Here is a 287282-nt window from a genome sequence, read left to right on the forward strand (position 1 = left end):
GCAGCAACCATGGCTCGTTTTGTACTCTGCATAATCGTTTTGTACTCTGCACAACACAATGATTTTCTAGCATTTTCCAGTTTTCTCATACACAGGACCTGGTTGTTAAACCACTGGGAGCTGTAGCTCTGGGAGAGGAATAGGGGCCTCCTAATTACTCTCTGGACCTTTAACTGCACTAAAATTTCCAGGAGTCTTCTGTTTAAAGTGGCACACTACTGCTTTAAATCTGCCTCTATTCTTCCCTCTCCACCCCTTAAACGTTTTTAACATCTAGCCAGCTAAAGAGCTTTGAGGATCTTAAAAAGCTCATTCATTTGCTTGTGACATTTTACTTGGGCCCTAATAAAGCTTTTAGTGTATTGCCCCTTTGGCGCACTGCTCTAGTGAAGACTGCACACAGGTACCTGCCATTTTTCTCCATTTGCAGAGGCGGTGAGCGTGTCATCTTCCAGGCGCTGCTGAACTACAGCTCCCAACCTCCCTGGCTATTGGGCCATGCTGGCAGGGTCTGCTGGGACTACCACAGCAGCATCTGGAAAGTTGTAGGTTCTCCACCACCCGCTAATTCACAGGAAAGCTCAGCTAACTCCATGATGGGTGTCTCATGCAGAAACAGTTTGCTTGAATTACTATCCTTGTTATAACAAGCTGTGGTGGTTTCCTAGCTTTGTGCAAGACCACAGCGCCATCTGCTGGAGGGGGAAGCACCAGCAGCATATATTATTGCTTTCCCCCCTTAACATTTAATCACTACTCTTGTACAGTGGTACCTCGGGTTACATACGCTTCAGGTTACAGACTTTGCTAACCCAGAAATAGTACCTCAGGTTAAGAACTTTGCTTCAGGATGAGAACAGAAATCGTGCTCCGGCGGCGTGGCAGCAGCACCGGGAGGCCCCATTAGCTAAAGTGGTGCTTCAAGTTAAGAACAGTTTCAGGTTAAGAACAGACCTCCGGAACAAATTAAGTACTTAACCCGAGGTACTACTGTATGATCATAAAAATAGCCTGCTGGATCAGGCCAAATCCCCACTTGGTCCAGCACTCCGTCCTCACAGTGACAAACCAGCATGGTCAACAAATATAGGTCCCTAAATTATATCAGGGGGTTGATGTAAATGTCCTTTGAGGTTTCTCTCCCACCTGATTCCCATTCTCACACAAACAAAAGTTCTGCTTAAAAAAAAAAGGAAAGGAAAGGACAACGTATTGAGATCATTTTTGTTACAAACAGTTCAGCACCTTTCAATGTTATCAAACGAGACTAACATTCTGTACAAAAGAATCGGTTTTAATGCAGATTAAAAATCACCAGACAATAACAATCTCAGTTCAGACCTTCAACAGCAAAAATGGGTTTCCATTTAGATGTATTTACAGTGTTATTTTCTTTTTAAAAGGTACAATATATACATAAACAACAGAAAGTTGAAAGTCAACTCATTTAAAAATAATTTTGCAACATTTTCTTTAAAAAAAAATAAAAAAGATAAATTATTGGGGGGGGTCCCTTCTTGTGGCTTCATTTTGCAAAAATGGAAATCACCGGCGCATTTCCTAGATTATTAAATACCCTTTTGAAAATGCAAATAGACACTTTTCCTGTTTTAGAAAACTACTACTTCTTTTTTGTTCCCTGCTTATTTTTTTTCTCACATCTACAACGAGGGAAATAGCAGATATCTGGAGCAAGTGTAGCAGAGGTTCATAAAGAAAACATTTTATCGTTATAAAAACAAAAACACAATTAGGCACAAAAAACAGGAACTCTGCCTAGGGAGTCTAGAGAAAGAGGGTCTCTCCCTATAGCGTCCTCCATATTCCCCTCCCCGTATCCATCTCTACTTTGGTGTGCTTATTACCCAATGCCCCACCTGCCCCATACATTCAAGGAACTATGTACCACTTTAAACAGTCATGGCTTCTTCCCCATAAAAATTGGGAACTGCCATTTGTTCAGGGGGTGGAGCTGTTATTCCCCTCACAGAGCTGGAATTCCCAGAGGGATGTAGCTCTGAAGGGAGAACAAGGGGTCTCCAAACACCTTGCTGCCCCCTTAACAAACTACAGCTCCCAGGATTCTTTGCGGGCAGCCATGAATGTTCAAAGTGGAAATACGCTGCTTTAAATGTGCAGGGCACATGGCCTGCTCCCCCAGTATGCTCACCAGCATCCTTTGTTCTGTACTGCTGCTACACAATCAGGGGTTCCACCGTGTTAAAAGGTGTCCTCTGCATTCCTATACAGCACCCCCAGACAGAAAAAGGGACCCCCTATAGTCACCCACCACTGACACCCAAAACAGAAACAAAGCTTCAGCATCACATGCCGAGATCCATACATTAAACAAGGATATACAATTAAGGCACATATTGGCAATGCCAATCTGACCCGTAACGGGCCAGAAAAATCTCATTCATGCACACATACAAATGGGTTCTCTCTCTCACACTTTTGCACACACTCTATGGCTCTACCGACATCTACCCTATTTTAAAAGGAAAACAGAGGAGGGGGGTGAACTGAAAAGTGAAGCCAGTACCCTCCCCCCTTCACAAAACCCAGACCCAGAATGTTCTCCTAAGGCAGATGTGGAGAAGGTATGTCTCTCTGGGGTGCTGATGGATCAACTCCCATCATCCCTGACCACTGGCCCTGCTGGAGCCGAGTTGGAGTCCTTCAACAACATCTGGAAGGCCACAGCTTCCCCACAAAACTATAGTATCTGAGTGTATTACATCAGCTGGATCCTTGAGAATAACCCAGTGGAGGGAGACTACAAGTCCCAGAAGGCCATTCTTGGGATCCAGAAGTGCAGGATTGGGACACCTGGAAGTTGATACAGGATTCTGAGACAAAAACTTAGCTACAATGCCTTTCAGTTCTTAAAAAAGCCAATATCTGCAGTATTGAGGTCTGAGACTCCTTTGTATTCGCTCTCAACACCTGTACCCTCAGTTGGAACTGAGATGTCTTTAACCTTTGCAAAAGCAACTGCTTTGCAAGAGAGGATTCCCCTTATGATATTTTCGGAGCTATCGCTGCCCAAGAAAGTGAAATCCTGAAGCCGCTTAGGTGTGCACAGGCCACAGGTGTTCCAACAGGTCTTCTGTAGGAGCCCAAGAGCCTCATCTTTTGTTTTAGGCTTTCCGCGTCAAAGTCATCAGTGCAGGTTTAGACAAGGTAGAAGTCAAGGCGGTGTCAGTTACATAAACTTGCAAGGAGAAGCAACAGTATTGCAGGATGTTGGGAAAATATAGTACTGACCCGAGGATATACACCTTTTAACTAGCCCATGGGCAGAGACATCTGCAGCCAGAGCCATTATCCCAGGTGAGGAAAGAGTCACAATGAGCTCAAGGAAGGGAGGCGGGGAATGAAGTCTAAGGTGTGCCCCAGGTAGGCAAAGTTTAATGGGGCAGATGCTGGATACCCTAATCCTAACCCCCTAAACACATTTTATGGGACCTGCGATGGAGCTTCAGGGGCTGAAGGCAGCCTGCCTGGATAGAAAACCTGCTGCAACAAGGAAATTAAAACTTGGCAGATGGGAAAGGGCTGGATGGAGGCAAGAGCACCCGTTTATAACCCAGTTATAACTGCAGAACTTTGCAGTTAACTCTGCATTTAATGCCGTAATATCTAGCACACCTTTTCGGGGGAGGTGACACAATACCAAGATGCAATAGCAGATTTGATCCTATTAGCCAAGGCATTTCCATCAATATTAATATCTCTGGTGTGTTTGCAGTCTGGGAAAAGAACACAGAAGACAGGCAACCTCTCCGATCTATGAGCTGCTTTGAAAAACAAACAACGTTCTGGGAACTATCCTATTCATATGGGGAATCCTGGGGGGGGGGTTTGGAAGGGAGGGGGAGAAGAGAAAATAGAAGACGTCACACATGCTACAGCAGACCAGATGAGTCCTAAAAGCACAGAACAATGCATCATTTCATCCTCTCTCTCTCTCTCTCTCTCTCTCTCTCTCACACACACACACACACACACACACACACAAAAGTGGCCACTTGGTGTTCACTTAAGGCTACTTGGCCCTCATGCTGCCAACTAGTGGTCATTTAGGGGTACCGCATCTACCGGGCCCCTGCCTCAGGCGGCCTGCACAGGAGGTACCAGCTCCCTTGCAGATTTAAAGCAGGTTCACATTGAACTTATTTCAGAAAGTCTCTGGAGACAGAGAACATGAGCAGCAGAGGAGCGCTCTCAAAGGGGCAACTGCCCATCTAATCGGCCGCATACAATGAATCCAGGAGTGTCGCTGGTTTCATTTTTGGAGGGGGAAAAACCGAGAAGGAATTAGAGGAGCGAACAAGATTTGCAGAACCCCCTTCCTATCACAGGGGAATGTCTTCAGCTGCAAGCTTGATAGACCCAGAGATAGAAGAAGGGAGAGTCGTATGAACCGTGTCCCAGTCGCCGCAGCCTCCTACACGCCGGTTTGCTCTTTGATCCAGGCCCGCAGCGCCGAAACACGAGTGTACATTCCCGGCTTGTTCCTCTGGGCACAGCCTTCCCCCCAGCTGACCACGCCAGCCAGGAACAATGTGTTGTTGGCCTCCAAGCTGACCAGCGGCCCACCGGAGTCTCCCTGCAAAGAGACAAGAGCACACATGCTCAGAAAGGGGACCTGTTTTCATGACCCTTTGTCCACCAGCCCAAGGAGCCGTTTTGTTCTCAGGAGAGACCAGCATTTGCACCAAATGGCCTCCCTGGTGCACTGTGGTTCTGGTGGGGTTCCCGTGCCCTTCAGTTGGGTTCGGGCACCTCCAAGGGAAGAAGCTGGGATCGCAAGGCGAGGCAATGATGCCGGAGCGTCACCGCGAACAGCAGAGCCTGTGGGCTGCAGACAACCAAGTTCTACTCAAGAGTAGATGCACTGATATCATAGTGCAGTTCTTCTTATTAAGAAGAGTTTGGATTTGGATTTGATATCACTACCCTAAGGAGTCTCAAAGCAGCTAACGTTCTCCTTTCACTTCCTCCCCCACAACAAACACTCTGTGAGTTGAGTGGGGCTGAGAGACTTCAGAGAAGTGTGACTGGCCCAAGGTCACCCAGCAGCTGCATGTGGAGGAGCAGAGACGCGAACCCGGTTCACCAGATTACGAGTCTATCGTATGAACCACTACACTACACTGGCTAGCTAATATGTTGCTGGTGCAGCACACTGCTTGTTTTGTGTTGCCCCTGGTTTTAAGCTTTTCTGGTTTTCTATGGCCTTCCTGTGCTGCATTTTGTTTTGTCGAGTCACCTTGAGACTTTTCACTGCAACCCCCCTTGATTAGTTAATGAAGTAAGTAAGAAGTCGGCAGGGCTGTATTCTGAGCTCTCCACAGCCATGGCTCCCCCCTCTCTCCCTTGCGGACAATTCCTACCTGACAAGCATCTTTCCCGCCTGTGAGGACCCCGACACACATCATGCGGTCCGTCACGTCATTGGGCACCATCAGGGACCTGCACACGGTCTGGTTGATCACACGGATTTCGAGCTTCTGCAAGATGCTGGCACCGTTCCCTGCAGAGGACCACAGAGGAGTTGCATGGGAGTAGGGATATAGTTTATTCAGGATGCTCTTTTAAGCAATCAATCAATCAATCAATCCATAAATACACACATACATACATACCAGCCCTGCTAAGAGTGCAATGGATTCTCCAATTACAAGTCCCCCAGATGCACAACCCCCACAAAAACTCTTAAACGCCTTAAGAGATGCCATTGGTTCCTGCCCACTAGTTGCAGGACTCAGAAGCTGCTCCTCCCTTTAATGCAAAATGTTGCCTACGATAACTTTTACGTCGTCTGGCGCAACTTTATTAAGATTATACAAACAATGAGGCATACAGCGAAATGGTGCCTATGGTCTCCAGCAGGGTCTCTCAAACGTGGGTCTCCAGCTGTTTTTGGACTACAACTCCCATCATCCCTAGCTAGCAAAGACCAGTGGTCAGAGATGATGGGAACTGTAGTCCGAAAACAGCTGTGGACCCAAGTTTTGGGGGAACTCTGATCCACAGCATAGTTTGGCGTGCACAAAACACATATTTTAATTAACATTGTGTTCTTCTTTCCTCCTGTCTTTACATAAACCCTGCAAGACCAGTACTGCTGCTAAAACAATACAGTGGTACCTCGGGTTACATACGCTTCAGGTTACAGACTCCGCTAACCCAGAAATAGTGCTTCAGGTTAAGAACTTTGCTTCAGGATAAGAACAGAAATTGGGCTCCAGTGGGGCGACGGCAGCAGGAGGCTCCATTAGCTAAAGTGGTGCTTCAGGTTAAGAACAGTTTCAGGTTAAGAACGGACCTTCGGAACGAATTAAGTACTTAACCTGAGGTACCACTGTATATATTTTCATTAGTGGACAACAGTCCAAGCGACACAGGTTATCGTTTTGTGCTTGTTAAGATTATCCTTTTTTACATATAAAACTTTTTATTGCAAGACAACTTACATAAGAAATAAAAAAGAAAAAGAACAATTAGGACAGACAGACAACAGATTGTCGTGATTTTAGCATATACACTCTTGATAAAGTCCTGTGATGGATTCAGAGATGACTCTCATTTTATCTTTGTGATATATATTTTAAATGTTGCCTCCTTCCACCAAACTGCAGGTCTGCCCTTGTTTTACTCCCCTCGTCACCGCCTCTGAGTTGGAATCACAGAACTGTAGGGCACTAAGAGTCGTCTAGACCAAAGGCCTGCAACGCCCCCTCCACATCCCCACCCAACTCACCTGATTCTTGAGTGGCTCCCCATCCCGTCACCCAGAGGGATTTGCCAACAGGGAAGTCATGGGTGACATCAGGCAGGCAGATAGGCTGGATGTATTTGTTGAACTCGACCGGGCTGGACAGCTCTGCCACAGCAATGTCGTTGTCGTAGCTGGCGTCATTGAAATACGGGTGGCGGATGACCCTCTTCAGGCCCCGCTGCTGAACATTGCTGTTGCTCCTGTCCCCCTGGTCAAGAAGCCCCATGTAGGCTGTTATTGTCCTGTGGTCCAAATGCCTGCGAGGAATTGGCAGGTAAGAAGATAAGAGGATGCTCTGTTCTTTTAGAGGGGGTAACCATTATGCCATGCACCCTGCGGCACCCAAGGAAAGTCATTTTTGGACTGCTGCCCATGCCCCCCCCAATGTGCCCACTGGCCTAAAAAGGTTGGCAAGCAGCACTAAAACTCATCTAAAGTATCCCTAGCATAGGGGTCAGCAAACGTTTTCAGCAGGGAGCCGGTCCACTGTCCCACAAACCTTGTGGGGGGTCAGATTATATTGTGAAGGGGGAAAATGAACGAATTCCTCTGCCCGACAAAAAACCCAGAGATGCATTTTAAATAAAAGCACACATTCTACTCATGTAAAAACACGCGTGGGCCGGATTTAGAAGGCGATTGGGCCAGATCCAGCTCCCGTTCTTAGTTTGCCTACCCATACTCTAGCCGGCAATGCCAATGGTAAAAAGTATAGTCAGTCTGGAAAAGCACAATCTCATCTTGCATGTCATTAACTTGTGTGACTTCAACTATTCAAGGCTGGTTGAAGTCGCAGAAGTTAGATCCAAGGAAGGTGGAGAGCTTAGAAGCTCTGTCTATGCTGGGTCTGCTTGGGTTGCCAAGTGCGAATAGAGCTTAGAAGCTCTTCGCCTTGCTTGCTGGACGAGGTCCCCTCAGCACAGGGACTCTCTCCCCCCCCCCCCATACCCATTATTTGGGTATACGCTGAACCCTTTGAACCAAAGCCCTGCATAAGATGCACCAGTGATACATTGCAGAAGAAGCTTTGTCTTAAGAGAATGGTAGCTCCCCAAAATTATTTGCAAAGCCCACGATGGAGGAGAAACTGGAACCAGACAATCTCCTGCGTCACAGTTTGTTCTGGTTCAGGCGTGCCAGTTCCTAGGGTGCAGGTGTCTTCAGCCCCCTCAGTATGTGCTTGCAGGAGGCTGGGCCCCCTTGATGCTGAAGGGGCAGAGGATGTGGGGCAGTGTGCTTCAGTGGCTGGTTCCTTCCGAGCGCAAGAGAGGAAGCTACGCTGAGCTCCGTGCTCCACCTCCTCCCAGCATCAGGAGAGCAAAATGTGCATGACATCACACATGTGCAACATGCACCAGGTGCATGATGTCGTGTCACACTCATAACAGCACATGTGCCTCAATGCACGCTGCCCCCCCCCCTCGATCTTGGACGCAAGACTGCTCCTGTTCTGGTTTATGCGAAATCAGGTCTGAACAGAGACGAAACCTTAAAACGGCACCATCCCATGCTCCACTGGACTCAATGCACTCCCAGCACGCTGCGCAATGGACCCAGAAGCCTCACCCTCAGGTTCAAGCATATATGCAGAACATAAGCCAGTCCATTACCGGAGAAATCCTAGATCTCTACCCACCTCCTCCAGTCATCCTGGAAGCAATGCGCTGCAGACACCACCCAATTCTGAGATATCAAGGTGGCCCCGCAGAAGTGACCGGTGTCCTTGGTGTGGAAGCTGACCTGCCATGGCCACTCGCCCTCGTCGGAGTCCTCCCCACCGACAATCCGGGACTGCTTGCTGTAGAAGCGCTTGCCGCAGTCTGGAAGGAGCAAGAGTCAGAACACCAACGCATGAGTAAATTTGCCCTCCTGCGATTCCCAAGCAACATCACACATCACTCCTGCTTCTAGACCCTTATAGAAGGCTTCTAAACCCCCTTCCAGGTGCTGCTGAACTAAAACTCCCAGCATCCCTGCTCATCGGCCACACTGGTTGGGAGTGTAACCCAGCAATATCCAGAAGGCCACAGGTTTCCCAGCCCTGCCTCCAAATGCTTCTGCAAAATTAACTGGCAGCTAGAGAGGGGTGTCACTGCATGCATTTGCAAAACAGGCAAAACAGGCTTGCAGTAGGAATGCTTAGCATTTATATACTGCTTGAACCCTTGAAAGGTTTCACATGCACAACAACCCTAGAAGGCAGCCTATTGTTGCTCCTGAAGGAGCGTCTCCACCCCCAACATTCAGCCCGGACACTGAGGTCCAGCTCCGAGGGCCTTCTGGCAGTTCCCTCATTGCAAGAAGTGAGACTACAGGGAACCAGACAGAGGGCCTTCTCGGTAGTGGAATGCCCTCCCATCTGATGTCAAGGAAATAAACAACTACCTGACATCTGAAGGCAGCCCTGTTTAGGGAAGTTTTTAAGGTTTGAAGCTTTATCGTGGTTTTAATATTCTGTTGGGAGTTGCCTAGAGTGGCTGGGGAAACCCAGCCAGATGGGCGGGGTATAAATAGTAAAATTATTGTTCTTGTTCTCTTTTATGTTTGTGACGTGTGACATTTCGGTCAGGTGCTCTTGGGCTGCTGACCCTCTGCTAGACGTGTGTCTCAGGTCATCAGCTTCCCAAAAGGTGACAGCTAGAACCATAACTCACTGCAATTGTCCTCGTCCGAGTTATCACTGCAGTCCTTATTCCCATCGCATTCCGGGTTCTTCTTGCTCAAGCACTGGTTGTTGCGGCACTTGTAGGTGTACGTTTTGCAGGAGACAGTGTCCACTGCAAGCAAACCACAGGCAAGGAGGTTCAGTGCCAGGAAACGTTTAGCACAGCAGCATTCCCTATGCTAAGCACAGAGAAATCCAAGTCCATAGAAGATCTTGCTTGCTTCCAGTAAGAATCTCACTACTGGGGAAATTCAGAGCAGAGCAGAGAGGGATTCCAGGACCTCTGCACATCCTGCCCCTGGAAACCATCATCCTCGTGGGGAAAGGCTGTTTGCTGCTATGCATGTCTCTATTGTTATTAGTTTCACAAAAATTATACAATGCTCGACTGTTTTGTTTTTAAGCACCCTCAAAGCGATTTACAAAAAAAAAAATGATAGAAAAATTTACAGCCCTAGTTTGAAACATACAAACATTGAAATGCTAAAACAGATTATGCCAACTTTATAAACATATCTGGGTAGGCTTGTTTAAACAAGAATATTTTTAGCAAGCACTAGAAAGCACAGTGAAGGCACCTGCTTAATATCAATAGGCAGGGAGTTCCAAGGGTAAGTGCTGCCCCCTAACACGGCTAAGGCACTGAGATTTCAGAAAACCAGAACAAATACTGGGACACTGGTGTGGGGGGGGTCGTCTATCTGTCTCCCCTGCTGCCAATGAAACCCCCTCCTCAAATTGCAGGAAAGCTGTGCTCTGCCTCTGGATTCTAAAACCAGACCTGAACTATTCAAGTGCACAAAGCGAGTTCCCCCCAGTTTTCTGGTTATTTCCTTTCATTTATTTACTAGCTTTTCCTCTGATGGACTCAAGGTGGTGTACACAGTTCTTTCCCCCTCCCTGCTGTATCCCCACAACAACCCTGGGAGGTAGGTTAGGCTGAGAGATGCTGAATGGCCCAAGGCGACACCCAGGGAGCTTCATGGCCAAGTAGGGGAGATTTGAACCCTGCTCCCTCCCAGGCTGTAGCCTGACACTCCAACCATGACCCCACAGCGGTGCCGTCCCTAGCAACTGACTGCAAGTCCCGTTCTCAGGGCCTTGGCGTAGCAGGGGTTGCTGGTGCTCCCTGAGACTGGCAGGGTGGAAGGCAAAGAAGCCAACAGTAGGGGAGGCACCAGAGCTGATGGTGGGCAGAGCCAACTAATTTGAGTTTTGTCTCCCTCCTTCTCCTCTCTGCTGAGTTCTACAAGGGCAAGAGTGAAGCTGAAAGGCAGGGACTCGCACCCTGGACTGGCTGGAAGGGAGAAGGCAGGCATCTGGGGGCTGGCAGAGGGCAGACAAGGCAACAGACCCTCCCAACCCAATTATTTCCTATGGCTCCCCATGGTGCTTAGAGTCGTACCACGGCCACAGCTCCCCTCGTCGCTGCCATCGCCGCAGTCATCCTTGCCGTCGCATTTCTTGCTCTCTGGGATGCAATTGCCGTTGCTGCACCGGATGTTATTTGCTGGACATTCTGCCCAATGGAAAGAGAAGCCACAGGTCAAAATTGCAAAAAAAGAAGCAGCAAAAAGGCACCCACACAGATCCCTGGCACAGCAGAGGCAGTGGGAGGGGACAGCCCACATCGCTTTGACCAAGACCCCCTTTCCCAGTCCACACTCACTGCACTCGGCCTCATCGCTGCCGTCCCCGCAGTCGTCCATGCCGTCGCAGAACCACAATTTCGGCTTGCAATAACCGTTCCGGCATCTGAACTGCTTCTCGGTGCAAGCTGAGAGGAAGGAGGCAGAGAAGCAGTTAAGAGAGGCAGCGCAACCTGGGGATTTACAGAGCAACAGGCCCCCACAGAGCGCCAGATATGGGATGGCTGAAGTAGAGTTTAGGAGAACCCAATGCTTCCACAAAGAGGCACCGATCCTGACCTGGAATCTGCAAGTCATGAAGGGAAGCATGCAAAAAGCAGGAAAAATAGACTGGTGCTGGTCTAGTGCTTGTCCTACTCAGAGTAGTCCCATTGAAATCTATGAGCATGAGATTTTATGTCTGGGTTTTTGTTTTGTTTTTACAATAATCTATAATTGCATATGGACTATGTAGACTGTCCTCAGGTCCTGTTTTGCAGAATTTTGTATAGCTTGCTTTTAAAAAGAAATTTTAATTTTTTAAAAAATCCATTGACTTCAGTGGGTCTACTCTGAGCAGGACCAGCATTGGAGACAATCCTCTTGGGTTTTTTCCTCAACAGGCACAGGTTTCTGGAGCCTTTTAAGTTATTGATCACATATTTATACCACCTTTTCCTCCAAGGAGTTCAAGGTGGCGTACATGGTTCCTCCCCACATTTAATTCCCCACAAATGAACTTGTGAGGAAGGTTGGGCTGAGAGGCAGTGACAGGCACAAGATCACACTCAGTGAGCTTCATGGCTGAGTGGAGACTCAAACCCTGGTCTCCCAGGTCCTAGATGAAAGGCAGTGCCCTTTCTATGGCAGATCAGGACTTGCCCTTCAGCGAAGCTATGCCATTCATTTTTTGTGCCAAAAGGTCTGGAAACTACCTTTCGCCACAGCAGCTGCGTTTGGTGCTGGCCACAGAATTCACCAGCCAAAGAATCATGGCTTTAATTTGCGTTTTTTTAAAAGCAAGTTTCTAGACCATATGAAGGCATTGCCTGCCAAAACCTCCTAGGTGGGAAGGTGGGTTGGGGTGTGGAAATTGGGATTTCCAGGAGTTTTATACAGAAACATTTTTATTTTATTTTTGGCATTCCCAACAGCTCATCTTTGGAACAGTTTTGCAAACCGTATGAGGCATAGTCAAATTTGCACACTTTCACTTGGTGGCAGAAACCAGATCCGCTATAATGCATGATCAAGGCACAAAGCATACATAGCCCTGTTCCATATCCACATTTCCAAATTCTCTCAAGGGAGCTGAGCAGAGGAGAAGGACTCACTGCAGTTTTTCTCGTCGCTGGCATCCGTGCAATCGTTGTAGCCATCGCAGCGCAGGGTCTTGGCGATGCAGCGGCCGGTGTTGCAGGCAAATTTGCCTGGACAGGCTGCAAGTCAGAAATTGGGGTGAGGGGAGAGAGGAGAGGTATGTTAAGTCTTGCAAACAGTGCAAAGTACTAATTCCCTGCCTCCTTTTTCAACGGGATGTTTTCGGTCTGCCGCACGGGAAGTCTCTTCCCCTTGCAACTTCTAAGGCCGCCCTTGGATGCAAGAGGCCGGAAAAGGAATGTGCAAAGGGAATGTGGTCAATAACATTTCTTTTCTCCTTCCTCCGAGCAGTGCACCATGCAATGAACCTCTTCTATGCCCTCCTTCGTCATTTAAAAGGTCCAAATGCTTCAAGTCTCTCCCCCACATCCGACCCACCCACCCCACTCCCAGCACCTCACCCCCAACCTCACAGCATTCCCACTTACGGTCGTTGGTTTGGTAGGACATGAACTCTGCCGAAAAGCCGCTGTCTACCAATGAAAGATCCGAATGGAAACGGACGGAAATCTTGTTGGTTTTGCTCAATATTACAAATTGCTTCTTCTCGCCGCAGTACCTGAAGGGATCACAAGGAGGCAAGGAGCCAATGAGAGGAGAGATGGTCCTTTTTTTAAGACAACATCATTCCAAACACAGACACTGAGGTGGACAGGGGTCTCCCCATTCCTCCCCCCACCATAAGAGAGCAAGCCCACTGCACAATACAGTATATACAAGACTAGTCCTGCCCAGTGACTGAATTGCTGCACTAAGGAGCTGGTTTCCCTGAACAGTGTGGGAACCTAAGGCTCTCTCCAGAACCTCCTTGTCCCATCTGAGCCTGCCTGTGAATTGAGCTCAGCCTCAGATGCTCTGCTTTCCACCCTGTCGCCATTAGAGGTTCAATGGAGAGCATAGCAGACGGGATCTTTTTAGTGGTAGCACCACAGTCAGGTTTTCTGAAAACCTATTTGTATATATGCCTTTGCCAACTCTCACTATGACTCCCATCATCCCTGACAGCTATGCCGTCTGGGGCTTTTTAAATGAAAGCAGCGCTCTTTATGTTAAACGATTTGCCGTTTTCAGCTATTTTAATACACTGTTTGCCATTCCTCTTTAAAACTGTACATTTTGTTTTGTTTTGGTTTTCTAATTGCTTTTATCAAACACTTTCTTGGGTTACAAAAGCACACACAGCATCTCTGCTTTCAGTTCATAAGAGTCCTTTTTGGAACTGGTGTCTTTAATGCCCATTTATTTCAGAGCTGCAGTACTCTGCAGATATTTTCCAATTCAAGGCTGCAAACCTGGTCCAGCCCCACTGCCAGCAGCAGCAGCAGCTGGCAAGAGAGGTGCCTGCCACTACAGCATCCCAGGGGATGTCCAGGCCATGTGGAGGAGTGGTCGCCCCTGAGCCACGCTGACCTTGATCCTGCCCTGCCCCAGGATGGGACCCTGATGCCTTTGGGCAGGAAGCCAGGTCTCTTTCCTGCCAAGATTCACATTCCTTCTAAGAAATCACAGCCTCAGTGAAGGCTTCCTCAAACTCGGCCCTCCAGATTATTTTGGCCTACAACTCCCATGATCCCTAGCTAGCAGGACCAGTGGTCAGGGATGATGGGAATTGTAGTCTCAAAACAGCTGGAGGGCCAAGTTTGAGGAAGCCTGCCTCAGTGGGTGGGGGGTCCCCAGATCCAATAGTTAGCTCTAACTTAAAAAATAAATAAAAACACTTGAGCTTATTTATAACATAACCAAGTATAACAACAGGTGCCAAATAAAACAAAAGCAAAAACTAGACCTAAGCGTATCGGAACGAATTTCCATACCAAAATCCAATGTGATAAATTAATATCACCAGGTTCCAAATGGGTTTACATTATCCTAACTTTTTTTTTGCCCCAAAACATTATATAAAGGCTCCGTTTCTCCATAAAGGCATCGCCTTGTTGTCTGCCCTCTCTATTTCTCACCATCTGTGTAAACCTAGCCAGGCAGACCACATCCCAGATTTTAGTTTCACCCCTTCTCTCACGCCCAGTTTTGGCACTTAGCTCTCTTACTTGACGTTGTTGACTTCCACATAGTCTTTGGGGCAGGAATTGAGTGGGATGCCAGGCTCGGCAAGGAAGAAGTTGTTGAAGCGCACCTTCGCTCTCTTATCCGTGGGGACCTGAGGACAAGAAGTGGGTGGTGGGAAAAGAGATGAGGGACTCAGCTACACCCAGTCAACTATGTCATTGTAACTGCACTACAAACATGTGACACCAGAGGGCGCTGTAGAGCAGCCCAAATCACTTACGGGATTTTTCATTATGAGCTTTAGAACGCATTTTTTTTCTTTCTATTTTAACTTTACAAAGTTGTTATTGTACTTCACCAGATCTTAACCTATTACAGTATTTGTAAGAACGGATTCCAAATATTGTTGAATTTGTCCATGGCAAGTCTGCGCTATTATGCAAGTTGTTGATATGTTGCGAGTTTATATAAGTCTTTGATCCAATTGTAGAAGGGAGCCGCATTTTTATTTTTCCAATTCATCAGTATTAGTCTCTTTGCTATGGTAAGGGAACGGAGAATCCACTCATATTGTCCTTTTGTAAGGTTCTTTGCAGGGAGGGGGCATATGATTCAAAAGGATATTTTGCTCTGTAAAAGTTAAGGTTGTTCTGTACAGTTCTGTTGATAGTTTCAATTACCTTCTGTCAAAAATCTTTCAATATAGGACAACGAAAAAATGTGTTTTAGAGAGGCATTGTCGCTATTGCATCTCCAGCAGTTGGATACCTTAGATAGCCCTTGTTTAAAGAAATGCAATCGGCTCCAGTATATTCTAAATATTATTTTTTGTTGTATGAGCCTCAATTTAATATAACACATTTTCCTGTAACTTTTAAAAAAATGTGTCTAGATCCAGCTGAGGAAAGAGGCAGTGGCATCATGACTACATGACCCTTTGGGTCCCTTCCGACTCTGCACCTCTGTGATCACTTACAAAGCTAGTTTTTAGTTTCCTTCATAATAGTAATAATAATAATAATAATGTATTTATACCCCGCCCATCTGGCTGGGTTTCCCCAGCCGCTCTGGGCAGTTCCAACAAAATATTTAAAATACAATAAAGCATCAAACATTAAAAACTTCCCTAAACAGGGCTGCCTTCAGATGTCTTCTAAAAGTCAGGTAGTTGTTTATTTCCTTGATATCTGATGGGAGGGCATTCCACAGGGCAGGCGCCACCACCAAGAAGGCCCTTTATCTGGTTCCCTGTAACCTCACTTCTCGCAGTGAGGGAACCGCCAGAAGGCCCTCGGCGCTGGACCTCAGTGTCCGGGCAGAACTGGAGGTGGAGATGCTCCTTCAGGTATAATGAGCTGAGGCCGTTTAGGGCCGGCTTCCTCAACCTCGGCCCTCCAGATGTTTTTGGCCTACAACTCCCATGATCCCTAGCTAGCAGGACCAGTGGTGAGGGATGATGGGAACTGTAGTCTCAAAACATTGGGAGGGCCTGGTTTAGGGCTTTAAAAGTCAGCACCAACACTTTGAATTGTTCTCGGAAACATACTCCCAAGCTACTTTGGTAACAGAGCATCAGATTAAAAAGAACAACCACCACCATGTATCTTTCTTGGGAGCAACCAGAGCCTAAGAGCAGCCTGACAGACCAGGACAATGGTGCACAAACTCCTGCAACCTTGTTTCCCCACAGCAGCCAACCTGAGCACATGCTTTGCAAACTGGGAGCCAGTAATATGGAAACAAGTGCTAACACGGCATTGAATTCCACAGTATTTCCGGAAGTGGCTTTTAGGTCATATGGGAGCTCAAATATACAGTGGTACCTCGGGTTAAGTACTTAATTCGTTCCAGAGGTCCGTACTTAACCTGAAACTGTTCTTAACCTGAAGCACCACTTTAGCTAATGGGGCTTCCTGCTGCTGCCGCGCTGTCAAAGCACAAATTCTGTTCTCATCCTGAAGCAAAGTTCTTAACCTGAAGCACTATTTCTGGGTTAGCGGAAATCATGGAAATCAAGAGTAAGCGAAACGTTGGGGTAATAGAATGGGCTGCCCATGGGAATGCAGCCTTCTTCTGTTTGCTAAATTGTTTCGGGTGGTTTTCAAAATTTATTGATACGGCATGCAAACTGCTTTCTTTCCCCAACACACGCACACACAGAGCTGCGTGTTGCAAGATGCTTTGGTCCCAGCTCACTGTGAAAAGGCAGCAGTTAAACTAAGTGTGGTCCAAGTAAGAAAGGAGCCGCTCTTACCACTATATTCCAGACACAATCCGTACCAGGAGGATAGTGGGCTGGGTAATAAGGAGAGGAGAAGGTTCCGGATATTGCCGTCAAATCTGCGCCACAATCTAGAATAAGCGGGATGGAAGCAAACAAAGGAAGTGAGCCCTACTTCTGAGGCTGCAAGGACAAGCCGACAGGAAGAGAGACGTGGGCAGAACATCCTTAATGAGGGTAAGCCGGTCTCCGGAGGTACTAGGCGGACTCTGAGGCCTGGATTGGACTCAGGAGACCAATTACGCCTCACCTGTTCACATCTGTCCTCTGACTCAGCCCCATGCGCATCTCTTGTTAGAAGGCATCGTTAGAGCAGCATCGAGAAGGATGCTATTTATTGCCCAGTTGTTCCAAGACAAAAAAAGGGGAAATTATTCCCCAGCTTCTTCCCTCTTACGAAAGGATGGATTACCCACAAGATGATTTTCGGCGGTGGATGCTTTTTAACCCAACCTTCTCCTCTTCTGCTATAAGTCAATCTTCCATAATCAGGGGTGGGGAGCCTCAGGCCCTGGGGGCAGAATGTGGCCCCTCCAGGCTTCTGCATCCGGCCCCCTGAAGTTTCCCCAGGTCAAACCCCTCACTGCCCCTGCACACACCAGGAGTTTTCTCCTGACAGGACTGTGCCCTTGGAGCGTGACTCTTGCTCAAGGACAGAGAGATGTGGGAGCACAGAAACTAGCCTACTGCACAAGGGTAAAATTCGCATTCATTGCTCTGCCTGCTTTTGTCTCTAGACCCTCCCACCAACAGCATGTGGCCCTTGGTAAGTTTCCCAGAAGGGAATGTGGCCCTTGGGTTAGAAAAAGACTATATATGTTCGTAAATGTAAGTGGCCTTTGCTTTTTAGCAGGGATTCCTGCATTGCAGGGGGTTGGACTAATCAGTGTTTCCCAAACTTGGGTCTCTGGCTGTTTTTAGACTACAGTTCCCATCAACCCTGACCGCTGGTCTTGCTAGCTAGGGATGGTGGGTGTTGTAGTCCAAAAACAGCTGGAGACCCAAGTTTGGGAAACACTGAAATAGAGGCTCCTAAGGGTTCCTTCCAACTCTACAATGTTATGAATGGATAGATAGACAGACAGACAGACAAGAAGTGACTCTTACTTTTTTTCTTTGGCATCTGGAAGAACTCTGCCTTGAACCCGGGATACCGCTCCGTGGCATCTGTGATCAGCATGACCAGGAGAACATTTGTAGAGGAGACAAAGGTCAGGTTGTAGGATGGACCATAGCTGCCACACAGCCTGGGAGGGAGGAAAATGCCAAGTGGTGGGTGAGGGGAAGAGAAAAGAGAGTCAACCACCCAAGAGCCACTCTTTGCAGCCACTCCTCTTCTTCCATATTGGAAGTGGGCTTAAGACCCACAAAGTTCATTCGGGAGACGAGCAACGAGAGCTATGGTTGCTCCCAATGAATCCAAAGCCCACCACAGTACCATATCCTTGTGAATGGCCCCCCCACCTCTTGACACTGGATCTGGGGGGCACCAGGAAAAAGCTGCTCTTCAGCATTGCAACCATTTGCATTTTAAATATTAGAAGGATGCCGCGTAAAAAACCCCAAAAACTCCACTGTTTTAATGTTAGCTGATTTTAATCGAGCCATTGGCACATTGCATTGTAATTTGTTTGCAAGGAGAAAGGAAAACTCTGATCCTAAACCTCCAAACATTGAATCTTCCCTAATCAGGGCTGCCTTCAGAAGATAAGGCCAAGGAGTGAACCCTATACAAATCCAGAGTGGAGTCCCTAAGATGGTTGGATGGCGCCTTGTACCCTTCCTTCGGGCATTTCCTGCAGCCAAGCTGGTGCCAAGCTGGTACTGCTCTGCTTTTGAACCTTGCACCTTCTCTGCTCCTGAGCTATGAGCCCTTCTCTCTGTACCATGAAGAGCCTTTGAAACTTAAAAGAGTTTCTCTTTAAGAGCGGAGGTTGAGCCACCGTCTCCTTCCAGGCGTGCCGCGAACGCTTGCTGCCCCTGCGCTTCAGAGGATTCATTCAACAGGGAAGGGCAGCCGACTTACTTCACCAGCGCGTGGGCTTCGACGGGGCTCAGCGTGTCGTACACCTTGACAAAGTCGTTCCCCACGTTGCAAGGCTCCAAGTCGAACGTTGTGAAGGTCAGGCTGATGACGGAATCGGCGTCGGCCCTCAGGACCCAGAGGCATCGCGCGTTGGACGGGTAGGCGCTGTTTGGGAACCCGGGCGTGGTGAAGCTGGTGACCACGCCCTCTTTCGCGTGCAAGGCATAGCTGCAGCTGTCTGAGTAGGTGGGAAGAGAGGGAGGGAGGACGACGAGGAGGGGGTCTCAATAGGAAGAATGCAAAAGCAATGAAGGACTAGGCGGTCCATTTCAAACAAAGTCCCAAGAAAGAATCCAACAGGGCAGGATACTAAGTTGAGGACAAATGGTTAAAAAAAAACCCACCAGGTTCACCAATATCCTTGGCTATTATAGGGGGAAATAAAGGTAAAGGTAAAGGGACCCCTGACAATTAGGTCCAGTCGTGGCCGACTCTGGGGTTGTGGCACTCATCTTACTTTATTGGCCGAGGGAGCTGGCGTACAGCTTCAGGGTCATGTGGCCAGCATGACTAAGCTGCTTCTGGCGAACCAGAGCAGCACACGGAAACACCGTTTACCTTCCCGCCAGAGCAGTACCTATTTATCTACTTGCACTTTGATGTGCTTTTGAACTGCTAGGTTGGCAGGAGCAGGGACCGAGCAACGGGAGCTCACCCCGTCGCGAGGATTCAAACTGCCGACCTTCTGATCTGCAAGTCCTAGGCTCTGTGGTTTAACCCACAGCACCATCCGCGTCCCATATAGGGGGAAATAAACACTCCTAAAACCTGCATGATTTTTTTTGGCACGCAATTTAAACTCTTTCCCCTCATGTTAAGAGGAGGACATTTTCACAATGCTTGGGGCATGCTTTTGGTTCCCCCCCTCCCCAATTTTTGCTTGCTAAATAAACCAGGTTGGGTGGGCAAGGAAGAATAGGTAAGAGTCAGTCGTGCAAGGCTGAAGTCTGTCCAGCTCTGATGCCCCTCTTAAACCCCCAAATGTCAAAAACAAAGCATTAAGAAGCGGCTTCTCTGTCTCCAAAGCAAATTCATCTTAGGAAGCTTCGCTTGAGAAAACCAACCCAGCCACAAAACTGATTTGGACTCTGCAGGGGCTGTTCTGGGTGGTTTGCCCTTCATAACTTAGCAGAGCCTTGTTCCCCAGACTTGGACACTCCTGTCTCTCCCAAATGGAGAGGAGGAACAAGCCCCCTTGTACAGACGACCCAATGAATCTTGTAAGGCTAAAAAACCAAACCGAGTACTTACTGTCCCGTTTTGCCTTAATGATATCTGGATCAGAAGCTAGGAGTTAAAGAGAGAAAGAAAAATACATTAATTGTGCAGGCTCCATTGTAGGGGGAACCCAGCCAGTCTGCATTCCCTGGAGACACAAAGGTTGGCTCATCCCTCCCCCTACTTTGATGGACTCCAATGCAAGAGTCCTTTGTGAGAATGTGGAAGTGGATGAGTCACCATGACTCAGCCAAAAAGATGTATTTCATTTCATTGTCGTGGATTTCCCTCCCCAAAAATCCACCCGAGGCCGCAGTCTGTACTGCACACCCATAAATAAACTTCTGAAGTATGAATTAAGTAACATTCTTATAGTTCCTCAGTTAACAAGTTTCTTTGCAGGAACATTTTTAATTAGGACATTTTTGGCAGGGAGCACGGAGATATAACCATCAGAATCGGAGCACAGGGTGGGGGGCAGTGGGAGTAGGGGAGGCAATCTTTACATCCCTTATTCTGAAGAGAAAATTCAAATGTCTTCTGGTCCTTTAATATGCCAGCCCCAGGCCTCTCTCCCCCACCAGAACCCCTCATTATAAGGGTGCAATATTTAAATTTACTCATTTCATAAAATGTATACACTGCTTGATTGTTAAAAAACAACAACTCCTCCTCAAAGGGGTTTACAGCAAAAGATAAAACAATAACATTATCAATAAGAAAAGTGAGTTAAAATAAAAATAAGACTAAAAACAGATTAAAACTCACATCAACTTTCTTAACATGTGGGTAGGCTTGTCTAAAGAAGAATGTTTTTAGCAGACGCCAGAAAGAGGACTGCAAAGGCGCCTGCCTGAATCAATAGGCAGGGAGTTCCAAAGTGCGGGTGCCACCACACAGAAAGAATGAGTTCTTACAAACATGGGACAGGTATTATGGGGCACCTATAATAGTGTAGCCTTTAAACAAAACAACATTTTGGAAACAAAAGAAAAGCCTTTGTGTCTTACCCTAAATAAAAGAAACCTCTTAAAGTTCCCTGATAAAGCTCTGAAATGCAAAAGCACCTCGGCTGTTTTGTACCTGACCATTGACCAAATCTGTCGGAAGCCCCAATAAACCCTTGCCCTGAGTCCTAACTTTTTGCAGATGTTGAGCAGTTAGGAAAAGTTTGGAGAACCAATCTTTTAAAAGGGAAAGTTCTCCAAACTGTTCCTAACCACTCAGCAACTGCAGAATGTTACGACTTAGGGCATAGGTGAATTGGGCCTTCCAAATGGCTGAGTCCCCAACCCATAACAGTCCAAGGACTCAGCTACATTAGTCAAAATACAGCGTTATAAATGCGTTATAACACTGTGACACCAGATGGCGGTGTAGAGCTGAAATGACCTTTTCAATTGTGAGCTTTACAATGGTTTTTAGCAGATCGTTTTCAGAGCGTTTGTTTTATAGCCGTGCAGATCTATCCCTAGTCAGCCACTATGTCTTCCCCACACATGTTTGGCTCTCATTTTCCAAAGCCAAATAGGCAGCTGAAATTTCCTCTGGGATGAAACACTCAGGTTCTCACAATCAAGGCTGAGTTGACTGAACAGGAGGTGGGGAGAAGAGAAGAGAGACTTACGGAAAGCGACGACCGTCTCAACTCGCATTTCATAGCTCCCCCTCTGTTTCATCCCCGCCTCATTTGAAGCCTGGATGTTGGCCATGGCCCTGTCAAGCGCTTCCACATTGTGTTTAGGGACACTGAACTCTGACCAGTAGTAGGCTATAATGCTGCCCTCGCTGCTCGGAGAGGAGGAAAAAGAGGCAGGTTAGGAATCTGGACCAAACCATCAGGGTTGCAAAGAAAATCACAGAACTGTAGAGTCGGAAGGGACCCAAAGGGTTGCAGGAAGCCTTGGCCAACCCTGACTGCCCCAATCACTATAATCCAGAGCTTTCCAAACTGTGCGTCGCGACACGTCAGTGTGTCTGCTGCAGTGTGTAGGCAAACGCTCCCCACGCTCCTCCCAGGGCTGGAAAGGGGTTAGTTTGACCTCCGGTTTGCTAGGAAAACTGAATCACTATGTCACGAAATGATGCACGTCCGAAAGGTTTGGAAAGCTCTGCTATAATCTATTGTGAATATTGGTTTCCCTAAGGCCTGGCTCTCTCAAACATACTAGCAGGACAACAGAGGCCATGTTGCAAAGGAGTCTCATTTAAGGGATTTTTGCCCCATTACTATGGCAAACCCATGTTCGGAAGAGCAAGTATGAGTTTGCGTATCTCGTTGTTTGCAGACACTGTGTTTTTCACACAGCTGGGGGGTTTTCCTGCCTTATTAGAAATTATTTTAAAGGACATTTTAAACAACAATTCTGAGCGGTTTTTCTTAAACTTGGTCATTACCCACCTGAACGCGACGATCTGAGTTTCCTTGTGAAAAGGACTGACATCCTGATTATTTTTATAGATGTTTATAAGCTAAAGATGAGAAAAAAGGTTAGAGTTTAGTGTAAATAAAGGAACAGGTAGATGACTAGCAAATTCAGAGGTCAGAAGGGAACCACACTTTCTGGCTATAACCGTTTTGTCACCGTCGTCAGATTCTATAGGCCAACCAAATACAGTTTATAGATCAGAACAAACAGAAACGGACAGGTCTCAAAAACGTATCATAGCACGTATGATTAAAACATTATAAAACACTTCACAGATATACATAAATGGAGGGAAATGGCGGGAAACTCCAGACGCAAGACTCTAGGGTTTTCCTGAGTTGCAAGGTTTTTAGCGCAAACTTCGCTGTGTCAAACGTAACTGGTTTGTTTGAGCTAGATAGCAGGTAATTGATTCTACTGATGTCACTAAAGCTGGCAATCAACTTGAGGGGTTTCTTTAAGTATTTAGCCCTCGGAATTTCATATACAGTACAACATATAATGAATAGTGTCCTCAACTGACAGACATACACAGCTGCAGAGGCGCTGTTCTCAGGGTGTTTTATATTGTCCTTCCAGGAAGTTGCTTTGGGCTGCAAGTTGAGCTTGTCTCTAGGAATCCAAGGGTCGTCATCTCAGCGGATTCCAAAACGTGGAATCCACTGATTGGAAAAGCATATGGGGGGGGAGTGGCTTTATTACATTTAAGTAATAAGAGCATTTAAGTCAATTGAGCTTCTCTTGGGTAAGTCTCACAGTAAACCAGTTTAAGTGAGAAAGCATCAAACCAGAACCATCTTTGGGTTTGAAAGGATGTATACAGAAGTAAGATTTAAGGTGGAAAAGAGGGAGCGTGGGGTTCACCTCGCTTGAGCCCAGAAGCATGCAAACCCTGCAGCCCTCCAAACACTGTCAAACTACAACTCCCATCATCCTCGACCCCTGGCCATGCTGGGTGGGGATGATGGGAGCTGGCGTCATTTAGTTCAGTTCTGTGTCTCCAGCCCAACACACCAGAGACACCCATGCAGGTAGGCGGAGTATAAATAATAAATATTATTATTATGCTACACAATCAATGACACTTTGCCAAGTTCGCCCTATGAGTTCAGGAGCTGCTTACCATTTTCTTCACCTCCCTGGCCAAGTCAGCGAATTCAGGGGAGTTGGAATTCTCGTAAGCATCGATGAAGTTGCGCCCCACAAGTCTCAGGTGGCCATTGTAGACTTTCTGCACAGGGGCATTCCTGTCTAAGAGAAGCCATATTGCGGGTGAAAGATAAGAACAGTGTTTAATGGAGCCTGCTCTACACCTACAGGTCTAGAGGTGCCTGGAACAAATGGGCTCCAGTTATTATTATTTTTATTTGGACAGTTCTGCCCCAGTCCAATTGCTCCAAATCTATATTTCCTGGGTGCCCATTAACAGAACCAAGCGACCTTCCATCAAGCTTTACAAAATAAGCAACACACTCCTTTGACTTCCGTTCTTGCAGCTCTGCAATCTGGTTTTCAAGGAGGCATTTTCAACACATACTATCCGGCAGGTTTTGTGAGTGGTTCCCAATATATAGAGATCTGCACTCAGGGTTCTACGTTTTTATTATCATTCTTCCCCAAAGACCCCACTGGATCAAGTTCACCCCTTTTGGTGAATTGATTAAACCATGAGATTTCAAATAAATGTGCAATTAATTGCTACTGTTTTTAATTTCAATGCGCTATTCTCTTTTTTAGTGGGTCACGCAAACCACTACAGTTGTACCTTGGATCCTGAACGCCTTGTGAGTCAAACGTTTTGGCTCCCGAACGCCGAAAACCAGGAAGTGACTGTTCTAGTTTGTGAACGTTTTTTGGAACCCAAATGTCCGACGCAGCTTCCGACTGGCTAAAGGAGCTTCCTGCAGCCAATCGGAAGCCGTGCCTTGGTTTCCAAATGTTTTGGAAGTCGAGCGGTCTTCTGGAACGGATTCTGTTCGACTTCCAAGGTATCACTGTATTCTGAATCATGCTTTTGATAGGGTAGAGTAGAGGGCATTGGGGATGAATTTCTGAAACCCAGGGGGCAGGGCCCTGGAAAAGGTTGGGAAACACTAATCTAAAGTGTGAGCTCCTTGGGGCGAAGACCACTATTAGCTTGTGCACATTGCTGGTGCTTATGAATAATAAAATCAATAGTCTTCTTCAAGTTGTGGTGTGTTTAGCATCTTGGTTATACAACTTCTGCCACATGCAGCCAACAGTTATTTAATTTTGTGCAACACACACACACACACACACCTGGTGATTGAATCTACATTCTTCTGTTTTGGTTGGTATGGTTTTACTTGTTTTGACAACTGTAATTGTTTTTAGAACTAACTGTATATCAGACAGACAATGGACGTATAAACCTGAATCCCACTCTGAAGGGTTGGGGAAAACTCCATAGCAGGCTTGGGGGTCTGGGGGGCACACAAGGGGGTGGAGGTTTCACAGCATGTGCAGTTGTCATTCCGCTCACGCAGTGATTTGGCTGGATTTTAAGTTTAAATTGGCTTAGGCAGCAGGTCAATAAACTAAAGCTTTGGCCAACTGATCCACCAAGGGAAATGTTTTAATTGGTGGGGTTGCCTATTGAGGACCGATGATATTCCCAGCCTGCTCCAATGTGTCCTTGTAACAGAGAATAAAAATTTTAAAGGTGGCAAAAAACTTTATTTATTGAACTGCGGTTTCTCCCCTGCTTCTTCCAATATCTTTAAAAGGCAGGAGGTTTTCATAACTGATGGTTTTTACAAGGAAACGGCTTTTAATAGTGCTGCACTGGTTTGTTTTTTTATTATGACCTGTATTTCAGTAGATTAGTTTTTTATACTGTTTTGATTCTATCAGCGTCAAATTGTTTTTTTTCCTTAATGATGATCTTTTATATGTTTTTAGCTTTCTGCATTTTAGCTGTCTTGCTTAATTTGTGTAAGCCTGCCTTGAATCCCAGTCTGGGCAGAAAGGCGAGATCTAAATAATCATAATTATAATACCATGTGGCAACCCCACGACTTGCAAACTGGGGCTTACTTACATCTAAAGTGCCAAACCAGGAACCCAGCAAGCAGGGAGAGGAGGAGGCAGACGAGGACGATGGCTATCGCCGCTATGCAGCGCTTGGGACCCCTCTTCTCCACCTTCTTGGCGTTCATGGTGGGGAGGAACTCCAACCCTTCTTCCAGGCCGTTCATATCCTAGGGCGAAGCAAACACAGAATCAGGCTGCCATCCCAACAAGGCGCCCATGAACTCCTCCCTCCTGCAGATCCCCAACCCCAACGACAGGGCCGGCCCAAGATATTTTGCTGCTGAAACAGGGGAGCTCAGCCAATGACAGTCATACCTCGGGTTAAATATGCTTCAGGTTGAGCGTTTTCAGGTTACACTCTGCGGCGACCAGGAAGTAACAGAATGCGTTACTTCTGGGTTTTGCTGCTTGCGCATGCACAGATGCTAAAAATGACGTCACGCGCATGCACGGAAGTGGCAAATTGCGACCCGCAGACATGGGTTGCGTTCGCTTCAGGATGCGAACGGGGCTCTGGAATGGATCCCGTTCACATCCAGAGGTACTGCTGTATTACTGTTTATTGAATTTATGAATCACTCTACATGCAAGGAATACCCAAGAGAATCTGTTTCCGCGGCTGAGGAAAGAAAGCCCACAAGCACCTCTTTAAAAAACAGAAATTGAACAGCCAATGCAGCTCTCTTTTCACAGCGCCCCAAAATTAGCCGTGTTGGAGTCAGCTGCCTCACCATGCCCAATGGGAGGATTGGCCCTCTCTCAGAGTGTGGATTCTGTTCCGTGGATCAGCGTGACAATATTGGAGCGCTCTGCTCTACACTGCCTTGTGGCATCAGGCTAAAAGATCTCTCCCCAAATCCAGAGCCATCCAGTTGTTTTGAAACACAGCTCCCAGCAGACCCAGACAAAACATCTGGAGCTTGGGGAGAGGGCCAGGGACTAGTCAAAATTCATTTTCCTAGCACGATTCTTGAGTCTCCCAAGCAAGGCAAGAAGGCAACAAAAGTGCCTTGAAGTGGGGCAGGGAGAAAACCAGAAGGTATATAGTCCTTGCACATGGGAGCTCCATTTTCTTTTTATTGAATTTGATTTGATTCATGAATCGTTGTCCACAGAATTCCTAGGAGGAATGCCAAAGTAAAAAACTGTAAAAGAACAATTACATCTAACTATCATACAAACAGTGACAAATCTATTTTCCTTTCTCCCCCCCCAAAAAAAAAATAATTAAAACAAGAAATAGAAAATGATGTAAGACAGTGCCCATCACATCAAATGGCAGGGAGTTCCGCAGGTTATTCATGCGCTGCTTGAAAAATGACTTCCTCCCTTTTGTCTGCCCTAAAGCTAAAGCCAGCCCTCAAACCGGCTGAAGTTCTAGCTTTACAACAGACAGAGGAAAGGCAGATAAAGAGGGAATAATGCCACCTCTGCATAGTGAATAGGAAGCTGAAAAACAGTCCAAATTTTTGATAAACATTAGATACAAGAGAGGCTGCTCCATTAGAGTGCTCAGTCTGATATCGGCCAGGCTTTACCTGCCTGCCTTTTTTACAACCAGCCCAAGGGAGGGGACCCTTTCCAGGAAACACTACTACAAAACTAGAAACTGCTAGCCCCTATTCCTCTCACAGAGCTAAGTCCCCGGAAAGAGGGATTGATTGTTCAACCACACTGGCTGGAATGTGTCCCTGAACTTCTGGCTTGTGCCAGAGAAAAATGTGTGCGAGAGAGTAGAAGCCAGCCCACCGCACAAAAGGCAAAATACACACCAATTGCTCCACCCATTTTTGCCCCTGGCCCTGCCCACCACTGCCATGTGGCCCCCAAGAGGTTCCCAGGAGGGAATGTGGCCCTCAAGCTGCAAAAAGCACCCCACCCCATACCTGTTGCAAAGGGGAGGAGGACAGAGAGAGGCCCCATCCAATTGTCCAAGGCCACATTAAACTCGTGAGAAATAAGCAAAAACCGAACTGGGGGCTTGCCAATTCTTCATTCCTCCCTTAGGCCATACAGTGGTACCTCGGGTTACATACGCTTCAGGTTACATACGCTTCAGGTTACAGACACTTCAGGTTACAGACTCCGCTAACCCAGAAATAGTACCTCAGATTAAGAACTTTACCTAAGGATGAGAACAGAAATCATGCAGCGGTGGCATAGCGGCAGTGGGAGGCCCCATTAGCTAAAGTGGTACCTCAGAACAGTTTCAGGTTAAGAACGGACCTCCAAAACGAATTAAGTTCTTAACCCGAGGTACCACTGTACCAGCTTAAAAAGCAGCAATCCTATAGGAAAACAGCTGTCAAATGAGGGGAGGGGGGAGCCACTTCCCTTTCACCTCTACAACCCTGAAACTATGAACAAAGGATCTGCCCCCAGAAGGCACAAACAGACACACTCATCCCCAGAAAGTGCGGCGGAACAAAACGTGTTGCTCACACACTTTCTGCAAGAGTTTCGGGGACTTCCGTGTTCCTTTCTGGGCTGCCCATCCCTGCTCAGGCAGCACCTGCGGAGCAGAACCAAGCCAGGCCGGCTCAGCCAGGCCACGCCTCACTCGTGGTTTGCGCTTTTGGCGTCCACAGCTCCAAGGTGACAGACTTCCGCCTGTGAAGTCAGCAACTTTCAGCTGACTGAAAAAGATCAGAGTGTCTCTCCCCCCCCCTCCCCTTTTGCCCGGTACACTTTCTTAGAAGCAAGACACAACCCTACCTTCTCCTTTCTAAGAACATCTAAACCAGTGTTTCCCAACCACTGTTCCGCGGCACACTAGTGTGCCGCGAGATGTTGCCTGGTGTGCCGCGAGATGTTGCCTGGAGGGAGGCGGGCGAGTCGGGCGGCGAGAGGCGGGGCGGCGGCGGCGAGGAGAGGCCGCCCAGCGCGGGGCTCTCGCCGTCTGCCTGCCTGGCTGCCTGCGAGCTCGGCGGGCAGCGCCTCCGTCCGCAGCGCCCGCCTCGCGGCTCTCATTCCCTGCCCCTGCCAAAGCTCACCCAGCCAAGCCGCGCTCTCCTTCCTGCCTCGCTTTGCTGCCTCCTCCCCCCCCTCCCCCAAAGCTTGGAGGTTCCCCGGCAAGGGGGAGGGGAAAAAATGGAAACTTACACTTTCGTGCGTCCCTCCCGGCGTGACGCTGCGCGCTGACGTCACGGGGCTGTAATGGTGGTGTGCCTCGAGATTTTTTTCATCAAACAAGTGTGCCTTTGCCCAAAAAAGGTTGGGAAACACTGATCTAAACAGCCTGATGGAACAAGTCCATGGCCCAACTAGTCCAGCATCCCTGCTCTCACAGAGGCCAAACCAGATGCCTCCGGGGAAACCCACACGCAGAATTCGAACACAAGAGCCTTCTCCCCTCCTCTGCCTGTGGTTCCAGCATTCAGAGTTATTTACTGCCTCTGGCCGTGGAGGCAGAGCTCTCATGGCAGGTTCCCATTTCTCTCTCTCCTTTTAAATCGGTTCTCAAATCCCACCTTTTTCCTCTGAGGACTCGGATTCAAACGCCTTAATCCTCACTCGGAGCTGTGTGACTGAGCCAAAGGACTAGAAACGTGGCTCACATCCGCCTCTCGTCACCCGGGTCTCTCCGCACCACTGCCTGTTCTTTCAGAACGCAGTGCCTTAGTGAACTGAGACCTCTGCTGCTCACGCAAAACCAAGGCATTCAGTGCTGGATGAGCAAGAACGGCAGTCGGGCCTTGCACAATGACTTTATTTTCGGCTGCTCTGTCTGTCTGTCCGCAGCTTGTGACCGACAGACTTGAATACAAGGAAAGCCGCCAGGGTTCTGCAGCCGTGGCCTACAGGAAATGGTTTATTTACAGGTCAATCTGCGTCCCACCAGATGCTTCACCGTGCTGTTTTTATTGTAATCATCTGTATGCTTTTAATCAATCATTTATACTTAGATATCGTTCTAGTTCTATAAAGCTATTGTTGTTGTTTTCCTATGTTTTTAACTGTTTCTATTTGATCCGTAAGCCGCCTCAAGTCCCTGAAAAAGACAGGCTATAAATAATAATAATGTGGTTGGACTCCCCCAGCAGCCCAAGGCAGCATGATCAGTCACTGGGGGTGGTGTGGTTGTGGTTCAAAAGCATACGGAGGGCCGTGTGTTTCTTCCACCGCTAAGAAACCAGAGGAGGAAGCATGCAGGAATCAAGGAGGAACTGGGCATCCAAACCACAGCTGTGTAACTGTCCTCTGTGGCAAAGCCATTCCGAGCACAGAAGCGCTCTTGGGACCCCCTGAAAGGGGAGAGCAGCCTTCCCCCTCCACACACATCTGGTGCCCTCCAGATGTTTTGTACTGCATCACCCATCAGCCCAGCTGTGCTGCCTGGAGCTGATGGGAAATGCGGTCCACAACAGCTGGAAGGAACCAGGTTGGGGAAAGTTGCAAGAGAGCAAACCAGAACTCTTGGTTTGCTTTGTTGTTTATATACTTGAGCCTAAATTTTTTTTACTTATCTTGCAGTATTGAATTTATTCAGTTTCTGCCAAATGGTTGATTTTTGAATTTACCGACATCATTTGTTTCAGCCTTCACTACATTGTACAAAAAAAATCCTGGAAGCAAGGCTGATTATTATTTTAAATTATTTATTGAAATCACTACGGGCCTGTAAGGTTGGTTTTGGCTTAGAGAGAATATAATCCACCTGGGAACCATCACAATTTATATGTGGGGAAAGACAATACTGTACTTGGCTAGGTGCATCAATGGACTCACTCGGTGTAAGGCATCTTCCTGTTGGCAGGAAAGCAGAAGGGAAACAGACCCTGGCCTCTGCTCTGCCACTGGCCAGAGTCCACTGGGAGCCTATATCCCCTGCCTAAATCAATGTATCAGGGAAGAGCTTTGCATGAAGTAAAGTCCCAGGTTCAATCCTGACAACTGCAGGAGGTGCTGGGATAAAAAGCCTGTCTGAAATCCTGGCTGGCTGCTGCCAATCAGAGCAGACAACACTAAGCTAGATTGGGTTTAACTTGGCATAAAGCAGCAGCCTCTTCTCCTCTTTCACTGCCTCTAATCATTTACTCAGGGCTCACTTCCTTCTCCAAGAGAGAGAGAGAGTCCTCTCACGCCGCTGTTGCGCAAGTCTGGTTTCATTCAACCCTGTTTGTTACTTATCCCTTTGATGACTCAGACCTCAAATGAAACACAGAGGAAATATGTCCAAGTTAGGCCATATGTGAAGTAGTTGGTCAGCGAGAGCCATTCCAGACAAGTTTGGAGGCTTAGCCAGAAGGGAGAAACTGCCCTTTCCTTCTTCCAAGCTGCTCCCAGGATCTGATTCAGCGACACCCAAGGCCAACTGAAGGTCTCCGGCCATAGAAAGTCACCCAGCTGATATTGCTTGAATTAGAACAGGGTCTCCCAAACCTTCCCCACCACCACCACCACCCCATGGACCACTTGACAACGACTGGAGGTCTACACACACACAAACACACAAATGTAAAACAAATGTGTGTGTTTTATATGTTAATAAATAAATAAATAAAAATCACAGGTCTCGACAGACCACTGAATGGGTTTCCTGCCAGCTGTAGTGATTGCAAGGTGCAGCAAGAATTTAAATTGTGTAGCCGCTTCTTTTGTTCCTTATGCTGCATGACAATTTGCATTCCGAAGAATTCAAACTGTAATACAATGAAATGCAATGTAAGAAATAAAAGATGCAATGAGAAGACCATTGGAAATCATTAGAAACATTGAATAAGACGGGCGAGCTGTCTCCCATACTCAGCCACAAACGCACAGCAGTGGCGTAGCGTGGGTTCTCAGCACCTGGGGCAAGGCAAGTAAATTGCGCCCCCTAACCCGTGGATTTTAGCACTCGAGTCTCTTCCGCGCCCCCCATGTTGCGCTAGGTGCGGCAGGCCCCCCCTGCACCCCCCACCCTACGCCACTGCTCCCACCACAAGTCTTCAGGACAGCCATCCGAAGGCTGGCGGCGGGAGGAGGTCTCTCCGCCCCACTGCCAGCCTTCGGAGGAGGCCCGAGGACAGTGGGGTTCCTGCTTCCTCGAGGAGGACCAGCCAAACGCGCCCCCAAATGTTGCGCCCGGTGCGGCCGGCACCCCTGGCACCCCCCACGCTACGCCACTGACACACAGACAGGGATAGCTTTCTCGGCAGAGCATGAGGATCTTAATCTCAGGGTTGTGGGTTCGAGTTCCACATTGGGCAAATAAGATTCCTGCATTGCAGGGGGTTGGATTAGATGACCCAACAATTCTAGGATTTTATGTCATGGGCTAAGTGAATGAAGCTCACAGGCCACTCGTGGTCCACAGACAACAGTTTTGGATCCTCTAGCTTAGAAAAAAGCATGAGAGTAGCTCAGTGGTGTAACACCTGTTGTCAGAGCCCGAGACCACAACTCCCCTGGTACCCCACCATGCTACGCCCCTTGGGTAGCCACCCACAAAGGCAACTCAGTACCTAGAGGGGTGAGAGTCAAAATAATCAACATGGTGCATGCTGATGAACTACAACTCCCATCAGCCCCAGCCAGCATAGCCAATGGTCAGGGACCATTGGAGATGCAGGCCAACCACACCTGGAGAGAATCATTTTGGCTATCCCTGCTCTCATTTCTCTAGGTCCTGGGATAGAGCAAAGGCTCTTTAATTCTGTCTTTTCAGATCATTTGACCGTTGCATAAGGGGTGGAAGACCGTGCCCTGCAGCCTGCCTTGTCACTGTGGCTAGTATTATCCCCTCTTGCACCCTCCTGCTCAGCTAGGTGCTGATGGGGAGCCAACAAGCAGGACTCTGAGAGCAACAGCCATCTCTCACTCAGCAACTGGTATTCAGAAGCAACCTGCCTCCAATTCTGGATACTATGTTCAACCAGCATGACTAAGCAGCCACTGGTCGCCTTATTCGTCTTAATCCCTTTCCAAAGCTGTCTGAGTTGGTGACCATCGCCACATTGTGCAATACAGTGGTACCTCGGGTTACATACGCTTCAGGTTACAGACTCCGCTAACCCAGAAATAGTGCTTCAGGTTAAGAACTTTGCTTCAGGATGAGAACAGAAATCATGCTTCGGCGGTGCGGCGGCAGCGGGAGGCCCCATTATCTAAAGTGGTACCTCAAGTTAAGAACAGTTTCAGGTTAAGAACGGACCTCCAGAACGAATTAAGTACTTAACCCAAGGTACCACTGTAGCTAATTCGATAATTTGACTATGTGCTGAATAAGTAAGTATTTTCTCTTGCCTGTTCTGAATATCTCACCATTCAGCTTCATTGGATGACCATGAGTAGAAAGGGAGAAAAACTTTCTATTTGCTTCTTTTTTTTTCTGGGGAGGAAGAGGCCAGAGGAGGAAGGAATCAAAGAATTTAGGAGATTCCAACTACAGTCAGAGAGGGGTGAAGAGGACAGATCATCTGCATAACATGTTCAGGCTGGACTAGTCCTTCTCAAGCAAACTGAGGAGTAAAGTTTGCTCAACTCCTTCCTAAAGCAGAAGTCAGTTTCCGATCTATCCAGCGTGTGACTGTGCCAGCCTCTTTGCAGGCATCACGAACCAAGGGGCAGGGGGTGTCGCAATCGATGCACACACCATGAGGAATGCTGACATCACTGTTTCTATATGCAGTCAGCAAGTTTATTTCGAGTATTATGACAATCATAAAGGAGTCCCTGCCCTTGGGAAGACAGTCTAACAAGGCACGACACAAAAGGAAAAGGAGTTGGGAGGGAGGAGGAACAGAGCAAGTTCAGAGAAACGAAAGTTTGTCCATCACCTTTTCATAGAAATCCCCAAGGCAGCATTGGATTATCGTGCCAGGAATTTGTAGTTTTTTGGCAGGGGCGGTGGCAGGGGGGAGGACAGGGGGACAGAAAGAGTAAAAAATGCCAGCTGTCCAGTTCAAATCTCACTGCAGGTTTATGACCTGCCATGTTGTTTTTATTCTGGTTTTGCATTGCTCTGTTTTTATTCCATGCTAAAATGGACAGCTTAGTCAGCAGATAACGAGGCTCTTAATCTCAGGGTTGTGAGTTCAAGCTCCACCTTGGGCAAAAGATTCCTGCATTGCAGGGGGTTGGAGTAGATGACCTACGTGGTCCCTTCCATCTCTTACAATTCTAATATTTTTAACCTTTACTGGAATCTGTCAACAGACATTCGGTTATTATTGGGCAGTAAAGAAGTGAAGTTATGGAAATTGAACAAATGAATTGATTACTGTCAGACTCTGCACCACCCAAGCTGCAATACAAAGAGTGCAATCTTGATCGATCATAAACCTGGTTTGTTGTAAAGATTAACCAAAATAATCCTACTTCAGGGACTGTGCCAGCAGCAAAAGGCTTGTTGTACTCTGGACCAGGAAGTCCTCACCTCCAACATGAGTTCATCAGGCCTGCAGCCCGCAGCTCCCCATGTACACTTACCTGGGAGTAAGCCCCACTGAGCATAGCGGGGCTTACTTTCTAAGTAAACATGTAAAGAACGGCATTGTCAGGGAAGCTGTGTTAGTCACAGAGCCCTCTCCCTGTAGCCATAAAACACTGATCTGCCTGGTTTATTCCAAGGATTGTTGAAATTGTTTTTGGTTTAAAAAAATGAATGCATTTGTACTGTTCAGCCAAAAGGGTTTCCAGATTGGATAACAAAGACAGAGAGGAGAAGCAAACAGACAGGTTCCGAGTCAGAATTCCTACAAACAGTGCTTTGTTCCTTTAAAAAAATGTTTAGGGGTACTCTCATTTTCCTACTCATATTGAAATACTGCCCCTCAACGAGGCTGAACTTAGATTCACAAAATGTTTAGGCGCAGGCATGGCCAAACTTGGCCCTCCAGCTGTTTTGGGACTACAACTCCCATCATCCCTAGCTAACAGGACCAGTGGTCAGGGATGATGGGAAGTGTAGTCCCAAAATAGCGGAAGGGTCAAGTTTGGCCATGCCTGGTAGGGGATATGTGTAACCCTGCGTCCCCCCAGAAAAAAATACTGCCCACAAAAAACCAGCTAGGGTGGGAGTAGTTCAAGCAGAGAAGAAGCCATAAAGGAGCTAATATTTCTATACGATGTACAGTGGTACCTCGGCTTAAGTACTTAATTCGTTCTGGAGGTCCGTTCTTAACCTGAAACTGTTCTTAACCTGAAGCACCACTTTAGCTAATGGGGCATCCTGCTGCCGCCGCGCTGCCAGAGCCAGATTTCTGTTCTTATCCTGAAACAAAGTTCTTAACCTGAAGCACTATTTCTGGGTTAGCGGAGTGTGTAACCGGAAGCGTGTGTAACATGAAGCGCATGTAACCCGAAGTACTACTGTAGTGGCCCTGCTTCCCTTCTCACCCTCTGCTCTGCAGCCTGATGGGAAGGATGGGAGCAGCCTGGTGGAGCTGTTATCTCATGGGAAGTAGAGGATGCACATTCGTTCTAGATAAGGGCGATCAGACCTTAGAGACAGGTGCCTATGAATAAAGTCCTTCCTCCAATTCTTTGCTGCACATAGTGTGTGGGTTTGCTCACTCTTGACACTTCATGGGGAAACCCACTAGATGAGCAGAGTATAAATAATAAAATTATTATTACTATTATTATTCATTTTCATTTTTTTATCCTTAAAAAAAATCCTCTATTTTCTTTAAAGGAACAAGACTAAACCAAACACAGAATTAGTTTTATAGCAGCTTTCCAACCACTGCACCCAAAGCAAGTCGGGGGGGGGGGCGATCCCTTGTTCAATCAAATGCTCCTTAAATCTTCCGACTATGTCACAAGCGATGGCTGCTAGTGACAGGTTACGAAGGGCTATGGCCCGATTTTGAAACAGGAAACACCCAAAGATTTATGGTCAGTGGATCAGGGCCATTTCACACTTTACACAGCAACTAACCCAGGTTTGCCACTGCAAGTACACTCAACAGGAAGTCAGGGGCCAGTCCTGGCTCTCTGGCAAACATGTAAATCAACACATGGCTTTTTAAACACCCGTTTGTCAAATTCACACATTATATTTGATGGTGTACACTTTAACGCAACAACACATTAAAAGGTGTCCAGGCACCAACAGGAGATTTTGATCCTAACCAGTAGTTAATGCATATTATTATTATTACTTAACCCAAACCCAATGAGATTATATATATACTGTATATTTGTAAACAAAGGGTTAAAGAGCCCCAAACAAACCTGATGGCAATCCATATCCATCTTCTGCAAACAAACAGTCCTCCCCGCCCCCCTACTTTGCAGCAGAGTCTGTTTACATTCTGGGTGTGCAAGTTACAATGCGGAACTAAGCAAAGGCCAGCCTCCCTTCCCCATGGCAGACAAGATGAGGCAGGTCAGGGAGGAACAAAAATAACACCATCAAGGCTCTCCATCTATCTGAAAGCTCTTCCCTTCCAGGGAAGCGCTGTGTTTTTGGACAGGGTGTAGGAGGTCAAAGGACTGCAGAACGCGCTGTAAGAATGTGCAGGGGAGATCTGGAGAGCTGCGTGCTACACGCAGAGCGATCTTAAATCCAGCCAGATGGATGGGGTATAAATAACAAGTTGTTGTTGTTGGTTGTTGTTGTTGTTGTTGAAGTTCTTCTTCTTCTCCTTCTCCTTCTCCTTCTCCTCCTCCTCCTCCTCCTCTGGAAATCCCACTTAGTCCAATGAGGTTTACTTCCAGGTAGCCGGGCACAGGGCTACAGCTGTAAATAATGTGCTTCCACTGGCCACAAAGTCCCTGGTTAGACTGCTGCCTAAGGTCTCCATTGATTAGGTGGTCACCAACGTGCTGCTAGTTTCCAGACACAGCTCTGGATGTGCAACACAAGCCCAGTAATAATACTGGCCTTCCTTACAAGGGTGGCTGTAAGAATTTCTGAGAAGACAGATGCTCAGTAGCATTGTAAAGTATTTTGCAGTTAAGTAACAACCACAGCCGCGGCGCCACTTTGGCCAGCTGGTTCTTTCAGCTTTGAAAAAGGCAGAGTTTGTGCAGCTGGGTCACAGCCCTGCCTAGAATGAGACCCAGAATCTCTGGCCTGGGCATGATGTTCACTGGGTAGCCTTGGACAATCCCCTCATTTTAGCCTAGGCTACCTCCCGGGATTGTTGAGAAGATGAGGAGGGCAATCTGTATTTATTTAATTATTGCATTTATATCTCACCTTTCCTGCAAGGAGCTCAAGGTGGCATACATATATCTCTTCCTCTCAATTTTATCCTCACCACGCCCCCAGGTGAGATAGGTCAGGCTAAGAGTGGGTGGGTGGCCCAAGTTCATCCAGTGAGCTTTGTGGTTGAGTGGGGATTCGAACCCTGGGCTCAGAGGTCCTAGTCCAGCTCTCTAACCACTACACCACACTGGCTCCTATGTATATAGCTTGTGTATCTTGGAAGAAGGAAAGGATATAAAGGTGAATAATTAACAACACAGGGCAATGTAAAAAACACAGAAGGAAAGTGCTTCAAGTTATTTGCCACTTGGTGGTTTTTTGGGGGTGGGGGTGGGAGATGCTCACTCAGGCAAGTGGCAAAGCACAGTGTGGTATTTTAAAAGACTTCTCCTTGGTTATTGCTCATTTGTAATAACTAAGCAATTTTGAAATGTAGATGCAGAGTAAAAAAAAAAGAAATAAAATCTTTAAAAACAAACATTCAAATAAGCATAGTAAACTTCGGAAGAGGTGAAATCTGACCTTTTCTGTTCCATGACACATTTCTTCCTCCCAAAGACTTCTGGGAACTGTAGCTTGTTAAAAGTGCTGGGAACTGTAGCTCTGAGGGGCAAATCACAGTTCCCAGGATTCTTGGAGTGGGCATATTTTAAATGTATGATGCATATGCAACCTTGGCCTGTTTTTAACCCCATAATTCTGTTCTGTTTCCACTATGATCTACCAATCTAAAATGCCCCTCAAAATATGTGTTTTCATACTTTAGGATGGATAGCCAAATCCCAATCCTTACCCCATTCAGAGGTGAGCAAATCAGGTAATTTCTGCACAGGGATTTGCAAAGATCAAATCCCTTGAGCATCACTAGGTAAAGTAAAACTGAGATCTTAGATACTGTTGAAAACTAAAATTCCCTGCTGGCTTTCGTAAGGGAAGGGGGATTTTGTATGAACCCAGTTAGGAAAAAAGAAAGTGTCAACATCCCTAGTCATTAAGCTGAAGGATCTACATCACCGCTTCTTCGGTGACTCACCATCAAAGAGCACAAACTGGAGAGGGGTTAAAGAGACGCAGAGAGATCTCTCTCAATATACTGAAGCCTGAAGGATATTTTTACCAAGTTTTTCTTTTTCCTTTTAAAAAATTGACTGGCCACAGCACCAGGAAATTCATCAGGTGACTTCATCAAAATCTCACGCTGAATTTATTCATCATGTAATAATATAAATTGTGCTGTAGAGATGAGACCCTTCCTGGTTTTATGCTGGAATGCAGAACAACATTTTGAGCTGCATTTAATGTTACATCTTTTTTTTAAAGAACTGAACCTAATTCCAAGTTTATAATGAAAGCAGAGTCAGGAATGAGACAGGAAATAAGATCAAAGCAAAGGAACCGCTTCTAGCCTCTTCCTAAAGTATGGGGGAAAGTAGCAGGGGAAATAAGCGTGTATTCCTATTGAAGGAAGGGCTACAGCTAAGGGGAGGGGAAGTGTAGCTCAGCGGTAGAGCATCTGTCCTGCATGCAGAAGCCCCCGGGTTCAATCCGCAGCATCTACAGTTAAGGCTGGGAAAAGACTCCCTTGCCTGAAACCCTGGTGGGCCACTGCCAGTCAGTGCAGACACTACTGAACTAGATTAACCACTGGTCTGACTTAGTATAAAGCAACTTCATACATTTCATATGCAATCCTAAACCTGCTTGCCTGGCAGTAAGCTTCATTGAGCTCAGCAGGGCTTATAAAGTTAAAGGTAAACGGACCCCTGACCATTAGGTCCAGTCGTGGCCGACTCTGGGGTTGCGGCGCTCATCTCGCTTTATTGGCCAAGGGAGCCGGCGTACAGCTTCCGGGTCATGTGGCCAGCATGACTAAGCTGTTCTGGCAAACCAGAGCAGCGCATGGAAATGCCGTTTACCTTCCCGCCAGAGCAGTACCTATTTATCTACTTGCACTTTTGACATGCTTTCGAACTGCTAGGTTGGCAGCATCAGGGACCGAGCAACGGGAGCTCACCCCATCGCGGGGATTCGAACCGCCGACCTTCTGATCGGCAAGTCCCAGGCTCTGTGGTTTAACCCACAGCACCACCGCGTCCCTCAACAGGGCTTACGTCTGAGTAAAACACAGTTAGGATTGTGCAGTAAGGCTGCACACTTATCTGGGAGCAAGCCCCCTAGAATACTGTATGGTTTACTACTGCGTAAATATGCATAGCATTTGATTGTGTAGGTTATGCCAAAATAGCAAGCCATCGTCACAAGTTTGCTTCAGGTATACAATTCATTCAGGCCACAGGGATCGACTGGAGAGGTGTGTTGCTTGCTTTTAAAAAAGAAGCAGCAGAGAGAAGGTACCCTCAGCTGCTGCAGTCCCCTGGGATGCTTTTATGTATTGGAGGAGAGGTTTGCCAACAGCAATAGGAGTTTTGAGGAAGGGAGAGGAGAAAGGAAACCAGAGGCACCCAGTGAGGCTTCTGCAAAGATTAACTGTTCTCTCCCACTTTCCCGGGGGGGGGGGGGGAATCCAACATAAAGGGATATTGATCTTGGTGATGCCAAGATGGCAGCTCCCCATTTTTGAAAGGCATCTTCCCTGCTGCTGCTGCTGCTGCTGCCACCACCACCTCCCACCATTAGGTTGGACAGCTGCCATTTTGAGTTCCCCCAGCAGCCCCTCACAGGTGTTAAGATCAGCAGATAGTAGTTACAGCTTGGTATTCTCTCAGTCATCAGAAATTGGGGGGGGGGGGGAGGCATTATTTATAGCTGCCCTGGGCTTTGCAATCTCCTCCCTAAAGATACAACCCTTTCTTCTGGCCTTGACATGGTGTATATATTTAAGGACCTACCATGTATATTGACTGCAATTTGTTTTAATCACTTTTAAGACTGTATGTTTAAATAGTTGAAACCGGGCCTGGGACTGTGCAATGAAGAGAAGGAAGAATATAATCTAGAACGATGATGATGATAGAATTGCGAGGTTGTAAGGGATTTCCAAAGGTCATGTATTACGACTCCTTGCAATGCAGGAATCACAGCTAAATAATAATATGTATGTGGATTTTCTCCAATGTAGCTTCTCTCCATGGCACTGTGCGAAATTTTAAATGGTGGTTTGTTGTCCCCGTTGTCCCCAGGAAAGCCTGAAAGGCGGGGGCCCTTACATAAGATGGCATCCAGAAGTGGGCGCTTTTACTGAGCCCCACCCCCTCAAAGAAAAAACCCACCTGGAACTGGCCCTGTCTTGCAGTTCTAAACTATGAGAGAAATGAGCGTCCACATTTATCATCCACAACAATCTTTAAAAGTGATGAAACGGAAGGAGCACATTTCATCTCGTCCAGATCATCGCAGCAGATTTTAAGAGCAAGCTTGAATGGAGCCAAGTTCAAGTTTTAATTTTAAAAAATTACACATTTAAAAATGGGATTGGCTTTAATTAAGGAAAGCCCACACTCTTCCCACATAATAGAAAGGCCTCTGCAGACCTCACCCACCGGTGTCCTCAGTTCACTGGCTCAACTGGAAAGTCTACTTGAATAAGAACACCAGGCCTCTGACCTTAACAAGAGACGTTGAATTAACCCTTTTCGGCGCTACACAAAAGAGCGTAACAGGAAAGAAATCCGCAGCAGAGACTTTGACTTTTAATCTACAGCACCTACACTTTAAAACCACCCTGAAAAACTGAGCAAGAGAGGAGGACAATCTGCTTAAAATGGAATCCAAGGCTAAGCACACAGCCGCTGATGTCAAGTTTTGCTTTTCAAAATCCCCAGCACAAAAACAAACACCTCTTTGCATTTGGGGAAGTTTGGCCACCCAACATGGGTGAACCCAAGACGGTCCACTGCCAAACTGCTTACTTCAAAACAAGAAGATGTCAGGCACCAGGATGAGCTCAAAGTGTGGCACCTCAGCATCTTTTGCAAGGCCATAGAATGGCTTTCTTTCTTCATCATAAAAGTTGTTCTGCCCTTTCCCTGGCCACCAAAAGCCAGCTGGTATGAACGCAATTGCCTTACTGTGTTCCAGAACATGCATAGGCTGAGGCTTTAACAGTTCTTGAAGGGAGATGATTTCAAGGCTGAGGGACAGACACAGAAATGGCCGGTCCCTTCGGGCTCAAGGCAGTTCATCCTCCGAACTTGATACAAGCCTAGCCCTAAAGGAGGGATCTTTCTTTTCTCCCCTTCTAGTGAAACGCTGCCATCCTAACACACACACACGCGCGCGCACCCCTCCTCGCAAGTAAGCCCCACTGAAACCCGAGTTTAAGGGCCCCGATCCTGACCCGGTCATTAACTCTTAAACGTCCTCACTTTTCAAGATACAGCTTGGGGAAAAGGTAAGAACAGCAGCAAAGAGATTGGCCACCAAAGACTCCTGTCCCGGACAATTTTCTGGGAATTATGCACAAGATCTGGAAAGGGAGCGCAGATGATCCACTCCAATCTCTCCCCCGCCCCCTCCCGAAATCTCCCAAACAAGCACTTACCTCCAATTTATTGCTGTACTTTAGGCCTGAAACATACGCCTTCGATGTAGCCCCGGAAGGTGGGCGATAAATGTTCATTTTTCCTTCGCTGGGAAGCCGGTAATCCTTCATATTTAGATTTCCCCCCCGCTTTATTCTCTCCTTTTCACAGAAAGTTTATGATAAAGTGCGATGGAGGGGGGGGACGGGGAGGGAGAAGAGAGCGAGAGGAAAGCAAGGCAGGAAAAGTTTCCAGAGAATCCCCACTTTGGAGATGTCCAAAGCAATTCCTGGCTAGATCAGGGAAACAGAAAAGAAGAATCGCGGCGGGAGGGGGGGGGGGGGCTTTAGCCAGAAGCCATGGCCGGAGCAATCCTCGTCGGCGAGTCGAAAACAGCGAGCAACTTTCTTGGAAAAGAGAAGGCGTCGTGTTCTTCCTCCTCCCTTGCAGCCTCGAGGGCGACTCCTTCTCCCCTGAGAGCTGGGGCTTTTCTCCCGGGCGCTGGGCGACTCGCTTCCCCTCCTCCTCCTCTCCCGCTCAGCAACTTCCTTGTGGGGCGCCCCTTCCGCCGCAGGTAGCCAGTTTCAAGGGTGGGGCCGCAGGGAGAGCGCGCACTCGCTCACACGCGCGCTCCAGGTTTACCTGGGCCTCTTGGCTCCGCCTTCCCAGCAGGTGAACTGAACAGGAAGTCAATGTCTCTCCCCCCCCCCCCGCGGTTTCTCTCGGCATCCTTGCGGGGCAGGCGATTGGCTGGCGGCGTGAGGAAGAGCACCTGCTTGGCATGAAGAAGGCTCCGGGTTCAAGCCTCCAAGCAGCATCTCCATTCCCCGCCTGGAACTGTGGAGAGGCGCTGCCAGCTAGTGTAGGCAACCGAGATGGACCAGTGGGGTCTGGCTCGGGGTAAAGCAGGTATGCTGGGAAGAAAGCCCGTTTTACAACTTGGTGCTAACAGTGGCAGGCCTGCTGCCTGATCCTACGCAGGATTTAAAGGTAAAGGGACCCTGACCATTAGGTCCAGTTGTGACCCACTCTGGGGTTGCGGCGCTCATCTCGCTTTATTGGCCAAGGGAGCCAGCGTACAGCTTCCGGGTCATGTGGCCAGCAGGACTAAGCCGCTTCTGGCAAACCAGAGCAACACACGGAAACGCCGTTTACCTTCCCGCCCGAGCGGTACCTATTTATCTACTTGCACTTTGATGTGCTTTTGAACTGCTAGGTTGGCAGGAGCAGGGACCAAGCAATGGGAGCTCACCCCGTTGCGGGGATTCGAACCGCTGACCTTCTGATCGGCAAGTCCTAGGCTCTGTGGTTTAACCCACAGCGCCACCAAAAACAGTGACAATTTGTTGTTGACAAAGGACAGCTGGGCATATAAAGGGCCCCATTACCTTCAGTAGCTTAGGGCCTCATCAAACCTAAATCCGGCCCTGAGGAGAGCCTTTCTGGATCAGAGCAAAGGTCCTACTGCTGCAGTTCAATAGTCAATTCCCTCTTCTCGGAGAACTCTGGGAACTGTAGCTCTGTGAGAAGACAAGGGAGTCTCCTAACAGCTCTCAGTTCCCAGGATGCTTTGGGAGAAGCCATGACTGTTTAAAGTGCTTTAAATATATAGTGCAGATGGGGACAAAGTTTCTTCTGGTTGTGCTCACACCAGCACTTAAATAGGTTTTGTTCCTTAACTCGGCTGTGATAAAGACTGACCAATGTATCTTGCTGCCTTTCAGGGCTTTTGCAAGCTACAGTTTCCCAGGATTCTTTCAGGGAAGCCATGACTGTTCAAAGTGGTATGAAACTGCTTTAGATGTATATAGTGTAGATGTGGCTTATGTGGCACGCACTTCAGAATAAAGGCCCTGCGTTCTCAGTGCAGATCTCACTGTTGATAGGACCAACCCCACAGCCCACCTACGACTGTGTGCCTCTTGCAAAGAGTAATTTCTCAACAGTGTCAAAATCCCAGTGGGATCTTAGTGAGGCAGTGTGCTAGCCAGCAAGCTGGCTTCAGGTTCAAAGAGCACACGAAAGAGTGAATCATTGGGAGCGGCAGCCCCAAACAACAATAATCAAGAATTACCCTGCACAGTGAGAATACACAACAAAGAAATGTGTTCCAGAAAAGAGCATGGTCAAAAAAAAGCCAAGGCTGTTGAAGAGCTGGCACTCCGGAAAAGGTAGCAGTTGCTACAGGAGACAGGTGTTTGTCTCATTTCCTTTAATGTAATGCATTAATACATTCAGGAGGTCTCTGGTACACTGCTAGGCCCAGTTCATTCATTCTTTCTTTTTTTTTAAATGATATTTATTGAGAATTTAAAATTACAGAGAAAAAAAAGAAAAGGGAAAAACAAAAACAAAAAAAGGAATTAAACAGTACAAGTCAATAAAAAGAAAAAAGAGAACAAAACACACAATACATCAAAACCAAAAACAAAAGCAAACAAAAAATTAAAAACAAATCCAATATTCCCAAATCTTTATCTTTCATTAACTTGTTTCATTGACCTCCTCGCACCTCCCTTTTTGTATTCTAGTTATTAATTATCTCAGCAAATCCTTTCCATCTTTCACTATATTCTGTCATTAAATTGTCTTAATTTATTTTAACCTTATCTTACCATAAAAAACCCTAAAACTTAAAACTTATTTGTACGTAACTCCTTATAGCATTTCTACTAAAGCCAAATATTTTCATTCCAACATTTTTTCTAACACTCCATTCCATCTAGTCCATTAACCTAGTGATCTTCTATCCGAGGCTCTTAGCTCTTTTCCATGTCCCTTCTGCAGAACTTCTTCATATTTATACCTGCACTTTACTTTGTCTTCTGCTGATCTTGTTCTTAATTTCCTTCCTTTATCGCTGAGGAGTAGATCTCGGGGAAACTCCAACCTAACAATGTCTTTATCCCTTCTCGACAGGTCAGCCCATTCTCCATAGTCAGCACTAAAATCCAAAAGGCATGTTTCAAAGTCCCTCCAGAGTTAAAGGCCCCCACAACTCCAGACTCCCCCTGGCCCAAAACCAGATCCCAGAAGCCAGAACATCCCTGCATAGGGGGATCTATCCAACTTCCCATCTCCAAACCAAACGAGACTCCATCTCTCCAAATCTGACTTTCTCCAGATTCAGTCATCCAAGACAACAGCTTATGTTCCTGCAAGGCCGTGGCTCTTTCCACTTGTATTACTTGATGTTCAACAACAACCTCCTCCTTTGTCTTCTGCACAACTTGCTCTGTCAAAGCAGATTCCTGGGTCGGTTCCTGAGTGGTTTCTATATAGGTATTCACTGTTTGTCCAAAATTATTAACTGCAACAGTCATCAAATCCATCTTCTCATGTAGCTGTTCCAGTAAAGTGCTTGTCTTGCAAAAAGCAATCACTAAGGCTTCTTCTGCGCACATTCTTGTTCAAGGTCAATGTCTGGTTCTCACAATATTTAATCTCTGCAGCTGGAGAATTCCCCAGATCGACTCCAACAACAGTTTCAAAAGCTCCCTCTAGGGGAAAAACATTTTCTATTTGTATCTGTCCTTTTGAAAGCAGATCCAGCAACAAAATTACTTTCGTTTTTCAAATATTTTGTTCCTTTTAAATGCAAAAGGAAACATTGGAATCAATATGTTTCTCTTTTTTAACTATCTGTCAAGAAACGTTTTATTCACAGTCAATGAACTTTCCCAAAACGTCTGTCTTCCTGGCACCCCGTTCCCAGGTTCAAGACGGTGAAAATTTACTTTTCTTTACTCTCTCTCCTGCAGGCTTAAACAATCTAAGATTTCCCCCCTCTTCTCCTGCTTCCAAGGGGGGTTTAGTAGTTTTAGCTGATGGAGATTTAGTCCTTTACAAAAGACTTTCCAGACTTTAGCTTGCAATGTCTTTGCTTCAATCTATTTACAAAAGCGGAAGGCAGACTTCCTGTTTAGAACCTTCCCGCTTCGGTGCCAAATTAAGATGTTTCATAGTCCAATTTTCCGTTCTACTCACGGGTAGTTGTTTAAAGTCCAATTGTCCACAGGAAAAAGTCAGCGCTCTCCGGCAACAGCAATGCGGCTTCACTCCGTGAAAAGAGCAGTCGATTCGAAGCACCGCGCCGCTCACCCCACGTCGCTCCGGATCCCCAAAACCGGGTTTCCCCACGAGTAGGGGAGGCGCAAAAGGTGCCAGCCGAATCCCACGTCCACAGGCGGCCCAGTTCATTCCTTCTCTGCCCTCCATAACAGCTAGGAGACACAGGAAAATTTGTACGGACAAAGTGCTATTAAAGGCATCCAGTTCTTGCTCCCTGCTATATATAATGGTTTTGCTTATGTGCACAGCAGAGTGGGATGACTGAGAGTGGCCATTTTCACCTGTAGAGCCTGTAAACCTCCCCTGTGTTTTGTAGATATTAAATGGAAATGCTGTTTTGGGGTGGCACAAATGGAAGTGCCGCTCACTAGCAGTGAAAGTCAATCACAACTTCCAATCACAAGCCAAATTAGTGAGTCAGATTTTTTTTTTAATTGTCTGAAGTCAACAGGCATCACAAGGGCCAAGTTAAGTTATCTATTACAGTGTTTCCCAACCGGTGTTCCCCGGCACACGAGTGTGCCGTGAGACACCGGCTGGTGTGCCGCGAGATGCCTGGAGGGAGGCGGGCGAGTCGGGCGGCGAGAGGCGGGGCGGCGGCGGCGAGGAGAGGCCGCGCCTCCTGCTGCTGCCTGGCGCTCCTCCTCGCAGCCGGCAGCGCTGCCTGGGCGCCTCCGCGCGACTCTGTCTCGCTGGGTTTGGTCTCCCAGCAGAGACGGGTCACACACGCCCCTCCCTCCCTCCCTCAGCCTGCGCGGAGGGAGAGCCAGAGAGAGGCATCGCTCCTGCGCTCCGAGGCGGATTGAGCGCAGCTGAGAGGAGCTGCCGAGGGAAAAAACGTTCACTTTTGTGCGTCCCTCCCGGCGTGACGCTGCGCGCTGACGTCACGGGGCGGGGCTTTAATGGTGGTGTGCCGCGAGATTTTTTTTTAGTACACAGGTGTGCCGTTGCCCAAAAACGTTTGGGAAACACTGATCTATTAGATTATGCGGAACTAGATAGACTGACGGGAAAAATTAGATATTTGAGAGATCAAAGATTTATGGAGGAATGGGGAAAATTCGTGGAATATCTGGATAATTTAAGTGAGGGACAAATAACGCTAGTAGGGTTTAAAAGAGCTCTGTGATATTTGTAAGAATATTGTCTAAAGAAAAGGGTGGAAAGGATTTTAATAATGTCAATAGATAGTAGGAGATGCGAAAGTATGTGTTGATAGACAACGGAGATTTGCGGAGACGCTGAAGGAAGTCTTAAAGAATGAATCGGTTGAATACAAGATGTGGTTTATTTGATTTTTTTATTTGTTTTGCTGCAAACTAATAAAAATTATGCTGAAAAAAAAAGTTATCTTAGTTCACCCACGTATCGTTCTCGTTAACCATATCTGAATTAATACAGTCCCACCCCCACAGCAAATAGTGATATATAAACAGCTGTAGCCAAGAAAAAGTGGCCAGTTCTGATCTCTGCCATGCAAACACACAGCAGATAAATTTAGATAAGCCTCTATAGATTCTCTCAGCCTCCCTTTTGCAATACTGAAGAAAAAATAAAATGAAGATCTGGTCTGGCTTCCAGAATGGTTGTGCAGATCACTGAAACCATAGGAAGTTCTTTGAACACTTGAAATATTCTCTATCACAGTGTTTCCCAACCGGTGTTCCGCGGCACACTACTGTGCCGTGAGACATCGGCTGGTGTGCCGTGGGAGGGAGGCGGGCGAGAGGCGGCGGCGGCGAGGATCCGGCGGGGGTGGGGGGAGCGGGGGCCGTCGCGCGCAACCGAACTCACTTGGCGCGCTGCCGGCTTGTCCTCCTTCAACCCGGGTCGGGCCAGGCCTGCTCACGTCCCCGGATCCCCTAGCAGCAGCCGCACGCTCTCCAAAAGCGCAACGCTGTGCGCAACCGCTCGGCCAGCTGGTGCTCTGCGACTCCGCCCTTTCCCCTCCCAGCGCCGGAGGGTTCGCGCGACCGCAGCTGTTCCCTTTCGCAGCGCGCGGGAAACAATTCCAGGCCGATTGCCTTGTGCCGAAAAGCACCGCCTCTCCTTCCAGCTCAGGCTTGGGCCGCCGGCTCCCCGAATGACGTCACGGGGGCGGGGCTTTAATGGTGGTGTGCCGCGAGATTTTTTTCCGGTAAACAGGTGTGCCGTTGCCCAAAAACGTTTGGGAAACACTGCTCTATCAGATGCTGGATACTATTAACAGCATGTGATTGCGGCTGCATTTCAGGTTTACAAGGTCTTCCTTGGGTTTTGGTTCCTTTTCACTAGGAAACCACTAGGAAACTGGACCATCTTGGCTGAGAGTCCTGGAAGACCTGCTCTCTGCATTGCAAACATTTCCCACCTGGCCTGGGAGGGCAGGGCCCTGACTCCAGCTACAAAAGCTGAGGCTGCTGAACAGAATACTGGGGTGGGGTAGTGTTTAGGGGCGGGCAGGTTGTTGCTATTAATTTCTTGGATCTTTATTTGGCACTTACGATTTATGTTGAAATTTTTCAGTTTGGTTGCATACTTTTTGATGTTTTGTTTATTTTCTATGACTGCTTTATGTTTGTAGTTATGTAATTTTTTTTATGCTGCAAGCCATCTTGTACAGGGTTTTAACTTTGGAAAGGCAGCGTACAAATAAAATTGATGATGATGGATGATGATGGATAATAATACCAGAGCTAGGTAGCAAATAATGACTAGATGTTGAAGTCGAATGCGTAACGATGGCTCGGAGATGGAGTCAATTACCAGTTGCATGCCTGAACCACGCACTGGAGCGACCCGCCTGTATGCGAGTACAGATGTACTGCGACTTAGGAATCCCAATACAAAAGCACCTGGGGCAGAGCAATTCAAACCCCCAATCCACCATGCTGGGAGGGGCTTAAATAGAGCCAAGGCACCCATCCACCCAGCTCTGCCAGCTTCCGCCATCAGAGTCCCACTAGGCTTGTCCATACTGCAGGAGCTTCCGCAGGCGTCAATCCAATTGGCAGTAGCCAGCAGAATCAGGTCAGCACAGAATCCACTGGATTCTGCGAATGTCCCACTGCAATAAGGTGACAGCAACCATTCTGACTCAGGCCTCTTCACTGTGATAGCCTAGGAGCTGGCAATGCTCAGGGGCAGTTTTCCTGCTCCATCTACAGTGGTGCCTCGCAAGACGAAATTAATTCCTTCCGCGAGTTTTTTCGCCTAGCGAATTTTTCGTCTTGCGAAGCACGGTGTCGGAAAAGTTTTGGAAAAGCTTCAAAAATCACCAAAAACCTCAAAAAAGCTACCACACCGCGTTCTATGAGTTGCTCCTCAAAGTCAAGTCGCAACTGTATTAACGGTGTTAAGAAAAAGGAAACAAACTTGCAAGACGTTTTCGTCTTGCGAAGCAAGCCCATAGGGAAATTCGTCTTGCGAAGCAGCTCAAAAACCGCAAAACCCTTTCGTCTAGCGAGTTTTCCGTCTTGCGAGGCATTCGTCTTGCGGGGCACCACTGTACTGGCATGTGCCTGGGTATGCCTTGCTACTGCTGGCCAGGGGTTGGAGTTATACCCCAGAACAGGCTACGCAAAGACTTGGCTAACGGTAACCGAACAATATTCCTCTCAACTGGTGAGGAACACCAAAATTAAGAAACAAGCAATTAGCAGAGGAATTAAAGGAGAGGAGGGACATCGTTTGACAGAGGTGTTAGGGACAGCTTGTATTTCAAGCTTTAACCCTTAGAAGTTTAAGGAAATGATGGTGGGATGCCTAATAGAAGGTTGCCCTCGCCCCCTATGCAGCTACATGAGGTTTAAAATCAGCTTTAGGGGCTTGTGCCCTGTTTCTGTACGAAATCAAAGGAGCAGAGAAAGAGGAAAAGAAAGCCTGCTTTGGAGATGGGCAATAGGAATTAAATGAAGGAAAAGGACAGTAAAAAAGCTAGCAAGTCAGAAGCTGCAAGACTACACAAGCCACAAACTGTGGGAGGAGACAGGAAGGAGTGAGACATCTAACCATAAGCAAGTGTGCAAGGTGGTTCCCGGAAGCTAAACCATTGTGAACATCTGCAGATGGGGCTGCAAAACTCTCCACCACCCCCACATACCATTCCACAATCAGGTAGGTAGCAGTGTTGGTCTGACACAGTCGAAACATATTAAAAAATAAAAAATTGTCCAGTAGCACCTTAGAGACCAACTAAGTTTGTTCTTTGTATAAGCTTTCGTGTGCATGCACACGAAAGTTTATACCAAGAACAAACTTAGTTGGTCTCTAAGGTGCTACTGGACAATTTTTTTATTTTTAAATATATTTCGATCCCATTCCACAAGGTCATTTACTTGCAGTCTTTTCACCGCCCCCCTTCCACTTCAGCCTCAAAAGTGGACACATGGGAATTAATAAATTAGTCATGTCAAGGGTCTGCCTCGAGTTGGATTAGCACTGGATGCAACCCCCATTGTAATATGTGTGTGTTCTTGCAAGTAACCAGCTAGGCAGTTTACAGGGTTCAATCGGGGGTCTGTTCCAGTCAAGTATTGTAGCCTGAAATACACCATGGAAACAGGCGATTCCGGTTTCATTCTGCACCTCAACCACCAGATTTCTCTTCCAAGCAACTGGACAGAAGTGCTTTCTGATATTATGCATACACCGTGCGGCAAAGGAAGTTGCAGCCTTCAACAGATCTCACATGACTGATTTACATATGGGACATTTACGAGGAAATGCTTGTATGCACGCTTTTGCAATGGAGAGAAGAAATACCTCACACTTGGAAGCCACAGGTGAGATGGGTGGGTGAAAGCATAGACAAAATTGAGGCGGGGGAATTTACATGAAGGGTACCAGGAAACGGGAAAGATTTTGTATTTTCCCATAATATAAAAAGGAACATCAATGTTGTAGAGCGGTGATATTATCAACAGAAGCAATTGTGAAGGCTCCAAAGCAGGCATACACACAGGAAGTTAATTTTGGTTTCAAACAAGAAAACAATTCAGTTTTCATCAATGTAATCTAGAAATAAAGGCCTTTTCCCACACTATTATTTATTCAGTGTATGTAAAGCAAGAAGTTTGTAGTACCGCACTGAAAGTGGGAAAAACTCAAAACTTCTCTCTGTCAGTGCCCTCCAAACAATAGTTACCATTTATTTACAAAAGCAGTTTCCCAGTAGTCAATGTTCTGGACTAGACTACCAAGTCCTCTGCACGGGACTGACTTCAAAGAGTCTCTAGGAACATTCTATTGGTCCAGAATGCAGCAGCTGGGCTTTGGGCAGGTGCTTATCCTTGGTAGCAGAGCTGCTTTTCTACATCCACTGCATGAACTTCCAGTCCAATTCCATCAAGGTGCTAGTGATTTACCTTTGCAGCCCTACGGGGCTTAGGTCCAGGATATCTGGAGGACTGTCCCCTGCCCACTTCCTCAGATTTGCAGGAGAGGCTCTTCTCCACATCCTGAAGGTGAGCAGCTGGAAAGTGGGAGAAGGCCTGCTCCTTGGCAACTACGCCTGGAACCCTGCCTCTTGGGAGGTAGAGTTGACACTTTCTCTTTTAGTTTTCTGCCACCTGCTGGAAGACAGGTTTCATCCCAAGAAGCATTTACCTCATTGGGCTGATGGGAGTTTTCCTGCACTGATCCACTTCTAATTTTACCTGCCAACTGTTCTCTGTTTGATTATTTTTTTTTAAGTTACCCACAGCACTTAAGAACAGTGGAAAGGCAGGGGTATAAATGCACCTGACAAGTAAATGTGGGTTTAAAAAGACAGCAAAAAACCACAGAGGAAAGGACTAAGTTTGTCCACTTTTGCTTTAGGCAGTTGGACTGGAAGGGATAGGCCAAGTTAAATGCCCAGTCAGGTTCCAGTGAAAAATATCCTTTAATTAGTTAACCAGGAAAGCAGGGTCAATTCAAACATACACAATTTCAGCTTCTACTGGCCAAAACTTCCCCCTGTCAAGTCCCAAAGTAGCTGTGCCATGTTACTTCAAGACAGAACACTCCTGAACTAGACAACAGACAATCAGTACTTTGCAATCCTGGAAACTGAGTAAAGTAACTTACAGCATTCTATCGTTACACTGCTTTTTCGTAAAATAGGAGGGGGGAATAGTAAGTCACAGCATGTGAGCAGCAGACAGCAGAGTCTCTCCTTCTTTGATTCTGAATGTAGCAGATGCTGTTAATCAAGAGGGCTATAAACTTAGCTGGCCTTAAAAACGATAAATGGCAGGTGTTTGTCAAATTTATCGGGGGGGGGGGGAATGGGACACCTCAGCAACTGAAAGGCCTTACCAAATAATGTGTTTAATCTCCTTTAATATTATTCTGTATTTTGCCCACGTTGTCTCAAAACGATCTTTTTGTGCATGAATAGCAGCCCTGGAATCTTGCCTCTACTTTGTTCTAATAAGCACAATTTGCTCACTTTTAAAAAGGGGGAAACAGAAACTGACAATCTGTTTATTATTCCAATGCTGCAGAGATAGCATATAAAAAGTATTTGCAGATGTGTGGGTGTGTTGAGCAATAATTTTTTTCCTGTTAGTGTGTAAAGGTTCCTAATTGGATAAAATGCATTTTGATAAGAGATTCAGTTAACAATAGAAAAGACAATAGTGATAATCAACATCAGTAAAATGAATTTATATGAAGAGAGCTTGGTACACGGTGTCAAGCTTTCTTTAGCTTTTCATACCAAAAGGTGACTACCCCGTCACATAAAGTCCAAGGTGTTAAGCTTCTCCGGGGGAGGGGTTTGCTTTTGGCTCTTTTTCACAACCAGTTTAGAATACCCTCTTCTCTTTCTCTCTAGGCCTTCTTCCGAGTATCTCACATAATGTTGAGCATGTCACATAAGGTCAATTTTATACCACCTTATATAAATGCTTAGTTTGAAGAGGATAAAGCAGTACAGGTGAAGTTTATGCACAGAGAGGGAAAGTTGTCAAGAAAATCTTCGTTTTTTAAAAAAAACCTGAATGAAATTATCAAATAAACAGGTGAAAGCTTAGGCACCAAATATTAAAAATCCAGCATCAGAACGTCCATAAGAACCACCCTGGAAATGATAAAACTGAAGTCCGGCGCAATATAACTTGTCCATTTCTTCTAAGACCTTTTTGCCTTAATTCAGCAGGTTTCTTTGAAACTTACATTCTGTTAGGTTGAAAATTAAAAGAGACCAGCCTTTCTGAGAGGATGGCTGGGTCCAGCAACTTAACATGAAGGTGTTAAGGTTATTAAAATGCAGCACTCCAGGATGCTTGTGTTAGGGGTTCTGCTTATTCTAACAGAAACCAAACAACGGGCATTTCCCACAAGTGCTTCCAAAATATCAGGAACCAACTTGTGGGTAAGTAGAGTCTGACTCTAGCAAGCCATAGTTGGGTGGAAATAGAATAAGAGGGCTGAAGTAACTCTTGCAAAATTACAGCTTGCCGTTGAATTTACTGATCTGGTGGCTGTTTTGGAGATGGCGCTGCTGTCACGACAACAGTGGAGACTGCTTTTGTAGAGCCCGACACTGTTCCCTGCTGGAGATGGGAGGCTGGGAGTGTCTGAATTCGCACCTGTGCAAAACAGCATGCAGAAGGAAATAAAATACATTTAATCATTCAGTTCAGCCTTTGCCATGTTACAGAAACATAAATACTACTGGGAACTGAACTGTAATCAAGCAAAGCCCTCCACTCCCATCTTGCCCTTGTCTTCAAGTTACCAGTTCCAATGTTTCAGCAAGTGTATTTGTAGGACCCACACACACCCCCACACCAAATTTCAGCTGCTTACAGTGGTGCCTCGCAAGACGAAATTAATCCGTTCCGCAAGTTTTTTCTTCTTGCGAGTTTTTCGTCTTGCGAAGCACGGTTTCCCATAGGAATGCATTGAAAATCAATTAATGCGTTCCTAGGGAAACCACTTGCCAGGCTGGCGGTGCGGAGAAGGGCTTTTCTCCGCATCGCAAGCCTTCAGGACAGGTACGGGAACAGAGGGGAAGGCGTGCAGCGCTTTCCCTCTGTTCCCGGGGCTTGCGTGGGAGGAGGGTTTTTCCTCCCCACCGCCAACATTCAGAACAGCATTCTGAATGTTGGCGGTGGGAAGGAAAACCCTCCTCCCACCCCAAGTCTTCAGGAAAGCCATCCGATGCCGCGCGGCGGGAGGAGGCGTTCCCCCCCGCCCGGCATCGGAGCTTCGTTCCGATGCCACGCGGCGGGAGGAGGCGTTCCCCCCCCCGCCCGGCATCGGAGCTTCGTTCCGATGCCGCGCGGCGGGAGGAGGCGTTCCCCCCCCCGCCCGGCATCGGAGCTTCGTTCCGATGCCGCGCGGCGGGAGGAGGCGTTCCCCCCCCTGCCCGGCATCGGAGCTTTGTTCCGAAGCCGGCGGCGGGAGGAGGTCCGAGGACAGTGGGGAAGACGCGCTGCGCTTCCCCGCTGTCCCGGAGATTTCCCTATGGGCTGTCGTCTTGCGAAGCAAGCCCATAGGGAAATTCGTTTTGCGAAGCGCCTCCAAAACGGAAAACCCTTTCGTCTAGCGGGTTTTCCGTCTTGCGAGGCGTTCGTCTTGCGGGGTACCACTGTACTTGAATTTCAAAAATGAAAAATAATCAGAACATTTGTGTGGCACAATGATGTTGGGACGGTGCCATGTCAAGGCAAAGTCCTGATGCAACAGAGGATAAGGGGGAAATGAGATACAGGCCTTACCTGTGTGGCCTGGCCTTGTTGCTGCAGCTGTTGTAGCTGCTGTGCGGTCAGGAAGCTCACCGGCTTGTTCCCAGCAATCAGTTTCGTCCCAGCTGGCATGGTGGTGAGAATGATGTTTCTACCCAGTCCGCTGATACTATTGGAAGAAACCCATTAAGAAGTTAGTGGTGACAGAGTGGGGCTGGATCTTGCTGAGGTGCCTCTTGCATAATAGCAGAACTTAGAAAGTGTGTTTGTACCACATTGGCCTTTCAGTACTGGTCAGAACCACCCTCAGACTCTGAATAAGCTACAAGAATGTGTCTAAATGCAATCCTGTGCTCAGGATTAACCACCAGCTGCACTTTTTACCCTCCCCCTTCCAAGGGGTGTCTGCAGAGAGCAGGAAAAACAACCAAGCCTTCTTTTGAGCTTTTAAAATGGCAGCTTAAATTTGTGTAAAAAACCAGCAGGGACAGATTTTCCATGCTTAGAAACAAAACGCTCCCACCTGCCAACATCTGTAAACCAAGCAATTGTCAAAGCCACAGCTAAAAGGGCAGGCTGAAAAGTTGGCAACCCCAGAAGGTGGGTATGTGAGGTATCCAAATCGAAACACCACCAACACTGCTAAACTCATCGGATGCTAGTTGGATTTGGGAAGCAAGACTCAGTAGTGTCCATTAGCACTTCCTACAGGCAGAATTTGTTTGACTCATTTTCTGTGACATTTCAAATTTGAGTGCTTTCAAGTCCTTTTGGCTAGGCCTTCCATTAATCTAATTGTGATCTGCAATAGATGCTCATCATACACAAATGCAGTCCTGAAGATTGAACAGAATCCTCCTGTGTTACTCACTTGGCCCCAAGGTTGCCTTTGATAATGGGGGTCGTCATTACACTCTTGCCTTTCACAGGCTGGCTTATGACGGAGAGGGGCACTGTGATACGGGCAGGCAGCTTCCCCTGGGAAAAGAAGCATCAGAGACAGAAATTATAGAGGTTCAGCAACCACCTCTCTGCCACACTGTTACCAAGAACAGGGGGAAAGGCCATCCCACAAATTAAAGTTTTCAGGATGCTGAGGGATTCACAAAATACATACACAGTTGTTGCTAATGGCATTCAGTGCTCTTCCATACGTCAGAGCCTACTTAAGACAGACAAGGTGGCATCCCCACTTAGAAACGGATGTTTGTCAATCAAGCTTATCCTTCCAAAAAACAACATGAATCATAGAATGGTAGCGTTGGAAGGGACCCAAAGGGTTATCTATCCCCTGCAGGGATGACTTACTGCCTGGGAGGTGGAGACGACTGTGGTGCTCACTGGAACTTGTCGCATAGTCGTGGTCCCTGTTCCTATTGTTATGGGCGTCCCTGCCCCCCCTGACACAACAGCAACCGCCTTGGACACAGAAGCAGTCATGGTTGGCAGAGAAACAGCAGAGGTGTGGACTGTGCCAGGGACGCTCACAGACGAGGCAGCAGTCATCTGCTTGGCATGCGTGGCCACTGTAATGGTCTGCCCAGCTTTTGGTGGCATCACCCCCATCCCCTGCACAATCCTTATCGTGGCAGCTGGCTTGGCTTCAGTGGATGCCACCGTAGTGATGGCCTTGCCCTTCTGGTCTGCCACAGTCATGCCCAGAGCAGGCATCAGCCGGAATGCAGAGCCAGTGGACTCCACAGTCTTCAAGTCAGGAGTAACTTTGACCACTGTGGGCCCAGCTGGGCCTGGTGAGGCAGAGGTGGGCGTGCTGGTCTTGGCGGGAGAGTCAGAAGACTGGATGGGGCTGGAAGTCACACGCAGAGTGGCCGAGATGCCCTTGCCGGCAGAAGTGTTGCCAGTGGCTGCAGCAGTGAAGAGGTCTTGCGTCAGTTTGACAGTGGTGACTTGGGACTTGGCCAAGGTGGCCATCATGTCAGGAGTAATGCGGAGAACTGTCTGTCCCTTTGCATCAGTGGTGATCGAGGAGGGAGGCAGGCGCAGAACGTCCTTGCCTTGGATGCGGAAGTTGGAGGCGGTAAGCGGGATGCTGCTCCCAGGCTGGTTTTTCATCCCTAGCTGTCCAGTAATAGCCACCTGTAAGGAAAAATGTATTGTGCTGAATATCTCTCTTGCAGACAGACACAGACACATACCATTTCTGCGGCAGAATGCTATACAGCACTGGGTGCATGGATGAATGCCAAGCTCCATTAAAGAAAAACAAGGCATGCCAAACTAAACTTACTAGGAAAGGGCAAGATTTTCAGCAGGTGCTCACATGCCCATGTATATTTTGCCAGCCATAGCATTTTGGGCAGGGACCCATTGGTATTTTATAAGCACAAAGTCATTGTGCTCAGCTTATCAGCTTCTCAAGGGCATCTGGCTGGCCACAGCTGGAGCCAGAACACTGAACTCACTGGACTCAAATCTGATCAGCATAGGCTGGCTTTTATACTCCAAAACCATTTCTCAGTATGGTACAGCTCCTCACCTGTTTGATGATATTTTGGCCAGCTACGTTCTGGAGGACTGTGGTGGATGAAGAGGAGGAAGTCGAAGAGGAGGAGGAGGATGACGACGACAGAGACACAGAGGAGGAGTTGGGGGCAGAGCTGCCTGAAGAACTGGTCACTGGCTTTGGGGCAGGGCTGAGAGCTGCCGAGATCCCTGTCCCAGCAACACTGACTGGTCCTGTGACAGAAACTGCTGGCCTTTGCACCTGGACTGGGCTGGTCTGAGCTTTCACCGTGACAGTGTTGACAGCCTAGGGACAAGAAAAAGTAGATGCCGTCAAGGTGGTTGTCTTTTTGCCTATTCGGTGCAACACCCTTCTATTCAGTTTCACGATGCCCTAACATTATTAGAAATCCCGAGGCGACAGTCCTCACCCTTGCAGAATTAACTACTGGGGATACTCTTTCCAAACGCTTCTCTTCCAAATGCCCTTTAAAAGCTATTTTATTCAGGAATGCTCTCTTCCAATCACGCTCTCTCTGTACACTTGCATGGCTTTCCTTCAGTTCTAAACTGCCCATGGGATTTACGTGCTTGCAAAAAGTATGATGTGTCTTAAGAGATGACCATAGGCCATAATTCACATAATTCAAATGACAACTGGGGAAGAAGACTGCTAATTCTTACTTCTGGCTAACTCTCCACAGAGATAGCCCTCACCTGAGGCAGTGCTTTGGTTTGTGCAGAAGTGGAAGGGGCATGGACCTGAAGAACAGGTGCTGGTGGGGGCTGTTGCTGCTGCTGGATCACTGATGGGGCTGGCTGAGACACAGGTGGGAGGCTGGACTGTGTTGTAACCACTCGAACCTGTGGGAGTCCTGAGGAAGATGTGTGGCTGGCCACACGAGGAGGGGGGGTTTGCTGAGGCCCAGTTTGTGCTTGGGTACTTTGTGCTGTGGAGAGCAAAGTCCCCAGCTGCGGCATGGTGGGAGATGACACCAGAAGGATGCTGTGAATAAGTTGAAAAGAGTAAGTTGATTAACTTAAAAGCACAAGTTTGTTCTAGAACAGGCTAGCAATAAGCAAAGTTTTCACTATTTTGCTTTAAGCTACCAAAATCAATCAAGGATTTAAAACGTGTATTGACAGGTAATAATTTTAGCTGCAACCAAACAATAAATAGCTCACTGAACAGATAATTCATTGCAAGACTACATAAACAGATTTTTACAACTGATTTGCAATATCTATGTGATTTTCACCTTCCCTGGCCCACTCAGGCAAGTAATCGAAGTTGAATGGTTTTGCTAATATAGTCTTCCTTTTTTGTACCACTTGGGGGAAGGTTCACTTGTGGAAGATTCTGCTTAGGATAACAGACTGGCTGAATTTCTTTCTTAAATCCAGATGGTCCTAAAGCAACCCCCAATTGTATTTCCCCTCCTCACTAGAGATATCTATCACCCAAATCCTGTGAACAGTTGCACCCCTGCTTTTTGCAAAGACAGGGAAAGGGTTTACCTTTGGTTGGGTTTAGCTTGCTCTGATGCAACGTTTGGCAAACTCTTGTTAACCACGGAGACTGGCGGTGGTGAGATGGGCATTGCTGGAAGCGGAGGGGCAGTGGGTGTCACTGGAGTCACAGGGGTTGGTGGCATGCTGGAATCACTAAGGCTCAGCTGGCTAGGCTCAGAGGTGCCACTAGTAGCCACTTTCACTGAACTCTCCTTGCTACTGGACTTCTGCAAAGGCAACAAAATATTGGGCATCAATGGGGGCAGGGTGGGGGTGGAAATGCACTAAGCCCAGACAACCCTGTGCGAGTGGGAAGAGTGCTGTTTAGGGATAGACCAGAGCTTTCCTTGAGTCTATTGGTGATAATTAGATAAGCCCTTGAGATGAGATTGGGCAGCAAGCCTATTCAACCAAAACAGTGGACAGTCTAAAAATCTGTGCCCCATGTATTTACACTGAGCAACTTACTATCTTTGCAGGAGGTTTAGACTTCTGCTGAAGGGCTTTTCTAGCTTTAGCTGCAGCCGCCTGAGCCTGATGAATCAGCTCTGCAAGGAAGAATAAGGAAGGGTTCTCAAACAGATGCTAAGAGTGAGACTGCCCACCTATGAAGCCAGCTTCTCTTTTTCCTTGAAATACGCTTCTTCTTCCAAGAATTCCTACTCTGTGATCAATAGAAAACATACCAAACTAGATAATTTGCCAGCCAGGAAGAGGCAGGTCTTGCATGAAATGCATGTTTATGACATTTTCTGTAAATGTGTCCCCTGAAGGAGGCTTTTATGCCTTTCAATTTGAATGATGAATAAGAGAAAGTGATTGCTGTTCAGTCAGGAACAAGAGGCAAATTACATGTTCCATCTCAATAATGGCAAAATTTACAGTAAACAGGACAAAACTTGTTTATATCTCATTTTTCCTAGTTGGCAAGGATTTTAGTTAAATACACCTTTAGGGGGGAAAATACATACTAAAATTGGATATGTATCTGCATGTGTGTATATGTGGGTACCCTAAAGCATGAACAACACCCTATATCCTTGCACAATAAGGTTAGCCCTTATTGTGGGGATATAGGATCCTTCTCCAGGACTGGGAGTTGGAACTACACCTCACCCCCACCCTGTTCCTGAATTTGTAGAATGCTGTGAGTTTTTGAAATGGGATTTTAAAAATTCAGCGCCAGTTTTCTTCTTCATTTAAGGCAAGGCCACCTCTATCCATTATATTGCAATCTGGTTGCTGTAAGGCCCTCCAGCGAACACCCACCAAACTCCTCTTCGCTCCTGTCTCGATGTAGGTATATCCATAGCTTACGTCCAATGTCATATTTCACACAGGGATCCTTCTCATAATGCAATCGATCCAGTGCACCACTCACCACAGTGTTAACCTGAGAACAGAATTCACAATTAAATGGAGGATGCAAAACTGATCAGCTCAGAATCATCATAGCAAATATATTTTGCACATGCAGGAAGGAAGAAAAGGGGCATGACAATTAGAAGCAAAATGGATGTCTAAAATAGCCCCATGCTGAGATGGCAAATCATCTGAGAAACATATATCAAGCTCTCAGTCTATCTAGATCAAAACAGACCTCCACTCGTTACCATGTATAGCTTCCTCGAGTGCTGTAGTTCTACAACAAAGATGACAGCACCTGCAAGCTGGAGTGTATTATACACATCACTACCAAAAACTGTTGTTTCAGTGTTCAGATTTTATTACAAAAAAAGCACCGCCAACTCCATAAGTTAGGCTACAGCTTTATCACTCTCGTAAGCTATGGAACTGTAGACCTTAAAAATCAATCACAAGGTGCTTCTCCATTCAATAGGAGAAATTCTCATCAGAGAGGAACGCTGAAAAGAAAATGCCTCTGTGTTCTCCCAGTTTACCTGAGCACTGGTGACATCAGGAGCGAGGAATTGAGAGTCTTTAAGCAGCTCACAAATCTCAGCACGAGTTCCCTCTCCATTAGGAAGACGGGCAGCAGCATCCCTAACTGAGACAGCAAAAAAGATCAAAGCATTGTGAAGACCTCAACTGACACAAAGACTGAAGTAACACTTGAACCATTCAGGTTCCACTCACTGTGTGGGTTCCTAACTTTAACTTAGGGCTTTATACCAATTGAACACTTGCTCTGGATAGCAGTCCCACACCCTGAAGAAATCATCAAGGTCACTGGCTACTTATCACATAGAAAAGCAGCTGGATTTAAGAATAAATCTGGACTTCCTTGCTGCTCATCTTCTGCCAGTGTTCTCATTTCATCTTGGGCTACAGCCCCAAACCCTGCAGTATAGCTCTCTACCAGAACAATAAGAATGTCCCCTGTTTCTGTTTCTTTTCCTCTCTCTCTCATTCTTCCACATATTTTTTATTTATTTATATTATTTATATTATTATTATTAATACTCCACCCATCTGGCTGGTTTTCCCCAACCACTCTGGGCAGCTTACAGTACATGTAAAACATCAAACATTAAAAACTTCCTGATATAGGGCTGCCTTCAGAGGTCTTCTAAAAGTTGTGTAGTTCTTTATCTCCTTGACATCTGATGGGAGGGCACACACACTGTGTGTAATCGTTCCCTCAAACAGACTGAAAGGTTTCTGCCTATTTTAAGCAAGTTTAACAAACTTTTCTTACTTGCAGGCTTTCCAAGGGCATGCTTATTCCACACCACAGGTTGTTCCTCCCTCTGTTCCCTTCTTGTGTTATGCTGTAACTCGGTCCCTTGTTAATCCTGGCTACAGAAATTCCTCATGGACTGTGCTTCCCTACATGAAACAACCAGTCTGAACCCCTGGCATCTCCCATTCCAAAAAGGCAGCAGGAGAGGAGACAGGCCTCCAAGAAGCCACTGACATTCAAAGTAGGCAATACCAGGTTACAGGGACAAATGTTCTGACCTGGTATAAGAGAGCTTCGTATCTTCAGCCTTTGCACTGCAATCTTTTTCTCTAAACCATGAAGCTGCCCTATGTAGTGCCAGAACATAAGAAGAGCCCTGCTGGATCAGACCAAAGGCCTATCTAACATTCTGTTCTCAGTGACCAGATGCCTATGAGAAGCACAAAGCAACACATGAGTGCAACAATATCCTTCTGCAAGCACCTGGCAGTCAGAGGCATCTTGCCCAATACTGGGGATATATATAGTCATCGTGATTAGCACCCACTGAACATGGTGGCTATGTCTTAATTACCTCCAGTATCAGAGGCAACAGGCCTTTGTATACCAGTTGCCAGGGATCACAAGAAACAGAGTGCTATTACCTGTCTTGGTCACTACTGCCAGCAGTGGCCACAAAGGTCTTGGGTGGAAGTCTTCCTAGTCTTACTTCCAAGGGTCTTTTAAATGGAAACACCATTAATTGAACCTGGGACCTTCCTTTATTTAGGATAGTTTTTTCCCCTCGTCAGTGTCTAATTCTCAAGGTGACTAACATAACAGTTTATCACTGTGAACAATTAAAGCTTGACTGCACTGCTGTTTCCTCTCTTCTTACAATCTATTGTCACTGCGAACCTAAAAAAGACTGTAACATGTTGAAATCTCTCTCTCTCTCTCTCTCTCTCTCTCTCTCTCTCTCACACACACACACACACACACACACACAGAGAGAGAGAGAGGGGGGGGAGAGAATATGTCAACTTACCAAGAGACAAGATGGTGACATATGCAGGCCTGTCTGATCGCAACAGAGAATGTTCTCGGGCTTTGTTCAGAGAAGTTTCCTTGTCAAACACACCCTTCACAGGGCCGACCACCGACTCAAAGCCATGCATGCGGAAGGTGAAGGCCTTGTGGGGCTGGCTGTACCTGTAACGTTCCTGCACATGTTGGAGAAAGAGAAGTGCTCAGATGAGCAAGAGATCGAAGGGCAAAAAAACAGAGCAGGTTTCTAGATAAGCATCTATGGCTACCACTTAATGTGAACTGAGTTAATAACAAATGCTTAGGGGAAGGTAAAGATTAGGAAGGGCAACTGCTTATATTTCAGTCATGTATACTGAGGAGCATATAGGCAGCAAACCTCTTTATACTAAGCATTAATCGCTTAGTTTTGAGCATCTCTCAGTTTAGCATTTTCAAAGATTAATTCTGGTCAGAGATAATACTGATAATATTGGTAAAGACAAATGGAGGAGAAATGTGTATATCTTTCAGCCCAATTATTATTATCCCCCCCAAGCCTCCACACAAGCCAGTATTATCCAATGTCTGCATAAGAAGTTATAAAGCCCAACAGCTCATGTGGAATCTCTTATTGCTACAAAGATCAGGGCTTAGCCTACAGTAAAGAGCAAGACTCAGCTAGGTGATGTAATGTAGCCAGCACATACAATGCAACTACTGGGACATTAGTATTGAGACCTTAATGCTACGAAGCAAAACAAACACAATCACTGTGTGTTTTTAGGGTTGTCAAAATGTTTATATGCTTTTCTGCTACCTAATTTTTAAGCACCCTCTTGTCAAATGGTGTGCTGGTACCTTTTTTAAAAAAAAACATTTAAGAAGACAGGTTGAAAAAAGGAGAGAAACTGAAATGAAATAAAGTTATTTGTCATTGGGAATTTCTGTTTCTTCTGACAGTTACTGATGCAGGTGAATATTTTACTCAGAAAATGGACTACTTAAGCTGAAAAGCAAAATATGTATAAATTGGAAGGCAGGCATTTTAAATGATTTTATAGGTTTAAATGTTTTCCACCCACCCGTTGTATCTTTGTAAACTACTTAGAGACTACTGCAGTTAAGCAATGTATCAATTGTTTAAATAAACAAATAATAAAATAAAACTTCCCCATCCAATCCTGGCAATGCATAGGCAATGCATGGGACAAAATGTGCGTCATCCTCACCTGTTCCTGGAAAACACGTTTCTCTTCCCCAGTGCTAGGCCGGACTACGTAGTCAGTCCTTCTGAAACAAACAACAGCATGAGGTTGGAGTGCATACATCCACCTTCCCCTACATGGTTCACTCCAAACCTGATCAGAACCCTTCAGAGTCAGATCCCCAAACCAACTAAAAAGACGGTTGTGAAAGAGAAGGGGGGAGGAAGGAAAATTGTATCCAGAAGGTACATACTTTTGAGTGTTGGTGCTGTCCAAGTAACAGAAGAAGAAAAAGAGAATCTAGCAACCTGGATTACCTCACAAGTTCTGCTAGAGAATTTTTGCGGCACTTCTTAAAAAATTACAAATCACCTTTCTAGGATTTACCTTTTGTCATTATAAGACAAAAGGTCATGATGCAAGGAGCAGCATGTTATTCAGACCTGAGCAAGATAAAATGTAATGTACAAAGGAGGTTAATACTTCTTGGCAAGTATGCATTCATTTGCTGCTAAATGCTGAAATTCTTTTGGTGAAAGCTTTTTAAAGCAAAATACAGCTAGCTACCCTATGCAGCAGTTAATATTTGGAAGTAAAAGGCAGCCCAACACTGAAATTATAGGGAGAATATATGGGAAGAGTGTAATTTGTCCAATGCACACTCAGTATTCCTGCCAACTTCCTCCTGCCTCGGGCATGATCAGTGCAAGCCAAGATTTTACAGTCAGAAATAAACTAAGACAGATGCAAGAGAAAGGAGCAGAATCCAGCTCATTTCTCAATATTTATTGACTGGAAAAACGAACCACACTTCAGAACAATGTAATTCACACATTTGAGTATCAGTTAATGTTGAGCTTTCTTTTTAGACAACTTGTTTGTTTCACATTAACTGATATAATCATCTTTGTAATAAAATTCAAAATAGGAAAAAATAAGTGTAACCCTAACTAACACTTGAGCAGATTTCTGAACTGAATATATACTTACACTCGGGGATTAGGTGTGGTGGCATCTGAGCTGTCTTCGTTGTCCTACCAATGAAAGAAATATTTTTGTCAGCACCTTGGACAAGCCAGCTGGGATGCTGCCACATTCCTACAAATATCCTCTCTCACCTTGAAGAAGATTTGGTCTTTTGTCTCCAGCCAGAGCTGGAAGAGTGCTGCCAGCTCCTTCTCATGGTCTTGTGAAGAGCCTAAGGTGAGAACCGAAAAAGAGGAAAGGAGAGTTGTTACCAACTGCTGATATCTGAGCTACAGTAGTGGTACTAAAGATGACGTAGGGTGAACCCACCTTAGCCAGGGCCTTTATGCAAAAGGATATGAAGCAAAGGCCTTTCAATGCATTCCCCCTTGCAATGTTCCAATTGTGACAGGGGCGCATAGTGTGACTACAATTGTTGACTCACATGCTGTGCTGCATCCCAGTTGCCTTCCACTTATTGGAGGGCTGAATGTCTGCAGCACAGAGCTTGTGTGACTCCTGGAAGCCCCCTGTACTGCACAGTCCTAAACTGCACAGGGAGCCTCCACCAGCAGAACTGATATCCCAGCATAGACATAACTCCAGTGCAGTGAGGCAGGCAGGAGCACAGTGGAGTGGTCAGCAAGTGTGTCTTCACTCTCCCTTGTCATACAATTGGAATTGGGATTGCACTGATACATCTCAAAGAAGTCTTCCAGTCGTTGAAGCTGATTTAAAGCCTTGGCCGTGACCGAGAAGGAGGTGAAAAAATAGGGAAAGCAACGTTTATTTGCCTCTTAGTAGACAACTGGGAAGGTAACATAATGCAAGATCCATGCAAGAGAAGTTTTTTTAAACACACACACATACACAATGATTTTATATAGTCAAAAGTCTACTATACACATAGGACTATACAGGTATAAGGGTAGTAATAGAGGATGAAGCAGAAGATGTTCAGCCACTCCAGCTCCAAATGGAAGCTAAATGCCTCAAGAGAACAGCAGGCAAGACTTATTAACAGGAGGGGACAGAGAAGCAAAGTTACTTTACCTATCAGTTTCCACTGCTGAGTTTTCTCTTTGAATTCAACAAATGGAGAAAAACTGGAAGGAGCATCTGTAATAAAAGATACCGTAATGTTTCATATGTTTAGACATTACTGGGATACCACTTATGTCTAATTGTCTCCTGTAGGATGAGATAGTCAGCTGTTGGCTATTAGTACACCTTATTCTAAAGTATGAGACAGGACTCAAGAAGTTTCAGTGGAATCAGTTTGTTCATTAGTGCTGGTGATAACCACCACCAGAAGGCTCTGTGCAGCTAGGTACCTAGAGCTCTGTCACATCCATCCATGAGGTGTCTGCATTCCCCTCTGCAGAAGCAGCCAGGGCGTGGGAGAGTAAATGCTTTTGTGCAAAGCTTTGTACAAGGGTTTGCATGAAATCAACTCTAGATTTCAGTTCACTTTTCTTATGCAATGCTCTTTTGCTAAGATGGAAATAGCCCTTCCATGTACAGAAGTGGCTGGGCATATCTGAACCCAAGCTATCGTCTCCAAGAGCCACCTTGCCATGACAGTACAAAAGATGTGGGGCTGCAATCAATGTAGTCACTGTGCAAGTGGAACAACTTTCACTTGTGCAATGGAACTTTCCCCTCTCCTTCCCCCATGCACCCACACAATCTGTTCTGAGGGCTCCCCATACCATTTGGAGCAGGTGGTGGGAAGGAATTCTGTTGTGCAAGCAGAACTCATTCCGTTCAAGCAATTACTTCACTGGATTCAACTCAAAGATACAACAGGTTGCTGGCTATCTTTGCTTACTAAGCGGCTTTGAATTAAGTTTTTCAGGAACAGAATCAGATGTTGCATCAAGGTGAAAGGGAACAAATTTGGAAGATAACAATCTGGATATCAAGAAATGTATCCCTTCTGCAAAAAATTATCATTTCACATCAAGTGGCTACCATCATAAATAAGGAGAACAGGAAGAAAGGGCTGGATCTAAGCCATCTATGACACAATGCAATTTTATAAGCAATAGCTGTTCACAGGCCATGACAGATAGCCAACTTACTTCATTCTTGGCACAGCTCAAGAAGAAAAAACCCTGGAAAAAAGTGGGACTTACCTCTGCTGTCACCTGTGAGATACTGCAGTGCAGGCAAAACGAGTTCTGACCAGTTGGGGGCGAAGGAGAACCAACTATTTAATGTGCTGGCAGGGGAAGACTGCCAATCCATGACTTTATCCTCAAGCTGAGCAAAAGAAGGGAGGGATGGTGATAATGAGAAATACTAGTGAAATCCCAAACCATCTTGGAAACTGAGACAGAAATACTTTAATCAATAAATATAAATAAAGCACTTCCAAATCAAAGCACAGCAGATGGAATCAAAAAGATTGCAAATCCACAGAAATGAACTATCTAATAATAGTTGAAAACCATAGTTTTGGAAGGATCTCTTGGTGGGGACAAAAGGAAGGACAACAAATACAAAAAAGAAACAACAGATTGTTTTAACAAATGAATAGGCACCAATCTAAACACTCTTAGGCTAAACGTATCAACTTAGAAGGAAGGCCCACTAGCTAGAATCTTGGATTAACCGATGCCTGCTAGTGCTTTCTGATTACTTGGTGCATTTTCATCCTATTTCTTGCTTTGGGGGAGGGGGGAAGTAAAGACAAGACTGTTGGACCAGTATTGCAATTCTGCAGTGTCGTTTCTAATTGCAACCAAATATTCAAGTTATCAAAATAGGTGTATTCCACCATTCCAATAAAGACACAAAAAATCTTTTTATTATTTTTTTTAAAAGAACTAAGGCCCACTGAATTTGATTGGACTTACTTCCACTTAAGTGTATAAATAGGGTTATATCCTAATCCATCCAACTCCCAAGAAAGATGTCCAGGAAAAACTCTTACCACTGAGAGACTAGCAGGGCCTTCTAGAAGCAGAATCTCCAGAAGCAGAGAAAAGAAGCTGAAGGATATTTCATTTACTCCAAGACACGGCTTGATATCTTCAAGAGGCCTTTGACAGAAGATGAACTGGCTTTAACTGAATTGGCTTAACTGAATTTTGAGAATGAGGGGGCTTAGCATATCTACCTGTTTCTTTCTTTGTATTCAAAGTACTTTCATGTACAATATTTCAGCAATCTTACAAACAAACCAGTAAGACAAGAGTGGGGAACCTGTGGCCTGCCTCCAGATGTTGCTGAACTCTCATCATCCCTAACCACTGGCCATGGTGGCTGGAGCTGATGGGAGTTGGAGTCCAACAACATTTGGAGGGCCACAGGTTCCCCAACGCCTGCTGTAAGATATGGTAATACTGACCTATTTTCATGATACAATTTTTTGGTTTAAAGGTTATCTAATGAATTTATAGCTGAGGCAAGTTATGACTCTGTCTTACCACCAGAAGGCAGCAAAAAGACATTAATCGCTGATGGATCTTCAACTTTTAGACAAGAGGAACATACAACATCATTATTCCTCACCTGGAGCCTATTTACATGTATATTTTCAAATTACACTCTCTCCTCCTACCATCTTTCATGTGCCCGTGTGCCCTGGAGGCTGACTTTAAATTACATTGCTGCATTACTGCACACCATGCATTTTATTTTCAACCACTATGCAACCCAGAATATAGAAAGACACCTTATTCATACATGCAATTTATATGGGCTGTATTAACTATGCTGCATCACTTCTACCAAGACAAAAAAGCTTCTTTGTGCTGAACTTTTCTATTTTGATTCATTCCAGTGTGACTACAACTGGCTTTGTTGTAAATATGCCTCATTATGTAATTTGTGGACCACATCCATTGTGTGCATTCTCTTCTGGAAGGAACTTACTCTTCTTTAACAGATGAGAGAGATGGGGGATCCCAGATAGGCGGGATGGGGGATGGATTCTGAGACATTGAAGGCATCCCTTCAGTGTTGCCAAGGGACTCAGAGAAATCCTCTGCTTCTGATTTAATCACTTTTAGTTTCTTCTTCTTCTTCTCTTCCTTTTCCTTCACTTTCTTTTTAAGGACAGCAAGGTCAAACAAAGCTTCAGTTTCAAAAGAGAGGGAGAATTTGTAAGTTGCACATTACAAATTAAGAAGGGTGTCAAATATCAGCCAAGAGGTACAGTTGCCCAGACTTTAGCTTATGGAAGAATGCAGAAGTGCAAGTGTGACCGCCTCTTCCGCCATGTCAGAGTAACAAAAAGCTCTCAGTGCAAAAGATGTAATACCCCATTTTACAGCAGTTATAGCTGCTGACACTGTTTCAAGAGCTGCTGCTGAAGGAATTCAGAAATGGTTTGGTCACATTACAAGAAATAGCTAAAAAGCAAACTACAGTGGTGCCCCGCAAGACGAATGCCTTGCAAGACGAAAAACTCACTAGACGAAAGGGTTTTTCGGTTTTACGTTGCTTCGCTAGACGAATTTCCCTATGGGCTTGCTTCGCAAGACGAAAACGTCTTGCGCTTTTTTAAAAAAGCTGCTTGAAGAGGCGCAGTTGCGACGGACCGTGCTTTGCAAGACGAAAAACATCGCAAGATGAAAAGACTCGCGGAACGCATTCTTTTCGTCTTGCGAGGCACCACTGTAGGCACATGGTTTTAAAAACATTGTGAATCACAGCCAATTATGGTTTAGAATCAGAGGATTTCTTGCATGAATTGAAATGAAATAGAACCCAGTTGTAGGATGTGGCAGGCAAGTATAATTAACCAAAAGAGCAAATATGATCAAGCCAACCCAATGTTTTTTGCATTTACATAAATACAAACATAGTATTTTGATTCCTTGGGACGCAAGTGGCGCTGTGGGTTAAACCACAGAGCCTAGGGCTTGCCAATCAGAAGGTCAGCGGTTCGAATCCCCGCAACGGGGTGAGCTCCCGTTGCTCGGTCCCTGCTCCTGCCAACCTAGCAGTTCAAAAGCACGTCAAAGTGCAAGTAGATAAATAGGTACAGCTCCGGCGGGAAGGTAAACGGCGTTTCCGTGCGCTGCTCTTGTTCGCCAGAAGCGGCTTAGTCATGCTGGCCACATGACCTGGAAGCTGTACACCAGCTCCCTCGGCCAATAAAGCGAGATGAGCGCCGCAACCCCAGAGTCGTCTGCGACTGGACCTAATGGTCAGGGGTCCCTTTACCTTTACCTATTTTGATTCCTAAACACATTTTCAAGAGATGTGCAAGCAAGCCTCCTTTTGAAACGAAAATGAGATATGGAGTACTCAAAAAAGGGACCCCAAGGGTTATCTAGTTCAACCCCCTGCAATGCAGGAATAGTATTTCAACCAAATTTATTTTGTCTGAGAAATGGTTGCTTAAAAGCAAAGGGCATCCCCAATATGGAAAGCATCATGTTATTGTGGACTCTCCCTGACTATCACCAAGTGACACTGCAAATCTTGCCACATTTTATTTACTTATAGTTTTAGCTCCCATTGGTAGTAAAAACTGAATGATACAGTGACAGATGTTCATCTGCTAACTCCAGCTAAAGAAAATAGTAAAAATGCAGTCATGTAGCAGCCTTGAACTTGATTCACATACCTGCCAAGGATCCCTTCCTACCAGCATTCACACGTGTCATGATATCATTCAGAGTCAGATCCCCAGTCATGAGGTCAGGATGGCTCTATACAGGACAAAGAGACATTCAACAAGGAGAACGACAACCATAAAGCAAAACTGGAGAATGAAAGACACCTGTTGAGACTGAACTATCATATGTTGCTTTTCCTATTGTTTTGCCAATAAAAATTATTATTTATATCCGATATACCTAGAGAAAATCTCCACTTAAAACTACAGTTCAAGCAAAATTGAACACAAGCACCTCCCCACTCGTGTGTGACTACTGACACATTCATTGTTTTTGGCGTTGAAAGGGGACAGGGTGGGCCAGAACAGACCTGCACACATCCCACTGATGTGTACAGCAACCCAGAATGGAACCCCCACATAAGCAGGGATTCCCCTGTACTCAGAAATCTTCAGGTCATTCTCACCAAGTGTCTTTGGGCTATAATCCCGAACTCTCTTCAGTGGGAGTAAGCCTCATTTAAGTCAATGAAACTTACTTCTAAGTAAACATGCTTAGGCTTGTGCAACTTCTTATTTAAACCAGGGATGGGGAAACTTTGGCCCCCGAGATGTTGTTGAATTACAACTCCTTAATCTTCTTTGACCACTGGCCATATTGGTTGGGGCTGATGGGAACTGGATTCCAACAACAACTGGTGTGCCACAGGTCCCCCACCCCTTGCTTAAACTTTCAGTCTTGCTTTCTGTAAGTCAGAATAAAAACCAAATTACACCATCATGCAGCTAAGGTACATCATTCCAGCAGGTTCCAAATTGTCTCAAGTATCCCAAACCCTGTCCAGGATATAGGCTGGATTCCCAACTTGCCACTACAACCTCTTCCACCTGAACACCCCAAACTTAACCTACAAATGAAAAGCAACTGAAATCTCAACGGAATCCTTTTGCTCCCATACTGTACTGAGTCTGCAGTGTAAGATCAGCTTGCAAATATTACTGTGGCTGCAGGGAAAAGAGGATCAAGTTTTCTCTCAAGCTCCTGGACTTTGTTTTTTAAAACTGAAAATCTGCTTCTCATGACATATTCATGCTGTGATCAAATGCACACTTACCTGGAAGTAAACCCCACTACACACAGTGGAATGTACTTCCAAGTAAACATGCTTTAGGATAGGACTGCTAGCAAGGAAGGAGGAGGGCCTTATTCTCTAGGTCCCTTGCTGCAGAAAGAGGCACTAGCAAAAGAGTACTAAGAAGTAGTGGTCTCCTTATGGTTTGCTTACAGGTTGGCGCTTGCGTTTTTCATGATGTTTTTTCAGTATCATCTTCAGGTCATTCTCACCAAACTCCAGTTTATCTAGGGGAAAACGAAGACAATGCTATCAAAAGTTTGCTGTAAATCTATTTAAAATACATTTTATTTTGTAAAACAAAGACATTTTCACTTGGTGGCATAATGCAGATGAATGGTTAATTAAGAAGATATAAAACGAGCCTTGACACTTCAAAAAAAAAAGTATGTCAATGTGCATTAATATAGTGGCAGCTACTACATGAAAAATGCCAATACATTTGTGTATTGTTGGCAATATATGTTAATACATGTCAATCAGTTGTAAAAGTATTTTAGTATGGTTTAATGTATTTTATATGTACCTCTTTTGTTGCTCTCTTTATTGTTTGTGTATGTGAATGGCCTGACTGGCTAACAAGCAATAAACCTGGCTGGAAAACTAGGTTGGATCATGGATTGAGAGCAATAATGCCCAACACAGGAGGAAAAGAAAATGGCCTTTAACAGTCTTTTAAAAATGGAAGGAGGTGGTTTCTAAATTCTAAAACTAAGAAGGAAAATCCTGTGCGAAAACATCTTTTTAATGTATAAAGTTTTCAAGATGAGTCAGACTGAGATACCACTTGAGCTTACCTGCTGTTTTCATGTCTTGGGTTGATAATGTGGGGATTACTCTGAGAGGAACAGTAGGGCTTGGGCAATGGGCTGGAGAATTTGGAATCCAGGAGTTCAGATCTGAAATGCAACACAATAGTGAGGTTTCAACAGGGATAGTAGCAGAACAGAAGCAACAAACCTGAGCACAAGGCTCATTTTTCTAGGCAGCAGATGCACTCATACATCCAAGTCATTTAGTAATTTTGCTTTTTCAATCAACTGAGTTGAAAAAGTATGGCTCTATTTGAAAGGCCATAGAAAGGGGAAGTACTGTTAATCAGGATATTTTCCTAATTGTAGCTCTAAAACTTATAAAGCCAGCCATGATGTTTTGGTATGTTAATCTGACTGAGAAAAATATTTAGGTTTATTAGAAAGCACCCAAAATAAAGAACTCTGTGAGCATAATTTTAGTTAAAGGATAGTAAAAATGTTGAGAAAGGCAAACTGGAAATAAGATCTGTTCACTTCTCAAGCAGAACAGGGTTTAAGAAGAGGGCACCAGAGGGGAACTACATTGATAGAAAAGATCACCCAGAAGATACACACATACTTAGAAGGACATTAGTCCTACAGATGTTAAAAAGTACTATTAGCCTAATCTTAAACATGAATATGCTTAGAGCACAAAGTTTCCCCTGTATCAGCAAATGCACATTCAGCCTAGCATTTATAACCCATCTTCCATTAAAGTCATGCTACAGTATTATATGGTCCAAATAAAAATATCCATGACATTGCACCATCTTTATAGGGACACATGTCTGGGGTACCCCACTGTTAAGGACACAGTAACAGTCTCTTGGATCAAGCCAATGGCCCATCTAGTCCGGCATCCTGTTCTCACAGTGGCCAACAAGATTCCTGTGGGAAACCATGAGCACTCTCCCCTCCCATGGTTCCCATCAACTGGTATATATGCAAGTGTATATCATCACTGATTTCCATGTTCAGGTTTTTAGCTGATACAGCATTAAGGACTTCTCCATCCACACTTCACTTAAGAAGCTTTTGTTTATTCTAAAGAATACCCTGCCATTACCTTCTTCATCTGAGGATAAGGTGGTGTCTCCACATTCCTCTTTCACTTCCCTGAGGATTTTCAGGAACCGTCGATGTGTTCGCCGGTCCCGTTCCTCAGCAGCACAAGCAGCTGCTGAGTATTTCCTCTTCAGGGCCAGATCTGGACCACCTTTCCTAGCAAGCTCCAACAGATGCTGAAACAGATATATGCACAGCAACATGCTGAATTCCATCTAAGCTCCTGTGACTTACAAGAAACATATACATTAATTTTGTAACGTTTAAACAAAAGCCCATCATGTAAGTCACCACGACAGCCAAGTGGATGGGGCAAGATACACTTCTTCTTAATGAGTAATATGCAAGGATGGAGGAGTTCTAATATTCAGGGACCAAAATCGAAGCCTTAGGAACCAACATGACTTCATTTAGGCAATGGTCAATACATGCCACTACAAAGGCCGGGATCCAAAAAGCTAATAATTGTATGCAGAAAGGATTGAACATTCCCAAAAGGTTTAAGCAAATCAAAACTTTTAAAAGGAGACTCCCATGCTGCAACATAAATGGCTTTCAGAAGTCCCTTTATTTTCTAATATTATTTACTTTGGTATGTGGCATAGGGGAGGAGTCACTGCTCAGACTTAGAACATATGGTTTGCATGCACATGCTTTAACTCCTGGTAGCACCTCCAATGAAATAATAATAATAATAAATTTTATTTATATCCCGCCCTCCCCAGCCGAAGCTGGGCTCAGGGCGGCTAACAACAATCAAATAATCAAACAGTAAAATAGCCACACAATCTAAAAATATTTCATTATAAAAATTAATTAAATCAAATTGATGGCAACCAATTAAGCAAAATTCTGTGCAGGTTGCCAGAGGAGGGAGTCAGGCTGCGCCCTGACCAAAGGCCTGGCGGAACAACTCTGTCTTGCAGGCCCTGCGGAAAGATGTCAGGTCCCGCAGGGCCCTAGTCTCTTGTGACAGAGCATTCCACCAGATTGGAGCCGCAGCCGAGAAGGCCCTAGCTCTAGTTGAGGCCAGCCTAACCTCTCTGAGGCCTGGGACCTTGAGGATGTTATTATTTGCAGATCGTAGGTTTCACTGTGGGGCATACCAGGAGAGGCGGTCCCGTAGGTACGAGGGTCCTAGGCCGTATAGGGCTTTAAAGGTTAAAACCAGCACCTTAAACCTGATCCTGTGCTCCACCGGGAGCCAGTGCAGCTGGTATAGTACCGGATGAATGTGATCTCGCAGCGAAGACCCCATAAGGAGTCTCGCCGTGGCATTCTGCACCCGCTGGAGTTTCTGGGTCAGTCTCAAGGGCAGCCCCACGTAGAGCGAGTTACAATAATCCAGTCTGGAGGTGACCGTCGCATGGATCACAGTGGCTAGGTCAGGGCGAGAGAGATAAGGGGCCAACTGCTTAGCTTGGCGGAGATGAAAAAATGCCGCCTTTGTTATAGCTGTAATCTGCGCCTCCATAGAGAGGGAGGTATCGAAGATTACACCCAAACTCTTAACGGACGGTGCTGGCACTAATTGCACCCCCGCAAGAGATGGGAGTTGCCCCCTCGATCCCATATCGTCCCGCCTCAGCCAGAGGACCTCTGTCTTCGAAGGATTTAACTTCAACCGGCTCCCACGTAACCATCCAGCCACAGCTTCCAGACATCTGGTCAGTGTGTCTGGGGCCGAGTCAGGATGGCCATCTATCAACAGATAGAGTTGGGTGTCATCAGCATACTGATGGCAACCCAGCCCAAAACTCCGGACAAGCTGGGCGAGGGGGCGCATAAAGAAATGGTTCTCAGAGTGCTCTGTATCCCAGACAGCTGCCACCAAAGGAAACCACGGCAAGCTGGATGGCAGAATGACCATATGCATTAAAGGCAGCTTCTATTTTCATAGTTACAATGGTGCTCTTTAAGAAACCTCAAGCATGCAGACCCCTTAAGCGCCGAGAGCTAGTTTCATAGTTCTTCGAATCCCAGCCTTGTGTGAAGACACCTGGGCAACCAAATGAGAGATTTCTCCAGTCTTAGTGACAAATGCTGCACTAAATCTTATATTCTACGGAACATTTGGTTTATTCAAATGCTTACATTCCGGGAGGAAAGGATCTGTTTCAGCAACCGGTAGAAGTACTGCTGTTGGGAACTGAGGTAGCGCTTGTACTGAGACTTGAAGCAAAGCTGTCGATACTTCACCACTTCAGGATTGAAGTGTCCATCTGTAACAAGAACATGTACCATGGTTACTGCTGTTTTGAAACCTGCTGCCTGAAAGCTATTTTTCATTTTTTATCCAAAAGCTGCCACATGTCAGATCTCAAGAGAAGGAAGGCACTTACCCCACCAAAAAAAAAAAAAAGGTTATGCAATAATCATGTGTATTGGGGTAGAGTAGAAGGCAGTTTACTAAGGATCAAGAAGAAATTGAATATCTAACTTTTACCCTGTCAATGGGACCCTGACCACATAAAAAGGGGAACTGGGATAATGCAAATTGCTGATGCTGGACTTACGAATGAATAATTTCAACACACACAAAGAAAGAAGGAAATGGGATAGACTTCCCCTTCCCTTCTCCCCGCCCCCCTCAAACTGCAGGACAGGACAAAGATTGGATGAGACACAGAGTGTGAATGTATTGCATATGGGAGCACTTACAAATGTACAGCACTACAACACAAACAGCAGCCTATAATTAGGGAGGGAAAGGTGACTTCCACTTTCAGGACCTACAACTTGTCACCTTACATAGCAAAGTCAAGAAGCCAGGTTAAAATACAGACAAATCTGCCACTGACCGCGGAAGAGTTTCTGGGCAATGTGCAGGGGGTTTCCAAACCGAAAATTCTCTCCACTGAACAGGGACAGGATAAGATTATTCTGATGTTCAGTGTTGCTTTCTGGGAAGTGAGGCAAAAACTTTTTCAGGTGTTCTCGTTGCGAATTCGTCAGCACATCCTGCCATGTTGAAAGACTGACAACTTCAAAAAAGATTTCAGGCTACAGAAGGGTGGGGGGAGAGGGAGAGAGATATGAATGAAATAAAATCCTTCAAATGTGATCCAAAAATTCCACTTTTGAGAAATGCAACAGTATCATATAAAGCTCCTCAATTTTGTATTTATACAAAAAAGAACAAAATGAAAATTGTTATGGACTAATAATATAAACTAAGAAAACCTGTTCTTTAGCAGGAAAAGCTGTTAAGTTACAGTATGTTCCATTAAACACTGTTGAAAGGCTCTGAGGAGTTTACAGACCCAATGGCATAGTTTGCACGTCAAGGTTAGCTGTGTATAATGACTTACTGTGAACAGGCAGCATCTTATGCATGCTGCACAATCACTCATGCTTCATTGAAGCTTGGCTTGTCATTAGATCTGAACCTAAGATCTATGATTCTCCTGAACAAACTATGATGAACAAGGCTTCACGAGCGTTGTTTGTTTGGAAGAAAATACCATGATCCCAGGTATAGATGTAATGATAATCCATATTTCATAACTTGTCGCTCCTGGTTGCTGCAAGAGATGAACTAAGCAGGCAGCAATCAGGTAGCATGCACTAACATGTCACTCAATCACTGTTATGTCCAGGGTCAGGAACTTGGCCCTCTAAATGTTGTTGCACTCCAACTACCATCAGCCCCAGCCAACACAACCAATGATCAAGGATGATGAGAAGTGAGATGTGCAATTAACTTTGGCTTATCAGGACATGCAAATTGGGTTACTTAATGGTTTCTTACAGACAATGAAAGCAAAGAAACATGATTTGGGTTTCCTTCACATCAATTGCCATATACCCAAGGACTGGATGCTGCCCAAGTAACAAAACCCTGCTGCCTCCCTCATGCCCTACTTGTGAGCTTTTCAGAGGTATCTGTTTTTGAAGCTGTTCCTGTCTAATTTAGTTATCAAATGTTTGCTGAGATGCCACCACTTTTGAATTATTCCTCCAAAAGATAGCAATGGTTCCTTCTCAGATCACACTGTTGTTTTACACTATATGGAAGAAAAAAGGTTACTCCAGTTCTACTTACATCTTCCAAGAGATCTTCTGGCAAGCTAATTCGAATGGATCCCAGCATGCAATCCTCCATAATCTGTGTGCCATTTCCTTCTCCAGATGGCCCCAACTCTAATGGGTCAGTGAGCATGTGATCCAAAGAATCCATTGTTCATGCCCTAATGAAACACTAGAACAAAAAGAAACTTACTGTAACCAAGAAGCTATTTTCACAATTCCACTATAAGCAGGTTTAATTTTAAATAAAGTATATTTAATTATTATTACAGACCAACTCAGTTGGCACTTATTTGAAAATCATGTTTGTGTGTGTAGCTCTTACTGCTCTTGGAAAATAAAAGCCCAGTTTAACACTTCACACTTTAAAACATACTGTTCTACTACAGTATAGTATAGTTTGTTCTCTGTCCCTCTCTACAAATCTCTTGCAAAAAAAGCTCATATGTGCTTACCAGGAAGCAGAAAAAGAAGCCTTGCTGAATTCCTCAAGATTTGTGTGTGGTGGAAGGAAAGTAAAAATATAATAGACAAAGTGTGAACTGCTGCCAGAGAATGCCTGGTCAACAGAAGGTCTTTCTTAGTTACAGGTAACCAAGGGAGATGTGTTTTTTGCAAGCCTGTTCTATGATTGAGTAAATAAAAGGTGTAACTATTTATTATAGAACAGCTTCTAATCTAAAGAATTACGTCTATGCATACAGTACAATTTCAGTGTAAAAACAACAACATTTAACCGAAATAATAAAAATACATTACTATTTGGCAAAATAATGTAATTCATGTTCCAAAATAATTATAGTGCCATGTCTTGAGGAATTACTAAAAAGGAAAGTTCATTACTTGCAACTGGTGATATTTACCTTTTATTTGAAGAACACCCACCTTCTCCAGCTAGGGACTTGGAACATCAGTTACAGAGGATGGAAGCAGACATATAGCTGCCATCTGAAATATATTGGTCCTGAGAAAAAGATTTATTCTCAAATGAACAAGAGTCACATTTAAAACAATGTATTTTATTAATTGAATACTGCCAAACCAAACAAATTTCCACTGAGTGGTGGGGTTTTTTGGTGCTCCGTTACAAAAACAATTTATCAAAATGAGTACACCTCACTTATCTTTTGATAGAAATTCAGACAATAAAAAATGAAATCTCTGTCTTCATCAATGTTTTGAAGAAAAAAGGGAGGGGGAACCAGAAGTTTATCTGCTATGCCAGCAATAAAAATTGCAACACACTTCTAGTCAAACAGAGAATTTGCACTTGAGCCCCAGAAGAACATTTGGTTGCCCACATTGCTGGGGTTCTTGCTACCATTTGGCTAGTTTTGGGTAACATTGGTCAGTCTAGGTTAACGTTCATTAACTTGGGAACTTAATGAGAACAACAAGGCATTCAGTTTCTGTGGTCATGCATCTTTCTACTTTTATTAGGAAGAGTCACTGGCTCTATCTAAACCATGGTTTGCTCAACAAATCAAGAGTTGTCTCATAGTCAAGCACATAATGTACAGCTCATTTCACTAGCTTGTTTTCTAGCTGTTCTTACCTCATGCAGCTTGGTAAGCATCGCAGTGGCGAAACAAACCAAGATTCAATAAGGCTGTTTGGTTCACACATGACACCAAATGATGGTTAAAACAAGCCACAGTTCATAAAGCACCAACAAATCTTGGTTTCACATTGTGGTTTGCTGCCAAAAAGCAAAGCATGGCTAGTTTGACCAGTCTGAATATTCTGGGAATAATTTCATCAGGAAAGCGGCACACAAATAAACAGAGGATTACGATGAGCAACATACAGTATAATCAAATTAAACAACCAAGTGATAATTCATAAGGCCCCACAATAATATACAAAAATAAAATACAGAAAATCAAAAATAATGCATCTCCAAAATCTAGATCAATCTGTAACCAATTTTAAGCATTGCAATCTTCTAATATAATATGCTGCCAAGTTACTAAGGAACAGATTTTAAGAGTTATGTTTAGCACAAATACTTATAAGAACTGTACATGGTAAATTTCTGGTACCTTTTCCTTCAGTGAGCTCGAGATTGTGTGCATGGTTCTCCCCCTTCCCATTTTATGCACACAAAATCCCTGTGTGCTAGGTTAGGCTAAGAGATGGTAACAGGCCGAAGGCCACTCAATGAACTGCATGGCCAAGTGGAGATTCAACCCCTAGGCTCCCATGTCCTAGTCCAACACTCTAAATGTCATACAATCTGGGGTAGAAAATTTTTCAGAGCTGTATTTCTCCAAATAATGCTTTCCACTTCTTAAGTTCATTAGTAACAATGAATGGAACTTTGTTTATTTAATACAAATAAAACAGACATGCTAAATTAGATCACTCTTCAAAACATTCCAAAATGTTCTGATGAAAAAATTGCCACAATTTTTGTCGGGAAAACAGTCACCACTGCAAATTTCATCTTAGAAGAAGCATTCCCTCCTTCATGGAAGAGAGAACAGGGGATTGCCACTTCCATGATGATGCTAGGAAGATCTACATGCATGCATCGTACAAGGCACCCCACTTCCACTGATTCTACTGCAACCCTTCCACCAGCAGTTGAAGACTGCTTTATTCTGGCAGGCTCTGGGAACAGACTGTTTTTAAAGGAAAGGGCTTTTAGTAGTACTGTTTTGACAATCTGCATTTTAATATATAAAAAAATTGTCCAGTAGCACCTTAGAGACCAACTTTCACGTGCATTTTAACAGACTTTGTTTTATATTGTTTTAATTCTCCTACAGTTTAACCACTTTTGAACCGTTACCTTTAATGTATTTTTAGCTTTCTGTATTTCACCTACCCTGCTTTAATTTGTATAAACCAACTTGAGCCCTGGTCTAGGAAAAAGACAGGCTATAAATAATAACAACAACAATCCTTCATCTATGTTATAACCCCATCCTGTTTTGGAAGGTCACCTGACTCTCATAGGAGCAGCTTTTGGGAGCTGCATGGCTGGACAGTGGGAAGCGGGCATCCCAATTTTGCACAAACAGATGCGTCTTCAGCCAGCGCAAAAAAATAAAAATAATAATTGTGGCCAACCCCCTAAAACACATGCTTCCTCACCCACCCACCTTTGGGAGAATTTCCCTCATGATACAAGCTTAGCCTGTCAACTACTCTGGTAATCCATTCCCACTGCCAACAATTTGATGAAGCAACAGCCTTTATTGTCTGCAGAGCCAGGTTAGGCTGTGCACCTTACAGGCTTGCACAGGCAAGAGCAGAGGCAGCCCCCTGCCCCCGAGGAACTTACACTCTTAAAAAAGGCGAGGAGGGGAGGCAAGGGGAGGGCCCACGAGCAAAGACAGTTCCCCCCCCCATGCACCTCATTCTTGCCCCCCACAAACCCGCCTCCCTATCCTGCCCCTACCTTCCCCACATTCCCTCAGGTATATATATTCGCGCCCCCTCCCCAAAGTTCTCAATGCCCCCCTCAAACTTTGACCCACAGGAGACCTTCAGCACCACACGCGCCTGCCCCGTTTGATACCTCAGAGGCCTCTGAGGTGAGTAAGAGGATCCGGCCCCTCCGCGTTCCAAACAGACGCGCACCCCCCTCCCCTCGAACCCCCGCTCACCTGCACCCGGCTCAGGCATTCCGTTTCCAGGTCGAGGTGGTGGTAGTGGTGGTTGAGAGCGCATGCGCCGACGCACGCGAGGCCTCCCCTTCCAGGCGCGCGCGCCGTGGGCGCGCCCAAGCTTGAGCCTTCCCTGCCTCCCGCGGAAGGAAGGAAAGGAACGAAGAAACAAAACGTCGCGCATGCGCGCCTCCTCCTCCTCCTCCAGACGGGCGAAAGCGCGCAGCCGCACTCGTCGTCGTCTTCTTCGCATGCGCGGCGGCGGTACGGTGTGCCTCGTGTTCCGTTTGCGTCTCCAGCGGCTGGAATGATTGAGAGCCCACTGATTGATTGACGGCAGGGGCTATTTCTGGGTCAGCCTGTCAGGTTGCAGCATATATGATCTATTTGGCTATTTTATTTCGAACATTTCTTTTAGAGAATGTAGACTTCTTAGTGCATTTATGATTTTAATTTTTGTTTTAAACAGTTGTTTTTAGTGTTTTAACTGATAAATTTATTGTTTTGTTGTAAACCGCTTTGAGGTTTCTGTTTTTACAGTCAGTTTTATGATTGTAAAATTTTATACGCTTATTAATATATATATATACACAGTGCTTTTTTCTGAGGTATGCAGGTGTATGCATATCCCTAAACATTTTGTGAATCTGTACTTTTGTTCATTTACTGTATTTATTTTTCCTGAACTATAAAATGGTGGTTTTCTTGAGTAAAAATGAGAGTACTCCTAAACATTTGGGGTGGGGGAAGCACTATATATACACACCACTCTTCAGCCTAAAAGGCTCCCAGAGTGGCTGACATCAATTAAAACAAAATGATCCTGCGAGGTGGAATCAAACTCAGACGCTAGTTCTTCAACAGTTCTAAAAATGACTAGCTTGCATAGTTCAGAGGCAGGAGGTACCTGCTGGAGTGAGCCTTGCTTCCCATCTCCCCCACTGCGGCAGCCTGGTGGGATGGCTGCTGCCAGGTGACAGTTGAAGGAAAGGAGGCCTGATGGAGCTGGCCAATCCTATGATGGGAAGTCTGATGAACACTTTGCAGAGGGGTTTAATCAAGTGTTGCTGGTCTTAACAGCAAAAGCAGCTTGTAGCACCTTGAAGTCGGGCTCCAGTCTAAAAGCTGGTGGCTGTGCTATGTAATGAATTTGTTAACATGCTACAAGGCTCTTTGGAGCTTGATGAAGCTTCCTTCTGAGTAAGGGCATACAACAGCAGCCTCAACCCAACATATTTAGAAGTAAGGCTTGTTTCTCCATCTGGGTAGCTAATATTCCACAGCAGAATGGTTCTGAAAATGGAGGTTCCAAACAGGTGTAACTCTGAAGATACATTTAGTCAAGTCTGCATTTGGTATGTTTTGCTTTCTGGGGGGTGGGATGAGGGAACAGAAGTTGTAGTTTTATTTTTATGTGTATTCTAGCCTTGTAAGCAGCATTGTGTTGTTAGAGTATGTGGTATAGTGGTTAGAGTGCTGGACTAGGACCTGAAGGAAAGGTTGGATAGGAATGTAATAAAATTAAGTTCAGTGGGGATTGCTTTTGAATGAACATCAAATGTGTCATGGGATCAGATTGAATACCTTCCTGTTGTTTAGGATGTATATTATTTGATGCCTAACTTATCTTTATCTGCTCTTGGAAGAAGTGTTTTATGTTTCTAGGCAAGAATGTAGCAATGGAATGAGGTCTTTTCTTTTTGCAAAAGAGGCAGAAATTCAAAAGATGTAGGTTTCTCCAATATGGAGATCCAATGGGCAAAGCTTGCCTTGCTGAATTTCTGCCTGTCACAAAGGTACAGGAGGAGCTTGTGGGCTGTGGCCAATGTTAGCCCTACACAGAGTAGACCCATTGAAATTAATGAAACTAAGCCCACTAACCTCAGTTTAAAAAAATAAATGGTAAAGGACCCATGAACGGTTAAGTCCAGTCAAAGGCGACTATGGGGTTGCGGCGCTCATCTCACTTTCAGGCTGAGGGAGCTGGCGTTTGTCCGCAGACAGCTTTCCGGGTCATGTAGCCAGCATGACTAAACCGTTTCCGTGTGGAACCCAGAGCACACGGAAACGCCGCTTACCTTTCCACTGCAGCGGTACCTATTTATCTACTTGCACTGGTGTGCTTTCGAACTGCTAGGCTGGCAGGAGCTGGGACAGAGCAACGGGAGCTCACCGCATTGCGGGGATTCGAACCAATGACCTTCCGATCGGCGAGCCCAAGGGGCTCAGTGGTTTAGGCCACAGCGCCACCCGCGTCCCTAGAAAACTTTTGCCATGACTCGGATTCGAACTGAGGTGGAGGGCCGTGATCTTATAGTGGTTAGTACTCTGCGTTGTAACTTCAGTAGATCAACTGAGTGGAACAAACAACTCTATATATTTTTGCATCAAGTAAAATGGTGGAGGGGTTTCTGACTGTTTCTTCCCCAACACACAATTTATTATTTCTATAGCCCTATCAGGAAATTACAATGCATACAAATAAACAGGAGCCAAGGCTGATTTTTCTTTTCTGGCACTGTTCGTGTGCTTTTTGACAACTGCAGAGCACCGAGAAAAGCAGCAGTTAAGGCTTGTCACATCACTGAATGTTCATACTGAAACAAGTTTTGCCTGCTGATTCTGCCGATTTATGCAGCTGTGCCAATAAAGGCACAGGGATCCTCCTATTAAATTCTACTCTGAAATACACAGGTTCAAACACAGCTCTGAAACTACTAGACTGCTTTACCACATTTCCCATGCATCAAATGGTAGCTGTTCTAATTCCTGTCATGAGGGAATGTATGCATGAGCAAAATAAGCGAAAAGACTGTGCAGATGGATCCTCTGTTTACTTAGAAGTAAGTCCTACTGAGTTCAGCTGGGGCTTACTTCCAAGAAATCAGGTGCAGGACTGCAGTCTCGTGAAGAGTGAGCATCGATGTCTGCAGTGCATGGGGCATCCCCAAACTATAGCCCCCAGATTCCCAGGTATATCACAAAGAGGTGAAGATTTAAAAAATCACACTGTTAACCCAGGGCAGATAAAGTTTGTTATTATAACCATATTGCAGCAGGCGTGACTGGTGAGAGTGTGGGTTATGCTAGCCCTGCAAAGTAACACCAGCAACAAATCAATATAGTTTATATGTAAAGGGGCGGGGATTTCTTTTTACACCTGGGAAGGTAGTGCAAGAATATTTGCATGCTACATCAGTCACTGAGTGTACAATGAACATTACACTACTAAACAAGACTAGACCAGCACATTGTAGTAACTTGTGCTAGGTTCTTCTTTCATTAAATGTTGTGATTTTACTGCCCAGCTTTTAGCAGTTTTAAAGAAGAAAAGGACTTTGGGTTGTATCTAACGAAGTTGGTCCCTGTTTGTATTTCCACTTGTGCAGTGGATTCCCTGCCTCTCCTCTGTTTGCCCCTTGCAGATCTGGTTCACATATCTGTTCAGTTACATTGGTCACCACCATCCTTCTTACTTGGTGGCCTAGTGGTGTAGGTGAGAAGACAAAGAACAAGAAGTTTCTGCCCTGAGGTAGTGTAACATTGTTCTGCTTTTTGCAACAACATGGAAGAGCCTTGCGTTCCCTTTTCGTTTAGGGTTTATAATTTTGTATGTTTGTGAGGTCTAGTGAACACATTCTGCTTTGCCAAATCACAGAGCACCTACTTGATCGATGTGGTGATTGCTGTACATATTTCCAGAGTGGCTAACTCGAACTAATAAAGGTTACGGTTTTTTAAAGACAACAATATTGTGTTTCACGGAATCAAGCTGTGGAGCATTTGCCATTTATTGAGGAAGGCATCTCCCTCCTTCCCTGCTCCTGTCTGCATTATATGTATGTCCATTTCACTGGAATTAATTGGATTTTTTTCCAAGTAATAGGTTTATGACTGAGGTGCCAGGCTGATTTTGTGATGGCTGAGATGGCCCGAACAACTTCTGTTCCTATTTAAACGACTTAACACTTCAAACCGAAAGGATGAAGGTGCTCCATATACAATTCATCACAGCACCAGAGGGTTGAAGAGGCCTGGAATAAAAGCAGTGTATTACACAGCGGCACTCCAGGGTAGTATATATCTCCCAACAGTAGTAAAAAGGAATCTGTAGCTTCTGTTTGCCCGAATATTGCTGTTGAAATGATACTTCCCAATTGGTTTAAAAAGCAGACAGACTCCTGAATGGGGCCAGCACGCAAATGAAGTGCCTTAAAGAAACAGCTTCTCCTTTATCTGGTCCCAAACTTTATCCTTGTCTCACCTGGAATGCCTCTTGTAGCACAAGCTGCAGTGAAATGAAAGGGGGGGGGGACCTACAATATCAGAGCAGCTCTCTTGCACAACCCCATGAATCTCAATAATATGCCTTTCACAAGGGATGCCCCGGGCATATTCAGTCAGGCAGCTATTGTTTTTAATGTCTTTTGTTGCTGCCCTGAAATAGCGATTTGCTGTCTTTGTGTTCATTTTTCTGAGTGCAAGGCTGTTCATTTTATGAAACAGCCCAGTTATTTGCAGTTTTTATACAGCGCCTAGTAAAGGTGGGAGAGGAATGAATGAAATATTTCAGGCAGCAGAAATACAAGATCTCCAGCTATGCTGAACTGAAGGTTGTGGATTTATCCAATATTGTGAAGTAAAGGGGTCCCTCCAACAGCAACTGTATAAAAGGAACAAAGTTCAAAGCAGTTCTTTTAATAAAATGCACTTAGGTTTCAAACCCCAGCCCTGATACAAGTTAGTAACGTATACAATGAAAGCTGCTGGACACATTAAAACATCACTGAGCCTTTTTATTCTTGTTTACTAGGGAAAAGGGATCTTCCCCCTTGTACAGAAGGAACACAGTCAACAAGGTGAAGGTTGAAACTCTGTGTTACCTTAAATGCTCCTGTGATTTGAATAGGTTTGAAACTTGGGAGGGCTCCAAGTTAGCTTCCTTCATACTCTCCAGAACTGAGTACCAGGACAGTGCAGACGGCATGTAAACAGTTCACAAGGTTCCAAAAATAAAATTTAAAAAAAGAAAAGAAAAATAACTTAACTGCTTCTGCACAGCTTCACAGTTTCACTGTCCCAACTGTCCCAAACGCTGTGGGAAACAATGGTCAGTAATTGCTCCTTTCCTTTCAGGCAATTTTCCTATTTATTTCTCTCTCCCCCCCCCTTCCTATGCTGGTATATTCCTTTCGTCCATGGCTACTTAAGAAATTAAGCCAAAAGAAATGTAATTAGCTACTGAGGACAGACTGCTTTTTAAAACTGCAGGTATGAAACACATACATGAGACATATTTTGCCAGCAGTTACGTGTTCAGCAAACCTTTCATTGTTGTGAAGGCTTCAGCAAATGAAAAATAAGGGTTCCCCTGGAATAAATTAAAAAAGGGGGGTCCAGAAGAATCTTAGTTTCCATTTTTTTTTACACCATTCTTTGTTCAAGAGCTCCGGGAATTGCTGGCATCCTAACTGCTGTGAGCAGCTTTAGGTATCATTTAGACCTGAAATTCTGCGAATTCAGCACGAGACGAGGAACTTCAAGTTATACAAACAAACTTGTTAAAACATCTCTTAGTGCCTCAAATATTCAGGATTATGAATCTAAAAAGTCAGCAGATTCCGCTGGATCTCCTCCTTTCTCTGCCACAAAGGAGAATTCACGGCTTTTCCGTGTGCACATCACTGCTTTCATTGCCATTAGTTGTGGTGGTTATGATGTATTGCGTCGTTTGTTGCTGATTTGCTGTTTGTGATTCCAAGGAGTCAGAATGTGTCGATGGCTGAGACAGACCCACTTCTATGCTACTGGAAAGTGAGAGGTTTGGCTTTACATCCAAGTCAGATTGACCTTCAGCTAATACGTAATGTGTCTACAGGAAAAGAAACCAACATAGGTTATCCTGTTTTTAATATTTTTCTCTCATATCAATAACTTATTTTTGCCTCAACTTTGGTTGTTGTATGTTATGAATACACAAAAAATATAGGTTAAGTCAATAAAAGTAGGAACTGTAAAATAACCTGGTGTTTGCTGCACCCTATGGCACACAGGTGATTTATTAATTAGAGCAGGTCTTTGAGCTGGGTTAGCTATTCCTTAAATGTTCCTTGATACAGTAATCCCTCATCTTACGTGCATCCGACTTGCCTGATTTCAACCATAAGTAGCTGAAGGTGGGCTGGCTGAAACTGCCCAAGTCCCAAGCAAGTCGGAGAGCCAAAAAACTCGTCTCGCACCAGGTCCACTAGGGGCTACCTGGTGTGAAAATGGTTTTTAAGTGCTCCACCTTGCTTGCTGGGCAAGGCCCACTCAGCACACTGACCGTGAAGGTTCTGGGATGCTCTCACAAGTTAATGTGAGCATCCCTAGCCTTCCAGGGCCAGTGTGCTGAGAGGGCCTTGCCCGCAAACAAACCCAAGAGCTAAAAAGCACACCTGGTGCTAAAAGAAGTGTTAAGTTCTTGACCTCGCTTGCTGGGCAAGGTCTGCTTGGTGTACCAGCTCTGGGAGTGCCGGGGATGTTTAAACTATATGGCATTTTCACATACACATAAACCTTTGAACCAAGATGAGGGATTAGCATATATAGAAGGGACGAATTAATATTTCTAAAATAACAGATTTCATGAACATAGCTGACTCATTCTGCTAAGCATATATGTGACCTGACTTTGCCAGAATAAGATGCAATTTTACTCTTAGGCACTCTCAGTCCCCACATCCATAATATGGGATTAATCCTGGAACATTTAGAAAAAGCCCTGTGCAATAGCTTCCAGTTGTTGTTATTATTACCAAGAAATCTGAATGTTTCTTTGACCACCCATAATAATGCTGCTTAGGACGTATGCAACATATTTCAAATGTTCAAAGTGCTTTCCTTATATTTCCTCAGTGATCTTACCTGGGCGACTGTTTTCACTTGCCCTGTGTTCACTGTAGTGACAGGAGTTCCTACGGCTGCCTCCGCAATCACATACTGGCCCTGTGGGAGGGTCATCATCTGAATATCAGAGGCTAGAGGGGAAAATTGAGAAGATAAAGAAACAGAGTTAAGATGTAGTCCTAACCCACTGAATTTAACCCCAGGCCTGCTCCCATATAAGGAGGGCAGGACCCTCACTTAAACACCATCAATACAAAAAAACATTCAGAAGGTCAAAGTAAGCCTTGTGGGTTTACCTGAAGCTCACTGAAGTCTACATTTCAGTCTGTGACTTTTAAATATAAATATATTGAGAAGATTAAGTCTGAAAACACTTGGCCCTAGCATCTGGAGGCTACAAGTGCATTAAAAAAAAACAAAAGGTGCCTTCTGAGATCTCTGTAAACTCTTTTTGTGACTTGTCAGAGCTAAACCTGAGACCTCCTAGCATAACCCCTCCAGCCCTAATTGTGGTTTTTTACAATTTATGGATGAAATTTAAGTATCATTGGCCTTCTAATAAAGGAAGCAAGGAAAATGTGCCTCCCCACCCTCTCTTGTAGTGGTGTATTAACATAAGCATCTTCTGATGCTTACAAAATTTTATCAGCTGCATGATGCTATGAACATTGTTTTCAGTTTACACAACACCCTACTCAAAGCAATGCAATTAGAACAAGAAGTTGGCCTGCTTGTATAAGACGTCAGAAAATGTATGGCTTGTAGCTCAAACTGGAAAATAAAAGACTTGGATATGTAATACGAAGAAGCCTTACAGCTGTTGTTCTTCTTTAAGGGGCTTCTCAACCATTATTTATTAAATCACAGCTTGGAAACTGCGAATGAGGTGCAGGCACTTTCCCAACACCTCTGAGAGCAAGCAGTAGCAGAGCCTTTTTGCATACTTACGATAGCTGCGGAATGAGTTCCATGAACTGGGAAGGTATGCTTGCTGGACCGAAGAACCTTGCTGTGATTGGAGTGTTTGGCTTTGTGACGAGCTGGTTGCCTGCATCTGGGAAGGGCTGAGCTCCTGCTGAGATGGTTGGGATGAAGGACTTAAGGGCTGACTTCCCACCTAGAATAACAGAAGTGTCAGCATAGATCTTCAGGATCTCAATACTGTATTAGTTACACTATCTCCACTTGAAAGGTCCTGTCACTAATCTTCTCAATCAGTGAAAAGCAACAACACAAGGCAAGACAAAAGTTATGAATATTGCACTTTTCACCTACAGCAAGTTACAGCAACAACTTTCCCATAAGCGGTGACTAAATCTACTTTCACAACTGAGCTACGAACACCACCTTGTTGTTTCAGTGCTTTTGCCTTGGAACTAATAAACACAATTTAGGCCAATACATGCATACCTCATATTGTGCTTTGTTTAACCATACTTCACAGGTGCTGTCCCTTACAAGGGCGCAGGTGTAGTTGTAGGCAGCTTGGCCCCCTGCTACCACCACTGCCCCTCTTCTGGCCATAAGAATAGAGCTCGCTAGGGCTGGAGATGGGTTTTTCCGCTCCCACCTCTGCAGCCAGGGGGTGCTGGCTTAATAGACTACAGTATAGTGTGCCTTTTATATGAACTGGGAAGCAAAAATTTAAACAGTGTGGCTCGCTTTACTGCAATACTTGCTTTATTGTGGTGGTCTGGAACTGAGCCTGCAATATCTCCGAGGTATGCCTTTACACAATTCTAATTTATAAACACTGGTTTGGGGTGTAAAGCAAAACAAAAAACAAAAAACCCTCAGCCAAAGCAGCATTTAAGGGCTTTTCATTGTTTTTCTCACAACAAGGGTGATAAAAAGCAACTACAGCCTGTCCTAAAGGTAAAGGGACCCCTGACCATTAGGTCCAGTCGTGTCCGGCTCTGGGGTTGCGGTGTTCATCTCGCTTTATTGGCCGAGGGAGCCGGCGTACAGCTTCCAGGACATGTGGCCAGCATGACTAAGCCGCTCCTGGCGAACCGGAGCAGCACACGAAAACGCCGTTTACCTTCCCGCCGGAGCGGTACCTATTTATCTACTTGCACTTTGACGTGCTTTCAAACTGCTAGGTTGGCAGGAGCAAGGACCGAGCAACGGGAGCTCAACCCGTTGCGGGGATTCGAACCGCCGACCTTCTGATCGGCAAGTCCTAGGCTCTGTGGTTTAACCCACAGCGCCACCTGCATCCCTACACAGCCTGTCCTACTTATCAATAATTGCAACAGATTTAGCAAAAAGGGAGAGTGTCTGTATGTACACACTGAACGCATTAACACAGCATGGCTTCAGCCTGGAGAATAGGACCAGCGCTGCTTTGCTTCAGTGAATGGAGCCCTTCTGAGCATTATTACATCCTCAAACCTCTATAACAGCTGCCTCCCCCCATTTTCATCAGACAGACCGAGGAAGACAGAAGCTAAAATAAAGAATTTAACATTTCTGTTTCGTTAGTCACTGTAAGAAATAACTAAGTAATGTATATATGGCTGACCTGTGAAGATGCTGGGGCTGTTGGGCTTGATTCTGTGACCTGGATATGCTGCACTTGGATGGCATGCTGGGCGTATGTCTGAGTGTCCTGCAACTGTCCGACGTCCACTGTGGAATGTTGAGACTGGTGGGGTGAGGTAGCCTGGGAGGAAAGAAACAAAAGCACAACTCCGTCCTGTAAATGTTTGATGTCCTATTGTGTTCTAATTTGTTGGAAGCCGCCCAGAGTGGCTGGGGTAGCCAGATGAGTGGCATCATCGTCGTCATCATATATGATGGGGCTGTGGTTGCATTTAGTTCAGAATTGCTACTCCTTTTACTCCAGGGTCTGGATTCGCATGTTATTGGGGCTGGGGTGCAATTATAGCTTCCCTGTAGCTTTATCCCACACTGGTCTGGTAATGTAAGAACACAGAAACTATTTGAAAGATGCAGGAGTGAACAATACAGTGGTACCTCAGTTTAAGAACTTAATTTGTTCTGGAGGTCCGTTCTTAACCTGAAACTGTTCTTAACCTGAGGTACCACTTTAGCTAATGGGGCCTCCTGCTGCTACCAGACCACTGCCACACAATTTCTGTTCTCATCCTGAAGCAAAGTTCTTAACCTGAGGTACTACTTCTGGGTTAGCGGAGTCTGTAACCTGAATCGTCTGTAACCAGAGGTACCACTGTACATTGAGGATTAGGGTTCCTTCTGCATAAGTTTTTGGCCCACCATGGCAGGTAGCCAAAAAGAATGAAATAAAAGCCTTCCAGATGGTAATATTTAGTCTTCTTTCCCCAAAGTAGTCAGCAAGATGGGAAGGCACTACAGCGTAATGGCAGAGCACACCCTTTGCCTGCAGAAGGGCTGAGGTCCAATCCCTGGCATCTCTGGTTAGAAGAGTGTAATACTGCATAGCAGGACTGGGAAACTTCTGCTCGAGACCTTGGAGGGACGTTACCAAGCAGAGCGGACAGCGCTGGGATACATGGCCTGCTTCAGTATAACCCAGGTTGACAAGCCACTGAGTATCTCACAACCAGCCCCCAAAATTGTAGTGCCTGGGGCTGAAAATCCAAATGATGGCAAAAATAAACTAAATAACAATTTGCTGACCTTGAGAGTACTTCCTATACCAGCCACCTAAGCAGGCCACATTGCCCTGCCTAATGCTAGGGCTGCCCTTACTGTCCTCTTGTGATTCTCATGTGCTTTCTCATTCATCTGTTATGGGAACAGTGTGCAATCTTGTCTTGAGGCAGCAGCAACCACACTGCTACCATAATGTAACTAATGTCAGGCCTAATGCCTTGGACATAGTGCCTCTAGAGGCTAACATGATACGAATATATCAAGTAATAATGAGCCATCACTGGTCTAGCAGGGCAGGGTTGCTGATTAATAAACAATTTAAAAAAAAATCAAACTCTCCACTTAAAGCTAAACAAGAAATTTACCACCAACAGGAGGTAATTATCTTGATTTGTTCATGTATCTGAAAATGCTTTAAACATTTTGATTAGGTGTAGAATCTTACACCAGGGAAACAGAAAACATTTCTAGAATATTACTTGCTAAACAAAGCCTAATTAATTTTAGCCATTTAATGAGAAATAACCACAAAGGAAATGCAAGACTGCAATAAGATGGACTCAATCAATGTTCAGATTGATTCAACAACAGCACTGTTTAGCCAGTTATCAGCGGCAACTAAAATTATAGGGCTGAAAAGATTGTCTGCTCTGCATTTTCAAATCTATACATCTCATGTCTTTCGCAGCCTACCTGAAAGTCTGACAAGTAGTTATAATTTATTTCATAGTTCACTCTCCCATTAACCCTGTAAGGTGATTTCTCCCCTGCGTCCTAGTCACTGAGTTTTTGTTTTTACATTGGGACCACCTGTCAATTCCATCCCTCCAAAGCAGAGGCCAAACTTTACCACCTAACGTGCACTATGCCCAATGCTCACTGCCACCATTAATCTAATCTGATCTGTCTCCCACCCTTTTGCCAAGGAGCTTGTGCATTGGCATTTTCCTTGCATTTTCAAAAAATCTTCACTCTGTTAAGCCGAGTGAGAGCAATAGGTTCAAGTACACTTGGGGAGTTTCATGACTGAGCAAATATTTGAATCCAGATCTCCCTGGCCCAAGTCCAATACGGTATCCATTACACCCAACTAGTGGGCAATTCATGCATCTTTCCCCACCCTCTGGTGGACCTTTTTCCCCTAGTTCATCTTCAGGTGATGGTCAGCTTTCTCAAGAGTGCATCTGAGACAGAGGCACAGTAGAGGCATCCATGACACCGAGAAAGACAAAAGCAAACTAGACAGAACACTCACCGGAGCCACTTGCACAACCTGTAGTATGTGTTGAGGCTGCTGCAAGCCGGGGATGTACTGGATTCGCTGGAAATCGCCCTGCGGAGTTCTGTAGTCAGTGGTCAGTGTCTGCGACAGTTCTGTCATGGCTTGGGTCAGTAAATCTGTTGTCTGAAGAAGGGGGAGATAGGCAGAGGGATAGACAGGTGAACACTTGGCAGCCTGGTAATTATTTCATTGCACAGGACATAACTAACAGAAACCTATAACTGAATAGTTAAAAGAAAACCTTACACACAGTTTCCCTCTACCCCAATGGTGAGGCCTAGTCTATGCGGATGACAGTGTGTCACAATCAGAAGAGGTATGCTAGAAAAATGGGCCTACTCAGCAAACATCTCCAGGTGTCTTCTGCAAAAGACCCTAAGCCACATTCTGTAGGGCGTGGGTAAGGAACCTCAGGCCTGTGGGTCAAATGTGGCCCTGCAGGCCTTTGTCTAAATCAGTGGTTCCCAGCCTTTTTTGGCCATGCCCCACCTAAGCATCTCTAAAATCCTGACTCCCCCCCCCATGATATATAATTCTTATTATTCAAAAAGTGAATTCCTATTCATGTGGAGGAAGCCTAAAAGGCTATTAACTGTTAATAACTCATTCTCGAATTGCCCCCCTTAAAAATCAAATTGCCCCCCTGTGGGGGGATGCCCCACGTTGGGAACCACAGATCTAAATCCTTTACATTCTCCACAGGCCACCCCCTTAAAGTCCCAGCTTCTCGCACTCTTAAGACATTTGCTTGTCTGGATGGAAAACAGAGAAGGGTGTGTGGGTAGAAACAAGCTTACTGTACAAAGGTTCATTTTGCATCTGTTGCTCTGCCTGCTTTCGCACCTGGTCCTGCCCTCCACTAGCATGTGGCACTCAGAAGGCTGCCCAGAAAGGAATGCAAGTAAAGTTCCATCTGCAGGGCAATGGTTTCCAAATTTCCTGCTCTCAAAGGAACCACTTTTCACATTCATCAGTCTGCTAAGAAACATCTAACGTGGGAGAGCCTAATTCATACTTTGTGGGAGACTGGATTACTGTATCACACTCCACTTCAGGCAGCCTTTAGAGTTCTCAGAAAACCCAACATGGGACTTGAGCACTCCCCTGCTCCCCCTTCTTCATGCATGAGAGGAGGCTGAAAGCGTCAACTTTCATTTTTGAAGTAACTATGGTATCCCATTATGTCAGACTCAGGGAACTGTGGTTTGTTCTGACTGTGCTTAATTAAAGCAAACCAGGATGTCACACTGTGATATGATACCTTGGTTTGTTTTAACAAGTCACAAGGAACCATGGTTTGTCATTTGGTCGGAACTGGACCATAATCTTCTGGAATTTCCCAATGGTTCTATGATAGATCTACTTCTTTACATAATTTTGTTATGTACCATTAAATACTTACCACAACGGTCTCCCCAGCAGTGCTGTCAGAAGTTAATACTGCAGGGGTAGCACTGATTACAGCTGTTGTCAACGGCACATGTATCGTGTTAGTTGGAATCTGAGCAAACTCGGGGTGTTTCTTGCGAATGTGTTGCACCATCTTGGTCTGTGAGGAGGTGGAAAGTAGATAGGGACAGGATAGTTTGATGATGATGATGATAATGAATTAAATCCCTATACCACCTTCAAATCAGTACTGACCACCGAGTGGTCATTTTGCACAAGTGGCTTGGCTAGTAGCACAAAACCACAGCCTTTCATTGTTTTTTATTTATGGGATTTATAAACCCACTCTTCGCCAGATGGTACCTGGGTGGCATACAACTGAAAATGATTAGCTATTCAGCACCGTGAATAAAAAGCTATGGCACTTAGATACAAGGCCAGTCTCTATAATCTAGCCATTAAACCATTCCTGAAAAGGAACAATACGGCTGCAGCGCAACCTACTAATTGCAGGTGCATCACTGCATAGAACAGCTATGTGTGTGACAACTGGTGATATCTACTCTTCCTTAGTGCCTGGATGCACGACTTGCTCTGAAAGGATGCAAATGGGATGCCCTTAAGAGGTACCTATCTAAGGAGGGCACTTGTATAGCAAGCTAATGCCTAAACAGGATCCTTAGTAGTAAAAGCACTAGTTAGTGAGGTGAGCATTACAATCGCGATGCAAAACCAAGGAAGTATCTGATCTGTATGTCATGACCATCAGTCCCCTAGTCTAGTCCGCCGTTTAATGAATGAGGTACATTTAGGCATCTCTGATGCTTGGTAACATGTGATACGAGAATAGACATACTGCATCTATACATTAAAACCTGTTATTGCTGAAAGTATCCACAAGCAGGACGCACATTTGGATGGAGTGATAGTCCCACAGTACCTTACTGCTGTACTGCTTGGAACAGTGAGGACAGCAAACTGGCGGCGTTGCTATTGTGCCCGTCAGCTGGGTGTGTGTGCTTAGCATGGGATCTGGCTCTCCTGGGCCTGCTGGACGCAGCTTTCGGATGCTCGGAGGGAGCTCAGCACCTGGGTGGTTTTTCAGGATGTGGGCTTTGCGTTTGCTGGCGCTCTTGTAAACCTGTGAGATGAAGACTTGGACCGTGAATAAATAACGCTTTGCTGAAAGCAGGCATCTATCTCCAACCACACAATATGCAATCCTCTGTAATAAACATTCTCAGCAACTGAGTGCCGTATCAGATGCATGGTTTTCTTATATGCATACAACTCACATATGCACGTTTTGATTGTTAACTGTGTTACAGAGCTATAAAGCCCAGGGATGGAAAACCCGTGGAGGCTCTCCAGATGTTGCTGGACTACAACTCCCACCATTCCTGACCATTGGCCGTGCTGGCTGGGGCTGATGGGAGCTGAAGTCCAGCAACATCCAAGGGTCACAGGTGTCCCATCACTGAGCCTTTTGTCTGGCGTTCTGCATCACTATGCAAGATCACACATTTCTATGCCATATTAATGAATATAGAACAACTACCACATCAGCATGAAAAGGTCAGTTAGCAAGCATTTGAAATCTAGCGTTCAAGCCCTGCTCGGGGAAGTTTTTAATATTGTATTGTGTTTTGATTTGTTGCACACCGCCCAGAGTGGCTGGGGGAACCCAATCAGATGGGCAGCATATAAATTATCATAATCATCAATCTACCCTTTTACTATTTTTTCACCATCCAGATTCTAAATACAACAGTTAAATGACATATTTGATAAATCTCTAGTATGCACCAATGCAGACTTTAGTTCTAGGATCCTACACAATATTTACTGATACAAACTTTATGGAGTACCTTACAGAACAGAGCATAGGTTCGTGACTGGTATTCTGAGCTTATTTGAATCCAGTTCAGTTTTAGGAAATACTATGTTAGGTAAATATTTTCTCCTTAGTTCTCTCAGTTTTCCTGATTGTGCTCCCCTGCCTGACACTAGGTCAATCTTTCTGATTAACATGGATCGACTTTGACAAACATAGGCATTCAGTGTGAAACTATAGCTCATTCAAATCCTACAAATTCCAAGTGGGAAAATGACTTGTTGCTTGTTAAGAGTGAGACCCTTCTACACCACCTAACAGCACAATACAACAAACCTCCCAATTTGTAAAGCACTTTGGAAACTCTTCTATGGAAATGTGCTATTTAGATCCCTGGAAGTAGGCTGTGAGCTCAGACCCAAACTTCTCTTCTTCAAGTGCTTTCCATTTAATTCATTAGAGTGGCAGAAATATTTTTTGGCCCTCTCCTCAACAGGAAAAGAAATGAATCAGAAAAGGGGGAAATTGCAAGAGCTGTTGCAGATTTATACATGGAGTATGATTCCATGCCCGCACTAAGGGATAGGTGGGTTCATTTCATACCTTATCACAGTACTGACAGAAATAATCTCTGTTGGGCTTGATGATGGGCAATGTTAGCTCTGGCACCTCCTCTATTTTCATGTCTGGATGTCTCTTTGATAAATGATTCACCTAAGATGAAAAAGCAGCGGAATAAAAAATATGTTACAGCAAACAGCTAAACAGGTGGCTCCTGTGGCCGTGAGGAACAGGAATGCCTGTGCTTCAAGCCATTGAAAGGTTGAGAACAAGTGTGGCCAGAGGGTCAGACTAGACCAAGGAGTCCCAGGTTCAAAACCCCACTTGGGTCATGAAGCTCACTGTGTGACTTGGACCAAGTACCTCCCAGCTTAATCTACTGTTATAAAAATAAAATGTGTGTGTGTAGAACAATGCACATCACTGTTAAGCTTTCTGGAAGGAAGGCAGAGCAACAATGACATGAATAAATACATTTGGCTCAGTGCTACAGACCTATTCAGAAGTGCTAGATCAGTGTTTCCTAAACTTGGGTCTCCAGCTGTTTTCGGACAATTCCCATCATTCCTGACTACCTAGGGATGATGGGAGTTGTAGTCCAAAAACAGCTGAAGATCCAAGTTTGGGAACTACTGTGCCAGATCTATCTGTTGTTTAAGATGGTTAGCATTCATTTGCAGATAATATCAGCAATGAAACCAAGCTATCAAGCAGCCATTTAATAGACCTATTTCTATATCAGCAGGTTATGGAAAGGCAAACAAAATGGCACTAGAAGATATGCTATGCTGAATGATCATGTTTTATTTTTTGCAGTCTTAAATTGTAAAACTGGAAGTCCCTGGTTTAAATCTCACCTCCCTTGCGAGAAAGCCTGAAGCCAAGCAGCCCTCTCTCATCTTCAGTCCCCCTCCTGACCTTATTTCCAAGGCTCTTGTAAAGATCATTGTGATTATGCATGTGAATCACTGTTAACTCCTTGGAAGGAACTGTATAAAAGCTAAGTGTTATTATCACTAGTATGGGGACTGGAAAATGCTGAAATCCTAGTCTGATTTACTAAAGTGCCTAAGCAAGATGTCATGTGCCGCAGGGCCAACTCACACCACCAAACAGGAGCATTGTGAATAGAACTTGAGCGAATCAGTATGCTTGGCACATGCCCAAGCAGCTGTGTGATTTTTCTTCAACATGTGCTCAGCTTGTAATTCATCCTGCACTGTGCCACTGCAAAGCGTCTGAAAGCAAGTGGGTGCTGGCACAGTAAGTTGTACGAGCTGAGCTGTCAGGTGGGCACCTGCTGATGCAGCCATAGATCTGCTTCAGGCACCTACCAGAGCCACACAAGCCAGATTCACACTGCTCCAGCTTGTCCACACAGGTGTAATGTAATGTCTACACGCTGCTCAGCCATATCAAATCCACTGAGTTAGGAAGACACAAGTTCCCTGGCAGCATTTCCAAATAATTCCAAGCCGGCTAATAAGCTAAGCATGTGCTGGCAAAATTTACAGGGCCATAGAACAGTATCGGCCTGTCCAGAGAGGGCAAGCACTTTTCCTGGACTTGTGGCAGCTGCTATATTTTTCTCTGCAAACTGGGGGGGGGGCTCATATCACTCACTTGCTGCTACTACTAATAGTAGCTTTACAGACCACTGCATGCTGAATTTGCTGCCTAGTATTCATGCAAAGAGGCCCAAGATTGGACAACCACTCTGACGAATGGGGAGAGTGTAGCACCTGAATCTGGGAGACCAGATCCTACTCAGCTGAATGGATAAGTCTTTGAGCAGCCACCCACCGTTTCACAGGATAACATAGCATAGAATCACACATGCTAAACTGAGAGTACTTCCAGACGGTTGCTATTTTCAGCAAATTTAGGTTGCGCAATGAAAGGTGATCTGGTGCTATAGCGCAACAAAGCCATTTCCCCAAAAGATCAGACTTTTTGTGATAAGGGAAGTGGCAGGAAAATGCATTGGAAAGCATGGAATAAAAGCATTTGCTTCGGCACATCATCTAAGTGCCACACAAACAAATCAGAATGAATGCTTGTTAAATAGCTAGTGTTGCCTAAGGTCCCTGAAAACAAATAAAGATGGTTGCTCAATAAAAAGGTTATTTGGAAGTGCCCTGAGTTTCTTGGAGGATAGGAATGTGATAAATGATATAGACAAGACTGAAGAACTGAAAGAAGAAAAGGACTTTCTCTGACGGTACAACAGTGAGGAGTGAGTTGTCTCTGCACCAGTGTGTTCCCTGCTCTAAATTTGCATGTGTATCTTAATAAATAACACAAGCTCACAGAGAAGGTTTCTTGCCTAGTGAAACCAATTCCCAATAGGCAGAGATTGACTGGCTAAGACAGGCTTCCGCAAACTTGGCCCTCCAGATGTTTTGAGACTACAATTCTCATCATCCCTGACCACTGGTCCTGCTAGCTTGGGATCATGGGAGTTGTAGGCCAAAAACATCTAGAGGGCCAAGTTTGTGGAAGCTAAGTTTGTGGGCTAAGATTTCAAGGGAAGCTGGGGCATAGTATTACAGAATTGTAGTGTTGGAAGGGACCCTAACCATCATCTAGTCCAGGTTTCCTCAAACTCGGCCCTCCAGATGTTTTTTTGGCCTACAACTCCCATGATCCCTAACCAGCAGGACCAGTGGTCAGGGATGATGGGAGTTGTAGTCTTAAAACATCTGGAGGGCCGAGTTTGAGGAAGCCTGATCTAGTCCATTCCCCTACTATGCAGGAACATGCAGCTGTCCCATACAAGGTTCAAACCTGCACCCATGCTCTAACCCAGTGGTTTTAAACCAGTGTGCCGTGGCACCTTGGGGTGCCTTGAATGCTGGTCAGGGGTGCCATGGAAAACAATGGCCTCTGTCTCTCTTTCCTTCTCTCCCTCCTCTGATGCCCTTTCACATCTCTGCCTTCCAAAGGCTTGTGCAGCTGTTTGTTGCAGCAGCCCTGGCTACAAACTCCATAGGCAAATGGTGAGTCTGGGGCTGGCCAGGGGGTGCTGGTTGGCAGGAGCCTCGGCAGCCTCGGAGTAAGCAAGCAAGTGGGCAAGGAAGCCCAGTCCACCAGCCCTTGCTGTTGGGAATAGACATACAAGTCCCAGGCCCCCGTGGGGCAGTGTGGGGAGGCACCTCTCTTTGACGCAGGGGGTGCAGCTCAAGAGACCAGGGGTGGAAGCAGCGGATGCCCAGAGGACTCCCAAGGAGAGGGGAGAGGAGAGGAGGCTGAGGGAACACTCCCCAAGGTGTGAGAGGCTGCCAGCTCTGCAGGGAAGGGGTGACATAACTGGGCCCCTGAGCCCCACAGGGGTGGCTGAGGAAAGAATGTAGTTGGCCAAGGGAACCGTGGACTCAAAAAGGTTGAAAACCTCTGCTCTAACCAACTGAGCTATCCCTGCAGCCCTTCCAGTATCCTCACACTAACCAGCATGCCTCGCCTCCGGAACCCCATCATGCACAGGCGACACTTGAACATGAAGCTCTCGTAGTCTGTGGAGGCTATGCGGGGCTTGAATGTTTTGGAGCGGCTAATTCGGTCGGCTTTCTTTGCTTCTCTTTCCGGATTGTGCATTCTCTGCATGTGCTCCCGAAGTTTGTCCTTTCTCTGAGAGGTGAGGGGTGGAAAAGGAAAATCACAATAATCAGATGGGGGAAATACTTACACTTCCGAGTTACCTACACATTACTGGAAGACGACAGAATGCTGGGCAAATCACAGGGTCAAAAAATAAGGTCAGCAAAGCAGAGAAAGCACTTTGGCACTTGAGGGAAAGTTTTCTAATGCAGAAAATGGAAAACCTTTCCGGGAGTCACAATGAAAGAGAAAGAATTTTTCACCACTGTGGTCCTACCAGCATTTAGGCCCATTACAATAGGTCAACCTGACGCATCATGTACATTAAATTAATATTTTTCTTCCATGTTACTAGTGTGGCTGAGCACTAGTAAGTGCAAACTGAGATTCTTACTGTTATTACACAGCTCTATCAAGGTATCCCCTTCATGGATCACTGCCTTGTCGTGGCGAAGGGGCTTGAATAACTCCAAGAAGCTATGAGTTATGCTGTGCAGGGCCACCCAAGACGTACAGGTCATAGCCAAGAGTTTAGACTAAATGTGATCCACCTCGAGAAGGAACTGGCAAACCACTCCAGTATTTTGCCAAGAAAACTCCATGGACATAAAAAAGGAGAAGCTTTGAGAAGTACCGGATGTCTCGCTCTATAGGATGCACTTTTTCCCCTCCAAAAATGAAGGGGAAATGTGTGTGCGTCCTAAGGAGCGAATGCAGGCTTCAGGCAGCTATCCGCAAGCCTTCGGAGTGTGGCGGGAGTTCCCGCCGGGCTCAGAAGGCTTGCGGATAGCAGCCTGAAGCCTGGGGAGCGCAGCACCAACTCCCGCTGCGCACCCCAGGTTTCAGGCAGCTATCCGCAAGCCTTCGGAGCCCAGCGGGAGTTCCCGCCAGGCTCAGAAGGTTTGCAGATAGCAGCAAGCTCCGGGAGCGAAGGCGAGGTTATGTGCAACCTCGCCACCGCTCCCGGACCCATTCTGGGGACTGGGGTCGGGGGAAGCTTGGGCTTCCCCCGCCCCTACCCCGTGGCTAAAAACGAAGCCAAGACAGCCCCAAAGAGCAAAGAAGCCAAGACAGCGAGCGGGATCCATCCCACTCGCTGTCTTGGCTTCTGCCAAAGCCGCGCACAGCCTCTCCCGGCTGGAGAGGTTGCGCGCGGCTAAAGAGGAAGCCAAGACAGCCAGCGGGATGGATCCCGCTCGCTGTCTTGGCTTCTTTGCTCTTTGGGGCTGGGGGGGGGAATAATTCCCCCCCCCTTTATTCCCCCCCTAAAAACTAGGTGCGCCCTATGGTCCGGTGCACCCTATGGAGCGAAAAATACGGTAAATGAGAGTTTCCAAGGCATGCTCTGGTTCATGGGGTCACAGAGAGTTGAACACAACTAAGATGACTAAACAAATCAAGGTATAGGGTGCTTTGCAGAGTGCTACAAGCTGAAAAGACACATTCCAGGCCCAAGGAATTTACAATTTAATGTTGATAACAAATGGACACATTCCAGATTTCAGTTCACTGCCAGCAGGCCTAATTTCACACCAGAAAATCTCATCCTGGGTTGTAAATAGCCACTTACCCAGTCACTTCTGGCATTTAAGAAAAACCTCCAGGTTACCGGGCAGAAAAGATTTACAAACCTAGGTTCTTTTTCTTCCCTAGCATAGGCACGCGATGGCACGAGAGCATGTAAAAAAATTGTGTGGTGTAGTGATTGCTACAGATTTGTTTGGAAGGCTGGTCTGATCTCATAAGCAGAAATTGTAACAGAAACATTACGTGGACTTGTGTACTATGCTGGAATAGAAAGGAAGGCATTTGTGACTCATTAGTTTGCAATATATTTCTAATGTGACTTTTCATGAGGAGCCACTTGCTCACAAGTTGCTGAGGTAAAGCACTACCCACATGCTTGCATATGTGCACATTGCAAAAAAATGTTCACAGTGTGGGTTGGTGTGTGCCAAATTCAGCATGACTCTGTGTGCTGGCAGATTATGTCCGTTTGTGAAAAATCAGTTCTGGCGAGGAGAGAGAGAAAGCTGTCGCTCTGTCCCTGCCTGTAACAGCACATGCCAAACCTGTTGACCACATTACCTTGAACTGCTTGCCACACGTAGAGCACAGGAAGTCTTTGCGGTCCGAGTGCCGCAGCATGTGGAGCCGCAACTTGTCAGGGCGGCAGAAAGCCTTGTCGCATTCGGTACACTGGTAAATCTTTTCTGAATGGAAGCTGCGTACATGTTTCTTCACCTGCGAGAGATTATCAATGGGGAAAACCAAAACGTTATCCCTCAAACATAACAGCACATGGACCAACAGGCAATTCCACTTAGTGGCACTAGTGGGAGACACTAGTGCTGTTATTGCTCAAGTGTCTTCCTTTGCTGAGTAACCATCTGCACATAGTACTGTAAAAGAAACCTTGAACCATTCAAGAAAACACAACACTGATTTCTTTGCAATGCAGTTCTAAAGAATTCTAAGCATCCAAGAGACAAAGAAGGACAACTGTGAAGAGCTCTTTGGCCTTTTCTGGCAAAACACCGTATCTTTAAGTGGCAGGGTAGGGGTTGCTCACAGCACCCACGGGGAAGGGAAAGGAGCAATGTGAATGAATATTCACCTGTTTATTTGGGAAACAATGTGACCTTGCTCAGAATAGTTTTTGACAGCATCCAAAGTGTTGTGTCTACTACTGTAAGCAGAACACCGTCCAATAAAAGGAAAGCATTTTACCAAAGCAGCATCTTGGAATTATCATAATTAACAGAACAAGAATACCCAAATATGGTCCCCAGATGAACTTTATCTAGCTGCCAGTAGCCCCACCACATTTTAATCAAGATGTGTGTGTAAAAAAGGTGCTCAAACTTTCATTTATTATGAAAACAACTGAGATACTGTGTACTTCATACAACTAGTATACTGCAACTTATTCTTTGCACATTGTTGGAAAGGCACAGAGCAAATCAAATCCCCCAGGGGCTCTCTTCACAAGCATATTTGCTCCTCAATCCCATCCCCACTGATGACCTCATACCATCTCAATGCACAAGTTCTCTTCCTATTAAGTCCTGTTTGCTAGGTGATGCCATTTTTAAAAACAGTAAGTCTGCAGGCAAGACCTGTTTTATTTTAAACTTAGTTAGTGATTTTAGGTGGTTTATGATTATTATAAGTAGTAGTAATAGTATACAATTTGATCATCTGTTAGTGGCATGGATTATTCTGGCCCACAGAGTAGTGGATAATACTGTGGCCTTAGGAAGAGAGGAACTGGCAATTGGCAGATGCTGCTATCTAGGATATATCCAGTTAATCTGGGCCACTGATGAGCATGAAAAATGCTGGCTGTGGATAGCTACATTACTGGCCAAAAGACTGAATTTTGAAACTTTGGGGAAATGATCCTCTATCGCACTTTCATCAGTAATTATTGGGATTGATGACACTGTGTGACTGAGTTGTCTTTTTAAAAAGATACAATGATTAGGGAACTATAATCGGATCCAGAGATCTATCAAGAGTTTATGATTCAGAGAATGAACAAAACGAGTGATGAGCTATTTGAGAGAAATGGGAAGTAGAAAGAATATTTATTTTGTTTGATGACAGAAGTAATTGTGTCTGTGATCTCTGGTCAATGAAATAAAATAATTTGAATGTGTTCATTTGCTCCCCTTCCTGTCACTTGCAAGAGGTCTTGATCTGAACGGCTGGCCATGATGACTGATGTCATGGACCGGCTGAATCGCTTCTCGGCCTTTTGGCTAAGATCAAGTGATGTCATGGACCGGCTGGATGCAGGGGGGGGGAGGCACCAGTTGGAACCCCCTGGGGAAGCAGGCTCAGAGCCAGGTGGTAGGGTGACGATGAGTAGTGAGAGGGAGAAGAGGGAGCAGACTGGGAGGAGGTGTCGGAAGCTGAAGAGGCAACAGGGTTTAGTGAGCAGGAAGAGGTTTTGGCAGAGAGCAGTCCAGAATCAGAGGCAGGAGCGGAAGCTGGAGAGGAAGGGGGCCAAGAGGCAGAGAAGAGGCAGGCTGGTGAGGAAGCCAGGCTGTCTCCCCCTCCTGCTGCGACCAGCTCCTCTCCCCCCTGGTCTCCCAGAACTCACAGAGAAATGAAGCGGGTGGAGCAATGAGAGGCAAGACAGTGAAGCCTTAGACTGCTGGGGAAGGAACTGGGGAGCAGTGGGAAGGTGAGAACCTTCAGTCCTTGCAGCTCTTTCATTGGGGCAAGACCTACTGGGAAGAGTTGCTGTGACCACTGTTTTGTCAAGTGCTTTATTGTCTTATTGCTGCCCAACGCCTGAGTCCAGTTCCTCACTGATAGCTGTCCTCTGCCTCCACAGTTGGGAGGAAGCAATGCTTTGGAATGCCAGTTTGCTGGAAACCACAGAAGGAGAGAGTGCTCTTGTGCGAGTTTCCCACAGGCATCTGAGCCAGACTAGAGGAGCCGTTGGCCTGATCCAGGAGAGCTCTTCTTATGTTCTTAACTACACAAATCAAGAGTGGCATTCATTCATTTTGAGTACTTTCCAGAATCAAGAAATGGCTTACCTGTGTACTCTCCTCTTACTTTCTTTGCCAGACAATGGCCCAGACATTGGAAATATGCCTGAGATACCATATATACTCCAGAGCCTTGGGCTGTGGGGAACAGAGGCTGACCTTGCCTTTGCCAATGCACATTCTGCCCCAAGGAACTTCCCTGCCCCTCCCCCTGGACGCTCAGGTGCAAGATTATCACATTCATCCAGGGTCCTCTCAAGTGAATGCAATAAGCAAACAACTACATAACAGGGCTGTGATTGAGAATTGTATCCAGCTCTGTTCAGCGTTTGGGGGGTAGAGAAGTCTCCCCCACACCTCTCTCCCCCCAAAAAGTACTAAGTGGTACCATGAAAGAATCCTGCCTTTGTTTCATCCGAGTCGCAACAGGATCTCTGATAAAACCATCCAGTGAAACCTCAACATCTGAGCACTAAAGATAAAACAGATCCTACTTTTTTCCCCAGCGCTAATGACACCACAGAGGGATTTTGTTACTTTATCTTTTCAAAGCAAGCACTTAGGGAGTTGAAAAGTAATAGCCACTTCACAGATAAAACATATTTAATTATGCACACAAAACTGCACGGAATGGGGTAGTAAAAAATTCCAAAACAGAAACAAGAAATGTAGCGGCTCGGATCATATATTTATAGCGCTGTAGCACCATAAACATTCCCACAGCAAACCAGTAACATGTGGAGGATGTGTAGGCATGTCTTGAAAATTAGCTGATCGTTAACCAGTTTCTTAGGCCAAAAGAGTCTGAAGATGCTGGCTGTTTTGAATCCAAGGCTCTCTCTAGCTTCAATACCAAAGAAGCGGTTGCCTCGTTGTGGGGGAGGCTGGCTTAGACTAGCCACCATTTGGGTGGGGAGCAGATTCCTGGTCCTTGGATCAGTGGGCCTCCAAAGAGGAACCCTCTTCCTTCAATGATGGCACAACGACAGGAGCTGAAGGCTCAGCCTTCAACACAGCTGAAGCCAGACCTGTCTTGGAATATGTCTTAAACCTTTTTGAGATCTTAGACTGGACCTGTCAAACACCTGAAGGGCCTTCTCCAACAATGAGGCTCAGTTTCTTCTGTGCCCACTTTGTAAACATCTGGCAGCGATGGCAAGTGTCTACTTGTGACAACCAGCATGGTGTAATGGTTAGAGTGTCAGACTATGGACCTGGAAGACCAGGGTTCGAAACCCCCCTTGGCCACGAAGCTCACTGCAGGACCTTGGGCAGGTCACTCTCTCCAGGATCAAATTTTAATTTGCAAGGTGGAGTGAAGGGCACAGTTTGTCTGTTTTTGAAGCTATTTTGTTTCTAAAGTGCTACTGTAATGAAGAATAAAATAAAAGTATCAGAATCAGAGAACTGCAGAGGTGGAAGGGAGCCCAAAGGTCATCTAGTCCAACTCCCTGAGGTACAGGAATTAAAGACCTCCTTTCCAGAAACAAAGGATAGCTTCTGTCTGTTAAATTGTGTTTTCGCATTTTTGTAAATATCCCTAAATGCATTCAATTTATTATTCAATTAATTGCTATGAAGGCAGATGATTAATCAGTTAAAATGTTGTGACTGGTTTCTAGCCCTTGTTTTAATTAATAAGTCAAGTTGTCAAACCCTAGCACTGAAAGCGGAGTAAACTCTCAAAATGCATTTCGTAAATGACTGTGCGCACATTTTTTCCTACACAGAAATTACTGTGCAAAGGAAAGGTCTCAATTAATCTTGCAGCTTGGGACTCCTTACGAACTCTCAGTTGTGAGAAAACAAAACAACAAAGAGGCTCAGCTAAGAACAAAGCTGGCAAAAGCTTTAGAAGTCAGTGCTTTTGATTCACCTACTACTCACCTGGATAAAATCTGGAAAGCGCTTTTTACAGGTAGGGCAGGTGAAACAACCATCGTTAACGTGGATCGCCACGTGATCTTTCAACAGATCCAAGCGGTCAAAGGACTCGGGGCAGAAAATGCAAGAATAGGTCTTCTGGTCCAAGTGGAACTTCATGTGACTCTCCAGGGCACTGGTATTAATGAAGCCTTTGTTGCAGATGTCACAGGTCAGAGGACAATTTCCTTCCCGCCCGTGGAACCGTAAGTGCTGATCTAACTTTTCCTTATCACGGAACGCCTTCCCACAGTGCAAGCATTTGAAGGGACGGAATGACTTTCGGATGAACAAGTGCTGGAGAGCTGCGTTCTGAAAAGATACATTAAAAAAACAAGCCGTGTCAACTAGCTAAGATTCTAGCTAGCTGTGTTTCCATAAAAAGCACCTAGGACCTATCTGCAGTCTGCACACGGAGAAACAGAAAGAGAGGTAAATGGATTTGCCTAAGGACACAACTGTGAGTCGGCAGCAGAGCCTAGGAAGACACAGGGCTTTAGTGCTTGAATTATGACTTCCCATCATTTGCACCAAGACACATTTTGACAGATTCTTGCCCTGATCTAGCAGTTTGTGGCACCACACATAGATCACTGGGTTGCTGCCCAAAGCGACTCTCCTGTGTCAGGTTCCCCCTCCTATTTCTGTTAAGGAAACACATGACATCATCATGTTAAGCGTTTCCTCCTCACCTAGCAAACCCCCTGCTTGCAAGCAAGAATGTGAAACAGGGTAAGGGAAACCCCAGATGCGTGAAGACATCACATCAGAGGAACACTTTATGCCAGGTCAGATTAATTTGTCCATCTAGCCCAATAGCTTCTGCTCTGACTGACAGTGACACTCAGGGATCTCAATCAAAAGAAAGAAAGGGAACCCCCCAGGTGTTTGAAATGCAATTTATTCCGGGCCCATTGCATTATGGAAGAAATCCTTCCATGGCAGAAAAACAACTGGCAGTAATTCTCAGCAAATGCATGGTGACTCCTATTCCCTGCGAGCTGCCAGGGACTGAATCTGTGACCTTCTATGAGCATTGCTACCACTTGAGCTATAGTCTCCTTAACTACAGATTAACAGGAGGGGAGAGGCTCTCCAACTACCACAAGTTGGCCTAGCACAGAGATGGGGAAACTGTGGCTCTTCTGATACTTCTGAGTTCCATCAGCCCTCGTCCACATGGCTAATAATAAAATAATAAAAATAAAAACCGGGCTCAGGACGGCTAGCAGCAAATATAAAGCACTGATTAAAATGCGACTTAAAACAGCATAAAATACAACATAAAATGCAGCACCAATATCAATAAAATTCAAAAATCCAGGAGTCTTTTTTTTTGGGGGGGGGAGCCCAGTCAGTAGACATCAAATGATCACCAGGGGTAACAGGCCAAGTTGGTCCTACTAGGGCCAGCAAGGAGACCAGGGAAGAATTTAAACATGGGGTCCCAGAAAGGGTTTCTTCATAGAAGAGGAAAGGGAATAGAGGATTAAAGGTAAAGGTAAAGGGACCCCTGACCATTAGGTCCAGTCGTGGCTGACTCTGGGGTTGTGGCACTCATCTTGCTTTATTGGCCAAGGGAGCCAGCGTACAGCTTCCGGGTCATGTGGCCAGCATGACTAAGCTGCTTCTGGTGAACCAGAGAAGTGCACAGAAACGCTGTTTACCTTCCCGCCGGAGCGGTACCTATTTGTCTACTTGCACTTTGACATGCTTTCAAACTGCTAGGTTGGCAGGAGCAGGGACCGAGCAACGGGAGCTCACCCCGTCACGGGGATTCGAACCGCTGACCTTCTGATCGACAAGTCCTAGGCTCTGTGGTTTAACCCACAGTGCCACCCGCATCCCTAATAGAGGATTAGGCTAATTCAAATTGAAAGCCAGGCAGAATAGCTCTGTCTTACAGGCCCTGCGGAAGGAAATCAAGTCCTACAGGGCCCTAGTCTCGTGGCACAGAGCATTCCACCAGGTTGGAGCCGTCACTGAAAAAGCCCTGGCCCTGGTGGAGGATAGACTGGCTTCCTTAGGGCCCTTTCAGCTATTATTATTCATAATACCTTTCAGCTATTATTATTCATGGACCTTAGGGTCCTCTGCGGGACATACCAGAAGAGGCAGTCCCGTTAAGTACAAGGGTCCTAGTGATCACGGCTGGTAGGAGTTGTAGGACAACGACAGCTTCTGGTCCAAGAATTGCAAGAGGCAAGCAAGTTACTCATCCTTTTTGCCAGGCAATGAAAACAATGCTTCAGCTAACTGTTACGAAGGTTTCACAGGACTCCAGCTGAATCTAACAAAGGATTCTGTTGAGAATTAAATGCATGCCACAGTGCTTTCCCCCCCCCCCGGGGGGTAATCAAGGATACGCAGTACCGGAACCTCTTTTTTTGTTGTTAAAAAGTGTGGCACTTATTGTAACAACTTAATGGTGAGTACTGGTACCTATTTTTCTAGGGGGGAAAGCACTGGTCTCCCAGATTATTCAAAATCTGAGGCATCCAATAGATTAGGCACTAGAGCTGCAGCTCCTTAGATGCTAACTTGAATGCTCTGGGACTGCTTCTTTCCTTCTCAATGTTTTGTATAGCTGAGCAAAAAGAAAAATTCAGTTTTCATTCTGTTAATTAGACGTACATTAGAGAACCCATCATTTTCTTTTAAGTATGACTCATGATCTCTGGAAACCAAATGAATCTTAACAATGATAGTGTGAGGCAAAATATTAACCACAAACAAAACATTACTTATTCAGACTTGGGAAAACACAGGCTAATCAAACTTAGTCACAGAGAACAAAATGTGTTTAGTAGTAGAGAAACTAACGATAATTGGCTGTCATTAATACATGTGACAAAAACTCATTTAAGTAATTATGGAGTTTTTTGTCTGTAGCTTTCTCCTTTCTTGGAGCCATTTTGTCCCTTTTGTTTCTCTTTAAATACAATTACAAATACATGCTATACTTAATCTGTATGCAGGTTCATTATAACAATAAAGGGACATTTTACTGTACCAAGCCTGGAATCACAATTAAAAAAGGGCAACAGGTAAAATTAATGCCTCCAGTATAATATTCAGGGTTGATTTAGAGTCACTAAACTCAAGGGGAATTTTTGCATGAACTTAATGGGATATAGATTGAACTGAGCCACAATAGTCTTCTTCCCACCCTGTGTGTAATTTTGAGGGTTACATGCATGATTTCACATCACAAATGAGTTAATCTAGAACAACTAACCTCTACTTTATCTATGCTCACAAACAACACTGCAGATTTGGACTTAACCATTTATCCACACTGGGGAGAAATGCATCTTGTTTTCTGCTAGTGCAAGATCTTAATTATGCACTCTTCAGTAAAGATAGATGTAACATTAGGATAGTCAACGTTAATTCTTCTAAAGTCTTTCGGTTACCATGGCTCCTATTCAGTCTCAAAACTGAAACAACCAACCAAAAGGTAAATTGGAACCTTGCTGCTAAGGTGTTAGCTTTGTTGCTGCAATAAAAGCCTCAGTGCTCTTTTAATAAAATAATATTCAGATGTTTACTACATGGTGGAAAACAGAAATGCACTCCATCCACTGCAAAAGATTGTGGGTTTGTTTTTTTTAGATGGAAGAAGAAAACAAGCCACTTTCTATATCACAGGGCAATTCTGTGTGGGCAAGCACACAACCTTGCAAGTTTTTTGTTTGTTTAATTGAGAGGCACATGTGTCTGTCTTTTGCATTCCAAAGATTATCAGAATAATTTCAAGAATGGTTGACTTTTCTGAGATGCAGGAAGCGAAAGGGAGAGAAGGGTATTTGTGATGTCACGGGTGCTAACCAATAGGCACCCACCACAATTAGCATTTGTTTCCCTAAAACAAAGTAAATGACTTCCACTTGATTCAACCTTGCCTATACCCAAAGCGCGTAGAACCACTTCATTATTTCTTCACAGCTCTGTCTAGGACAAATAATAATAATAAAATGTGTGTTTGAAGGGCAGTGAAGATGCTATCGCACCCCCTCTGTTGCTCTTCAAATGCTATGTGTACTTTCACTCTTAGTATCCACTTACGTTCATTTTAAATAGCACTAAAAAAAAATCCAACACACACTTATGTCCTTCTAGATTAACCCATTGCAACAGAGTCATCTCTCTTAATCTCTGCTTTGGCTTCAGTGGGAACAGTTCACAGCTGGCTTTGCAGCCTTGCTTCCAAGTGTCCTGCGTGCTTCAGTAATTAAAGAGGAATTCTGATATTGGCAGGTAGCTGGGGTGGGAGCCATTTCTATGTTTTTGTACATGCAATCTCCAATTACAAGACACCAGCCCAGCAAAAGATTGAAAAGGCAGCAGGACTCCGTATACCCCCACCAAGTGGGAGAAAACAGCCAAGAAAATTTGCACTCTCGGGCTGCAATTTCTCTTCTATTATTAACCATTGTCTGTTTTCCACTCTACTTCTCAGACATTAAATATTAATTCTGATCCATACCAACAAGGAGGGGGGTGGGGAATCGCAGGGCGAGACAGAGGAAGCAACTGTATTTAACCATGTAAGTTATTAGCATGCACCGCATATCCCCACACGTCAGGCTTGTGGAAACACTTTCACATTCCCAAGTTAGCAGTGCAACTGAACTGTGGTGAAGGAAAGCTTAATGCCACATGGACAGAAGCTCTGCTTGGAATTGGAAAGTGCCTGTCAGGTGCGTAGAGCTGGGGCTTGAGAAACACCTGCCAGGGCCTCTCCTTCAGGTGTCCTACTCAGCCTCTTAAAGAAGGTGCAGGGCAGCGCAGGGCACTGCAACATTCCCCATGGTCAGAAATGTTTGCTGAAATCAGTTTAGGCTCCTTCAGTTCTGGCTGCAAAAAGAAAGAGGGTATTTACCTCTGCTGCTATACAGTGGTACCTCGGGTTACATATGCTTCAGGTTGCATACACTTCAGGTTACAGACTCCGCTAACCCAGAAATAGTGCTTCAGGTTAAGAACTTTGCTTCAGGATGAGAACAGAAATTGTGCTCCGGCGGCGCGGCAGCAGCAGGAGGCCCCATTAGCTAAAGTGGTGCTTCAGGTTAAGAATAGTTTCAGGCTAAGTACGGACCTCCAGAACAAATTAAGTACTTAACAACTGTATGAGGGACAGCTGTTGCACAGCATACTATAGCTGCAATCCAAAGGGCTACCTGGAAACTGGTTTTCCCCCTCTCATTCTTACACATCTGTCTCCTCGCACTGCTCTCAATGGTTAGAGCACCGTCCAGAGTAGCAATTGATGATGCCCAAGGGGATATGGTCAGAAGGAGAATTTAGACTCCCTTTGGGTTACCTATAGAAGCACCCAAGCCATACACAAGGGAGTCTATGAGCTCGCGGTCCCATCTGCACTATGCATTTAAGCCCTGTGATGCTGCTTTCAGCAGCTGTGTCTTTCCCCAAAGAATCCTGGGAACTGTAGTTTGTTAAGTGTGTTGAGAGTCATTAGGAGACCCCTGCTTCCCTCCCAAGGCTACAATTTCCAGGCTGGTTAAACCAGTGATGGTCAAACTTGGTCCTCCATTTGTTTTGGGACGACAACTCCCAAGATCCCTAGCTAGCAGGACCAGTGGTCAGGGATGATGGGAATTGTAGTCCCAAAACAGCTGGAGGGCCGAGTTTGGCCATCACTGGGTTAAACGAACAATTCCTCTTCCAAGGGAACTCTGGGAACGATAGTTCCATGAGGGAAATAGGTGGCTCCCAGCAACTCTCAACACCCTTAACAAACAACCATTCCCAGAATTCCTTGGGGGAAACCATTAATTTAAAGTGGTTCAAAAGTGCTTTAAATGTGTAGTGTGTAGTACAGATGGTGCCCGAGTCAAATATGGCTTTCCCCCCTAATTACAAATAATCCTAATGTTCCACAGCCACTTGCTTGCATGGAAAAATGTTGAATACAGCAATCACAACTATATCTGGCAGGTTCTTGGAATCCCAGCAGCATTTTTTTTCTGCTACTGCAATCGCAGGAATTGCTGCCAGCTGTATCTGTGATTGCTCAGTTTGCTTGCTCAAAACCCTCCCATCGAAATGCATATCCAGAATAGTCAGGAAGCTCATTCGTAGACATAAACTTGTGTAAACCAGTCCTGTGTGTCTTTAAGCCAGTCACTACCCCCCTCAGCTTTTATCTCCTGAATGGAAAGGGGAATAATAAGCAACCTACTTCAAAGGGTTGTTGAGCAGGTGGATATGAGAAAGGGTATAAAGCTATACTGCTATAAATAGCTGTTCTGGGAAAGAATCTGGCAGCACATTATTTGCCTCAGAAACCTAATAATTGGAGAAAAAGCTCTTACACACTTGGAAACATAAGGTGATGCAGCCTACCCTCCCCAAGGGCACATATTTAAGGCCATATGCGGGGAAGCACATATTTGAATGCTTCCATGTGTGAAAAAATAACAACATACCTTTCCTGCAAACAGAAAACCATAATGTCAGGGAGAAGGGCTCTAGCCCAACATCCTAGTTTTCTATGATACAAGCCACAAAATGATCTGTTACCTAATAGCAGGAGGAAAAATGGGAAAGGCAAATCCACTGGAAGCTAACAGGAAGTGACATGGTAGGCAGTTTTATGAAGTTCTGCAGGGCGGAGGGAGTAAAAAAACACACCAAGCAAACAGACCTGCACTTCCGAGCAGAAAGCACGGGGGGGGGGGGGGAGATTGGAGAAATATCCATTACAAATCAGACTGCAAAACAGAAGCTGATGCAGGGAACCATTACAAAAGGGCTTTTGTAGCCTGATATTCTAGAATCAAGACACTAAAGGTTGTATTCAACAAACTTTTACTCAGAGCAGATGCACTGAAGTTAGTCATGGTCATTCATTTCAGCGGGTCTACTCAGGGACATCTTTACCCGGGGGTGCAAGGGGTGCAGGGCACCCAGGTGCCAAATTCTGGGGGGCGCCAGGTGCCCACCTCTGAAGCTGCCTAAGCTCTTAACTATCTACCTGTTATGAAATAATAAATAATTTTGATCAAGCTGGGGGGGGGGGAGAAATACACACATACCTAGGTATTACCGAAATGTACACCTACTGTTTCACTAAAGGACTTTCAACTTTGTGCGCTCATTTACCAAAGACATGCCGCGCTAGCAGCCGCGCCTGTCATTCACAACGGCGGCGCTTGACTCGTAAACAAGAGATGAGGCGTAAGCGTGGTGTCTGACATAAGCATAATAAAAGTTAATTTGGGGGCAAAACTAAATTTGGGGGTGCTGGGCGGATCTTTGCACCCCCGGTGGCACATATGCTAAAGACTGCGCTGGGTCTACTCTAGGTAAAGGTTAGCAGAATGCAACCCCGTAGGGGCCCAAGAGAAGTGTTTTCCTAGGATGGGGCCTTTCAGAACTAAGGAGCAGGTGGCTGCTGTTGTTCTGTGCCTCTGCTGTGTCCCAAAGGTATCTCTGTAATTTCAGCCCGAAGAGCCTTGGCAGGGTACAGCAGCACTCGCCCCTCCTGAAGTTTCCAGCAAAAGGTATTCAGAAGCATACATACAATGGAGGAAGAATTTGTCCATCAGGGTTGGTGGACCTTGCTAGCCTTCTCCTCCATGAATTTGTCTAATCCTCTTATAACACCATCCAAGTTGGTACCCATCACAACATCTTGTGGGAGCAAATTCCATAGTTTAGACTATGCACTGCGTGGATAATGCTTTCTTTTGTCTGCCCTGAATCTTCTAACATGAATGACGAGAAAGCATGGCCAAGATTCAGCAAGAAGACAGCGAGATGTGGCATGCCAAAACTGCCAAGGGAAAAACTTAGCAGAGAGGCTCAAGCAAATGAGCCTCAGCTAACACAGCAGAAGATGTAAACTGCATACAGCAAAGTGTAATCATGCTGCAATGTGAAATACACAAGCAGACTACAGATGCCTATATAACGTAGTCCTCCAAAATGTTTTCACATAAATGATGCATTTAAAAACGACACCCGGCCTTGAATACTCAGATACCTCTCACAACATTCCATTAGAGATTCTAACCCAATGCATTTGAAGGTGAAGTCAAAAGATTTTCAGGGAATGTTGATAAACAGTTGATAAACTTGCTATACAAAAAAAGCGAGTGATTTTTAAAAATACACTTTTGTATGCGAGAAAGCTTCGTGTAAAACAAATTATATTTTAAAAACCTATTTCATATGCATTGCTATTTCTGTATTGGGGGAGGTGAATGTTCTTTGGCCAATCAGGAAGCATTGCCAAGGTGTACTCTTAACATGCCATCTTGCATGTGGAGCAAGTTCTTTGATGGTGTTGAATTCACCCCGGTGCAATTAACTTAGATCTTGCTCAATCTCTTTCTTTAAGGCATCCACACACTTTTTGAAAAAGAAAGAAAGCCAGCCCTCTGAAGCTACAAGCAAATGAAAGCTCAACCTGTTTGCAGCTGTTTCTTTTTGCAACCAAAATCTTACTCACAGAAAGAAGGATGGGGAAAGAAGTATTTAAGCTACACAAACTGATCCTCCAACTGAACAGTTTGGAGGATTACTTGTCTGAATAATTTCCCTCTTAAACTTGACAGAAGAGTAGCACGCAGCTGCCAGAAAGCATGGGCTCAGAGTATTTGTTTTTTGGTATACAGAGTTCTCAATGCAGGCTTTAATATCGCAAAGGTCTGCAGCCCCTTGCAAAAGAACTTTATCATTAAATGAAATCTTTGCCTTCGAAGGAAAAATGGATATGGGCCAAGGTCATGGTGCCTCTTTGCCAATGTCTTCCAACAGCAAGAGCACAGCGACATATACACAGATGGTGCTGCAAGCAGCCCACTAGTCCACCCCACTTCATGCGGCAGATTGGAATATGCCTGCCTGCCAGACTGGATGCACTAGATTCCCAGGAAGGACTAGCTGAGCATCATGAATCTAATCAACTTCAATTGCTGCCCAGTTCCTCCTAGCATCACGAGAGGCACCGAGCAATTTGTGTGAAGTTTGTCTTTGCAGCGGCAGTGGGATGTGCTCAGCCTGAAATGTCATGCAAGAAGTTTAGAGATTGACACCAATTTAAGGTAAAAAGGTCAGCAGTAACCAGCAGGCAAATCAAGCATCCGCAAAGAGGCAACCATCTCTTAGCGCAAAGTCTGTCTTCTTTTTATGAGCGATGAGATGTTCTCTGCCTGAAATGTCGGGTGTAGGAAGTTTAGAAGCTGACACCAATTTCGGGTAAAAGGTCAGCAGTAACTGAGAGGCAAATCAAACCTCGAGTGGAAAATGGCTAATGAGGGGCTGTGCATACTTTACAGCAAACCACCCTTCCCCAATTTTGAACAAAGGACACTAATTCTATACCCCATATAAATTAAGTATGAATATTAAATATGTATGTCTTATCCGGCAAAGGTTACTGTTTAGAAGACACAGATTTTCATACAATTTCTTTTTGGAGCAGGAGAGCAAGAGAAGGCAAATAATGACAGGAATAGGGAGGAAAGGTATGGTAAATAAACCAACATAGATGGCTATGGAAGTTATCTGGGGCACTGAAACTCCAGCCACTGACTGCTAGGTCTATCAACTTCTACCTTCTGGTGTCTGAGTCTGTGCCCAAAAATTGCTAAAGCTCTTTGTTTCCCAACATGAAATCTGAGGTTCTCGGGGCATCAACTAGCCCTGCTTCTGAGCCTTTAGAGCAGGGGTAGTCAATATGGTGTCCTACAGATGTTGTCAGACTACAACTCCCATCAGCCCCAGCCAGAATGGCCACGGTGTTTATTAGATTGCAAGCCTGCGGGAAGGGGCTGTCTGGTTTTAACAGACTGTATGTATGCCGTTCTGGGAAACTTTTTTGGCTGAAGAGTGGTGTACAAATGATCTAAATAAATAAATCATCAGCACAGATGATTAGAGCTGAAGTCCAGCAACATCTGGAGCACAGCACACTGGCAACCCTTTCTTTAAGAGATTAGCCTGACATGCATTAATTAAGGAGACAAAACCTTTTAAGCCTGGAAATATAATTATGGGGTGGGGTGGAGGGGACGTTGCCTGCTTAACTTCTGCATATCAGTCTGCTGTCTAAAGGGGTTCGAACAGAGCCAGTAAAAATGGTGATGACCTTAACAGTAAACCCACAGACACGCAGGGAGCACACACAGCCCCAGCCAGCTGCTGAGTTCTTCGCTTACCCGGATACGCTTAGCTCTCCGCATGTCGTCTGCTGTCATTGTGCTCTGGGTAGCCACCACAGTCTGTTCATGCGGCTGGAGCTGTAAAGGGTGGCTCTCAGGCTGCTGATCCAAGGATGATGGTGTCTCTTGTGGCACCGGTGTTTGTTCCTGTTGGTCCAGTCCGTTCAGCGTGGCTTGCCCAGCCTCATCAAACTGCCCCTTGCTGGAGAAATGCAGCAAGTCCTGAAATTGCAAATCAAATGGATGGTGGTCATACCGTTGCCCGCCGTATTACGATATAGCAATGACGGTTAGGTTATGCTGGTTTTGCAGAACTAGGTCCATTTCATACTAGAAAAAGAAGGGGCATGGTTTTTTATTTTATTTATTAAATTTGTATAAAGGTAAAGGGACCCCTGACCATTAGGTCTAGTCATGGCCGACTCTGGGGTTGCAGCGCTCATCTCGCTTTATTGGCCGAGGGAGCCGGCGTACAGCTTCCGGGTCATGTGGCCAGCATGACTAAGCCGCTTCTGGCGATCAGAGCAGCGCACAGAAACGCCGTTTACCTTCCCGCCGGAGCGGTACCTATTTATCTACTTGCACTTTGACGGGCTTTCAAACTGCTAGGTTGGCAGGAGCAGGGACTGAGGTACGGGAACTCACCCCGTCGCGGGGATTCGAACCGCCAACCTTCTAATCGGCAAGTCCTAGGCTCTGTGGTTTAACCCACAGCGCCACCCGCATTCCTATTAGATTTGTATAATGCGTGACAATTCAAGATAGTCCTCCTTGTTCTGCTAATTTTTTGCACCACAGAATTGCCGATGGGCAAATGCTGCTGAGGATATTTCTGATGCAACTTCAACATCCCTTGTATGTGTTCAGCACTGGAAATTCATTGATGACAGAGGCTACTGAGATACCCCTTCCCAGGCTAGTTCTGAGTCAACTTTATATGGATTGGGGGAATGATCAGGAAAGCAGTTAAGCAAGCGCATGCTCCCAATTTCATTGGAAACTCCTTTGCCTGATCCTACCAAATGATACCTGTGTCCCTTCTGCACATTTTCCTCCATTTTCACTGGTTACTTCTAAGCGCATAAATTTAGGAGGGCGACCCGGTCGCCTGCCTGGTCCAAATCTTCGTTTTCCTCGTCCACGACCTCTGCCTCTTGCTCTGCAAAATATATAGGAAACTGAGTTAGAGAGGGGAGCGATCTGTATTCCTGAGTCTCATGGGTCCAGTCAATGGGAACAGGCTGTACAATGGGGCTTCCAGAAATGAACAGCCAGAGGCTTCCAGGTAGCAGGCCGCAAAGGCAATAACCCTCCCCTCTTGTTTGCCCTCAGCATCTGGTATCCAGGGATATGCTTCCCCTGGAACATAGTCCAGATCATTGTTGTAAACAGGAACACACAGTGGTACCTCGGGTTACATACGCTTCAGGTTACATACGCTTCAGGTTACAGACTCCGCTAACCTAGAAATATTACCTCGGGTTAAGAATTTTGCTTCAGGATAAGAACAGAAATTGTGCAGTGGCGGCGCAGCGGCAGCAGGAGGCCCCATTAGCTAAAGTGGTGCTTCAGGTTAAGAACAGTTTCAGGTTAAGAACGGACCTCCAGAACAAATTAAGTATGTAACCCGAGGTACCACTGTATTAGTTTAGATCATGGGTGAGCAACCTGCAGCCCCAGGGTCACATCCTCATTTAATGTGGCCCCAAATATCTCCTGAAATTGCCCCGTTCTTCCATTCCATCAAAGGGTTGTATCCAAGTTGGCTTTACTCAGAGTAGTCCCACTGGAATTAATGTGCCTAACTTAGGCATGTTCATTTATTTCAAGGGGGCTACTCTGAATATGACCAGCACTGGAGGCAACTGGAGGCTATACAGTCATACCTCGAAAGTCGAACGGAATCCGTTCCGGAAGTCCATTCGACTTCCAAAATGTTCGAAAACCAAAGCGCGGCTTCTGATTGGCTGCAGGAAGCTCCTGCAGTCAATCGGAAGCCGCAGAAGCCCCATTGGACATTCGGCTTCCAAAAGAACGCTTGAAAGCCAGAACACTCACTTCCGGGTTTCGATCGTTCGGGACTTGGGTCGACTTATGAAACCCTAGAATGATCCCTGAGCACCTCCTCTATATCCCGCTATGCAGCATGGGGGATTCCAGAGGTGAGCGGCAACATACTAGCCTCCCAGTCCCAAATGGACCTTGGGCAAAGGGGAGAGGCCTGAAAGAAGGAAACAAATACAATAGCCCTCCTGCGGTCAAGGAGGACAACAGCCTGAAACACACTCCATGTGGACATTAGAGGCCATTCTGCCGTTTAGTTAACTGGTTATGGTCCTGACCTTTTGAACTTCTGCAATACATAAATGTGCCCCACTCGCTTCTACGTGGCACAAGAGCAATCCAGCCCATTACTGGAGAAAGGGGCTCTCACCTTTGAGCTCAGGAGATTGTGGCACACAACCTTCAGGAGAAAATAGTCTCTGTACATTCTTCTTAGGAAATCAAACTCTCTCTCTCTATGTGCTTTCAAACAAGAACCTGCAGGGAATAACTCAGCTTTGAAAAGCTGAGCTTCTGCACACTTATAAATACCTGCTGAAGAAATCCAGCTTTTCATCATGGGAATTCAGGTGCTGCTGGAGCTGCTCTGAGCTCATGAACCGTCGGTTGCACTCATAACATGGCCAGTTTTTTTCTTGCTCTCGGAGAACTGCATTTTCAAGTTAGACCAGTCGATAAGGAAAACTTCAGACACCACCAAGCTTTTCAGATTTCTACCAAAGACTCCCCCCTCCATCCTCTGTACTTTCAGGGGGCCACAGAGATCAGAATGACTAAGGAATATGTTCTACACACCTTTTGCTCACAGTCTGTATTTTATTCCCCTCTAAGCATGGGTTAGGAACACAGAAGGACAGAGAAGATTATAAGAAGACAGGGAATACTACATCTACATTCCCTCTTGTTCTTACACCTTACAGAAGTGCTCAGCTGCTCTGTAGTTTACCTACTGGAAAAAGCCTTTCTGGCTGCTGCTGTAACTTAAATTCTGCACTCCAAATAAATTATTCACTCCTACAACATTTATTTTGCATAAACTCACTCCGTTTGATTATTTTACTCTGAATTCAATGGTGGTTTGGGGTTTTTTTTTTTGCATAACATGGGATTTTTGGCCAGGAGAGGACAGGAATTAAATGTATAAGACTACAAAGGACAGTAGGAATGGGAATGGGTGGGAGGACATGCCTGGAATGAAAGAAGGCATGTTAGGAAATCAAGCAGGGTCTTTGCTCCTGTCTGTTGCAGCTTTGGAAAATACTAGCAGCCAATTGAATATGGTTACTGCACAACTTGCTTGAAATATACATGAACTGCATAGATTGAACCCAGGATCAGCACATTTTCAAACCTATCTCAATCATGAGAACTAGATGCTTGAATTTTTGTTTTAAAGTAAGTGCAAATTCTGCACCATAGTGAATCACAGACAGGGAAGAGCTCAGTCTGTAGATCAGACTAGATTTCTGAGGTTTCGTTTCTATCAATCTTTCCATGAAGCAACTAGAACTTATATTTGTTTTCAAGCTCCTTTTTTTGCATAAGGACTCAATCTGATAGTGTCTGTGCACCATCCATCATAGTGATGGGAACAAAAAGGGGGATTTTGTGGGGTACTCCAATTGCAGGCCGTGTTTGCCAACAGCAGCTATTACCATGTGCATCAATAAAAGGCAGCCTCTTTTAATGTGTACCACTAATTATGTAGAAGCATATTTAACAACAAACAAAATTTGGCAATGCAGCCTTAACCTAGATCCAATTTGAGTCTATCTGGAGCTAGGCATGCAAAATTCCACCTGCTAGTGCTAATTCAGTGCTGCAATATACCCTATGATTTAAACAATCAACTGGAAAAGTAAAAAGGAGATAAATACCTTTCCTTTCCTCTTCGGATACATCATGGATTTTCTGATTGACAAATTCAGCATACGAAGCAGCATACCACACCTGCAGCAAATTCACATGGGATTAATTAGAATTTTCACTGGAGAATCTAAAAAATTAACTGCTTGTCTATTGCAGCTATATCCTGCCCTTCCACCAAGGAACTGAGGGCAGCATACACAAAGGCCATCTTGTCTGAGAGATAGTGGCCTCTCAGCATTGCTAAGAAAGCTTCTTGGGTGAGCAGTGACTCCAAGCCTTGTCATCTTGGTCCAAGTCTGACACTCAGTTCACTAAGGTAAAGGACCCCTGGACAGTTAAGTCCAGTCAAAGGTGATTATGGAGTGTGGTGCTCATCTCGCTTTACAGGCCAAGGGAGCAGGTGTCTGTCAACAGACAGCTTTCCGGGTCATGTGGCCAGCATGACTAAACCGCTTCTGGCACACGAAACACCGTTTACCTTCCAGCCACATTGGTACCTATTTATCTACTTGCGCTGGCATGCTTTCAAACTGCTAGGTTGGCAGGAGGTGGGACCGAGCAATGGGAGCTCACTCCTTCGTGGGGATTCGAACCGCCAACCTTCCGATCGACAAGCCCAAGAGGCTCGGTGGTTTAGACCACAGCACCACCCGAGTCCCACCTCAATTCACTACAACACGTCTGGGCAGACAGTGGAATAGGATCTATTGGTAGATCTGCAAAGATTTTAGACTCCCAATTGTTTAACAATGACAACAACAAAATGATTCCACCCACCCCTGCTGCCCAAATTATACAGCTGAAATAAAATGAAAAGCTGGGATGAGGGTAAGCAAGAGTAATTTTTTTGTGCAGAAGGACTGCAAGTTCAATTCTGGTACTCAAAGAAAATCCACAGGCTCAAGATTATATAATTCCAAATATGCTGTTTGTACTAGGCTCCAGTGAGTGGATCTTAGGGAGTTCTAGTAACAAACAAAGTCTACCCACTACACCACACTGGCTCTCACTTGAATCAGCTAGCATTTTATTATTCATTTTATACATGGGTGACACTGACATGAAAGAGAAAGAGATAAATTCAAGTACACATGTCTTTAGTAGCTCCAAAAGTGATTATTATTTTTTTGTACAAGTGTCAAGAGGCCTTTTAAGTGTGCCGAGCCATGAATATTCTGAAGAGGCTGTTACTATAGCAATTTATTTCATCTTGTTGCACAGACAGTGTGGCTGAGTGGTTCGACTCTAATCACAAATCCTCATTCACTGATTGTCACAATAGTGAAAGTACGGCAGGAGGGGCAAGCACATTCCAAAATGCCATAAGTTATACTGTGAGGAGGAAGGGGGAGAATATATGACTCTCTTTTGTGTCTTGGATTACATCTTTCATGTGTTCTCCAGTAAATCCATTAAAAACAGTTGAAAACAATAAAACAGCACTAACTGTAATTCTAGCGGCTGCGCTTGCGTAATGCATTATAGGGTTCAAAACAAGATAAAGGCATGTCCGGAACACGTCCAGATGGACAAGTCAAATGAGGTGTGTGTGTGTGTGTGTGTGTGTGTGTGTGTGTGTGTGTAGTCCACAGCATCATCTCCACCATCCTATGGACCAGGGGTGCCAACTTGAATAAAATATTGGGCGGGGGGGAGGCAAGTAAACCCTGCCCCACATAATAGTTCACATGACATGACACATGCACAATATTTGAATGGCAATGCCGATTATCTTTTTTTGGGGGTACAGGGCCCTCAAATATTTCATTTGGGGGCAAAGGGACCTCAGCCCCTAGGAGTTGGCTCGTATTCTGTGGACGGAGGGAGGAAGTGGGTAAGTCAAGAGCCGGTGCTGGATCACACACTACAGATTCCTTCTCGGTCCTGTCAAGATCTTGCACATTTCAAGGACTTGCAGGATTAAGGCACAAGGCAGAAAAGGAAGTGGAGAAGGCAAGAATCAGGAAAAGCCCAGATGGTGGCACTCATCATTTGACTGCCCTCCAGATCTCAAGCTGTAAGCTTAATATAAAAAGCTATTCTCCCAACTGTTCCAAGTTCCACTTGATTTGTTTTAAGCATGGGATAAAAATAACTTCGTGGTGATTGGAATCACAAGCAGAAAAGTCAGATTATCACACGCACAGGCCAAACTGCAAACCTCGGAGGTACGCTGATTGAAGTAAATGGTGCCCCATTAGTTGAGAAAAGCCAATCCCATTCATGGGCGGGCAGGGGAAAGTGCCACAAAGGGGGAAAGGGAGAAAGAATGAAAAGTAAACCAAAATGCTTCAGTGCATACAGGAGGTGCATGATATCAGACTCATCTCAACCTCCAATTTGCTTACACATTCAAGGTGGTTGGAGTGAACCGACAGTCAACAGACCCAAGCAAGATCAAGAATTCTTGACCCACATTTCCAGCATAAGTGATCAGATGGGCTGTTATTTCTGGTAGGTTCATTATCCTATAGTGATTCAATACAGACAATAGAACATGTCGCCCATATACCCTGGAATGCCATGGTTGTACAGATAGGGTAAACATCTCAGAACAAGAACCATGGGAATTATGAATGAATGAATCAAGCCCTAAGGCTTTATCTCTCTGCTGAGTAGTAGGGAACCCTTCTAGCAGGTTGCGAAGCTGTGCCGTTTGACTCAGCAAAAAGAAGCTATATAATGCAGGTTGCTCCATACCTTGAGTTCCTGTTTGGGCTCCACGTTCTTAATCGTTGTGTAATAAATATGGTGTCCATACTGGTAGGCGACCAGGTTCTGCTCCAGGTGATTCTGGGCTGGCCGCACAAACATCATCCAGTTGCAAAGAGCCTCGCTAGACAGTTCAAACCAGAGATCTTCCTGCAGACCCCTGTCTTTTCTGTCACCTTTGTCAAGGGACACCTAAGGCAAGATAAAATATATTATCTATAACCATACACACACAAACAGAGGAGGTCGGTGAGATGTGGCTGCTGTGTCCACGATGGAAGAAACAGTTTGCATCAGGAATCCAGGTAATTAGAAGAAGAAAAAAGGTTTACAGAGCAGACAGAGCATGAAGCTGCTGAAGACTGGCAGATTTGTCAGCAGCTTTTGTTAGCTTGCATCATAGTCTAGGTTGGTGAAGTCATTACAAAGAGTTATTATCTCACAGGTGAAGTTGTGTTAACCTGCAGGACTGAGTATACCTGAACCCATTTACATCTGTGGGCTTAGTATAGATTACTTTATCTCAAGTCATTTATTTCAGCTGATTGATTCAAGAACGCAATCTATGCTTTCAACTTTTTGAAGTCATCTTGCGAAACAGTCATTTTTTAAAGTGCACTGGGCCTCTGCTTGTGTGAGCACACGTGCATATATTGTGTGTATCTGTCTGTCTGTCTGTCTGTCTGTCTGTCTGTCTGTCTGTCTGTCTGTCTATCTATCTATCCACACACAAATACACAATTTTGGCAAGTTAGCACATACAAATAAATAATAATAATATGTATGTGTATTTACACACACACAAACACTTTCAAGGGTGCCATGACCCAAGGGACAACCATGGAAGGCCTGATGGAGGCTGCTTGACCAGTCCTCCCCAAGTTTAAGTCATGGATGGGGTCAGCTGTGGTGAGGAGGCAAAAATGAATGCAAGTTGAGGTGGCCCCTAATTCTGGAAGGGGCTGGCCCTGACCTGACATAAGCTTTGCAAAGGAGGTGTTTTTGAACAGCTGGAATTTGAAGCCCCTTGATTTGAAGTTCAGTCCCATCACTAACATTTGCTGTTAAATGAAACTTGAATTCCGTCTGCAGAGATCTATGCTTCCTGCTGTCACTGCGAGTCCCCCCCGCCCCGAAAACTGAAACCCAAAGAGGCTATAGAACTCTCACTTCCAAGTACCAGAGTGATTTCAATACCTCTGTGTGTCAGTGACCCATGCATCTACACATAGACAGAAATTTATGCCCATTGTTTTCACTTTGTGTATCTCATGAAGTAGGCTCTTGTCTTCTAAAGCTCATGCCACAACAATCAGTCTTTTATTTAGCACAAGACTTATTGTTGCTCCTGATCGTTATGAGCTAGTTCTCCATAAGGAAGTGGGATTCCTGCATACTGAACGCCAAGATGCTTCTGGAACTACATGAAATGTCTTGCCTCTCCTCTATTTGCACTGCATACTGGATGTGTATGATCACATAGTCATGTTGATCCCATTTCTTGCGAGTCCCTGGAGTTCCTTCCAGGAAAATTACTATACTGCACAAAATGGGCGGAGCCGGCCGGGTATAAAAGGCGCCGCGGCGGGCCGGGCTCGGCGCTCCCCTGGCCGCGGTCTGTGTTCTACGCGTCTCCGGCTACTCGCCCTCCCGCCTTCGCCTCTCCGCGCCATGGACATCGCCATCCACCACCCCTGGATGCGGCGGCCCCTGGGCTTCCCTTCGGCCTTCCCGTTGCTCTTCCCGCCGCGTCTTTTCGACCAGAGGTTCGGCGAAGGGCTCTTCGAGAGCGACTTGTTCCCGGCCACGCTCAGCCCCTATTACATGCGCACGCCCAGCCTGCAGATGCCTGCGATGCCGCAGATGCCGGACACGGGGCTTTCGGAGGTGAAGATGGACAAAGACAAGTTCTCTGTGTTGTTGGATGTGAAGCATTTTTCACCTGAAGAGATGAGCGTGAAGGTGATTGGGGACTACATCGAAGTTCATGCCAAGCATGAGGAACGGCCGGATGAGCACGGCTACATCTCCCGGGAGTTCCACCGCCGCTACATGATCCCCAAAGGTGTTGACCCCGCAGCCATCACCTCGGCCCTGTCTCCTGACGGGGTGCTATCCATCACGGCACCAACCACCCAGTCTCTTCCCGGAGTGGAGCGCAGCATCCCCATCAGCCGCCAGGAAAAGCCTGCCGTCACCGGAAAGTAATAGGGTAGCAGCCTAGCTTGGCTTTTTGCTCTCCGTTTTTACCGGAAGCCAGCAAGCACCTCAGGCCTGCTCTCTCCCCTCGCTAGTAGCTGCAAGGGCTGCTCACTCTTCACAGAAGTGACATTCCCCTCTGCCCGCTCCCTGCTGAGGTTCTGGCAGCAGAGACTATATATTGCCTCTAGGGTGGTGATCCTTTAGTGCAATTTCCCTACACTCCAGTAGGACCTTCCTGGAGTAGAGATTGGGCCCTTTCTTCCTCTGGCTAGGAGTACCCTTCTGTTGCAGGCTTACTCTGTGCACCACTGTTTATGCCAGACTCCTTGCTTTGTATAAATACAGATGCCTCTTGGGTACATGTACTTGCTTAAAACAGATGTCACATTGATACTTGCTAATAAACGTGGTGTTTCTACTGCACAAAATGCGTGTCTCGAAACGTGTCGGTTGCACAGCAAATGTGTGGTGCCTCTTTACCTTTAGATGGATATAGCAGTCTTTAAGCTCTGACTGCCTCACCAGGGGTCCTTCCACAGGGCCAAACTGTGTGCGCTTGGGAATGCGCCGCTTGGAAAACACTCCTCCCAGGAATCGGTCTATGTGAAGCACTAAGGGAAGGCTGGCTCTTGCTCTGGTCAGTACAGGCCGGTTTGGGATCGGGTGCAAGGGTCCATGCTTTGGGCAAACTGAGGGGTGTGCATTATTACACTCTTCACACCCTGAAAGACATAATTGGAAAGGACAGGAATACATGACAAAGTCCCACATCCCATTTATATTAAGGTTACCAGATTTCTTTCAAAGAATATGAGACACTTTTCAACTTCAATGGGGACTGATTTGTAAATCCGGGGACTGTCCCCGGGAAACGGGGCCGTCTGGTAACCTTAATTTATATACTAGAAGCAGGAGGCACAGAACCTAGAAACTCTCAACCAAATTCTAGCAACGAAGGCCTCCACATTCAGAGTAGCTAAAGGACACCTATTGTTTGAAAGGGTTGTCCCCACTGCACAAATCCTCAACCTCATGGGCTTAGTTGGAATCAATCCATCTCCAGATCAGTTGGATCTCTGGGATAGTGGAGGAAAGATTCTTCTCCTCTCCTGAGAAGCAGCACCACCTGGTTGTTGACTTTAAATGCAGAGAGCTTTGCCCTAAAGATTCCAACAGGGAAGGATTGTAGAAAAGCTCAGAGGAAAGTACCCCAGTCCACTTGGCTTGTTCCACTGCCTTCCACTCCCCTCTGCCCTCCACAACCCCGCTGCACAATTCAGATGAATAAACGGTTCTTCGCGTGCACCCCCACTGGTGCTGAGGAGGCAACTTGTGCAAGCACTAGTAGAATTGCACTAGATCCTGACTTAGGCCACTGCGAGCAGCTGACTAAGGAGACAGATCTATTTGTAGATCTCTGGGTGATTTGTAGTAGATTGCCAAGGTTTTCTTGACTCCCAATAGTTTAACAACAGTAGCAACTAAACGACTATCCCCATCTTTATTGGGCTGCTAAAATGCAGAACGCGGGTGGCGCTGTGGGTAAAACCTCAGCGCCTAGGGCTTGCCGATCGCATGGTCAGCGGTTCGAATCCCTGCGGCGGGGTGAGCTCCCGTCTTTCGGTCCCAGCTCCTGCCCACCTAGCAGTTCGAAAGCACCCCTAAGTGCAAGTAGATAAATAGGTACCGCTTTATAGCGGGAAGGTAAACGGCGTTTCCGTGTGCTGCGCTGGTGCTGGCTCACCAGAGCAGCTTAGTCACGCTGGCCATGTGACCCGGAAGTGTCTCCGGACAGCGCTGGCCCCCGGCCTCTTAAGTGAGATGGGCGCACAACCCTAGAGTAGGACACGACTGGCCCATAAAAAGGGCAGGGGTACCTTTACCTTTACCTTTTAAAATGCAGAAAGCTAACCAGGAGTAAGTGGACTGGACTGTGAGCTCGGTTCCAGTACTGAAAATCTATTCCTAGAGTCAGAATGTGCTCAGAAACAACAATAGGAACATAGGAAGATGCCTCACACCAAATCAGATTGTTAGTCCACCAAGCTCAGTGTTGTCTGCACTGATTGGCAGTGTTTCTCAGAAGGTCTCTGACATGGATCTGTGTCCAGACCTACCTGGAGATGTCAGAGACTGAACCTGGGACTTCTGCAGATGCCCTGCCATGGAACTATGGCCCTTCCCATATTCTCTAATTCTAAATGTTAGTCTTTGGTGCCTGGCACTGGTTGATAAGATTTCAGGGTTCAACTAAAAACAAAGTAAATCCAACAAGTGACCCTACTTCTCTGGTTCAGTGATGCTAGTTTCAACACTCCCCTTGCTTCCAAGTACCGATTCCTGGAGTGCAATTCAAATGAAATGGCTTTGGGTTCATTCCCATATTGCAGTGGTAAGCCAATGAAAGGAAGAAGAAGCGTAGCAAAAACAAGACACCCTCGAATGCTTACACAGGTCATTTGGGTCAAAGGGATGAGGTGGATCTGGATCCCATTCATCCATGTCGGTATCTTCTCCCTCTTCTTCCTCATCTTCCTCATCCTCGTCATCATCGTCATCCTCATCATCCTCATCATTTTCCTCTTTCGCTTCCGTATCACTTATTGGGTTGTGCAAAGGTTCTAGAGGACCAGACTCATCCACGGCCTCCATAGGAGGCAAAACTTGGCTGTGCACTGGTATTGATACCTAGAGAGGGGAAATCAGCAAAAATGTGCTGTGATCCAGAACAGCAAACCAGAAAATAATAGTGATCATATCTCAGCTAATACCAGTGGCATCTGGGGTTGTACCCCTTGCTAGCCCTGCTCAGAATAGACCCAGGGAAGTCAAACTGCTTTGAGTTTTGTTTTGTTTGTTTTTACAATCAAGCAGTGTGCTAAATTTATGAAATAAATAAATAAACAAGCTAACTTAGGTTCATTCATTTAAATGGGTCTGTTCTCAGTAGAAGTTATTTGGAGATGACTCAAGATTGGAGGAGATGAGGTATACCTAAGCAGGGCTTCAATTTTTGCCTAGAGCAAGTAGGACAACTGGGTGGTGTGAGAGATGGGTGGCAGGCAGCATGGCAGCTAAATCCTCTACTGCCATGTTGAATGTTGAAATGGATGCACGCTGGGCCGGCCCTACCATCAGGCTGATGGAGGCAGCTGCCTTGGGGAGTGGACACTAGGGGAAGAAGAGAAGTGTTGGAGGATAGCGCAGGGTGGATCACACAGGCTTCCATTTGCTCCCTAAGCTGCCCTGCTGCCATTGGACACTGCCACATTTCTGACTACAGGTGGGCTCAAATCTCATGTAGTTCACTCTCCACATTGTTCAGGCGTAGAAGACAATTGCCAGGTGGGGAACTTTACTAAGTGTGTGAAAATATATCTCAGAACTATTAGGAGTCTGGTGGACAGTGTTACGCTTGATTGCAGAACAGATGGCTTCAAATGCTTTTGCAACCATGAATACAGTAGGCATCTTGAGCCAAGCCACCATCTCAGGTCTATTTGCTGTAAAGTGAGAGAATATCAAGAACCTGCTTTCACGAGACCAACGTCTTATTAAGCCTTGCAAAAAGTATTCAGCGCACTAATAATGATGGAGACTGGCAAGAAGGCGGCATTAAATCAGAAAAACCTTTGGCTCCCCAGAATGGCTTTTTGCAACTCAGCTTACCCCTTTCCTTATTCCATCTCCAAGTGAAGCCACCCAGGACCTCCATTTTCTGCTTTAATTAGTTTGACATTAAAATATGCCCTCAAAATGATCCTGTCTATAATTTTCTCACTCCATGAAAGCCAGAGAAAACAACACCAATGCACTCAAAACAGACTAGCTAATTAAAATCTAAAACCTTTGTAACAAAAAGCAACCTCCTAACTGCTTAAGGGCAATGGGTGCTCTAATTTTAAAGAGTGTTATATTTTATTTTCTATGAAGAGAAGAGTTAAATGCCCATAGTGCACTGCAGATGAGGCAGAAATCAGTATAATAGGTGTGTGTGGAGGGGGAAGGGAATTGCTGTAAGAGAGCTTAAGGAACAGGCCACACACACACACACACACACACACACACACACACACACACACACCCATCACAAAGCATTACAGTCTTTCAATAAATTAGAAGTGAAACCTCAGTGCTAGGCATGCTTAGAGCTATGTATATTTGGCATTTAAATAAAATGAACCCAAATTCTGGGTCAAGGTAGCCAAAATGTTGCTTTTTCACATTTTGTTGTTGTTGTTGTTGTTTAGTCGTTTAGTCGTGTCCGACTCTTCGTGACCCCATGGACCAGAGCACGCCAGGCACTTCTGTCCTCCACTGCCTCCCGCAGTTTGATCAAACTCATGCTGGTAGCTTCAAGAACACCATCCAACCATCTCATTCTCTGTCGTCCCCTTCTCCTTGTGCCCTCCATCTTTCCCAACATCAGGGTCTTTTCCAGGGAGTCTTCTCTTCTCATGAGGTGGCCAAAGTATTGGAGCCTCAGCTTCACGATCTGTCCTTCCAGTGAGCGCTCAGGGCTGATTTCCTTCAGAATGGAGAGGTTTGATCTTCTTGCAGTCCATGGGACTCTCAAGAGTCTCCTCCAGCACCATAATTCAAAAGCATCAATTCTTCGGCGATCAGCCTTCTTTATGGTCCAGCTCTCACTTCCATACATCACTACTGGGAAAACCATGGCTTTTACTATACGGACCTTTGTTGGCAAGGTGATGTCTCTGCTTTTTAAGATGTTGTCTAGGTTTGCCATCGCCTTTCTCCCAAGGAGCAGGCGTCTTTTAATTTCGTGACTGCTGTCACCATCTGCACTGATCATGGAGCCCAAGAAAGTAAAATCTCTCACTGCCTCCATTTCTTCCCCTTCTATTTGCAAGGAGGTGATGGGCCCAGTGGCCATGATCTTCGTTTTTTTGATGTTGAGCTTCAGACCATATTTTGCGCTCTCCTCTTTCACCCTCATTAAAAGGTTCTTTAATTCCTCTTCACTTTCTGCCATCAAGGTTGTGTCATCTGCATATCTGAGGTTGTTGATATTTCTTCCGGCAATCTTAATTCCGGCTTGGGATTCATCCAGCCCAGCCTTTCGCATGATGAGTTCTGCATATAAGTTAAATAAGCAGGGAGACAATATACAGCCTTGCCGTACTCCTTTCCCAATTTGGAACCAATCAGTTGTTCCATATCCAGTTCTAACTGTAGCTTCTTGTCCCACATAGAGATTTCTCAGGAGACAGATGAGGTGATCAGGCACTCCCATTTCTTTAAGAACTTGCCATAGTTTGCTGTGGTCAACACAGTCAAAGGCTTTTGCATAGTCAATGAAGCAGAAGTAGATGTCTTTCTGGAACTCTCTAGCTTTCTCCATAATCCAGCGCATGTTTGCAATTTGGTCTCTGGTTCCTCTGCCTCTTCTAAATCCAGCTTGCACTTCTGGGAGTTCTCGGTCCACATACTGCTTGAGCCTTCCTTGTAGAATTTTAAGCATAACCTTGCTAGCGTGTGAAATGAGTGCAATTGTGCGGTAGTTGGAGCATTCTTTGGCACTGCCTTTCTTTGGGATTGGGATGTAGACTGATCTTCTCCAATCCTCTGGCCACTGCTGAGTTTTCCAAACTTGCTGGCATATTGAGTGTAGCACCTTAACAGCATCATCTTTTAAAATTTTAAACAGTTCAGCTGGAATACCATCACTTCCACTGGCCTTGTTATTTGCAGTGCTTTCTAAGGCCCATTTGACTTCACTCTCCAGGATGTCTGGCTCAAGGTCAGCAACCACACTACCTGGGGTGTACGAGACATCCATATCTTTCTGGTATAATTCCTCTGTGTATTCTTGCCACCTCTTCTTGATGTCTTCTGCTTCAGTTAGGTCTTTACCACTTTTGTCCTTTATTATGGTAATCTTTGTACGAAATGTTCCTTTCATATTTCCGATTTTCTTGAACAGATCTCTGGTTCTTCCCATTCTGTTGCTTTCCTCTATTTCTTTGCATTGCTCGTTTAAGAAGGCCTTCTTGTCTCTCCTTGCTATTCTTTGGAAATCTGCATTCAATTTCTTGTATCTTTCATTATCTCCCTCGCATTTTGCTTGCCTTCTCTCCCCTGCTATTTGTAAGGCCTCGTTGGACAGCCACTTTGCTTTCTTGCATTTCTTTTTCATTGGGATGGTTTTAGTTGCTGCCTCCTGTATAATGTTGCGAGCCTCCACCCATAGTTCTTCAGGCACTCTGTCCAGCAAATCTAAATCCTTAAACCTGTTCCTCACTTCCACTGTGTATTCATAAGGGATTTGGTTTAGATTGTATCTTACCTGTCCAGTGGCTTTTCCTACTTTCTTCAGTTTAAGCTTGAATTTTGCTATAAGAAGCTGATGATCTGAGCCACAGTCAGCTCCAGGTCTTGTTTTTGCTGACTGTATAGAGCTTCTCCATCTTTGGCTGCAGAGAATATAATCAATCTGATTTCGATGTTGCCCATCTGGGGATGTCCATGTGTAGAGTTGTCTCTTGTGTTGTTGGAAAAGCGTGTTTGTGATGACCAACTTGTTCTCTTGGCAGAACTCTATTAGCCTTTGCCCTGCTTCGTTTTGATCTCCAAGGCCAAACTTGCCAGTTGTTCCTTTTATCTCTTGATTCCCTACTTTAGCATTCCAATCACCTATAATGAGCAGAACATCCTTCTTTGGTGTCACTTCTATAAGGTCTTGTAAGTCTTCATAGAATTGGTCAATTTCAGTTTCTTCAGCACCAGTAGTTGGTGCATACACTTGGATTACTGTGATGTTAAAAGGTCTGCCTTGGATTCGTATCGAGATCATTCTATCATTTTTGAGACTGCATCCCAGTACAGCTTTCGCCACTCTTTTGTTGACTATGAGGGCCACTCCATTTCTTTTACGGGTTTCTTGCCCACAGTAGTAGATATGATAGTCATCCGAACTGAATTCGCCCATTCCCGTCCATTTTAGCTCACTAATGCCCAGGATGTCAATATTTATTCTCGCCATCTCATTTTTGACCACATCCAACTTACCCAGGTTCATGGTTCTTACATTCCAGGTTCCTATGCAATATTTTTCTTTACAGCATTGGACTTTCCTTTCGCTTCCATGCATATCCGCAACTGAGCGTCCTTTCGGCTTTGGCCCAGCCGCTTCATCAGCTCTGGATCTACTTGTACTTGTCCTCCGCTCTTCCCCAGTAGCATGTTGGACACCTTCCGACCTGAGGGGCTCATCTTCCAGTGTCATAACTTTTATATGCCTGTTGTCTTTGTCCATGGAGTTTTCTTGGCAGGGATACTGGAGTGGCTTGCCGGTTCCTACTCCAGGTGGATCACGTTTGGTCAAAACTCTCCACTATGACCTGTTCATCTTGGGTGCCCTGCTCGGCATCGTTCATAGCTTCTCTGAGTTCTTCAAGCCCCTTCGCCACGGCAAGGCAGTGATCCATGAAGGGGATTTCACATAAACAAACAAATAAATTTGTGAGCTGAATAAATTATGCTAAATTCTTCAATCCGAATACATGGTGCAAATAAAAATCTGCTTATGCCGGTTTATTATACTACTTCTAGGCCTAGCTGGAGAATAAAGTGGAACGCAGATGAATGAAGTCCCCACAGACTAGCTGCAGGAATGCTGCCTTCTGAGATTCCACAAGGCATTGCCAGATGTCTATTTAAGCTTATCTTCACAGTCAACAATAAGGACTAGACTTTTGTAAATCAAGAAAATCTTTAATAAAAACACATTTTTAAAAAAAAACCAATAAGGACTAGAAACCTGCAGGGGTTTGCTGTTATTGCTTTTTATAACAGCTTATTGGAATGCTGAATTTTGCACTAAATAACAGTACTCCCTGAGGGTGTGGCATGACTGCAAAAGTATAGAATGCACATCAGCATTTTCCAAACCATGTTCTGAGAACGCTTATAGGAATTCCTCAATGGCAGATAGGCAATCTGTAATCCAGCTTGCCTACCACTGTCAATCCTTTCTGTACTGACACAGGTAAATGTTCAAAAGACAGTTGAGCATAATTTACCAGGTGAGAATTTCTGGTTAAATTATCAGTTGTATGTTTTTTTTTAAAATAATAATAATCTACCATGACTAGCCATGAATGAATCAATTATCTCTTAGCCTCATTATTCTTTAATTGTAAAATATTAATATTACTTGGTTGCTTTTGACCTGATCTTAGTGTAACTCTGCTGAGCAGTTTTAGAGTTTCTGCTAAATTCCCTGATCCGTAGCCACTCAGAGGTAGATTTTTTACTGTATATGCAGCTTATTTTATCTAGTCCTATGAATTATACAAGTTTGATTGTTTTTAAATTATATCCACCTTTACAAGTTCCCCCGAGGGGGCTAACTACAAAAAAGGAAGGAAATAAAACAGTAATACAGCACATGAAATATGCAGCAGACAGTTTTTTTAAAAGGAGAGTCAAATTAAAACCAAACCACAAGGACCTTGGGAAATAAAACAGTTATCAAGTGACATCCAAAAGCTGATAAAAAGGGGGCTGGCAGGGCACTGGGAAAGGGATTTTGCAATGCTGGAGCCACCACAGAGGAAGCCACGTTCTAATCCCTGCTGAGAGAGGTGAGAGAGCAGAGCCATTGAGACAGATAGTAACACTCCGGTAGGGTGATGTGGGTTATCCTAATATATGGTTCACTGCTGATGCGATGCAGTGCGTAACTGGTGCTGCCTTTGCAGCCATTATTTTACCTCTGGGCTAACCCTCTTCCCCCTGCTATTTTACACCTGGCTCCAGGTGGCTTCCGAATGAACACAACAAAAGCCGACGCTCAAATTTCTATTGGTTTTGTTGGGTCCTGGTTTCTTTTAATGGGGACATGAAATGGAGAGTTCAAATGTAAAAGCAATGGGGCACCTGGCAACTTACTCTGTCTGCTTGAGGGTCCTGCTCCAGAGCCGCTGAGGGGTCGGCAACGCTGCCAAGCACAGAGAGGTGGGTGGGATTCATGCTCTGAGCAGCAGCAGCAGCATCAGGAGGAGGAGGAGGAGGAGTAGCAGGCAAGAGCACAGTTACCTAAAATCACAGGCACTCGTTTTAGTCCTGTGGCATCTCCATCATTCAGATTTGTCTGGCTACAGCAAGTCCTGAAAGCCAGGTCTTTTAGGTTGCAAAATACAGTATCCGAAAGGTGTCTGAATGGGTAGAGGTAGGTGTCAGTAATTATTTAAAACTTCGAGAGACAATGCAGATATAACATCCCCCCCATCCCTATGTGAGATTCCTTTCTGCTATAAAAATACAGTGGAGCTGCCTGTGTAACTGCTGTAAGTTAGGAACCAGAGGAAGTGGCCTTATCCTAAGTCAGTCCTCTGGTCCATCTAGCTCAGCACTGTTGGCACTGACAGTGGCTCTCAATCACTACCTGGAAATACCAGGGATCGAACCTGCGACCTTCTGTATGCAGAGCAGATGCTCTACCACTGAGCTATAGCCCTTCCCCAAGTTAATGTGGGCCTTTTCAAATGATCCAGTACAGGTCAGAAACAAGTTATATTTATTTATTTTATTACATGTGTACTCCGTGTTTCTTCCCAAAGCAGCCCAGGGTGGCATGCTTTGTAGGAGATGCCAGTTTGAGAAGGGCGAGAGAGTTGCCCGAGGCGTGCACAATGGCATGTTGCCAAATCTCATATTCCACAAATCCTCCTTTCCCTCTGGGTTGATAACTGGGGAAGGGGGTGGCAAATCCCCCCCCCCAAAAAAAGAGAGCCTGATTTCAACCAAAAACCTTGTGCTGCTGTTGAACCCCATTCCAGAAGATGGTACCAGGACTGGAAAATTGTTATTGCAAGATATATATTTAATCTTTCCAACATGCCAACCCTTAAAGCGTTGAATAGCTGTTCTCCCATAGCCTTTTCAGCTTTATCTCCAGCATAGCTGGAAATCATGGCTGCAAAAGGCTTTATGGAATAAAGTGACCACAAATAAGGGGGGGGGGGAGCAAAGTAGAAAGGGGCTGACTGAACAGAGTGATCTTTCCCTGTTGCCAGGCACACACCCACAAGGCATCATTAGCACACTTCCAGGCGTGCTGGCAGGGAGGAGTCAGCACAAAACCTGCCACTGCAGGGTATCAAAACAGCTTAGAAGCAAAAACACCCTTAGCGAACTCTTGTTTCATTCCGGTTACATATGTTGGGAGAAATCAAGAGACGAATACACAAAGGCTTTTGAAGCGCTAAGATTTCAACAGGTCTTTCCCAAAAAACAGCAGGGACCTCGATTATTATTTTAGCAGCTAAAGTAGTTCAGGGGATTCTCACAGGAAGAGGGTACATGCAACACCTGCAGGGCTAGCAGCTGCTCTAATAAAATGATAACTACTTACAAACAAACTGGAAATCTCTCCATGGGAACTTTTGGTTTGCCAAGAGTGCTGCTGTCTAGGCTGCGCCGGGCCTTTAGCAAGAGGACTGAGGATACAGCGATAACGCACTCGTGACACTTGCATGCTTTTCCTATTATCATCAGTCAGCGTAAGGAATGCATGCACCATTGTTAAATATACATGACCTGCATCGCATACGAGGGGATGTGTGTGTTTAGGCTGTTGCTACTCTTGACCACTGCAAGCCTGCTGAAATAACACACGCGCACAGAAAGAGGGAGGGTGCAACTTGTTTCTTCTGGCCTGAAGAAAAGGGACTGAGGGAAAGACTTGGATGCCATCCTGTTTTTACCACAGAACAGGAATGTAGCATGTTGCAGCCTTCACGTCATGCTGGTTAATGTCAAATATGTGGCATTGGACTCTGTCGTCTGTGGACTCCTGTGTCTCGACTTTGAAAGGTTTGAGAGATCTTCATTCCTTTGGCCTACTCATTATGCATCTCGCTTTCCACAGTGAAATTCAGAGTTATTGTATTGTTCCAAGTTCTTTTGGTTATACTGCTCTGTAAAGCACCATATACAATGATGATACTAATAATAATAGGTTTAGGAAAAATGTGGAACAATGAGCCTGTTTGTATATTCTGTCCCTACCATTTGTGTTGAATCTGCCCCCATCACTATTTACTTCAAATTAAATGCAACATTCTTTTGATCCTGAATATTGTTTTTTATTCTTGTTCATAGTGAACATTCTATGCAATATTTTTTTTTAAAAAAAAGCTTCATAGAAGCATAGAGTTGGAAGGGATAATAAATAAATAAATAAATAAATAAATAAATAAATAAATAAATAAATAAATAAATAAATAAATAAATAAAATAAAATAAAATAAAATAAAATAAAATAAAATAAAATAAAATAAAATAAAATAAAATAATGTATTATTTATAGCCCGCCCATCTGGCTGGGTTTCCCCAGCCACTCTCAAGGGCCATCTAGTCCAACCCCCTGCAATGTAGGAAACCTGCTCACAGCCATCCCTGCATGAGCTCAAACCACCAACCTTCTGGTTAACAGAAGAGCGAGCTATCAATCTGTCAATCCTTTCCATGTCCAGGCCAGGTGTTTATTTCTTGCCCCCTTTCTCTTTTTCCATAAATTAATTCTTCTATTTTTGACCCCAAAAAAACCATTCGAAACTTACATTAACATTTTTAAGAAATGCAAGCTTTATCAAACATTGATACAGCAGGTGTATGTTGCCAGTAATTCACATGTATTCCTTCCCACCATCTTTTCTTCCTTTAAAACATTCATAGTTTTCAGCTTATTGTTCAGTCCTTCCACTGCTTCCATTTGCCTTTTTAGTGTTTGAAGCAAAAAGGATTCAAATTCAAAACGATTCTTCATGACACTTGCCTTAATAAACCCTATCATGCTGCAATTCTCTAAATTTGTCTTTCTTATTTCTGCTCAATGAACACGCATCTGTTAAGCGTGTTTTTCTTTGTTGTTCTTTTTCCAAAATATACCTGTATTTTTTGTTTGTTTGTTTTACTATGCTCCTAAACAGTTTGCTAACGTACATCCTCTCTTCTTCACTGCTGGCATTTTCCTATTGTTTTTGTAGCTAACCTTGCATTATATGTTTCCTAGGATGCAATCCTGTACAGTACTTGAGATCTGCTTGCTGATGGGCTCTGGCAGAATCCCCACAGCACCAGTAGCACTTAAGATGCTTTTTAGGGTATACTTGAAGCGTTTGCTAGAAACTACTTTGGAAATCAAAAGAGCCACCTGGTACCAGCAGGAAGATGGGACAGGATGACAGGAAAGAACACACACACACAAACCCTCTCTGGGATCCTAATCCTGGACCTTCCTAACCCAGGCAAGGACCTTCCCAGCCCACTAGATCTCTTCCAAAATCATTGGCTAACCACTCCCTTCCTCCACCCTGACTTGGCCAGGCCACTCCCTGCAGGGCCCATGACAATGAACCTGATCTGAAACAGAGACTGGGTCCATTCAGTTTACCAAAGGTCTTGTTCACTGCCCACAAGTGAGCTCTGGGCTTTACTGGATATGAGGTACAGATACAATATTCCATTAAAAATAAAAAATGCCTGTGCTTCTCATATTTTTGTCTTTGGACCAACAGCCTGGCTACACATTACACTCACCAAATAGAAAACTGCCAGGCTATAGAGAGCTCTGAAGGCTTCCTCCCAACAGCTGGCAGTCAAGGAAAGCTGAAGGCACCTCACTTGAAGTCATACTAAAAAGGAAAGAGACATTCTAGTTATCTCATTCAGCTAATCACCCCAGCTGGTTGGGGAGCAGGGGAGATTAGATGAGAGAGATGAGAAAGAACCACAGAAGACCACCAGGTAGCTGCCTCTCTTTCTCTCTCAGTATGAATACGTAGAAGCTAAAAAACCCTCCCTTAACTGTCAGGAGGGAGGCTGGAAAATTCAGAGCCACCAGAATCCGGCTGCTTTTTGCTTGGTGAGGGTAGCATGAGGCCAAGCATTAAAGCATCAAACCATTTATTTGGGGAAATCCCACCCAAAAAAACACCCTAGTGTCTTCTAATCAGTGGTGGGTTCACACCTATGGTACCAGAGGTTACTAGAATATTAACTGAAATGTATCGTCTCACTTTATAAGTCGCTAACACAGCTATCAAATCATTTCAAGTACTATTTCCACAAACCTGTGTTGTACATAGTGGTTGAGGACTGAAAGGATCTCAAGCCTTGGACCTTAACCATCCCGTTTCCTGTGCCATGGCAGATTAAATGAGAAGCTAGTCCTTTTCAAATACAGGGTCCCCCCTCCCTTTTGCATCCTCGAATCCTCACATCCCCAGTCCTCAATTTCATGCTACTCCTAGTCAATTTCACACTAGTGAGCACATCAAGCACAAAACTAGGACTATATACATCAGACACAGCAGCAAGTAATTGGAATTTTTAGCTTTTACAGTTATATCCCAAATAAAAACTCGAAAAAGCTTCTGCCTGTATAAACGAGGAAATGCTGTTATCTCCCAATTATGTGGGTGTACAAACAAAACAATAAAGCAGGTTGGGGGTTTGTTTGTTTTTTGATAACTTAAATGAAAGATATAGTAGAATGTTTTCGGAACAGGAAATCTTAGTTAAGCAGTCCTCTTAACATTCTTAAAACTGACCTTGCAGGACATTCTTTAGACCAGGGGTTGTCAAACCTGGTCCCTACCACCCACTAGTGGGCGTTTCAGGATTCTAGGTGGGCGGTAGGGGGTTCTAGGGCACAAGCTGCATCCTCCTTCCATCGAGCACTGGTGGGCGGTAAGGAAATTTTACCATCAAGAAAGATGCATTAGCGGGCGGTAGGTATAAAAAGGATGACTACCCCTGCTTTAGACACTAGGTGACCTTTCATCATGTTAGCTGGCCCAAGGAAGAGCACTTTAACAATTTAAGAAGACACCTGCTGAATTAAGCCAAAGGCCCACCTACTAACCCAGCATCCTGTTCTCACAGTAGCCAACCCTAGGCCTGTGGGAAGTCCCTGAGCAGGACCTGAGTGCAGCAGCAACACTTCCCATTTAGGATTGCCAGTAACTGGCATTCAGAGGCATACTGCCAGTGACAGCTGTTGACAGCCTTATCCTCTATGAATTGGTCCAACCTTTTAAAGCCATCCAAGTTGGTGGTCATCTCTAATCTTGCGGGAGGGAGAGAAATTCGTAGTTTAGCTGTGCCCTATGTGAAGAAGTACAGTGGTACCTCGGATTGCAAACGCTTCGGGTTACAAACTCTGCTAACCCAGAAATAGTTCCTCAGGTTGCAAACTTTGCCCCAGGATGAGAACAGAAATTGCACGCTGGCGGCACAGCGGCAGTGGGAGGCCCCATTAGTGAAAGCGCACCTCAGGCTAAGAACAGTTTCGGGTTAAGAATGAACCTCCAGAACAAATTAAGTTTGTAACCCAAGGTAAAGGTAAAGGTAAAGGTACCCCTGACCATTAGGTCCAGTCATGACTGACTCTGAGGTTGAGGCGCTCATCTCGCTTTATTGGCCAAGGGAGCCGGCGTACAGCTTCCGGGTCATGTGGCCAGCATGACTAAGCCGTTTCTGGCGAACCAGAGCAGCGCACAGAAACGCCGTTTACCTTTCCACCGGAGCGGTACCTGTTTATCTACTTGCACTTTGACGTGCTTTTGAACTGCTAGGTTGGCAGGAGCAGAGACCGTCACGGGGATTAGAACTGCCGACCTTCTGATTGGCAAGCCCTAGGCCAGGGGTCGGCAACCCGCGGTTCCAGAGCCGCATGTGGCTCTTTTACACCTTTGCCGCAGCTCCGGGGTGGATACTAGCGAGGGGAGGAGGTGCATTGTGCGTCCCGACACTCCCCACTGTGGCGGGCGCTGTACTGGCTGTGACGTCACATGGGGCGGTGCGTGCGTTAGTCACGCACCATCCCGACGTCACCTTCCTGCCCGATTGTGGCTCCCAGGTGTTTTTTTCCTTCGGAAACGGGTCCAAGTGGCTCTTTTTGTCTTAAAGGTTGCAGACCCCTGCCCTAGGCTCTGTGGTTTAACCCACAGCGCCACCCGCGTCCCTAACCCAAGGTACCACTGTACTTTTATTTTGTCTGTTCTGAATCTTCCAACATTCAGCTCTACTAGATTTCTCCACACCTTCTATACAGAGCTATCATAGAACTGCAGAGTTGGAAGGGACCCTGAGGATCATCCCCCCTGCAGTGCAGGAATATGCAGCTGTCCCATACGGGGATCAAACCTGCAACCTTGGCATTATCAGCACCATGCTCTAACCCAGTGTTTCCCAACCACTGTTCCGTGGCACACTAGTGTGCCGCGAGATGTTGCCTGGTGTGCCGCGAGATGTTGCCTGGAGGGAGGCGGGCGAGTCGGGCGGCGAGAGGCGGGGCGGCGAGGAGAGGCCGCCCAGCGCGGGGCTCTCGCCGTCTGCCTGGCTGGCTGCCTGCGAGCTCGGCGGGCAGCGCCTCCGTCCGCAGCGCCCGCCTCGCGGCTCTCATTCCCTGCCCCTGCCAAAGCTCACCCAGCCAAGCCGCGCTCTCCTTCCTGCCTCGCTTTGCTGCCTCCTCCCCCCCCATCCCCAAAGCTTGGAGGTTCCCCGGCAAGGGGGAGGGGAAAAAATTGAAACTTACACTTTCGTGTGTCCCTCCCGGCGTGACGCTGCGCGCTGACGTCACGGGGCTGTAATGGTGGTGTGCCTCGAGATTTTTTTCATCAAACAAGTGTGCCTTTGCCCAAAAAAGGTTGGGAAACACTGCTCTAACCACCAGAGCTATCCACTCACTTACCATTTTTCTAAACTGAGAATTTAGGTTTCTCTGTGATTGCCACCGTGCTAGAACTGCATGACTACGGTAGGAAACAAATGAGTCCCTTCAGAAAGGTGAATGTACATTCACGCCAATCCCACTATAATCTCTCGTTGAACAGGTTTTGCAGAGACAAGAACAGGACAAAATAAATGCATAGCCCATCAACAGACACATGTAAAGCGCAACCGAAAAGCCTGAACCTTACCTGCTGTGTCGCTGCATCCTGCTGGACGTATGCCACTTGGGATGGGTCTGTAAACAAAGTCTGAACAAAATAATAAAGAATGATTAAGAGGGTCTCGGTAACGCTTGGTTATGCGAAGCTCACAGTGACAGAACAAACTTGCTGAAAGGAAAGTGGCATTGGACAAACAGCTGATTTCATTCAATTTCCATAAGGCCAGTTACCTTGGCCACTACAGTGTATTTATGAAATGCACTCTTAATGCCAACAGTCCACCTATAAAGTGTGAGGTGGTGGTGGTACATTGACAGAACAGCTTCCATCTTGAAAGCACTTAACATAAATTCCAAATTGTAGCAGGTTGTTTGTACGTGCTTTCTCTCTCTCTACATCAAGAGCGCTCACATTAAAGCTTAAAAGCAAAATCCTGCTTGACAATTTAAGCCAAGGGGTAAAGAAGTAGAAGGACCTGATTAAAACAGGAACAGTAAAGCACCCAAATGGAGTGCAATTAAGACGGGGGGGGCTGAAATAGGAACGCCAGCGTAAGGAAATAGAGGATGGACTGGGATTTGGGAATTTAGTAGGCTACTGTTACCAGCAGCTATATGGTTTGTTTAAATTAGAACAGCGGTTCTCAAATCATGTTCCTGGGGTTCGTTAACAGCTTTTTAGAGATCTCTCAACGAGAAGATCAGTAACAATAGATACGCTCTCCTGAAAGACAGCTTTCCAACCACTACTGATCTTCCTCAGCAATGTGGAAACACAGAAGTGTTGAGTGTGATGTTGCATTTCCATCTAGAAAGTACTAACACAAATTCCAAAGTGTACCAAGTTGTCTGCGGTTTCTCGCTCACATGAACCACTGGAGAATCCAAACAAGTCTGATCAGTAAAGATGCAAAGGGCTGTTGCTCAGCAGCACTGTAATGCTTTGCATGCCAAAGGTCCAAGGTTCAATTGGTGGCATCTCTAGGCAAGACCGCCATCTGAAACCCTGCAGAGCTGCTGCCAGTCAGTGTAGGCAGTACTGAATTAGCTAACCAGTGGTCTGACTTGTTGTCAAGGCAGCTAGCTCCCTGTGTCCCCCCCCCAATAAATGCACACCATAGAACAGGGTCCAAGGTCCTCCGCAATGCACAAGTAATGCATAGAGCATGCAAACAAATCATTGTTTCAAATATTTCCTAAAGGCACAAAGTTTGAAAACCTATCAATAGATTTGTCCAGTTCAAGTCTACGGACTAGTACAATTGTTAGAAAAATACAAGTTCCAATGCCCGAATTATTAGTAGTTACCTAAACTTGGCTATGCAAATAAGGAATCTGAAAAGAATGGATTAGGAACCCCCTTGTTTTACAGAACACTGTGATGGCTGATATTGTTGCACTGATTACTCATGTCATTCTTTTGAAGGGGAAAAAAGGCTAAATTATTCCAGTTTTAGAGAAGCGAAATGGACAGGGCTTCATACTCAATAGCCTCCCAGCATTTTTTGATTACAACATCTGCACTCTCATTTAGCATGAAAGGTCCAAGCTCCCCCTTCACCAATGGCTAGATGATTATGCACAGCTGAGGACTATTAGGCATTCACACAGCTTTGCAGGCAGCTGGCCCAAGTTCTGAATGAAATTATTGCTCTTTGCAGCCACGAGTAGACAAGAGACAGGGGATGTGAGATGTCACATGCCTGAGTGGCTTCCACGGGGTGGATGTACACCAGTGTATGCTCCGAGGTGTCCACAGAGGTGTAAGATGTGCCGTCGGCAGTGTAGACCACCTGCTGTGAAGGACGGTCCTGATCATCGCTGTACACAATCTGAGCCACAGTTCCACCTTCAGGGACAAAGTGGACCTGGAGAAAGGGAAGGTGAACAGGGGCAGAGAAGAAATGTCAGGAACTGTCCAGACACAAAGCTGTGCATAAGAATGTACGGTAACACATATGTACAGGCTACTCCCAGTTCATGTGGGGGTTACATTTCAAGGCACTGTGTGTGTCAGTGCAATCGTGTATATCTGAAACACCGTTGAAAAAGCCTGCAAACACACACTAAACCTCTGAAAACCCCTGAAAAAAAACAACCTTAAAAACCAGTAGCACTTACCAGACTGGTCAAACTCCACAATCACTCCTTCCAAACCTCCCTGTTCAAACAGCACACTCTCCAGAGGCCTCAACACTCAGTGCAAGGGCTCCTGGTTTTGCTAGGCACTGTTTGTGCGCCTTTTTTCCCCTTCTGGGCTCTTCTAGTGCTGTTTTTGCACTTTTATATTCACTTCTTGGTTCAGCACAATGCACGCTTGCGTGGTTCCGTGTCAACTGCATGCACGTAAATGGGGAGTTGCCTGTGTATCCCTAGTGATATTCCAGACTACATGGGCAACTCACACAGAATTAGCTCAGAAAAAAACAAAACTAGGTGAATAAGAAAGCCTAACCTAAAATGCCACTTTTGTTGAAAATTTGGTACCAAAATCACTAACAGTTCAATCCAAGATCCAGCTTAACTGGGATATTTGAACGAAATCTGTTTAGTACCATTGAGGTCAATTACAGCTGTCTTGTTTCCTAAAAGGTTGTGCATCTCTATCAGCTTCATAGTACATAAAAATCCAATACATATAATACTTGCAGGCATGTAGGTGAAGGGAAAGAAACTAGGCCTGTTGGATTTCTACCTGTTATGCAGCTGTTAAAGGTACAAATCCTGTATCAAGGGAAATGGGGACAACCCTAAGGATACCTGGACCAAATGAAATTTGAGCCTAATTGTTAATCTTCAATGGCCCTACCAATACAAAACAGTCATCAACAACTATTTTGTGAAGTACAGCTATTAAGTTATAAAGGACAGAATGTGCTATCCTCAAACCCTCCATTTCCTCTCTTATCTAAGTATGTACAGTATTACATTATATATGTATAAGAAATACAACGTAACTTTTAAAAAGTAATGTAGACTGATAAGATTTATGGGAAATGTGATATTTCCAATAAGCTGGAACACAAATGATAATGTCACTTTTCTTTCTTGTGTTATAGCCACTTTAAAAAAAAAAACTTTTTAAAAAACCCCAACATATTTTATTTGGTGTATCTGAAACCTTAGGAGAACTTCATAGAATAAAATCTATAGCCAGGGAAATTTCTGTATCATGCAAAAATCGAACCCTCAAGACAGCTTCACATATATCCAATAACAATCTACACACACAAATCCCTTTAAGAAGCAGGTTGAACTACTGCAAGGATGCCCTATTCATATACACAGACTGCGTGAACATCAGCAGTTAGAAAATGCAATAAGCACTAGTCACCTGAGCAGTATTCTGTTCCTGCTCAGCTGATTCAGACCACACCTGTGCGGTTTCCTCTTTCAAGTCGATGTCGTCCCTGCTGTCGGGCTCCATAGTGTAATAACTAATTATCGAAACTGAGCTTGGCTGAAAAGATTCATCTGGCTGTTTTGTCTCGAGACAAGGTAACCTTCTGTACCATAGCTATACAGAAAGAGAGGGGAAGAGAATATATATATATATATCAAAGAACTGCATACTTTACAGTAATACAAAGGGAACCATGAAACTTGAGCACCCATAAAAAATCCAGCTCCCTAGGCTTCATTGGGCTCTAGCGTGGAGCTATACAGAAAGGGAATAGCTCAGTTGTCCATGGTTCCCATTTATTTCTATGGGACAAAATGAACATGCAATCTGGGTCACAGCAGAGAGAGAGAGAGAGAGAGAGAGAGAGAGAGAGAGAGAGAGAGAGAGAGAGAGAGAGAGAGAGCGCAAAACTAGATGCTGCAATCAGTCACCATGAGCAGCTGGGCAGGTTTAGCTGCCACTGCAGTAGTGTCTCCAAGTTCACCCTGAGAGTTTCTGAAATATACAGACACTTTTCCACACACACAACCTTTGGCAGGCACAGTGATGGGCATCTTGCTTCTACCATAACAATACAAATCCTTATTTATGTAAATATAATCAGAGCTTTGGCACCTTTCCCAAGAGATGCTCATACCAGTGTCAGTTTCCTATATCAGTAGTGGGCAGGGATCAGGATAGATCTATAGTACATCTCTGAGTGATTTGATCAGCAAGGGCTTTGACATTCAAACATTCAATAATAACAGCAACAAAATAACTTGACACCACCAAATATTGCTGAAAGAAAGAAATCCTGGGGTAACTTGGGAGTGGGGTTTTGCATGTAAGGACTGTGAGCTCCATTCAGTTCTGGTACTCAGAACAAAAGCCTGGGTTTAGGATTCTTTAATTTTCACTGTACACTGTAGTGTACAGTGGTACCTTGGGTTACATACGCTTCAGGTTACAGACTCCACTAACCCAGAAATAGCACCTTGGGTTAAGAACTTTGCTTCAGGATGAGAACAGAAATCATGCTCCGGCAGCAGCGGGAGGCCCCATTAGCTAAAGTGGTGCTTCAGGTTAAAAACAGTTTGAGGTTAAGAACGGACCTCCGGAACGAATTAAGTACTTAACCCGAGGTACCACTGTATGTATTTTGCACCTGGCACTAGGTAATGGACTCCGAGTGTGTGTTTTTGTGTGTAATGAATGAGAGAAAACTAAAGCAGATCCTTCAAGCCTGAAGTCTGCCCACCCCTGTCCTAGATTTCGAATATGGTGTCACGGAAACCCAAGCTGAACATGTTCTAATGTTCATGTTTTTGTGTTCTTAGAAATACATACCCTCCAACATTTCTCTGATGAAAATAGGGACCTCCCATCACATAATGATAATTTTACTATTTGTACCCCCACACATCTTACTGGATTGCCCCAACCACTCTGGGCGGCTTCCAGCATATATAAAACCATAATAAAACATTAAAAAACCTTCCCTATACTGTACAGGATTGCCTTCAGACGGCTCGGGGGTCGGATAACTACATACCCTCCAACATTTCTCCAATGAAAACAGGGGCATCCTAAGGAAAAGAGGGACATTCAAGGATCAAATCAGAAACCGGGACAGCTTGTCTAAATCAGGGATGTCCCTGGAAACACTTGAAGGGTCTGGAAATATCAACCACCTTCCGGTATGTGAAGGCCACAGTGTTGTTTTCCTGTGGCCAATTATGATGACTGGCAACTGACAGCAAGCATCCAACGCTGGCTAGTCCCAAGAACAGAAACAAAAATACACCCTTGGTGTCACTTGTGAAAGTATACTCCGTTATTCAATCCTGAAGCATTTAGAATGCAGCATACATTTAAGAGGAGCGCAAACTGTTGTATTGAACAGTGATGTTAGGCCTGGCAGAGACAGACACCCGATTCAATTATTTGCCCTGATCACTGCTGCACTCCCCTAACAGGGAGGCAATAGAGTTTACAAACAAGTTGTTCCTACCAATTTGCGTTCCCCAAATCAAAGCGAATTTCCAGCAGACTGAAAGCCAGATTTGCATGGAAAGTCAAGACGCAGTACTGTACTTGCTTTCATGCTGTCCAGTAGGGGGTGCTCCATAGCAACAAAGTTTGCAGCTTATTTGCAGGGAGGAAACAACCAGTGGACTTGTTCGCACACTCGGTGCTATTTCACTGAGCAAATTATCTGATGATAACCAGCGTTATCTTGTTTCAAATGAGCTCATTCGATGCAACATTTCACATTCATGAATGACATTTGGAAGTTATGCAGATTACCGTTCCAAAATAACTACCACTCGTATGTGCTCATTAGATGATGTTGAAGAGTCATCATGTAAGCATGAAATGTTACATTGAAACTGGCCTGTTGTTGTTTGTTGTCGTTGTTTAAAAAAACCTTCAGTCCCTAATTGACTTGTTTTTATTTTTCTAGTTCAGCGTTTAACCAGCCCCTCCGCTCAGGGGCTGCTCTTCTTCCTGATCCCAAATGTGCGGTCCCTCTTGGCAGCTGAAATGCTGAGAAAGAGAGAGAATTAAAAATGAAGCTTAAATTCCAATTTACGTAAGCTCGGGAATCTTGACAAATTGCTTCCATGTACGGCTTTATCCACCCCTTGCGATTTCAACCACGCGTCTCAATCTGCCACTGGGAATCTCAGAAGTGTAATTTACAGCTCTGCTGATTGGTTTAGACAGTCATTCAGCACCTTTCCAGTCCTTCGTCTCCAGTGTCATTATTAAATCACAGACTTAGGAATTAGTGCAAGGCTGAGGCCATTTGATTTTCGGCAAGTCCAATTAACTTTATTTTATACTGACTGGCTGGCTGAGCTGATCTAATAGTTAGCAACCCTTGCCAATGCACAAGAAAGAAAGCAAAAGGCTCCTCGGTGACTGCTCCACCCATTTCAATTTTAAATGCAAATCATTTTTAGACATAATTTATGCCCATATAATGGCATTTGGCTTGTAAATGAAGCACGGGGACGGGGAGAGGCGAATACCACCCCTTCCATTCATCTTGCTTGCTAGCATTTTAGAACTCTTGCAGGCTCTGAGTCGATAGATCCCCCCCCCCATGCATGACTTATTACAGAAGACTCAAATCAATAATACAGGAAAGGCGAACAATAATGTCCCTCAGTGGAACAGTAGAAAAACCAACACGGTCTCAGCATCTGAACGCAACACGACACTGCCTTCTCTACATTTATCGGACTGCGTATAAGGCTCTAGATGCCAAACAGTGCCTCCCTCTCAGGCTTAGCGCAAGATCCCAGCCTGCCAAACCTCTCTCTCGCCCCTACCACCACACCATGACAATAAAGAGACACTGCAAAAATAGGGCACTCTGTGCTATGAAGTTCAGGAGAGCTGCAGCAGTGGTAAATAAGAAACATCCATTATTGCAGTTGGAACACCCCCTTGAAACAAGGAACATCTGGCAAGTTTACATGCATCAGAAGCAAACCCCTGGATAACCGATCTTAATATGCTAATATATTATTGTTACATGGCGAGGAGGAAACATCCGCAAGTGTTCCTATGGCTAGGATCCAAAGAACTACTTTACGTGTGCCTAAGGAACTCCACATACCCTCGAGAATGTTTACTTTAATCCTCCGACCGAAAGCCCCCTGTGTTGTATCTCAGACTACATGAGAAATGCTCTTGAGTTTCCAAACCAATTTTTTTTTATACAGCAGCTGAGAAACAGTCTCCATGGGCATATATTGATAAGTGAATGATGAAACAGAGATAGATTTAACACTCTTTAGCAAGTTAAATGTTTCGACTCCTGCCTTCCTCAGTAACGCAGTTGGGATTTCAACTGAGCAATGTATGCCAAGAACCCAATTCAGTCATCCCCCCACCCCCACCCCATGGCAAAAAATAGCATGAAGGTGAGGATAGGGTCCCTCCCCACACCACTGCCAGCTCCACCCAGCCATCTACAGCCCGTCTGATGTAATGGTTACAGTGTCTAGCTAGGAGCTGAGACACCAGGGTTCAAATCCCTATTCAGCCATGAAAACTCCCTGGGTGGGTGGCCTTGGGACGGTCAATGCTTCTCAGCCTAACCTACCTCACAGGGTTGTTGTGGGGAATAAATGAGGACGGGGAAGAACCCTGTATGCCCCCTTGAGCTCCTTGGAGAAAGCGGTGGGATAGAAATGCAATAGACAAGTCTGCAAGCCTGTTCTCTGTATGTAGGCTCCAGCAGCATGTTGCAGAGTTTATCTGCGTAGAGCAGGTGCCCTCTATGCACCCCGCTTCCTGCACATGGCCACCTGACAGGTGTGCAATGTCGGAAATATCAGGCGCAACCCTGCCATGCAATTGTGTGAGGGGGAATGAAGAGGCTAAGAGGATAGTTTTAAGATCCCTCAGGATAGAATTGTTTCTAAGGCATGTGGCTTGTCCAAGTAAGGGGTGTGTGTGAAAAAAGAAGGAATAGCTCAGTCAGTAGAGCATGAGGCTCTTAATTGCAGGGTTATGGGTTCAAGCCCCGTATTGGGCAAAAGATTCCTGCAGTTCAGGGGGGTTGGACTAGATGGCGCTCATGGTCCCTTCCAATTCTACAAGTCTATGATTCTATAGGGAAGAAGATCAAAGGCTCAGTCGGGAAATGTTGTCTTCCCAATTGAGTCTTTGGGGTGTTATAGTATTCCATTTATACATCCAGAAAACAGTCCAACAGTCAAATAAACAACCAAACACTGAGAGGAGAAAACGACGAAAAACTGTGTTGAGTACATAACAAGCAATAGTAATAACAGCAGCTACTATTTTGTTCAGTATCTGAGCTGAGCTCTGCTCAGTGCAGCAATTATGTTAGGACTGTTATTTCAGGGGCATCTTTGAGGTGCTGGGGTCCTAAACAGAGGACATGTTCAAGAGTTTCAGCTGTGGATGGGGAACCTGTGTCCCTCCAGATGTTGTTGGACTTCAGCTCCCATCAGCTCCAGCCAACCTGGCCAATGGCCATGGAAAATGGGAGTTGGAGTTCAGCAACAAGATGTCCCCAGGTTTCTCAAACCTGTTCCAGGCATGTTATTTCCTCTGTCACTTTAGCAGCTTGCAGGTAGTATGGAGGAAGCAGCTCACCTGATCTCTGCTGGTGCTGCAGCACCACTTCACGCGGCTGGAGGCTGGCCCTGCCACTACTAGCCCAAGAAGGATCAGATGACACACGGAGCCAATAGAGTGCCCTCTTGGATCCTATAAAGCTTCCATGTCTGATCTGGCTCTTCCATCTGAACAACCTGTCAGGCTGGTGCAGACGGAGCTGCCTGCTGAACCACCTCCTTGCCCCTGGGTCTCCACCTCTGACTGCATCTGAGCAAAGCTATGAGAGAAACATCTTCATAATGCAAGCTCTTCTACTGCAACACTGAACCAATAAGCTTAGAAATATATTGATAAAGACTGGAAATGATTTCCAAAAAAAAAAAAAAAAGGCTGTGCAGAACACACAGCACTGGACACCACATGGAGCTCTGGCACAGAACCAGAATTAATTATGCCAAACAAGCCAAAAGAGTGTGTGTGTGTGTGTGTGTGTGTGTGTGTGTGTGTGTGTGTGTTCGCAAGTGATTTTTATAAAGTTTTATTATATTATTCCTTATTGTCTTATATGGATTGGTTATTTTCACTTGCAAATTCTATTGTTAGCCACTTTCTGTATTTTTATAATGGACAAGTGGCATAAACTTATAAGCACTAACTAAATGTGCATACTCTGTTCAAGTTGAAACATCCAGGGTTGTATCCAACTAAGTTCTATTCAGATTGTACCCATCTAAATAAATGAACTTAAGTTAGTCGTGTCCATCTATTTCAATGGACCTACTTTGTGTAAGTTTAGCACAGGATACAATACAGCCTCTAGAATATGGATAAATTTTGTGCACACGATTCTGGTGTTCTTGTTTTTTCTTTCTTAAATGACTGGTGTGCCAGTTCTACTCATCTCATACGTAGCTACCAGAGTGTGGCTCCCCCCCCCCACTGCCACCTACCCATTGTAGGTTTCCAGGGAGATGACAGCACACAGAAACAAAATTTATTTCACAGAGTGATAGTGTTAAGGAAGGACATTGATCTCAGCCTTGTTTTCATTCTGTGACATGACCCCATAGAGTTGAAGGGAAGTCCACGCAAACAACAATTATCAGAAGAAATTAACAATTACATTATTTCTTCATAAGCCGAAACACTTTACTATTATTGTTATTATGCAAAAAAAAAATCATTTCCTTGGGCTTCTAAAATTGTTAGAATTTGTCTCTTCCTCCCCACAGCGGGCACAGTGGATGAATTCCCCCCTCCCCATCACCACACTGCCCCTGTATAGAACATTTGTGTTTCTTTTGCTTATTATTTTCACATAGCATACAGACACTTGACAGCTACCACTGCAAAACAAGGAATGCCAACAGCATGTCTGTGGCAGCCTGTGTTGGAGGGGTGGAGGGAGTGAATGCAGTCTGCTGCATTGCGAGGCTGATGCAAGGACATGAGCCAATCCCTTGCATGTCTGCAGCATCCCCCAGGCTAGCATCTTACAGCAAAGTAGCAGTGTGGGTGTGACGAGAGCAAGCAGCTATGCCGGCATGAAAGGAGACTATGCCACTAAGAGCAGCTGCAAAGAAAGCCGGGCGAGTGGCAGGAGGATATAAATGCATTGTGTCATCATCCTAGAGTGGGAAAGCAATGCAACGCTGACAGAAGGCAGTGCAAACAGTACATCAGGGCACCAGAGGAAGCCCACACAGTTCCCTTGCGTCAAGAAAAATCTTTGTTTTAAATTCAACGCAATGCCATATCGGGAGCATTCCCTAACATCCCTTTCAGTGATTAATGACATTTGTATCCGGCCCTTCTTCCAAAGAATTCAGAGTAGTATTTTTGGCCTCACAGTGCGATGTAGGTAGTGACTTTCCCAAACCCACAGAATGAGCTTCATGGCCAAGGGAAAGAGAAGAAAGGGGGGAACTAAATATGTGTTTTCCCCATCCAAATCTAAAACTCTTGTCATTGACTATATTGTGTGTAACGTAATATGCAAGCACAGTACAGTATTCACATTATTATGTTACGGCTTAATATTCTTGCCCTTGGCTTTAAGCCTAATGATCTTTCACACAAGAGTAAGCTTCACTAAATGAAATATGGTGTGATGTAGGAGTTAAGAGCAGGAACACTTCAAATCTCACCTCAGTCATTAACTCACTAGGTCATCTTAAAAGGTAAAGGTAAAGGTACCCCTGCCCGACAGGGCCAGTCGTGTCCGACTCTGGGGTTGCGTGCCCATCTCGCTTAAGAGGCCGGGGGCCAGCGCTGTCCGGAGACACTTCTGGGTCACGTGGCCAGCGTTACGAAGCTGCTCTGGTGAGCCAGCACCAGCGCAGCACACGGAAACGCCGTTTACCTTCCCGCTATAAAGCGGTACCTATTTATCTACTTGCACTTAAGAGTGCTTTCGAACTGCTACGTGGGCAGGAGCTGGGTCTGAACGGCGGGAGCTCACCCCGCCACGGGGATTCAAACCGCCGACCATACGATCGGCAAGTCCTAGGCACTGAGGTTTTACCCACAGTGCCACCCGCGTCCCTTAGAGTCCCTTAGGTCATCTTAGAGAGCCCCAAGTCTGAATACTGGTCTGCTTTACAGGGCTGTATTGTTAATAGCTACTAAGGTAGTATATATATGAAATATTTTGGAGCACTTATGAGGGGGAAACCCCTTTGAAACAGATATCATCATCAACATTCAATACTGTACGTGATGTTGTGATACGAGAACATGTAATCACTGGCTCTCTGTTGTGTCAGAATATAGAGCAAACTATGCTGCTTTCTTAAACCAACCTAAGGATTAAAATAATTATTATTCTCACACTCTAACCTCCCACCCACTTTTTTTTTAAATGTTGGCAGAATGTTCTCCCCTATAAAGCTCTCTTTAATCTGTCCTCCCTTCTCCTTCCAAATTATGCGAAAAGGTCATCTTTTCTCTTTTGATGTTTCCCCATCTTCTATTTTCACACACACTGTCTGTGCTGTGATTCTACTTTTAACCAGATCCCATATTACCAGCTCCAAGGGCTTGCTTAAGGAAAAACCATGTTACTAAATTCTTCAAATTCGGTTAAAAGGAAGAAGCATGTGTAATAATACCAAGATTCCAAACTTGAAAAATTGAAGTGCAAAATACAGAATCTACTACTACTACCACTCTGCCTTCAGATAGTTGCTCAGAAGGAAATGTGGCCCTCAGGCTGAAAAAAGTTTTCTGCCCCTGTATTCCAGTATCACAATGCAAAAACGGACCAAGAAGTCAAGCACAATGGAGATACAGCTACCCGTTTCCAGAAACAACACGGGCATCTCCATGTTCATTGCCAATGATCCTACATAGTTTACACTGCTATCTCTGGGCCACCTCACATATAACAAAATTCCAACACAAGCATTAATTTCCATAATGGAAACAACATATGTCCTGATCCACCAACACACATAAGTGTTTCATCACAGCTTCACACCATAGGAGACCTCCACCAGTCAGGGCTTCCCACTGCAAAATGACACATGTATCTCACAGTTTACATTGTAAGACACAGTTTCTATTCTGGAAATGACACATGTACAAGATATTGGACATATGTGATATGGCCATCATTAAGATTCTACACTCAATAGAAGCATCCAAAACCACCCTTCCAGACAAACTCTAGCACTAGGTACAAACATCTCAACATAATATACTGCACAAAACTGGTTGCATCCAAAGACACAAAAAGTAAATAGAATTTTCTCCTCGTCTTTCCCAAAAGAGCATCTCAAAGTTGAGAAGTACCGGTGAGGCAGTGCTTGAACTGATCTGGGGCTTGGACCTAGCTTTGTGAGCCATCTCAGACTGTGTGTGCTCTGCCCTCGGGCCCTTCTTTAGAAACAGAAGGTGTGTGTCATCTTGATTTGGCCAGGTTTGATAGAGTAATAGGAGTTTGTCTTTGCCTTTGCCTTGTGGAACAGCTTCTGCCTATTGCACTGCAGGTGTAAGCTTAGGACCCTAGAGTAAGACACAGCCACCCCTACAGCCCTAGTCTAGCTCTGGCAGAAAATCTCTGTAGAGTTCTAGGCCTTGTACTGTAAAATTACCAGCTGTTGTCTGTTTTGTGTCATGCTAATCCAAAGCTTTAATTATCATTGGAAACCTACCCAGCAAATGGGATGTGGATGCTGGGACTGAAAGAGTGTGGAATAAGCGTTAAGACTTCATTTTGATACAGGATTTTGCAATTTCGTTTTCCTCTTTCTTTCTTTATTGTCTTTCTTTCTTCGTCTTTTTTCTATTTTTCTTTTTTAGATTAGTGTGATTTTTATTGTATCTTATGTGGAAAACTTTTAATAAAAATTGATTATACACGTGGGGGGTGGAAAGCTGTGTTAGGGTGGTAGGAAAAAAGTTAATAGTAGTGTGAGGATGGTAAAAGCAGCAATATCTCCCTTCCTTGGGTTTAACCACTTTTCCTGGCATTTCCAGTGGTATAGAACGCCTTCTACAAATGGCCCGGTAGGCTGCCATGTTCTCCTAAAATACCTGTCCCAAAGATACTATTGGGAGGCAAAAGATGTTGCCCCTCCCTTTTCAATATGGCTTCTTTCAGTGTCAACTTACATTGTGAATGGCAAGACAGGCTGGCTTTTGAAGTTGGTCTATTACAGAACACTGAAATTAAGGAACAGCAGAAGCTTTGCTACATCGCAGTGGATGACAATGAAGTCCTACAGTTCTCTTTTGATGTAGTAAATAAAGATCCATCTATGTCTTCAAAAACTGAAGTGTACTATCTGTTTCAGTGATAAATAAACTAGGACCACTGAAAGAAAAGACTTCTCTCTCCAGTGCAGATACTGGTGAACAGATAAATGCATTAGGCAGCTCCTTTTCAAAAGCACCTACTAGGCAATAAACTGCTTTTATAGTGATTCAGGTGCAGGCTTAACCAATCTTCTATTTTTGTGAAATTTTGTTGGAAAATAAATCTGCTCAGACATATATTGAACTGATGAGAGTCTGAATTGGAGAATGAAAAATGAACCTTTTGCCACACCAAATAGCAATTATACAGAAACACCATTTCTCTTTCAGAGAGTCACAGCTCACAAGTGATAAATAAAGAAACCTTCACTGTGAGCTTAGATCTCTAAACCTAATCTCAGTGGGAACTAGAAAACCAGTACTATGGTGAGTCTATTTGATTCATGTTAAAATATTCTTGAGTGGATAATTCTGCTTTTAAAAAATAAATAAATCTGTAATTGAAAGGATGTAATGCTTTGCACAGGGGTAAAGATGATGCAGTAAAAAATAAATAAAAATTCCCGCTATCCTTAGTAGAAACCTGTGTCTTCTGTTACAACTTAGGGATAATTTACAATTCTGTATGCAGCAGTATGGTATGAAATTGCATGCTAGTACATGCAGTGGGCATGTTCATGGGGCCACAGCCAATGGACTCCCCAGTACACATATGTCCACTTAATTTCCCTACCTGGAAATTACTTTTATAGGGTTGTTGGTGACTTTGTTCTGATGCCACACAAGTATCAAAGAAGGAACCTTTCAGAAGCTGGGCCAACAACCAAGAACTCCCCAAAGATTCAGCAGTTGGCAGTTGGGGTGGTCTCAGTGGGATCCACACAATGATGATGAGGCAGTCCAGTGGTATGGTGAGGAATAAACAAGGGAGGATAGGGCTAGAGAGGGCAACCAAATTGTCGCAGGATTTATTTTCCAGCGTGCTAGCTAGTTCTGCTCACAGAGAGAATGCTATTAGGGGCTCTCAGTCAATAAGGGCCATGAAGATTCCATAACCATCATAAGAATCTGGGCACTGATCCCTTATCATGCCTTCCAAGTTGGCCACGAGGTGGAGGCTTCTGCCTCTAGTCTAGGCCTTGTTCCAATCCCACAGTGGGTAGCCCTTGGCAAAACCACTTTTGGTAGCTGGGTGTAGTACATGAAGACAATTTGTCTAGAAATGTTTTTGGAATATTCTCCTAGGCAATTCCCTAAGAAAATATAATTTCCTTTGCACTAATCATAGAAAAGACAAGACATGTAACCACGTGGCCTAAAACTGTCCCTAAATTGGGTATTCCCAGGACACAGAGAGTCTCAGTAAAGAACATTAACAAGAAAGCATATGGAATATTAAAGGCATGGGCTATCTGTACGAGGGAAAGCAATGTGCACCTCTGCACATCGCCATATATGAAAATCATGTTGGTACATCTGGTACATGCAGATACAATTGGAAAAACACTTTACAATGCAGATCATCAGTCTTCTGCCCAATGTCATAAAGCCACTGTTTTATGTCAAAGCCTGTTCACAATATCCGCACAGTGAAGGATTTACTTGATTTAGCCCCGGGATACAGAGAAACAGGCACCCAGGTTGGAGCTCCCTGAAGCAACTTCAGCAATTGCTATTCGTTTTATGTCACTGCTGCCAAGCCCTGAATGCTCTTTCACCACAAGCCATATGCAAAGGCTGCAAGATTACCGCGAGAGGCAAGTTTCGTATAGAATTATGCTCCAGGTCGTTGTGCAGACTTTCAGATCAAAGTGGTTCATTGTGCTTAGAAGCAGCACCACGAACGCCTGCAAAAAGCTACATCCCACACTTAGCTTAATTATCACAGTATGTACAGGAGGGGAAGTCAGTGTACTTCCTGAGAGCCTTTGACAAGGATATGGCAGCAAAGTGCTATAGGTTTATAGCCTCATTGACTACTGGGTCATGACTGCTGTCTCCTTTCTGCATTGTCATTCATCAAGCACACCTATTATTTCAAGAAACTAGCGGTGGTGGTTTTTGGCTGGATAGCTGAAATCAGGCATTTACGACCGCAGAAATTATATATCATTAGTGGGGCAGAAAGAGAATTTGGACACAAGATTGAAACAGGGGAGGCTGGCTGTAGCAGGAAATGGCTTCAGGTAGTTAAGCCAATTGTTATCCATATGTTTAGCAGATTAGTGGGACAAAACCCTCCTTTGTCATGCAGAGATTATTTTTGAACTATTAACCATTAGCAAAATTCTTTCTCCATCCCACCCCTCAAATACTAACAGTTACTAGCAAAATTATGCCAGGTAAAGTACAGATAAGAGTTGTTGGTGGCACCAGAGGGAGGCAAACACTTCCCCAAACAAGGAGCTCACACACACCCTGCCAACCCATTGCTGGACTCATTACTGATATATTCTTTTATTTCCGAGCTCTTAACATGTGGGACACAACTTCTGCACCTAGAAATGTACTTTGCCCCTTCTGTGCCTCCCAATTTTTTTTCTGGTGCTGCAACAGGATGGGTGTTCATAGTGTACATACTTGCAGAGAGCAATATATGGTGCGTGTATTTATAGTGTATAGTGTATGTATTTGAAGGAGCAATATGTGAACTCCGTACCAATTTGCACTGAAACTTCTCAGGCAACTTCCCTGCTTAAGTGTTCAGGCCATTCGGTATCAGGTGTGGTGGGCAGGTTTCAGACCCATTGCTATTGTCCAATGCAGCACTTTGCTTTTCTGCGTAAGAACAATTGGCAGCTATTAACTTATATGTCATAAATAAAGTGTGCATTTGAATCGTCAGGGGATGGTCCGCTGTCCTAAAAGATAAAAGGTAAAGGGGCCCCTGACCATTAGGTCCAGTCGTGACTGACTCTGGGGTTGCGGCACTCATCTCGCTTTATTGGCCGAGGGAACCGGCGTACAGCTTCTGGGTCATGTGGCCAGCATGACTAAGCCGCTTCTGGCGAACCAGAGCAGCGCATGGAAACGCCGTTTACCTTCCCGCCAGAGCAGTACCTATTTATCTACTCGCACTTTGACGTGCTTTCGAACTGCTAGGTTGGCAGGAGCAGGGACCGAGCAACGGGAGCTCACCCCCGTCGCGGGGATTCAAATCGCCGACCTTCTGATTGGCAAGTCCTAGGCTCTGTGGTTTAACCCACAGCGCCACCCTCCTGTCCTAAAAGATATTCCATACCAATCAGATCAGATCTGCATAGTCCCACTTGCATTTTGTTGGGATGGAATGCTAGGGACCTGGCAATTATAGATGCAGAGCACTACTATGATGTTGAAGCATATTGCTCATATCAGTATTATAAAAGTGCCTAAATTATTATTCTACAGGAGGGGAGAGAAGCATCTACACTAATAGCAAACTCAGGGGCTATGACTTCTATGAAATCAAAATGGGGCTCCTGAAGGGAAAAAAAGAGGAATGTATCAGTGTGCCCAGGGGAAAGCCAAAGTTTGCAGAAGAAGAAAATATTTAAGAATGAAAATCTAAGTGGGGTTGGAAATCATCCCCAAATAGTACAGACATGACTGAGCATGCTCAGTGGCTACAGAATGTTGAGTATCTTTGGTGAGATGGAATGAAGTATTTTGAAAGAAGGAATGATAGGCTGGCTAACACCACACTGGTGTTATCATTACATAAGATGGACCAAATGACTAAGATTTTCCAAGCTCTGTACAGACTGCACCACAAAATTTCTTTTATTGTTGTAGGTCTCACTTGTTTTCTCTAATTCACTTCAAGATGGCAAGGAAAAGGTACCAACTTCTGTTGAGCTTCCCTTAAAATCAATGAAGAAAGAGGGAAGTCCATTTTTCTATCCGACCAAACTTTAGGACTGCTGCTAGAGTTATATAACAATATATTATACAATAAAAGCCTTCAAATCCAATAATGCAATGCATGATTAGGACATTCATACTCCTGCTCTGCTCAGTTCCATTGAAAAGCAAATTGCTAGTCACTTCTTCCCACCTCTCCAATCCCCTCATTACTTTCACACAATTTCATGATTGCAAGAGATTCAGCTCATGTCATTTGAACATCTAGAACAGGCAATGATGGGAACAATTTCCCTTCAAGAAGCAGACACACTCAATGATTCCAAAATAATTACATCTGCTAAACTATCTCATTTGCACAGGATTTGCCAAAGAAGAAAGGTAACTATTTAGTACAGAAAGCTACATTTTTAATTTACTCTCCAACAATTTCTTTCTTCTTTTATTACTTATTCAGCACACAAAATTGGTAAGCAGATCTATTAACATTCTCCACAGATAAAAATAAATAAACCCCTGGTCTTAAAAGTGCCTTGCACTGCAGCTGCCTTTGCAAGTTTGTTACAATTTGGTTTGCACAGCTGGCAATGACTGCAGGTGGCCAGAAACACATTAGAAATGTGCTTGACTACTACCGGGTAAGTTAATGTGAAGGAAATCATAATGGGTTTATTTTGCATGGATCCAAACAACAGCCAGCAGGTTTACACAATTTAATATAAAGCATATACCTGGGGAAATACAGACATGTCACCACCCACCTGCGTTATGTAAATGACATATATTTTTGCCCTAGTCATTCTGTTTTCAAATGTACTACAACAGCAAATCAGTGCTTAACAGTGCAATCTATAGGTGTCAATTCAGAGGTTATCCCCACTGAGTTCAGTATGTTTGTAACCAGGTATGAGTTTTGAAGCATGTGTGTATAGGACTGCAGCCCAACTCAGGGTAAAACTACATAGCAACAGCACAATAGCAAAAATATAGTGTATGTGTGTGTAATACCAGCAACATAAAAGACCCTGACCAAGATATTTTCAAATTTCATTTATAAGTGTTGGCCATTCAATGGCTTTCTCCTATACACTTGCTAAGCACCCCTTTTTATCCAGGTTTTTGTAAATTCCATTCATATGTATAACTGCATCACAGTATATGGCATGTGGACAGTCATGTTTGCTGTCCTTTTCTTTTTAGTACACTTCAACACATTATGGCTGCAGAAATCCAAATCAAGCAGCAAGTGACTAGTAAAATCCAAGAAACTCAAAGGGCTAAGGGGGAATTCCAGTGGTGAGAAATTAGTTCCTCGGTGTCTTGAACAGATCATTGCCCTTCATCTATACCTACCCATTCTTAGATTCTATCCAGAGATAAATTATTGAAGGAAAGGAAGCCCTCGGGTTAAGCTAAAATTTTTGGGCCCAAGTCTCTGCTATGTTATTGCCACTGTCTTGACATAAGTACTGTTCTGTTTGCTTACATATAACTTTTTTTAAAACTGTGTGTGCTCACTGAGTACATATTAGCCTGAACACAGCCCATAAAGGCAAAAAGAAAAAGCATCAGCTGCCTTATTTCCAATTAGACCAAAGATCTATGTGGTACTAGACTGGGTGTAGTTCTTTAGGGTCTTAGGTAGACGTCTCTCCCTGTTCTGCTGAAGTCTTTCAGCCAGAGGTGCCAAATCGCTCCTGAAAACAGATACTGTACTCAGTGCCTCAAATACCGTATAGCTGTTTCTCCAGAGTCGTCAGCGATTGGACCTAACGGTCAGGGTTACCTTTACCTTTTTTACATTGACTTCTGTTCCTACAGCTCTCCTATTGCATTCCCCCATTGTACTTCCTATAGTACTAATCACTATTCCAAATTCTTGAAAAATCTAGAATCTTGATAGCAAAATAAATTATGTAGTATTCGTAGCTATTTGCTTGTTTGCTTAATTTGTATAATATTGTTGCACACCACCATAGTCTCTGCACAGTGTGAGATTCCAGGGGTTCCAGGTGCTTAACAGGTATTTGTTTTTACTTTAGGAATGAGGCACAGCAGAGACTGTGGGGTGTCTTTATGACATGGTTTATTTACAAATATATACAACCTGTGCCTGTGATGGAAGGGTTAACACCCCAAAAGGGTCTTGTTTCTCCCACAGCTGCAGTCTTGGATTAAAACCGAAATCAAACATTGCTCTCAAATGTTGCTCTGACTCTCTAGCTTGCTACTTTCCTTCTACGTCACATCACTGCAACTCAACTCTAAACTCACGCTTTGTCCTATCTTCCACCCCACCCCCCACTCATAACAATATACTCTAGATCAGTGTTTCCCAACCTTTTTCCGACCCTGGCCCCCTTCCAACCTTGTTTCCTTCCTGTGGCCCCCCACTCCGTCATACCAGTAGAAAGGAAACTATTTAAATGTTTTGTTTGTAAACGGAACGTGTTTTATTCATAAGTTTTATCATTTATGCAAAATACAATTACATAAAATGATAGAAACATACTGAAATATTGTTGAAGCAGAAAAATATAGACTCATAGAGCTGCAAGGGTCATCTTTCTAGTGCACCCCCCTGCAATGCAGCTAAAGCATCCAAGACAGATGGCCATCCAACCTCTTCTTAGAAACCTCCAAGGAAGCAGCATCCAGAACCTCCTAAGGGAGATCTATCTTCCATGTATTATAAAAAGTAAACACCACTCAATTGACCCCATTTATTTTACACAGAGGGGGGAAACCTACAGATACAGTCCAAAAGGCTCACAAGGAGTTCTGCATATATGGGAGAATTTTAAAAAGCAAGTTGTCCTCCCTGACCTGATACTAAAAGATCTTGTCATCCAGAGGAGCCCTGTCTGCCTAGATAAAACACTATAGTCCCACACCTAGGAGTAAGACCCACAGAACTCAGTACAGCTTTCTTCTGAATAGTTAGTTACTAGATGCAAGTCAGCAGCACCCGACAACCCCACTCGGCTAGATGCTGGGGTGGATTTCACCCTGCGCCTTGCAGAGCTGACGCTACCGACAGGCCCTGTGCCCCCTGGCAACATCCAAGGGACCTGATCCACTGGGCACTGGGGTGGATTGCAGTGCCTAGTGAGTCAGGTCCAGACTGCCACCAGGCCCAGCTCTCGTGGCAGCAACAAGCAGCTCTGGCTCACCCAGCCCTATCCCTTGCTACACCACCACCACACTTACTTGACTTAGGGGTTCTGGATCGTGGGCTCTACTGGTCAAAATGGGAGTCTCAGCAATCGCCCACTCCCTCCGGAAACAAACCAGGAGCTCAAATAAAATGCACGTGGCAAAATGGAGCGCTAGGCCCTGGTGGGCCTCCCCCTTACCCACTTGTGATTGGCCAAGCGGATAGCCAGGCAGTCAGGATATCTTTTAATTTAAAAAATGATTCCCCTCTCCCCGTCACTTCCCTCTGTGGCCCCCTAGCCTTGTGCTGTGGCCTCCCATTTACATGATTTTCACCTTTGGCCCCCTTGGAATATCCTGGGGGTCCCCAGGGACCATAGATGTGACACATGGGTTTGCCTGACTCAATTTCTGTTACATTGATGCATAATTTAGTACACAGAGTCTTGCTTCTTGCCGTGTATTGGTACAAATTCATGTAAGAGGGGGTTAGAATGAGCAAGAACCTTGATCACTGCCATTTGTAGCAAACAGATACTGTTTTTTTGTAACTAAAAGAAACCGACTGTAGTGAACATGTACTTTTTTGTACAGTATTAATCGTGATGCATCTTCCACATTCAGCACCCGGGGAGAAATGTCCTATCTATATGTTTCAATTGTGGCAATTTATGGTTCACTTTCCCCCTCTCAAGATAATTCTATGAAAAGCATTCAACCTATCCCAAAAGACAGCAGATCCAATAATGGTTTTATTTTCCCCAAATGAACAAAAATATCCAAAAAGTAAAATGACACAGAACAATTCTGAGTATATCCACTATGTGCAGGTTAATACATGGTGGCAGCTAGTGATTGAAACTGAGATGCTAAAATCAATGTAATTTCTCTTTCCATTAAAGAGACTTGGAACTAAGAACATAATGGGGTACTTAACATGGATAGATGGCATAGGCCATCACTCACTTTCTGAATGCACTTATAAAATTCTTTAATAGCCAGGTGTTTAGAAAGCATCATATCACTTTAAAATAAAGGAAACTAGAATGAGAAAGTTACATGTAGGTAGCCATGCTGGTCTGCTGTAGTCGAAACAAAATTTAAAAAATCCTTCCCGTAGCACCTTAGAGACCTACTAAGTTTGTTATTGGTATGAAGAAGCGTGCATGCACATGAAAGCTCATACCAATAACAAACTTAGTTGGTCTCTGAAGTGTTACTGGAAGGAATTTTTTTATTTTATTTTTTGGAATAAGAAAGATAAGCCCACTGGGCCAATGGCAGGGGTAGGACATGAACAAATCAGGGGTGGTGGAGGAACTTATGGTAAAAACATACCAAGTATGGCTACAGCCCAACACAAACTGGTAAATCATGTGACCAACACCATGCCAGTGACGCATAACCTGGACTTCAGGTACTGAACAGAAAGCAATCATTGGCTATGATGATCTATGGATGAAGCTATAACTCACCACTGTACAGTTCTTTGGCACCAGCCATATACAGCTAGTATTGGAATCAAAGTAGAAAACAAATTCAGTGTCAATCACAATGACATTCAGAATGGACCCCTTGGGTAAAACTGCATCTTGCACTGCAAACATGGTTTATGTTTTAAAAAACTGGCCTGTTGTATCTGCCATCTTAGCTCTGCCTTTTTATCATAAGCTCTTCCCCGACTCCCCAAATTGCATTGTACAACTGAATCACACGCTTGCATGGAAGTGCCACAACTCATGCCACCCTGCTGCAGCTTCTAAGGACCACCTGCTCCCCCACTTCCCAAAATGCCTTGTATCCCTTTGTGGGTGGTGACACACCCAGTTTATGTCAATACTACAGGGACTGCAGTAAAATGTGCAAGTACTAATGAGCCGATATTGAATTACGGTATTGGAATATTTGAACAAAATAGCTCATCTTAGCAATTCCATACTGCCATTGACTTGAATGCCCCCATTTCTGCTGTGGAAGTTGTCATGTGGTTGCCATGGGGTAGCACAGTTGCTGTAGCAACCATACATCACAGAAGCTGACATCATCTGGTCAAAAAATCAACCTGTTCATTATCAACAGGTTATATTTATACACAGTGAGTGACTAAGCTCTGCATGCCAATGTTTTGTTTTATACTCCCTGCTTCCTGTGTCAAAGAGAGGATTACTATGTTGCCTGCCAACTACCATCAAGGTAAGATGGCTTTCAGCACAGGTGGAGTGAGATCCAGATACGTACAGTACTCAGCCCCACTCAGTTTTGGTGGGAGCTGCTTCCTGGCATGAACAAGGATGAAAACAATAAATGCTGAGTGAATTATCCTGGTTCTATATGGACACCATGTCAATTCTGTTCCTGTCCTAGATTTGAGTGAGATTTTGGGAAAGTTTTGGGTGCTGCTTTGAGCAGTTTCTTCACATAGCACACAACTAAAACTACAGAATTTGCTCCCACGAGTAGTGATGGCTATCAAACTGGGTGGTTTTAAAAGATTAGACAAATTCATGGAGGCTATCAGTGGCTAACCATGATGGCTATGTTCTACCTCCACAGTCAGAAGACAAGATGGCGACCACTAGCTTTTAGTTAAGTTTTATGGTTTTAACTCCATTTTTTAAAATGCTTTTAAACGTTTAAGGCTTAGGCTTATTGCTGCACCGCCCTTCCCACCTTACTTTTTTTTAAACCTCCACAGTTGGAGGAAGTACAGCTCCATTAGTTGCTGGAGTCGTGGGTTCAAGAGCACTTGTTTCGCTCAGGTTCTGCTTGTGGCCCATGAGAACAAGATGCTGAACTAGACAGGCATTTGAATTGAACCAGCAGGCTTTTGTGTTCTTTTAAGTGCATCTTGGAGCTATAGGGCAGAATTTAAGTATTCTATAGGAACATGTATGACTTAATGTATTTACAGACATGCGGCCCCCATTCAGATTTTACAGCATTTATCACATAGCACCATGGGAAGCAGGTATTCTGCAGAAACACTAAGAGAACCATTGGCAATGAGAGATGGAAACAAGCAGGTCAAGCAGTAGGAGACTCATAGGATAATAGGTAATGTGGGAAGTTTGCCCACCTGCATTAACCCTAACTGAATGGTAAGGAAATTTTTTCCAACTATCCAAATAAAATGCCTTTATGCAATTCAAAGGTTTGGTCATCTGCACCATTCCTTTTTAAACATATACCAACTGCCACATCAGATGAAAGCCAAAGTTGTTGTAGAACAAGCATGGCATATTCCTAATCACTTGTGTGAGCTACCCTCAGAAACTTGTATTATGTAAACAAATAAAAGAATGGGAGCAAGTCAGACGTCCAATTCATCCTTAACAAATGGGAAGAAAATTTGTTGCCACACACCAACTGCTCACGTGCAGTGGAAATGTGTGGTAAAATGGTTGTCTCATTCAAATTCACAATGGAAAGGGAAGTTTTTACCACGTGCCAACTACCAAAGTGTGAAACCAATGAAACACTAAAATGGGATTTGTATCAATTCTGTCAGATGGTACGACCGAGGCCAAAGTGTGTGAAGAGATGTGTGGTAAAATAGCCATCACTTTCAACCCTATCAGATAGCAAGAAAAGGTTTTAATGGGAAGATTTACCAACCACACAGGTGGCTGGTAGGGAAACTTTTTACCACAACCTAGCCTCCAACAATTGCTTAGAACTGTGGTAAAATGGGTGCCATATAGATGACCACTTTTTAACACCAACACCACCCCTGCTGCCATATAGAGACGAAATGGACGTTGTTATTCAACCAGTATTAAACGTGAGGGGCATTTTTTTTACCACACATCAAGTCAACTAGTGGCAAAAAAAAAGCGGGAAGAGGACACTGAGCGAGAGGCCTTTTTGCCCCTCGTGCAGGCCCATCCCCCCCTTGCCCCGCGCAGCCTAAGGCGCGAGAGGCGCGCAAAAGTCTGCAGCCAATCAAAGAGAAGAATCAGTTCCGCGCCTCGGGCGCCTCCGGCTACCCCCCTCGCCTGCCCCCAGCGCGAGGGCGTCAGTAAGGCCCACCCGCTCGCGCCCAACGGCCACCCGCGGCCGTCCCAACCACTCTGGGCGATAGGAGGGGAGAGAGATAGAGAGGAGATTGAGCCTGCACCGTGCGGAGGTGTTTAAGTGGGGGACGAGTTGCACAAGCCGCCGAGAAGAATGATCCAACCACGGGGGAGGGGGAAAGAGCTGCCTCGGGTGGGGTGGGTGAAAGTGTTGGGGAGGGAAGGGGGCATTAAAATGGCTTCGACACCCCCCCTGCTCCAGTGAGGTGCTGGGGCCCGGACTATACCAAGCGGGGAGGGGGGAGAGGCGCAGACGGGGGCAGCCCTTTCTCCCCCCGTCCGGGGCGGATGGGGTATCCCGATCAGGGCGGGGAGGGGGGGAGCGGACTGTACCTCTCCGGCAGGGAGGGGGGAATGGCAGCGCCCTAACCCTTATCCCCCACCCGCGGGAGCGAACGGTTTGTCCCGGTCCCGGCGCCATCTTGGGTGCGACTAAAACAACAACCCCCAAAACCCTTGCCGGAGCCCTGCGGGAGCCCCGGCACGCGCTCCCTACTCGGGCCGTCCCATCGCATTACCTGAGGGGGTTCAGTGGCGGTGTCGTGTCCGGACCGTCTCCCAGGGCCCGCCGCAAACCAAACCCGCCCACCTGTCCTCACCTCACAATGGTAGCTGCAGAGCGGGAGGGGGGGAGAGGTTGCCCAGACTTATTACCATAATCTGCCTAGCAACCGCAGCCGGGGCCGCGAGCTGATTGGTACGCCGCCACACTTATTTTAAGGGATGACGCCGAAAACAGCTCCGGGATGACTACGCAGGCTACATAATAAAACGGAAAATTCAGGGGGGGGGCTTCAAATCTGTGGGGAGACAGACCCCACACACTCTATATGCCTTTGGGCCAGCAGAACTCGGGGACCTCGTTCTGCCAATCACAGCAAAGCTCTCATCCTGCCGCATCGTTGCAAAGGGGCCGCCCACCAATCGCGAACGTCGTCTTAATTCGAGCGTTTCTAGCAGGGCGGTAAACGTGACACGGGCCAGCGCCCCCTGGAGGAAAAAGGGAGCGACGGGAGCGCGTTTAGCAGCGCCCCCTGCAGGTGGGGTGGCGAAAAGAGGGTTATGGCTGCATGCAGGGGGTGCGAAGCGACACCTGCTGGAGAGGAATAAGAAAACCCTCATTGCTTCCTGAATGATGATTCCCACTGGGATCTAACCAAGATGACATTGAAAGAGGATTAGGCGCATTAAGGGAGGACAGGGCTATCGGCGGCTACTAGCCATGATGGCAGGGTTTTACAGAGGCATCTCGTTGGCCACTGTGAAAACAAGATGCTGGTCTAGGTGGGCCATAGGCCTGATCCAGCAGGCTGTTGCTATGGCCTTACGTCTTCTATTTGGGAGCAAGGCTCCCACACCTAAGTCCTATCCAAACCTATAAAACCTTAAGAAGGGAGAGCAGCAGGGGCTCTGAAGGTGCACATCAATAAATAGCACATGGGCAGCAGACTGAGCAGATATGCAAGTCACTTGTTCAGAGTCTTGTTCCACACAGAGATGTAGTCCTATTTAAATTACAACATTTCTAAATTTGCATGTTTTAGCTCATGTAGATCAATTTCCTCTTTTGGTTGTGCCTTTTTTGGCAATGCGTAAGTGGCCACCCTAATAACGAGACGTAGTCTCATCCCCCTCCCCATGTGATATTTAGGAGCACCTATACCTGTCGGCAGCGCACTAGTCCTGCACACTGACTAATGGTTAGGTAACTGAATGAGCTCACATACTCAGTACGCTTGTCAGAGGCACATAGCCTAGGACTGCAATTCCCACCAGCCCCAGCCAGCATGTCCAGTTGTCAGGCATTATATCTGAAGGGTGCCACACTGGCAATCCCAAAGAGAACCTGCAACTATTGCTTTAAAAAAGGAAAAGGAAAATTCTTCCTTTGCAAGTAACAATTGAAGAGCGGGCCTTTAAATGTTGCTGTGAATCCTGGGACTCTAGTTGTGAGGGGAATAGTGCTGTGTGCATGCGCGTGCGCTAAAACAGCACTTTGCACATCTCTGGTTTTGCTCAGAACTGAAAGCAGAGGCTGCTCCTTTGCCCATCCTCTGCTGCAAACGGTATCATCAGGATTCAGAAAAGCAACACCCCAGGCCACCACATTCGTGTGAACAGTTATCTCTGGTTTAGCAAACACAGCTATGAGTTACGTAGGCTGTCACAGATGTTGCTGCTATCGTGCAGAAAAACTTGAGGGTTGCGTTAATCCATCTGGCATAACTGCTTCCCCTTGGTCCGGACTATCTTCAAGGGTAGCTCCATATAATGTGCATTACAGTAAACTGGGAGGTTGACAGGGCATGGATTACTGTGGCTGGGCTATCCTGGTCCAGGAGTAGCTAGTGAACCATCTAGAGCTGGAGGTACCGTAAGTACTCCTAGCCACTTGAACTTCTAATGACAACATCAGAGAGCCAGTGTGGTGTAGTGGTTAAGAGCGGTAGTTTCGTAATCTGGGGAACCGGGTTCGTGTCTCCGCTCCTCCACCTGCAGCTGCTGGGTGACCTTGGGCCAGTCACACTCTCAGCCTCACCTCACAGAGGGTTTGTTGTGGGGGAGGAAGGGAAAGGAGAATGTTAGCCGCTTTGAGACTCCTGAAGGGGAGTGAAAGGCGGGATATCAAATCCAAACTCTTCTTCTTAGCTAGAGCTGGAGGTAAGTACTCCTAGCCACTTGAACTTCTAATGACAACACTGGATTCAGGATTACCACCACGCTATGCACCTCCTGCTTCAAGGCCATTACAACCCTATGGCCTTGAAGGGTGGCTCATTCCCAGTTCCCAAACAGAAGACACACCCACCCTTCCATCTTGTCAGCATTCAGTCTCTGTTGATCCTGCTAAAAATCAACCAGGTTCGACATTTCTGCTGAAGCCCAGTTGAGATGGGTCAAGCTAATGTTTCCTCCATGCACATCTCAAGTTGGACAACCACCCCCCTCTCAAGAGCATTGCACCTGAAAGGAATATTTGTGAAACAGGTGGTAGCTGTCACACTCTGGATCTGGGAAGGGCTTCTTAAGAAGCGGCTGCATCGCCTCATCCATGACAACCTGTACCACATATTTCTCCCCCAAAGAAGTATAAACCATTCCCCACATCCACTCAGTCAGCTTCGTGCTAACAGAAGTCAGTGATCCAATGAGGAATAAATGAAGTCACATATGGAGTGGAATTTGGGCTGTTGGGAGTTCCATTATCCCTCTCCTGTTTGCACTGGGAACCGTTGTATTTCTGAAAACAGCCAGGAACACCCATCTATGCTTGCAAAATGTAAGCTGAATTTACCAGCATTTAATAACGTATTTCTGTCTTGGTATCAGATGATATGTGTGTCAGTGATTTCTTGGGTCTACCATCTGCTCACATGCTTTTATCAATTAGAGAGCACTAAACAGAAAACAAACACCTTGGCAAGGATACGGATTTGATATTAAAAACCGCTTCTTTTTCTGTACTGGGAATTGTATATAATGAAACCCCAGCATGAGTTCTAGCAGAATCCTGGCCTTGAATTTGTAAGTGGAGTGGGTGGGTGGGGTAAATATTTCCTGAAAGAAATGGTATGTCTGATCCTGCAGGTCCTTAAATGAATAATTGCACAATGAAAAATTTAACTTTACTGGGACTATTCATGTACGTAATGGCTATTTGTATGAAGGAAGTTCTGGAGTTTGAGCATTAAAATTGTATAATCCATCATCGGTTTGTCATTTTCCTTCGGTGACGTTCAGTCTTGTTTCTTAACATTTGAAACAAAAAACATATTTAACTCTGCCAGAACCATCGTGCTTGCTGCACTTGCCCTCTGGGTTCAGTTAAGCACACTGCATCACGGTTACAACCAAAGTGGAGATGGGGCACTCTAAGGTCACATGACGCACACCAGATGAAACGCTTGTCTGTTTAGCCCAATATTGTCTACCCATGACTAGCCAAGGCTTTCTGGTGTCGTAAGCAAACAACTTTCTATTTGATTTTCTTATAGACAACAGGGAACAAACTAAATCAGACCCAACTTCCATCTAGCCCAGTATTCTGTTTCCTACAGTGACTGACTAGATGTTTTGAGGAAGCCTGACTTAAGACAGTTGCCTTTTCCTGCTGTTGCCGCCAAGTGACTGATGTTCACTGGCATAAGGTAAAGGGACCCCTGACCATTAGGTCCAGTCGTGACCGACTCTGGGGTTGCGGCGCTCATCTCGCTTTACTGGCCACTTCTGGCAAACCAGAGCAGCGCACGGAAACGCCGTTTACCTTCCCGCCGCAGCGGTACCTATTTATCTACTTGCACTGGCATGCTTTCGAACTGCTAGGTTGGCAGGAGCAGGGACCGAGTAACAGGAGCTCACCCCGTCGCGGGGATTCGAACCGATGACCTTCTGATTGGCAAGCCCTAGGCTCTGTGGTTTAACCCACAGCGCCACCCGCATCCCCTGTTCCCTGGCATACTGACTCCAAAACTTGTTTCCATTAAGACCATGAGTTTTGATCAGACCTGTATCTGGCCAACGGCCCATTCAACCAGAATGCTGTTCCTACAGTGCCCAACCAGCTGCCTATGGGCAGCAAGCAATCGGAACATGTTTCACTTGTGTTCCACAGCAACCAATGTTTGGAGACATGCCACCTTTGATGCTGGAGCTGGTGCACAGCCATCATGACCAGTAGCCACCAGTAGCCCTATCCCTCCATGAATTTGTATAATCCCCTTTGAAAGCCAACTCAATTGTTGGCCAACACTAAAACTTGTGGTAGCAAATTCTGTACTGTAGCTCTGTACTGCCTGAAAAAAGTGTTTCTTTTTATCTGTCTTGGGTCACCCCCAGCTTCTAGTATTTTATTTATTTAGATTTAGATTTATGTACGGCCCTTCATCACAAGATCTCAAGGCGGTTCACAAGTTGAAAATACAAGGTTGAAACACCAGTAAATAGTTCAAAACAACAAAACAGTACCCCCCCCAAAACCTATTTAAAAGGCTGTCGAATATTAAATCAGCCGTACAAAACAAGACAAAAATTGAAATACAAATTCAAAATTCAAATTAGCATAACACTTAAGAACAATTTAAAACTACCCTGCCCCAAATATACAATACCCCCTCCAAATTTTTTTTAATAATGTGGGAATGTTTTGGAAGGTAGGAGAGGATATATTGATTAAATATGATCCCTCCTCACTCAGCTCGTGAGCAAACAGCAGAGCACATTCCCTTGCAGCTTGCAGGAAGCTGTTGATGGTTTCATTCTTTTAATTAAGCAATCCAGGATGCCTTTGTGCAGACTGGGATTCTTCCTGGCGATTTCCCCTTTATTTCCCCTCTTACTCAGTTCACAGCAGTAATCTGAAGGCAGGCTTCATCTCATGGTTACAGTTACATTTGTAGGGTAAAACATGTAGAGAAAACAAGTCTGAGCCAAATCTCAGACTCACAAGATGTGTGGCTTGCCTCCTCTGTAATGGATGAGCCCAGGGGTTGGCGAAGAGCCAGGAGCTGTAGCGTTCAAGTCCAAAAAGAGAAAATTGAGGAAAAGGGAAGATCTATCCACTTTCTCTGAACCATGCATAATTTGATACTCCTCTGTCATGCCCCCCCCCTGTTTTGCCTTTTTTCTAAATTAAAAAAACACCCGTGTTGTAGCCTTTCCTCCCTTAATAATTAAACTGTTATAGCTTCATCTCCTTCATGCCATCTCAGCTGTAGTCATCACTGCACCAGGTTATAATTTAGAGTTTAGACAGCGACACAAGAGGGTGCCTTATACCAGGAAACATGGCGCAATATCCAACCAAGCAGCTCCATTAGCACAAGGGCTTGCACCATGGAACTTCCTTTCCTTCTCGTCTCCCCACACACCCGCCCCATAGCCGGTGTAAGAGAAAAATAATGTGCATATTAATCTAGGTCAGTGTTTCTCAAACTTGAATCTCCAGCTGTTTTTGGACTACAACTCCCATAATTCCTAGTTAGCAAGACCAGTGGTCAGGGATGATGAGAATTGTAGCCTAAAGGCAGCTGGAGACTCAAGTTTGGGAAACACTGATATAGGTGATGGATACTTTTATGGTTAAGGGGAAATCAAGAGGGTTCAAGATTATGGGGACAGGGAATCATGAAATTAGCATCAAGTTTCAGCTAAAAGCAAATAGGAATTTAGGACAAAAGCAGAAGTATACCAAGGAACATGCAAAACATTTTTCTAACATTCCAGTTGTAGAAACTGATGAACGCAGGATTTCAATAGCTAATATGCTTACATTACAGATTTCAGCAATAAACTGCTTAGCTAAGGCATTATAGCGTGATGACTATCTCGGAGAGAATAGTGGAACGAGGCCAGATCATGTGTATTACAAGACAGGATGAAGTCATGTTCTTGCCCAGGACTGTAATAAGCAATGAACTGTGTTGAGGAGACGAATGGCAGGTTTGGGAACCAATCAGAAAGAGACACCCTGAGTTGGATGGAAATAGGGCAAGGCTTTGGTTGGATAGATGCAAGTAATATCTGAAATGGAGGAACTAAGTAAGCAAGAAGAACTTGGCCTCAGACATGCAAGAACATTTGAATTGTACTTTATATTAAATTACAGTTTTAGCTTAACAAATCTTTAAAATCATTTGAGGTTGTCCGACCCATCACTGCTTAGTTCAGAAGGTTAAAGGTAAAGGTAAAGGTACCCCTGCCCGTACGGGCCAGTCTTGACAGACTCTAGGGTTGTGCACTCATCTCACTCTAGAGGCTGGGAGCCAGCGCTGTCCGCAGACACTTCCGGGTCACATGGCCAGCGTGACAAGCTGCATCTGGCGAGTCAGCGCAGCACACGGAATGCCGTTTACCTTCCCGCTGGTAAGCGGTCCCTATTTATCTACTTGCACCCGGGGGTGCTTTCGAACTGCTAGGTTGGCAGGCGCTGGGACCGAACGACGGGAGCGCATCCCGCCGCGGGGATTCGAACCGCCGACCATGCGATCGGCAAGTCCTAGGCGCTGAGGTTTTACCCATAGCGCCACCCGCGTCCCTATTCAGAAGGTTAGGAGACTCCAATTAGTTCCAGGTTTGTATCTTTTAAGGAGGGTAGCAGGATCCCTGTGGGAGCATGTTGGGGGTCACATTCTAAAATATCTAATAAAGAAAAATTCCTATAAGGGTTGGGGAAACCCCAGAATAGATGTAGGGGGTGTGCAGAGAAATCATAGAATTGTTGAGTTGGAAGGGAGAGGGAGGTGAAGTTCCATTTTGCTACTAGAAGATGGAGATACCATTAGGGACTGAACCTGGGACATCCTACATGCAAAGCAGGTGCTCTGATTGGTCCTAGAACAATAGGATTCAGAATGCAGCAGTCTGATTGGTCCTAGAACAATAGGGTCCAGAATGCAGCAGTCTGATTGGTCCACAGGAACCACCCAATCCAGCTCCAGGTGGAAGTGAATCCACAACCTGATTGGCCTACAGGTGAATCCCGGAATTAACCAATCATTTGGGGCCCATTGTGTAAATAATGTATATAAAGCAGACATTCTGGGGGAACTTCCATTCCTCCACACCACTATGAGCTGAATAAAGAGCATGAAATCCACTCTCGACTCTCGAGTATATCTCAGCTTTATAAATGATAAATATTATCAAGATATTAGAGGAATGAATTGGAAACAAGCTGTTGCAGCGAAAGGCTTGCTTGCACCTCCCCACTCTCTTTGTTGCAGTGCCAGGAACTTCAGCTGGAGAGAGAGGTTCATCATACTTTTCAAATAAAAAGAACATTATGACAAAAGACTATAAAAACAAATGAAGCCTTTCTCCTAGATCGGTTCTCAAATTTTCTCTAAAGTACTTATCTTTCCTCTTGGCAAGGAATATTAATTATATTAGTGTTATCAATCAGAAAACATCATTAAAGGAGTTACGGCTGAATGTGCAGTTTAATAGTCCCCAGCTAATTCCCTCAAAACTCTTACCTTGCTTAAACAAAAGTCCCTCTAGGTTTACATACGAAAAGTCAGTTTGGGGAAATAACTGCTTTCCGATCAGTTCATTTTTCTTTGCCATAAACCCTCAGATGGCGCAACATTTATTTATAATGAACTTTGTTTTTAAAAGCTGACAAAATTATGTGCAGAGGTGGGAGTCGCCCACATCAGACTCTTGCCCCAAATAAGGCTTGTCACTTGCTACATAACTACACGTAGGGGTCAGATTCTGGATGCACAGGGTCAGATTCAGCTACAGCGCAAGGACTCCCACCAGCCCAGTGGGGCTTTCCTGCCTCTCCTCCCCACACAGGCCCCCCAAAATCTGCTCTGGAGGGGACACAGAGAAGGAAGGTTGTTCAGTTGCAAGCACCAATTCTTGTGCTGATGAAACAATCTCTTTAGTGCTACACTGAATTCCACTCATAGCTCGTGAACAAGGCAGCAACGTTTAGCTGATGAATTGGTTCCATTAATCAGTTAAAACCCTATTAATCAATTTTAAAAGATGCTCTCAACTCAGGTTTCTTTCTTTCTTTCTTTCTTTCTTTCTTTTTTAAAGTATTGTTAGAGATTCGGGGCAAACCCTTGAAATGAACCAATCCCAGGGTTTTGATTCATTGAGGAATGGATTAAAACATGAACTGCAGGGCTGTGCCAGGCAGGGAATTTCTGGGCTGCCTTATGCAAACCAGCCTGGCTGCCTTAGGGAAGAGCGGACCTGTTAGCATTACAGTAGAAAACCATTCAGGGTAGTCAACAAGACAGCGGTAACTTCTTGCCCAGATGTGACCAAAGACTGGATATTTGGAAGGCTGCCAGGCTAACTGCTCTGGGAGAGGGCAAGGGTCTTCTGGTGTTATAAGAATGTTAAGGTCTCAAATATAGAATAAATATTCATAAATGTACACATATCTAAATATATGAACCATGTGTCTGAAATAGTATGGGAGAGCAATCCTGAAGCCATTTTGACTCTCCCAATGACCTCAAATATTCCTCTGCAGTAAGGGAGGTAAATGGAGAAAGCTTTCCCATTGTCTTTTTGCTTGCAAATCCTCTTTTAAGGGCCTATTTGTGTAGGAATAGGGTGAGCCTGTGACCTGGATTCAGGAACTAACATATTAACCATCACAAAAGAATGGTCAGGCTGCCCAGGTAATGCAATCAGTGACCATTATCAGGTATCCTGACAGAAAGGATTTCTGCTGTAGACTGCCTCCTGATGTATGTATGATTTTTTTTGGGGGGGGGTCTTCGGCTACAGGGTGGGCAATTTCAAGAGTCTATATATGGGCTTGCGCACCATTATTCAGGGTGCTCCTCCCTCCTGCGTGTGGTGAGCGGGGACCCTGTTGCAACAGTTTATTTTCCTTTAATAAAGATCAGGCTTACTAGCCGCTTTGCTTCCCAAATAGACTCTGGTTGGCCCTTGTTATTTCCTCCAACCAATAGGGAACCGTCAAAGCCTCTATACGGTCTCCAGAAGGGAAAGGGAGCAGTTTTTTCTTATAACACTGGGAAGAAGAAAGGGGGGAGATTTCTCTTGGCAAGGGAGCAGGAAGGGCTGCCTGCAATGCTTTGGGCCATGCTGTAAGATCTGGACTCCCTCCATGCAGACTGAGGGTGTAAATAGGTGAATAAACCCTATTTCTTAAAACTACGACTGTCTCCACTGCTCCTTCTATTCTCCAAAGGGACACAGACCCTGTGTAGGTGCCTGAGACCCCATGCACTCTTGCCACTGCTTGGCAGAGAGAGGGGGCAGGCAACGGGCTTTTGTAACCGTATTTTCAATATGAGCACTCACAACAAACACGGCAGGCAGGAGCCATCTTAGGAGAGCCATTCCCATACCTTCCAACATTTCTCCAACGAGAATAGGGACGTCCTATCCCATAACAACAACATGAAGAACAACATTTATACCCCACTCATATGACTGGGTTGCCCCAGCCACTTTGGGCAGCTTCCCACATATATAAAAACATAATAAAACATTAAACATTTTTTTAAAAGCCCACTTCTCTATACAGGGCTGCTTTCAGATGGCTCAGCCATTGCATAACTCCATACCCTCCAACATTTGTCTGGTGAAAATAGGGAAGTCCTAAGGGAAAGCGGGACATTCCAGGATCAAATCAGAAACCGGAATGGCTTGTGTAAATCTGGGACTGTCCCTGGAAAATAGGGACACTTGGGAGTGTCTGCATTCCTGCTTTTCACACCGAAAGGGATGCTTCTTCTAAGATGATGTCTTGACTGACTCACTGAATTGATGCTGTATAGTAGATATAACTTTAAACACATTTCACTTACCAAGCAAAACTAAATTATGTTTATTTAACCCAAATACCTTTCTGAATTCTCAAGTCATGTTACAACGTTTTAGCACCTCTCATTTTTGGAATTTGGAAAATTTTTGACACGCCCTACTAGAGCAGAACAGGAAAACTGGAATAGGATGAAAGGAAGTAACTTGAAAAGGGCACACTGCAGCGTTTTGTGGCAAGCAGGCCTGTTTGTTCTATTAATATGCAAATGTATGCAGATATAATCAATTAAAACTCAAGCAACACAGATTTTTGAGATCAGACAACAACCCTATTTATAAATACAGTCGCATTTGGTTAGAAGAGGGCTGCACACAGACTGACTGAAGCAAACAAAATGTACACGTGCACATTTAGGCCTTCCCTGTTTGACATGTACGTGCCGTGCAAAGTAAATGGGATTTGTGCTTCTGAGTGGCTTAGGTGCTTTAAAAAATCCCAGCTTTAGCTCTCACTAGAAGGTTTTCATTTTCTATTATATTCAGATTACTTCTCTTCTTTGTTAAGTCAGTTAGTTATGGTCTTTAGAAGGCTGCTGTCGGGACATGCAGATGTACGCAGACTCTTAGGTCTCATTCACACCATACATGCAAAGCACCTTTATACCACTTTAACAGACATGGGGACTCGCTTAACAAACTACAGTTCCCAGGGTTTTGGGACTGGACAGCCATGACTGTTAATAAGGTAAAGGGACCCCTGACCATTAGGTCCAATCGTGACCAACTCTGGGGTTGCGGCGCTCATCTCGCTTTCTTGACTGAGGGAGCCGGCGTACAGCTTCCGGGTCATGTGGCCAGCATGACCTAAGCCGCTTCTGGTGAACCAGAGCAGCGCACGGAAACGCCGTTTACCTTCCCGCCGTAGCGGTACCTATTTATCTACTTGCACTTTGACGTGCTTTCGAACTGCTAGGTTGGCAGGAGCAGGGACCGAGCAACGGGAGCTCACCCCATCGTGGGGATTCAAACCGCTGACCTTCTGATCGGCAAGTCCTAGGCTCTGTGGTTTAGACCACATTGCCACCCATGTCCCTGCCTGTTAATAGTGGTATATAAAAGTGTTTTAAACGCATGGGGTGGCATGCAACTAAGTTTGATTCCGAGTAGACCCACCCACACTTGATGCTAGTACACACTACTCGGCTGGAGTACTGCACTGAAAAATTGGCTGTGTTTTGCTTCAGGAATTGTTTCACAAAGTTGATTTTCCTTAAGTTTGTAGATGCTTTTGAATTATGGTGCTGGAGGAGACTCTTGAGAGTCCCATGGACTGCAAGAAGATCAAACCTCTCCATTCTGAAGGAAATCAGCTCTGAGTGCTCACTGGAAGGACAGATCCTGAAGCTGAGGCTCCAATACTTTGCCCACGTCATGAGAAGAGAAGACTCCCTGGAAAAGACCCTGATGTTGGGAAAGATGGAGGGCACAAGGAAAAGGGGCCAACAGAGGACGAGATGGTTGGACAGTGTTCTTGAAGCTACCAGCATGAGTTTGACCAAATTGCAGGAGGCAGTGGAAGACAGGAGTGCCTGCCATGGTCTGGTCCATGGGGTCACGAAGAGTCGGACACAACTAAATGACTAAACAACAAGTTTGTAGAGGTTAGCGTGTCAGATTAGGAGCTAGGAGACCAGGATTCAAATGCTCACTCAGCCATGAACTTCACTGGGTGTCATTGGGGGCCACTCACTGCCTCTCAGCCTAGCCTACCTCACAGAGTTGCTGTGGGGATTAAATGTGGAGGGGGAGAACCATGGATGCCCCCTTGAGCTCCTTAGAGGAAAAGAGTGGGATGGATGAAGTAAGTAAGTAAGTAAGTAAGTAAGTAAGTAAGTAAGTAAGTAAGTAAACTGCCCTATACCCATAGATCTCAGGATGGTTCACATCGTAAAATCACAACATAAAAACCACAATACATAATAGAAGTAAGAATAACAACAAACCAATAACCACCTCCCACAAACACATTTAAAAGGGCATCAGATGTCAATCAGCCAAAGAGGAATGTTTTTGCCTGGCGCCTAAAGGTGTACAATAAAGGCGCCAGTCAAACCTCCCTGGGGAGAGCAGTCCAGAAATGGGGAGCCACTGCAGAAAAGGCCTGTTTTCATGTTGCCACCTCCAGAACGCTCACGGATGAGGCACACAAAGAAATAATGCAATAAATACAGTCAACTCACTGAAGTGCCCATTAATTTCAATAGGTCTCCTAGGGAGCAGGACAAGCATTGGAGCCAACACTTTGTCTCCATTATCAGTGCAGGCGCAGGAGCACTAAGGCAACATCCAGCACATGGGCATTAAGGCAGGATCACACACTGCAGCTGGGCAGGTATCTCTGATAACCAGCTTCAGAGCAACTGTGTTTTCCTAGCACATGTCTGATGAGCAGAGCAAGGGGGAGATGGAGAAGAGCTATCAGCGATGTGTAAAAGCAATGCTGGGGTGTAATTTGAAGTGCAAGCAATTAGTAAAAAAAAAAATTTTTATCAGCAAGAACGCATGAGAGTCTTGAACGCAAGTGATTCCTTGAAAGAAAATGCAGACCAGTGCAAAGAAAGCTCCAACAGGTTCAGAGCTGCCAAATCCTATGTATAAATTCATATGAAACATATTCCTCCTCCTCCTCTGTTATCATAGGCAGTTATTTCCTTGCATATCATTTCCCAGACTAAATACTGATTTTGTAATGCAGCACCCCTGGAGTCTGGTGGGAGCAAAATATAACCGTCACCTGCAACTTGGTCCAGAATTCTCCTGTCAGGATCTGGTGTGAGGTGATGCAACACTCAAGTTGGGTCCAAAGCAAAGTTCAGGCGTGGTATAGATCAGACTGAAGCAAGACGAGGGCCACATTCACACCATGAAAGTAAAGTGCTATGATACTGCTTTAAACAGTCATTGCTTCCCCCAAAGAATACTGGGAGCTGTGGTTATTTTTTTAAGGGTGCTGAGAGTTTTCACGAGGCACCTATTCTCCTTCCAAAGTGATTTAACCATGAATCCGTCTCGATGGTTCACACCACATATTTAAATCACACACACACACACACACCAGTAACCCTGGGGACTGTACTTTGCTAAGTGCCGTGGGAATAATAGTTCTGGAGGGATAAACTACAATTCCCAGGATTTTGTGTGTTTGTGTGTGTGTGTTCCAGAGCTTTACATACAGCCCTGGACTTTTTCTGTGTGTCTCTCAACAAGAACCACGGGTTCATCTGGGGTTGTGGTGCCTGATGCCCTCTTCATATCTTTTGTCTCATCTATCAGATAGAAATAATCTTTCCATAAATGACGCCCAAAGAACACACCGTAAATAGTCACGAAGTATCTGACATTCGCCAGCTAAAAGGGCCTGGGTGAATCATTCACTTGCACAGCAGGTGTGGAATTCATTACTTCTTTTTTTAAAAAAGCTTTTTAATGGGTTTGTTATGAAACGCAAGCCTGGCGACAAGAGCGACCCAGAGTCGGGAAGAGCCAGTAGCCTCTTGGCTGCCTAAGCCGAACCAGCGACTTGGCAGTTCAGGACACAAACAGTTACTGTACCATCTTCTCCTTTTCTTCAGTTGCTATTAAAAGGTCAGGAGAACAGGACAGACTTAGCTCAGTGGATCTAAGATGGCAATAATAGCTCCAGGCAAATCTTCTCAGGGAGGGAATTCCAGTGTTTGGGCAAAATGAGAGCTCAAATGTTTGGGGTAAGGCACCCTTCATGGCACTGGAAGTAAAGTAACAATGCTTGTAATAAGTTACCTGTACCAGTGGGGGCGACAGAGAGAAAGGCAGCCTATTCTCTCACTGATTCATTTTTAGGAACAACCTGTAGGCTGTTTTTCTCTCAGCCTTTACTTCCTTCCTGCTTACTTTTCAATTACAGTGGTACCTCGGGTTAAGTACTTAATTGGTTCCGGAGGTCTGTAGTTAACCTGAAACTGTTCTTAACCTGAAGCACCACTTTAACTAATGGGGCCTCCTGCTGCCGCCGTGCCACCGGAGCACAATCTCTGTTCTCATCCTGAAGCAAAGTTCTTAACCTGAAGCACTATTTCTGGGTTAGCGGAGTCTGTAACCTGAAGTGTATGTAAACTGAAGCGTATGTAACCTGAGGTACCACTGTGGTGTTAGATCTTCCTTTCAGTAACTGCAGGTGGAAAAAATTCTGCACACACCCTTCTTGAAAGAAGAGTAGATACGGTTCTGTGAGAATTAGCAAGCTGAAATCACGTTTGTTCTTTTCTTTCCCTCCACAACAAAGATGTCTTGACCTGACAGCGTTTGTGGGCTCTTTTGACCAATTGAAGCTACAGAGAAGCTGCAAAAGCGGTTAAAATCCCTGCCCTCTCCATCTCTCCAGGGATCACGTTGCAAGTGACTTGCCTTCGCCTCTTTGCCTCCAGGAACTCTCTGTCTCCAGTGGGAGAGCCCGTTTGTGTTCTGAGGAGACAGTTCGGCGCGGCAATAAAAGCAGACAAAACAATTTCCTTTTCCTTGCCGTCCAGCAATTTTTCAAACTCTCCCCATGTGAGAACAATATGAATTTTTCATCTGTTTATAATAGGGTTTTTTTTAAAAAAATGGTGGATGAACACCTTAGGCCAAAAAGCACCCCTGGGCCTTTCTAGAAGTGACTGTGCCATGTTTGAATGTCGTCACGTTAATAAAGTGTGCGAGAGAGACCACAGCAGAAGTGTAAGTGGGTGCTCCAGGCCATTGGAGGCCTTGCATTTGTGTTCCAAAATTGTTTTTAATCTTCCCATCTAGCCCACAGAATACTTGAGTATCCTATGGGGACCTTATTGCATTTCCAGCCCACCTTCCTTCCTCCAAGGAGCTTGATGTGGAGTACATGGTCCTCTTCGTCCCCATTTTATCCTCACAACAACCCTGTGAGGTTTCCTTAAATAAATTGCATAGGTTTTTAATCAACTGATCTGACTCAGGGGGTGAGGAACTTGAGGCCAGACAGGGGGCATATGTGGCCCTCCAGGCATTGCCATCTGGCCCTTGGGACTCTCCCCAGGCCACCCCCAGCCACATCACTCGTTGGCCTTGCCCCTGTCCTCACCTCAAGTACTTTTGCCTGGCTGGAATATGCCGTTGAGCTGCATCAAATGCCTCTTGCAAGCCTGGCAGGAGGGTGTGTGTGAAGTTGTGGGTGAACATATCAGACGACACAGCAATTCTCCAAACAGCTCGTTTATTCACAGGCCATGACAGAACTGAACTGAAGGGTTCAGCCAGCCTGCTTATATAGAGTTCCAGTACAACGTAACTATAACAACTTTCTGTAACTATCCAATCATTGAATGTCACTTTCGATCCCTTATTTGCATATGTGGACCTGATCTCTCTACAGTATCCCCCTGCTGGCCCAGGGTGAGAACTTCAGTACATAACAGTGTGTGTGTGTGTGTGTGTGTGTGTGTGTGTGTGTGTGTGTGTGTAGAAACCAGAGGCGGTTTTAGGGTGGCATAGTTACAGGGGACAGCAAAAGAATGCTGTAGAAAAGTGAGAGAGGCGGTGGGTGTGCAAATTTAGTGTTGCACAGGCCGCTGCTGAAATTTGAGAGTCCAAGGTCCGCCACTGCAGAAACCTCTGACTCCATGTGAAAGCTGCTGTACAGAGGGGAAGAGCTGTGCCCCTTGCTCCACCCACATTTGCCTCTGGCCCCTCCCACCATTGGCATGACACCCCCCTCCCTTACAAAGGCCACCCATGAACGAATCCAACCCTCAGGCTGAAAAACGTCACTCAGTACTGATCTAACCGATGTGCAGTGCAGCACATGTTTACTTTGAAGGAAATCCTGCTGTGCTCAGTAGGACTCACTGTCATGTACTGAAGTTCTCACCCTGGGCCAGCAGGGGGATACTGTAGATAGTTTTCACTCAGGTCCACATATGCAAATAAGGGATTGAAAGTGACGTTCAGTGATTGGATAGTTAGAGAAAATGGTTACTGTTGCATTCTAGTGGAGCTCTATATAAGCAAGCTGACTGAACCCTTCAGTTCAGTTCTGTTCTGGCCTGTGAATAAACAAGAGCTGTTTGAAGAATCGCTGTGTCATCTGATAAGTTCACCCACAACTTAACACTCCCCTCTGTCCACCCCAGTTGTATGCACAGAAAATTGTAGGTCTTCTTGCCAAGTAAAGATGTGCTTCTGTCAAGATTGGAGCATTGCTCAGGATAATGTGCAATCAATGTGCCCTCATCCCGAACCATGCTAGCTGGGGCTTGTGGGAACTGTATTTTCCCAAAAGACCTAGAGAGCAGTAGGTTGGTGTGTACAGCAGAGTCTTTCCCCTTATCTTCCCAATAACCCTGTAAGGTAGCTCAATGCTGAGAGACAAATAAGCGGCCCAAGATCACCCAGGAAACGATGTGGCTGACAAGGGATTTAGACCTCTCCAGTCTTCAGCCCAGACATCATCCACCACACCACAGCCGAACTTTCCACTGTCTCTAATCTTGCATGGTGGTGAATCAAGAGGTGGAGCTGCTGCCGCCCCATTCATAATTAATATCTTTAGAACGTTGTAACTGGTTTCACTTTGCCCAGAATATTTTAACTGCTCTAGAATGTTTTTGCTTTGTTTTCAAAATGTGCATCAGTTTGCAACTCTGGGCTCCTTTGGGAGAAAGGGAGGGATATAGATAATGATGGTGATGATGATGATGAAGATGATCATGATCATGATAATAATAATAATAGTTAGTTGCAGCCAGGACTATGGTGTGCTAGTCACTGGTAAAGTACCTTGATGCTTTCTGAATCAAAAGTCAGTGTTTTGTCCCTGCACATGGTTTATTATTTTGCAGAACTCTCTCCTCCCTTCAAACACCAATGAAGAATTAACTACCAGCAATTTGCATTCTAAAGGAAACTTGAACATCTCCTCAGGCCTCTATATATACCCAGCAGCTATCTCCATCTCTGCTTGTAAACCTTTGGGGTGCTGACAAATGACTGTGACAAGCCTGTGAAATTTAGAATCAGCTGCCTTGCCATTCATTCCTTAAAAAGAGAGTCATCTCACTGACACCACATGGGCCTCTTTGAGCTGTGGCTTCTCCTTCCTGGTTTGTTTCTGCGTCCTGCTATAGCCCCTGCTGCTGCTGCTGCTGCTCTGACTGGTGTTCTTGACTTGGAGCCCAGATATCTAGTAGTGAATTGTTCCTGAAGACCCCGAGGCAGAAGCTTCTTTCATAATTGGAAGCGCTGAGCTGCAAAGCACTCAGCCTGCACACAACACACACACACACGGCTTATATTTTTTAACGCAAGCGGTTTCAAAGCAGATGTTGCAGCAGCGGGGAGCGGATGCTAGAGAAGGCGTTGTGCACTCTGGCAGAGCTCAGGTGCTGTCTTTTGAGGACCTTTGCATTGCTGGACAATAATAATAATAATAATAATAATAATAATAATAATAATAGGGCCTTGTTTTCCCTTGGAGAAAAGCTCCTTTGTGGAAGGTGAAATAAAAAAATTAAGGTTATATATATATATATATATATATATATATATATATATATATATATGCTTTCGTAGATTTTCACGGGTACAGGAATGTAGGTTTTGGTGTCTTCGGGTGTCTTCCCGTGTAAGAGTTGGGGTGTCTAGGCGACGTTTCGACGAGGTCTCACTCGTCATCTTCAGGCTGGTGCTTTCGGCTTCTTGTTACTAGAACAGAGCAGGATCTCAGTGTTTGAGTTCCTATAAATACTGTTGAGGGGGTGTGGTGTATAGCCTCCAACGTTCTGGGCAGATAGGAAGTTCCTAGGTTAATGTGCCTTTTCTTCTTTTGTTCATTAATTACTTGAGGGATATCTTGAGTGATTACTTGAGTGATATTCTGAGTACCACTTAGGAGGGTCATTAGGTGTGGATTAGTTGCTAAAGCTTTCGTGTCTTGACCTCTTGACCTTGTGAAGAGTTTTTCTGAGAAGATGGCTGTACTGCACTTAGTTGTGCTCTGGCTTGGCTTCGTGTATAGGGGCGAGCTGTGGTTTTGTGCCCTGTGCCAGCCAGATCTGTGTAGGGATTGCAGGGGGGTGCAGCATCCGGAGGTGCCACTATGGTTTGGCTACTGGATGGTGTCTGTAATTTATCTGTGGAGGGGGTCTGGGTTTGGGTCTGGTGTGGTTGATTGGAGATGGCACCCCCCTGCAATCCCTACACAGATCTGGCTGGCACAGGGCACAAAACCACAGCTCGCCCCTATACACGAAGCCAAGCCAGAGCACAACTAAGTGCAGTACAGCCATCTTCTCAGAAAAACTCTTCACAAGGTCAAGAGGTCAAGACACGAAAGCTTTAGCAACTAATCCACACCTAATGACCCTCCTAAGTGGTACTCAGAATATCACTCAAGTAATCACTCAAGATATCCCTCAAGTAATTAATGAACAAAAGAAGAAAAGGCACATTAACCTAGGAACTTCCTATCTGCCCAGAACGTTGGAGGCTATACACCACACCCCCTCAACAGTATTTATAGGAACTCAAACACTGAGATCCTGCTCTGTTCTAGTAACAAGAAGCCGAAAGCACCAGCCTGAAGATGACGAGTGAGACCTCGTCGAAACGTCGCCTAGACACCCCAACTCTTACACGGGAAGACACCCGAAGACACCAAAACCTACATATATATATATATATATATATATATATATATACCAACCAAGCGCATACATAGATGTGTAGACCACATGTCTGGAGCAGCACCGGAGGTCCACCCTGAAACCATTTTCAAATGTTTCCTCTGCAAGGAGGCAGGAGGTCGGGGAGCCTCCCCATTGTCTTTTTGTTCACAAATCCTGTCTTAAGGGTATGTCTGTGTATGAATAGGGTGAGCCAGTGACCTGGCTCAGAAACTAAGTATTTGTCATTACAAAAGACTGGCCAGGCTCCCCAGGGTATCCAACTAAGCATGAACAGGTAACCTGCCAGACAGGAGGTAAACAATGCACTCAGATTTCTGTTGTAGACCGCCCTTTCTGTGATGTAGGTATGATGTATCTGGGGGGGTGGTCTTGAGCTACACCCCTTCTGTGATGCAGGTATGATGTTTCTGGGGGTGGTCTTGGACTCCAAGGCGGGCAATTAAAAATGTCTATATAAGGGCAGACACACCTTTGTTGTGGGTCCTCCTCCTTCTCCTGCGTGTTGCAACAGTTCAATAAAGATTAGGCTTACTAGCTGCTTTGCTTCTCAATATACTCTGGCTGGCCTCTGCTATTTTCTCCGACCAACGGAGAACCTGCAAAGGACTCTATAAGGGCTCTTGTGTCCCCCATAAGGGAATAAGGGCAGATTTACATTTATTACACAGGAGTTCCACCCTGCCACCGACAACCTTCAGCCTGGAGACATGCAAAATGTCCTCCTTGCCAGATCCTCAGTCTCTCTTTCTGTATAGCTCAGTGGCAGGGCATCTTCTGCACATGCATAAGGTGCTAGGTTCAATCACCGGCAACATCTCCAGGTAGGGCTAGGGTTGTCCCTTGCCTGAACCCCTGGAGAGGTGCTGCAGTTCCTGTAGGCAACCCTGAGTCAAATCAACCAACCTGTGACTCAGGATAAGGCAGATTCTTGTGGACCCAAAAAACCACAGGAATGGGGTCTATATAACTGATGGATTTGTGGCCTGAAGTACAGAGGGGGCTGGTGTCTGGCCACAAAATCCTCAGGTAGTCATTCTTCTTGGCATCTGTCCCTGGAATGGGTTGGCCCTGATGTGACACTGCTGTTCCCTGATGGACTTAGATCATCTCTGGGGGATGTTTTTACTTCCAGCACTCTATACCTTACAAAGCCCACTTGCTGCTGAGCCAGGTTCAAGGTTCTTGAATTAATTCACAAAGCCTTGAACAACGTGGTTCCACAGTACCTCACGGATCCCTTGAACCCTTCTATCGTAGCTCGAGCACTGAGATAATCTGCTGGGCGTCCTCTGAGTTAGCAAGGCTCATTTGACAACGAAAAGGAACCAAGCCTTTGATGTCATTGGCCCAGCCCTGTGGAACTCTCTGCCACTAGAGATTCAGCAAGCACCCGCATTTAAACACCCGCTGAAAACTTTACTGTTCTGCCAGGCAATTAAGAACACATTACCCAGAGTGGTTAACTGATGTCTGCTTTTAGCCTTATAATATGAATTTGTATTGTACGGTTTTAAGTTTTCATTGCTGTAAACCAGTTTGATATATTTTTAATGATGCAACAGTATACGGATATTTTCATAAACATCAGGGTGGTGCCCTGAAAATGGATGTTTTCTGCCGTTGCCTGGGTGGCATTCTAGGATGCCGTTCCTCTGCCTTCTGTGAAACATCATCCATCAGTTGTTTCAGAGGTCTTGTAAAGACATCCCTTTTTGTGCAGGCTCCATGACCCATAAGATCAGACCTCGCTACTACCGAATCTCTGTGTTTATAATAACGTTTTGCTGGTTTCTTTGTCTGCATCCCTGTTTTTATGGCCCTCTGCCTCTTCTTGTAACAGTAATTTGTTTTAAACTGTTTTTTAATACTATGTTCTTAAATTGCCCCAGGACCTCATGTTGGAAATCAAAACAAACAAACAAACAAACAACAACAACAATAATAATATGTTGCATCCCACTGAAATTAATGGATGTAAGCTAACCATGTCTATTAATTTCAATGGGTCAACTGCAAATAGGGCTATTAATGGTGACTTGGAGGTAGTAAAATATTAGGTGGTTTTAAAAATACTTATAAATGGAACAGTTTGGGGAACAGTAGCAGAGGAAGATCAGGGAAAGCAAGGAGGAAAAAATGCTTTTGATGATATGGCCTACATAAAGAGATGAATCCCTTGTATCTACGATAAAAACTGCCTTACAAACGCTGCCTACTGGATGGGTGGCAACGATTAGGTTTCTTCAGGAGACAACATTTGTGCGTCATACATTCTCAGTTATCACAGCCTTGCCGCTCATGAAATGAGTAACCACAACAAACAAGCGATGAGGAACAATAAAAAGGTGACTTCAGGATGCCTTAAGAAAAAGGCCTGTCGGCACAGGTTCATTTCATAGTGTCTGGATGAACAGCCGGTGAATCAGGCCCCAAAGGACTTGGTTTTCCGGAAAGCAGGTAGAAAGAGAACAAAACAAATCCCCCCCCAAAAAAAACCTGGGCTTGTACGACTGCGCCTCCAAGTTCTGTGGCCTATGGGGTAACTCTCTGTGAGCAGGAACCTTGGGTTTTATTCATCTATCACCAAGCATGGCTCAAGCCCCAGCAAGCGATGGCCCAGGGATTCCAGTGCTGTATTACCAGGGTTCAGTTTCTTGCAGAATGCACTCACTGCAGACTGGCTAATCTCTGGCAATATTTGCATTTATTTACAAGTTTACGGGCTGAGCGTGGGTGGAGGCTCACAGCTTAAACCACACCGGCAGACACCCCAGACATCTTGCGTAGCTCCATTGAGCTCTCTGCCCCTCACCCTGATCTTGAGAGGTTTGCAGTGCTTACCGCGTTCCTTAGGGGAGAGGACTGCCCTAAAGTATTTTGCCGCTTGAGGTAGGGTGGCCATCTGTTCTACTTTGCAGAGGACCTCTGTTTGTAGGGCTGCCTGGTCCCACATCCTGTTTCAACAAAAAGAACCCTATTTATTTGTTTGTTTTCCCTCATGCACAACCCCCCAAAACTGCTCTGGAGTGCCAGGAGAACCCCCAGAACAGCACGAAGGGGAGATCATTCTGTTTGGCAAGCAGAAATTGATGGAATGATTCCATGATGTCATATTGAATTTCACCCAAGCTTTCCAAACATGCATCTATGCATATAAATCAGCACAGGGAAATGTTATATGAAACTGTGCCTCTCTTTCAAGAGGGCTGCAAAAACAAAGATGGCGTCCCTCACCGTCCCATGTTCAGAAGCTGACTAGACTGGCTGTTGAATCACTGCTGGAGGTGGTGACAGGGCATCATCCTGCTACCCTGGACTCCTTTGGGAGGGAGGCAGGCACATAAACTGGATAAATAAATAAATAAATCTCCCATTGCACCTGAGAGCAGCAGTCTAGTGCAGGAGGCGAAGGTTCAGTCCTTGTGTGGCACAGACACCTCTGGTCTCCAACCCCTCACAGCTGCTTCCTAGACTCTGCCACCTGAGGCAGCCAGCTCACTCTGCCCAATAGTAGGGCCCTGCCCAGCCCCACCCCCTGAACAAAGCCTCCCACTTGATTTGGATAGAGCGGCCAATTCACATTGTTCTCTGCAGGATGATGACACAAACAAGAAGGCAAGGCTTTGCCCCCAGGAGCTTACAATTAAAAATGTGTTGACAATGCAGGAAGGCAAAATTATGCACGACGTGCAGAAAGTTGACAGAGGAATGTTTTTTCTCCCTGTCTCGGAACACTCATGGACGTCCAATGAAGCTGAATGTTGTAAGATTGGGGGCGGATAAACGCAAGGACTTCTTTGTGCAGCTCCTAGTTGAACTATGGAACTCCCTCCTACAGGAGGCAGTGATGACTTTAAAAGGGGACTGGACAAAATCCATCAGGAGAAGGCTATCGAGGGCAACTAGCCACAATGGCTACGCCCTGCTTCCATGGGAGGGGAAAGGGCTCTTGTGTTCGAATCCTGCTTGCAGGTTTCCCACAGGGATCTTGTTGGACAGTGTGAGAACAGGTTGCTGGACCAGAGGGGGCATTGGCCTGATCCAGCGGTTATTATGTTCTGATGTGTGTGTGTCAGCAGGGTAGGGAAGATATAAGAGGATAGAGGGAAGGGTGGGGAAAGGCTGCGAGGGTAAGCGCTTTTCACAGGTGTGCTCACACGCTCTTGCTCCGTCGCTGTTCCACATACACTGGTACCTCAGGTTACATATACTTCAGGTTACAGACTCCGCTAACCCAGAAATAATACATCGGGTTAAGAACTTTGCTTCAGGGTGAGAACAGAAATCGCGCGACAGCAGCGGGAGGCCTCATTAGCTAAAGTGGTGCTTCAGGTTAAGAACAGTTTCAGGTTAAGAATGGACTTCCAGAACGAATTAAGTACGTAACCAGAGGTACCACTGTACTATTGCTCCTTTGGTTACTTCCATGCATTGTATTCCTCGTGAGCAGGGCTGCTGAACTGCCAGGCAGCGAGAAGAGCGGCCTCACGGAGAAAACCAGGCCGAACAAAGAGAATTCCTCCCCGTCTCATTAAGAAGCGAGTCATGATTTTGCTGGCTAAGTGCTATTTTTCATGTGGCATACATTACGGCCCACTTTGAAGGCCAGACCACGGTCGCTTCTGCTAGGGAGCTGGCCCAGACTCAATTTCCCTTCTCCCCCTCGTGCGTCCGTCGTCGTCGGTGAGCTCTTTGTGCTTCTGCAAAAGTATCACAGATTCCGCTCGGGAAGCGATACGTAGAAAATAAGGAGGCAGCCCTCGTCGGCTTTAAGGAGCCTGCTCCCCGCGACAGGATCATCGTAATCCATCAGAATAATAGATAACATAAGCCACTATTAGCCTTTAAAAAAATATTTTAATTAAAATACCTGCCTGGCGTTGCCAGCTTGAAAGCCAGATTAATGGTGCACTTTAGAGTGAGAATGCAAAACAGAAGGAAAGAGGTCTTCATATGTCTTGGCACCGCGCCCCGTTCCCCACTTACAGACCTGCCCTACAGGGCAAATGGGGAGCTGCCCCACCAACCCCCAAATTCCAGGGACATCTGCCTTCTTATTTGCAACCTTGCCTGCAAGCTTCCTCTTCGGTCTCAATGATGCTTTTGCAAAACCCATCAGGCCAGAGAACAGGGACAAAACTAGACTCAGTTGACTCTGGCGCCCCCTGCCGTTGGGCTCCCTGCCTTCCATCCTACCAGTTGCAACGGGCACAAGACACCACTGCCTAGGGCAGTGCTACATGGAGAATGGATTTATTGTCTGCATTTAAATCCCGCCTTTTTATCCAAGGAGCCCAAGGTGTTGTACACCGTTCTTCCCCTGCTCATTTAATCCCCACAACAACCCTGCGAGGTAGGTGAAGGTGAGAGGAAGCTAATGGCCCAAGGTCACCCAGTGAGCTTCATGGCTGAGTGGGGATTTGAACTCTGGCCTTCTGGGTTCTAGTCTGACACTGTTGGGCTACAACTCCCATCATTCCTAGCCAGCATGGGCAGTGGTCAGGGATGATGAGAGTTGTAGTTTAAGAACATGGGGGTGGGGCTAAGGTTGAGATTTAGACTGCTCTACCTACTATGCCACATTGCCTATAAAATGAAACAGTGGTGACGTGGAGGGGGAATGAAGGAAGGAACAGCTATTTTTCAGAGCAAAAGCAAATGCTATCATCTGCTGTAGCACCAGGGGAATTGATGGTCGTTCCTTGCTTTGGCAAGTGAATGAGGCGATGACGAGTCTTTCAAGTTTTACTATAATTTGCGACAGATTAGCATACAGGAAGTCAGAGAATGGGGGAAAGAATCCAAGAGAGGCTGAATACTTCTTCTTTCCTTTTATGGGGTTCCAAGCAGCTTAAATGGTAACACTTCTGTGCAAGATGCCTTACATGTCTAACTAAATACTCAAGATTGCAGTAAGCTGGCTGAAGAACTTTTGTTAAAGGTCCATAGGCTTTATTACAGCACGGACAAAGGAAGCTGCCTTGTGCAGAGTCAGACCACTGGGCCACCCAGCTTAGTCTTGTCCACACTGACCGGCCGTGGCACTCGGGGATCCTTCCTAGTCCTACCTGAAGATGCTGAGATTCGAACCCGGGTCCTGTGCAGCCAGATGTCAGCTCCGCTGAGTTCTATGGAGCATAGCCCCAGGAAGTTACGCCCTGGATCACAGTCACCCTCATCCTCAGAAATCTGCTATTACACTGTGTGGTGCTATTTGATGTGTGCATGTAAAAAATAATAATGGCTCAACATGACCGCCTGCATTTCTGACTCTCCCTGGGGACGCGGCAGTGTGGGTTGTCATGGTGAGAGCCTGCTCTTCAAAATTTAACTGCACCCAGGAAAATAAATATATACACGCGAGGAGGTTTGACAGAGGAAAATTGGGAACTGGGTAGGGCTTGACTCTTCCTCACCAACTTTTGGTCCTCTGTAAATATCCTTGGGGCTGCTTTAAAGCTGCCTCCCACCCATCCATCTCAGGCTGGATTCTGTAATCCTGAGGACATTGGATGCGGGTGGCGCTGTGAGTTAAACCACAGAGCCTAGGACTTACTGATCAGAAGGTCAGCGGTTCGAATCCCCGCGACGGGGTGAGCTCCCGTTGCTCAGTCCCTGCTCCTGCCAACCTAGCAGTTTGAAAGCACGTCAAAGTGCAAGTAGATAAATAGGTACCACTCCAGTGGGAAGGTAAACAGCGTTTCCGTGCACTGCTCTGGTTCACCAGAAGTGGCTTAGCCATGCTGGCCACATGACCCGGAAGCTGTACGCCGGCTCCCTCGGGCAATAAAGCGAGATGAGCGCCGCAACCCCAGAGTCGGTCACGACTGGACCTAATGGTTAGGGGTCCCTTTGCCTTTACCTTTACCCACCAACCCATCTCAGGCTGGATCCTGTAATCCTGAGGACATTGTAGGCAGGTCATATTCTTTTAAGGGATAATCAACAGGCAGGGGGGAGAGGGAGGTGTTAAGGGCCCCTACCCCTGCCAATCAGCTTCTGCAAATGGGCTGTTTTGAAACTGTGCCCCCCACAGCGGATGGCAGGCAGGGAGTCTGTTATGTACTGCAGCTCTCCAGATGTGGCCAGGTCCCAGGCAGCATGGCCAGTGGGTCAGGGATGATGGGACTTGGAAGTTGTTGTAAACAAAAATTGCCCTTTTCCCTTATGCGGTATCCAAGAGCCCATATAGAGTCCTTACGTAGGTTCCCTATTGGTAGGAGAAAATAACAGAGGCCAACCAGAGAATATTGAGAAGCAAAGCAGCTAGTAAGCTTGATATTTATTGATCTGTTGCAACAGGGTGCTCCACTCACACGCAGGAGAGGAGGAGGAACCCAGAACAATGGTGTGCAAGGCCTTATAAAGACTTTTGAAATTGCCACCCTGTAGATCAAGACCACCCCTCAGATACATCATACCTATATCACAGAAAAGGCGGTCTAAAACAGAAATTTGAATGCTGTTTTTCTCCTGTCATTGTTTATCTCCTGTCTGCCAGGTTACTTGATTGGATTGCCTGGGGAGCCTGGCCATTCTTTTGTAATGATAAATACTTAGTTCCTGGACCAGGTCACAGGCTCATACCCTATTCATATCTTAAATGTGCCCTTAAGACAGGAATTGTGAGGAAAGAGACAATGGGGAGGTTTCCCACTTTGACCTTGCAGAGAAAACATTTGCTGAGTTTAGGAATCAAAATGGTTCCAGGTTGGTCTTCCTGTGCTGATCTATGTACGTGCTTGTTGGTACACTTATGAACATTTAACATATATCTAAGACCTCAAAAGGGACGCGGGTGGCACTGTAGGTTAAACCACAGAGCCTAGGACTTGCCGATCAGAAGGTCGGCAGTTCGAATCCCCGTGACGGGGTGAGCTCCCGTTGCTCGGTCCCTGCTCCTGCCAACCTAGCAGTTCGAAAGCACGTCAAAGTGCAAGTAGATAAATAGGTACCGCTACGGCGGGAAGGTAAACGGCGTTTCCGTGTGCTCCTCTGGTTTGCCAGAAGCGGCTTAGTCATGCTGGCCACATGACCCGGAAGCTGCAGACAAATGCCGGCTCCCTCGGCCTACATAGTGAGATGAGCGCGAAACCGAGTTGGTCACGACTGGACCTAATGGTCAGGGGTCCCTTTACCCTTTACCTTTTTAAGACCTCAAAATTCCTATCACAAAGTCCAGCAACATCTGGAAGAGATGAGAGGTGGTGTGGTACAGTGGTTAGAGTCCTGGACTTGGAGAACAGGGTTCAAACCTCTTGCACTCAGCCTCAAACTTTGGGCGCTTCACCGAACCTACCTCACAGGGTTGTTGTGAGGATAAAATAGGGAGGAACGGAACCAAGTACGCCACCTTGTGCATCCTGGAGGAAAGGTGGGATATAAATGCAAGCAATAGATAAATAATACAGGGGGCCACAGGTCCCCCCCCCCCGTCCCTGGATTCCTCCATCAGTTCCCCCTTTACAAATATCTAGCCATCAAATGTGGGTAGGGGTCCACACACATTTCCTATGGCGAGGCTTACTTTCCTCAAAGCACCCCACTTAGAACTGCCCTGCTGGGCTGCATCGGGCTTGTTCTCCAGCAAGCAGAATTACTTAGAAAGCAAAGTCTACTTGCTGCAATGGCCGTGGGTTAACCTGCCAGATCCAAAGATATCATGCGCCTAAATTTCAGTCGCAGCGGGAGAGGGTCTCTCGCTGCCCTGACATCCTGCTTGCAGACTTCCCAGGGGCATCTGCTTGGCTACCATAGGAAGATGGGTGCTGGATTGGAGAGGGCTCTGGTCTGAATTTTCTTAGATTTTGGTTCCCAGTTGGACTGAGGCCAGCCTGGGTGGAGGGGAGCTGGTTGGCCATAGCTCAATGACAGAGCATCTTCTCCACATGCAGAAGGTCTCGGGTTCAGTCCCCCATGGCATCTGTAGGTAGGGTTGGGAAAGACCCCCGTATGAAATCCAGGAGAGCCACAATGGACCAAGATGGACTCAGAGAAAGGCAGCTTCCAAAAATAGCTCCCCCCCCCACAAGTGGAACAGATTCCCTTAGAAGGTGGTGGATTCTCCTACATTGGAGGATTTTCAGCAGAGGTTGGGTGTCCATCTGCCAGGACTCCTTCTGCTGTGTTTCCTGCATTGCAGGGGGTTGGACTAGATGACCACTGGTGACCCATCCAACTCTACGATTCTGTGATGGAAAGGTTCCGCTGCTTCACCTCTCCCTCTGATGAAACCGGGCTTCATGACTGCTGTGAGGGACAGTTCTTGTGTGGAAACTTTCTGCTCAATGCCTTACACTTTTATTACAACCTTGCATATAGTTGGATTCCTTTTATTATCTTGCCATGCCATTGAATCATCACTTTTAATTAGAATTATCCCTCTGACCTCGCAGTCAGCGGCCTGTCTCCTATGAACCAAGTGTCCTTATCTTCAAATTATCCCCCGGAACCAGAGCTGAAATTAAGCTTTCAAGGGTAATTCAGGTAGTCAGGATCCTGTCCAAATATCTGCTCCAAGGGGGCACCTTTCCCAAGAGCAGATCTCACAGTTGGTTCTCACTTCTCATTGGAAGTGACCAATGATATAACATGGCAATTCTTCATGGCTGCATCATAAGATGTTGGAGTTTGGTAAATATATTGCAGTTGAGTATGGAAAGAAAAGAGTATGGTAGGAAGGAAAACTTCAGATTTACATATTAGTCGTGGCAAGCAAAGTCATTCTGCATACAGACTTCTTTTTGTTTTTTTGTCTATAACCAAATGGAAGATTCAGCAACCATCTCCCTGCTTAGGTCATATCCTCCCATTGTCAGCAAAGTCAACTTTGTTCTCAAGCTTCGCAGATAAGCCTCCCGTTACTCCTGCACCTCCCCCCCCCCCAGGTTGCTTTCAAACTCCTGGAGTCAATTTTGGCTCCATCTCTGAACTGTCTCGCCTGCACGGATTATTACAAATGATCTCACCTTCCGTTTCAATATTCAATCAGGGGCCTAATTAAAGTGCTCCTATTTTTAAAAAAAATGTACTGAAGGCTGACCTGATTACATCCTTTCAACTGAAGTGCTTAAAAAGAGAATGGAGGGATTTTATTTTATTTTTTTAATTTCACACTCACAGGCCTCCCTACAAGCAGCAGCCTGAGTCTGAAAAGAACATAAGAAGAGCCTGCTGGATCAGGTGAGTGGTCCAGCATCCTGTTCTGAACAACTGCCTGTGGGAAACTAGCAAGTAGGATTGATAGTTTGTGGTTTCCAGCAACCGGCATTCAGAAGCATTGCTGGCGCTGACTGGGAAGAAAAATTCACAACTGAGGAGCCACCACCGAGAAGACTCCATCCCTGGTCATCTTCACCAATGGGGGGCCAAAGATTAGGAACTCTGAGGCAGATCTTAACACTCAGGGAGATGCACATGGGTTCTGCTATTCCTTCAGAGAATCTGGTCCTACCCAGTTTAAGGCAGAGGCAGGGAACTTGTGGACCTCCAGATGTTGCTGGACTCCAACTCTCACCAGCCCCAGCCAGCATGGCCTATGGTCAAGGATGGTGGGAGTTGTAGTTCAGCAACTAGCCCTGCCCTATGGCTTTAAAGATCAGCACTCCTTCTGCTTCGGAAGATGTTGGGAACAGATGCTACCCAGCACGACGACCCCATGTTGCCTTATTAGCAAAAACTTGAGTCGCTGCCAGATGTGGGCTCTCAAACAAGTCACGCCTGAGCTACTTACACACCACACCCTTTGGAAACACCCCTAGCTTCCCAGTTCCAGCTCCACCTTTGCAGTCTTGACTCTGAAATGCAAACAATTGTGGCCGTAGATGTTTCCTGTCTGCATCATACCAAGGGCTCCTCCTTGAACTTTGGCTGCCATGATCATAAAGGGAGCCATTCTGAGTTTTAAGTAACCAGCACCATCAGTTAGTTATTGATTAACTCGGCAAAGATCATCTTGAAAACTGCATCTGGAGAAAAATCCATGGATAATTATATTACAAGTTGCTTGGGAAAGCCAAAATGTCTTCCTCACTTTGGATCAATGTTCTTAAGCAACAGCTTCATTTTTCCTTTACTTTCATAATGGGCCCTGGTCTTCTGTGAATTCCAAACAGCGTTTTTACACTACAGCTCTATAGTACTATATAGCATGTTTGCTCACAAATAAGTCCCACTTGGTTCAAGGGGGTTTACCCCAAGTGTGTGTAGGATTGCAACCTTAAGCACTTGACACTTTCATGCCCTCCCAACATTTCTCCAACAGAAATAGGGACATCCTATCCATACCCTCCAACTTTTTTTCTGATGAAAATAGGGATGTCCTAAGAAAAAGTGGGACATTCCAGGATCAAATCAGAAACCAGGATAGCTTCTGTAAATCTGGGACTCTCCCTGGAAAATAGGGACATTGGAGGGTCTGCACTTTATATATAATTTCTTTATACAGTGGTACCTTGGTTGTCTAACTTAATCTGTTCTGGGAATCTGTTCGACTCCCAAAATGGTTCAAAAACCTAGGCGTGGCTTCCGATTGACTGCAGAAGCTTCCTGCACTCAACTGGAAGCTGCGGAAGCCACTTTGGACGTTCGGCTTCTGAAAAACGGTCGCAAACCGGAACACTCACTTCCGGGTTTGTGGCATTTGGGAGCGAAAAGATCCGAGTACCAAGGTGTTCGACAGCCAAGGTATGACTGTATAATCTCCTTCACAGGGACGCATGAAGCCTGATCCTATTCATGCTTATTTAGAAATAAGTTCCACTTAAGATCATAGGCTCTTACCCCAAAGTAAAGGTGCCCAGGACTGCGGCCTTAGCAATGTGACTTTTTCACCTGCAAACTTCCTGCATTACATCTCACAACAACCACAAATTGGGTATGCAGCCAGTGTGGATAATAACTGCAGGCCTACCTCAAACCACAAATGCTGTGATGATTACTGGCATAATGAGTCTCAAATGCTTTTAAATTTCAAATGTGCTATATATAAAGCATGTAAATACTATTAAGCACCAGCTTATCGTACCTGCTGTAAAATTCTAGATACGCCTTAATAGGTTTACAGCTAAAAGCGACATCCCTCCAGAAGCATAAGGCTGTTGCAACAAGTGACTGACTGAGGCGGAAAGAGGGTGGCCAACTTTTTGGCAAACCTTGCTCCTGTGCTTTTCATAACAGCTGAATCTGCAGGCATTGCCTAGTCATTGCAGGAAGGCAAGTGCTTTTGCTTGCTAATGTTTGCAAATCAAGTTGCTGTTACAGGTGCATTTGCAGGCCAGTGTGCTGCTCAGATGCAAACCTGCACCTTTCAAACCTTGTGTCTTAGGACTAGCGGCACCAAGAAATTAATGTCTAGTTTTGGGTGTACCAAGGGCTGTGCCAGGGCAGTGTTGCAAAGCATGAAGAGAGTTTGGCATCTGAGAGACATTCTAGTGGTGCTGCAGGCTCACACGCTGGCATAAACGCTGAGGATTAGGGTGCCAGTGGCTCGTATAATAGAGCTGCAGAGCTGGAAGAGACACAATGGTCCATTTACTCCCAACTGCTGGTTGTAGCAAAATAGTTTGTTCCGAAAGCAGATGCCCTGGAAATCTCCAATGAAAAAGAACCTCCGGCCTCCTTTGGCAGCTTTTTTATTATTACCAAACCGCTTTTACAGTTAGAAAGCGTGTCCTAGACCACACACAATTCCTCTAGCCTAGAAGGACGATAGCAATGGGGAAGAAACATAGCGGAGTGGTAGAGCATCTCCTTTCCATGCAGAAGGTCCCTGGTGCTGGGACAGCTCTGTTGCTAGAACATGAAACTCTTTGTCTCGGGGTCATGGAATTGGGGCCCACATTGGGCAAAATATTCCTGTAGCCCCTTGCAAGTCTACAATTGTATGATTCTGTGATTCAGTCCCTTGCAGCATCTCTGAGGTGGGGGCTGGGGAAAAACCCCTATCTGAGGACTTGAAGAGCTGCTGCCAGTCAGTGTGGAACAATACTGAGCTCAAATAAACCAATAAGCTGACACTATACAGTGGTACCTCGGGTTACATACACTTCAGGTTACATACGCTTCAGGTTACAGACTCCGCTAACCCAGAAATAGTACCTCAGGTTAAGAACTTTGCTTCAGGATGAGAACAGAAATCGTGCTCCGGCAACACAGCGGCAGCGGGAGGCCCCGTTAGCTAAAGTGGTACCTCAGGTTAAGAACAGTTTCAGGTTAAGAATGGATCTCTGGAACGAATTAAGTACTTAACCCGAGGTACCACTGTATAAGGCAGCTTCTTATGTTCCTATGTCTGGATTAGAAAGGTGATTCTTTAGTGGCCCCATTGCCCTTTTTTGTTCAGGAGTGCCACTGTTTCCAGTGAGGCCTGCTCCCCTAGTAAGCGTGTTTAGTGTTGTGCAGCAGCCCTAAGCCAGGGTCTCCATTCATCCTCAGATCAGGAATCACACAGCTGTGGTGCTGCCCTTTAATGGGGTAGGTGCCCTGGCCAGGGCTAATGGCAGTTGCAACCCCAAAGAGATGCAGGTCTTAGCTAAGCCATCCTCCTGAGAACCCTATGAGCTAGGTTGTGACAAAAACATAATAACATAAAAAGCGCCTGCTGGTCAGCGGCCCACCCAGTCCAGCATTGTGCTCTTAACAGTGGCTGAACAATACCTCTGGAGCCTGCAAGCAGGACCAGAGCACAAGAGACCTCTCTTAATACGTGGTTTGCAGAAACTGGTGCAGTGGTACCTCAGGTTACAGACGCTTCAGGTTACAGACTCCGCTAACCCAGAAATAGTACCTCGGGTTAAGAACTTTGCTTCAGGATGAGAACAGAAATCACGCGGTGGCAGCGGGATGCCCCATTAGCTAAAGTGGTACCTCAGTGTAAGAACAGTTTCAGGTTAAGAACGGACCTCCAGAACGAATTAAGTTCTTAACCCAAGGTACCACTGTATTCAGAAAGATTGCTGCCTCCACCTGTGGAGACAGGGCTAGTAGCCATAATAGCCTTCTCCTTCATTAATTTATCCAAACCTTTTTCAAAGTTGGTGGCCATCACTGCCTCCTGTGGGAGAGAGTTCCATAGTTTAACAATGCGCTGTGTGAAGGACTTTTACGTACTGTATCTCGTCCTGAATCTCCCAACATTCAGCTTCATTGGATGTCCATGAGTTCTAGCGTGTTAATTGACATTTTTTTTCTATTTCGAATAGAGATTTCAATTGAGACAGCATGAAAAGCAGCATTTGCCGTGTTCTGACGCTTAGCATCCCCTCCCCCCCCGCATACACCCACCCGCCCTGACGGCGATGAATTTATGCCTCTCATTTTTCTCAACGCCAAGACACCATCCAGGTACAGTTGGAACTACAACTCCCATCAGCCTTCGAGAGCAGCCCAACGCCCACTTAGGCTGCTGGGAATCGTAGTTTAACGAGCCGCCCGGGAGGGCGGCGCCAGGTTGCGCCAGCTCCGCCTCCTCCGAACACCGCATTGTGCTGGCTCTTGCCCACGATTGGCCGACACTGGCGGGGCGGAACTGGAGCGGAGGAAAATGAAAAAAACAAACAAAAAACGCGAGCGCCTTGATCCCACTTATTGGCTAAGAGATCAGTCTATTCAAAGCGGGGCGGGAGGAGGGGGAATTGCTTGGCAAGCTACGCCAGAGCTGGGCGGGGCTTGGAGAAGCTCTTTCCCTTCTCCAAGCCCCGCCCACGCAGGGGCTGTTGCTCCTCCCACGCGGGTGACGAAGGCGGCGCTGAGGCTGGCGCGGCAGCAGTTGCTTCCAAGCGGCGGCGGAGAAAGGTCGCCTCAGAAGTAGAGGATGGCGACGGTGACGGCGGGGGGCAGGACGGGCACCGCGACGGGCACCACCGAGCGGCTGGGATGGTCCCTGCTGCTGCTCTTGGGGCTCACCGGCCCCGCGGCGACGCTGGCCGGCTACATCGAGGTAAGGAAGAGGAGGAGAGCACCCGCTGAGGGAGCCGAGAGCGCTTCCATGGCTCCCCTCACCACGCGCCTCCTCCGCACCGACCACGCTCGCCTCAGCCGGGGGACCAGGGAGGGTCCTTTGCCGGCCAGCCTCGTCCTCCCCTCCCCTCAGATCTCTTTTATTTTTAGCCTTAATTCCCCCACCTTCCAGAAATCCTCCTTATTATCTATTGATTCATTGTGTGATCCTAGGATGAGTGATTAAACTAGGTTTATTGGCTTTTATTTTATTTATTTCACCTTTTTCTTGTTGCTCCTATGCCCGCAACAACAACCCTGCGAGGTAGGTCAGGCTGAGAGGGGCAGTGACTGGTTCTCCTCCTCCACACACACATCACCACCAGCAGCAAAGGTCGCATCCAGTGAGCTTCATGGGTTCGGGGATTTGGACCCCCTGTTTTTTCCCGAGTCTAAGCCGTTGACCACTGCCCCCCCCCCAGTATCGTAGCATAATTGCTGTTTTATCATCATCATCAGTGATGTTCCTCACAGTAGTCATGAGAGCGAGTGATTATCATTGTCGTTGTAATTATTATTTATCTGCCCTTCACTATAAGGTCCCATGGTTGCAACATTGAAACAGGTATTAGTAATGGCTTAAAACGACTTACAGCCCCCAACAGTTAGGTGAGTCCGAAAAATACACACCTCCAGCGTTAGAAGCCAGGGTAAATAGGGGATCGGTGCTACAACATAGTATTCAGTGTATATGGAGTGCTTCTGTGTGTCGCCAGAGCTCTCAAGGACTCCCCTTACAACACCCTTGCAAAGTAGGGCTCTGCTCCACTTTGATCCAACAGGGCTTGTCTTTAATACGGGATTTCACCTTGTATAATATGTTGACAGGTAAAAACAAGGCAGCGGTGCCTGTTGGTGCTGCTGTGTACAGGTTCATCAAGGCTTCATTCGGATAGTTCCTCCAGTGTAGCATTCATGCCCTTTAAATCTGAATACTTCAAAGGACTGCGTTGTTTCCAGTTAGGATGCTTGAACTAAACATTTCAATAATAATAATAATATCCCCCTGCTTCCCCCTCCCTTTCAGGGAGTTGGACTTGATGACCCTCAGGGTCCCTCCCAACTCTACAATTCTGTGACTGCTTCTTCCTCCTTCAGATTCTGTAACTTACCTTGTACTCCAGTGCCTATGGCTTTCTCTCCCCCCCCCCCAGTCTTCCAGGAATTTCTCTTGCCCGCCCTGCTTTCCTACTTCCACCTCTGTGTCCTCCATTTGCTTACAGCCATTTCCTTTCTCTCTTCCCCCACCCCGCCACTTCAACACTCCCACACTGAGCAATCCTGTCTCTTTCTGTACAATCTGCCTTAAGCAACACCCCCTTCAATCAGAGATTTTAGTGTTCTGGAGGTTTTTTTCTCTCTTCCCCACCCCTCCCAAAGGAAGAGAAAAGAGCTGCAGGGGGAGAAGATTGTGCCTCATTTTCCCCTGTCCTTAATCTATCCCTTCTCCTGGCATACCTGGCTCTCATGATGAGATAAGGAGGGAAAGGCCTAGAAAGAACCCTTGCTGAGATTTCTGCAGTGTGATGTCAAAATGTCTCACTTAACCATTTCCAGCATTGGTTTCGGATTTGCATTGTATATTTTGTGTGTGGAAAGTACCTTGCTTCTGCAGTATTTGTGGTGTTCTCAGTTCTTTCTCAACCTGGGGGGAAACACTGCTGTGCTAGAGGGTGTGTCATACTCAGCCCCTTCCTGAGCCTCCTTGGATACTGTAGTTTTCCACTTTCCTTGAAGCCTAGTGATCTCCAGTCTGTTGTTCTGCAAGCTGAGGTGTTCCTTACCTGCTTGCTTTGACAGTCTTGCTCTGTTGGATATGAAGCTGATCAGTGTGCCCAGTTTCCTCCAGCATTTTAAGTATTCTTATCCAAAGATAACGACTTGGTAGAAAGCAGTGCTGCAAAAGTAATTTATGATGTTGCCCGTATTTTATATTCTAAATCTAGCAAGCTCTTACCTCTTCTGGTGCCATTTCATAACAGGATTTTGCCTGTGTTTGTGAAAGCATTTCAGGGCTCTTGATATGTAAGGCTTCTTTCTACTTATCTGGTAAAGGGTTGGCATTGGGGGCTTAAATGAATATGTGTTTTTGCCAAACCTTTCTGGGATAAAAACAAATGGTTTTCTGTAGGAGTTCAAGAAGGGATGCTGCAGTGGTATGCTAAGAATTTGGATTGCTATCTTAAGATTGAGTCTGAAACATATCTTCTGAGTCTTTGTTTTACCCTGGATGTGTGCTTGCAAATGCATGAGAACTGACCTCTGCATTCTTGGCACAGTAACAAGAAATGTGAGTGTCAGATTGGTCTAGAAGCTTAGAGGACAACTTTGTAGGGGGGGAAATCATTTGTTTTGTGTTATCCGCTCAATAGATCCTTGCTAAATCTTCTGGTTTCAACTGCCTATTTCATTGTCTTTCAGATTAAAGCTTTATCAGAGGATAATGGGTATTTATGAAACATTTAAATACTTGCTCTTCTTAGATGACATAGAAGACCTGCCTTCCCATCAACATTATTTTAATTCTCAAGGTCCACATTAAAACATAATACAGAAATTTCCGCACTGTAGGATGGTTTTTGGCAGAAGTTAGCTAGAGAAGCAGGATATAGCACATAGGTAGAACTAAGTCTACCTTACACAAATAGAGATGTATATACCCATCAATAACATAGTTATTCAAAAGTGTTCAAAAACATATTTCAGACATTAACTCAGCCTTCAAAGCAGCCCTGTAGGGATAATTTTTCATGTAATACATGGATTATTTTTATAAGATCATACTGTTTGCATGGGAATTGCCTTCTTCACATTGCTAAATTCTACAGAATATGATCTTGAGCAAAAAAGGTTGACTCATATATTTTGCCCTTCAGAATTCACGATGAGGCTACCCAAATTCATTGTCTTCTCAAGTTTTGCTTATATGAAAATTCTTCAGATTCCTCAACAATTGTTTGCAATGTGATGGCAGTTCAGTGACAATAACTGATCTTGAAAAACCTGCCTGAAGTTTTTCTGCCAGGTTGATAACAAGACTCAATGAGGCCGGGGTGTGGGATTCCAACTAAAGCCCCTCTCGGATTACTTGGCATGGAGGGGGGCTTCCTGATTATGGAATTAATCCCCTACACCTGTTAAAATCTCTTCCAACTGTGTGGCACTTCCTCTCTCATATCCGAGACAACTTCAGCTGCTTGTTTGTATCCTGTCTGGAAGCTGTATCATGTACAGGAATTAGTGGCAAAGGCCTACCCTATTTCCTTTCATTATAGAGCTATATATGCAAAGCAAAATCCCAACTATGTATTGATTATGTAGCAGCCATTGAAGTGGAGGCTGTAGCTAGACAGAAGGCTGCCATCTAAGCTTACAGCTTTGTGTGGTAGGTTAGCAACAGACTATGCCATCTAAGTTCTGGACTTCTGTATTGCTATTTTAATCATGAGAATAAAGAGAGAAATTGGGGTACTTTGGGTCTGAAAACGTATTGACTAGAAAGATGGTTTATGCCCATTTGACTTCCATAAGAGGTTAAAGGTGGCCTTAATAGTGCTTAATGAAGTTTAGTTCTATCACAGAAAAAACAATGCAACAGTAGATTTGGCATCTGTCAGGTGGATTTTCTTTCACTCAATTATCTCAGATAACCAGTCCCTGTCCCCAGGACACCCATTAATCTGTTTAACATCTACGACATGTCTGTTTTCAGTTTGTGCCTCATGTTTGGAAGTGCATGTATGTGAAGCTCAGTGTTGAGTAAGGCATTCTTCATAGATTGTTAAATGGAATGGCAAAAGAAAATTAATCACTACTTCTTAATTGCCTCTTCCCAGACAGGGCTGATTTGCTGGGTTCTACTTACTAAGACACTTCTGCCCTACATTTTGGGCACAAAGGTTCCTAAGGTAGTTTACAATGAATAAAAAAGCCATTATCAGAGATTCAATCTATAAAAAATATCTATAGCAAGGAGGAAAATTTTCTAAGGGCTTGGTGGAATAAACTTCTTGACAATTTATCTAAGGGTCAAAAGAGAGAAAACTAGGCATGCTTCCTGAGGTAGACAGTTGGACTGTCTTGGTGCCACTATGATGAAGGCCCTGTCCATGTCCCAGTTAGCTCAACCTCTGAAGGTAAACAGGTGTGGAGCAAGGTCTCTGAACAGAGTGGGTGGGCAGGTGCTTAAGGGAGAAAATGGTTCTTCAAATCACCTGGACTCAAGGTCAGGAACCACCAACTTTCATATGGCAAGAGACAATCTGTTTTCCTCTTTTAAATGATCTTATTAGCACGAAATGGTATTTTTGCACACTGGCAAGCAGGAAGAGATGAAATGAACTCAAACTGGATGTTTACCTGCTGGACTACTAATATATTTAGAGCTGTCCTGAAATGGAAACTGGCTGCACTGAAACAAATCACTCTATTAGTGTGCCTTTGAAGGGGTCAAATTAAGATTGTTGACTATGAGCTGCGGCTCTGTCTGTGAATGCATTCTGTATACACGCTTTTTGAAACTACTGTATCTGTTTCATTTAATTTAGCACATGGTTTCTGATCTGTAAATTCACCTACACATTAAAGAACAAAATTATGTCAGGTTCCAAATTGCATATAGCAGCTCATGAATCAAATATATATATATATAGAGAGAGAGAGAACATAGAAGCTATGCTTCATATAGCTTACCTTGGCATTCTTTGCTGCAGCAGGCACATAACTTTAAAAAATTGGTTTTTAAAACAAGTCATAACAATAAACTTTAAACAAAATTAAAGATTATAATACAACTTTGTCCATTTCTTGACTTCACTGCAGATCAAGTTACATGAAAGAAATAGAACTCTGAGTAGTAGTTGGAGTAATTTGAATTAATATTCTGACCCTGTTGGTGTTTCATTTTGGAATTGCTTTTGCACATTTACATTTCTAGTTGTTACTCATTCCAATAAAATTCTTACAGTTGGAATTTTTGTTGTTATGGATGAGTTGCCTTCTGAAAAGTATTGTACATATAAGGACAGAAGATGGATGTCACACAAAAATCTAGTTTTGAGGAACTATGGTATCCTCTGGAAATGGCAACTTCCAGCTTTAATAGTGTCTTCTAAATCAGAACTTGCAATTTGTTTATAGCCTTCAGCTATACACTCTATGCATTCAACTTTTTTATAGTACACAGCTCATTGTGCTCAATTGCTCAATACGTTTTGAGCTAGTAACTTTACCCTTGAAGTCTTATAAGCAGCATATATAGCTTCTATGTACTGCTTCATTAGTTCCATTTTCAAATTGCATTAACTTTAGCCCCTGTTCTTAAAATATTCCCTTTCACATCTTTTGTTCTCTGCACAGCTTTCTCAGGTCATGAAACAGAAGAGGTCTTGAACAGGCGATCTGCTCTAAATGTTTTTGCTTGCTTACCTCTTCTCATATACTTCATTCTGCTTTGGTGCAGCATTATGGCAAAACTCTTATTACTAGTACTGCAGGTCTGCAAAAGCTACAGTCCTTATCACACCTATCTGTAACTGTTTAAATCTTAGCAGATACAAGAATCCTCATTGATGAGGTTGAAATTATGTCTTGATTTATTTTTCTCTGTAGGAATTAGAAGGCAGAACTAATGGATCTTCTCTATTTGCTTAAATGCACAGTTGAAGACTATGGGCACAGTCTAGCCCATGTTTGTTGTATGACTGAGTTATATTCTAGCATGTATAGTCATTGCTAACTTTGGCTGGTTGGCTGGATTAAAGTCATCTGTTTAAAACTGTGTATGTGCCTGTGAAATGGATTGTACATAGAATAGCAAGCAGATCTAGTAGCTAGCTGTTCTTAATGACTCTTATTGTAGCAGAGCTTACTGACATGCTGCTTTAGAACATTTTTTAGGTGCTGCCCACAACCCTTCACCGAATTGCAGTTTTTTTTTTGAAAACCACTGTACTTGCTGACCAGAGTTGCAAGCTAAAAGCTGAAGTCAGACTTGACATATGGTGATGGGTTATCAGTAGTAGGTCCACCACATTTTCCACCATGATTGCAGTAGTGCAAATTGTAGGCCAGCATGTAATGCTTGCTAACAGCTGTGGTTTTGGCACGGGTGATGACAGCTTAAGATACTGTCTGTGGAGGTCAAGTGGTGAAAGAATAACCCTGCTATCTTCTAAAATGTGGCCTGTAGAGGGGAAATGGGAAGTTGAGATCTATGTTTGGTAGACTGGTAAAGCTCTGATTTTTTTTAAAAAAGCCAAAAGTCACATACCTACCTCTAGTGGAGACAGAACTGTAGCCTCCAGGCTGGGTGCTTGCTTCTGTAACCTGGTATGGATGATTTATGCTGTTTTATCCTGTTCAGGTTGTATATTTTCTGGATGATGATTTTGTTTTCTGTCTGTTGGCATTGTTTCACTGATTTTTTTACATTTTATGCTGCTTGCTATTATCTTTAGTCTACAGCAAAGTACACCTTGTCTGTTCTTATATTGATACAGCATAGCTTGCGAACAGCAAAACACAATAAAAATGAGTGTAAAATCTATTTAGACACAATCACCTGTTTTTCCCCAAACTGTTATGTAAAATGCTATAAGATGTTTTTTCTATGTGGCAATGGAAGTGTGTTAATTTTTCTTAACCCTGCTTCAAGATATAGTCCAGGGTATTGCAAATCACTGTATGGTTTATATAACACAAACCCCTAAATGCCTGGCAGACAAAAAGGTACTAAAAATTGCAATTGGAGATCTGGTTCCCAATTAAGTTCAATCACAGACAGAATGCACTGAACATCAATTTTAGATGTGCTTCAAAAGACTATCAGTTTACAGGTAATATCTTAGCTACCAAATATTTTATGTTTCTCCTTTGAAAAGGTACGTATTTAATCCAGTATTGTCCATGTCCCTGTTCTTGGTATTTACACATTTGATTTATTTTGATCAATTATGGTATTATTGGAGACAGTATGTTGGATTTGATAGCAGAGGTTGACACATGGCCACCAGGATCTATATTTAGCAATTTTACTTTTCATTTGCAAAGCTCCCACCCCACCCCCATGTCTTAGTTTTGTTATCCAAAACCTTAATCCGTTAGCATTTAGTATCTTCAGTTGTCAACAAGGCTATGGTCTGTTAAATTTGTGGACACTGGGAATGCAGTGGCAATATGTGCAGTCTTTTGGGCAACTGTAATCAAGCTTTATGTATTTTTGTGTTGAAATTAATTTGCTGCATTTGATAACTGGCAAGTGTAACTATTGGGCATAATTCATGTCTAATTCATTGGAGACAGTTTATTTTTGTGGTTGGCATGTATACATTTGAGTTCCTCAGTGGTCCATGTCTAAACTAATCAAATCTGACATGAATATCCCCCATCCCTGATCTTAAACTGGAAAACAGTCCAGTTTAGTACAGTGTCTTCATGCTTTTGCTCAAGGGGGAAATCTTTAAAATTATTCATCATTTTCCTAGCCATGGGCTACAAGGCCTCAAGATCATCAGTGCTATAATCAATTTGCCCTTCAGACCAGCTCATCATTGATGGGATAAAAATGCATGGTGACAGCACACTGGCTGATATCTGAGTCTCTTTCATTGTGGAAGGAAGCTAAGACTGGTGGTATGCTTTTTCATTTTTAAAAAATCGGTCTACAATTAATTCTGTATATTTTTGGCAAGATGTCCAGGAAAGTCTGCTTGTAAGCTTGTAGCAGTTTTTGTTTTCTAATTGCTAATTTAGAAATACCTGACTATTTAGGGACTAAGGGCTAGCATGAACAGTATTCTTTCCTACCATGGCATCACTTCCTGCATGTTCAGCTGGAAATAAGTTCATGTCCACATGTAGGCACAGCAGTGGCTAGTTGGACGGGTGGGGTGATCTTGGAAAGCCATTGTCCTGCTTTTGCCTCTTTCTGGTGAACTTGAGCCCTAGTCTGACTTCTGCCATGTAAATAACCAGTCTCTTAATTTAGTGACTTAAATCTAACAATTTGTAAGGGAGCTAACAGCTTCTGTGGTTAACCATACAGACTGCAGTAGGCCTACTGCAGTCAGGATAGAACAGCAATCCAGAGGCAAAATTCTTCAAAGAAAATGTCATGTTTTTCCACTTGAACCAGGAAGCAGTAGGGCAGAGTGTACAGCATTCTTGAACTCTTCTTGCAGAATGTAAACCTCACATTTTAGAGTTTCTTTAACAACAAACCATAATCTGCCATGGTGGAAAGAATTAAGAGACATCAAAGAAGGCATGCACATTTAGATTTTAAAAGTTTAACAAATTTGCTCACAGCACATGCACTTGGCAGTTTCTTATAATGATTACAAGAGTGCCTGCTGAAGATGTATAGACTGTTTTTCAGGATCAAACGAAACCAGTTAAACTGGCAGATTCTCTTTGCCAAGCACTGTAATTTACTTCTTAATTTTATATTGCCGTTAAGCTTTTTTCTAAGCATAGATTTGTGTTGCCCTTTGGCTGAATCATCTTTTAAGTTTTGTTACATTGTTGCCCTAGTACACACTTTTCATAGCTAAGTATGGATACCAATATGTGATTCAAAAACCTGTTAAAGGATTGGCTTGCTTAGTGATGATGTTAATACCATCAAGCTATTGAGACTTCTCTTTCGCTCAGCTACTTCCCCTGAACATCAACAGAAGTGGGTCTGGGGGAAGAAACAAATCCTCTTCACTTTTTATTTTGGTCATACAGGTGTAAATGAGAGGTTAATTCTTGTTATCAGCAGATTTATTAGTGGCAGAAGGAGATGCAGAGGTTATAGGACTCTGCATTTCAATTGATATTAAGGTCGTATCTTGTTTTTGGAGCCTATAAAACCACTAATTGAAGGCTCTCTTGACTGCAGTCTTCCTGTTTAGGTGGCAATGCAATTTTACAGCCAAGCTATTCAAATACAGTGGTACCTCGCAAGACAATGCCTCGCAAGACAAAAAACTCGCTAGACGAAAGGGTTTTTTTGTTTTTTGAGCTGCTTCGCAAGACGATTTTCCCTATGGGCTTGCTTCGCAAGATGGAAACGTCTTGCAAGTTTGTTTCCTTTTTCTTAACACCGTTAATACAGTTGCGACTTGACTTCGAGGAGCAACTCATAGAACGCGGTGTGGTAGCCTTTTTTGAGGTTTTTAAAGACTTTGGTGATTTTTGAAGCTTTTCCAAAACTTTCCCGACACCGTGCTTCGCAAGACGAAAAAAATCACAAGACGACAAAACTCGCGGAACGAATTAATTTCGTCTTACGAGGCACCACTGTAACTGCAAATCTGATATATTTTAATAAAGTTGCTGTTCTTTCCAAGATGTTCTCTTTGTGGAAGTAAACCTGTCACTGTCTTCCTTTTCTCCTCTACATACTTGCATTATTTCTTTAAATACAAAGTTGCAATCAGGGCTGTATTTGTTCCTCTTGTCTTTGTGGTTGTTAGCATGATATTTAAAGTTTCATCCATAACTTTCATATAATCTGTGTTAAATTTAAATATATATTTTTTATCTAGAAGCCCTTTATAATTGCTGAGAGAAATTTCATAGTGAGGGTTGTGGGGAAGAACCAGAAAGTGGTTCCCCAGGAATTGGGAAGTACTGTAGTGAATCACTGCTCTTTAGAGCTTCCCCTTTTCACAACTTCTTCCTCTGACATTGTGGGCCAGATTTCAAAATGGTGTTTCCCAAACTTGGGTTTCCAGCTGTTTTTGGACTACAACTCCCATCATCCCTAACTTTCAGGACCAGTGGTCAGGGATGATGGGAACTGCAATTCAAAAAACAGCTGAAGACCCAAGTTTGGGAAGCCCTGTTTTTTAAAAATGAAATATATTCCTCAGAAGAACAGAGCAGATACTCCCAGTGTAACACATGCACAAGGGTTTTCCAGATTTTGTATGTGTGAAAGCACACTGATTTGCCTCTGTGGATCTATTCCGAAAACTCTGGCACCTGGAGAGTGTACACTAAAATCAGCTGTATGGGCTGCTTCATACTTTATAAATGTTGTCCATGGAGTTGCGGTATAGGAAATAATAAGTTCCTTTTCATTTGTGAAATGTGTTGCCTTCATTTTGCCAGGAATGCATGGGTCAGCAAGCAGCTGTTGATTCATGACCCCTGCACTCAAGGCAAAATAAGCATAGCACACTTCATAAGGTGTTCCTGCCCCCCCTTCCTCAGTTTAAGTATAAATGAATAGCTGTTTCCCTCACCTTCATTGCATTTTCACTGAACATAGGGACAGTGCTTTGTGCTAGCAAGTAAATACTGAGTCACAGGCTCATCATTCTATTAATCCATTCAAAGCAAGAGTTAAGCCTTATATGATACCAAGGTAACTTGTTCCTGTGTAATGTAGGTGGTGATGCCAGCAAACATATGAATATATTGACTCTTAAGTCTCATTTTGTAACAAAAAACATTTCAATTGAAGTTGCCAAGCTATCAAAAGCATTATCAAAGTGAAATGAACAAAGAATCACCTTGTTGATGCAATGGCAAGTATGCCATTCAGTCTAGGGTTTATCAGTCCATGCTATACAGTCCTAAACAATATCTGCTCCATGACTTTGAGTTACTGTTTCTAGTACTTTTTCATGTAGTAAAAAAGAGACACCTATAGTCTGGAGCAGTGGTTGGCAAACACACCTTTGGCTAGGAAAAAAAAGCTCATGGTTCTCTAGCTCATGGTTTTAATGTGTTATCTCTGAAATGCAAACAATGCTTACCATAATAAAAGAGAATCCCTTGCTATGGTATACTGGGTGATGAGTTTCTATAGGCCTGTGCCAGTTACAATTATCTTTGAAAGACTGAGATGCGAATTCAGCACCATTTTGCAGATCCGATATCTCATTTTGTGTTTCCACATTAACTGCCTCATGTACCTGGACATAGTTTCATAGAGGATATGACCTCTAATCAGTAACTAAACATGTAAATATTCAGAGATGTTAATTCCAGCACTGAATATGTATAATTGTTGAATAGAGTTGGCCACCCGAAGTTTTTCATTGGTTTTGAGCGGTGTGTGTGTGTGTGTGTGTGTGTGTGTTTATAAGTGCTGGATAGCTTTTTTACTCTTCCATCATAGCTTGATCTCACCACTTTGTGACCACTGAATTTGTTAGTTTGGAGGTGATGTGGCTGCACAGTTATAGTGTTTGCCTTTAGCTTCCTGTTAAGGCTAAGAGTTTGCTGAAATCCTGGGGTGCTGGGCATTTTAATTAAAAAAGGTTGTCTTTTATTTATTCTCCCACCTTTAGAAGTGAACTGGGGAGACGTGAGACAGGTTCTTTTCAGTTGTAGCATTGTGTTTTTGGAATTGCTTCCTGAGGGAGGCTGCCTTGTCCTGCTTGCTTTTCCCTAGCCCAGGGGTCTGCAACCTTTAAGACAAAAAGAGCCACTTGGACCCGTTTCCGAAAAAACAACAACAACTGGGAGCCGCAAAAACATTGCAACATTTAAAACAAATATAACACTACATATATTTTTTCTGGCCTTAATGCTATATATACAGGATCGTGCAGTCAGCTGTCAATCTCAAGAAAAAAGGACAAATTAATAGCTAATTAAAATATTTAATTTACAACCAGGTAACCAGGTTAATGGGACTTTTGCTCCTGAACCTCAGTGCTCAGTGTCTGCACATCAGGGCTGTAAGACGTCACCTTCATTTTCACACAGGCTTGCAAGCTGTCATCTGTGAGGCGTGATCGGTGCTTGTTTTTAATATAGTTCATGTTGGAGAAGACCTGCTCACATACATATGTGGAAGAGACCACAAGGGCCATCGAGTCCAACCCCCTGCCAAGCAGGAAACACCATCCGAGCACTCCTGACATATGGTTGTCAAGCCTCTGCTTAAAGACCTCCAAAGTAGGAGACTCCACCACACTCCTTGGCAGCAATTCACCAAACTTTCACCTGCTTAAGTTTAAAAAGGGGCTTGAAGCAACTAAAAAGGGGCTTCAGGCAACTAACTCCACGTGGAATTCCACGCGACCGCGACTGCATAATCAATGCCACAAAATGCCAAAGAAAATTAACCAGGGCCCCAGTGAACCATAAATCATAATCAGTGCCTGATGTAAATAATAATTAATAATGAGGGCCCAATGTCATCCTCATCATTATAAAAATAATCCCTCTCTTCGTGCCGCCCAGCCTCCCAAGAAAAAACCCCCACTTCAAACGGTCACAAAGCACAAATTCCACGCGACCGCGACTTGCTATGCCCAATAATCAATGCCCCAAAATGCCATAGAAAATAAATCAGGGCCCCAGTGTACCATAAATCATAATCAGTGCCTGATGTAAATAATAATTAATATTGAGGCATTCGTCATTATAAAAATACCGTATTTTTCGCCCCATAGGACGCTCCGTCCCATAGGACGCACCTAGTTTTTTGGGGGGGAAATAAAGGGAAAAAAATTTCCCTTTATTTCCCCCCCAAAAGCAGGTCGGGGAAACCGAACCAGGTCGAGGAACAGCGGGATGGCGGCGCTGCGCCTCCCTGCTGTCCCCCGAGCTTGTGGGGCTGGCCGATGCCTGCGGGGCGGCAGGCTGCTATCCGCAGCGTGGGGAGCCTTGCCAGGACCTCCGGCAAGGCTCCCCACGCTGCGGATGTCTGCCTGGCGAGGGGGGCGCTCTGATTTACGGCGCCCCGCCCGCCGGGCGGCAGGCTGGTCACCTCCGCCCCTCGCCTCCGCCCCTCGCCTCCTCCCCTCGCCACCGCCCCGGAGCCGCAGCAAAGGCTTTAAAGAGCCGCATGCGGCTCTGGAGCCGCAGGTTGCCGACCCCCGCCCTAGCCTTTAAAGCAAGCTTCTAAAACCGGGGTGGGGGGGGGAGCAAACATTTTCTGCAGGGGGCCAGTCCGCTGTCCCTCAGACCTTGTGGGGGGCTGGACTATATTTTTTTTGGGGGGGATGAACAAATTCCTATGCCCCACAAATAACCCAGAGATGCATTTTACATAAAAGGACACATTCTACTCATGTAAAAACACATTGATTCCTGGATCATATGCGGGCTTGATTTAGAAGGCAATTGGGCCGGATCCGGCCCACAGGCATTAGTTTGCCTACCCATGTTCTAGATCCTGACATTCTATTGTTTCTATGATGGTGCAGCATTATGTGTATTTTTCTGCTGCCTTTATATTTCATTGCACTATTCCTCCAAATTTCTGAGGTTCAGAGGTAAGTGCGGACGGGGAACCCTAAAGTATTCAAGAGTAGAGTTTTCCTTTTAAAAGTTGGGTTGAGTTGAGGGGGCATAGTCACTGGTAGGATGACAGGTGTGTGAGAATGAGAGAACCAATGGATGAACAAATATTTCTGAGTACTTGGTGAGGGCGAAGATGTTGAAACTCATGGTTTGGCCCCGGCTGTTGGGAGAAAGATAATCCCAAGATCTTTCCCAATTGATGAATGTTTGTGTGCATAATATGATTGTAGTAGTAATAGTAATAATAATAACAATAATTGTTGTTGTTTTGTTGTTGTTGTTGTTGTTGCGTAATGTGATGGTAGTAGTGGTACATACAGTGGTACCTCGGGTTACAGACGCTTCAGGTTACAGACTCCGCTAACCCAGAAATAGTACCTCAGGTTGAGAGGTTTGCTTCAGGATGAGAACAGAAATTGTGCTCCGGTGGCGTGGTGGCAGCAGGAGGCCTCATTAGCTAAAGTGGTGCTTCAGGTTAAGAACAGTTTCAGATTAAGAACGGACCTCCGGAACGAATTAAGTTCTTAACCCGAGGTACCACTGTAGTAATAGTAATAGTAACAATAACAATAATGGTTGTTGTTGTTATTATTATTATTAATTTGTATGGTTAGATTTGCAGTGCCTGCTGTGTCAGCAACAGACAGACTCATATTATCTACATAGATCAAGCAGAACTGCAGCATATCTTAGTCACGTTCTTTTAAAAGTTCTCATTGCAAAAGAGAAGTCCTACTTTTGAAGCAGGATGCCCACAGTTGAAATAATCTAGGTCAGAAGCAAGGAATACCCAGGAGTCTAAAGACTGTTCCTGGTACTCACCTTTTTAAAGTAAGTTATGAACTCCTTGTAAAAAAATGTTTCTGGGGATGCTGAACGATTGTTAAATGTTTTATTACATTGCAGGGGGGAGCAGGGAGCAGACTCCTTCCAAAAAGTGCATAACTCTAAAAACAAAGGCAACTTCTTTAGCTTTCTTTGTGGATTAAACTTTCATAATTCCTGTGGGAAAGCGGTAATTTATCATCCTATAAGACTAATTACAGAGGTTAGTGGGAGGAGGAGGGATAGGTACTAATCCAGTCAGAGTAATTACCATGACCTTGAATGAGTCCTTTGGCTTTGCACTAAATTCTACCAGTAAAACTGATCTGTTTATCTAATGCACATATGTATCAAGATTTGACATTGCTTCAGTCAAACAGGAGTCATCTAAATGCGTGCAAAAAGAAACTCCAGTAGCAACATGCAAGTTTAAAGGAGTATCACTAACTTTGATACTACATAAAAAATACCATGGCTTGACAGTTAATTTATTTGATTACTTGTGTTGGGACAAATCTTGTATCTGATGTCCTGGTACTTACTGTCATATTCCTTGGTATCCAAGAAGACTGAGGAATTCAAAGAAAAATATCTTCTTGCTTACATTTAAATAAGTAATGTACCAGACTTTTTTTGCATACCTACAAATTACCGTATTTTTCGCCCTATAGGGCGCACTGGCCCATAGGACGCACTTATATTTTTTTTGGGGGGGGAATAAAGAAAAACAAATTTACCCCCCCCCCGAGCTTGCTGGGCTGGGGCAGGGGAAGCCCAGGCTTGTGGATAGCTGCCCTAAGCCTGGGGTGCACAGTGCCACGCTCCCCGGACTTCGGGCTGCAAGCCTGCGGAGCCCGCGGGAACTTCCACCGGGCGCCGCAGGCTTGCGGATAGCTGCCCTAAGCGTGGGTGCACAGTGCCGCGCACAGTGGGTGCACAGTGCCGCGCTCTCCGGACTTCGGGCTGCAGGCAGCTATCCGCATGCCTTCGGAGCCCGCGGGAGTTCCCGCGGGCTCCGCAGGCGTGCGGATAGCTTCCTGAAGCCTAGAGAGCGAGAGGGGTCAGTGCGCACCGACCCCTCTCGCTCTCCAGGCTTCAGCAAAAGCCTGCATTCGCCCCATAGGACGCACACACATTTCCCCTTCATTTTTGGAGGGGGGAAAGTACGTCCTATAGGGCGAAAAATACGGTACTGTTTTATGGTGGCATAGGCTGTTGTGAACAAGAGCCCACCTCATCAGATGTTTTGGTACACACAATTTACACTCATGCACACAGGCAAGAGAAACAAAATATAAACATGTCAATGATATACATGATTAGAATGTCATTTTAGGGGGTCAAACCTAATTTTTGCAGTGAGGGGGTCTTCAAAATATGTTTTTGGGTGTGAGGAATTCAAAACTGCTATTACTTTTCTGGTTGGACAACATTTAGCTTGGTAAATCTATGTTTGATTAAAAAGGGCATAAACTGATATAGAAAAACCAAAGAATTTTTGCTTTACCTTCTAAAAATGTCAAGTAGTGTTCTTAAAAAAATAGTTTCTCTGCATAAAACATGTCCTGATAAGCATACAACATTACCTTGTAATAAAAAAACAACATTAGGAAGTAATTACATTAGTTAATAAGAAATATAAACAAGTTACATCAGGTTTTTTTAAGTGAAAAGTTTAAGTCAAGTCAAGTTTAAAATTATTGGAAATGTCACAAAAACATTCAAAAGTAAATATGTAGTTATTTACCAAGCAAAACTAAACTATATTAATGTAAACACAATATATTTTGAATTCCCAAGTCAGATTGCAACTTTTTAGCACCCCTCATTTTGGGAATTTGAAATTTGAAAAATTCAATGTGCCCTAATTATGTACGGTGTCCTTGCTGAGGAAGCAAAACTTATTTTAACAGTGCAGTATATATCCACAACAACTTTATTATAACAATTATAATTAGAAGTACTAGTAGATTTCCATATTGATAAACTATATTGAAGAAAAATGCAGCCACAATGTTCCCAACATCCACTTCTGAAATGTAAAAATCCAAAAGGCTGATGCATTCTTCCAATGTATTTTTCTGTCTAAGACTACAAAATAAAATGGAGTACAGCTGAGTTGCTTACACATGACTGTGCTGCCTCCTAAAAGGCATTAAGATTGGGTGATGGTAGCATATTCCCTTGACCCTATGTTGGCCATAGAGTGGATCTGTGCACCAGGGCTTCCTATAGAAATCGGGTAAAACAAATTCCAGAAAACCAGAGAAGTATGTTGTTATGCACTATCTAAATTCAAAGTCAGACAGTGGCTGGTATTATCTAGGTGCACCAAATCTGACTACAAACAATAATTATTCCCCTCTTGCCTGAGTGTGTTGTTGCATATACTAGCTTTTTAAAAAAATAAAAATACTAAAGCTTAAAAGAGTTGCTCATCTTTAGATCTATGGCTTGCTATGTTAGGCATTAATTAGTCTTCCTCAGCTCCAGCCATCTAGCTGCTGAATAAAGGCAGGAAGAGCAACTAGGAAAAAACAGTTTGAAGCACAATGCAAAATTCTTTCCACGCCAACAATAATTTCAGAAGACTGATGGATTAAAAACCTTCTACGTCTACCTCCTTAGTCTCATCCTAAAAGGCATGCACATCACAGGTGAACCATATATGAACCTGAAGCATAATGTGAACGTGATCTACTGTATTTGTGTAAATAATAATAATATAATAATAAATCAATATCCAGTGAATGTGTGACTGCGACCTCAGAGATTAAAGTCTACAGCCAGGAAAGTTTTGTAGTCTTGTGTGTTCTTTCTGCCTCCCAGTGTTTTTTCAAGTGCTGGGGAGCTGGTGCGGAAGGGAATACTTGAGGCTAGCTCCTGAACACATACGATCTCTAAGGATCAATTTCCTAGGAACAAATTCTTTGTCCTTGCTGAAGAGAGTGAATTTCATCAGTCCTCCAAAGAAACTGCTGGAATTTCCAGTACACTGAAGTAAAGTGAGAGCTAATGCATTACTGAAAGGTTATTCAACCTCTGAATGGTTCTAGAACAGACATTCCCATGGGTTGAGTACACTGAAATTTATGGCTAATTTTGCATAAGATCTAAAGAAAAATCTCAGCGTACTTTATACTACAGATTGGCTCAAACTACACTTGGCTGGTTTATTTGCAGCATTGCTTCATGTAACTAAGCTTTTCATGGCTAAATCAAAAGTAATGGTAGTGATTAATTCTTGTTACATCTAGCTTAAATGAAGATGGATCATAAAAGCTGATTGGTCAAAGCTCTTGATGTAACAAAGTGGTTGTGACTTTAAAACAGGGCAGAGAACCTGTGACTCTTCAGTTGTTGCTGGGCTTAAACTCAGAACATCCCTGACCATTGGCCATGCTGGTTGAATTTGGAGTCGATCAAAGTTCTTCACATGTAGGAGTTTGCATCAATGACGATTCTCAGTCTAATTAAGGCAGAAGTCATTGTTGTTTCATTTCGCTCATTTGTTTTTGTTTTGTTTAGTATTAAAAAATCTAAGTGGTTACACAAATTACAGTTGAAACCACAAGTAGTGAATCGATCGATACATAACAGCAAAATACACTAAATATCCAGGAAAAAATTAGGCACAACATTAAAGAAGAAGTGCTGAAATTATGCCTGTGGGCTGTTACAATGCTTTGAAGAAAAGGCATAGTGACCCACTAAAGAGTCACTAACAGTGAAGGCAATGCTGGACTGGATGGACAAACATGGCAACCTCATGTGCTCCTTTCATGAAATCATTGGAGGAAATTGATAGGATACCTACAAACTCAGTGAATGATTTCCCCCCACTTCCTTTAAGGACTAAACTCTTCCCATGAAATAGTTCAATTCTTAAGTCCCAGCACCTAGTGTTATTTTAGGAGATAACAATTACAGCTAACCAGTGGTCACTCTCTCCTTTGCAACCAGCACATTGACATGCTCAGTTGACATCTTACTGGCCAGCCTCTCTCGCTCTGACAGCTCATACTTGACTGAGAACCGCAGAACAGGAGCCCTTTTGTTTGTGTTCTTGCCAGACATGAGGTTTAAATACAATTCAATACAAGGAGCCACAGCTGAATTATTAGTAGTAGTTAGGACAACTCCTGTGTCCACATCGAGCCTTTCTGGTTTGTCTAAATGCAAACAAACTGAAGCTTCAAGGTGGGCGCATTCGGTGTGCCTTTGATGCTAGAAGTTTACATTCAGTGACATTGTGCTTTGTGGAACACGTCTTACTTTATTTACACATATCTACTGTCTCCCCAGCCTGGTAAAATTAGTTTCTGGCTTAGGTTATTATCTCTAGCAAAGATTAGATGGCTGACTGGCTGGGTCTGGGAAGTGATCCCAGCTTCATTATAGAAAATTGATACAGCTGCTGGAAAAGCTTACCTTGAACTAGCGATAGAAGAGGAATTTGTTTGGTCCACGTTTTACAAAGGAGTAATCTCATAACCAAAAATTGCTTATGGATCAGAGTGAAACTCCAAGTCACATTACACATTTCATGAAATTTGTGTTGTAGCATTTGGTGAACAAAAAGTATGTACACATGTATTATTTAATATGTATTGTATGGATGAGTACACTGAAAAGGGTAAATTTTACACAAGTATGTTCACAATGTGTACAGTTTAAATGTGAACTTGTCTTTCCACAAAATGGGACAGAATGGGACCTATGATTGAATGCCATAAGGCTGAAATGGGAACAGGATTAGGCTGTTCAGATTGTCACTCCGTGAAACCCAGAATATCTGAGCAGCAACAGGGTGCTGGGTAACATCCCTTCCTTGGGCAAAGTGCTGGAGTGGGTGGCTGCTAGCCAAATCTAAGCACTCTTGGATGAAGTAGATCCATTTAAATTGAAGTTTAGTTCTGCTTTTAATAATGAAATTGCCTTGATCACTCTGTTGGATAGCCTTTGTGGGAGAGGTGGGGGAAGCAGGAGTGTGACCTTGTTGATTATTCTTCGCTCTCCAGTTTTTAGATCTGATTTAAATCTTTTTAGAATTCTGCGGCTTTTATTATGTGAGCCATCCAGATAATTTCTTGTTTTAGGGTAGCCTATAAATAATGTAAATATGTTGGTAGAACTGCAAGTAAACAAATCTCCCCCTGCCTCCAAGATTGCTTAACTGTGCATTTGTTTGTACCAAAGTCTTTCTGTTCTGAATAACCTTATATAAATTGTCCCAGTTTTAGTGGCTTGGGTTAATCTATTTCAGTTGATTCCAACCCAAGTTAATGTGCACAAGTCTGTGATGCTGCTGTGTGCCTTCTTAAATATTAGAACCAATAGTCTCACTCTTCCAGTTTGTTCATGCTGCAATTACAAGATGTGACACCAAGTGTTTGCTTTGACAAATCCTCTTTGGTGTCTCATGGGTGAACTTGAATCTAAGTTTTGTTAGAAGTGCTCTGCAGAGTGACAATGCATACTAATCTCAGGAGTTTATTGCTATTGTCTAACATAAAAACTTGTTCACACAGCATCCTGCATTCAGAGGTCTTCCATTAGTCTTTCAACTTAGTTTTTGTTGTAGTGGAGTCTGGGGCCTGCCGACTAATAAAGTCAATTGCAGATGGGAATCATGATGATTGTTGGGGAGAATTCAAACTGCTGTTCTCTTGTTCCTCCATTAAGCCCCCTTCCAAAAACTTAGTTTCTAACTCTAGGGTTACCATATTTCAAAAGTTGTTGAGCTTTGGGGGGGTGGGAGGGTGACAGAGTTGAGCCAAAATCTACACTACCGGCATGGGTTGCCATGCACAGTATGTAAATTATGCATTTTTTTCTGTTCGGTTTACAGTACAGTGGTACCCTGGGTTAAGTACTTAATTCGTTCCTGAGGTCCGTACTTAACCTGAAACTGTTCTTAACCTGAAGCACCACTTTAGCTAATGGGGCCTCTGCTGTTGCCACGCTGCCAGAGCACGATTTCTGTTCTCACCCTGGAGCAAAGTTCTTAACCCAAGGTACTATTTCTGGGTTAGCAGAGTCTGTAACCTGAAGCATATGTAACCTGAAGTGTATGTAACCCGAGGTACCACTGTACAGTCATACCTCAGGTTAAATATGCTTCAGGTTGAGCGTTTTCAGGTTACGCTCCATGGCGACCCGAAAGTAACGGAATGCGTTACTTCCGGGTTTTGCTGCTCACGCATGCGCAGATGCTTAAAATGATGTCACGCGTGTGTGCAGATGTGGCGACCTGCGTACACGTAGACGCGGGTTGCGTTCGCTTCAGGATGCGAACGGGGCTCTGGAACGGATCCTGTTCGCATCCAGAGGTACCACTGTACTAAATAAGTCAAGCAAACATACTAAATAGGATCCACTCAGGGCATCAGAACCTTTTCCAATTAAAAAAATATTGAGATTTCACATCACTTGCCTCATATGAATCACCACGTAGGGGTGGGCCTGGTTAAAATCTGTCATTGCTGATGTAAAAACTCTGGTCTCAGTATTGGTTGATTTTGAGGCTAAATGATAAGGATTAATGTGCTTTTAAGTAAACATTCTTTCCATATGTACTTAGATTGCACCACTAATCAACATAAATACTTAAGCAAGCACTCACGACAAATTTTGCATCCTGCATAAAGTAAAACAAAGAGCAGTTAGGCCACCACCCAGGCCAACGAAAATTTCAGAGACCTGCCTCAGCTGTGCAAATGCCATTGTAGAACCTGCTGCTGTTTTGAAGGAAACACATAGTTTAGCAGCCTGTTGGCTGGATTGTAATTCTCTCCATTCCAGGCAACATGATTAAAAGTCTTTTCATCTACACTGGCTGCTAGTGGCATAGAAACAGTTGTAAAGCGGAGCAATTAAAGAAGCTAGACATTAAAAATGAAAAATAAATCAATATTGTGGTTGGATGTGAAGACATTGAAAAAAAACAACCCCATCCTGGAATTTTCCTCTTATCTGTGCCCCCTTCCAGCCTTCAGATTAATGTTGATTCTTGATCATTTATTTTGCAGCTCAGTGGAAATTTTTGAAATTGACTTTGTTCAGGAAAAAAAAAAAAAGCAAGCTTCACCAGGTTTGCCCTGGATTGGGAAAATGCACAAACTGTCCATTTCAATGAAGTTACTACAGAGCAGAATATGTCTTTGTGGAAAGGAAACTTGCAGCGGAATTTGGCAGAAAATGTCCAGAACATCTAAATAAATGCCTTGAAGGCTTTTTGCAGTGGTGGTAGGAGAGCACATACTAGTGGGACGTCACAGATGAACCTAGTAGGTGGTTTTTCAGCCACACATGAGAATGAAACCTGCTATTGGGTTAAGAAAGGACTTTTTTGTCCTCAGATCAAAACTTCTAGCAGAAAGGAAGGAAGTTCAGCCTCTACTCACTCCCACAATCTTGGGATTGCCACTTCTTGTTTTGTGTAATGTACATGATCTTTAAATCCTTTTTTGTAACTTCTGTTTAATTAGAAGGTCTAACGTGTCTCACATTCAGTTGGAACGTGTGTGTGTCTGGGTTTATGAACAACTGTAATTTTGTTTCATACAACTGATGTGTGTGATGTGGGTTGGTCTTGATTTGAGCACTTAGGCTATGCTTATGAAAGGATGTACAACCCTAAGCTGATTTTGATGACTTATTTATTTATGTAGTTTTTTATTTAGGACATTTGTATGCTGCCCCATGCGTAATGTCCATATGCTTGGATGATTAGCATAAGATAATTGAATGCTTTAAGCAGCCTGATTGGACTCTGATGCTCAAAATGTCGTGTACATGATATTGGCTAAGCACTGACTTGTACTGCTGGACATGAAATGTTCTTTTCTGTGGTTCATATATCTACCTGAACTTGCTTTAGGTAACAGGAACATCTTGAGGGTGAGTGACTCATTTAGCTTATTCACTTGCGAATAAGTATTTTAAATGTCTCTATGGCAACCTGTCTCCAGTGATATGCAAACTATTTGAACAATTCAAGGAGGAGCGATACCTTTCCCTTAGTAATGGATAAGCTTCCCTTAGTAATGTGGCGATAAGCTGAAAAGATGGCTAAAATAAACACTTCAGCATTAATGTTTAAACACAGCATCCTCTTGACTTAAAGATCTCTGTTTGAACAAGGTTCATGCTGGTGCAGAACAAATTTTGGATGAATTTCTAATAGGCATAGCTGACCTTGCAGCTTCTTGCACTTGGTTTTGCTGTATACATTTGTTAGTACCATTCTAAAAAAGAAAATTACAGTGGCTCACAGTAGGATAGACCTTATAAATCCTTTGCATATTATAAGTCAAAGTCCAGGACTATTTTTGCACAATGCAGCATGTGAACACCCAAGGTTAACATTCCAGACACGCCCTGTCTCCTGTTTCTCCTGGCACTGAACACTGTTCCACCCTCTCTTTCTGAAACAGTTTCATTTGCTTGCTAATATGGGCTTCAAACGACAGACATTTGCATTTGTCCTCCCCTGATATTTCAGTAATTCCAGGTTGTTCAAGACCTGTATGTGAATACCATAGTGTGTGGTAGAAAGGCTCGTTTTAATCAGCCTACAGACTAGAAATCAGTGTGCCCTGCATGCAACTTTTGTCAGTTGTAAACAGATTTTGCTTAATGGAGAAGCTACATGAAGGCAAAGAAGGGAGTACAGCCTTTATTTTATATTCATTTCAGACTCCCTTTACTTTTCTGTAGTAAATGGATTCTGTAGTCCAGGAAGGCAATTAAGACTGAATGTTCCAGGTCTATAGCAGGTACTTTGAAAGTGGGATACTATAGCTCAAGGGTAGAAAAAATATTTGGCTTCCCAATACAGTAGATGGAAGACTGCCTTTGAGCCCAAAGTGATAAGGAGGAGAAAGGTGGAAGGATCTCTAGAGGACATGGGCATAGGGAGTTGGTGCTTGGCATTGTTTGTTAGTACGAATGAGAAGCTGCACAAGTGTGGAGAACAAGAGGTTTATGGTATGGATTCTCAGACTTGCCTGCAAGAATTCAATTCAAGGGATCAGGCTCACTTGACTTGATTCTACAGTGACTTAACAATGTGTTCAGAGGACAGAGCACACTCATAACAGGCTGGTTATTGAGGCTAAAGCCAACCATTTATCAGTTAATGTGCAAGATTGTTTAAGACCGAAGTCATTCCTCTCAATAAATTTGTCAAGCTGCCCCTGAAAGAAGTCTCTTATCCCAAATATTGAGCCTTTATAAACGAATCTCTCTATGCCATTGTGTTTTCTTCTTTCCTTCCTGTGCTAATGCTGTCCCTCCCTTCCCAAAGAGGATGTGAGGCTGTTTTCTAGAAGTGTTAAGAATATTCCTGGTGTAGGGGCCAAACAACTTTCTTCCTAATTTAGGCAAAGTATTGGAAGGAATCCTCCTCTGAGAGAACAAAGTAGTAAATCACAAATTCTCCATTTGGGTCACTGGTCCAGTTGTTGTATTGATGTCTGGTTTAGGCTGAGTTTCCAAACTTTTGTACCTGTAGTGTGCCGTATATGCCAAAACTTTTGGCTTTCCTTGCATCAGGCAGAGAATAATTTGTTGGTCTTACAAAATATTTGTCATCTACTTTATAATGCATTACGGATAACACTGAAACCATCATGGGATACATTATTAAATGATTAGTCAGCAAGTATACTAGGTTTATTGGTATAGGTGCTAGTGTTGGTGTGTATGTATGTATATATACACACACAAAATATTTAAGTCAAATTAATAGGCATATTTCCTATTCACAAATTGTGAACCATCGCTATGCTGGATCTTGGAGATGAACTAGTCTCTCCTGATAAAATCCTGCTTATTTTCTTTCTGCCCCCTCATATTAGATTCTCAGAGGGAACAGAAAATTGTAATAAAGGTTGAAAATAGCAAACAGTAATGATGAAGATTCTGTTTCACTGTCTAAAATGGTACCCCTCAAGTTGATCCTATTTGGGGAACAGCAGCAGAGCGAAGCTGCTATAGTGAAGCTCTTCAGCTCTGCTAATTCATAACTTCTGGCATTGACAGTGAACGCTGTTGCATCTTTACTGATCAAGTCCTCTTTCTCCAGGGGCAGCTTAGTTTAGCCTGAAATTATCTTGTCTTTTTGAACTGGTTCAGGCAATCATGTCTTGCCTTGTTAAGCTGAGATATGCAGCATGTCTTGCTTGTGCATGGAGCCCCTTGGTTCCTTGCTTTTTTGTCAGCTGCAGTTAAACCAGGGAGCCTTTTAACTGTAGTTTCGCATTTCATCGAAAGTGGGAAAACAAGACTGCTAGCTTCAGTACAAGCTAAGATGTTAAACCAGATTCAAACCACGTTTTAGTATATTCACTTGTTCTGAAGCTGTAACCTTCTTTTTCAGAAATAGTTAAATAGTTATAGTTAAATAGGTTTAATGGCAACTATCAGCTGAAGGGAGGAGCAAAGGAGATCTGTGCATGAACAAAGACTTGCACATATGTTAGTTTAATAATCTGAGATAAAAAGGTAAAGGACCCCTGACGACTCTGGGATTGCAGCGCTCATCTCGCTTTACAGGCTGAGGGAGCCGGCATTTATCCGCAGTTTTTCTGGGTCATGTGGCCAGCATGACTAAGCCGCTTCTGATGAAACCAGAGCAGTGCACGGAAACGCTGTTTACCTTCCCTCCGGAGCGGTACCTATTTATCTACTTGCACTTTGACGTGCTTTCAAACTGCTAGGTTGGCAGGAGCAGGGACCTAGCAATGGGAGCTCACCCCATTGTGGGGATTCGAACCGCTGACCTTCCGATCGGCAAGCCAAGAGGCTCAGTAGTTTAGACCACAGTGCCACCAATTGGAGATATGATGGTCCAAATGTGGCTGTTATATACACATACTTGGATGTATTTACATACCACCTTCCTAATTAAGGAAATGTGTTTGAATTCCTTTGTCTTGAAATGCTGTAGAAGGGTCACTTTTATCAGTAAAGAAAGACATGCATGACACACACACCAATGGAAGGAATTAATAGGTGGCTTTAAGGACCAATTTGCCCTGTATTCTCCTTCCAGTGGGCAGAAGGAGCAGCAGCCCCCTGGAAGTGTGGTCATGCAGCTTATCTTCTCAGGACCAGTAGTAGGTTTGCATTGGTCTGTCAAGCTTCATTGCAGTGAGAGGAAGTTCTCAAGTTCTGAAGGCTCACCATATTCATGGTGCAAGAGAGGGTTGTTTTTATGAAGTACACAGTTCTTTCCTCAGTTCTTTTCTTTCCAAAGTTCTTTTCCTCGACTCATGGTGAAAGTGTGATGGGCTTTTAACTGCTGCTGTTTTTAGTTTTGTAATTGGATTGTTTTATATGTATTTTAACACATGTTTTATACTTCTGTTATGTTTATAACCTCCCTTGGGAGATCTTTGCCCTGAAAGGTGGGATATAAATTTCTTAAATAAAAATATGAAAAAGCTACTTGTGTGTAACATTAACTTCTTTTTCTCCATAGGCACTTGCTGCCAATGCCGGCACAGGATTTGCTGTGGCTGAGCCTCAGATTGCCATGTTCTGTGGAAAGCTTAATATGCATGTCAATATCCAGACTGGAAAATGGGAACCTGATACTTTTGGGACAAATAGCTGTTTTGAAAGGAAAGAAGAGATTCTGCAGTACTGCCAGGAGGTAAACAATCATTCTTTGTAGCTGGTGCAACCTTTGTTCAGATCCTGATGACTCATAACTTCAGCTAAATTTCCCAACTGCAGTGCAGTCCCTTCTGCAAAGCACTTTGCCACAACATAGAGATCATGAGGAAGTCCCACTTGTGACGTAGCTCCCCTGTGCATGAAAACTCATATGCACTGGATTTGTGTTACCCTTGTCTGTTCAGCATTTTGCAAAAGCTTCCATTGTAAAAGGTTTGGGGATTGCATTCCTTTCTCTCTCTAGCTATTATGAAGTATTTGCAATGACATACATTCTGTGTGTGTGTGTGTGTGTGTGTGTGTGTGTGTGTGTGTGTGTGTAGCATTTATCCAGGACACACACACACTGTATATCACTAGTTGCCTTGTTACCTGAGGTAAGTAGTGATAGTTCAACCATCATTTAGATCCTGATGACTGTTAGCTTCAGTGATAGTGCATCAATGGGCAGAAGTGACAAAGAATGACTGTAAGCTGCAGGTTCTGGCCTTAAGGTTGCAGGTGCACCTGATACAATCACATTTCCTGTGTTTGACCTGGCCATGTCTACCAGGATACTAACCCCAAAGCCACCATCACGGTTGTGCTGGGTGATTGGTGTTACAACAGCAGCATGTTTCGGCTTCTTTAAGGTGCTGCATTGGTAGCAACAATCTGATAGTGCCCACCCAAGCAAATAGAGGAGGAAGCTTTCAGCATATGTGTAAGTCATGCATATGTTCTTGTGTTTAGGAAGCAAAGAACCAGCATCATTGTGTTGGCAGTTGTGAATTTTGGGAGATTTTTTTTCTTGAAAGGTCCATTTTACCCTTGATAAAATTTGATTTTTCTGCAACTTCCAAGGCTGGAGTATTTTCAAGCTCAGAATAACTACCTTCAGGAATTTCCTCATCTGTATAGGAGATGGTCAGGTCTGAGTGGTGTTCAATTTAAATATCTATGTGCTTAATATAACACCACAAGGCACAACCAGAATTCACTCATGCAAACTATAGTTTGCTTATTCAAGTGTAGAGGTAAGCTATGGTTTCTGTTAAATAAACAATTACTTAGGAAAGCAGAATATGTGAAGTGAAGGGGGAAGGAGGGAGCAAAAGGGAATGTGCAAGAAAAAGGGTCGTTCATGTAATGCCAAATGGGGATTTGGCATTACATGTGAACTGGCCTGTTGTTGACCTAGTTTCTTATTTTGATAAACATAACAGGCTTTTTGCACATTTTGTGTGCCTTAAGGAGTTATCTTTCCTTCTTAAAATGTTGTTTTTTTCCTGTCTCCTGCCAAGAGTCTATCAATTCTCCATGTGTATAGTATTTCTTTTCACTTTTAAAATAGATTTATCCAGAGCTTCAGATTACAAATGTGGTGGAAGCCAATGAGCCAGTCAGCATTGAAAACTGGTGTAAAACAGGCAAGAAGCAGTGCAAAGGCCACACCCACATTGTTGTTCCCTTCAAGTGTCTTGGTAAGTACTTCCATTGACATGCCTGACTTTTGTTAGTCTCTATTTCCTTTAGTTATTACAACCCCACCCCTTATTTGCATGTAGAAACTTCATATCAACATTGACTGTGCATATTGATCATGCCAATGGTGTTTCTTTCAGTAGCAAATGTTAAAAATATTTATGCAGAGAGTGCATAGAACACCTTTTATATTTTTTTTATTCTGGCTGGTTTTAATTAATAGAATTAATATGGTAAGGCTCATATCTGTCGTTGATTTAACTATGATTTGTTTAGTTGATTGTTACTTGCATGGAGTCTTTGGGCATAAAATGAAACTTGAAATTTTAAGAAAACGCAGTGGATCTTTCATAAACTCAAGAGCTACCCAAGAAAGGAGTTTTGGTTGTTCTCATTTGTCAGGGTGGGCATATTTCAAGCTTAGGAATTCTCCTTCACTTTTTCCTTGAACTCTGAGGTCCACTAGTTTGGAGCCAAGTACAGAATAGGGGCTTAGAGAGAGATGGTGGGGTGGGCATATTGTTAGAATTAAGGAATTGCTATACCAGCTTGCTATGAACCCTAGCCTGAAATCCCAGAGAGCCACTTCCAGTCAGTACAGTGGTGCCTCGCAAGACGAAAAGAATCCGTTCTGTGATTCTCTTCGTCTAGCGGTTTTTTCGTCTTGCGAAGCAAGCCCATTGAAGGATTAGCGGATTAGCGGCTTATCTGCTGATCAGATCAGCTGATAAGCGGCTTAGCGGCTTAGAAAAAGGGGGGGAAAGGAAAAAAAACCAGCAGGAACTCGCAAGACATTGTCGTCTTGTGAAGCAAGCCCATAGGAAATTCGTTTTGCGAAGCACCTCCAAAACGGAAAACTTTTTCGGCTAGCGAGTTTTCCATCTTGCGAGGCATTCGTCTTGCGGGGCACCACTGTATATAATGCTGAAGAGCCCACCAGTCTGAGTTAGTATAAGGCCACTTCCTATGTTCCTTAAGCTGGGTAGCTCAAGTCTCGCCAGTAGAATGTCCTTTGCCTTATAAGCATGAAAAGTCCTGTCTCAGTTGTTCTGGAGCAGGGGGTCAGCAACCTTTTTCAGCCGTGGGCCGGTCCACCGTCCCTCAGACCATGTGGTGGGCTGGACTATATTTTGGGGGAAAAAATAAAAATGAACAAATTCGTATGCCCCACAAATAACCCAGAGATGCATTTTAAATAAAAGCACACATTCTACTCATGTAAAAATGCGCTGATTCCTGGACTGTCCTCGAGCTGGATTGAGAAGGCGATTGGGCCACATTCAGCCCACAGGCCTTAGGTTGCCTACCCCTGCTCTGGAGTCTCATGAGACGTACCTCTCACAATTGCCAGCTGAAGTTGCCTCTGTGGCACCTTCTCCAAGTTGGTGAATGGCTGTGTTAAGACTGGTCCTTTTAGTGCGGTATTTGTTTTGCTGATTTTTTATGTCTCATACCTGATCATAGTTTATTCAGATCGATTCCCTAGGTTGTGAAATGTGGTTTAAAGGTGAAAATGAACAAAATGGGGCAACACATTGTATAAACTCCTAGCTTGAGCTTTCCCCTGTGCCATTGCAGGCAGGTAGTGGCCATCATTTCTATGGCGTCCGAGGGGGAAAGAGTTTTTCTGCTGTTAAAAGCAAGACTGGCAGAGTGGGGACTCTTTACGTGGTGACCCCTGACAAGCAACACAATGGTTTGCCACTGGAGCATGTCATGCAAACAGAGCCTGTCTCCGCATGGCCATATTGTGAGAGGCTTTCTCCAGTTTCCTAAGTCAGTCACATGTATCAATATCCTTTTAAAAAAAATAAAATAAAGTGAGCTCAGATTGTGGGAGATTTCTGAAATTCTCTGCAGAGTCAGTAAGCATAAGATGTGCTTCTAGAGTGCTAAACAGATGAACTTGGCCTGCGAAAGATTTAGTTTTCAATGAAAATAGGCCACTACTGTGATTGTGCTCCTTCTCTATTTTCTGTGCAGCCTCAGTTTTGTTTTTTTACAGAATTTCAGCTGCAGGTGGAAACTTAACCTCATACTCCTTGTAGATAATTTGCTTTGCTTTTCCTCTGGTTTCCCTTTTCCTATGGCAGTGGACAATGAGGCGCAGTTGGCACTCTTGCTGAACTGTAAATATGCGAGACAATAGGTTGATGGGAGTGGGAGCAGAGCTAGGCTTGGTGAAGAAGAAATAGCAGACTATACGTAGACTGTTTGGTTAAGCTGCTGCGTGCACTAGAAATGCCTCATCTGTCTGGCTTAAATGTGAAGTGTTAGCTCTATTAGCAGTGTTCTTGAAGGAAAGACATGCATACCGCAGCTTGGGTTACTTCCTTAAAAACTACTGATCCTTCAATATAGGAGATAATTTTAACAGGAATGAGAAACCTCTTTAGTTGCACAGCTGAGTTGGAATTCACGTGTGCCCTTTCTAAAATTAACTTCATTCACATTGTATTCTGGCTTCCATAAGATGATATACTGGAGACATATTTCTTTCCAGGTTCATTGTCCTCACAGAGTAGATGTGCAAGCCCTTGTTCTTGGCTCTGATACCAAGTCAAAGCAGACTTTGGAACAGTTTAGAGTTGGCAGCAAGTTAAATGAAACTGTAGTGGCAAATAATGTTGGGCTTTTTGGCATGGATGCCTTTACGTACATTAAAGCAGGTGAGAAACGCTAGTGCAGTGTTTCTCAAGCTTGGATCCCCAGCCCTTGTACTACAACTCCCATGATCATTACCTAGCAGAACCAGTTGTCAGGGATGATGGGAGTTGTAGTCCAACAACAACTGGCGATCCAAGTTTGAGAAACACTGCACTGAAATCTATAAGTTACTTTTTATTGCGTTTCTATCCCACCTTTCCTTTTAAAAGGACTCCTCCTTGCAGGTTTTTTCTTCTTCAGAAGAACATTATAAATAAGAAATCAGTGTTGCGTGTTGCACTGTGAACTTCTGTGTCATGATTCAAGACCCAGGAGGCTGAGAGCCACAAGCAGCTGCTACAGAGCCAGTGTGGTGTAGTGGTTAGTCTGCTGGGCTAGGACCTGAGAGACCAGGGTTTGAATCCCCACATGACCATGAAGCTTGGTGACCTTGGACCAGCCACTGCTTCTCAGCCTAGCCTACTTCACAGGGTTGTTGTGGTGATTAAATGAAGATGCCATGCACCCTACCTTGAGCTCCTGAGGAAAAAAAGTTGGGCTATAAATACAATAAATGCAATAAAAAATAAATATTTCTTAGGCCTTGGTTGCCTTTTGGCTACTTGGTGGTGGCGTGCTTCCTTCTCTGGGCTCTGTTGTTGCACTTCTCCATTTCAAGGAAGCCAAGGGTGAATTCCATTCTATCACCACACTAGCTCATCCAAGCAGGCTGCGTCATTCTGGTGCTGTGGAATAATATAGGAACACTTACCTAATACTGTTGGTTTCAGAATTGCTTCTGCTTATGGCAGGAAATACCCATTGATCCCCACACCCTTGCTCCTTAGTCCCACCCCTCACCGCTGTGCTTTCTGCCACACGTCTACATGTGGCATAGCTTCTCTGGCCCTTATCATGTCACTTCTGATACAGGGTGGTGATGGAGATACAGTGGTACCTCAGGTCACATACGCTTCAGGTTACATACGCTTCAGGTTACAGACTCCGCTAACCCAGAAATAATACCTCAGGTTAAGAACTTTGCTTCAGGATGAGAACAGAAATAGTTCTCCGGTGGTGCAGCGGCAGCAGGAGGCCCCATTAGCTAAAGTGGTGCTTCAGGTTAAGAACAGTTTCAGGTTAAGAACGGACCTCTGGAACGAATTAAGTACTTAACCTGAGGTACCACTGTAGTATTTATTATCAGGGGACTCCTGATTCCACTTCCCTTGCCCCACCCGAAGTGAAGTGCTGTGAGATGAAACTGCACAGGAACTGTAACTTTTTCAGCAGCTACAGAAGCTTGTGGGGGATCACAGGGGGCTCATTTCGTCAGCCCCAGGTCTGCTTTTGGGGCATGAGGCGTGTTGTGCTACCTTGAGACCTGTATGCTTTAATGAGAACAGAACTAGCAATGAGGGCATCACCCCAGGCAGAGGCCTTTCCCATCTTGCCTCTCACAGAGCTTTGCTGCCTAGAGATGGGCATGGGAGGGAGGAGAGGTTGTAGTGAGGACACCGTTTCTTGGCTGGCGATCACAGTGAGAGGAGGATCTCATTCTGTCACTGGAGGGTAGCATGCAGAGGCATACCTAGGCTCCTTTGCACCCTTGGCAAGGAGCTGTATTGGTGCCCCTCATGCTCTTGGCAAGGAGCTCTGCCAAGGCTCCTAGAAGAGCCAGAGTGGAGAGGTGCAATTTTTGTGTGCCCCCCTGAGCCTGGGCCCTTGGTGGGGGCCAACCTTGCCATCCCTTAGGTAGCATGCTTAAAGAGCCTTGTGAATTCACCTTGCGATTTGGGGTATAGCTGGAATCCCAGTGTGGGTGGGAGTCTTACCTCAAACGAAAGCAGGACTTTTAATTATTTTACTTTTTATTTCTTTAGAACATTTTTATATCCTACTCTTCAGCCAAAAAGGCTCTAAGAACATCTTACGTACCATCAAAACAAGACAATACCTACTCATAGGCTTACACTTAAAAAAACAAACCAAAACAGAAATCCACAACACACAAGGGAAAACCAAAACCCAGGCACCAGTTTCTAAACATTTGTTCCTATATGGACCAGTTGGCAAAGTTCAGGGGCAGGAGGGCAGGAGCCTGGTGGAGCTTGGCCTCCAGAAAAGCTGATGGACTGAGCCTTCTGTTTCCTGTCTCTCCCACTGAGGTGGTCTGATGGAATGGATGCCCCCAGGTGACAGTTTGAGGGAGAGGAGTGAGCTCTGCTTCCCAGTTCTCCCGCTGCTGGAATAGCTGCCACCTCATCGCTGTTTATGTACAGCAGGTGTGGCTCACCTGGTGGCCCTCCAGATGTTGCTGGACTCAGCCAGGGATGATGGGAGCTGTAGCCCAGCAAACACCTGTACTTCAACAACTGGCTTCCTATTAGCTACTGAGCCAAATTCAATGTTTTCCTTAAAGCAGATAGGGACCAGGTTCCCTAAGCAGGATTGCCTCTCCTGGACCAAGCTGGTTTTTTCATTTTGCTTTTGCTTTGCACCCTGCTCAGTTTTATTTGTGATACACAGTTGTATTTTGCATCTATCTAATTTATCTAGCTTTTATTACACTTTATTGAAACCTGTATTTTTTATTTGAACTGCTTAGATTTTTATTAAGTGGTATAAAAACTTTATAAATAAATAATGCTTCAGCTGCCTTGGTTGGAGACTGTTGTATCTTTTCATCTTGTTACTTGATTTGAGCTGTTAAATGAACTCCTGAACAGATTGCTTGATATGGTTATAATGCTGTTGATATTATTAGTATTAGATGCTCTTAATTGACATGTTAGTATGCTTTATCCTTATTTGAACTTTTTATATGATTTGAATAAACTGTTAATTCATTTGTCAATGCTAAATTACAACCTATTATGCTTTTTATTATGGTGTTTATGCTACTGTGTTTTAATTGTCTGTTTTCTGTGACCCACAGAAAACATTGAGATGTGTCCAATGTTAGACCTACTCAGAGTAGGCCCGCTGAAATCAATAAATTTGACTAGCTTAGACCTTTTAGTTTTCATTGGCCTGCTCTAAATAGAACTTTGTTGGATGCAACCCAGTGAATTTGTGAAAAATGTCATATATAAATAAACTGACTGCTATATTTGCTTTTTATTCAAACATTTATTCAACTGCTTATTGCCTCATCTGTTCTGCAGCTTCTTTATTTAGTCTCAGCTTCTTCTAACTTTTGTCACTCTTCCCTTTCCCTTTCTCTTGATTCATCTAAAACCCAGCTTAGAAGATAAGTGGGACACATAGGATATAGGCCCCATGCAACATTGGGACTCCCAAATGCATGAGGTTGAGCAGCACACTTGAATGGGCCTTAACTCAGAATCTCCCTGCATTTGCAAAGTTGGCATAATACTGTTTGCGTAGTCTTGTAGTGTCCAGTGGACATAATGTTCCATGTAGGACTTGGCATGCTGTTAGCACTAAACAAGTGTTAAAAAATAGCATTAGTAATAATAATAGCCATGTCCATCTTGGATACTGGACAGTGAAGTGGTTCACATGTCAGGCTAAGTCATAATGGCTCCAACAAGACTTTTCCAAGCCTAATTATTGGGGGTAGTACAAGCTTGCTGGAGTGTGCAAGCTGGCAAAGGAAAGTTAACTCTTTCCTCGCCAGCTGCACACTCCAGGAAGGTCCCTGTCCCCCTGTCCCCAACCTAGGCTTGGGAATAAAAGCAAAAATATCATTTTCAAATTAATTACTGAGTGGGGAGGGGGGGAAGAGTCACTGTGTATGTATGCAATGTGTGTGTGGTCCTGGCAACAGTTTCTCCAGTTTGTACATATACCTGCATGCCCCAAAAGGTTACTGACCCCTGGCTTAATTGTGAATGTGACACAATCAAGAACAAACTGTGGTTTATTTCTGACTTAAAGCAATGTGTGTTTGTACAACATGATGGGCCATAATATGGCTTGGTTGTACTGCCCATGCAGCACTTGTGAGATGGGGATGGGAGCAGAAGAATGTTCATTGTTTAAGATGGACTGTGGCTTAGTTAGGCATGTGAACATGGCCAATGGCTGTAGCCTTTATTGGAGAACAGAGTATTGGTTGTTCCTTTCTGGTTAACTTTATTATAGTATTGGGTGTTCAGAGAAAAAGTTGAAATAGCTTAGGGTGCAGACCTATTCATACTGGGCTTACTCACAGGTAAGTCCTATTTGTGAGACTTACTTCTGAGGAGACATATTGGATTTTGATGTCAATCTCAAGTTTCCAATTATCTTCAAATGCATGTTTTAAAAGCCTTTGTCATGTCTTCTCCCTGTTTGAATTAATTTAATATCCTGAGCTCCTAGATAAAAATGAAAATGCTTGCAGTTGAGAGGCCTTCTAAATATAGAGATATTTTACCATTCCTATGGATCCAGTTGCATCTTTTTCTGAGACATGAAACTTTAGTAGCATCAACAAGGCATCCTGTGGTACCTTATAAGCTAACAAATTTAATGTAGCATAAGTTTTTAAGGTTGATGATCTACTTCATCAGATGCAAATAAATGTCTCTAACTAGAAAGTAAAGCTTGGGACGTGTGTGAGATATGATTTTGCAGTTGACTTGTGCTCTTTCCTTCTTCACAGTGGGGGAGTTTGTCAGTGATGTCCTCTTGGTTCCAGAAAAGTGCCGGTTCTTCCATAGGGAGCGGATGGATGTGTGTAAAAGCCACCAGTACTGGCACACTATATCAAAAGAGGTAACTTGGCTGCAAGAGAAGGAATGCCCTGGCCTTCTCCCATAAGATACCATAAAGTGGTATTTGAGAGAAAGCTTGAAATACAGAATTAGAAATGCCTTTCTTCTTTCAAGGAGCAATAGAGGGGAGGTCAGCTTGCAACGAATTTGAAGAATATCTTCAAGTTACAAAGTTTTTGACTAATACTGAGCCACCAAAATGAAGCAATTGAGATCCTGGGTGTAAATCATTGTTCAGCCTGATTTACTAAGCAAAACAACAACCTGTTTTCCACAGAGTCATGATTTCACTAAGTTAGCAGTTTGAGAACTCCAGTTTGTGCCAGTTCCATGCAGGCTTTGTTTGTTATAACTGTGGAGTTCTGTTGACATTTGACTCCCTTGCTATTAGGACATAGTAGCCTAATTGGGGCTTCAGGGTTCTTATTTTGGAACACTGGAGATTTTGGTCCAAGTTTTTGGAAGGCAGATCTATTTTCAGATTTTTATTTGAGCATCATGTTAACATGCTTCTAAAGTGTGATTCCTAGAATGATAAGGAATATTCACCCTTTCACTTCTTTGGTTTAAAATGCAGAAGTAGTATATGCTCTTCATAAAATTACTTTGAATTGCACAACTTTGGTTTCAAGCTAAATTGTGCACTGCATTGATATGTAACTTTGCACCAAGGCTGTTGAAGCTATAAAGCCCCAACCCCTGCTGGAAGGTCTTATTGAGTCAGCAACAAGTTGGTATCTTACTTCTTAGATGTTATGTGCAGTTTCAGCTTCCAGGCATGGACCTTCCTCGTCTGTTGACATTCACTGCCCTATCCTGAGTACCACTTCTAAACAATCAGCAATTTTATGGCAGATGATTCTAGTGACCCTTTGCAACCTAGGCTAAGGTGCAATGCTATACAAAATCCGTATGTCATCCTTTAATTGTGTGTGGGGGGGATGATGTAAGAGGTTCATGCATTAAAACAGTCAAGAGATTCTGTTCTGACCCATTGCTTTTAATACTTACTCCAGGCCTGTTTGACTGAGGGGATGATCCTGCACAGCTATGGCATGCTGCTTCCTTGCGGAGTAGACCAGTTCCATGGCACAGAGTATGTGTGCTGCCCTCAGGCCAAAATTGTTGATGAAGCTCTTTCCAAGGAAGAGGAAGAAGAGGAGGAGGAAGAGGAGGAGGAGGATGAAGACTATGAGAGTTACAAAAGGTAATCGTTACAAGCTCATTTCGCATTTTATTGCAATGTTTTCTTCCCATTGGTTGGGCAGAGAAAAGCTTTGTGAGGATCATTGGGAGACGTTAGGGCCACCTTAAGAGCATAAACATGGGATGGAAACATGCTAGCTTGTTATGATCCATAGATCATTAGCATTGTTGCATGGGGTGTCTGCCTGGTTCAAGAAATGGGTTTTATTTTTGTTGATCTTAATGTTTTGAAATTCTGTGCTCCTCTTTGCTTCTCCCCCTGCCTCCGCCTGGGTCTCTTAAGTGTGGGTGGGCAGGTTGAGGGTCATGGACTAATGAGGTGCTGGCTCCTGTGAGTCTTTGGAAATAGATCCATATAATAAAACTTAAGAGCCCATCTTGGAGCCACTGCTACAATAGCTTGTGTAGATGCAATAGGGTAGTTTCCAGACCTGAAGTTGGTTGTGCATCCATTCTTTTCTTCCAATTCTTTTAAAGTTGAGGGGAGGAGACTTAAAGCCAAATTGCTGCACATTCATGCCTGCAAATAGCAGTTGGTTTGCCTTCTAATTGTATGTATCTTTTTTAGTGAGTTCCCCACTGAGGCAAATACAGAAGAGTTCACAGCAGCAATAGCAACAATGGATGACGAAGAGGAGGAACAGGAAGAAGATGAGGAAGAAGTGGTGGTAGATCGGGATTACTATTACGATGGCTATAAAGATTACAATGAGGAGCCTCCGACAGAACCAAGCAATGAGAAATCGCTTGCTGAGAAGGAAATAATGAGTGATGTGAAAGGTAAACAGCCACATTACAGCTTCACTCAGCTCTTCTTTATTCCAGTAGCTGTCAAATTGATCTTGCCAATCCATATGTTGAATGTTCCACTTCTAGTCTAGTAGCCTTTTTCCTATTTGGATGTTTTAATTGCCAAATAGGTCAGTGGAGAAGAGCTTGTATGCCATTCATTAAAGACTAGTCTCTTCCTTCCCCCAAATTGTGGGACATACAGTGCCTACTTGCCAAGTGTATCACTGGCAACTCTTACCTCTGGCACTCTCTCTTGGGACTCTCTCTTTGAAATAGCTTTCTGCTATCTAATTTTGGAAAACATTGCAAATCAAAACATTGATGTTTTTAAAATATGGGTTACTTGGGTGAAAAGTTATTCAGATTTTCTCCTTCATAGAAAAACTAGGAAGAATACTATCAAAAATGATCAAATGGTTTGTCATTTATACATTTCTATGTATGCTACAGTTTATCCATCAGTCAGCCCATCTATCCCAAAGTGGGGCAAGCTTAGTATAAGCAGTTCTGCTTTTGGCTACATGCTCTTATAGTGACATTTACAGCAGGCCAGTTAACGGTATCGGTATAAAATGTAGATAAATTCAGATTGTCAAACAGATGCCAGCAACTCCTGTAACCTTGCAGGTACAAACTCTTTGGTAATCTTTCAGAATACCATGATTTCACTTGCTGGAAGTAAAGCTTAGTACGTGTGGAAGGGCCACCTGGGATCTGCATGCTTTCCTAGCTGGTTACGCTTTCCCCCTTCAGTATGATACCTTCAAGATTTCAAATTGCACCAAGTAAGCACTCTTCCTCAAAGAACAATAACCTGAAAACGACAATTGAGTAGTCAGACTTTTTTTGGTGGTTGGGGGGGGGCAGGGTTTGGGGAAAACAAACACGCACACACGTGATTTTTCTGACTCAAACAGCTGTTAGTTAGCCAGTGTCTCCTAAAGCCTCTCTAATGTGAAGCAAATGGGATTAAGGTGCACCAGTTTTTGTGACTGATGTATGTCAGTTCCAAATTTTGGACTTCTCAACATGGTGCAAATACATAGCCAAGAGGAAGCCATGCAGCAGGAAATGCTCTTGAGGAATGATGAAATGCTTTAGCCTCCTTGCTTCTGCCTTCGGTAATTGTTCCTCAGATGACAAAATACACTTTATGACAAACACACTTTTGCTATGTAGAAGAGCAAATTTTCAATCTTAAATTTATAACCTTATCAGCAAGTAGGCTTTAAATCCAAAAGTAACTTTCTTCCACGTGCGTAGCATTAATAGTCAAGTTGTTTCTAAGCTTCCATTCAAATATGTTGGAGTACAGAATGCCATCCATATTATGTGGATGTATTTCAATGCTTGAAAGAAATGGTCTCAAATTCACACTCCCCTCCTAAATTTACTGTGTGCATTCCAGGTTTATCGCCATAAGTGAGAACTAGGGTAGAGCCTCAGCTTTTAGGAACTTCTAACCCAATAAGACATGAATGATTCCACTCTTGATCCCCTGGTGGTGGGAGTGGTTGAAGCTACCAAATCTGCTACCATATTGAAGGTCTTTTTCTTACAATGTTCTAGGCTTTTAACCAATGTGGCCTGGCCATTTAGGACACACACACACACACTCACCTGAATGAGGTTATGGGCTTACTTTCCACAGTAGATGACCATTTCATATGCTCAAATTAGTATTTGTGGATTCTTCAGACAGTCAGTTTTCCAAGTTGCACAATTTACCTAGTTTCCAAAGAAAGGTGCTGAGAGGTGGCAGACACAAAGCATTAGCTGTGGTTGAGAAAGGGAAGGGCTGAGCTGAAGGAACTGAGGCAGGAAAGGAAATCCCTCGTCCACCGATATTGTCCTTTCTGGGAAGCAGGAAGAATAAAACATTTCGCCACATAACCTGCCTAACCTGGTTGCTAACCACAGAACGACATTTGCATGAACTGAATGGAAGCTTTGGGACAGTTGTTTGCATGGTGCAATGTGGCCTAGATGTTTCTGTGCTGCAAAATATTTTTTTTCTTCCTACTTCCCCTTTGTGGAAGTGGCACAGATGAAGATGAGCGGGATAGCGTTATCATCACTGGGCCTACTTTTGGCCCTAGTAAACAGGTTTTTCTTTTCAGTGATGGGAAAACTGGAAGCTTATGGATAATGGATCTGTAGCACCCCAGGCAAATGTCAGTTCTTCAGCTAAGACTAACCTAGAGCCATCGCTGCTGTTGTAATAGCTTAGCTAAGCTGTGCTTGTCACCAGCTGATGCTTTAACCATCTCCCACACAGCTGTCTGCTCCCAGGAGGCGATGACAGGTCCCTGCCGGTCTGTGATGCCTCGTTGGTACTTCGACATGTACAAGAAAAAGTGCATTCGCTTTATATATGGAGGCTGCGGAGGAAACAGGAACAATTTTGAGTCAGAGGACTATTGTATGGCTGTGTGTAAAAAGATGAGTAAGTCCTGCCTCCCACCTGCCCTCTTGCAGCAAGCTGTTGTCCTGTCTGTCTTCTCATCCTTGACCAGGTCAAGGAAAGAGCTGTGTGTAGCCTTGTTCTATGAATCCTGGTGTCTGCTGAAACGCTGTCTGTCCTGCAGTAGTCTTTCTTGTCTGTGCTGCTTTAGGTTTTAGATCCAGCTTATGTTTCTGCAGCTTGGGAAGACTGGCTTCCCCTTCACACACTGGTCTGCTTTTCTAAACGCATCTCACCTTTGCAAGGTCAATGAAGGCTCAATTGATCCCTTTCTACTTTTTGCAGTTGGAATTGAACATTTTTGTTTGTTAAAACTGCTGCCCTTGTTCACCTCAGCTGACCTCCTTTCTTACTCCCTTCCCATGGAATCCTGCATCTTTTCAAACACTTCCTCCATATGTAGCTATTGGTATGAGATACACACTGGTACTCTCCCTCCCTTCCCCTTTTTTTGAATGGAAGATACTGCTTCATTTTCTGCACCATTAGAAATATGAGCTACAGCTTGATGACTCTATTTGATAGCTTGAGGCTTTTGCCTGCTCTCACAATAAAATATCCCCCCCAAAATTAAGTTATTGTTAAATTCCAGCACTTTCCTTTTTGGCTGTTGCAGAGGCCTTTTGAAAGGCCTTTTTTGTGCTTTCTAGGGCTTGGCAGTCTGTCTATACAGCAGTAATCCTGTTTACAAAATGGGTTCCATGCAAAGGCTTTTGATTAGGTTGATCTGATTGAAGTGGTGGAATAAAAGATGCGGATGTCAGGAGCTTTTTGGACAAAAGTTCATCCCATCCGAGAAGGATTTGGGGGTGGAAATTGGAGCCTCCATATCAAAGCCTGATTCAGAAACACTAAACAGTATGCGACACATCCAGTCTTGGCTTCCATCTGCAGAGAGAGAGAATGCCTTTTTTACATGTGCAATGTGTGCTGTCTTGCCACTGTTTCACTTAATGCTTACCATGCTGAACTAAAAATGTTGTGGGTTCGAGTGCCGTGTTGCGACTCCCGCTCAGGGCTTTATACAAGGTATTGGATGAAATGTGCAGTTCTGTGAACAAAATCTTCCTGCCTGAAAGCAGTTCAATTTGATATGAGATTTATTGACTTCAAAATGGATTGATCCAGGTGATCAGGATTTGTGATGAACTCATTCTTGCATAGATATTGAGTGATGGCTCTCATTTACTTAAAGTATATTTTTATTTCCTTAAAACATTAGTACCCCATCTTTTTACCAAATGTATGCAAGGTAGCTAACCAAATAATTGAACAAGAACAATATTTTTAAAATGCTTCTGGAGGAAGAAGATAGAAGCCCAAGTAGATATAATTCTGTTTGTCATCGGGGGGGGGGGGGATATCAGAATTCAAACTCTGGAATGCAAGCATTGGTTGCGACAACAGGAAAAAGTCCTGTCCCCGGTCACAGTATTGGTTCAGATAGCATGGGTTCCAGGAGCAGGACTATTGATCTCTGCACAGAAGCAGGTTTATATGAGAGACAGCAGTCCTTCAGATATCCTGGTCCTAGATGGTTTGATGATTCCTAACACTAATTGCTCTTTGCTTCAGAATGGGTCAGGATGCAGACCATGCCCCAGCGATAAGCTGGAAAAGGCATAAACAACAACCTGTCACTTAAAGATAATATAGTCATACCTCGGGATGAATACGCTTCAGGTTAGGCAAATTCGGGTTGCGCTCTGCGGTGACCCGGAAGTAATGGAGCCGTTACTTCCAAGTTTCGCCACGCGCGCACGCGCAGACCGTCAAAATGACGTCATGCGCAGAAGCGCCGAAATGTGACCCGCGCGGACACGGGTTACGTTCGCTTCGGGATGTGAACGGGGCTCCGGAACGGATCCCGTTCGCATCCCGAGGTACCACTGTACTGTAGAATGAACAACAGTTAGGAAAGTCCTAATGGCAAAAATATGGTCTAGTCTCATCCTTTCCACTTTGGAAAGATGTCCAATTTGCTGCACAAGTCAATGTTTTTACTGTGCCTCTTTGTGCTGCATAGCTCTCTCTCTCTCTCTCTGTGTGTGTGTGTGTGTGTGTGTGTGCGTGCGCGTGCGTGTGCGTGCGTGTGCGTGTGTGTGTGTGTGTGTGTGTGTGTGAGAGAGAGAGAGAGAGAGAGAGAGAGAGAGATTCCATATCACCTGATAAAGCTATTGGGGGCAAATGAAGTTTGAAGTGTGTAAATCTCTCCTTGGGGACTGAATATCTGAAAAATCTGGACATTTCTGCACTTACGATCTGTGGGTAGTTTCACTGAGCAACAAATGTATGCAGCCTTGCATAAACCTCTTGCGAGATTAAAAGCAGCATTCTAAGCAATGGTTTGGTTACTGATCCTGCATAATACTTGCCCACTGTTGGAGAATGGGGTGGTTTTAGAGATATGTTACTTGTCTTTCTGTAATACCATGTGAGGTGCTGTAGAAAATTGGCAATTGATAGAAGCGAGAAAGGAGTTCTGGAAGGGATTGTTAAAGCCTGTTTCTGAGAGGGGAACCACTGGCAGCATGTTCCCCCTGCTCTGGCACCCTTAGTTACAGCAGCAGCTGACTGATCCAGGGCCATTGACACAACGGGTCCTGTCTTCTGTCATCTCCCCAGTTCCTCCTACTCCTGTGCCTACTGATGATGTGGATGTCTACTTTGAAACACCAGCTGACGACAATGAGCATGCCCGTTTCCAGAAAGCAAAAGAACAGCTAGAGGTTCGACATCACAACCGCATGGATCGGGTGAGCCTCCTCTTAAACTGTAGCAGGGCTGCCCTTGTTCTACAAATTCAACTCTGCAACCTCGTTGTGGTTAGCCAGCTGTCTCCAAGCCATCGACTTCAGGCTTTTGCTTTTTAGTTGGGCCAAGTATTATTTTTTTAAGTTATCTTTTTGGATGGTAAAAGCAATAAACCCTCCAAGCCAAATTGCTCCCTTGAGAGCCTAAATTAGAATTGTCTTTCCACAACAGGATTTTTTCTCTGCAGCTTTCTGTTAAACCTTTAACAAATAGTTTTTGGTATTTTTGTTTTTTGTTTTTAAAAATATGTTTATATTGGAAACAGCTGTGGAAATTGTATTGAGTGGTGTATTAAATAACCTAAATGAACTTGGTGTGTTACATATGGATCAGCCACGCTTGCCCTTACGGACCAAATTTGTGTCTCTTTCTGACCTGTTTAGGTGAAGAAGGAATGGGAAGAAGCAGAGCGCCAGGCTAAGAATCTCCCGAAGGCCGAAAGGCAAACTCTCATGCAGGTAAACTATTAGAGTGAAGTGGGTTGTTCTCTCCCAGAGCATGAATGGATGGATGGCTTTTACAGTTTCTCAACAGTCAGAATAAGACCACTAACTTAACTGTTTTTGCCATCTAGCTGTTGACCTAGGGATGTCTTGTTTCTCATTCATGGGGTTATTTTTCCATTCTTGGATTCAGTGCTCCTTAGTACCCACTGCTCTTCTGGCTGGTAGGAGAAGATGAAATCAACCACTGAGCATGTTGGTGGCTTGTGAAAATAGAACTGTAGAAAACCAGCCATGTTTGCTTCAGCTGAGAGTGCTCAGATGTGGCCCATTTGAAGAACCCACAGATCTTATTTGTTCAAAACTGGTGAAAACCCATGAGGATGAGGAAACCACCTTCCTGGTAAAATAGGTTTGAGAATAAAATCTGCTGTGGCTTTTCGTTAGTTGTGTCCTAGAAGTTGGTTCATACCAGCCGAGAAACATGTAGAGAACAGAATGGTTTGCAAATGAACAATTCCAAATTGATTTTCTTCTATTATCTTTTTAAAATTGTGTTTGCCTTTATTGCCTTTAAATTGGTTTGCAGTGGCATAAGCAAATTTGTTTTCTCTTCATGGCAGAAAATAACAAAATGCCATTTTTTCTAATTTAGCCTTATAAAAATGCAAAGTTTCATACAAGCTAGTAGCAAAAAATACAAAGTTTCATACAAGCTACTAGCAAAAAACCACCAGCCTCCTATTCTTCTAAAATTAAACTGCTCAATCACTTCATCCTGGAGGATTGTAAGGTTGAGGTTTGGAACCTTAGGAAGTAGTTAAGGTGCTGGACCCTCAGTTCAGACATTATTTATTTACAGTATTTATGACCCACTCTTCATTGAATGTTTTCAATCCCAGAGCAGAGAACACATTAATAAAAATAAACAGAGAGGAAGAATATACAAAAATTACAAAATCATATAAACAGGACAAATAAGCAACTAAACAATTCAGTTATAAGGCAAACAAACAAACTTACAGCAACATAAATTAATATTTCCAATTTAACAAAATATGGACCTCAAGGTCAGCAGGGCTGCCAAGTAGTGATACTCGGATGGATTTTCTGGCCTACCCAATCTTTCTTTTCCTTACTAGCTGGTAGAGACAGGGTCTTGAAAACAGCGCCTTAGCAGAAATGCATGGGTTCCTGGAGAGGAGAAAGTGGCTGTTCTGCTTCTCCAATGTTGTGACCACCACCTCCTCTCTGAGAGGCTGTACATTCACACTAAGCCATGGTTTGGCTTTGGACTACATTTGAATTGAGCCATTGGCAGGCTTTTGGCAAGCCCTCAACCTGTTTGCTGTTACTGAATAGGCAAATGGTCACCAGTGCTAAAATAGTTATTCAACTCTGTATCCTGAGAGTGACTGCAGTGTTAGATTATCCACTGACTGCAAGGTTTTTTTGCATTTTCTGTTCCAAACCAGTTTTGGACTAAGTTGCAAAGACTGCTACTCCAGCTGCAGAATACACCTACCATGATATAGGTCTGTCTCCCAGGCGTCTTTCAGGTGCTGTCTGACTAAATGCATCTGAAAGTAGCTAATCAGAATAGCAGTAAATAATCTCTTTGCCACCTGTTAACTGCACCATTTTCCTTCTGCAGCGATTCCAGGCAATGGCTAAATCTCTAGAGAAGGAAGCAGCCAGTGAGAAGCAGCAGCTGGTGGAGACTCATCTCGCTCGTGTGGAAGCCATGCTGGATGACCGCCGTCGCATTGCCCTGGAAAATTACCTAGTTGCTCTGCAGACCGATTCTCCGCGGGTACGTTCCCCTTGGGATGTTTCAAGTACATGCATTAAAGGGAAGGCCAGGAGTGTCTGGAAGAAGTGCAAACATTGACAGCTAGTGGAAGAAAAGGGTGGGTGGGAAAAGAGGCAATAATTGATTGAGCAGCTGTAAGGTAGGCATTCTGGGTGTATAGCATTAGTATAATGGCTGCTGAATTTTCCTATAAATCTGAATCCTGTCCAGATATGTTTTGCCTGGCCTAGCTCCAGCTTCTTGCCTGTGCTGCTGCAGCAGCTCATGTGTCTTGTGCTTGCTATATCACAATATTTTTGGACCTTAAGGGGCACAGTTGAAATCACTGGACAGTCTTCCATTCTCTATTGGCTCACCAGTTTGGTTTAACTTCCCACAGCCTCACCGTATCCTGCAAGCCCTGAAGCGTTACGTCCGGGCAGAGAACAAAGACCGCCTGCACACGATCCGCCATTACCAGCACGTTTTGGCTGTTGATCCAGAAAAGGCAGCACAGATGAAATCGCAGGTACAGAATAATCTCTGGGAAACATTTTGTCCCACGTTTTAAGACCCACTCCTAGCTGGGTGTGGCAGTTTATCTCTTCTGCCGAAATGTGCAGACTTTGAGCTGGTTTGGACATCACAATGAACCATAGTCCTTCTGTGCATTTTTGGTATTAACATGGGATGTGCCTGTTAAACAAAAATAGTGCCTATTTACATTAACCAGAGTTACACAGCTGGGGGCGGGGGTTACTTTTGGGTGCCAGCTGGAAGATATATGAAACATGGCCACTTCTTGAACTGACAGCACCCATCCCTGATGCATCATTTATTTTGTTGTGCCCATACTGACTCTGCGCTTGTCCTGCTGGCTTGTTGACTGTAATCACTTTCTTGGATTTCTCATGCATCTTTTGCTTTTACTACTTGCCAAAACCTTCTCCCCTTCTTAGCAGAAGTATATCATGAGTGTTGAGGCAAAGCATAGAAGCATTTGATCACTTACCCAAGGCTTCATTTTTGAGGAGCAAATTTTCCTCATTCTTTTCTCTCTCATGCATTTTCCACCAAGCTACCTCTGAGCAATTTTGCGTTCCTGTTTTAAATTTTGTTTCATAGCCAGGATTGTCGTCTTTGTGACTGAGAGGGTGAGAAGGAAAAAAGGGAAGGCATTAGAAGGCCTTGCCAAGGTCACTAGCAGAGCTGGAAGCCAGTTTTCTGTAAGATGGGTGCCTTCCTGCTAGACAGCGCTGCTTCTGAGCTCTGCCAAGTGATGTTCTTTCAAAGAAAAGAACTGCCAAAGGTGATAAGTGGTTATTTTGCGTTGAATTCAGTAACTTACATTGTCTGCTTGAGAAGCAGGACTGGAGCATGAACCCAATTTCACCCAGCAGCAGTGGAAAATGCTTTCCCATTTGCTTAGATTGCTTAGTTTGGTAATGCTGAAATCCATGCTGCAGATCTAAGTGTATTCACATTTGTACTCTCCAGTGCTGGGGAGTTTTCTGAATGTTTTCCCTTTAGTCATTTGACTGACAAATGTTTCCCGGTTCTTTAGTTTTGGCCCATCCTACTCGGATACCTTTTGTGTCATGCAAACTTGTCTTTCCAGGGGATGGAGTCCTGTCTTCACACAGCCAGCTCACTTGATTGAGCAGTGTCCCTGCTTGTAAACCGGAGGCTTAGGCCACGATGGGCAGGCTGTGTCGCTGACCAATTGACATGCAAGGGACATGGGTGATCCCTTTCGATTCCTTACATTTTGGATTCACATCAAGCTCCTTGATCGATCCAGGAGATTGACAGACTGCCACGTGGAAAATTAAATTGCTTTCCTTCTTCTCTTTAAAAGTCAGATACACTTCAGACCATAAGAAGCAGTTCATTAGTGTTCCAGCTTGGTTATCCATATTAATGCATTCCAGACCAGCTCCGTGGAAGCCATTAATGTGCAGCACCCTCTGCAGGTCAAATACATGGTAGCCATAAATTCAAGAAGCCAGTGGGAAAGGTTGTGCCTGTGTACAGAAACAGGAACCTGGGTTGTAGATATGAAACCACACCCGGCCATTTTGTCCAGGCAAGCCTCCCTGAACAAAGGCCAGCATTGTAAGAGAATGTTACTGCCTCTGCTTTGAACAAAGTGCTGTTAAGCTATGTAACCTCTCCTGAGAAAGCTGTTGCTTAGGGTAATGTACCATGGGGGAGTATTATTTTATGCTAGTTGTATTGGAAGCATAAGCATGACCCTTCAGATCTATATAGAGCTATACATAGATTCATGCAGATTTTTCTTCTGCTACTTAATATAAATTATTGATGGGTCTGGAAGGAGTCTTCCCTTGCCAGGCACCCAACTGGACAAACTTCTGAGGTTCTCAGGATTATGGCTTAAATTGCAGGGAAACTGGGTCTTTTCTCACTGTAGAGAACCTGCTATTGTTCTCCTTTTCCTTTTCCTCACCATTGCTTTAGCAACAACAACAAAAGTTTTCTTACATCCTGTATTAGGGTGAAACCCAATGCCTGAGTTGCCCAGTTAAGGTGACCTAACAGCGCATAGTTATCTTATGGGTTCCTCAGTCACAGTATGTGGCGATGAACACTAGCTTTGTATCTTTCTATGTAAAGATTAGAACAGCCCTCCTGGATCAGGACAAAGGCCTACCTAGTCCAGCAGAATACAGTAAACTAAAACATCTACCATGCAGAATGCAGTAAACCAGACACTTCTGGAGCCCAAATGCAGGATTTGAGTGCAAGAGCACTCTCCCCGCTTGTGAATCCCAGAAGCTGCCTCTGACAGTGGAGGTGGAATATAGCCATCATGGCTAGTAGCCAGAGGCAGCAAATGTGAGGATTCTAAAACTCTTTATCTCTAGAGCAGACTTGTTTAAGTAAAAATAGAATTGATACTCTTTGTGAACTCTGCCCTCTCTCTTGGTAGGTGATGACGCATCTCCATGTGATTGAAGAGAGAATGAACCAAAGTCTGTCCCTGCTCTACAAGGTACCTTATGTGGCAGAAGAAATCCAAAGTGAGATTGGTTAGTACCTTTGACCTTTTTTTTACGATCCCTAAACTAGTTCGCCAAAAGCACCAAAGCATTTTGGCACCAGAGATCAACAACAACAACAACAACAACAACAACAAAATAGCAGTACAAACGAAGTATATACTTGTGAAAAGTTCCACCCCGAGTATCTAGCAAATTATTTCCTCCATAGACGAATAAAAATAATCCTGACTCGAATCCAAGAGGTTGTGTTGAGTTTCTTGGAAACATCTTCATAGGGCAACACTTTCTAACTGAGCAACTACTGCTTACAGATGAGCTCCTTCAAGAGCAGCGGGCTGACATGGACCAGTTTACATCTTCCATCTCCGAATCTCCCGTGGACGTCCATGTGAGCTCTGAAGAGAGTGAAGAGTCTCCCCTTTTTGATGGCAAGCCCTTCCGTCCATTCCAGGTGAAAACTTTCCCAGCCTCACTGGAAAATGAAGGTATGTAGAATTGTGAAAGTGCTGCTGTATCTGGCCTGAGCTGACGCCATAGATCAGCTACCCAGGTTAAGATACTTGTCCTCACTTTTATTCTGGATATTTTTCTTGCCAGAGCTGCTTTAAAAGTAGCTCCTGACAAAAGAGCAAGTAGGCAGCTGGTTTCTAATTGTGTCAGACGTTGTCATGTTGAGGCGCCTCCAATTCTATATTCCTTTTTAAGTTTAGTATTCTGATTTTAATTTGAGCACATGACAATGCAATAATGATCTAGCTTTGCTTTCTTCCCCGGATGCTTATTTTATTTTGAAGCTTGGCTGTGAATTAATTCCCATTTTCTTTCATAGGGCCCTTAGCCCAAGCTCAGTTTCATTGCACCTGTTGCTTGCTTTCTGCTGTTCAAAAGTTGGAATAAAACAAAAGAAGCTAGAACTTGCTATTAATCGCTAATCTAAATGTTGCCCAGGATCTGAGTTAGAAATCGTACACAAGCCTTTTTCTTTTCTCTCCTCTTAATCTCCTTTCTCTGCTATTTTTTTTTTTTTTTTGTTCTTGTGTTTTCCCGCCTGCTATAGATTCTCAGCCGGATTTGTACCATCCAGTGAAAAAAGGTTGGTTCTAAGCTGATCCCTCAAAACGCCTTTTGTCATGCCCCCTGCCTTTCCAGTGTGTTCTGATAGCTTTTGCTTTTAGTTTCATAACATCAACTTCCACCTCCCTCCCTTCTGCTGATATAAAGCTTCAGAGATTAAAGTAGCCACCCCCTGTGCAGAACGAGTCAGTTTGGCTGCCTCTGATTAGTTGGCTATTGTTCCAAACATGGTAAATGGTATACATACAGTGTTGGTAACTTTGTAATACTGGTTTTAGATATGAGAGTTTGGTGTTCTCTAGCATTGGTAGTAGCATAGTGTTGTGAATGCTAATCAGTTTGTTTTTAGAGCTACTTGGGTGAAATATCAGTTTTATTTTAATTGCCCTTTCCCATCTGTTCTTCATCATAAACATTATATGGAATGACAAAGCTTGAGTTGGGCAGATCTTTTGGAATTCTACAGGTTAAAATATGTCCTACTCTGTACAGAAAGACAGAACACTGCTATTCCGTATGAAATACCTTGCAAGGCGTGTTGACCCACAGTGTTTCCAATGGACAAGGCATATTTGCCAAAATGCACACAGCTGCAAATTCCATAAGCCTTCTTTCATTGGGGTTGGAGACCCATGTGCAGGATCCTTTCCTCAGTTTCTCTTCTGGTGTGTTTATTTTTACTGACTTACGTTCCAAGTCCTGCTTTGTAGCAAAAGCTTCTTTTTGAACAAAAGGTGCAACAACTGTTTAGAGGTTGTCCTCTTCTCAGTGTGGGCTGTGTTGCATTTCAGCACCTCATAGTGGTATTAAGGACTGACACTCTTTACTCTTTTCCATAGTGCATCAGGCTTTTTTTATAATTACTGACTCTGAAGCTACTAGAAAAATCTTAGCAAGTCTCATGCTTCTTGAATCAAGTTTCAACATGAATAAGCAACCGGTGCAGCTGCTTCAGGAAAAGGGTTATGCTAATTCTGAGAGCTGCCTTAGCTAGCACCGCTGTTCTGCTGCAGACCAGCTTCAAGGGCAGTCCCACATAAAATGCATTGTAATAGTCTAATCTGGAGGTCACCAGAGCATGGAATCCAGTGGCCAAGTCATTCCTGTGCAGAAAGAGCTGGAGCTGGTGTATCAACTGGAGCTAGAAATAGACTCTCCTGTCCAACAAGGCCACCCGAGCCTCCAGCAACAAATGATGGATTGGGGAGTTCTTGCAGGCTATGCACCTGCTCCTCCTTGTGGGCAGCAACCATGTACGGAGCAAGCCATTTCCTTGCAAACATAACACCTCTGTTTTACCTGAATCCAGCCTCAATTTATTGGCCCACATCCAGACCATCGCCACCTCCAAACCTGGAATACAATTGACGCTCTTGTCCATTGAAACTGATTTGTTCTGTCTTCATAACTGCCCTGGAGTGAGCTTCACCTCGCTAGGTAAACACGGCTGACCCAAACCAAGAGGAAACAGAACATTTTGCAGTCCATTCTCAGCTGAGTTGAGGCAGCTGTGAACTGTGGTGCATTTGTTCCTGCCTTCCTTTCCTGTTTTGTTGGGGTTTTTTTTAGCACAGTGCCTGCCAGCTAGAGCTGCTTTTTACCCAGAGATGTATGTGAGATATAAAGAGCTTTTCCTCCAACAACTATTCCACTTAAGGCTGTTAAATGGTGCAGAACTATCTAATGGTACCTGTCTTAGCTGCCGAATTCCCTGCCCGAAGCCTTTGCTGTGCTGGCTCCTGAGAACTGGAAGTGCCAGAGAAAGGCCTATAAAGGCCTGAGGTGGACTAACCTGGAATGGTTAGGCTGAAAGTCTTTAGAAAATATCAATGATTGACTTTCACACACAAAAAAGCTACCAGGCTTAGTGAGCAAGGTGGACTTCCTAGAGCATGATTGGAATCTGAAATGGCATTTCCTGAGCAACTTAGGCAGAGGCAGTAAAATCAGACACCTTGTCATGGATTGCTTTTAGTGGAACAGGTGAGCTGGGTTCCTTGACCAAATAGAGCACTTTGGTTTAAATACAACCAATTTTCTGCAACCAACTCAGTGCTTATGCAAAAGAAAAAGAAAAAAAGAAATAAATAAATTCTGATATGGATATCCCCTCACATGTACTCCAGCTTTAAATAAATGGGTTTTAATATTTGCACTGTTTCCTTAAAAACTAATATTCTCAGTTTCAAGAAAATGTTCCTAAAGGTGTTGGTGAGGTCCTAGTAGAAATAGATTGGCAAATGTAAATATAAAATGGATGCATATAGACAATAGAGACAGAACAAGGCACATGCATGTCCACAGTGTAATTTGAAATCCTTTAGCATCTCTTTAAATAAATGTACATAAGTAGTTCACTTGAAAAGGTCACACAGTGTAAATCTTTGCTCAGCCATAAATGGGGCGGAGAATTATGCATGCCACTTTGAGTTCCTTGGAGGAAAGGGGGGATAGAAATGTCAACAACAATACTGTTTTTGGAAAATAATTTTATATTAATCAATGGTGTGACATTAACGCCAAACATTCATAAGGCCCAGATAAACCTGCAAACTTCTTGATCACGTCTGCAAATTGGCAATGTATTATGTGACACGAATATAGCTGTGTACTATATTTATATATTGGTTTGGAAGCTAACATGGCTTACATTCACTTTGTGAAGTACATCACAACAGTTAGCCCAGATGTATTTAAGGTCTTTAAGAGGTCTTTAAGCAGAGGCTTGACAACCATATGTTAGGAGTGCTCTGATGCTGTTTCCTGCTTGGCAGGGGGTTGGACTCGATGGCCCTTGTGGTCTCTTCCAACTCTATGATTCTATGATTCTATGATTGGCTTCCTTGTTTGAGCGTACCTCAGTGTGCCTATCGTCCTATGCCTGCCTGGTGAGCAGAATACAGTGACCCTGCAACTTACACACACTTAACTTGTGCACATTCAGTTTTATGTGCATAGCTAAAAAGAACAAAAATTGGAAAGGGGGGAAAACAACCCCACCCACCATTTAACCCAATGTGTTTTCACTATACGTGACTTTGGCTTTAGATGCGCTTCCCAGAATGTAACCCCCATGTAAGTTTGTAGGCTTACTGTACTTGAACCACGAAGGTGTTTGCCTTTTAAAATGAGCTAACGTGTCACCAGCAGATGGAATAGATCAGCTTTCATTTCATAGGCACAAAGGGAGCTGGGTCAGTTTACTTGGCACCCTTGATGCAGGATCAGTCCCCCACCACAATGCTTCGTCTCTTTCTGCTTGCTGTTTTTAGACTTCCTTTGGTGTCGGCATCCTATATGATGTCTAACTTTCCCACATGCTCTAGGCAAAATGTGACTGCACCACTATTTGGCATTTTCAGGCAGTAAAAACAAAAGAAAGTCAATGTGACAGATGCCCCAAAACACAATTAATCATTCACGTGCCCTCAAAGAACCTTGCTAACAGAATACATGAACTCGTCCCTGAGCACAACAAATGGTAGGGCAAGACATGCAATCAGTTATGAAGTGTTTAACTGGTGTATATTGTATTTCCTTTGCACCATACGAGGCAAAATTTGGATATGTGGAGCATCTCAGGAATCCAGTGGCTACCTTGGATCCTTCTGCAAATCCATAATGCCTGCCGACATTTTGCAATATTCAGATTTCAGATGCTCTTTGTGACTTGAGTGGTTTGACTGTTGCATCAGTCTCTTCTGCTATTCCTCCCGATCAATGTATGAAAGCTCAGGTCTTAATGGAAATGCAGAGTGGGTTTGTTGATATCCTCCTCCATTATCACATGCAGTGTTTCATTGGGAACAGGCTGACTGATATTTGGAACTTCATTTGCTCCTCCCTTGAAATTGATTCTGGACTTGTGCCAGATACAGGACAGGAACTCATTAAGTTTGCTCAGTGGGTGAGCTGTTTGGAATGACTTTGAGGCTCGTTCTCTAGTTAGTTGCTGATGTGCAGGCTTTCCAAAGGGACAGTGCTGACTTTGCTGTGGCAAGAATATCTCTTGCATGCTGGCTCATATCCTGGTTTCATGGGGCATTTATAGCAGCCTCTAGGGACATCTCCCCTGGACTCCCATTGCTTTGTGCCATATCATACTAGCTGACTGTAGAATGGGTGTGTGCTTGAACCTTCTGAAAAAACTTCCATCATGTTTCCCCCATTTGCCAGCCCCTCCCCCCTCTCATTGTTTGTCTTGCTAGCATAACACTTTGGTGTCCTAACAAATGCATAATAAGGAAATCTAATAATATGTATATATACGAGAAGCTAGGAATCATAGTGTGCCATACAGACCGGGTGCCATACAGACAGGACAAAATGGCCTTTTCCATTATCTGATCTCCTCCTTTGTTTCTTCTGCACAGGATCTGGCATGGCTGATCTGGATGGACTGATTGGGGCAGAAGAGAAAGTAATCAACAGCAAGAACAAGCTGGACGAGAATGTGGTACGTCCTTTTGCATTTTTATTTTTATTTTTTGCAGAAAACACGGAGCCTGAGATGTGGCTTGCTTTCATGTCGCCCGCTGCTTGCTTGATAGTCACTAGACTCATTCCATATGGTGCAGGGGAGGCGCAGATTACTGACTTGCAGCTCCCGCAGGCTTCCCGCATGTGTCAGAGACAGAAGGGTAGGAGTGTGAGGGAAGCAGAGCTAGCATCCTCGCCCTGGACAGCTTTATGGATGTGGGAGGCGGAACAGAACCCTTTGGTGCTCTGGCACAGGCTCCACCGACAGATTTGTCAGCTATTTTGAGTGGCAGCATCTTCTGTCAAGTGTAGCAGGCTGTAGTGTTTAGAGCTGATGCTGAGATGTACTCTGTGTTTGCACCTCCTGTCTGCATCCTTGTTGAAAACTGTAAATAGGAGCTTGTTCGGAGGCAAATTACTTTATCTGGTTGATGGAACACAAACCAGGCTTATTCTACTAAAATGTAGCCAGCTGACATCTATGTCACGTCACAAGCATTCTCCACCACCAGGGAAAGCTTCAAATATAACCTAACAAGATAGAGATAGATAGATAGATAGATAGATAGATAGATAGATAGATAGATAGATGATAGATAGATAGATAGATGATAGATAGATAGATAGATAGATAGATAGATAGATAGATCATAGATAGATAGAGATAATCACTTGAACCTTCCTACATCTTGCTGGCTGCTGTACCAGCATCTTGCTGGGCTTCCCTGGCAGCCATGCATATTTAGTGTGAAGGAGCCCTGCATGCACACAAATGCACACACGTAGGGACTTCTACTTGGGAACAGGAGGCCTGATTAGCCAGGATTCCTGCTTGAGTGGAGGTTTATGTAATTGTATGTATGTGCACCGCCTTTACACTGAATATGTGGTGCATAGCCACCATAGTTAGTGGGCCAAATCCCTTTCTCTTGCTTTTGTGTGTTTGATGCCTTCTTTTACTGGTTTTGCAAAAGCCCTACCTTTTTAGCCCTGGAAGCTATTGGGGTTTTGCTAAGCACATGAAACCTGAGCCAGAGAGACGGGTGTAATGACTTAGCAGAGTTTTGCTAGCTATTTGCTTAGTTTAGAAGCTGCTCCTTTTTGCAAACCCAAGGTGATTTTTTTTATGCACACCCCTGCCCAGTATTCCTCCTTTCTGCCATTAGCTCCTTGTGTAAAATTCCTTCATGACTGTTTTCAGGTAATTGATGAAACCCTTGATGTGAAGGAAATGATTTTCAATCCTGAGCGAGTCGGTGGACTGGTGGATGAGCCGGTATGTATATAGCCACCACCCCAGGCTTGCTGTTAGGGGACTTCATGCCCTGACCTGGGTGTTAAGTAGCACTGTGTATACCTCTTCTAGTTCTGAATATGCCATGAGCGTTGCAAAGAGCAGTAGGCCCAGAGTTTCCCGGAAGAAACGTTTTGTTATTGGCCACGTAGGAGACACGTAAGCAGAAGAGGTCCCGTGTGTGTCACATATCTGAGAAGGTGTTTTGCAAGGTGCCCCCCGCCAGCCAGATCACAGTGAGAGGGATCAGGGCGAGACCATGACCAGGCACATCTCATGCTTGCTGTGGCAGTTGGTAAAAGGAAGGTGCCTCCCAAGCTAGTTTAGTCATGTTCATTTCCAGCTCTCAGCCCCTCCACATCACTTTCTTCCTGTCCAGGAAAACGACAACACGCTCCGTGACGACTTCAGCTTCAGCAGCAGCGCTCTCATTGGTCTCCTGGTGATTGCTGTTGCCATAGCCACAGTCATCGTCATCAGCTTGGTGATGCTGAGGAAGAGGCAGTATGGAACCATCAGCCATGGGATCGTAGAGGTGAGAGGAGCCTCGAGATTCATCGCCTCTGAGAGAGGGGGGATTGGATTGGCCTGCTGGGTGGGGGAATGGGGTGGCAGCAGTTGCTGTCTGCTGATTTGAGCGTTTGGCAGTCAGTGGCCTTATGTGGTTCAAAGCGGTTCACTGAAGGTATATCTTTAAAAAGAGAGAGAGAGAACTTCTATTATCCTCTCAGTTCACACATGCACAGAACATACAAATCATCAGGTTCAGAGCAGTGACTGGAAATCACTGTCATTTTAGCTATTGGCTTGATCATGTGCAATAAGGCATGTGTGAAAGAGCATTCAGACGGGACTTGAGGCTTCTTTTCTTAGGGAGATGATGGAAGTTGAATCTCTTGCAACGAAGACCTCAGTTTTAAGAGATTAATACCCTTAAATTCTATCCAGGGAGCAGGCCCCACAAATGCGTTTAGCCCAAGATGCTTTCATGCCTCCTCTTCGCTCGCTAACTGTTGGTTCTCTTCTTTGAAGGTTGACCCAATGCTCACGCCAGAGGAGCGGCATCTGAATAAGATGCAAAACCATGGATACGAGAATCCAACTTACAAATACTTGGAGCAGATGCAGATTTAAAAGTTGTTGAAACCACCGCAGCCCTGACCAGCAAAGGATCAGGGTAGGAAGGGCCAAAAATGGTCCAGTATTTTGGATCAGCTGTTGACCAACTTTTGCTTGAAGAGGACTTCATATTACATTCAGAACTCCTGGATCATTTAAGACTTAATTACTACTGTAGAATTGCAAATTCCATTCTTTTAAATGGGTGAGGAAATGATAATATAACAATATATGATATATAAACCTTAAATGGGAAAATGGATCTATTGCAGATATTTGAGATGTAGTTTTTTTTTCTTTTTTAAAGAAACTTAATCTAATGAGAGAAAATCCCAGTGCTGTCGTATTGTCTGATAACAAACTCTCTGTATAAATGAGAAATGTTGTTTTATTTCTGATACACCACTTGTATATTCAAGGTCATGTACCAACCGCATTGTATAAACAAGACATTTGTGGCTCTTTGGTCATTCTAGCTTTTATATATACACACATATATATAAAAGCAGTATTCCTTTTTTAAAATAAAGTTTTCACCAAAGTCACCCAAAAATTGAAATATTGGGGTTTAGGGTCTTTGGGAGACAAATAAATAAACAGGGAAGCAAATTCACAATAATGGAAACCTTATATAAATTCTCAGATTCCAGTGACCTGTGCACATCTTCTTCTGCTGCTGTGTGGCTTGGTTTTCAAAAATCCTAGATCTTATAGAGGTAAGGAGAGGAAATGCTTCTGCCTTAGTGAAATATTGGGACCTGGTTTGTGCAGATTGGGATTGCACACTTTGTCCACTTTTCTGAACCTGGTCCTTGTAGAATTGGAAGCCTGCAACGTTTGACTTCAAATCCTTTCCCTGCAGCCTAAGCCAGCCTCCCTTAGCAGCCACTATTGTAAGAGACCCCTTCTTTGTTAATGTACCCCAGGCCCACTCTTTTCAGGGTTAATCATGACCGTTACAGATTAGGGAGGCTGCTGTGTCTTCCCAAGGAAGCTGGAGTCGACACTGGGGTGTCTTCCTAATGGGAGACACCTGATACAGTTGCAAATAGCCCAGGCATTTGGGGGAGCCCATGAATTATTGCCACTTTGCTCTCCATTATGGGTGGGGTTAGGGAGGGTAGAGGGGATAATGTCCGAGCGATGGAGAAGGGAAGGGAATTTGTGAAGCGTCGCGGACACTGATCCGTTCACCACCATGTCTTTGTAATGCTTGTATAGTTGGTGTTAATGCTCACAGCTTTTTTTAAAATTCTGGAGGTTCTGGTAACCTGTGGTGTATTATTTTATTTTCTATTTTCTGTGACCTTTCTTTTCCCCTCCATCCCTTACCATGTCTCTTCCCACTATGCACAGATTTACTTAACCTGCAAACTCCTTAGTGTGGTCTGTGGGGAATGTAAAAAGTTGGAATCACATCAATAAACACTTTAACTTCCAGATTGGTTCCTGTGTCTATCCATAAAGGCGCCTGGTGGTCTCCCATATTTTCTAGCCGGAGCTCTGGGAAGTTGTAAATGTAACCCATAGCTTTAAATTGGGTTTGCCATAAACCTCAAGGACTCTTGAGAGTCTCTTGCTACTGAGTGAGGAGGCTCTTTGCCTTGGCCTTCACTAGCTTTTCATTAACATTACCTTACAGAGCAATGGCAGTGCCGAAGTTGTTGGGCTTATTGTAACGGCTGTGTTGCCAAGTTGCAGCTGCTCTGTTGTGAATTGATTTGCTCCCAGAAGGCACTGTACTTTGCTAGACCAATCAGAAATACAAAATTTAATGCTTGGTAAGGGATAAAAAAGTGACAAGAGGCCACCAAGACCCATTGAGTCATCCTGGCATTTTTGATCTTGGGTTATTTTTTCCTGTGAGCAGTGGAATGACACAGAGCAGTTGGAAACACCCAAGATTAAGCATCTTTAACTGCAATTCTGGGGGAGTTTGATTAATGCTGTAGATGCCCAAGAGGCAAATTTGAACTGAATGCCAAAGCTGCGTGCGCAACTAAACTGTATTACTATCCAGGGGATTAGGATAGATTAAACATACCTGAAAACACTGTGTTCAAATGTGGATCCAAAGAATGTAACCACAAGCTTACCCAAAACCATAACAAGACTAAAATGTCCCCAAATAAACTTCTCAGTTATCCAAAGAGAAGGATGTTGTACCTCTGGAAGTCCTGTGAAATTAATAGTGAAGCTATTTGTCTGTGGATTTCTATGTGGTTCTGCCAAAGTTGTTATGGAGATTCTATGCTTGCACTTACACACAGAGGCCTGGTTTGCAAGCTGAACTGTGGCTAGGTGTGGCCAAGCAAGTGTGCAAGTGCTTGGAGCAAATATTGGGGACCATATGTCACTTCTCCCTTTGCTACTTCACCACCAGGAATGAAGCCATACTTGGACTAACCATTGTGCTTGAACCTGTGCTTGTGGTTTCTCTCATTCCAGCCCACATTTTCACTGGCAGCAGGACCTGGGAAGGATTGATGCAGCTCCCGTTTTTGCTCCTTGCCCTCGCTTGCTTGTTCAGCGTGCTGAGAAGTGTTGGGAGACCCCCCTATCCCCCCCCCACCCGAGCTACAGTTCCTAGAATTCCCTGGGGAAAGGGCTTGATTTTTAAACTGTTAATGGAGAAATCTGAAGGCTCCCTTGGACAAAAAACAAGGACACCAGCCAAGAATACCAGAGCAAAACAGCAGCCAGTAGGGTTGGTCTTTATTGAAGACTGTTGCGACAGGACTCCCACCTGCCACAAGGTGAAACAAGATAGAAGGCCCGTACAAAAGAGAACCCAAACTTTTATTAGCTGTTAATCCCCATGTTACACCCCCCTAAACTACATCACTAATACATCATCATTACATCATGAGAGGGGAGGTCTGGTGCTGAGCATCCTGGACCCTGCCCCAATGCTCCCCTAGCCCTCCACCAAACATCTATCAAGTGAAACAAAAGAGACATTTACATTTCCCTGTTTCCCAGCCAAGTTAATCACACCCTTTTGTCTTTATCTGGGTTTGTTATTTCTGGAATGGCTACCTGTCTGGCACTCAGGTATCAGGATGCCAAGGATTATCACTCAGGCAGAGGGGCTGCATGTCTATATGAATTTCTGAAGTTTCCCCAGTGAGCCAGTACATAGATAAATTTATCAGTGAATTGTTACATTTGGTATTGTGAAGCAGAGGCCCTTTGAATAGATAGGAAGAAACTGTGATGAAGTGTTTTGTGGGGACAAATCACAAAAGTCACAAAAGTGATTGTGCTGATTTTGGTAGTGGGCTGCATGTGCATGATATCTGCTGGAGGGGCAACCCCCCCAAAAAAACCTATACATAAATTCCTACAACAAAACCACTCTGAAAATTATAGCTCTGCACCCACCCTTAAACTTCCAGTATCCTTTGGGGGAAGCTACAACAGTTTAAAATGTCATGATACTGCTTTAAATGGATAGTGCCGATGCGGCCTAGAAGATACTTCGTTATGTTGATGTTCCAGGGAGCTGTATATATCACACTGTTATGTTTCCAATACTTGTGTGGAAGGTGAATGAGGTATCAGTGTTCAATAGACACCATATAGATTGCTCCCTTGAAAAGTCTCTGCAGAAAACCACCCTTTATTGGCAATACACATATGTACACATATGCATATAGATGAATTAAACTGCATGCAGAAATTTCAATACAATACCAAATGTACCAGTCAGAACCACAATCTGGCCAACTTGCATTACAGATGTGGCTGTAGCTCTAATGGACCCCAGAGTGGTTTTTATAATGATCATGCCTAAAGGGTTTTGCCACTCATTTAACTGGGCAGCTTGACATCCAACCCATTGCTTACAACCAAATCTAATTACAAATTGCATGTCCCATGCAGTGTAAACACAAAGTCCTCAAAAGGTCATCAGATTTGATGTATTTTTTTAAAAAAAGCCACAAAGTTCATTAGCAGGACATTTTCCAGTGCACACTTTGGCCCTTGTATATAATTTTTTGGGAAGTTGCTGAGGTGAGTGTGCTTGCAGCTGAAGGCTCTGAACACTTATATGAGGATAGAGCTTCTCCCCTTTTGCCGTTGACTACTATGTTTGTTTTTAATATAAAGAGCACCCTTTATGTCAGATGGGAACTAGAAACTTCACAGTGTTTTTTAAAAAATCTTGAAGAATAGGGGAAAATGAGACCCTTCATTTTTCATCTGAGATGTTCTCTGGTAGGAGGACAGGATCCGGGGTTCGGTTTTTCCTCCATAGACAACATGCCAAGTCCAGCTCCACATCCAGTTCCACTTCGACGTTTCCATAGTTTACTCCACGTCCGTTACTGCAGCTGCAGAAATGCAAACCCCCAAATATATTGATATACGCAACGGGGAGAAACAAAACCCATTTCAGCAAGTGCTAAAGAATTGACAGCAGCATAATTGTTGACCTCACGCCCTGTTCCCATGGAGGTTGCAAAGCAATGGTCAAGCCACACAGGCTGGCACACTGTGCAGTCATGATGCCAACCGTTGAGCATTGCTTGACGTCTGGCTGCTGTTACTCCACGGGGTTCCTTTGTCTGCATTTCTCTGCCTACCACCTGATCCATTTTTTTATTGTTCTTGGTAGTTATTCTGTTAAGTTTTTACAACAGCTTTTTAAAAAATATTGAACTGTTTTATATTGACGTGAGTTTCTCAGAGAGTGTGAAGAAGGGTGAATAAGAAGGAAGGATTTTTAAAATACAGTAATGGCAGGCGGGGGGCGTATTTTTGAGCCACACACTGTGTCAAAGAATGGATGTTACTCCTTTTCAAACTGCTACAGGAACAATGTGCCACATACATTGTCAGTGTGGAGCAATGCACTGACTTGATGTGCATGACACATCAGTATTGGTATGAGATCAGTTATGTGGGTGATGCTGTGGTCTAAACCACTGAGCCTCTTGGGCTTGCTGATTAGAAGGTCGGCAACTTGAATCCCTGCGACAGGGTGAGCTCCCATTGCTCTGTCCCAGCTCCTGCCAACTTAGCAGTTTGAAAGCACACCAGTGCAAGTAGATAAATAGGTACCACTGCGGCAGGAAGGTAAACGATGTTTCCATGCGCTCTGGTTTCCGTCATGGTGTCCCATTGCACCAGAAGCGATTTAGTCATGCTGGCCATGTGAACCAGAAAGCTGTCTGTGGACAAACTCCAGCTCCTTCGGCCTGAAAGCGAGGCGAGTGCCACAACCCCATAGTCACCTTTGACTGGACTTAACCGTCTAGGGGTCCTTTACCTTTTTTGACCTTACTATTGGCTATCACAGGCCTGAAGTGGGGAGGGAGTATGTTTAAGGAGTGACAAAAGGAGAGAAGTTACTTGTTTCTCGCCTCTTCCCACAACTTTTTACACTGCTGTTTGAGGCTAGAGGATATGTGCCCTCTAGATGTTGTTGAGGACTCCCAACTCCTGCCAGCCCCTGCCAGCGTGACTAATGGTCAGGGGTGATGGGCCACTAATATATTCCAGCAACACCTGGAGGGCCCACAGATTGCTCATCCCTGTCCTAAGTAGAAAAGATTGAACACGGCCAAGACATAAGTAATGTCCATCCTTGGACTACCACTAGCCAACCATGGCTACCTGTTCCCACATGAAGCATTCCACTGGATCATTTTGGGTTCACCCACTGCCTACCTAATGAGCACCACTTACCGCTGACTGATGAAACCATTGGCTGCCATCACAAGAAGGCCAATGGCATAGTGCCAAAAGAAGCACATGGTCAGGAAGTTCTTGTTTCCATGCTCCTCTTGTTTCCAACCTGGACCTCCCCATGGTGGATACAGAACAAAGCCAATCTGAGGGTTGCAAAGAGAGATGTCGTATCATTCAAAGCTACAGGAGTATAATATAGGACTTGCCAGGATAGCACCCACTGGTGTACAGGTGCCCAACAGAGGCCTGGTACCCTCAGAACCCCCTCTTCTTCCCCATCTTTGCTGAAATTCAAATGAAGTGTTTTGTTGCAGCCAGTTAAATTGGGTGTTGTGTGTGGTGCCCAAGAATGTTTCTCCAGTTTGCAAATGAACCCTTAAACTCAGAAAGGTACTTTGCTTCACAGAAGTGGTGCTGTTAGCTAATCTTAGGTTGCATTCACACCAAACCTCTAAAGCTCTGTGATGATACTACTTTAAACAGTCAAGACTTCCCCTCCATTTTTTTTAAAGGAGATGTAATTTAAGAGTGTTGGGAGTTGTTAGAAGTCCTTTATTCCTTTCTCATAGCCACATTTCCCAGAGTGGTTTAACAGTCAATTCCGCTCCACAGCAAACTCTGGGAAATGTAGTATTGGGACAGAAATAGGAGACAACACCCAGCACTCTTAACATAGCTTCCAGAATGCTTTGGGGAAGAATCCATGACTCTTAATTTAAAGTTCTCCCATAGGGCTTTAAAAGGATGGGGTAAATAGTCTCCTCCCTGCTCTTTTTAGATGGCAATGTGTACCACTTCACTGACTTCAAAATATGATAAGCCTGCCTTGCTGCAACTGGGGCCCCTCCTGGTCATTTTGCTGAGTAGGTCCCTGGACTTCTGCCCTAAGGTCCTGCCCTGATGGCGCCACTGGCTTACAGCCACCTTTTATTATTCCAGTGCATTTCTCACGGCAACACTTTTCTCTTCGCACACACTTGCACTCCAGCACATGTTGGGGGGGGGGTATTGATTTAAACATTTCACAGACCTGGACATTAAATCTGAAGCACAGGCAACAGCAACCCCCCCCCCAGCCACTCTCCCTGCTACTAACCTGCCAGAACCAGGATCCTTGGAGGATGAAGAGGCTGGCCCTGAAGAGCTCCAGGAGGGTGTGATCTCGTTGGAAGACCTCCAGCGAGGCACAGAGGGCAGCTCCAAACACAGCGATGCTCATGAGATGATAGAGATGTTCCGTCAATGCGGCGTCCTTGTAGTCATGGAAATAGAACAGGAAGCCTGCCAGAATCCAAACCACAGGGGACGATTACTCAAGAGCATTAGCAAAATTGGACCTTCAAGGATTCTTAAATCAATATGCTTTGGGGAGCCTGCCTGCATGTTAAGCAGGTGTTTCCCTCTGCTTTCTATGTGTGGGCAGTCAAAGGCCATTTCAAGCTTTGGCCCATTTTGTCCCTGGCTGGCAGTGGAATATATTTTGATCATGCCTCCCAAGCTGCTCATTCCATATATTCTGAGGTTGCTGCACTCTAAACGGAGGTGGCGTTTTTACTCAATGAGCATTGCTCATTGCACTGCAGCTCTTTGAGCTTTGAGATGATCTTGGCTGCAGAATGTGGGCATTTGTGAATCATGGTGTCTCTAGCACCAAACAGCTGTAGTAGGGCGGTCACTTTACTTGTTGATGTGTGCTTTGCATAATTCTCAAAGCGATTGGGGGCTTACTAGTTTAGAGAAAAGGCAAGGAAGAGGCAACATGATGAAAAATTTGTAAAATTATTCATGGCATGGAGAAAGGTGGCAGAGAAACCTTTTTCTCCCTCCTAACAGTACAACTAAGAGGGACGCAGGTGGCGCTGTGGGTTAAACCACAGAGCCTAGGACTTGCCGATCAGAAGGTTTGCGGTTTGAATCCCCACGACGGGGTGAGCTCCTGTTGCTCAGTCCCTGCTCCTGCCAACCTAGCAGTTCGAAAGCACGTCAAAGTGCAAGTAGATAAATAGGTACCGCTCTGGCAGAAAAGTAAACAGCATTTCCATGCGCTGCTCTGGTTTGCCAGAAGCAGCTTAGTCATGCTGGCCACATGACCTGGAAGCTGTACACTGGCTCCCTCAGCCAGTAAAGCGAGATGAGCGCCACAACCCCAGAGTCTGCCACGATTGGACCTAATGGTCAGGGGTCCCTTTACCTTTAACAGTACGACTAGGGCATGTCTAGCAAAGTTGAATGCTGGAAGATTCGGGGCAGATAAAAGAAAGCAATCTCTTCACACAGAGCATAGTTAAAGCATGCAACTCATTTCCTTGGTAGGCAGTGATGTCCACCAACTTGGCTTTCAATTAGGATTGCACAAATTAATGGAGGCGAGGACTATCAGTGGCTCTTCTTCATGGCGGCTGTGCTTGGTCTCCATGGTCAGAAGCAGTTGCTGGAAATCACAATAAGGGAGAGGGTTCTGGTGCTTCAGAGAAGTGTGAAAGACGAATAATAGCTGTGTTGTGGTTCACATACGGATTCAGGAAGTACGAAAGAGGTAGGTTCACATCACATTGCGAGCTGAACAGATTTCGTCCCTTAAAAGCACCCTGCTAACATTTTCATTCGATAGCAGCTGATTAAGGTGGAGTTCATCTGCAACACAGGAGGCTTTTTGTTTCGACAGCCTTTGGAAAAAAGCAGTCACTGAAGGTGGGACCCTGTGCAGTGAGAGATCACCAGCTTTGCATGCAGAAGAGACCTTGTCTGGTTCCTGGACCCTTAAATTATAAAAGGATGTAGAGCAGCTGGGCTGATTGCGGGGGAAGTGGGGAGAAATACCCCCTGAAAAGAGTTGGAAAGGTGCTGCTAAGAGCAGACAGTACTGATCTAGATAAACACAGCAGTGTGACTCAGTATAAGGCAGCTTTGTGTGTCTGGTTATTGCTAAATTAATATATCAGGATACATTCAAAATATTTTTTTTAAAGCTGGGGTAGGAAACTATAATGGAAAATAAACTAGCCTCTTCCATAAACCGTAATTGCCCCCTAGTGGCCATTTTATGTAAATAAACTACTCGCCAATTCTCCAGTTGCCTATTTGCTGCGATTAGGTGATCTGCATGTGTATTCAAGATCACATAATACAGTCTTGCTAAGCCTCAAGTACTTAACGCTCCATGATTCTGCGCTTATAATGGCTAGCGAACATTAGAATTACCGCTCCACACTTGAGTGCATGCTAAAAAGACTGCGGAATAAAGCCTTTCCCCCCATGTCCCTAATTATGTGTACAAAAGACGGTTACTCGTCAATAAATCACAATGGTTATAGCCCACAGGCTTTTGTGCTCTGGTGCTCAGGGTGGGAGTGCCATTTCTTACGTAGTCCAAATGGCATCACCCTCCTGCAGGAGAAGAGGTATCAGCAGGCGTTGGGGAAACTGTGGTTTGCAGAAGCACAGCTCATAGCAACCATGAGCCGTGCCTTCAGTTTCGTGGGCCCGACTCCATGGAACTCCCTGCCACAAGAAGTTAGGCAGACACCATCTTTACTGAGTTTCAGATGCCTAGTCAGAACTTTTTATTTCAGAAGAGCACTGGGCTTCCAGAAACTGGTATTTCAAAGCATTATTGCCTTTGACCACCGAGGCAGAGCACAGCCATCCTGGCTAATAGCCATTCATAGCCTTCCCCTGCCTGAATTTTAAATCCATCTAGGTTGTTGGCAATCACTGCCTCCTAGCTAGCAGAATGTCTTGTGTTTACCCTGCCCCAAGGCTCCAAAGCTTGGAGAACAATCCCTGATTGTCTTTAGTTGGGGGCAGCTGCCATTTCTCATCACGACCCTTTTGACTTGTCTATCTTAATGCTTCGGACCATTAGCCTCTGTTCATTGCTCACCTTCTGCAAACAAAGCCAGAGCCAACAGGAGGCGATCCAGCCCCACCGGCAACTTGAGCGACGTATGGACGAGGACATCCGCCACTCCAGAAAAGCCATAGAAGAGGTACATGGTCATGTGCTGCCAGCTCATCAGCTGGACCCAGTCTTGGGTCTCGCTGTCGTAGAGAGAAAGGTGGGGTCCGCCCGGGACCAGCTGCTCAGCCAATATTCCTGTAAGGCAGGACACAAGTCATTTTGCTTCCTTAGCAGAGCGAAGGACTGGACAAAATTTGAAGGCAGGTGTACATGATAGGGTGGAAAGGAAGAAAACAGAGCACACAGCAGAAAGAGCAGTAAATGCAAGTATTTAGGAAGCCTCCTGACCTTAAACTCTTACTGGCTTAGCAAGTAATAATGTGCCTCACTGGGGTTCTTTACAAGTTACGACAGGCACCCCCAAACTCAGTCCTCCAGATGTTTTGGGACTACAACTCCCATCATCCCTAGCTAACAGGACCAGTGGTCAGGGATGATGGGAATTGTAGTCCCAAAACATCTGGAGGGCCGAGTTTGGGGATGCCTGAGTTACGCACAGGCTAAGGATGAGCCACATGTTTGCTGATTTTCACACTAAAACCTGCTATTTCAATGGCATGACTTCTTTTTTTTACATACACACAAACTCAGCAACTCTGTTTTCCACCTGTTTAATGTGAGGCAGTTATTCAGCTGAGTGGTCTTTCCAAGGCCACAATGTCTATGCTCTGTCTCCGCCATGGGAGGCAATCTGTCTCTGAATATCCACCGCTGAGAATTGCAGGTGGGGAGGGTGCTGTTGTGCCCACGTCTTGCTTTCAGGATTCCTACAGGAATCTGGTTGGCTGCTGTGACAACAGGATGCTGGACTAGATGGGCCTTTGGCAACTCCAGCTCGGGCTGATTTGTGATTAGTGGCCCTGCCTAGAGAAAGCCGACCAAATGCCACATGCTTGTGTTACATCCAGGCTACTGTATGGGGCTGCCCTTGGTTTGGAAACGGCAGTCGGTACAGAATGTGCCCAGCAGGACACTTGTGGCTAGTCTGCAAACATGGGCAGAAGAACCCACTACACTTACTCTGTGCCAGTTATATTGGCTGCCATTTCAGTTCTGGCCTCCATTAAAAGTGCTGGTCTTGCCCCCGATGCCCTAAACGGTGTGTGATCAGGTTGTCCAAAAAGTCGCCAGCATTAAGATCAGCCTCTGAGGCTCTGCTCTCTGGCTTGCAGTCAGAAGGCTGGCGCAGAAGGTAGCCAGTGTGGTGTAGTGGTTAAGAGCGGTAGACTCGTAATCTGGTGAACTGGGTTCGATTCCCCGCTCCTCCACATGCAGCTGCTGGGTGACCTTGGGCTAGTCACACTTCTCTGAAGTCTCTCAGCCCCACTCACTTCACAGAGTGTTTGTTGTGGGGGAGGAAGGGAAAGGAGAATGTTAGCCGCTTTGAGACTCCTTCAGGTAGTGATAAAGCGGGATATCAAATAAATAAATAAAAAAAAAAGGTAGCGGCCAGGTTGCTTTGGAAGCAAATTGCCACCAGCATGTAGCACCGTGTTTGCAGTATTTGCACTGCCTACCATTCTGCCACGGGCCCAAACCCAAGGTTTTGGTGTCAACATATAAGGCCCTGAGCAGCTCAGGACCAGGTTCCTTGAGAGACCTTATATACCCATTAGGTTGCTGCATTCTATAGGAGAGTTTCTTCTTCACTGGAGGCTTTTAAACAGTGTCTGGGTGGCCATCTGTCAGAGACTCTTTAGCTGTGATTCCTGCACTGCAGGGGGTCAGACTAGATGACCCTTGGGATCCCTTCCAACTCTACAATTCTACAAAGTCCCTAAAGTATCAGAAGCTTTGCTCCCCCAGTAACTCAGAGCAGGGCTTTCAGTGTGGCTGCCCCTGCTTTGTAGGACAGCATTCCCACTGAAAGTGCATATCTGCACTCTCCGAAAACAACTGAAGTCATTTTTTGTTGCAACTAGCCTTTCCAGGAAGATGAAAAGGTCTCTGCCCTTAAGGGTTCATTTTGTACTGTTTTCAAACTTATTTCCAGTCGTTTCTATGGAAGAAGAAGAAGAAGAAGAAGAAGAAGAAGAAGAAGAAGAGTAGTAGTAGTAGTAGTAGTAGTAGTAGTAGTAGTAGTAGTAGTTTGGATTTGATATCCCACTTTATCACTACCCGAAGGAGTCTCAAAGCGGCTAACATTCTCCTTTCCCTTCCTCCCCCACAACAAACACTCTGTGAGGTGAGTGGGGCTGAGAGACTTCAGAGAAGTGTGACTGGCCCAAGGTCACCCAGCAGCTGCAAGTGGAGGAGCAGGGAAGTGAACCCGGTTCCCCAGATTATGAGTCTACCGCTCTTAACCACTACACCACACTGGTAGGACTGTAAATTTCCCCCAGACACAGTGGCGGAGTGACATGCTCCGGCACCCAGAGTGGTGAACAGACGGGGGTGGGGCTGGTGCGTGTTGCTCCCCCCGCCCCCACGTTTGTCTGCCAGTGCCGAGACATAGATATAAAAAAGTTGATTCATAATGGTACATCATCTCTCTTGCAGAAGGAAGATGACGGTGGAGTATAGTACCTCCTAGAGCAAAGAAAGCTTTCATTGTTCCTTCGATAATATCCATAGATTGGATCCAATGGCTGTGCGGGTTGCCTGAATCCAGCTTTAGAAGAATGTACTTTATGGGGTATTTGATGGACCACCACAGGCCAAGCATCAGGAAGAAGTTCCCGCGAAGAGCACTGCCAATAAAGCTGGGCATCGTTGCGCTTGACCCTTCAAAACAAGAAGAGGAAACCCACAGAGAATGTCAGTGACTGCATGTGCTATGTGGTTGTGAAACCATTCCTCTGCCCAATGAAACAGCACAGTCGGTTAAGCATGAGATTCTTAATCTCAGGGTTGTGGGTTCGATTCCCACATTGGGCAAAAGATTCCTGCATTGCAGGGGTTTGGACTAGATAACCCTTGTGGTCCCTTCCAACTCTACAGTTCTATGGTTCTATGTCCTTATTTCTGGACAACAGTGAATGCAGAGACCCAGAAGGGGGGAAGCGAACTGCATCAAGAGTGCTGTGGCTGGCTCACATCTGACTCAGTGACACAATGAGGTCACAATGCTGACTTCAGCTGCATTCATACGACCGTTTATTCCATTTCCCTAACTGTCAATTCCCATATTTGAGCTTCCACACACTGTAAAAGCCACTTCTGTAAATATAGTGGAATATAGCTCAACTTGAGTGCCTTTACCAAAGGTGTCATGGGCTTTGAAGACACTCGAACTCAGGATGCAAGGGAGAAATGTGCTAAGAGGAAGGCATGCTTGGCAAATCCATACTGTGATCAACTCCCACCCGGAAACCAATGTCCCCACTGTGGAAGGACGTGTGGATCCAGAATTGGCCTCCACAGTCACTTATGGACTCATTGTTAAAACCGTGTTTATGGAAGACAATCTTACTCAGCTACGAGTGATCACCAAAGAAGAAGATTTGTTTCCAGGGGGAAAAGTCTGTCTGCAAATAACACAGAAATGGGTGCTTTATTTGTGCTATATTCTGCTATATTTATGGAAGTGGCTCTTATGTCATGTGATGGTTCAAATATTATGCAGAAATTAACAGGGAAATGTCGGGAGAACGGAAGCTGTCGGTTACCAACACCAGCGCATGAAATTTGGAACTCTGAAGAATGTTACATACAAGATATCCTCCCTTTGGATTTTCAGGCACTTTTGGGAGACTTTTAAAAATGCCGATAGGCCTATGCTGATTAGCCAGCATTCTAATGATTAATTTGTCCCATTTTAATGGTTTTTCACTTTTCATTGTTTATATGCTGTTGTACACTCCTCTTACATATAATGAGATGATGGAAAAGAAATACATTCCTGCTTTTCTTTTTGTATTGTCCTTATAATAAACACACACACTTACTTGCACACCACCCCAATCTTCGAGTGGTACAAGTCTCCAGGAGTTCCAGGTGCTTTCCCAACACTCATGTTTCCTTTTGGGAATGAGGCACAGGGGAGACTGTGGTGTCTTTAGCATATATGGTTTATTGACACATATGTACAAGCTAAGCTTATGATGGAGGGATTCGCAGTATCAACACCCCAAAAGGGTCTTGTTTCTCCCATAGCCACAGCTTTGGATTCAAGCAGAGACCCACCATTTCTCTACCTCTCTGGCTTTTCTGCTTGATACCTTGCTTCTCGGCCACAGAACTCCTAACTCTCAACACTGCCTTCATTCATTCTCACTGTCTGCGAGCTGAGAGATTTGTCTCCCACAAAGCCCCTTCCTTTGGTCTCCTTTCGCCTCACCAAGAAGCTAGCCTGGCTTGATTAGCTTTTAACATCTGCTGAATCCAAGTCTGGCACCCAGCTTAAATTCCCACATTTACTGGATCCAGGGATTAGAGAGGTCTTGCACTCACAAACTCAAAACAATATAGATGCAGAGGCAAACGTAAGGCACATTTGGTGTTTTTCCAGAGACCATTTGTCTCTGGAAACCTGCAATTTCGTACCCTGAATTTTATGCTTTGAGCTTTAATTTCATTTTTGTTTGAACTGCAGTTACTATAAGCATAATTGCAACACCATCTTTCACTCTGCTTCTCTCTGCAATTTAAGCCTAACTGTATATATCTGCCTTCCTGCCAGGTGGATAACTACTTCCACGGCAAGGTCTGCATGTTTTCCATCTGCTCAGCCCCACTCAAGGGAGTGGGGAGGCTTTAACCCTTTCTGAAAGAACCTTGTTCCTTCCCTGCATAAATTTGCTCGCCTGCCCTGAAATGTCACCTCCTCTGCTTTCATACACCCAAAACGCTAAGCCAATTTATACACATGAAAGCTCTCTAGCACATAGCATCAACAAAATTTGGCAAAGTATGAAGGCTGTGCTGAAGGAAAATTGCCATGGTTTTGAAGTGCATAGGGAGTCTACAACACATTTCCCAACAGGAAGAAAACAACCCTGTTGTGCAAGGAGAACGGCAAACTTCCTTTCCAACATGGCAATTAATTTGGTGGACCAATACCAGAGCCAGGCTGCATGTAGCTTTGCCAGAGCTTTGAAAAACTCATTTAATGTCTTCAGTCTTTATCACCAGTGAGCTGTAGAGTCAAAAGCCCAGCCAATGATAGTCCTAATCAGAGTAGACCTATTCCAGTTGATGAACATGAATAATTGCAGCTCGATTGTGGAATGCTCTCCCCAGGGAGGCTAGCCCAAGCACCTTCATTGCATATCTTTAGGTGCCAGGAATACATTCCTTTTCAACTAGGCGTTTGGTTGTTAATCTATGGCATTTTAAAGTTGGTGGGTCTAACAACAACAACAAGAACAACAACAAGAACAACACCACCACAGTGTTTGAGAGAGGGAGGAAAACTTCTCTAGCCACTTTCTCCAAATCACACATAATTTTCTCCAAATCATGCATAATTTTATAAACTTCTATCATTCCATGCTGCAACGTTCTATTGCAGGTCCCACTAATTTCCTCCCAGGAGCTCAAGGTGGCATGCAATGGTCTCCCTCCTAGAGAGGGAGAGGGAGATAGACTGGTCTAGTGGGCTTCACGGCTGAGTAGGATTTGAACAGGGCTGGATTAAGACACACTGAGATCCCAAGCTATGCCAAGCTAAAGATCCCCCATAGCAGCACCAAAAAACATTTATTCTAAAGGAAAGAACAACAAAAATAGAAATAATAAAGTAACTATTTCTTCCACATCAGAATAATAATGTCTGATTTAGCCTCTGTAACATTATGTTCCAACTGGACTACTGCAGGACGCTCTGCTTGGGGCAACCCTTGACGGTTGTTTTCTGTTTCTTTTATCGAGTTATGCAAAACTTTAAATTTAGTCATTCATTTTGTATTTAGAGGCTCCAAGCTGAAGCTTCCTGAGCTTGGGCATAAAACTGCTGGTGGTTTTGAACCTGGGTCTCCCACAGAAACCCCTTTTTTCAGCTGGAACTTGCCGGAACCCAGTTCCAGCACTTCTCAGGTGGGTGCCATTGCCATTAAAGTGGTACCTTCGGTTACAGACGCTTCAGGTTGCAGACGCTTCAGGTTACAGACACTGCTAACCCAGAAATAGTACCTAGGGTTAAGAACTTTGCTTCAGGATGAGAACAGAAATCACACAGCGGCGGTGTGGTGGCAGCAGGAGGCCCCATTAGCTAAAGTGGTACCTCAGGTTAAGAACAGTTTCAGGTTAAGAACAGACCTCTGGAACAAATTAAGATCTTAACCCAAGGTACTACTGTATAAGAGAACAAGGGAGGTGTTCATGGTGAGTTCCAGCACTTCTTTTTTCAGGAAAAAAACCCATCACCTCAGTCCTCCCTACGCATTCCCCTACTTTTCTCTACCGGATTCTGTTTCAGAAATACTTGCTCCATAAGGATGTATGTGCATAATCAAAAGCGTCCCTTTCAGGAGGGCACAGTGCGGTACTTACTGGTGTGGCGGGCGCTTCTTTTGCTTAGGCCCCAGCAGATCCTGCCAAATCCAGGCTCTCAAGTGGGAACTGTGGCAAGCAGGTCTGCGTAGGAGTAAATCACAGCAGGCAAGGGGAGGAGCAGGGCAGGGAGGAGGCTGCCCTGCTGAGCTCTCCACCCTATACATCATTTAAACCAGTCGGCACACATTTGTAATTGGATATGCCTTCTGGAAACCGAGTGGTCAACTTCCCAGGAGACTACAGGCACATTCCAGGCACAGTCATCCCAACATTTTTGTTGTTGTTTAGATGGCTTCCTCTAACATTTTACACACTATGCAACATGTCATAGTCCTGGAAAACAGGCATGGCTCCAATAAGGTTCTCACCTGCCCTTCCTCCTGCAATTTCCATCCCTCTCTGAGCTGCATCAAGCTGCTGTTTTCCTTCTCCCAGATGAGAATATGTCCCTGTGTGTGTTTTTGAGTGATTTTTCAGAATAGTGGAATAACAGGAAGAGCAGCAGCAGCAATAATAATCACGCTGTATTCGCCATCCTCTCCAATAAGAACAGGGATTCCCTCCCTAGCCACCCCACAGTGGTGGTTGTGATGGGGTCCCTCAATCCCAATTAGCAACCCCTGTTGCTGGAAGTTCCTGCCCCCACTTGGCAAATGGTTGCCTGCATTCGCTTCAGTGCCATCAGATGATGCAGATAATAAACCCAGGAGCCCAATTAATTGCTCTGATTCAAACGACTGCCTGGTATCCCAACCACGGGGAAATCTCTGCTTCCGGTTGTAACATTCTTCTGCTTTTTTGGCAGCGATCCTGCATTGCTAATGGCATTTTCCTCCTGCAGAGAAGGATGCGGCAGAGGTAGTTGTGTGAGCGCGTGTGCATTTAATTAAAGTTTTGTCAAGCAGCAGATTGAGGGATTCTGTTGTTAGTTGGCAATGGCCATTATTAATCTTCACGATAATCCAGAGGGAGGCAGGGGACCTGTGTGTGGGCAGGGCTGGTTCTGAATCATATTATCCCGTCTTGCAAAACATCTTGTTTTGAAGTGGAGGAACCAGTAGGAAGGTAAGAGTTCGGTAGGAAGGTTAGGAGGAGGAAAAACCTGCTAAGTGTCCGGAGCCAGAGTTAAGTCTTTATTCAAAGAAACCCAAACAGCTCAGGCCTAGTGGTCACAGCAACTCTTCCCAGTAGGTTTTGTCCCAATGAGGCAGTTGTGAGAATTGAAGGTCTCCACCTTCCCACCAGGATGTGGGTGGTGCTGTGGGTTAAACCACAGAGCCTAGGACTTGCCAATCAGAAGGTCGGCGGTTCAAATCCTTGTGATGGGGTGAGCTCCCATTGCTTGGTCCCAGCTCCTGCCAACCTAGCAGTTTGAAAGCAGATCAAAGTGCAAATAGATAAATAGGTACCACTCCGGCGGGAAGGTAAACGGTGTTTCCGTGTGCTGCTCTGGTTTGCCAGAAGCGGCTTAGTCCTGCTGGACACATGACCCGAAAGCTGTATGCCAGCTCCCTTGGCCAATAAAGCGAGATGAGTGCCACAACCCCAGAGTCGGCCATGACTGGACCTAATAGTCAGGGGTACCTTTACCTTCCCACCACTGTCTAAGGTTCATCCCCTGGTTCCTTCCATAGCAGCCTAAGGCTGTGTCACCTTGCCTTCCTTTGCTCTGCCATCTTCATACCTCTCTTGTTCCTGGGAGACTAGGGGGAGGGGAGCTGGTTGCCGCAAGAGGGGGAGACCCATTGGCTTCTTCAGCAGACCTGACTCATTTCTGCCTCTTGCTCCCCCTTTTGTCCAGCTCCCACTTCTGCCTCCAATTCTGAACTGCTCTCTTCCACAGCCTCTTCCTGCTCACTAAACCCTGTTGCTTCTTCAGCTTCTGACACAGTGTGTGTGTGTGTGTGTGTGTGCAAGTCAGCACCCCTGTCCCGACACTTCTTTCTCCTCCCACTCTGTTCCCTCTTCTCTCTCTGACCACTCATTGCTGTCCCACCACCAATCCCCTGGCTCTGAGCCTTCTTCTGCTTGGGGAGTTTCCCCACCTGGTGCCTCCCACCCCTCCTCTTCATCCAAGCCAGTACAGTCGTAACTTGGGTTACATACGCTTCAGGTTACATACGCTTCAGGTTACAGACTCCGCTAACCCAGAAATAGTACCTCGGGTTAAGAACTTTGCTTCAGGATGAGAACAGAAATCATGCTCCAGCAGTGGGAGGCCCCATTAGCTAAAGTGGTGCTTCAGGTTAAGAACAGTTTCAGGTTAAGAACAGACCTCTGGAACAAATTAAGTACTTAACCCGAGGTACCACTGTATAGGACACTGAGCTTGAATACTGCTAAGATGGAGGCGCTGTGGGTCAGTAGCTCCCACGTCCAAGAAATTGGTCAGTTGCCTACCCTGGATGGGGTTTCACACCCCCTGAAGGAGCAGGATCGCAATTTGCGGGGGCTTCTTGGTGCAGCTCTGTCACTGGAGTCTCAGTTGCCAAAAGTGCCTTTTATCAACTGCAGCTGATTCTACAGCTGCAGCCATTCCTGGACCACAAAAAACCTTGCCGCAGTAGTTCATACGTTGGTTATCTCAAGACTGGATTGCTGCTGTGTGCTGTATGGGGGGCTTCCCTCTCACTTGAGCTGCAGTTGGTACAGAACGCTGCAGCGCAATTGCTGACACTAGAGCTCAGTGGTCTGTGCTGTTTGTGCCGATTGCTGACACTAGAGCTCAGTGGTCTGTGCTGTTTGTAACATCAAGGTTATTCCCATTAGTATAAAAAGCCTTTAGCAATTTGGGAACTAGGTTAACCTATGAGATCTCCTCATCCCACCTGTGCCCACTCGACTACTTGGATCAGTGGAATGGCCACAGCTGCAGGTGCCACATAATCCTCTTTCCACATTTGTAAGAACTTGGTCAGTCAGTGTGTCGGCACCTACACTTTGGAACTCCCTGCCTCTTGATATCAGGCAGCTGCCTTCAAAGCACTCTTTTTGGCACTAGCTAAAAGCGTTCTTGTTTAGACAAGCCTACCCAGATGCTTTGGGTAGGCAGCCCTGTTTAGGGAAGTTTTTAATGTTTGATGTTTTATCGTGTTTTTAATATTCTGTTGGGAGCCGCCCGGTGTGGCTGGGAAGACGCGGCCAGATGGGCGGGTTATAAGTAATAAATAATAATAATAATAATAATAATAATAATAATAATAATAATAATAAAAAAACAATACTATTTGAAAGCTGTGGTAATTTTAATCCATTTTTGCATTTTAACTTCTGTATGTTTTAAAGTCTGACTGTAATTTGTTTCTTTGTAATTTTATCCTTTTGTAAACCACTTTGAGAGTTCTCTTTTTTAAAAAATGAACGATCAAACCGTGTCCAAATGTTATGAAGTAAGTAAATAAATAAACCCCCATCATCACTCACCATTGGGCCTGCTGGCTGGGACTAAATAGGAGTCCAACAGCACCTGAGGAGGACACAGCTTCTCTGTCCCTGACCTAGTGCATAATTTTGCATCCTGGTGGCTGCTTCTGGTGAGCTCAAAAGCAGGGTGTGAACAGTGGTGATGCAGCCATTTATTCCCACACACTCCCTTATTAATTGGAATCATAGAGAGTATCTGGGCTTATAATCATGAAAGAATCAGATTCTGTTTCCCTTTTAAGAAAAATTGCAGGTTGTTTTAGCCAGGAAAATGGATGCAGAGACTCAAAACTGCAAGTTGTTTAAATAAAACAAGGCCCCCATCTGCAAGGTGTATTTAAAACAGTCTCTTTTTACCACTTTACACAGTCATGACTTCCCCCAAAGAATCTACATTGGGAAGTGTAGTTCAGGGTTGTTAGGAGACCCCTGTTCCCCCTCATAGAGCTACAATTTACAGAGTAGTTTATCAACCTCTCTTTCCAGGGAATACAGAGAATTGTATCTCTGTGGGAAGGAAGGGCTTCCCATCGCCCATAACAAACTAGTTTCCAGGATTCTTTGGTGGAAGCCATGCCTGTTTAAAGTGGCATGGGTTATTATGGGTTGGAACTAAAACCCCACACTTCGGTTTTGCGGTTCCTTCCATTTCCCCATGTATTTGTGTGTTAGCCTGTTTCTCAATAAACAGCCACTTGTTCTGGGCTTATAAAATGAGCAACCCTACCTTATATTCAGTGGGGCTGGCCTGAAACATAAAAGCCCAGACAGATAGGGCTTTTTCTTTCTTTCTTTCTTGGTTGGGAACCCTTCTCTGATGAGGCCCCTCCAACTGTAGATTGTGTTGGAGAGAACCACTGCAGTCTTTTTCAGGAGAAAGATTAATGGTGTGGAAGGAGGAGGAACAGACCAGGAGGAAGACACACACAGAGAGATGGACTGGTGTGTTCAGCTAAGATGAAGACCAAGACTGAAGAAGTATCCTGTACTGCGCCACATTCTCTACAGCTGCACTCAACCCATACATTCAAAGCCCATGACTTTCCCCAAAGAATCCCAGGAACAGGTCATTTCTTGATGGTGCTGGGAATTGTAGCTCTGTGAAAGGGGAAACTAGAGTTCCTAGGACTGCACGGAGGAGATGTCATGCGCTTTCAATGTACTGCGTGGTACAGCAATCTATGTCTTTACTGAGGCTCTGCTGCCCTCTTTTGGTTTTGTATTTATTTATTTTTTGCACTCAGAGAACCTTTTGAGTCGTGTTCATCACATTAAAATAGCAATGCTTTTCAAGAGCAGAAACTGGAGCTTGGGAGAGGCAGAAGGTCGATGTGACAGATCTCTGGGTTTTATGATAATAACAACAAAATTGCACACACATACCAAATTAGTACTAGTAACAAGAAGGAAGCTGGTGCAGGTGAATGGCTTAGGTGTCGCCAGGAGCGGATTTTGTGTGTGGAAGGACTATGATGAGCTCAGTTCAGCTCTGGTACGCCAACCAAATTGCCCTGGCTCGGAATTCTTCAACCCTAAGTGTACATCTTTCACACCAGGCTCTGGTTCGTGGATCTCAGGGTTCTAGTGAAAAACAAAGTAGATCATGTGAGCCTGGTTTTTTTAAAAAAATAAAATCCCAGAGGGTGACTTCAATATCTGCACAGAGCCTGCTCTTGGGCCACCTCGAGACTTCATGGCCTCCATAGGTCTCTCTTGGGTGGTCATCAGGCCAACACACCAGGCACGGCACTCTCTTGATTTGATCTTTGCCCCACTGTAACTAAGTCAAGTTTTACAGCCTGTGCTTTCTGACTGATGTATGGAGAGGCACATGAACCTGACCTTTGAAGAGCTTGTAAGTAAACCAATTTTTAACTTACCAAACATGTGGCCTTTGGGGGAAAGAGGGGAGCTTTGGAAGGAACTTGAAAGAGCAATTTTAAAGGTCTAACAGTCTGTATTTCCATGCTTTACTTTGCTGCATGTTTTGTGATTTTAAATCTCTGCTGGGGTTCTCTCACCAAAGAATAGTTGCCACAAACCTGGATCTTAGCATCCAGGAATTCTCATTTTATACTTTTTCCATGCCACCAACACCTTATGCTATATTATTCTGCTTAAAGATTGTTTCACTGCTTTTTAGTCTGCATTCAAGCCTGATAAAGAGCACTGGAATTCTTTCCACTAGTGTCGCTGTTGCTACCAACTCCAGAAGAACTCTTGCGTTTGGCAAAACATTTATGTATTTATTGTAAGCCACAGCGATTAATTAGCAGGTGCTAGAATTGCAATGAGTTACAAACTGAAATTCAAAAGCATCTCATTGACGAAATGGTTGATGAGAATCTGGGATCTGCTGCTTGTGTGGAAACTTTGCAAATACTATTGCAATCACTGAAGTTAGACTGGGAAACAAAAGCTTTGTTGAGTAATGGACCATTACTGTTATGCTTTGGAGCAGTACAGTGTCAGATGAGGTTCTGTCTTGTGATTTACTGAGAACACTGTGAAACAGAACACATGAAACAGGGTTGTGATGAGATAGAGAGGGCAGGATATGAACCTAGAAAGTTATTGTGACATATTTGAAAGGGCAGAAAACAATGATATAGTTCTAGTATTTATTTATTTATGTACGAACCCTTCACTGTAAGAGCAACATCATAACCATACAGATACCAAAAACATAAAACGATTCTTTTGATGCCACTTACAATATAAGCAACAGCACCAAACCCTCATGTTCATTTTCCCTAAGAAATTTGCGAATATGCAATTGCTGGTATTGAGATTAACACTAGAGGGGGCTTTGAATTCACAAATGCCTTCAGAAAACCCCCCCAGAGGAGCTGAAAGGAGCTACTCCAGTCCATTTTTGAATGTGGCAAGGGAAGAGATCAAGGACTTTCTTCTGGAAAGCAACTGGGGGGGGGGGAATGGACGACAAAGTTACCTAATTAGCACTCTTCGAAGCAATAGATGAAGCGAAATCTTCCGAAATTTGCAGTTACCTTTGAATGTTACGATGCAGTTCTCCAACTAATCGATGTGCACAGAAATGCACATATTGCTGTTGGAGTGTATTGGTCCTCTACCCGTGCTCAGCCTGTATATTTGTATATAAAATGCAACAGTCTCCCGTGGCTTCTTTCCAAAGAAAATGAAACCTGGTCAAATGCTGTGCCTTGGGAAAGTCTCAACAGTAGGGAAAGAGGGAAGAATGTAACTCCTGTCTGTTGAACTGGGACAGCTCACTTGATAGAGCATGAGACTCTTAATCTCAGGGTTGTGGGTTCGAGCCCCAGATTGGGCAAAAGATTCCCAATGGCCCTCGTGGTCCCCTCCAACTTTACCATTCTATGGTTTTGATTGCCCTTGGTTGTTGTGCTCAAGTCTTGATTTCAGGCTTCCTATATAGGTTATTGTAGTGATGTATGGAAGTGAGAGCTGGACCATCAAGAAGGCTGATCGCCGAAGAATTGATGCTTTTGAATTATGGTGCAGGAGGAGACTCTTGAGAGTCCCATGGACTGCAAGAAGATCAAACCTATCCATTCTGAAGGAAATCAGCCCTGAGTGCTCACTGGAAAGTCAGATCGTGAAGCTGAGGCTCCAATACTTTGGCCACCTCATGAGAAGAGAAGACTCCCTGGAAAAGACCCTGATGTTGGGAAAGATGGAGGGCACAAGGAGAAGGGGATAACAGAGGATGAGATGGTTGGATAGTGCTCTCAAAGCTACCAGCATGAGTTTGACCAAACTGAGGGAGGCAGTGGAAGACAGGAGTGCCTGGCGTGCTCTGGTCCATGGGGTCAGGAAGAGTCGGACACGACTAAACGACTAAACAACAACAACAGCAACATGTAGGTTATCTACATGTCATCTATCTATCATCTATCTATCTGTCTGTCTGTCTATTTCTATTATCTATCTATCATCTATCTATCTATCTATCTATCTATCTATCTATCTATCTATCATCTATCTATCTATCATCTATCTATCTATCATCTATATCTATCTATCTATCACCTATCATCTATCTATATCTATTTTTCTATCAATCTAATCCATGGGGAAACTGTGCTTGACAGCTGCTTGTTTACAACTCTCATCATACCTGACTATCTATCTATCTAATCCATGGGGGGGGGTGGCACTTTGGGTCTGCAGCTGTGAGGTTCGGGCAATGCACTGGCAGATTCAATCTAGTGCTCCCTCTGCCCCATCCCTGCCCATTCTCTTCCCTGGTACTTGGCGGCAATGCTGCTGAGCCAAGGGGGCAGCTCCTTCCCTGCTGGATGGGAGCTGGATCCAGCAACGAGGGCCACAGGTCCCCCCAATTCCCGATCTGGGTTGGCATGAACCAACCAAAGATAAACATGGGAGAGGTTTAGGCAGCATCAGGTCTGCCGATCAGTGTGGTCCAGTGGGCTTGAATAGGGTAATTAAATCTCATAGGTAAATTTTGGAATGAAAACTTTGGCAGCAATTGAGCCAAGAGTTTGAGTGCTGTGTCCATAAGTGGGAGCATTTTTGTTTTTAGATGTTTTAATTGTGTCTAAAGGCAGATTAACCTGAAAAAGTGGAAGAGGCATCCAACAGGAAGAGATGGCCTTTGCAGTAGCCAGCCAGATTACCGAGCCAGGTTCAAGGTCCTTGCATTAATTTACAAAGCCCTGAACAACTGAGGTCAGGGATTGCCCAAACCCTTCTATTCCAGCTTGATCACTGAGATCATTTTCTGGGATGCCGTCAGTCATTTCCCAAGTCGGCAAGGCTAATTTGACAAACGAAAAACAAAAAACACCAAGCCTTTATGGAACTCTCTGCCACTTGAGATTCAGCAGGTGCCTTCAAGGCAAACTTTTAAATGCCTGCCGAAAAACCTCTATTCCACCAGGCCTATGCAGGCAATTAAGAATACACCCTTCCACCATGGTTAAATGATGTCTTTTTATATATATATATACTTTGCATGGCTTTTTATTGTATGGTTCTCATGGCTGTAAATCGCTGTAAATTGTGAGACACAGCAGTATACAGATACTTAAAAAATAATAATAAATAAAACAATGAATACATAGTTTCTACTTGATTCAAGTAGGTCTGCCATAGTCAAAATAAATTAAAATGATTCTTTAAAAAGATAGTTAAAAAGACTCTTCTTAAAAACATAAGAACTCCCTTTAAAAAATCGAGTCTTCAAAAAAGTTATATAATCTAAGAAAGTCTTTAAAAGAATCCTCCCAGAAGAATTGAAAAATTAAAAAGTAGCCCCTTAGAGACCAACTGAGTAGTTTTAGGTATAAGCGTTCGTGTGCGTGCACACTTCTTCAGATAGTTCTTCAGATAGTTCTTCAGATAGTTTCTTCTTGCCAGCCGTGTCAACGCTCCACTGCATTTGCTTGCACCAGATAGAAGTTCAACTTCCCAAGCAAGTCGGTAAACAAGTGTTGGAAATAATTGCGCAGTTGTCACCCCCGTCATTGAGCAGAGCTCTATTTTAAAACGCCAGTTTAGCCCCAAGGTTCGGGAGGGAGGGCAGGGCAGTTTCTGGCAAGGCCCAGCTGTCTGAGTGCAGCACAAACTGGGCTCTTCAAAGCACCAGGCCGGGTGTCTCAGCGCCAGACTGTCCTGGCTGGGAGAGCAGGGAGGCTGAGAAGAGCAGGCAGGCCTTGCTAATGGTGTTTTGACGTATCACATCAAGCACAATCTGCGCCGCTCGGAAACAGCTGCTCAGAACCCGATGCTGGATGATGGAAGAGAGGAGGGTGAGACGGAGGTTGGAGGTGGAAATTAATGGGAGGTCTAACCTTTTTTCGTGTGTGTGTGTGATACAAAATTATGCAAAATACAGCATTACAGACCCTTCAACTACTCGTGTTTTCCAGGTAGACAGTCCTGGATCTGCAGAAGCCATCCCAATTTCTGATTTGATTCTGGGTTGGTCTTCATTCCTTAGGACGTTTCTATTTTCGCTAGAGGATATGGAATAAAAAGGTAAAGGGACACCTGACTGTTAGGTCCAGTCATGGACAACTCTGGGGTTGCGGCGCTCGTCTTGCTTTATTGGCCAAGGGAGCCGGTGTACAGCTTCTGGGTCATGTGGCCAGCATGACTAAGCTGCTTCTGGCGAACCAGAGTAGCACACGGAAACGCCGTTTACCTTCCCGCCGGAGTGGTACCTATTTATCTACTTGCACTTTGAAGTGTTTCAAACTGCTAGGTTGGCAGGAGCAGGGAGCAATGGGAGCTCACCCCGTTGCGGGGATTCGAATTGCAATTGGCAAGCCCTAGGCTCTGTGGTTTAGAAATGTGGGAGGCAGGACTGTGGTTAGCAGATGCAGCACTGGGATGCAAATAAGCAGCCTCGGCAGGTGAGTTCACAAGCATAGAAGCAGCACTGAGGATAGGGACACGTCAAGATTTCCCTTCTTGGCATTTTCCCAGTCAGCATTGCCCCCCAGCAACCCCCCTGCCACATTTTCACCCACAGGGAACAATGTTTACTGTTCAAAGCAATGGGTCGGTTGTGATTGGGTGCAGCAGGCTAAACTAATGAGAGATAAGAGACGGCAGGTCATTCTTTGAATGTCTATGCCTATGGTGAGTCGTTGGATGTATGGTACAGATGGGGCACACATAGTCACCTTAAACTTACAAGTAAGGCTCTTTTGCTCCACACTACTACTGCAAAAGCGGGGGGGGGGGGCACAGTGTTAAAAGAGGTACTCAGATCAGGATCAGCACCTCCGTAAGTCCTAGGCTGCAGTCCTAGGCGACATTCACATCATACCTTTAAACACATACCTTTATGACACATACCTCTCAACTGTCCTGTTTTAAGTGGGACATCCTGGAATTACAGAAACCATCCTGAATCCCAGGATGTCCTATGTTGGTTCCCGGCCCTGAAAGACATGTATCTCAATTTTCCTGTGCAGCATGTTAGAGTATCATGATACCACTTTAAACAGTCATGGTTCCTCCCCAAAGCATCCTGGGAAATGTAGTTTGTGCAGAGACCCCTATTCTCCTCATGGAGCTACAATTCTCAGAGTGGTTTAACCATCAATCCCTCTTCCCAGGGAATTCTAAGCGTCGTAGCTTGGGGTGGGGGGAGGGGGAGGAATGGGGTCTCATAATATTGCATAGCACCCTGAACGAACTCCATTTCCTAGGATGCTGTGGGGAATGCTATGTCTGTTGAAGCAGTAGAAGAGTGCTTTAAATGTCAGTATGGTGAGGCAAAACCTACTCCAGGGAAAAAGCAAGGCAGTAACTTGCCTGCTCATTTCTCCCTCTCACGTAATCCATCTTTAATTCCATCTTCTGAGCCAAATCATCCCTCCACAGCCCAGCTTGAAATTCACAGGCTCCCTGAATGTGCAGTACAGGAAGATGTCAGTTTTTAAAGCTATGGGTGAATGGTTTATATATCCTCAGGCAGTACGTGATGAGATGCTGTTGAGAGGAAGAGAGGCAAATCATGCCAAGCGGCCGATTTCAAAGGGGCTTCCCGAAAGTCCTGAATGCCAGAAATGCACTCCCCAAACTTTGCCACCACAAAGACGGGCTTTTCTGTTACTGCACTCCTCTTTCTCAGGAAACTGTTTAATGTTGGAATATGGTGTGGCTTCCAGTTGAACTGAGCACTCATCCTGATTAAGAGCATAAGAAGAAGCCGTCTGGATCAGGTCAGTGGCCCATTCAGTCCAGCATCCTGTTCTCACAGTGGCCACTCAGATCCCTCAAAAGCAGGACCCCTGAGCGCAAGAGCCCTCCCCGCACTGCTGACTTAAATTAATGGTATTCAGAAGTATTAGTACAGTTGTACTTCTTGTTACGTCAGTCTCTGGCTGCGTTTTTTCAGGATACGAACGCAGCAAACCTGGAAGTGTATTCTTCCAGGTTTCACTATGCACGCATGCGCAGAAGCACTCTGCACACCTCACACATGTGTAGAAGCGCTCTATTGCGCCGTGCATGTGCGCAGAAGCAGCACTCGAGCTGTGGACTTTTCGGGGTGCGAACGGCACCCCGGAACGGATCAAGCCCGTAATTAGAGGTACCACTGCATTTCCAACTGTGGAGGCAAAACATAGCCATCCATAACCTTATCCTCCATGAATTTGCCTTACCCTCTTTAAAAGCCATTCCAGTTGATAGCCATCACTGCCTCTTGTGAAAGTGAGTGCCTTTCCTTTTTTGTCTGCCCTGCATATTCCAGCATTCGGCTTCATTGGATGCCCATGACTTCTAGAGAGGGAGAAAATCTTTCCTAAATCTATCCACCTTCTCCATGACATGCGCCCCTACCGAGTTTGTTTTGCAGGCATAGCCAGACCTGTGGGGTTTGTCCATCAACTGTAGAGAGAGCTCCCATCTCAGCTTTTGACTCCCACGAGCCGTTTTGTGCATTTGGGGTCCACACATGAGGAGAATGTGATGCTGAACTATGCAGACTTCTTGCCCCGATGCCAAGAAAGCGGCCAGATTTCAGGCAACCAACTGCGCGCTGTAAAAATGCAGAGGCTGGCGATGACATGATGAGGAAGAGTTCCAGCTTGTTTGGGTCAGGACCCCGTTTGTGCAGGTGGCACGGAGAGAAAGGAAGTTTTGTTCCAGCCAGAGCTCAGAGCAGAGGCAGCATGGGAAGGGCTCTTGGTGATGGATTGCCCTGTGAAAATAAATGGCAGGAGGGCTTTCTGTGCAATTCTCTCTTCTAAAGGTCCCCACCCTGTGCCATCATCCATAAGGTTAATCTTATCATCAAGAAAACTGATCGGAATGGCGTTGGTGGCTGCATCCCTGGAACCATCTATCTTCGAAGACAAGGAAGAGGGACATTATTTGAGTCTCCTTCAGTCTGCAATATGTGTTTGTCAGGGACGTTGGAGACTGCTGACAGAATTGGAAAGGGGAGCGGTAACTGGGTGATGTTGGAAATCAATCCGGGGAATGCAATCCACATTCGGTACTGTTGCTGCTTTCACCTGCAAGCCATACATGCTTTATTACACCCACCCCTCATTTGCGCTGCATTTCCTTTGCACAGACATGAACAGGGTGGATCAATGCAACAACAAAGTGATTTATGTTACTTACGTAAGTTACATAATTTTGCCCCAGCAAAAAATTCATTTTTGGTGGAAGTTGGCCTGCAGTGGAATGCAAACAGTGCTGCATGCAAAGAGTACAGGAAATGGAGTGGGGAAATGTGCCTTCTTACATCCCTAGTAGTTATATTTAGCAGCTGTGGACATCTGGCAGCCACACTGTTTTAATGCCTTTGCTTACAGTCCAACCACCAATATCTGATCACCCCATCTGTGTATATGTAGGAGTGAAAGAGCTAAGATAATAATATGAGCAAAGGTTGTTTCAGCCTTCATCAACCTAATGCCCTCCAGAAGTTATGGACTACAATTTCCACCAGTCCCAGTCCCAGCCAGCTTGGCAGAGGTTGGTGTGCACATTTGTGTTGCTTTTGTGTTTTTTTTGGTTTGCCTGGGCCGTGTGCGAAATCAGAGTTGAAATTGCCGTGTGCCTTTGTTCTAAACCCACAGTCCCCAAATTGCGGGTTGCTCTTTTGATTTTAATAGGAGCTGAATTTTACCTCTTCCGATGCGGAGGAAAGAGTTTCTATTTATCTGCTATAATGTTCTCGCTCAAGACCAGTTGAAAGGAGGAAAACCTTTTAGAACATTAAGGGGAAGATCTGGACTATTAATTTTAATGGGAGCCGGGTCTGTATATCCCTTAGGCAGCTTGGGCATGGGAGGGGGGAGTCCTCCACTTAATGCCACCTCTGCTGTTCAAAAGCCTCTAGAAAGCATCTATATTCCTCCCCCCCCCCCGATGGTCCTTGAGAGTCAGGCCTGCATGTAGGTCTGGCGAGGAAAGCGGCAATTTATACAGGCCTGCGACAAATGAAGGAATATCACTCCCCACTTTGCATTACAACAAGGGAGAAAGGGGGTGGCTTTGGATCTGCTTGTGCTCCCAGGAGGTCACTGAGAGTTGAAGTCCCACTCAGCCGCTCGCCTCGCCAGGTGGAACAATCTGCAACGCTCAGCCCCATGGCGTCAAGGCACAACATCCCGATCTCAGCCTGTTTTCCCCATCGGCAAATGCCACAAGCTTGGCTGGGCGGCTGTTGATGTTACAAACACACAGAGAGATGCAGAACCTGTTGGAAAAAAGAGCCTCTGAATCAAGAGAGTCCCCCCCCTCCTCCCCACAAGAAATGGGCCATTTGAGCACGGAGCTGAGCAAGAGGAGAAGGAAACCAGATCGCTGGCTTTGCTCCTGCTGGGTCTTCCTCAGACAAACATGGAATGTGTTAACATCCATACGTCTTCTCAGTTGATGAATGGAGGAAGGGTTCAAGGTCATAAAGTTATGGAGAAGAGTTGCCTCGAAATCCACATTGAGAATGTAAGGAGGACCCTGAGCTGCATCAGAAGGACTCTAATGAAGTATCTGGCCCAGCATCCTGTACTCACAGTGGCCAATCAGATGCCTACACGAGAAGCAAGACTTGAGCACAACAACCAAGGGCAATCAAAATCATAGAATTGAAGAGTTTGAAGGCACCTTGAGGGCCATCTAGTTCAACCCCCTACAATGAAGGAATCTTTTGCCCAACGTGGGGCTCTCTCGAACCCACAACAGTGAGAGTCTCAGACTCTACTGACTGAGCTACCCCAGTCAAGAGGACAGAGCAACTCCTCTATGAAGGAGGATTGCAGCATCTGGGACCTCTTTGTTTAGGGAAAAGGCGAGCGACAGGCAACATGGTAGAGGTTTATGAAATTATGCATGGCATGGAGATAAGCTTTTCTCCCTTTCTCAATACACTAGAACTGGTGGGCATCTAACAAAGCTCAGTCTAACAAAGTTGGGAAATCCAGGACAGATAAAAGAACGCCCTTCTTCATGCAGTGCATAGTTAAACTATGGAACTCGCTCCCACAAGAGACTGTGACGCCCAACAACCTAGATGGCTTCAAAAGAGGATTAGAAAATTCATGGAGGAGAGGGCATCTGGTTGGCCATACGAGAATGGAATGCTGGAGGAGATGGGCCATCAGCCTGATGCAACATGCTTCTCCTATGTTCAACAGCATTCTCCCAGCTTGGGATGCCCAGGAGGAGCTGGTCTTCAGAGGTGTACTGTCTCTGGCAGTGGAGGAAGAGCATCATCCCCCTGGCTAGTAGCCACTGATAGCTTTATTCTCCATGAATTTCTTTAATCCTCTTTTCAAAAAGCATTTGAGTTGGTGGCCTTGGCTGCACCTTGTGGAAGCAAATCCCATAGCTTAACTAATGCACTGCATGGTGAAGTACTTCCTTTTGTCTGCCTTGATTCTTCTAGTCATTCAACTTTATTGACTGTCCCCGAATTCTCATATTGGGAGGGAGGGAGGAAAACTGCTCCCTGCTCAGTTTCTTCACACAACACATAGCCCCTCATCTAGCTCAGTATAGTCTATATTGGCCAGCTGTGGCTCTTGAGGTTCTTAGGCAGGATGCTTCCCCTGCCCTACCTGGGATACTAGGGTTGGAACATGGGGCCTTGCAAGGCACATCCTCCATCACTGAGCTATGACAAACCCTGCAACTTTTCTCTGATGAAAATAGGGACGTTCTATTCAATAATAAGGGATGCGGGTGGCGCTGTGGTCTAAACCACAGAGCCTAGGACTTGCTGATCAGAAGGTCGGCGGTTTGAATCCCCGCGACGGAGTGAGCTCCCGTTGCTCGGTCACTGCTCCTGCCCACCTAGCAGTTCGAAAGCACATCAAAGTGCATGTAGATAAATAGGTACCGCTCCAGCGGGAAGGTAAACGGCATTTCCATTCGCTGCTCTGGTTCGCCAGAAGTGGCTTAGTCATGCTGGCCACATGACCCGGAAGCTGTACGCCGGCTCCCTTGGCCAGTAAAATGAGATGAGCGCTGCAACCCCAGAGTTGGCCACGACTGGACCTAATGGTCAGGGGTCCCTTTACCTTTATTCAATAATAATAATATATATATATTTATTTATACCCCACCCATCTGACTGGGTTGCCCCAGCCACTCTGGGCAGATTCTGACATATGTAAAAACATAACAAAACATTAAACATCTAAAAATTTCCCTATGCAGGGCTGCCTTCAGACATCTTCTAAAGGTTGTACAGTTACTTATCTCCTTGGCTCGGGGGTCGCATAACTCCCTCCATACCTTCTGACATTTCTCCGATGAAAATAGGGACCTCCTAAGGAAAAGCACAACATTCCAGGATCCAATCAGAAACCAGGATGGCTTCTGTAAATCTCGGACTGTCCCTGGAATATAGGGGCACTTGGAAGGTCTGCTACAGCCTTGCAAGCTCTTGAACCCCTCTGCAGCCTCTCTCCCTCAACTGCCTTCCCCCCAGGCATGAGCCAGGTCAGCAGACCAGCTTTTGACATGCTGCTAAATGAGTGACCTTATCCAGGGTACCAGGTGCCATGCAAACAGCCCAGGTGAAATATGGCTCATAGAACGCAGGTGAGCTATTAGCGAAGCTGTGGCCGGAGTTTGGTTGCCCTGTTGCTAAGCCCGGCGGCTGTGCTGTCTGGGCTCTGGGCCGTGATGTGCCTGCCTGGAATCTGGGGCCATTTGTGGATTTCTGTGCCATGTTGAAATGCTGGTCTCCGTCTAGGAAAAAGTTCAGGCAGGACCCCTTGGAAGATCAATGGAGGGTGTCGGCGAGGGGTGGAGGGTGGGAAGCAGGTGACCGCCGGAGTCTCAGCCAGACAGGGCTCGTCTTTCAGCAGCTGTAAGCCATTTATTAGTTGGGTTTTAATGTTTCCGAAAAAGCCCCATTGGGTGGGCAGAGGCTGGAGAGAGACAAGTGTGAGGAAGGGGGAAAAATGTGTTAATTACCAGTCCATTTGTGTGACGCAGGTCTGGCCCAGTCTGTCATCTCTTCTCCCCCCCACCCCCCGACTAGCCTTCCATTTTCATGCGGGGATCCCGGCGGGGCCTTTGTTGCCCGGGGTCACCATGGAGACGGCAGCTGCAGCTGACTCTCCCTGTTAGAACAAACCGCCAGCGCCTCAGAAACCATTTTGGAAGCATTTGTCCCGACAGCCTCTGCTAATCTCTCTTTCATTTGTAATTATCTTATCACACAAGCATTCTCGCCGTGCTACCATGGCATTTCCTTTCTTCGTCTCCCACCCACCCCCCTCCCGCCAATGCCGCCCACCCCACACGGCCACAAATGCTCCTCAGGGCATTTGGGTGTGTTAGCAAAGGTAAAGGGCAGCGGCAGAGTGCCCAGCCCGAGATGGACAGAGCAGGCTTCAAACAGGCCTGAGTCCCAACAGGCCGCCTTGTCATGGGTCTGGCGCGATTGAAGTTGGCCGAGTTCTGGGGCTTGGAGCCCTTTGAGGCTGGCCGTGATATCTCTGCCAAGAATAATTGAACAACTAGTTTTATCAGGGAGAATCGACAGCTGTAGAGAGAGAGAGCAGGCGATTTCTAGAGGATTAGGGAAGAGCTGTGAAAGGGGACTCTCACGGGAAGTGGATTCGGTCAGCCAAGAACAAATGTTGAAGGCTTTGGGTTTTTTTCTCTTATTTTGGGGGTTGTTTTCTTCGTTTATTTTTTCATTTGTGAAAAAAAAATAAGTTGCTGAATAATAATAAAAAGTGCAGACAGAAAACAAAACAAAACAACCTCTTCTACTATATTGTCGCATGCTATCCCAGTCTCTGAGTGGTACCAATCTCTGGTTTCCTCAGAATGAGAGACAGAGGAAATTGTGGTGTCTTCAGGATATAGAGCTTATTTACACATACATACAACCTGAGCCCACGATGGAGGTGGGGGAACTAATTTAGCTAAAAGTTCGTCCGTTAAAAAAAATCATT

At 44.8% G+C, this 287282-nt stretch overlaps 5 protein-coding genes, 3 long non-coding RNA genes and 1 pseudogene across 26 annotated transcripts; 3 read left to right on the forward strand and 6 right to left on the reverse strand.

Moving 5' to 3' along the window:
- Window positions 1-1273: 1273 nt before the first annotated feature.
- ST14 (ST14 transmembrane serine protease matriptase) lies at window positions 1274-41760 on the reverse strand. Of its 2 annotated transcripts, none has more exons than XM_081172508.1 (19): window positions 41180-41760; window positions 25546-25705; window positions 23608-23735; window positions 22457-22527; window positions 21683-21843; window positions 20089-20124; window positions 18778-19015; window positions 17859-17998; window positions 16725-16822; window positions 14512-14621; window positions 12892-13022; window positions 12418-12522; window positions 11125-11232; window positions 10861-10974; window positions 9445-9567; window positions 8427-8610; window positions 6773-7047; window positions 5403-5542; window positions 1274-4615 (listed from the first exon to the last, which is right to left on the reverse strand). In XM_081172508.1, exons 1-19 carry the CDS (start codon window positions 41288-41290, stop codon window positions 4454-4456), a joined length of 2595 nt encoding a protein of 864 aa, XP_081028634.1. In that variant the 5' UTR covers window positions 41291-41760; the 3' UTR covers window positions 1274-4453. The 2 variants fall into 2 exon arrangements, with proteins under 2 accessions (XP_081028634.1, XP_081028635.1); XM_081172509.1 differs by lacking the exon at window positions 41180-41760 and adding an exon at window positions 29009-29154.
- A 10085-nt stretch (window positions 41761-51845) lies between these two features.
- NFRKB (nuclear factor related to kappaB binding protein) lies at window positions 51846-80047 on the reverse strand. Of its 6 annotated transcripts, none has more exons than XM_081172462.1 (28): window positions 79899-80040; window positions 77840-77983; window positions 77148-77248; window positions 76301-76456; window positions 75057-75258; window positions 74350-74477; window positions 72257-72431; window positions 71191-71292; window positions 70547-70620; window positions 69270-69354; window positions 67568-67769; window positions 66624-66732; window positions 65824-65950; window positions 64739-64804; window positions 63838-63917; window positions 63710-63753; window positions 62744-62801; window positions 61534-61708; window positions 59764-59870; window positions 59132-59255; window positions 58331-58410; window positions 57869-58089; window positions 57068-57356; window positions 56385-56657; window positions 55196-55984; window positions 54759-54865; window positions 53921-54056; window positions 51846-52786 (listed from the first exon to the last, which is right to left on the reverse strand). In XM_081172462.1, exons 4-28 carry the CDS (start codon window positions 76433-76435, stop codon window positions 52664-52666), a joined length of 4011 nt encoding a protein of 1336 aa, XP_081028588.1. In that variant the 5' UTR covers window positions 76436-76456; window positions 77148-77248; window positions 77840-77983; window positions 79899-80040; the 3' UTR covers window positions 51846-52663. The 6 variants fall into 6 exon arrangements, with proteins under 6 accessions (XP_081028588.1, XP_081028583.1, XP_081028584.1 ...); XM_081172457.1 differs by having other exon boundaries at window positions 62744-62804; XM_081172458.1 differs by lacking the exon at window positions 79899-80040 and adding an exon at window positions 79811-79832 and having other exon boundaries at window positions 62744-62804.
- Window positions 80048-80137: 90 nt separating this feature from the next.
- On the forward strand, window positions 80138-84813 carry LOC308574688. The gene is made up of 3 exons (XR_014002537.1): window positions 80138-80264; window positions 83785-83971; window positions 84712-84813. It is a non-coding gene; the product is annotated as an uncharacterized lncRNA (long non-coding RNA).
- PRDM10 (PR/SET domain 10) lies at window positions 84670-165543 on the reverse strand. Of its 5 annotated transcripts, none has more exons than XM_081172467.1 (23): window positions 165282-165419; window positions 143780-143962; window positions 142149-142313; window positions 140474-140533; window positions 133434-133580; window positions 126968-127205; window positions 124998-125239; window positions 122304-122507; window positions 119612-119684; window positions 118266-118383; window positions 116700-116829; window positions 115668-115892; window positions 105442-105789; window positions 101138-101293; window positions 98900-99079; window positions 95495-95605; window positions 93998-94198; window positions 93071-93217; window positions 91642-91791; window positions 89311-89451; window positions 87735-87903; window positions 86805-86917; window positions 84670-85770 (listed from the first exon to the last, which is right to left on the reverse strand). In XM_081172467.1, the coding sequence occupies exons 2-23, from the start codon at window positions 143870-143872 to the stop codon at window positions 85558-85560; spliced, it is 3624 nt and encodes a 1207-aa protein (XP_081028593.1). In that variant the 5' UTR covers window positions 143873-143962; window positions 165282-165419; the 3' UTR covers window positions 84670-85557. The 5 variants fall into 5 exon arrangements, with proteins under 5 accessions (XP_081028593.1, XP_081028594.1, XP_081028595.1 ...); XM_081172468.1 differs by lacking the exon at window positions 165282-165419 and adding an exon at window positions 146155-146512; XM_081172469.1 differs by lacking the exon at window positions 133434-133580 and having other exon boundaries at window positions 165418-165543.
- On the forward strand, window positions 123922-124945 carry LOC308573965 (alpha-crystallin B chain pseudogene; annotated as a pseudogene). The gene has a single exon. The product of its transcript is annotated as an alpha-crystallin B chain pseudogene (transcript).
- A 4361-nt stretch (window positions 165544-169904) lies between the features above and the next one.
- LOC308574032 lies at window positions 169905-187348 on the reverse strand. 3 transcript variants are annotated; one of them, XR_014002312.1, is made up of 3 exons: window positions 186990-187348; window positions 186597-186709; window positions 169905-170267 (listed from the first exon to the last, which is right to left on the reverse strand). It is a non-coding gene; the product is annotated as an uncharacterized lncRNA (long non-coding RNA). The 3 variants fall into 3 exon arrangements; XR_014002313.1 differs by having other exon boundaries at window positions 186597-186729; XR_014002314.1 differs by lacking the exon at window positions 169905-170267 and adding an exon at window positions 181857-182478 and having other exon boundaries at window positions 186597-186729.
- Window positions 187349-198514: 11166 nt separating this feature from the next.
- APLP2 (amyloid beta precursor like protein 2) lies at window positions 198515-255293 on the forward strand. 6 transcript variants are annotated; one of them, XM_081172518.1, is made up of 18 exons: window positions 198515-198693; window positions 224320-224493; window positions 225850-225979; window positions 233239-233351; window positions 234367-234557; window positions 235125-235336; window positions 237627-237794; window positions 240438-240568; window positions 241010-241084; window positions 242724-242882; window positions 243262-243390; window positions 245815-245914; window positions 246199-246372; window positions 246945-246980; window positions 251335-251417; window positions 252642-252716; window positions 253114-253269; window positions 253767-255293. In XM_081172518.1, the coding sequence occupies exons 1-18, from the start codon at window positions 198568-198570 to the stop codon at window positions 253866-253868; spliced, it is 2334 nt and encodes a 777-aa protein (XP_081028644.1). In that variant the 5' UTR covers window positions 198515-198567; the 3' UTR covers window positions 253869-255293. The 6 variants fall into 6 exon arrangements, with proteins under 6 accessions (XP_081028644.1, XP_081028646.1, XP_081028648.1 ...); XM_081172520.1 differs by lacking the exon at window positions 252642-252716 and having other exon boundaries at window positions 198516-198693; XM_081172522.1 differs by lacking the exon at window positions 237627-237794 and having other exon boundaries at window positions 198516-198693.
- A 2166-nt stretch (window positions 255294-257459) lies between these two features.
- TMEM45B (transmembrane protein 45B) lies at window positions 257460-270048 on the reverse strand. Its single transcript, XM_081172744.1, has 6 exons — window positions 269944-270048; window positions 266038-266235; window positions 263434-263646; window positions 260647-260831; window positions 259548-259693; window positions 257460-258190 (listed from the first exon to the last, which is right to left on the reverse strand). The coding sequence occupies exons 2-6, from the start codon at window positions 266219-266221 to the stop codon at window positions 258049-258051; spliced, it is 870 nt and encodes a 289-aa protein (XP_081028870.1). The 5' UTR covers window positions 266222-266235; window positions 269944-270048; the 3' UTR covers window positions 257460-258048.
- Window positions 270049-278620: 8572 nt separating this feature from the next.
- LOC308574706 lies at window positions 278621-286454 on the reverse strand. Its single transcript, XR_014002557.1, has 3 exons — window positions 286291-286454; window positions 281514-282052; window positions 278621-279121 (listed from the first exon to the last, which is right to left on the reverse strand). It is a non-coding gene; the product is annotated as an uncharacterized lncRNA (long non-coding RNA).
- Window positions 286455-287282: the final 828 nt, after the last annotated feature.

This window comes from Podarcis bocagei (assembly GCF_964188305.1).
Source record: "Podarcis bocagei genome assembly, chromosome: 15".
NCBI classification, from domain to species: domain Eukaryota; kingdom Metazoa; phylum Chordata; class Lepidosauria; order Squamata; family Lacertidae; genus Podarcis; species Podarcis bocagei.

Coding starts and splice junctions, on each gene's coding strand:
- ST14 (XM_081172508.1), bottom strand. CDS start 41,290: ATGAAGGATTACCGGCTTCCCAGCGAAGGAAAAATGAACATTTATCGC. Junction 20,125..21,682: donor TGAGACGGTCGTCGCTTTCC/GTAAGTCTCTCT, acceptor TTTAACTCCTAG/CTTCTGATCCAGATATCATT. Junction 8,611..9,444: donor CTCGGACGAGGACAATTGCA/GTGAGTTATGGT, acceptor TGCTCCTTCCAG/ACTGCGGCAAGCGCTTCTAC.
- NFRKB (XM_081172460.1), bottom strand. CDS start 76,435: ATGGATTCTTTGGATCACATGCTCACTGACCCATTAGAGTTGGGGCCA. Junction 75,259..76,300: donor CAGAAGATCTCTTGGAAGAT/GTAAGTAGAACT, acceptor ACCCTTCTGTAG/CCTGAAATCTTTTTTGAAGT. Junction 58,090..58,330: donor CTAAACCTCCTGCAAAGATA/GTAAGTTGCTCA, acceptor TTGCCTTTGCAG/AAGTCCAGTAGCAAGGAGAG.
- PRDM10 (XM_081172467.1), bottom strand. CDS start 143,872: ATGGAGCCCGACAGCAGGGACGACATCGACTTGAAAGAGGAAACCGCA. Junction 118,384..119,611: donor ATCCGAAGAGGAAAGGAAAG/GTATTTATCTCC, acceptor TTGAAAATGCAG/TTCTCCGAGAGCAAGAAAAA. Junction 115,893..116,699: donor AATGTGCAGAAGGGACACAG/GTATCATTTGGT, acceptor TTGCAATTTCAG/GACTTGCTGCATTTCTCCAG.
- APLP2 (XM_081172518.1), top strand. CDS start 198,568: ATGGCGACGGTGACGGCGGGGGGCAGGACGGGCACCGCGACGGGCACC. Junction 198,694..224,319: donor CGCTGGCCGGCTACATCGAG/GTAAGGAAGAGG, acceptor TTTTCTCCATAG/GCACTTGCTGCCAATGCCGG. Junction 225,980..233,238: donor TGTTCCCTTCAAGTGTCTTG/GTAAGTACTTCC, acceptor CCTTCTTCACAG/TGGGGGAGTTTGTCAGTGAT.
- TMEM45B (XM_081172744.1), bottom strand. CDS start 266,221: ATGCCCAGCTTTATTGGCAGTGCTCTTCGCGGGAACTTCTTCCTGATG. Junction 260,832..263,433: donor TCTGGCTTTGTTTGCAGAAG/GTGAGCAATGAA, acceptor GGATTCTGGCAG/GCTTCCTGTTCTATTTCCAT. Junction 258,191..259,547: donor AATGGTTTCATCAGTCAGCG/GTAAGTGGTGCT, acceptor GCATTTCTGCAG/CTGCAGTAACGGACGTGGAG.